General features: G+C 39.9%; 1 protein-coding gene across 1 annotated transcript; it reads right to left on the bottom strand.

The window, feature by feature from the left end:
• Positions 1-46,106: 46,106 nt before the first annotated feature.
• tsnare1 (T-SNARE Domain Containing 1) lies at positions 46,107-285,882 on the bottom strand. The gene is made up of 12 exons (XM_030394837.1): positions 285,778-285,882; positions 218,531-218,652; positions 191,425-191,502; positions 191,064-191,133; positions 169,700-169,790; positions 169,522-169,596; positions 169,243-169,299; positions 164,739-164,894; positions 131,088-131,160; positions 117,658-117,740; positions 96,644-96,756; positions 46,107-46,752 (listed from the first exon to the last, which is right to left on the bottom strand). The coding sequence occupies exons 2-11, from the start codon at positions 218,613-218,615 to the stop codon at positions 96,661-96,663; spliced, it is 864 nt and encodes a 287-aa protein (XP_030250697.1). The 5' UTR covers positions 218,616-218,652; positions 285,778-285,882; the 3' UTR covers positions 46,107-46,752; positions 96,644-96,660.
• Positions 285,883-288,358: the final 2,476 nt, after the last annotated feature.

Raw genomic sequence — 288,358 nt, 5'->3', positions numbered from 1 at the left:
TAGCTATTGCCAAGATCCGTATGGATGGGAAAAACATTGCACTTATTTCCGCTTACGCTCCCAATGTGTTTGATGTCGCTTTCTATGAACTACTAACTAAATCTTTGCTTGACCTCACAGGATTTCATGTGGTTCTAGGGGCAGATTTCAATGCGGTGTGGGACCGCAGCATGGACAGAACAGGCGGCATTGAGAGTAGGGACCAACGTCTTGCGTCTGAGGCGCTCCGCCAGTGGGCAACCGATACAGGCATGGTCGATATTTGGCGTATGCTTAACCCCTCTCTAAAGGACTTTTCATTCTACTCAGGGAGGCACAGGTCCTTCTCGAGGCTGGATTTTATCTTCGTCTCGAGGGATCTGTGTCAAAATACTCATAATGCGTATTATATCCCGGTTGCTTGGTCTGATCATAAGCCAATATATTGTTCGGTTACTGTTCGCCCGTCTTCCACTAAAGCCCCTAGGTGGCGATTTAATTCCTCTCTATTGAGTGACGAAAAATTCAAAGCTCAGTTTGAAAGTAATTTTAGAGAGTTTTTGGAGTTTAATGTTGGCTCTGTTTCGGATCCAAGGATACTTTGGGAGGCAGTGAAGGGCTTTGTAAGGAGTAATACCACCTTATATGCCTCAACACGAAATAAGGAACGTGCAGCCAAATTAGAAGCTTTGGAATTAAAATATGCGACCCTTGATGCGAGCTTGCAACTTAACTTTAACGTTCATATAGCCCTGCAGAAGGAACTGATCAGGAAGGAGATTAACTCTCTTCTGAGGCGCCGCTCAGAGTTTCTTATGCATAAAACAAGGCAAACTTACTATTTCAACTCCTCCAAACCTAGTCATCTACTAGCAATGAAGCTTCGGTCTGACGAGCACTTTGCTGATATTTTTTGCATTAAAGATAAAGATGATACTCTTCAATCTGACCCAAAAAAAGTAAACGCTTCCTTTGCCTCCTTTTATCAGGAGTTATATAATTCCGATAGCAATTTCAATAAACATGTTTGTAATAATTTTTTGGATAGCACCAAACTGTCTCGCCTTAATAATGATGACTCCACTAAACTAGATGGCCCTATCACATTGCAGGAGTGTGAGGCGGCTGTTAAAGACATGCGTAAAGGTAGATCACCAGGGCCAGATGGTATCCCACCTGAATTCTACCTCGTTTTTTGGCCCTTGATTGGCCCTCTGCTAGTGGACATGATTCAATACTCAATCAAGGAGGGTTCATTTTCTAGGGATGTCAATTCGGCATTAATCTCACTACTCCTTAAAAAAGGAAAGGACCCGGTAGAGTGCTCCAGCTACAGGCCACTTTCACTATTAAACGCAGACCTAAAGATCTACGCGAAAGTATTAGCCCGGCGGCTTCAAGGCCATATGACAGAGTTGGTTCACAGTGACCAGACGGGGTTTATAAAATCTAGACTGGCCACAGATAATGTTAGAAGATTATTACACGTTATAGATGGCGTTCAAGGCTTAAGTACCCCTGCTGCTGTCCTTTCACTAGACGCGATGAAGGCTTTTGACCGCCTGGAGTGGCCTTTTTTATGGTCAGTGCTTGAGTTTATGGGGTTTGGCACGCCATTCATTAACATGATTAAAGTACTGTATAAAAATCCAACAGCCGTAGTGCTCACAGGCAAAACTAGCTCTCCTCCCTTCCCTGTTTCGAGAGGTTCGAGACAGGGCTGTCCTCTCAGCCCTCTGTTATTTGCTCTTTCTCTCGAACCGCTAGCACAAGCTATCCGCAACTCGCCTACTATTTCTCCAATTTCTATTAACGGAACTCATCATCACATTTCACTATATGCTGATGACGTTTTATTATATTTAAACAACCCAGTGCAATGTATCCCACATGTTTTGTCAATCTTTGAACATTATGGCAGCCTCTCCGGTTTTAAAATAAATTGGCAAAAATCCGCTTTGCTACCTTTAAATCAGGCCATGTGTGGTGCTCCCATCCCTGCATCTATCCCAGTTACTAAAAACTTTATTTATCTGGGGATAGATATTTATCCCTCAATACACACACTAACTAAAAACAATTTTTGTAATACGCTTAACAAAGTTGTGGCGGACCTCGACAGGTGGTCTGGCCTCTCAAATTCACTTCGTGGTAGGGTGGCTATAATTAAAATGAATATTCTGCCCAGAATCAATTTTGTGAGTTCGATGCTCCCCCTTCCCCCTCCCTCTCAATATTGGAGTAAATTGCAATCAGCAATAACAAAATTTCTTTGGCGTGGTAGACGACCTCGCATTAAGCTCACCACAATGCAGCGGGAGAGGCAGGCCGGTGGCCTGTCTCTCCCGAACTTCAAATTTTATAAGTGGGCCTTTACACTGAGGCCCCTATTAACTTGGTTTCGACCTGATGCACGGGTGTCATGGCGTGCTCTGGAGGAGCAGAAATTGGCCCCATATTCTTTTGCTAATATCCTGCATTCTAACATTTCAGCTCGCCAGTGCCGCTTGAGGTTTGGCCCTATAATTTCATATTTGCTATTTATATGGAGGAGGGTGGAGAAATTAGCTGGTTGCTCTCCTGGATGGGGCCCATACTCTCCAATATTTAATAATGATAAGTTGCTGATTGGCAGTCGTCCTATTTGTTTTCCTGACTGGGAAAGAAAAAACATTTGTACACTTGGTGACATTTTCGGAGAGGGGGGACTACTTACTTTTCAGAACATATGTATTAAGTACTGTGTACCACGTACCTCCTTTTTCTTTTACTTGCAGCTGAGAACGGCCCTAAAAAGCAATGGTGTTCCTTTAAAGGGCCCTCTTAGGCCACACTCACTTCACAAATTGTTCCACGCAGCTAGAGGCACAAGTGGTTTTGTTTCGAGACTCTACTGGTTCTTGTTACAGCATTCTTACAGACCCCTGGCATTAGACGCGGTGTGGAGGAGAGATGTTCCAGATCTGAAACCCACATTTGACTGGGATAAAGTTTGGGCTAATGTGAGCTTAGCATCCAGAAATCCTGATCATCAGCAAATACATTACAATTTTGTACATAGGGTATATTTAACTCCTAGGAAGCTTCATTTGATGAAGGTTATTAATGATCCAACATGTACTTTATGTTCTTCCAAAGTGATTGGCAGTTTTTTTCATATGTACTGGGAGTGTTCCCCAGTGGCTGAATTTTGGAAGATGGTTGCCTCTAACCTTTCAAAGCTGTTTAAGATCAGGTTGCCCTGCTTGCCTGCTACACTAATTTTGAATGATTTGACAGAGCTGGGTTTGACACTGGACAAGAGAAGAGCACTGTTAGCTGGTCTAACAGCTGCGAAAAAACTAGTTGCTACACGTTGGAAACCTCCACACTCACTTTCTTTCCGAGTATGGGTTTTGACATATTTGGACATTGTTTATCTGGAGTTGTCGATTGCCAGAGTTCACGGAGCTAAGGAGTCGGCAATAAAGGCTTGGCATTCACTTCTTACTGCCCTCCGTGGGTTTCGGGTGTAACATGTGACTGAGGTTTGGAGTCCTGGATCCAGGGAATGGGTGGGTCATATTTGGGGTTATGATTTCGGCTCTGATTTCATTGTGCATTTGTTTTTTGTTTTTTTAATTTTTAATTTTTATTTTAGTTGTTTACATATGTATTTAAGCATGTGTGTAGGTATGCAATATATTTTTATGATCTATTCTTGTAATGTGCAAGTACATACTTATGCCTTTCTTTCTTTAAAAATAAAATTAAAAATTTGATCACAAAAAAAAGATGTTATAGAGGATAAGTTCAGCAGTCTCACAACCTGGGGAATGAAGCTGCTCTTCAGTCTGGTGGTATGGCAGCTGATACTTCTGTATCTTAAGCCCGATGGCAGCAGGGTGAACAGACTGTGACTAGAGCATGTGTCGTCTTTTAGTACCCTTTGGGGCTCATGAAGCTGATTGAGGGAATGCCAAGAGTGAGCAAAGCTGTCATCAAAACAAAAGGTGGCTTCTTTGAAAAATCTAAAGTCTAAAACATATTCTTGTTCTTGTTTAACACAATTCATTCATTTAACATGATTCCATATGTGTTCCCTGATGGTTTTGATGTCTTCAGTATAGATTTACAATGTAGAAAATAATGAAAAATAAAGAAAAACCACTGAATGAGAAGGTGTGTCCAAACTTTTGACTGGTATTGTATAGAGCCTCAGTAATGTTGGGGAAGATGCCTATGCAATGGGCGTTAACTGATACTGATATCGGATGATATTGAGTCTTGTGTGCTAAGTTCCAGCGAGCTTATCCTATGAAATAGACTTAAGCCCGATTCCCATATGCAATCCAGACAACTCCCAGATAATCAGATCAGGTTATTGTCCACAATTGCTTGTTCACGCATGCAGCACACAACAGAAGATGTCCATGTCAGACGTGCTCACACGCGAGGTGCCATTTTCAAAACTCTGACAATGAGCAGTTGAAACATAATTTTCACGTGTCCTGGTGTACCTTTGAGTATGTGTTCCAGCTGATTAAACTAGCCCTACACTTCTATTACCTCCTAGTGTCACTGTCAGATGATTCTTTCTTCTTTTTTTTTTTTACATATTTTTTTTGGCTTTATTGACAGAATGGCTGAAGACAGACAGAAAACAGGTTGAGAGAGAGGGGGAGTGACACGCAGCAGGGGCCCCAGAGCGGGACTTCAACCTGTGGCCGCTGCAGCGAGGACACAGCCTCTGTACATGGGACGCCCGTTATACCCACTGAGGTAAACGGCACCCCACTGTCAGATCATTCTTGTGTTTTTCTGAGGTGCTCTCACCTTTTTGGACATTATGTACATCTTAACTCTGACTCGCTGTTGACGTCACAATTCAACATCGAGAGAAGGAACAAAATATCCTGGTTTCCAGCAATCTTTTCTGCCAATTAAGCATGGCATGACTTCTTGTTCCTGGTGTGGCTCTCCAAGACGCCAATTCAAGGGTAATCAAGTGCTATGCCCTCTCATTCTTCACACCTTCCTCCTGCTGTTTCTGAACAACGTTCCATTTCAAGCAGGGCTCTTATTTAGCAACCAGGAAGACACAACCCAGCTGCACTTTGCATCCTGGGAGAAGCCAGCGCATCAATGGACAGGGTGACAGCATGACAGAGTGTCGTGGCTCCAAAATGTGTCTATTGCCAGTTAGATAAAGGGTTATTTTGAGCGTTGAGATGAATCTTCCACATCATTAAGTTGTGTGATGGGGGTGTCTGCAGAATGGCTAGCAGGGGGGAGGCAACGAAGCTGAGATGAGGAATGTAACGAGAGCTCATGCAGTGACATTTCAGTATAGAGCACAAAATGTGACCGCTGACTACACACATAAAATACTATCAACATAGCATACAAGATATAACGTTTTATAGGAATGCTGGTAGCAATAAGGGTTACATATGCAGTGCTATGGTATTGTTATTGAGTTTTTATCTTCTTGTAGAGAGGGGGAGGAGGGATGTTGATGACTCCCTTTGGCTTTAATTAGAGTTTAAGGGGTTTCATTGCACTTCTCTAAGGACTCCCAGTGCTTCTTAATTTGATTGCATAGCATGAAACTGCACAGTGAAAATAGAGGAAAACAAAACAACAACAATAACAACAACAACAACAAAACATAGAGACACAAGCAAACACAGCAGGGTAAGATAAATATAGATTTCTGTAAAACATTTTAAAAAGCTCCTCAATTCAAAAGCTCCATATATGTGGGCCTCAGTTCTTTAACACAGGGTGACCCAGACATTAAGTGACAGGGAGCATCTGGCATACACTACTTTATGTAAAATATTTACAATCAATGAACAACTGTGTGAACTAGAAAAAAAAACTCACTCACAGTTTTTGTTATAGTTCTTTGACTGTCCAGCTAACATCATCCACATCTCAGGACGACTTTAGCACCTATTGTCTAGTTAAGGCCATAATTTAATCATATTTTTTTATTTGTTTGCTTGTTTTGTTTGTTTACTTTCCCTTTTACCTCTATAGTTATAATGTTTCTGAAGGCAAATATATGCCCATGTTCTAACTTGTAGGTGTCTGGTAAATTGTGATACGTACAAAAGTAGGCTGATACATTCACTTTATTAAAGGAAATATTCATCTACAGAACTAATTTCTGGAGTTTACAACCATCCCATATACTGTTTCTTTTCTTCCTACTGTTTAGACATGCTAGCAACACAGCTCTAGGAATGGAATTATTGGGCATTTTCTATTATGCTTAACACAGGTAAACAACAGAGATTGGAACAATGATTAAAATTAAAACTGCTAAATATCAGCAAGTTAATATTGTCATTGTGAGCATGTTTGCGTTCTGATGTGACCATTAAGCCCAAATGACAGCATCACTGAGTTGCTAGTGTGCCTGTAGATTCTTAGTGTTGTTTAACATCTACTGTATATCATATTAGTCTGTCTTTCATTCCTGCTCTCTTGATTCATTTAGATTTTTTTCAGACATTTTTTTTATTTCAAATCTGCATTGCAGTATAGCGAAGGTAGCCTCTCTAGCATCCACTCAAACAAGCACTGGATTCAACGATGGCGGATTAGCCCTGCTTGCATAACCTTGCCACATAGAAAGGACACAAACCCCAGTCTCATGACACTCTCACTGGTTGTACATGTTCATTCGGCTTAACAGCCTCTAGTCAGCTACAGTTGTTGAGTCCATAAATCAGTGTGTGTATTTGGATATGTGACATTTTGATGCTCTTTAGGAGGCGGTGGGTTGGCTGAGAGGAGCAGAGGGAATGTAGCCTGAGAGGAGTAGAGGAGCTATGAGAGGCATTTATCCAGATGTCGACTGCAAGAGGCATCTTGTCAGCAGAGCTCCTGTGCGGGCTCACTCACAAACACACAAACATACACGCGACTCAAACACCTCTGTCGACACTATGGAACAGCTCCACACAAACGATCAATGCCATCAGCGTTCAGGGGACCATCAATAAGAGGTGGCCCCTCTGTGTTCAGATGTGATTTGGCTTGTCAAGTGTTTGATTAGCCTGGCTGTTGTCCTGTGTTAGAGCAAATGCTTCTTGTTAAAGACACCGCTATGCTCTTTGTTACAACAAGATCCCCGCCGTGTGACGACCTTAACTGAGCCCCATGCTTGGATCATGCTTTAAGTGTATATGGAGCCGTTTACCAATTGGTGTCAATAGTTGTTTTTTCAAGGCTCTATACATGAAGTTGTACAAGGTGATAAGAAACTGTCATCCTGCATAATCAGCATTACCTGAGCCCATGTAATTCACTTCCTAAGTTGCAGGGGACAATAAACAGAAACATTTCTCAAGCGCAATCCAGAAGAGGACGACAAAGGTGCCGCTAAAAAGTGCTGTTATATGAAATGTACTTTATAGAAGAAATGCTGATTACAAGGTATACAATCAAACTATACTGTATAGTAAAAGTCAAATAACTTCAGGGTTGTCCCATCATGTTGAAAGACATCTAAGTACAAAAATTATGGCTGCGTTGATACACAAGATTCATCCATGAGGTAAAAGGCAGAAAAAAATGCATCCGTAACTGTAAATGTGTTTTTGTTAATAAGGTAGAAGTTAACAAACATGTCATACACATCTTTTGGGCAAGTTGCCAGGATAACATTTGCACAAGGAAAATCTCAATAAACTGTTCAGCATTTGTAGATGTGACACCACTGTATGAGAACTTGGGACTTGCCGTGTTCATGGCAACATAAAGCAGATATTTTTGAGAGTGTTAGGATCTGCTGAGCTTTGTCAGTTTCCCCTTGTTTCTCCTGTGTTTTTCCCCATCCCTTCTTGTTGTATGTTTGTTTCCCTCTGTCTGTCACTGCTTTGTCTCTGGGCATGGCTGACCTACTTTCTGATCATCAGCCAGACTCCTCTCACCTTCTGCTCCACTCACCTGCTGTCCATCAACACTGATCACCAGTTACCTGTTTTAAGCCAGTCCTTCCCCTCCAGCCTTTGCCAGTTGGTTGTGAAACCCTCCGTGGTAACACATAGGCCTTGCTAGATAAGATTTTGTGTAACTATTGTTTTTTTTGCCTTTGCCTTGTCTGAAACCTGCCTTTTCCCTCCTATGTGCTGCAGACCTGCCACATGCACCAGCGTGTACAGTCTCCCCTGCTGGAAAAAAAAGCATAGACCAGCACCGAAACACAACATTTGCAATTCTTGCTAGTGACTGATCACCAGCAAAACCAGCATATGTTGTGTTCTGGTGCTGGTCTATGCTGGTTTTCCCAGCAGGGCCGCCCAGCCTCGCCTGTTGTCTCGTCAGAAACCTAGCTTTGGATATTCCACTGTGGACTTTCTGGGAGATGCTGACCCTGAGTATAACAGACAGGAAGTAAGGATACCTGCAGCCATGTTTATGGTGACAAAACTGTGTGTTTTAGCGGGGCCTGGGGCCATCAATAATGGAACAGTGATTGGTTGGGGTTTGGCACGAGGTACCTTTCACCATCACCGTTTGGTTAGTCGCCACCCACAAGGGGTGATGGGATAACAATGGCAGCGTCAACAACACAAGCAGAACATGCTGCTGCATGTGACTTGCCTGAAGACCCCCCACTGTGTAAAGCCACTTTTGACGGTTTAAGATACAAACATTACTTTGAATTTGTTGAATTAAGGAAAATAACTTGACTGTAAGGTGCACACTTTGCCCGTGTTGGATATTTCTCTCCACCGCTGCTAACACTACCTCAAACTTAACGAAGCACATACCTCATACATTATGAGAGTAACGTGTAATGTGTAATATATTACTTTTTTGAGTAACGAGCCCCAACACTGGACATGAAACACTGTCACAAACTTGACCCAATGAATCTATCTATCTATCTATCTATCTATCTATCTATCTATCTATCTATCTATCTATCTATCTATCTATCTATCTATCTATCTATCTATCTATCTATCTATCACAATAGACAATGAATAAGTATGTACTAGGGTTGGGCTGATGGCTGACAGCCATACTAATCCCTGACTATCGTAACATTTTGATTTAAAAGGCTCCCCCCCAGAGAGCACAATTAATTGCTGTGTCACTTCAGAGTTGCCGTAGGGCAGAGTTGTCATTGTTTGTGATATGTGGGGAGAGGAAATGTATGTTGATGCTCAGTGCATAAACATTACGTCTCCATGTCCCGTTGATTTTTTTTTTTTTAACCAACTCCGTTAGGTAAACCCAACACACTTGGTTAAATTTGTGGTAGCAGAGTTTCTTTTCCGGTGGGCTGCTGTTTCTCTCAGTCATGACATTTGTATACACAGTTTTTGTTAGATTAGCTTCCTTGGCTACATATGAGGCTGTAAAAGCTAAGTTATGGACATTTAGCGCAGATGTCTGAACACATCTAGTCACTTTGAAGCACAGTAGTACTTCAATTGAAAGTGTGTCTTAATTACAGTAGTTAGCTTCTTCACTCTCCATTGCAAGTCAACTGTTTGACCTGTTAAGTTTGGTCAACTGTTGTGTAAAAAGTTATTAATTTGATTAGTGTGCCATGGATAGTAAAAACACATCCTCTGCCAACATTAGAATGTTCGCTGTTGTTGGAGAGTGTTTGATTGGTGTGCCATGGACATGGCAGTGGTGGAGCATTATTTTAGCTGGAATCATCTGAGTCACTTATAGAACTCCAGTAAAAGCACGAGGCAGATGAAAAGAATTCCAAATGAAGGACATATACACAGGGCAATTTCTTCCCCTTAGAGAAAGCAGGGCCTAGTAAGTATGACATGGAACTGAAACAGTCCACCTTTGATGTTGTGAGTAACTATAATATCTTTGTTTGAAACCAATTCCATTTCCTATAAAGGTCTGACCTGGTGCTCTGTAGCTGGGAGCTCCATCGTAATGATGTAGCCTTGTGGAGGAACCTGATAGAAGAAAAGACAGCCCATTAATGCTAACCACTGAACCACAGAGACCTTTAATGTGCTGTCGCCAACTATCTGCACAGCTTTGTCTTGCCAGCAGTTTCTCTAGAAAGAAACCACATCACGATGATTTGTAAAGCTGATCGATTTGCAATGATATAGCAAAATTAAGTGGCAATCCATCATATGTTTGCACATGTAGACAGCTCTGTCACAGTCATAATTTCTGCTTTGTTCCTGTTTTATTTTGCCTCCATAATCACTTCTGTAATGATCTGTTGGTGTGTCAATAAGGTTTCTGTGGGTGCCACTCTTTTCTTGTCTCTGCTCATATTGTATAATCACTTCTTTTATTTTTCATGCTTATTCCAAACTAACCGGACACAGTCAGTGGATCATTTCCTTTACATTAGAGTTCTACTGGGTGAGAAAAGGTACCTCTCTGTCCTGTTATATGTTTTTTGCGAAAGGAGTGTCATTCTCTAGTAATTATCAAGAGATCAGTGAAAGTTTAAAGTTTTGAATTTTCTTAATGGGGTGGGTGTTGCTCATCAGTGCACTGATGGATGTTTGGAGCACTGTAGTGTGCATTCATTTGCTGCTCTTTCTGGGTTTTTATCATTTCAAACATATGTCGCAAAATGGTTTGCACTGTTGAGAGAAAACATATTGTTCAGCCAAGGAATTGTTACTGCCAACCAAACTACTGCTTGTCAAAGCTGTTTGTTACAAGACGGAGATCAAATTAATAATTAACTGAAGACTTAGTAACCTACTTGGTCAAAAACATCACAATTTAATGGGGGTGCATTATATTTATTTATCGTTGTCATAACAGTAAGCTAAGCCAGGTGTTACTATGGCATCTTGCTGCATTCTTCATGGCAGAGTTGATCCGGACTGTTAAAAAGCTAGTCAGCAGTTAAGAGCCAGCCTGAAGTAAATTACAAAAGCACAAAAAAGAAGTCTCCCAGCTACAGCTGCAGCTCTGGAAAGGTAGCACCACGCTAATGAGTGGATTTGGATGATTAATCACAGAATTTTTTCTTTTTCTTTTGTGATTTTATATTGTTGCAGTGCAAAACATTAGGCTACCAGCTGAAACACTGAAACCTTCCCTGCACCTGCAGGATGATATAGCAATAACTACCCAAAATAGCCCAAACTCTATTGAAGCATGCAGTTTACGGACGAGAGGATGCCATCAAACATTACCAACAGTTTTTGTCCACCCACTGTTAGACCTCGTTCAGCACCACCAAGTAATGAGTACAATTTAAAATAATATCTAAAGTAGGGCTGTCAATCGATTAAAACAGTTAATCGCGATTAATCCCATGATTGTCCATAGTTCACTTGTGATTAATCATAAATGAATCCCACATTTTTTATCTGTACTAAATGTACCTTAAAAGTATATTTTTCAAATTTGTAATCGTCTTATCAAGATGGGAGAGGACAAATATGCCTGCTTCATGCAGATGTATGTTTATTATTGCAACAATCCAAAATAATGACAGATACTGTCGAGAATACTCTCAAGAATAACCTCAGAGGCACTGCATGCTCAAAAGATATGCTGAAACATGTTAAACTCAAGCTCAACAAACAACAGATGAGCATGCTGACATGAATGTAACAGTCCTTAGTAATACTAAAACTATCTAGTGTCTAACTTTACATTTGTGAAGGTTACCTAACCAATGTTAATCGGCCTGCAAGTTGTAGCCACGCATTTAGCTATCACTGTTGAAGTCTTGTCTCATGTAGAGTTGTCCAGCCACTATACAGTGTGGTCTGCCTCTGGCAAGGGGGAAGAGGGCTCTCTACATCAGCTGTGCACTTAGCTACAAGTGCTATTTGAGACTCAACATACTCCAGTGGTAACTCAGTTCACACTGACAGTAAATGCCTTGCAGCAAGAACCATCGGGCAGGGCTTTGAAGCTGAAGTTGCCATTTAAAGCTGTAGTCTATAACTATTTTTTGGTTATATTTGCTAAAATTGACATTATGATCTGACAGTAGAATAAGATACAGGTCAGCCACTGGGTGTGGCTCCACCCAGTGGCCCTAATTTGATTTGCAAGAATCCACTGCTCCCGGTAGAATACAACCAATCGGAGTCAAGGAGAGTGTCTGAGAAGTGTCAATCATTCTTGTGCATTCGCTGCTGCCCTCACACAGGTGCAGTGTCTGCTCTTACCTGGTCAGATACGTTCATGCCCAACTGTAAACAATGGCAGAGAACAGACAACAACAACAGAGCTGAAAAATGCCTCACCATTGCCCACGTCAAAGAGAAGAAATAAGAAGATTGGCTCTGTCCAATTCTTTCTTTTTACACTGCTTTTCTTCATCAGAGAGAAAACAAGGCTAAATTTCAGAGTGTCATTTCAGAGGTGGAGGGAGCTGTGGGATTTGTAAGGACTCAAGAGCGATGAAGAGTTAGCTACTTTTCTGCTGGACAAGTTCTGCTTGATATCTTTTATTCTATGTTTTAACCAGAAGGCTATAGCGGTTACAGTAATACTCACAATAGCACATATCACCGTATGATGTTGCAGTCAAGCTACATAACATGTTGCTAAATCTAGCTTGTTAGCTTGTATGCTAACTCCGGTGTTTAGCTTTGCCTTAGCAAAAGTGGTTAGCAAAAGTGTCATTCAAGTGACCGGGCAGTTATAACGTTAGTTTGTGTTCAGTACGCTCTGAAGCGGTTGAATTGGTTTAGAGAAATAACACTGCTTATGCTTCAGAGAAAACATGTTGCACCGGGAAGTGATTAGCCGGTAACTTCGTCTAGAGCGATGTGAGGAATACTGTTTGTTACTGAGGATATCTACAGTGATCTGCATGAGGCACTCGTCATTGTAATTTAGGTGTATTGATCAGAAATAGACCAATCAGGGCTTATGTTGTTGTTATTTTGAATGCACCATCTTGGTTATCTGGCGTCCTATGCTCCTGTGGTTACAAGCCTGCTCATGCACATCAGGCTCCTCTGTGGGGAGGGGCTTTGAAGGCAGGACTGCAGCAGCAGAGAGGAAGAAGGAGGGACCTGGGAATTGTATCATTCAAATATTCTGACTAAGTCCACTTTTTTCTTATAACTCCAGACTGCAGCTTTAAAAGACCCTTTTCTTTATCAATTTCTACTCAAGGAGGTTTATTCCTGCTGCCCTTCAAAACTTTGCTGCTGCATCTCTTCCTGATTCCCCAAACTACGGGGATTGAGGGTCATAACATACATGTGTACTTTAATTGTGCGTCAAAAGAATAAGCGCTGTTAAGCTCACCACTGAGCAGGACAGAGCAGGAGTTGTGAGTAGTATAGACTGTAGATTCTAGAGAAACAGAAATCCCTTTGATGGAATCCCTACTATTGATAATGCATTAAACATCAACTGTTAAAAAGTAATTGATACTTTGAAGAAAACTCTCTGCTTTTAAGTATTATTTTAATACCAGTAGTTTTACTTGTAATTTGGTAAATTCCAGTACCATAACTGTACTGGTACCTGAGTAAATTACTCTTACCTTTATGTATAACTCAATATGTACTCAATATGTTTTACCATGTATACATTTCTTACATGTATGTTTTTTATTCTATGTTTACCTGCATGAGTTGCATCAAAAACAAATTTCCGTCAATTTGTGGGGGATGATAGTATGTAACTCTCCGGAAATTGGCAAAAGTAAATGGAGCGGATGCCCATCAGCTCAGTTGGTAAAGCTGGCGTCCCATGTACAGAGGCCTGCTCCTTGCTATAGCTGCCCAGGGTTCAACTCCTGACCTGTGGCCCTTTGCTGCACGTCATACCCCCTTTCTCTCACCCCATTTCCTGTCACCTTTGCTGTCCTAACAATAAAGCCATAAAAAAGCCAAAATAGTACTTAAAATAAAAAAGAAAATGCAAAATAATGTGCATTTACTTTCACTATTGTCATGTGATTATTATGAGTTGGAGCATTAAGATAAATGGCTGGCAGAGCCAACTCTGCAGGCGGTGCCACTCAACCATTGCAGGACAACAAGGTTATGTCATTGAAAATAGACTAGTCAGAACACAAAGAAACTAAACCAAAGTGGAAAATGTGAGCGAAATATGACACTCCTCTTTGTTCCGCACAGTTCTGATGTTTATGTCTGCAGCCTTTTTTTTACTCTCTCCAGAGGAGTAGAGGCTTCAGTGGATGTTTAAGTCATTGTTATGCAGTGTCCAAGGGTGAAAATACAACATGGGGGAGCCCCAGCTTCCCAAGTCAGTGTAATCAAGTGAGACTACTGAAGTGTGGTTGCGTATGGAGATGAGCTATAGTGGCTATAGTGAGATACCAACTGAATGGAGCCAAATGCTGGATAGAATGGGGGTTCATGTTCATTTGTTAAGGTTGGTTTGTTTTTAAGTTACATAAGTAAGGCAACTTACCAAAGATGACGTAATGTTAATTACGCAAGTGATGTGACTTGACCAGAACTTACATGAGTAGCATTTTAACCCAAAACATGATCTTTGTCAAAATCCAACTTAGAAATTATTGTGCCTAAACCTAACAAAGTAATTTGTGTGCTTGACCTAAGTAGCTTTTGTGCTAACCAAGTAGCTTTGGTGCCTAACCAAATCCTAACCATTTCACAAATTTCATTACAGTCCAAAAGTCATAAATTGTGATCATATTGTATAACATTTCTGTCAAAAAGTTTTATTTTGAAAGTCTAAGCAGACATTATACCCTACCTATAACTAGGGATGTCCCGATCAGGTTTTTTTGCCCCCGAGTCGAGGTCATTTGATTTTGAGTTTTGATTTTGATCTGCCAATACCGAGTCCCGATCTGATACTTACACTACATTTAAAAAATTTAGAAGAGCAAAGAAACAGATCCAGGATGTCCCTTATTTTTTATTTTATTCACCTTATTTTATCATTTAACACTTATCAACCTCTTAAGCATTAGATAATTTTTTTACCATTATTTTCTTTATTATTATATATTTTTTATGGAAACAGAATCTGTTTCAGAAGTCAGTGGGCCACATGACATGGAAACTATTGAGAAAAAAATCTGAATTTCTGCTTATTAATATTCATATAAAACAGAGGAAGCACTAAAATACAATAGAAAGAGCTGTGTCTCATTCATCCAGTTTACTAATACAATATGCTGCTGGTTTGGAGTCACTGGGTCACATAGCATGGAAGATATCGAAAACATTGCAATTATTTTGTATTAATATATTTATGCTAAGTAATTTAATGTCGGTCCCTAAATCAGTCTCCAGTAATTCAGTGCGAGGCTCTGGGAGGTGAGCTAACCGTCCTCCTGCTGCTAACACTGGGTGAACCTCAGTAAAGTCGCGGCTGGACCCGAGTGAATATCCATCTAATATCCAACCTTAAACTAACTTCACCCCGATTTGATGAGTCGTCTGTTGCAGCCCTTGAATAGGATGACGAGGATTTCAGTCACTCAACTTTAACGGTGACTTGTAGAAATTATACAAATAGCAGTAATGACAATAATAATTGATATCAAGATAACTTAGGGTGTAGTGCTTTCACTGTGTGCAACTTCAATTCGCCATTCGCCCGTGATATTAAACCTACAAAAATCATGTCTTTCTTTTTTTTTTGCGGCGGCGGCGGCAGTGCTGAAAATCCAGCAGCTGAATGCATATTGTGGAAACACTGACTAATCAGATAACCTTCTTTGAATGAAGTTCCATCATGACAAATGAATGGACTACTTGCGGAGTGACATGAAGACATGTACCGAGGCACAAAAAACGTTGACAGCGGTGGCCAGTCATTATGTTTACCAATACCCCACCTGTGCCTTGCACACACACATTTTCCCCATTTGTTTTGAAATATTATAGATCTGATAAAAAATAATGAGAATAAATATACATACATATCCAATCCCTGATCGGGATGTAACGTCCGATCCCAATCGAGTCTGAAACGCGTGATCGGCCCTGATTTCTGATCATGTGATCGGATCGGGACATCCCTATCTATAACTGTGGTCGCGCGTGATTATGTCATTATTGCGTAAACTCCTCGGTCTCGCAACTTCAGCTGTCGACGAATGATGGAGGAAAACCGTACAAAAGACAGAACGCAGCAGACATACATCCAGTAGAATCTTGGAGTCATGCTTTAAAGCAGAGGGCCACTGACCACGCTGCCATGTCTGACGGGTTGGGAGTGAGAACCTATTGTCTTCTGTGTCTGCTTCTATGGATACAAAAACTTTTCAAGCTTTTTTTTTTTTTTGCCTCTTCCTACTTCATCGGGTCATACATTTTCCCACACGCAGTTAAGTGTAGCAATGATCGGCCCAGGAAGGAACTATAATTAACCTCTACGTTGGCCTTTCCAGTTGCCTACATTCATGGTATTACCTATAACAGACAACAATCCCCTGGGAATAAATATCATGCTCCCAAAATAAGTCACCCTTTTCATTTATGACACAGCTTTCATCTGATAAAGTTTTGCAGATTTTGCAACTAGGCATTTGTCTGTGTGGCTCAGTGAAGCAGCACCGTCTTGTTTTGACAACACAACTCCTGCTTCTGTTCGTCCATATAAGGATTTAAGAGGAGACCATTGTATTCTCAGATACCGTAATATGTCTCAGCAGTGTGGCCCATTAGGAAGCCTTTAATTTCTTACTGCAGAGCTCAGTGTGATCCACAGAGCCCCGAGGAGCTATAAAATGTTGATTTATTGCTCTTTCCTACAGCTCTGCACAAAGAGCCTGGAGAGAAGCTAATGATGTACTACTGCAGCTATTTAAGCCACCGTTTGAACACTGGTTTAAATATGGATGGGGAAGTAAGAAATTAGCATCAGTTTTGCCACTGTGATTTCCAGCCTGCCAGCCTTGTCCCAGACACACAGGCCTCCACATTCTTACAAGAAAATAGAAGTAGTACATACAAAGAAATGTTTAAAGTATAAGGAACATTCAAATAAAAATAATGACTTAATTTACAAAACTGAAAACAGGGTTTTGCAAGCACTTCCTAATGCTTGTCAGTTTTAGTGAAGCCAAAACAAAAAGACGTGCAGATGACTGGTGGGAATATCATTTTCCTATTAAGATTGAATTTTATCTTTGGAAGGCAATTATTTTACTCACACTAAAGTTAGCCCTCTAAGGCAAACTTTGGGGGGCTGTATTTTTTTTTGCTTTTTCAACCCTGTTGTAGTAGTAGTGCCACATGTCATTTGATGTAGGAGAACCTTAAGTCTGAGTTTGGCTCATTTAAAGTTTTTTTATATTAAGATGTACTTTTTTTAATTAATTTCATTTTTGCATCTGACCTTTCCGGAGAAATTTACAGCCATTTATTCTAACATAATTGTTGGCGTCCTGTCATGATCCTGTTTTTTTGTTGTTCTCGTGTTTCCTGTTTTATTGTAAAATTTTGCCCTCATGTGTCGCACTTTGTCGCGCTTTTCAGTTCCTCCCTCTGTGTGATTTTCCTCCTTTCAAGTGCTTTTCTGTTCCTTTCCCTCACCTGTCCTTTTCCCACCACACTCCACCTGTATCTGATCCCCTTGTGAGTGAGTCAGTATAAAGTCTTTGTTCTCCCTCATGTCTTTGTTGGTTCATTCTGTCTTTCCCCGTGATGCCACCCTGTTTTTCTCACCCGTGCCATTGCCAGTATCTTCTCCAGTGTTATGTTTCTGGTTTTTGTTTCTTGCTGTTTTCTTTGATTTGTCCTTTGCTTTTGTTTACACTTTGTCTCAGCTCTTTTTGTTGCTACTTGTTTTTTGTCCTCGTGACCCATTTAGGTTTATCTGGATTTCTCGGGTTCTGTATCATTCAGCTTTGCTTTTTCAAAGCTCACCTTTTGTTCCCCCTATCCTGCCTGCCATCTGTTGTTTGCATTTGGGTCCTCAATTTTTTCAAACTGTTATTTTAACACATTCTTCAGTAAAAAAAACAACAACTGTAATCCTATTTTTGATTTACTGAGCATGTAGAGTAAACCATAACAGAGGACACTAAAGCAAAAATTATGTTTTTCAGACACAAACAGCGTCCACTGAACATGAACAACAAAAGTAGCTTGGATACAACCTCTGCCTGTTAGTCCAGAGGAAGAAACTCTGTGGGTTTCCTTGATAAACATAATAGCATAATCATCACCTTCACTACGAAGCCTTTACAAGACATGTGCAAAACCCCTGAAAAGCTGAGAAACTCCACTTTCTGTGAGTTGTAAAGCATATGGATTTTATTTTTAACACACTTCACAGAGGTTTTCCTTGTGTACTGAAACACTATTCTGTCATGTGTTCATTAGTGTATGGTCGCTAACACCTCAGTACATGGAGGAGAAAATGTCCCTGTAGTTAATAGCCTCAAGTCCCACAGTGTCAAATGTTAGATTAGAGTCAGCCTGTCTCACACCTCTCACAAACAAATGATTTCGCCCAGTCCAGGCAGAAAACAGAGTATTGCACCCTCTTTGATGGCTCAGTAGATGGTCTGGTATGTAATAAATGAAAGTCTTACTGAAGTGAGCTGCTGCCCTACACAAAATTAGTACACTCTGTGATGAGGTGTACTCCTATGCTTAAGAGGTACTTGTGTTGTTAAATGAGTCCACTTTAAAAAAAAATAAAAATAAAACAGTATTCAAAGCCACACAACCAGTCCCTGAATAGTGCAATTTCACTACCCCCCTCAATTTAAAATAAATTAATACATAAAATAATTATAGAATAAATAAAGACATAATAAAGACATTTGGTTGGAAAAAAGTTAAACTATGATGAAGGCTCACGGAGTGCATTAGTGTGCATGCTCCAGATCAGCAGTTCAGCGATCTAACAGCTTGTGGAGGGAAGCTGTTGATTAGTCTGTTAGTTCAGCCTTTTTGACTCCAGAACCGTTTTCCTGATGGGAACAGTTCAAAGTGTGGAGAGGGTGGGAGGGTCCCTGCCGATGTTCAGTACCATGCTCCTGCAGCGGCTTTGGAAGAGTTCTTGGACAGAGGGGAGGGAAACTCCGATGACCCTCTCAGCTGCCCTAACAATTCTCTGCAGGGCTTTTTTGTCTTACATACTGCAGCCGGAGTACCATGTCGAGGTACAATATGTCAGAACGCTTTCCAGCACACAGCTATAGAAAGTCCTGAGGATGCTGATGGGGAGAGAGGCTTGTTTGAGCTTCCTCAGGAAATACAATCTCTGCTGGGCCCATTTCGTGATCCCTGAGGTGTTCTTATTCCAGCTTAGGTCCTGTGACTGCACTCATTCCATGCAGTTCCCCCTCACTCGATGTTTCCTTGATGTTCTCCACTCTCTCCACTGTGCGGCCACTGATGCTGAGAGAAGTGTGCTCAGGCTTTGACCTCTGGAAGTCAATCATCTCCTTTGTTTTGTCCTCTATGAGCACCAAATTGTTTTCTCTGCACCAACCTTCTAGGTGTTTAACGTCTTCTCTGTACACTGATTCTTCATTTATGAATGAGTCCCACCACTGTGGTGTCATCTGTGAACTTGATGATCTGGTTCCCCTCGTGTCTGGATGCACAGTTGTGTGTTAGCAGGGTAAACAACAATGGACTGAGTACACAGCCTTGAGGAGATCCAGTGTTCAGCGTGGTGGAGTTGGAGATGCTATTTCGGACATGGACAGACTGAGGTCTCTCAGTCAGAAAGTCCCGGATCCAGAGACTTATGGCAGTGTTCAGGCCTAGTAGGAGGAGTTTCTCCATTAGTCTCTGGGTGGTGATGGTATTAAATGCTGAGCTGAAATCAATGTACAGGATTCTGGCGTAGATGTCTTTCTGGTCCAAATGAGTGACGACTGAGTGCAAAGTGGTGGATATTGCATCCTCTGTGGAGCAGTTAGGACAATAAGCAAACTGGCATGGGTCATGTGATGCAAGGAGGCTGGTTGTGATGTGTGGTTTGGCAAGCCGCCAAAAAACAATTCATCACAGTTGGTGTCAGTGTGACGGGGCGGTAGTCGTTCAGACAGGACACAACTGATTTCTTTGCTACAGGTATTATAGTGGATGTTTTGAAGCATCTGGGGACGATGGCCTGACTGAGGGAGATGTGGAAGATCTAAGTCAGGACATCTGCTAGCTCACCAGCGCAGGTTCTTAGCACACGTCCTGGAATGGTATCCAGGCCTCCCGCTTTCCGTGGGTTGACCCTGGTTAGATGGTGGAGAAGGACCAGGCCCTCCCTCTGGTTGTCAGGTGTTTCCCTGCATAGGTGCCTTTCGCAGCCTTGATTCCCTTTGAGAGCGCAGACCTGGCTGAGCGGAGAGCAGTCATATCTCCCACCCTGAAGGCTGCATCTCGGGCTGTCAGCAGCGAGCGCACCTCTGTAGTCATCCAGGTTTTTCGGGTTGCCACATGCAGGATCTTAATTACAGTGGCATCCTCTGTGCACTCTGAAATATAGCTGGTTACCACCTCAGCATACTCAATGTCTATCTGATTTCCCTAGGAGGCTTTGCAATCTTCAAACAGGTAGCTGTTTATTTTGTATCCCTTGTCTATTTATAAAGATGGTCTCTGGTGTCATATGTGAATGTCCTCCTTGATCTTTGGTTGTCCACTGATTCCTCGAAAGTGTGCATGGCTTTGCAAATATGGCACGATACAGAGCTTTAGAGGACTCTTTTCTTCCATCCACACCTCCATGCCATCCACACCTCCGTGGCCCACATGACTGAGAGAAGGAGAACAAGAAGGAAATGGATAAATTACATTGCAACCCTGCTCTTACTGGAAATGTAAACATGGTTTCTGTTAAATGTCATTCAAACACACCTCCTATGATAATGTAGGAATAATTTTCTGCGAACTACGAACCACAAGCTACAGTCAATTATATGGTGGGTTTGCCAGTCACTCCAAATTATATGATTAAATACATGCACAGCATTTGTCTGCTCCAAAGTCAATAATGAGTCATCATAAATATTTCAGAGACCCCAGTACTCTAAATGTTTTTTGATTATTGTGATGTTTATCACTGGGCAGAATGATGCTTGTGCAGAGTTTGACTCTAGAAGGTTGTTTACTCGGGCTCTATCTTGTGCTTGGCACAAGGGGGCCTGCAGCACAAGTGTTATTGCTACCATCAGATCAAAGGAATTGCCATTTTCATGATGTGATATGCGATACATGACCCAAGATACAGATTATATCACGATTCAGCCATTCTGTGATACTTTATATATTGCAAGACAATCATATAACCATACATCGCGATATCTGTTGAACTGAAGAATACAAAATGCCCATAAAAAGATAAAGTGCAGGATCTCTCTATTTATTCACTGCAATTTGTTGATAATTTCAGTTTGCAACTCACTGAAATACTGAACAAAAATTGCTTAAATTCTTAGCATAGTGCCTCTTTTACAAAAACACTGACTAACATGTGCCATCACATAAACTGCTTCCTGAACATATGGCAGTCAACATTGTCCGTCACATATTGATTTTCTATTTTTGGAGCTGCACATCCCGATCTCACTCACTCAAGACAGCACACCAGTCAGTGAATAGCATGATGTCATATACTTTGATACAGTGGATAGCGGTGTGGTTTTGAGTACGCTGGTAAAACCAATGAAGAAGAGGAGCACTATTTAACACAGTTGGCTAGACCGTAACTTCCTCTGCAAAGAAGACGGCTGCCCTTATTGTAGAGATAAAGCCCCCACAAAGCACACCTAATAAAAGCCTTGCAGTCCCCGTGAAATGACTCTTGTTATGTCAGAATTTGGGCAGTTTGGTCCAATAAAATTTGGAGAGTCTTACCTGATTATTATTTTATCCCCATCTGAATTAACTTGGCGCTGAAGTGAAGTACTGTGAGTGTTCTATAGCACCTCAGCTGGACAGCCACAGCCACATTAAAGACTAATTCTGTGGGAAACACTGAACTGGCAAAAGTCCAAACTGCTAGAAAACAGCACAATTCTGCAGCAGAACAAGTTTTTCAGTCTGCTGATTACATTTACAGAACTAAAGAACAACTGTGAAAACAAATGAGTGTAAAAAAATACACCTTTCTTTATTAACAAAACACATTTTTTGTGCTTTGCAAACATAACCTGAACAAATTGTATGCTTTTACTTGTTAGAAGCTGAACAAACTTCTCTTTATGTAAATCTTGATGCATTTTTGGGCTTATTTTTTTGATTCTAACAGGTTCACAACTCACGTACGCTTACATTGACATTCACAGTTAATTTGTCACAAGAAAGAAACCACAACATATCAATGTCGATAAAGTAGGAAAGAAAAAATTAAAACAATTTTCAAGCCCTCATCGGAGCATAGTAGCTGCTACTAAACAAAGAAACCTGAAGTACATAAGTGCAAGGACGTGCACATGATAGTAGAGGGGCAGGGGCTCAAAGTCAGTAAAGGGCAGTACGTGCAAAAAAATTTCAGGCCTTAATAACACAATATGTAGATTAATTGATGTAAAATTAATAAACAAAGTACTTAAAGAAAGCTAACTTCTCATCTGTGTATCCTGTGTAGCTGTGAGTGGTATGCAATTGCCATTTCTTTTGTGTCAACAAATTATTGTCAACATGAGTTTATTCACATTATCATAATACTGAGGTTTGGAAGACATGCAATTCAGCTGGAATTCTTAAAAAGCAATAAAACACTGGTTTGTTATTAGGCTATTTATTGGAGGGCAAGTGCAAACTAGAAATACAGGCTACACATCTAAAAATGTGACAAAACCAAGAAATGACTACTGTGACTGTTAGTAGGAGCAGCAATGTTCACAACAGTAAAGTCACAATAAACTCAATAACTGGAAGTAGTTTAAGATTTGTGGCAAGATAAACAGCCGACACAGATTATTCTAAACTCTCATTAACAAGCAGTTAGTTTAACAAGAACAAATGGGCACTTTTCTGAAATATTACTCATGTTCAAGCATGTCGAATGAGTGGAGGGCGACTTGTTAGCCCCCACAAGGAAGTTATGTTCATGGATTTATAACTCACAAAGGTTCAAGTCGCTCCACTGTCACGTCTCATGTGCGGGGTGGAGTTCTAGATGAGGCAGCTCTCAATCTCTCTCTCTCTCTCTCTCTCTCTCTCTCTCTCTCTTTGTCTTCAAAATAAGAGCTTTACATTGCACCCCATTGGAGTTTAGAACTGAGTTCTTAGGGGCTTTTAATTTGAAAGTAGCGACCGTTCGTAGAGAGAGAGAGAGAGGGAGAGCAGAGCCGCAGAGAAGCGGCTTAATAGGCTCAACACATATACAACACCATATTACGAGGAAATGCGTACGTTAGATAACTGTGCCGTTTTTATACCGCTGTTTTTCTGACATCCCTTTGCACAACAGGAATTTATTTATTCATTAAAAAACACACAAAAAGGGCACTTTATAATATGAGGCAAAAAGGGCAGGGGCTCAAGCACCCCTTGGGCCTTATGTGTGCACTTGCCTGCATAAGTGCTATGATGTATATGCATTCTGGATATGCTGCAACAGTTTAGTCAGGAGGCTGGGAGTCCATCCAAGAGTGAGTTGCAGTAGTCCAGATGGGAGATGACCAGCACCTGTGCCAGGAGTTGTGTTGTGGCCTTTGTGAGGAAAGACCAGATCCTGCGTATGTTGTAGAGGGCAAATCTGTAGGATCAGGCCACAGCAGTGATGTTATGGGTGCAGGACAGTCATTCGTCAAGGATTACACCCAGGTTCCTCGCAGTTGATGAAGGCGATATAAACTAGACAGTACAGAGAATACTCGCCAAGGGAAACAGCAGTGATGGAGCTCAGGAGTTGGGAGATTTCAATAATCAACAAATTTAAACCATACTCGCTCTTTTGCGTAAAAGTGCACATCGTCTCTCTTAAGCCTGAAACACATGGGGCTAACCGTTGGCCTTCTGAAGCGTTTGGGGAAACTCGGACGAGTTCGGGAACAAATCTGTTTGGTGGGTTCAGCTGCGCTGGAAGCTTTTGGAACCTCACGGGCAGCATCTACTCAAATTCAACATGTGAAGTCTGAGTAGGTTGGCTGTTGCCTGTCTGAGCCATTGGATTCTCTGATCGGTTGTGTGCTAGCTGTATGACCGTTCTGATTGGCGGTGTGCTAGCGAATCAGCACGGTGTGTGGGAGGGGTGGAATTCTGTGTGAACTTTGTTTTTCTATGCACTCCGTTCCGTCATTTCCTCTTTTCATGTTTTGGCGTACTGGCACGAGACCAGCGCCACTGACTGTTAAGGAGGCTTATTGCATCTCGCGCAAGCGCAGAAGGTACATGCTACTGTGGAGTTGGCAGCACGTCGAAGTGGTATGTTCATTGCATCTTTTCTGGCGAACGGGTCAGACAAGAGGCAACAGAGTGGGAGGATAAAGGCAGTTGGCTGTTGGTTTGAGTCTGGGCGGTGTGTGGGGGCCTTTAAAGCGAAACTCTCGGCAAAATGCAACTTAGGCTTTTTTTGTGAATGTAGTCAAACCTTTGTGTAAAAGCATAATTACGACGAAAGAGGCACTTTTATGTTTGACCGTATTTTCGTTTTTGGGTCAAACTCATTTTCAATGGGAGTGCTACAGGCACTTTTGTGATAGCTTTTTTAAAACACTAAGAAGGCTCGACACAACATGAAACTTTGCTCGTAGTATCACCAGGGTCTCTACACATGAACACGAGCATTGAGAACATTGTTTGTGTACACAGCGTTTACTGAAAAGAACGTTTTTGATCTACTCACACTAGCAGTTGCTAGTTCTGCTAGCCGCTGTCCTGCCAAAACAACATTAAAACAGAACTTGGTTCTGGAGGAAACTTAATGAAAGTTGAGTACACAAAAGAAATCGATCGCTACAGTGAAAAAGTTTTTAAAAATTAACGCGCAAGCAACTCTCCTAAAGTGATGTCTTGAAGCGAGTAAAATGTGAAGTAGAAAAGAGAAAGAGAGGGAGATGCCTTTCGAATTTATTAACTCTGATATCAGACGTAACCAAAAGGGGCCTGATATGCCAGTGTCCACACTTTAGAGAAGATTACGACATTTTAATGTTTCAGATCGTGTTTTACATTTCCCAGAATGTCACCATGGCTTAATGTGGACTGTCGTAAACACAAATCACATCATTAAATAATTTACATAAAAACAAAATAATACTTAAACACACTTATACATATATTATACAGTAGAACTAATAACTTCTACACATTTCTTTTAGTTCTAGCCTAATACTAATTATAACAGGGAACACTTTAAGCATGGACTGGTAACATGCTTGAATTAGTTAGAAAAAGTATTTTCAAACTTCCAAATCTTACCAGGGCTCACCACTGGAGAGTGCTGTGGCTACATAGAATACAATACATTTTCACACTTTTAACTTATCTTAGTCATCTGGAAGAGAAAATTAAGACTCTTCATGAAGAATGTAAGGGGAGTTGGTCCATAAATTACCATGGTGTAGGTGTTATCTGATCCAGGCGATTACGAGATAAGAAAATGGGGAGGTTTGGAGTCTGTGTATGTGTGCGTATGTGTGTGTATGTGTATGTGTGTGTGGGTGTGTCTGTGTGTGTGTATGTGTGTATGTGTGTGTGTTTCTTAACCCTTAGATGCATGAGTGATTGGACCCTACACTCTTCCATAAGTAGGTCTAAAATGACCCATATTAGAATCAATGCGTTTTTGTGCCATTTCTCTCATTTTGTTAAGAATAATCATTAATGTTATGGTTTGTATTGTACACACAAGAATGATTTCATGTTTGACCTATTTTTACTTTTCACTTTTTAACATTTGGAACATATTCAAACATTTTGTTTTAATAACATAACATTTTTAACTTCCTCTAATAAGAACCTTACGACGATTCTGTTGTAAGTAATTTGAACATCACTTTCTTCCTCAGAGGACTCACATGACAGATCTTCTGTGTCTGTTTGATCCTTGTTCACTTGGTAGAGTTGGATTTATAGGTGGCTAACACCTCCTGGAAAATAGTCTGGGTCCTCATCATCTGAGATTTCAGATTCTGAGTCCAACTCCGTCACTGGCCCTCCATGGTCCAGCATCTGTAACACCATTTCCCTTGTGTATCTAGCTGCCATGACACCTTGGATGAAATAACATGAAATGGACTGGTGTGAATGACAAGCAAACTTATCAATCAATATGTAGCTATATGAATATATATACACACACAGAGACACTGGTAGAACACATACAGTAGCTAATGTTAGCTAGATTAGTTAGCTAATTTGAGTTAGAATAAAACAATGAATAAACTAACTTAAGTTGATACATAATAGTCATGAATGACACACAGACACATACAGTACATACAGTAATGTTAGCTAGCTTGGTTGGCTAGCTAATGTTAGCTAACTATAAAGTAGGCTAACACATGATAATAACACATACTCTTCCACACACGCACATACACTCATGAATGTGCAAGTATGTTGAAAATTGAATGATTGTTGGAAGATGATTTTTGACCCACTTATGGAAGGTTGGGGTAGTAATACAAAAACTCAATTTTAAAAAAATGTATAAAAGTTAAATTAAAATTTTCAGTGGCATCTTATCAAAAACATGTCTTTTGAGGAATACATGGAATATGAAATGGTAAAAAATAGAGTCTCAAATAGAGATGCAGAGGATGTTCCTATTACAACATATAATTTCAAAAGTTATTCAGTCTCTGTGTTTTGCATCTCTGGATTTAATTGTGATCAATTGAACCTAGCTTGACCCTTAAAGGAAAGATATGACTGTCTCCGGGGGAACAGTGGTAAATCCCGTTATACAACTTAAAGGGCCCCTCCAGATGGGTGTGATAGAGGAAATAGCAAGTCTGTGAAGTGACGTCTTTATTACAAAGAAAAATAAAGTTCCCCTGGCCAGATAAAGATAGCCGGAGACTATCTGGTGCCTCCTGGTACAAAGCCACAGGGGTCAGCTATATTAAAAAGAGAATACCTTGTAGAGGAACAAGGCCTCAGTTCATAGTTCATAGTAGAGGCATGGACACATAAGATGTGTTCCTACAAGGGACATGGCCAAATAAAATTACATGTTTTATTTCTTCGCATTCTATGTGTATGTAGCAGACAGCAGCAGAAGGGCTGGGCCAGCAGGGCTACTGTAACATTATACCTAATTTGCATTCCTCCTTTTTGTTCACTTAATGGGCCATCGTCCAACAGGTCTTCCAGCCCTCACAAGGTGCACTGTCGTCATACTGAGAGCAAGATAGTTGTATACTGTGCTTAATACAAGGGATCTTATGTGTATTTACAATGTAGTCATGACTACACAGCATACAATATTCACATAATGTGATGTTTACCAGTGCTAGAACAACAAGTGGCAACTGCTGTTAGCACTTATTACCTAGTTTAGCCCTATTGTGTGAAGAACAATAACCCTTAAAATTAACTATTATGTAGTCATAGATTAGACTGTCAAAATGAGAACGCTAACAGCTTAAATCCCTGAGGAGCAAAATTAGCATTAGTGAAGATTGCTTCCACAAGTATGCAGTGACCTATAGTTCCCGCAAACAATGTAATGAGCATCAGAGGGGATATACCCAGAGGAAATGAAAAATGAGAGATCTCAGTAGTGTCTCATTCATTTATCCTAGACAACTATGAGATCTATGTGAGACCAAAGTGAGGCTGTGGCTGATTTCTCCTGTTTCTCAATTGTTTCTCCTGAGAAACGGGTGCAGAAAATCTCAACTTGGGCTCCCTGTAAGTTTCAAAGGAGATCTCATCAAGCTCTCAATGAAGTTTCAGAATGTCTCCCCAGTTCTGGAAAGGAGCAAGGTTTAAGCAGTAAAGTCTCAAGTCTCAACTGTTGCTCCTAAGGAATGTTAGGAGAAATAAATGAGAAATGTTTGAGACCAAAAAAGACTACAACAAGACTGAAATGAGAACTCTCATGAGAACGCTCCTTTATGGCTCCATAGCCATAAAGGAGCAAGCTTTGAGCAGTAAAATTTTCCTCTGGGTAGAAATGGGTATACGCAATGCCGGCTGAAAAATAAGTAGGTACATGCCATATATCTGCGCCTATGGTTAAAGTTAGATCACAAGTTAATCTGGGTGTATCGTACTCTGCCACAGCTAATTAACAGTGATCTCCACACTGCCTTCAAGCTGGGTGTAAAGATGTATGTCAGACTTTATGTTTCACTTATAGGCTTATGTAACTGCAAACAGTAACTTAACTTTACACACCTTTATTTAATTTAATGTAGTTCACAGGAGAGCTGTTATACTAGCAGTCATATTAACATAGCGTCACCTTTGGAATCAACCAGCGCCGCTGAGCACATTGTGGTCAAATGGGGTATAAAGTAAAATCCTGTCATCAGGATGTCATTGTCATCTTCAGGATTTAAGCACTCTGCTTCCACCTATTTTCTACAGTTATCAAGTCCATTCCTCACTGAAGTTATGGTACTTTCTTTTTAATTAAAGTTGTAGTCTGTAATGCTTTAATGATCTGACAGTAGAATAAAATACAGAACAGAAAAATACTGTGAAAAACTCCACTGTCTGTGGGTCCACCCAGTGGCTATAATTTGATTTGCAAGAATCCACCCCTCCCGAATCAACACAAGCAACCAGAAAAGCGCATATCACCTTACGATGTTGCAGTTGAGCTACATAGCTTGTTGTCATATCTAGATTGGTAGCCTGTATGTTAGCTTTGTCTTTATGGCTACAGGTTAGCAGAAGTGTCTTTCAAGTGACCGGGCAGTTATGATAATATTAGTTTGTGTTCAGAACTCTCTGAAGTGGTTGAATTGGTTTAGAGAAATAAAGTTACCCATGTTTCAGAAAGGCAACATGGCAATAATGTTGCACCGGCTAATGATTACCTGGTAACTCCGTCTACAGCGATGCGAGGAATAGTGTTTGTTACTCAGGATTTCTACAGTGACGACTGCCTCATGCCGAGTCACTGTAGATATCCTGAGAAACAAACACTATTCTACTAATGTAGTTGTATTGATCAGAAATAGATCAGGGCTTATGTTGTTGTTGTTATTTTGAATGCACCATCTTGGTTATCTGGCATCCTCTGTTACTGTGGTTACAAGCCTGCTCATGCACAGCAGGCTCCTCTGTGGGGAGGGGCTTTGAAGGCAGGACTGCAGCAGCAGAGAGGAAGAAGGAAGGACCTGGGAGTTGTATCATTCAAATATTCTGGTCGACTTTTTTTCTCAAAAGTCCAGACTGCAACTTTAATAGGGGTTGTGGGTAGATGAAATAATTTGTCTTTGCTGAGGAACACATAAATAACATAACCTGCAATGGACTCCAGTAGCAGAAACATTAAGTGCGTCTCCCCCTTAAGAGAGACGTTGTGCACTTTTAAGCACAACACAGAGTATCATTTAACTTCATTGATTATTTCAATCTCCCGACTCCTGAGCTCCATCACTGTAGCCCCCAGGCGTCACTGCAATAACGCAGCGGCAAACAGGTCATATGAAAGGAGAAACATCTGTAGGAGTGCATTTCCCACCCCCAAGCGATAACTTGAGCAGTGATTGTCACGTAGGATTCCATGGCCCATGAAGTCCATCCGTCACAGGTGAGCACAATTTTTCTGCGGACAGGAATACATCCTTCACCTTTCCTCTCGTCTCATCGTAAAGAGCTGGAATAACTTCTTCGGGGAAATATTTTTTTCCTGGGATTTCATACCTTCCAGTGTTTGTAGCATCTGGCAAAAACTTTTTTTTTCTTTTCCATTCACTCTTGTGTCTAGGAAAGCACTGCTTGTAAATTCAATTTACATTTTATATTTGGTTTGTAACATCACGTAATGTATTTGTTGTATAGCAATTAACAATGTAGTTTATTTGCATGTGAATGCTGCTGAAGTGAAGTGAGCTATGAGTAGCTACAACATTTTCTGTTGTGACAGCTTTTTGGTAGCTTTCTTGGTGCATGTATAAGCAGTTTTAATTTCTGCTGGGAAATTTTATGTACATTATTTACAAGATATTTACAACTTATGTTCTGCATAGAGTGCACCATTTGACAGTGGTATTTTTGTGTCATAATTACGTAGCTGTGGTTTGCATTACTTTATGTCTTTGCGTATATTTTGTCATTTAAACAGCATGCACTAATTGGTCATATTTTTCTGCATTATTTCAGTTTTCTGACGAAGGCTTACATGAGAATGTGAACAACAAAGGAGCATTCAACTTTAGTCCAGCCTCCGACTTTCTTTTGAGGCTTGTTAGCTATCTGTCAATTTGTGTACAGGCACACTCATTGAGGACAGAATACTCGGGAACAAGAAAGGAAACTTTAAACTTTAAACATTGTATTCACCACTGCAGGTTGACTTACAACGTTAGCATTGGCAGCTTTCTCAATGAGGAGATCAGGGTGGGGACGTTTGCAAGTAGTTTTCCATGTTTGCGGTGTTGCTCATGGACTTTACTTTTACCAGACGATTCTGGTAGTCTGTGTTGTCCAACTATAAACGTCCTCTTCTTTGGTCAATCCACTCATGCTGAATTGCTATCATTAGGCAGCAGTAAGCATCTGTGCCATAGACCAACAGAAAGCTAAAGTTAGACAGTAAAATGTGTCTGCACAAGCAGGTTCAAAAGGTTCACAATTAGAGAGGCTGCTTTCAGTTATTTTAACACGTTGCCATGAACACATTTATGTCACTGCCAGTGGCGTGCACAGACTTTTTGAAGGGCAGGGGCGAAAAGAAGGGCACTTTAGCCCGCATTTTGGCTCCCAAGAGGGCACTTTAGCACAAGTTTTGGCTCCCAAGAGGGCAGATTATCATGTTTTAACCAGCCAAGGGGGCAGTTTAGTGTGTTTTGCCAACCAGGAAGGCACTTTAGCACGCGTTTTTCAACAATTGGGCCACGGGGGGGGGAATGGGAATATTGTGGAATGGCAGTACAGAGGACCCAGCTGATAACCACTTCCCTGTCCCTCACTGAAGATGAGTGTGTGACATGTGCCCTGGCAGAGGCAATGGGAGACGAAATACAACTAAATCTAAATACAATCTCTACAACCGCCGTGTGCCTCACTTTGTGGCCAGATTATCCGCCGTTTAGCTAGAAAAGTGGACACGCCCTAAACACACTTGTGCCATGTGCTTTAGGTCAAGTTCCACAGACTGCAGAAATAGTGCAAATAGAAATCTTAGTACTCACATGCACCTATGATACACTTAAAAAACCAACCAACTAGTTTGGAGTAATCTAGTGCAAACTATTCCCCTTAAGGGCCCCTCAACTGACAGCAAACCAAAAAAAAAAAAAAAAATCAGCCATAAACTATTATTCAAACCAGAGTATTTGATATGCCTTGAAACATGTCAGTAGGGGATGTGAACTTTAATGTTAAAGGGGAAGGAGAGAGATTTTGATGTAAAAACATAGCAGTGTGTATGAATGTGTGTGTGTGTGTGTGTGAATCGTTGAATGTGACAAGTGCTTAAAAGCGAGTGACCAGTTGACTGGGGGGTCTGACACTTCTTGTAAAGAGCATCAGATCAGTGGTTTTAGTCCTGTTAAATTTATTCTCTACGTGGATGTCCAGATATGTATAATTATGCACATGTCCACCTACAACCGTATGTTAATCAAATTGAGTGTCTGGACATTAACTCTGGTCTGTATGGTCAGCCAGCTGTGAGACGAGGGCGCAGGGACCGTCTACAAAGTGCAACACTGAAAAGAGAAACTACAAAAAATTCAGTAACTTCACTATTATTCAGAGTGTAGTGTCACCAAAATCACTCCACACATCAGTGGTCTCCTGCTGGTTATTCTACAATTTTTTGTTTGGAAAAAATGTGCTTTGCCATAATTTGGGGGAATTTCTATTGGGAGAAATATTCAATAACACTAATATTCAGTGTGGTGTCACAAAAATCACCTCACTCTAACCCTACTTAACAAAAACTACTTTCTAATGTAACTTTAACTTGCTTTTGGTATTCAAAAATGTTTTATTACACAATCCATGTCTTATTATAAATTAGGATGTTATGGTATTAGTCTGAAAGGTAAATCAACACATTTTACTCAGTGGCCTTTGTGCCCTGTCATGTGGCCTTGGTGCTCCTGAAAAAAAAGTGAAGGCCAAATGGACTTGCCCCTAAAATGACAAAATTCCCACCCTGACTGCATGCATTCCCACTAGTAAGCTACAGTTACTCTATGTAAGCTGAGTCCAAGTTGTCTCTAAGAGAGTCTCTAGAGTGTGAAATATTGCACATTGCCTCAGCCTGCAATAAAACGGTGGTCAATTCATGATACTTTCTCATCTCCTAATTTTTATACTTAATAATACAATGTCAATGTTGTGTAAAAAGAATCATTAATTTAATATATATGAGAGTTACACAAGACAACAATATAGAAAAATTTATGGATTTGACGCTGTGATCGGTGATCGGCAATATCGGGATCGGCAGATACTGCTTTTGGTGATCGGTGATTGGCCCCAAAAATCCTGATCGGTGCATCTCTAGTTAAAATGGGTCCTTTGCTTCCAAAAGTCCACCACCCAAATTCTTAGACTTTGTAATGTTGAGTTGCAAGTGGTTTCATCCACACCGTTCTACAAAACTGTCTATCACACTCCTCTACTCAGCCTTCTGTCTTCTGATACATCCCACAATGGCGAGTTATCTTCTACAGCTGACAGGACTGTGAGCAATATCTGAAGTGTGAGGTGTGGAGTGTGAACACGAAGGGAGACAGGAACCTCCCCTGAAGTGCCCCCATGCTGCTCATGGTGTCTGACACACTGTTTTACAGCCTCACATACTGTGGCTGGCCTGTGAGGTAGTTGGTAATACAGGTCACTACATCCACCTGCATGTCCAGTAGCTTATTGCTGAGCAGTGCAGGTTGTATGATAGTAAATGCATTGGAAAAGTAAAGTAAAATGACTGCTACTCTCAGTGTTGCTGGCCTCTTCCTGTTGAGTATAAGCTCTGTGCAGCAGGAAGATGATGGCGTCATCCGCTCTAATATGGTGCTGGTAGTTGGTTTCAGTGATGGTTGACTAATAATGCTCAGTTTGTAATGACAGTTGCACAGAAATAAGGATTTTCTTATTTTGACCTAAGGCAGGAACACACCAGCCCAACTGTTGGACGTCTGAAGCATTTAGGGAGACTCGGACGAGGTCGGGAAGAAATCTGTTCAGTGTGTTCAGCTGCGTTGGAAGCTTTCGGAGCCGCGCAGACGTTGTCTGCTCCAATTCAACATGCAAATTCTGAAAAGGTCGGCCATCTGAGCCATTGGATTCTCTGATTGGTTGTGTGCCAGCTGTATGACCAATCTGATTGGCGGTGTGCTAGTGAATCAGCGCGGTGTGTAGGAGGGGCGGAATACTGTGTGCGCTTTGTTTTTGTGTGCACTCTGTTCCATCATTCCCCGTTTTCATGTTTTGGAGTAACGTTATTGGCACGAGACTAGTTGCTACGTCCGTTCAGGACAAATTAATCTGTGTTTGTTTGGTAATGCCTCGCTGCATGTTTAGTATGCAGTTGTTTCGTTTTGATTGAAAGTAAAGAGAGTTGCGTGCATAAAGCTCTCGTCCAGCGTCTTTTTTTATACACAACACTAGCGCCACCCGCTTATTGCATCTCGCGCAAGCGCAGAACATACACGCTACTGTGGAGCTGGCAGCACGTCGAAGCGGTGTGTTCAATGCAACTTTTCTGCCAAACGGGTCAGACGAGAGGCAACGGATTTGTCAGATGAAGGCAGTTGTCTGTTGGTTTGAGTCTGGGCGGTGTGTGGGGGCCTTTAGCCTCCTGTGACGAAGAGCACATCGTCACCAGTTTTGCACACATGGCACCACGCACTTTAGACTGAGTGTGACTACAGATGCTCTTTAATAATTGCACAGACACTTTAAGAAGAGCAACAGCACTTTATTGGAGATTTGCACAATACATTTTAACATATTGCTTTTTGTACATTTGTATTAAAATGTTTATCATATGTATTGAATGTTTGTCGCCATGTATGTTGTCCTTTGTTGGGTCTGGGTTTTTGCTGTGTGGGCCGCGCAGCTCGACCTGGAGCAGAGGGACATGGGGTTAAATGTGCATATGAAATGTGTTGGTTGCTTAATCAAGAAGCTAAGCTAGGAATGGGTATTGTGTTGCTCCATGAGTGTGTGCAGTGAATAAATCAAGAGTGTTGTGTACTCACCAGTCTTTTGTGTTCAGGGTGTGCAGGCAAAAGGCTTCCCCAGGAAACGGACGCCGCTTATATAGTTCCGGGGGCAGCCAAGTGTAAATTGGTGTGGTGATGGTAAATGTGTGCATTGTATTTTAGTGGAGGTAATATGAAGTGTATTTGTGTATTTTCTCTGTTAGTGGATGTAGAGTAATATGTATATAGGTCACAGATGATGTGGGGTAGATACAGAAATAAAAACAATGGTGGGTTAAACATGTTTTAGGCAGGGGATCCCGGGGAATGGATTCTTCCAGGGTAATTGGTTGACACCCTATAAATAGGCGCCATTTTGGCAACCTGGGGTTCCTTTGTTGATGATACTGATGTGCCTATGCTGTTTGCCAAGAGGGATGAATAAAAGAACCTCCTTGGTGACCCACCTCAAACCTTGCCTGTGGATAATTTTTTTGCGGTATCATCCAGCTGTGATTGTGGTCATTCTCACAAGTGGTGTCAGAAGTGGGGGCCCACGTTACAGCAAATGATGCCAAGGAAGGGGAAGAACGATGGCCAAGAAGAACCAGATGAGGGGCCAAGCGGGCCAGACACCATGACAGATCCTAAGACAGAAGACAAGCTGGATGAATTAGCAGGTCTGGTGAAATCACTCATGCGAGTACAAACAGAGAGAGACAAGCAAAGAGAGAAAGAGTCCTCTCTTCAAGAACAGCGATGGAGATGCATGCAGTATCAAGTCTCCCAAATGCAGCAACAAGTAAACATGAGGAGAGAAGAACAAAGAACAGAGCCAGATAATATGGATGGGAGTCAGCACCCAAAAATGGATGACGAAAATGATGGTGATTTTGATGACCCAGATGAAATGATGAGCCAGGCAAGTTGGGTTGTCAGACAGAGGGAACACAAACTACTTCCATTATCTCCAGATGATGACATTGAGCATTTCTTAACAACATTTGAGAGGATGGCCCAGGTTTGTCACTGGCCTAAAGATGAATGGGCTGTGCGTCTGGTCCCCCTGCTCACTGGCAAAGCACGCAGTGCTTATGTTCTGATGGACATGAAATAATCTGAAAGATACGAAAAAGTTAAAGCAGCAATTCTGGCAAAATATGAAATTACACCTGATACTTACCGCAGAAGATTCCCCGCCCTCAAGATTGAGCCTGGTGAAACTCCTAGAGAGCTGTATGTGCGTCTAAAAGACCTTTTTTGCAAATGGGTTAAGCCAGAGAAATCACCAGTTAAAGAACTAGTAGAGACTATGATACTTGAACAGTTCCTCAGGATGGTCCATCCAGAGCTGGAGATCTGGATCAGAGAGCATGACCCCAAGACAGCAGAGGAAGCTGCACAACTGGCTGACGTCTTCACATCAGCCAGAAAAGGAAGCCGAGCTGCCACCTTTGGCTGGGAGAACCACCAGGACCATTCGAGTAAGTCCTCTGGGGGTGTACAGGGGTTTGGTCAGCCACGAGGTAGAGGGTTTTCAAGTGATAGGCAGTTTACTCCCCAGGCCACAAGCTACGCTAAAAAGTCTCCCCCCCCCGAGCCTCTAAAAATGATGTCAGGTGTTACCACTGTAATGGTTTAGGGCACACAAAACCATTTTGCCCAGCCTTGAGCCACACTAAACCATTTTTTCCTTTGTTCTGCTCTGAGACCAGCCACAGTGGGTACAGTGAGGGACGCAAGCCGTACAGCCCCAGTTCTGGTCAATGGAAAGCAAGAAATAGCATTACTTGACTCTGCATGTTTTCAGACTGTAGTTTTGTCAGGTTTGGTCCCCAGAGATAAATGGAGTGAAGACAGATCACGTATAAGCTGTATTCATGGAGATGAGCATGTTTATCCTACAGCTGAAGTTTATCTGACGGTGGGGGGGCAGACTTTTTTTGTTGTCTGTGGCATTAGCGCCAACATTGCCATACACTGTAATTTTAGGTAATGATGTACTCACACTCTATGACCTTATGACCCAGCCAATATGCAAACCTGACAGGAGCAGTGATGAGGGTCAGAGTTCAGTAGCCGATTTCAGTGAGCCACTGAGTGATTCAGTCACATTGCCTGTAAAACCATGTAATGTCACCACCAGAGCACAGAGTGCAGAGGGAGTCCTCAGAGAGCTGCCTTTCTTTGGGGTAGACTGGGAAGCAGGGCCAGTTAAACCTCACAAGTCAAGAGCACAGAGAAGGCAGGAGAAGCTAAAAGGTTCACTTAGACAAGGAGCACGAAGCCCTCCTAAACCCCCAGAACTGCTTGATTTTGAGTTTCCCCCAGATCTGAGCTCACTGCAAAAACAAGATGTGTCACTGAAAGAGGTGGTTTGAAAAGGTGACAGATGCAGAGGGTGTTCAGCAAAATAACCCAAGCTGTTTAGATGATGCCACCTTCATGGTGAAGGAGGGTCTTCTCTATCAGAAAAAGGGAAAAACTGAGACTTTAGCACTGCCACAACAGTTTAGACAGAGAGTTATGGAGATGGGTCATTCAATTCCATGGGCAGGTCACATGGCTTTCCAGAAAACTCTGAACAGGATTGCAAGCTGTTTTGTTTGGCCAGGGATGTACACTCAAGTCTCTCATTTCTGTGCTTCATGTGAAACCTGCCAACTAACCTCTGCTAAAGGAGTTATACGTGCCCAATTACAGTCTTTGCCCATCATTTATACACCTTTTGAGAGGATAGGCATGGACATTGTAGGCCCGCTTGAGAAAAGTTCCTCAGGCCACCGTTACATTTTGGTTATCTGCGACTATGCCACACGGTACCCTGAAGCCTTCCCCCTCAGATCTTTCAAAGCTAGACAAGTAGCAGATTGCCTTTTGCAACTTTTTTCTAGAGTAGGCATACCCAAGGAGATTTTAACAGACTGTGGGACTAATTTTTTGTCCAAACTGTTGCAGCAGGTTTATCAAGTGTTAGGAGTAAAGGGCATTAAGACCACCCCTTACCACCCCCAGACGGATGGGCTGGTGGAGCGCTATAACCAGACACTGAAAAACATGCTGCGCAAGTTTGTATCCCACACAGGTTCTGATTGGGACTGCTGGCTGCCATACCTTCTGTTTGCCTACAGAGAGGTCCCACAAGCATCTACAGGCTTCTCTCCGTTTGAACTGTTGTATGGGCGCCAGGTGAGAGGACCGCTGGACCTGCTGAAAGACTACTGGGAGCGTTCGAAGCCAGAAGGAGAAAATGTGGTGGCATATGTGGTAAAAATGAGGGAGAGACTGGAGGAGATGACGGCGCTTGCACATGAACACATGGAGTCAGCTCAACGAAACCAGAAAGTGTGGTATGATCAAAAGGCCAGAGAGCAGGTCTTTCACCCAGGTCAAAAAGTGCTGTTGTTGCTGCCAACCAGTGAAAGCAAGTTGCTGACTAAATGGCATGGGCCATATGAAATCAGCAAACGCGTGGGTAAGGTCACATATTAACTTTTTATGCCAAACAGGTTTAAAAAAGACCAGACTTTTCATGTTAACCTGCTTAAGGAGTTCCAGGTGCGTTCAGAGCCTGTGCACCAGCAGCTTTTGGTCCGTGCGGTGCAGCAGGAGGATACTGTTGACAAGTTCTTCCCAGCTACTGCCACAACAGCGGAGGGCCCAGAAGTGGACCTGTCACATCTGTCTCTCACCCAGCAGGCAGAGGTGAAGCCCCTGCTTGACCCAGAGCTCTTCAGAGAGACACCAGGTTTCACCTCACTGGTGCAGCACAGGATTCGGCTGAAGGGAGATGCCTCAGTGCGTCAGAAAAGCGATAGGATTCCTGAGTGGTTGATTCCTCTGCTGCAGAAGGAAATTAAGCTGATGTTGGAGCTGGGAATAATAGAGATTTCCTGCAGTGAGTGGTGTAGTCCCATTGTGTTGGTCCCAAAGAAGGATGGTACACTCAGATTTTGTATTGATTTCAGATACCTGAATACAGTGTCTAACTTTGACCCATACCCAATGCCTCGGATTGATGATCTGGTGGAGCGAGTTGGAAGAGCTCGGTACATTACCACACTGGACCTCAGCAAGGGCTACTGGCAGGTCGCCTTGGCACCAGATGCCAAGGAGATGACAGCTTTCAGAACACCATTCGGTATGTATCAGTTTAAGGTCATGCCATTTGGTCTCCAGGGGGCGCCAGCCACATTTCAAAGACTAATGGACCATGTTTTGAGGGATTTGTCTGACTGTGTGGCTGCATATTTGGATGATGTAGTTATTTTCAGCCATTCATGGGAGGAGCATATGGTTCACCTGCAGCAGTTGCTGCAGAAAATAGGGGCAGCCGGCCTCACCATTAACCCTCACAAGTGTGCTGTTGCCCAAAGAGAAGTGGAGTACTTGGGTTACGTCATTGGTTTTGGACAGATTAGACCACAGCTGGGGAAAATGGAGGCCATCCAATCCTTTCCTGTTCCCACCACCAAAAAGAGATTGAGGGGATTCCTTGGTCTGGTGGGCTGGTATCGTAAGTTTGTGCCTCATTTTGCAGATAAAGCTGTTGTGTTGAATGATCTAACCAAAGCCTCTGCTCCAAACAAGATTCAATGGACTGATGAATGTGACAGAGCCTTCAGGGACCTCAAGGAAGCCATCTGCACTCACCCAGTCCTCCACAGTCCTGATTTTGAGAAGCCTTTCATCCTGCAGACGGACGCTTCCGGAGTGGGCCTGGGAGCAGTGTTGCTGCAGGAGGCGGAAGGAGAGAGGAGACCCTCATCGTACCGGCTTCAGTGGCCTCTGTGCCCCTGGCCTGGTCAGTGTAGTGGGCTTGCCTTTAATTACAGCCACCTGAGTGCACAGTAGTCACTCACAGTAACTTCAGTTAGTCCGCGGTTCCTGCAGGTGGAGTCTCATCATCACGATGATCTCACGTGCAAGCCTCTCAAACAGCAGCAGCGTCTCAAAACAGAAGAACGAAACTTACAGCACAGCGAGCTCGACATGATTCGAACTTCCCGGATCAATAACTCATACGTGAAACCTTGTTAAAACACAAACGATGGCTCTTTCCTACCGTAGTAAGGAAGACAACGAGCTACAACCGTATGTTAATCAAAACGAGCGTCTGGACATTAACTCTGGTCTGTAGGGTCAGCCGGCTATGAGACGAGGGCGCAGGGACCGTCTACAAAGTGCAACACTGAAAAAATAAACTACAAAAAATTCAATAACTTCACTATTATTCAGAGTGTAGTCTCACCAAAATCACTCCACACATCAGTGGTCTCCTGCTGGTTATTCTACAATTTTTTGTTTGAAAAAATGTGCTTTGCCATAATTTTGGGGAATTTCTATTGGGAGAAATATTCAATAACACTAATATTCAGTATGGTGTCACAAAAATCACCTCACCCTAACCCTACTTAACAAAAACGACTTTCTAATGTAACTTTAACTTGATTTTGGTATTAAAATTTTTTTTAATACATAATCCATGTCTTATAAATTAGGATGTTATGGTATCAGTCTGAAAGGTAAATCAACAAATTTTACTCAGTGGCCTTTGTGCCCTGTCATGTGGCCTTGGTGCCCCTGAAAAAAAAACTGAAGGCCAAATGGACTTGCCCCTAAAATGACAAAATTCCCACCCTGACTGCATGCATTCCCACTAGTAATCTACAGTTACTCTGTGTAAGCTGAGTCCAAGTTGTCTCTAAGAGAGTCTCTAGAGTGTGAAATATTGCACATTGCCTCAGCCTGCAATAAAACGGTGGTCAATTCATGATACTTTCTCATCTCCTAATTTTTATACTTAATAATACAATGTCAATGTTGTGTAAGAAGAATCATTAATTAAATACACAAGACAACAATATAGAAGAATTCATGGATTTGACGCTGTGATCGGTGATCGGCAATATCGGGATCGGCAGATACTGCTTTCGGTGATCGGTGATCGGCCCCAAAAATCCTGATCGGTGCATCTCTAGTAGACAACTCGTCCTCAATTGTAATGACACATCTTTCTCCTGAAATATACCTTTGTTAACATTCCAGACATTGACCAGAGGTGATAACTGCTCCACCTGGAATTTAAATTCCCCTCAGCACACATTTCCTGGGAGATTTTTCCCCATGTTCATGCTGTATTTACAGAGGCAGCAAGCCATCAGACAGCAAACTGCTGTGAGCAATCAAGACCATGGTTAAGTTTGCCTAACAACCTGCACAGAATGAACAGTAGATACACAGCCACCAGGAAGGGAAAAAATGACTATAATTTCGTTTTCAAATGCTTGAAAAGGGTTATCTAAGCTATGTTCCTGTTGTTATTATTACTACATATTAAATGAATAAAAAAAATCCAGGGAAATATAACCTTAGAAAGAACCTTTTCTTTGGCTTTTCTCAACAGTAACAAACAAAGAATGTATTTGCCATTTTATGTTACATTGATGCCTGAGACAAAAGGACAGCTACAAGCTTTCCACTTTTGTTTCATGTCTTTGTTTCTCTTTGTCTATTTAACATTCTAATAAATAAAGCTTGAGCGCCAGTGAGTCACTTTGCTTTTAGGAAAATATTATAGATTGAAGTTCATTGGCACTCTCTGAACCCAGTAATTCCAAAATGTCAGGAAGGAGATCAGAGATGATGGACAAATCTAGGAAAAAAAGGTAACATTTTCAGCACCACTGCTGGAAAGTGAAGGACTTGAACCTGTGGTTACACAGCATGACATCATATTTATCTCTGTACAGCAATGAAAAACAACACACAACATGATTACCCCTGTTAGATCAAATTAAGCCTAATGCTAAAGAAGACCTCCTGCTAGAACTCTGAGGCAATGAGGAAAAAAAGGAAAACTGCCTGCTGTTGATTACCTCTTGCTGTTAATGTATGTATGTCCTGTCACTCACTTTGTGTTAAAACATATTTTGTCCCTGTGTCTTTGGTACAAACCTGCTGCACGTCTCCACCAGCATCAGGAGTGCTACAAGGAGAAAACACAAGCAACTTAAACTGACCAGTCACAGTTCTAATGGTCTCCACAAAGTATCTTTGTAGCCACCTTTATGGTGGCCCTAAGAGCTCACAGCACTGCAACTTCAGAAAACACATGCAAAAAGACAAAACGCAAGCAAATTAAGAAAGCATCTTCATCAATTTGACAACACATGCGCAGCATTTAGAAAACGCACTGCAAAGACCGCAACACAACACATTAGGAAAAAGCGATGCAAATAGATGTCTCCGACTTGACAACCGCCATTGTTACTTGTCAATTGAGGTGAGTTAGCAAGAGTCAGTAGCCCTTTTTAGATAGAAAAGGCGGCACATTTGCTCCAAGGTAAGGGCGGCAATCTGCCGACCTGTCTTTCTAAAATGGAGGTGTAATATTCCTCCTTTTCCAAAAGCCACCACTGAGGTAGGCGTAAACATGTGACGTGACGTGAAGCTCGAAGTTGTGCTGGTTCTTAGCGGGGGGCTTTAAATTTGAAAGTAGCGACCGTTCCTAGCTTACTGCTACAACAAGCTAACACAACCAAACAGCTACAGAGGAGACGCTAGCATCTCCTGGATCTCAGCGGCTGTCCAGTTGCTCATCTTAATGTCCGCGGATGAAGTGATGGACTGACTGCTGTGATCAGCTGTTTCCTGGTTTTAAAACTCCCCGGCTGTGCGTCGCACTACAGAAGTGTACAGAAAAGAACAACAAATCACAGTTTACGTATATAATTTGTATCAGACATTCTGCCAATATAACTTGTGTGGATCCAGGAGACGACTGAGCAGGACAAGGCATTGCCGAGTTGTGGCAGAGTCACACAACCTCCTGTCCACCCTGGTGACCTGGAAGAGGGCAGACCACACAAGATAATTAGTAAGAGACAGAGTTCAGAGTTAAGAGGCATCAAAATTTACAGAAATATAGCTATAAGGAGAGAGTGAAACAGAGGAGAGCAATATATAATCTATGACATATATAAACAGATTTTCTCTCATCGGCAGGACATTTTAAATTCTAATACCATAACTCATTGAGACTGAGACCAACCCACTCAAGAAGCTAGCATTGGACATCAAGGAGTAATTAAAGGCTAAGTCAAATAAGTGAGTTTTGACTTTAGATTTAAAGGCGTCAAGTAAGCCAGATTGTGTGATGTCAGCTAGGAGGTTATTCCAGAGGAAGAGAGCCCGATAAGAAAAAGCCCTGAAGCCAGCCGTCTTGTTCTTAACCCTGGGAACCATCAGGAGCCCTAAATATTGAGAGTGTTATGCAAACATTGGAATAACAATGCTCCCTCTCTCTTTTTTTTGTAGATTGTATTATTTATTTAAGAACATAGTGGGCCAGGTTAAGATGGTCTGCAGGCAGGAACCAGCCCCTGGACTGTATGTTGCACATGTGTGGTGTAGAAGCTACTTGTCTATTGTGAGTTATATTGTAACTCCTTAATGCACAGTTATAACCCTGCTTTAAGTCCCTGCTGGATGACTAGTTCGTGTTTCCATAGTGACATTCTCATCAACTACTGACTTCTGAGTAGATGATATTGCCTGCCTTGCATATGGCTTCATACAGATGGATAAACTTGATTTATATCGGTTGTAATGCATGAAAGGAACACTTAACATTTTAAGAAATGAAATTCTTTGTGCAGAGAGACATGACTCCTGAGATAAAAACATCCAAGAGCTCTCTCTGCAGTGGGCACATAAAAATGAAATTATTATCGATCTTCCCAACTGATTCTAGTTTTGATGGCAACTGGGCATATTTCTCAATGTCGTGACTTTCCCTCCAAAGTTTCTAATAGGCTATTGACTGCTGGCCCAAATTCAAGCAGCGAGGTCTTGGTAAAACTTGACCACTGATACAAAATCACAATAGAGGCCTCTACAGTAATCTTTAGGTTTTCCACTTTGGAAGAAATAAGCAGATCTAAAGGTTTGGCCCCTTGGATTTCAGTTCTTTGAGACATAGTAACAGGTGTTTATATGTATATTCTCAGGTTTCTGCCTGTGAAAAGGCACGTTATTCTATTCACTGAGGATTGTGGTCATGAATTGGTGCTATACAAATGAAAATAGATAGCCACAGGAGAAGTTGCTTTTTTAGTTACCTTGTTAACTCATCAGCTATGCTTGCAAAGGCAATCTGCAATCAGGCAGACCAAATTTGACCACACCATCAGAAGATGAATACATCACACTTATTTCCCTAAAACATAGAAAAGCAACTTAATCATAGTTTTTTTTAATAGACTCCAATCAGCAAAAGTACTGTCAAAAGAAGGCTGTCTTGTAGTGTCTGTGTTATATGGTGCAGAATCACACGGTCTATAAGCCCATTGCTGTGTCCTTAGAACCTGGAGTTTCAATAGTGATTTAGGCTAAATCCAGCTGTGTACTGTAGGTATCACCTAAACTTACCAGGTGTATCTCAGCAACACAGATTGACTCTCAACTTGTCGAATACAGAGGCTTGGTTAGTTAATTAAAATATATATATACAACTAGTTAGGCTTCCAAAATTAAGCTTGCAAACAACAAACAAAATACTATTTTGACTTTTAGACTGTTACCAAATACACTGTGGATCCAGATAAGACGCTGTGCAACCAGTCTTGTTTACCACCTGCAGAAGGAGGATCTTTCCCTCAGAAAACGCTTGCTTTGCCCGTTTTCTTCATGCCCATGTTGACCACACTGTTTTAACAGCTAACACAGGACGCTAAAACCGCATTTAATCCATGCCGAGGAAGCGAGCTGGATTATACAAGACACTACAAGTGAGGCTTAATTAGTGTCTGGGAAGATACTAAAAGTTAGCATGTATTGTATAATTCTGAGCTGCATGATGATACATTGAGTTTATGGACCGCTGAGTCCTTTTTATGTGCTGTTAGTTTTACATTGTAAAACATCGTTGTTGCTTTCTTTTCAGCTCATCACCTCTCCCCCTCTCTTAACTAACCCACATGTACACGTACACATACCTTTGTGGTTACGTACACATGTATACATGTATAACTTTTATGAGTGACTTGTTGGAGACTTATAGTTAATGACCTTGCTCTAACATTTGATACGTGTTCCTTGTGGGAACACCTTTCCATATTTTACATATGCCTCGTGGTAGCACCAGTACCTTTTCGGAACAATATCTTTTGTGTGTATCCAAAAGTGCACATGAAGCCAACAGTGTTGTAACCATCGCGGTTAATTTCCCACGTGTTCATTCCATTGACTTCCTTTGGGTGATGTACTCATGCCCTCCATTTTTTTAATTCCAGATACATGATTCAGCAAAACCAGAATCCTAATTTCTGAATTTGTGTTCACGCGTGACTTGAAGTCACGTCCTGCCGTAGTTGAAGTCTTTAGAGCGTGACTTCCCCAAGTCATATTCGGCAATTTTTGTAGTCCTTTCACAGAACACTCTGTGACGTCACCTTCCAAGAGATCGAGTCCGCCATTTCTGCCCTCTTTCTTTGTCCATCCAACACACACACACACACACACACACACACACACACACACACGCACACACACACACACACACACACACACACGCACACACACACACTTCATGCTTGTTTGTTATTTGCACTTGAGTTTGTTGTTTTAGTTTCATAGTTTAGCTGCTTTAGTCGAGTGATGGATTTTGTTTATTGAAAGTATTATTGAATATATTGTACAGAGCAGATTTATGTGATTATTTTGTGTATATGTTTTGTGATAATTCCTGGCTGTGATGGTCAGTGCTCAGATTCATTTTCACTGTTCCTTTAATATTAATATTTTTCAAATTTATATTTAAAGTGAACCCTTCTTTTGAGACTATTTTGGTCTGGTTATTGGTCCCTGATTTCAGGGTGGTGCCCCATTTTAATGATTCAACCGTAATTAGTATATTTTTTTACTGATTTAATTGTAATCATTATTATAAATCATTATTAATTTCTAATAACCACACCAGCCATACCATCAATTCCCAACAGTGTTTATGGAAGATCCTACTGCGTTTGGTTTCTTATGATGTCAAATCACTTTTTACATGCATTCCCACTCAAAAAGCGGTAAATACGGTGAACAAACACCGGCCACAGTACAGCACTCTGTCTAGCTGAACCAACTTCACCCCAAACCGCATTTGTGCTTTACTTGACCTCTGTCTGATGACCTACTCCTTCCAGTAGAGTGAAGGTTGCTACAGACAGTAGCACAGCTGTGCCATGGGCTCACTTGCAGGGACGTGCACAGACATTGGGAGGAGCTATTGCTCTAACCCCCCCAGACAGGCTGCCTGTCTGATGTGTTGTGTGATGTGCGATGCTCCGCATGCTCTCCCTCACTCTCACGTCTTGAGCCTTGTGGTTCAGCCTCATCTTAAATAGACAACTGAAACCTCTATTGCAGTCAGTTGAATTTCCATATAATGTGGCTTCATTCAATGATTCTGGTGAAACCCAGGAATTACACTGGAGAATATCTACTTATTTATTAAAAAATATAAAAAAAGTATGTTGCCTACTTGAAACTGATGAAATATCTAGCAGATTTTGATTTGAGTTTTGGCTTTGCTTATACCTTCAACAATTAAAAGGTGGAATAAATATGGCTAGTGCATATAACACCGCTTGTTCGTTTATCATAATGTGGTTCCGGGATAAACGTTGGATTTTACGTGGAATTCAATGTGTGAGAGGCTTCATTATGGCTTTCAACTCATCTCACCATCTGCGTCGCTGATTCCCCTTGCCTCCAAAATGTTCGTACGTATGGCTCAGAATTTACTCATGGGTCAATTCTCCTGTCAAGTTTGTTTTAATAGAGACCCCAGATAATTTAAATGAATGATCAAAGTTGAAATGATGAACTGAACCTGTTCTAAACAGGCTAAGCTACTGTAGTCAGATGCCAAGGGACGCAGTAACATCTACTTTATGTTTTGTATTTCCTTTTGTACTGACAAAACAATGACACAGCCAAAATGTTCTGTTGTTCTAGACTTTTATTTGGGAAGATATATTCGGTCAAACAATATTTACCAATATCGACAAACAGTACAGTATAATACTGATTAAATTACACTACAAGCTGATAAATATTAAGTTATTTTCCGTAAAAATACATTAAAGAAACAGAACGTACAGTACAGCAGTGAATACAGGAGAGCTAAGGCTGTCTTGTCTCACCATGAAACTCCTGCTCCATCTTCGTCGGGTGTTCAGATCAAACACCGCATTTAGGAGCCGTGTGATATACAATACAACAGTAATCCTTCACGTCCAAGACTGGAAACACCCCAGCTTGTGCCTCTGATCTAATCACTGAATTCATATTTGTGACTTGGGCTTTTGATGATAACATTTGATTCGCAGAAAACATCCAGCAAAACAAGAAAAACAAATCAGCACAATGATGATTACATGAGAGGCACAGACTGGGGCTAACTCTTGACAAATTGGTATGCTTGGAAAGGCCTCCATCCCCACACTGATACACATGTAAACAGAGGCAGGGATGATGGAGTAGAAATGTTGTTGCAGGGCAGCTCCCTCCTACTGGAAACCAGCTGCTCAGGTTAGGGATCATACTGGGCATGAGCGCCGTGATGTCACTGTAATGAGACCAGCTACCTGTAAAACACAAGCACAGCAGACAACAGGCATCAATCACCTAGCAGACACCACCTCCTCATGCTGGCGCTGTCAGCCTTTACAAGGCACACGGAGGATGCAGAAGTCTTTCAGGAGCTCTGCCTCAGGCTTGTTATTCCCTTTCATTTGTGAATTACTGATTGGTAAAAAAAACAATTTGTTCTTTTTTTTTCTAAAAGTTTCACAGGTCGTGGGAAGCAATTTATGATTGGTGGTCAACAGCTGAGTTTTAATTAAGTCCAGGCCAGAGTTCATAGTGCTAGAGATGTAAGTGGTTTATTAATCACAAACGTGCAGACAAGCTCTGTACATGAATGGCCGAAGCACATCCCTTTGACCTGAATTTCAGTCAATAGTTGGCTAACATGAAACACGTAAGTGAATTAAGGCATGCAAGGAAAGAGGGTTCTGAGAAACATGTTCGCATTTGATGACACAGAAAAAAAAAAATATGGATTGCATGTGGCAGTTTCCCAATATGTGTTTTAACTAATATGTACTCAAAATATTGATTCGAGCATTCTAACATTGAAAGGAAATCACTTATCAAATTATATAAGTTAGTTTTTTTTGACAACCTGTCAGTTATTGGAAAAAAAAAACACTGTAAAGCGTTAGAAGGAGACTAAAATGGACAGAATAAACAACAGTAAGTCTCGTTTTGTGTTGAAAGTGTGTGAGCAACATTTGGCACCTGAAAATGTTCATATTGATAACTGTAAAATCAGTGGAGTTTACCTTGCGCTGAGTCAACATCATTATGTCAAAAGTCATAAAAAAGAGACATCTCTGGGAGTATTACAGCATTTGTAAAAAAATAAAAAAAAAGTTGTGTGAAGCATTTTGTGGCTCCAGAGAGAGCTGCAGGTAATCTGATAAACTGCCCTTTGGTGATGTGATGAGTTGACATCACTCAGGTGGGCAACAGTTCCAGGTTAAACAGCCTTTACAGACATTACAACACAGAAGTCAAAAAGAGGAAAAAGAAACAGTGACCAAGCAAGAGGCAAGATACAAGAAACACATCTCAGACTGGCTTTTTTTTGTCTTTGGTGACAGCAACATGAGATAAAAGGCTGCAGACAGACACTGAGCTGGACTTGTTGCTTTTAAAAAGTAATAAGTAATCAAATTCTGTAGGGTTATCGCTAAAAGCTAGAGCTTTACTGTTTTCATACAATCAACCTAAAACTTTGTATGATACCTTTTTTTTCTCATTGCTTTCCCTCTACAGCCCATAGAATTGAAAGAGCTACCTGTAAGTGTCTCATCTTTTGTCACTGCTGCTAAAGGGGATGCAACTGAATGAGACTGACCACATACACACACACACACACACACACACACTGTCCATTTCAGAGAATGAAGGCAGAGAGAGGGAGAGTTGGGGAGAGGTGCAGACACCCGGGCATACTCAGAAGCAGATTTTATTTAAAAATTATTTATCTTAACATATTTTTTATGTAGCAGTATTTTTCATTTTTATTACATTTTATTCAGATACTCCGCCAGAACTAGTGAGCTATGTTCAATTGAAAAATAAGTAAGCGAGGAAAGCAAATACATTTGTGTTTCCCAAAGTTTTCTGATGGACTCCGCGGCTTCCAAAGCCTTGAGTGATAAGGAGAAGATTAAAATCTGTTAGGTGAGCAGGACCAGAGAGTTCAAATGGAGGCTCTTCGTAATATTTCTGGCAAAGATACAAACAAAAAGCAACAAAAGTAAGAATATTAAAAATCACAGATAGGGCTGAAAACCACAGCTGCACAAACAGGCATATGCTAATAGTTCAACAGCACAAACCAACAGACAGGTAGTTCATATCCAAAATCCTCTCAGATGTCATTCACTTCGTCAGCTGCTATCATTGTCAGAGACGTTAGGGGAAATTTAGAAAATGAAAACCCACCATCACTGAGAGCGATGCAGGAAAGGGGAGCATAAAGAGGGTAGAATGGATCGAGAGAGGGAGAGTACAGAGAGCTGTAGGGAGAGGAAGAGTGATGAGAGTCTTATGAAGTTTGACAGGAGAATGAACATGACTACACTGCAGAGCTTGTCCATGAAAAGTCCTAAGGCGTCCGTCAGATTGGTGATTTTGTGCCCATTGCACAATGTTTCAATCCTGACCAACTGGAAATATGCCAGTTTGAGAGGAAAGGACGTGGATAGAGAAAACTTATATCAAGGTAGATCTATGTGTGTGTGTGTGTGTGTGTGTTAGGGGGTGTGTGTAGAGAAAGAGAGAGAGAGAGAGAGATGGGTAAAGATAGCTCTTTGAGGAGATCAGAGGCCATTGGGTGACTGTGTCTGCTTGGCACACACAGTCAGAGAGTGCTGCCAGTGACAGCCACATCAAAGCTGTGCCTGTCTGTCTGCAAAACCCACCCTCCTTCCCTCCTTCCGCAACACACACACACACATTAAATAAATAGACAGGGCTCGATCTTACGGTTGGAGCAAGTGCAAGTGTCATTGTCAGTGTCAGACCGACACAGTTGTCATTTTCACGCCAAGCGCCCACGTTGTGTAAATAGTAACGTGGTGGATTCAAATGCGCAGTCTGTTTCCTGCTATTCAAAAGATGCTTAGAGGTGCCTACACAGGGCTGGATGATTGTGAAATGGTGGGGCAGAGGGTCCAGCAGCTGAGGATCACATCCTCAATGAAGACGAGTGCCACGGGTTAATATGTGCCAGGCCCTGGTGCACCTGCGTCTTAAAGTAATTAATAAGTACTAATTCAAAGTCTAAATACCACCTCTTTGCGTCGCACTTTGCACCCAGATTAACTGCAGTCTAAGACGTAAAATGGACTTGGACACACCCTAAACACACTAGCGCACTGCGCTTTAGAACCACGTGTTGCTGTAGACCATCTAAATAGGGCCTACAGACACACAGAATCACTTTACTATGGCTACCTTCTTTCCTCAGTTCATAATCCCCTGGCGAACTTCACCACTACTTGCACTTTGTCTCAACCTTTACCCTATACAGAATATTAATTCTGGTTCATTACATCTTCTTCAGTGGGATGATCGACCAGGCTGTAACCAAGCTGACAGTTTATCCAGATTTTTTAACCAACTTCATGTAAAAGCCACACTCTTATTGCAGTGAAGTGATCAACAAGGCCAGTTAGCTAACTGGCTAATCTCCAAGCATACTGGATACTATCTGTTCAGCACCAGACATCAGACAGACACAGTTAGCAGCTAGGTAGTGAAGATAGCATTTCCCTCGGGAGTTGTTAGAGACTGAAAACACGGTGATTTTACATTCTTAGGGCCCAATCAGTGTTTTTGTGTTTGTTTTTGTTAAAGCCTATCCAGTCTAAAGACAGTCTAAAGAAAGAGCAGTGTGTGGTGCACACTCGCTGATCTGTCGTGTTTGGCTAGCTAACTTCCATTGTCTCTGTATATCCCATAAATCCTCCTCATTGCAGAAGCCCATCAATAGTCTGTCCTTTTGAAGGTAAAACTAAACTGAGCACTCAGCTATGGGGTACAGTATTCAAAGCTGAACCAGGAGGTGTGTCTGTAAACTGTGATGGATGTCTACACCTGAAGTATGGCCAATGATAATAATACAGGAATGGTGGCCATTGTCGGTGATAAAGACTTAAGAGTCAATTTATGATTTGACTTTTATTCAATTTAGACTTGACTCTGACTCACAACATGATTCATGAGCAAAATAAATGCCCTTTAAAGAATGGCAAGTTGATTTATATAACTCCCCCAAATCCTTTGACAATCATAATTAACACCTGTCAGCCAGAGGGAAGGAACCAATCTGCATCAAATGTAGTCTACAAAACTAAACATAAAAGCCAGTATTTGAAAAACAAGATGCTTTTCAAAAGTGAGCACTATATCAGACAAAATATATTTTTATACTTGGTTGCTTTCTCAAAAGAATATAGTAGCTGGCTGGATATTGTTCAGTGGCTTTGTTTTTCCTGCCATCTTGTTTTTTAGGTTTTGGCTACTAATACACTTGGTTAAGGTCAGTGAACAGTGGTGCTTTTGGTTAAATATTTTAAAAGTTAACACAACTAATGATTCAAGTCAGTGTTTATTTGCTTCAATTGTCAAAACCACGATCTTTACCTGATCTTAACCGAGGGCTTTCAATTGCCTTCATTAGGATTTAGTTACCAAGAGTAAATATTGTAGCAAAATAGATTGTTACATACATTTCCTCCTTTGGTTAAAAAAAGGCCTCATGTAAAAACATTTATGTAATCAATTCTAGGGCTGCACGATATATCGTTTGAGCATCGCCATCGTGATGTACGTGTTTGCAATAGTCACATCGCAGAGCCTGCGATGTAGGACGCAAATGAACTCATATAGTTTCAAGGGTACCTGACACACACTGTGCATGCAGACTCTGCATGCACAGCCTCTGCATGCACAGTGATCCACCAGTCACATTAGTTCTTAATCAATGTGCCGAAGCAGACCATGCCCCTGCACATGGAGTAAGTCGCTGGTAACAACATTGAAAAATGAGCAACGAACAAGAGAAAATCACGAAAACGAAGACTTGGTGCCAAAAAGAAAAGCAACGTCAGTTATCTGGAATTATTTCGGTTACAAGAAGGATGATATTGACCAAACACGTCTTCTGTGTCAACAGTGCCTTGCATCTGTTGCCACAACGAGAGGTAACACAACTAATTAGTTTGACCATTTACGTTGGTACCACACAACAGAGTCCCGCACAGGTCTTATTTTGAAAACCCGCCTGTACACACCATACTTAAAACTGCATCCGACCCATTTTCGTACAGTAGCACAAATTACATTTCGCACAGAGCCGACCCGCTATAAATTGTTACCGATGCCCGACCCACCTGAAAGAAAATTAGACGGACGTAATTTTTAAAAATGAAAGTAAGCCAGCATGGGGAATGGAAGTCCTGGGAGGGCGCAAGCACGCATGAATGAGCTCATATGAAATATAAATGCTTATCATTTTGAAATGCAGCATAACATAAAGTGCTATTCAGGTCATCTGATGAAAATTCCTGTATTTTTTATCATATCGCAATATATATCGCAGGGTTAAAATAAATCGCAATGTCAGTTTTTTCCAATATCGTGCAGCCCTAATCAATTCTTAAAATTCTCTTTTTTATGTGAGGTTTTGCTTGTTTAAGCCTGATGAATGTCAGGTTCTAACTGAGATTATATCATTACGAATGGCACCTCTTAATTGCCTTATCAAGCAACGGTTCTGCTCCTTTTTTTTAATAATAAATGCATCATTATCAGTAGCAGTATGAGGGTACCCAAAACATAAAGAAAATACTAATACAACTGTCAACAATATGTCATCAAAGCAGAGCACTGTGACTGCAACCCTGTCTCCTAGAAATGATGTCTAATTCATTTTGAGGTGCATGTAATGCTGACTTCATTACATTTTCTGTTTGTATTATGAAAGGAAATAAATGCCCCAAATATTGATACTAATCATACAAATCTTCACTGACAACGTATTTAATATATATATATATATATATATATATATATATATATATATATATATATATATATATATATATATATATATCTATATATATATATCTATCTCTCTCTATCTCTCTATCTCTATGTCTCTATGTCTCTCTGTCTCTCTATGTTCTATCTCTCTCTTCTCTCTCTCTCTCTCTCTTCTCTCTCTCTCTCCTCTCGTCTCTCTCTGTCTCTCTCTGTCTCTCTCTGTCTCTCTCTCTCTCTCTCTCTCTCTCTCTCTCTCTCTCTCCCTCTCCCTCTCTCTCTCTCTCCCTTCATATACATATATATATATATACAGATAGATATATATACATATATATATATAATATATATATATATATATATATATATATATCTATATATATATATATATATATATATATATATATAGATATATATATATATAATATATATATATATATATATATATATATATATATATATATATTATATTGATACATTAATATATATGATAATTATCTTTTTCACAGTTACAAAACCTATACTTAAGGTGGTCTGTACATTTTAATACTGCTCCTATTTCACTAACTTCAAATAAGGTCTAAGGACCTACAATAGGCTACATCAAACACACATCAAAACGTCCAATATGAAACAACTGTGTAATCTATATCTGAGAGAGGCATTTATACTGGTTAATCCAGAGTGTTGGGAGATTTAGAGGTTTCAATCTAGTCTAGATCAATACAGACTCATTGGTTTGGCCAGCGCAGTTCTGCCCCATTTCCAGAACATAGTGTCCAGATGCAGGAAGCTAATAGCTCATATCAATCACAGCCAAAAATGGTTTCATGGCATTGCCATTGATTGTCAGTCAGCAGCAGAATGAATGGCACCTCTGTAATGTTGTGGAGACCAAGCCAACGGGGTGAGTGTTGTACAGGAGTGACATTTTCAGAGGTCCTCACAAGACTGAAAGCTTTTGTGGTGAATGTGTACCCTCAATCAATCACATCAAGTATGTGGAAGAATTAAGTAAGTACAGTAAGTTGTATAATAAAAATAAAAAATCCTCACAAACAACATTATACTTGTGACTAAGTAGCCACACATCAACAACTAATTAATGGTTACACAGCCCATGCTATAGTGTCTTTGAATGTTTTAGACTACATTGCAATGAAGTGCTGATTAACTTAATTCTAAACCGTTCTAATAACAAACCACTAATGTTGCTAATGTCCTTTTTGAGCTACCTCCTTGGTCTTCTTCTGAATAACTAATAATTATCAAGTATATGATTTGTTACGAAAAATGTTCATCAGCTACAAAACAATCTCTTTCCTCCATCACGTTTCAGTCTATAACGAGACAGAACTCAAAAGCACCATATTACAATGACCTCCCATTCAAGCAATGTTGCACCAGCGTTAAAAAACAAACATGGTCAAAGATTATTTTACTTCTTGTAATGAGATCTATGATAATTTCAAAGCCAGTACCTATACACTATTTGTCACTTCAAACACACAGTTACAGAAATTATTACATGTCATCACTAACTGTCCTCATTTTCACCGCACCCATGCCTAATCCCATTTTGCATTCTTTTATCTTTCCTATCAGTTTAGGTGTATTTTGTGTTTAGTGCTAATTGGCAAATGTTAGGATGCTAACATGCTAAACTAATGTAGTAACTGTGGTATAACAATACCTGCGAAGCAACATGTTGACATTGTCATTATGAGAATGTATGCATGTTAAAATTAGCTCAAGCACCCCTGTGCCTACAATTTAGGGCTGTTAGTATAGCTGTGGACTTGTACTCTTGTGCAAAATCTCAGTCGTTAATTCTGTGAGTTTTGCCAGTTTGGTCAGCGAGTCAAAACAACTTTATTCATCTTAATCCTTAATTTCTTGATAATTCTTAATTTTACTACACCTATAGTAACATACAATTATCATACGTTTATTAGGTTTTTCTAAAATGATGCATGCTGCTGGCCGTTATTGTTGACTTCTATGACAAGTGTAATTTTTTCCCCAGTCAATCAATGTATGACAGTATAAAGCTTTCAGATTGCATTAAACACCTCCAGTCAAGCACTCTATGCTGTCCCAGTCCCATCACAGTCCTCATATGATGTGATCCAGCATTAAGTCTTCCACTGGAGTCAGATGCCACTCATTTCACCTGAAATCAGTCAGTTTTAAGTACTCTCAGATCTTCTTGAAAGCTGTTTGCAGTGCACGCTGGGAGTTGAGCAGACAAACAGGCAACGAAGTGTTTGCTTGTGTTCTACACTGGAGGAAAGGGTGGCATTTTGATTTGATTGGGGATTAAAGGTCATGAGGAAGTATTTAAACACTCCTTCTCAACTTCGGGCTAATCATTCCTCCACAGCTTTGAGTTGGAGGAGTTGGAAGCACTTTCAGATCACCGTTGTCACACTGTGTTGTCTCCCACTTTGCGGTGACAGAGCCTTACCCACCCAGCCAGTAATCCCCTGCAGCTAAGTTTGAAGTAAGCTGACGGCATGGAAAAAGATAAATAAGGATTTTCATTTTTTCCCCTGTAATGAAAAATTGCATAGCACTTCCTCTCCTCACTGCATTTATCTCTAATACACGTTCAGATATTCCCCTGCTATAATTTACCACAATGCACAAAAACTTTCCACCTTGGGTTTTTCACTGTCCAAACAATAAAACTTGAAATTAATGAATGAAAAATGATTTCTTTAGACTGAGCATAAAGACATTTAACACATACTAAACCTCAGTATTTCACCAGTGAGTAAGTAACACATCTAAGTGCACAAAAAAAACTTTGCCGACTTAGAGAAGAGAGATTGAGGACGTCAGTGACAAATGTCTTGCATTAACTTTGTTGTTTATTTTTCCCCCGGAAGATGTGAAATAACCCTATTAAATCAAGTAGTCACTCCACCATTAATCTCAATGCAGCTGACTAGTCCCTCAAAGCTAATGGGGTTTAGAATTTGCATGAGGCGAGTTTACCCACAAAGCTTCGCCTAAGAGGATTGCTGTTCAGACAGAGAGCTTATTGTCACACTTGTTGATAGACATGGATTAACGATACTAGACCAATAAAACTCCACTAACTGTGGCAGCAACTCACAAGTTCCCCTTCACTGGCTCAGATCTCTGTTTCAGAGGGACAGATTCAGAAAGTCTGCAGCACGCATGGCCAAGTCATAAACCTCTTATTCATTTTGTTTAAAGAAACACTTGTGCCAGTTTGTCAAGCATCCATCCAAATAATGTTCCGTAAGCATAGTAAGACTGTCAAGGTAAAGAGAAAGCCAAATACAATTCCTCAAAACTTACCTCCTGTTTCCTAAATATCAATTGCTGATTTAATATTTATTTTGTGTCATATCACCACAACGTTACAGCACTCTTGATTTTCCGCTCTGTGTTGTCAACTTAGCTTTTTACATCATTTGAATAAGCCTCTTTCAGTGCAAGCGTGTGTGGTGTGTTTCATAGTGACTAAAGCAGCTTTGGAGTCTAAATATAACATGTATCCACTGCATTAATTCTTTAATATTTATCAGTGGAAAAAAGGTGCTTGAAATGTGGCGTATATCCGTGTTTAAAATTCAGTAGGAAAACAGCGAAAAAAATACACAAGTTCTGCTAGGGTTCCTACACAGTTTAATTTGCGTGCACACACACACACACACACACACACACACACACACACACACACACACACACACACACACTCAGGTTACAGCTCTAGGACAGCATAAATCCTTAAATATCCTTTGGAAGAAACTCTCTATCTTGTCTACCACTGCCCACATTGAACTACTGATCCACAGTGTGAATTACAATAGTAATCTGAGTGCTGACTCTCACTTGTATGATAGAGGCTCAAGTGTGACAACAGGCTGTTATGATACAACATCAGAATTTCATTTTTTTCCCTTGAGTGAAGTGGCATGTCAGGGAGGTTAAGCACATCATTTTGACAGTGTAATCCAACTCTCTTGTGTAAAAAAAAAATAATAATTTCCTGCATTTTAAACTCTTAAACAAGGTTTTCATATATGCATAATATTGGCCAATAATTTTGGCCATCATAACACCAACAGCAATAGTTACAAGTGTGCTTCAGCAGGGGGAGCATAAAACTTTTGAGCTGCAATGTAAGAAACTTGGCTTTGGAAAAAAGTAGAACATAAAAGGGAATTAGACACAAATTATTACACATGCCTTGCCAAAAGAATGACATGACAGTAATGTTACATAACACACTAACACAATAGACGTATCTTGTGCTTAGTGTACATGAAGGAATTAAAACTCCCCTGGAAGAAAACATGAATGTTTTTATTTAGAACATGGGGTAGTGGCTTACTTCAGCCTCTTGTGTTCAAAATGAGTATTATTATTATTTTACATAAAGAAATTGCATATATATGATTGGCTGTTTATAATTTGCCTTGTGAATTTAGCTGTGTTCCCTGATTACTAACTCTTGGGTCAATGTTGACCTCTCGTGGTCAAAGCATTCATTGCTGAATTCAGGTCATCTATGTCCTAATGAACAAATTAAATATCAAAAGTTGCGGGCAATGGACACTAACTGCACTTTACCTAAGGTATGTAGTTCTGTGTATATAATTCCTGTCCTCCAGCCATAGCTTTTCAAGCCATTTAGGTCACTGCTGTCCTTTTCTGGCAAAATTAAGGTCTCCATTCAATACTGAATTCATGGGTTATTAATGACTGAAAGTGCTAGATAATGAAGACTTTATTTCCTAAGGTGGACGTTCTCTATGTATGGAATTCCTGTTCTCAGATATCACTGCCTAAGCTATTTGTGCCACTGATAAGCTCTTCTGGCCAAAACCAAACTGCATTTCCGGTCTCGATGTGAATCTATAAATGAATGAATGAATGAATAAATGAATCCTTTATTTATTCAGGGAATTAATGAATGTTATGCAAAGTGGTAGCTAATTGTGATTTGTATCTCTTCTTTGTTTATAATTCCTCTCCTGATGTCAAACTGGAATGACCGTCTTTGAACAGGGAAGATGGCCTAAGACATTACTTATCACCCACTTACAATGGAGTACTGAGTTCTCTCCCCAGACTGCTAAACAACCATTCACACCTTGGCTCACCTAGTCGTAGAAACCCACATGAAGGCCGGTTTGACCAACGACCCACAAGAGGCCCTAACGACTCTGATACTTAGAGCTGACACATATTCCGTAACGACTCTGTGAGGTCACTCCCATGCAGAGTTTAAAAGCCAGCCAACTGAGGAAAGGTGAAACGCCTTCAAGACACTAGCCATTTTTAGACAGGGCACCAAGCCGCCAATTTGCCCGTCCTTTTGGCAGCTCAGTCCGCGGTTTTAGACAGAGGCCGGCAAATTGGGGGTCTGTTTTGTTCCGCCGATTTTCCGCCTCAGAGGATACACTTACTTCCGCATCGCCTGCTATCTAAAAACGAGGCTGCAATGTGTCGGCCTCTGCGTGAGGTGGGCGGAGGCATCAATGACCTGCACTGTAGTGCAACCCACAGCCGGGGAGTTTTAAAACCAAGAAACAGCTGATCAGAGCAGTCAGTCCATCATTTCATCCGCGGACATTAAGATGAGCAACTCGACAGTTGCTGAGATCCAGGAAATGCTAGCGTCTCCTCGGTCTCTGTAGCTGTTTGGTTGTGTTAGCTTGTTGTCGTGTCGGCAAGCTAAGAACGGTCGCTACTTTCAAATTAAAAGCCCCCCGCTAAGAACCCAGTTCTAAACTCCAATGGGGTGCAATGTAAGCTCTTATTTTGAAGTCAAATTCGTTGTCATTGTCCACAGCCCAACTTCGAGCTTCACGTCACGTCACATGTTTATGCCTACCTCAGAGGCGGCTTTTGGAAAAGGAGGAATATTACGCCTCCGTTTTAGAAAGACGGGCTGGCACACTGCCGTCCTTACCTTGGAGCAAATGTGCCGCCTTTTCTATCTAAAAAGGGCTACTAAAACAAGTCCAGCTGCCTGCTATACGTATCGCAGGCAACCAGACTTGTTTTAGTATCACAAAGTGTATCCAGATTGGAGCCCAGTTGCACAACGAGACAGACCTGGAACAGATAAGGATCAGGGACCCAGACTGCCGAATGAAGCAGCTTATCAGGCCTATGATACGCATTATGATGCGAGTTAGGAAAAACTTGCATTTCTTTTTTTTTTTTTTAAGTTTGTGGGGTTCATTGCCCATGGGCAACATTGTACCATAATGGTATAGAGCGACGCTTACCTGACACGGTTCCATTTTGGATCTGTTGATTAAGTGGCTTATTTTATATAGTCTGGTATTCTTTTATAAGACTCATTGGCTGTCCTGACTGTGTACATTTTGCACATGCATAATTGCATGGCTCAGATTAGCAGTTTTGTTATTATTGTTGTTGTTACTTTTCTTTCTTTATTTTTCACATGTGCTTTGTAAAATTGCTTTATTTTGTATATATTTATTTTACATTGTTGTCATTCTGTGGACAGCAAAGGAATAATTTAATCGTACAGAGAAACATGTTTCCTTTCTGTGCATATGACTATAAACAAACTGGTTTCCCTTGTGTCTGGATGCACAGTCGTGTATTAGCAGTGTAAACAACAATGGACTGAGTACACAGTCTTGAGGAGATCCAGTGTTCAGCATGATGGAGTTGAGGTGCTATTTCCGACACGGACAGACTGAGGTCTCTCAGTCAGAAAGTCCCAGATCAAGAGACATGTGGCTTTGTTCAGGCCTAGTAGGAGGAGTTTCTCCATTAGTCTCTGGGTGATGATGGTATTAAATGCTGAGCTGAAATCAATGTACAGGATTCTGGCGTAGATGTCTTTCTGGTCCAGATGAGTGACGACTGAGTGCAAAGTGGTAGATATTGCATCCTCTGTGGAGCAGTTAGGACGATAAGCAAACTGGTGTGGGTCATGTGATGCAGGTAGGCTGGTTGTGATGTGTGGTTTGACAAGCCGCTCAAAACACTTCATCACAGTTGGTATCAGTGTGACGGGGCGGTAGTCGTTTAGACAGGATACAACTGATTTCTTTGCTACAGGTATTATAGTGGATGTTTTGAAGCATCTGGGGACGATGGCCTGACTGAGGGAGATGTTGAAGATGTCAGTCAGAACATCTCCAAGCTCACCAGCGCAGGTTCTTAGCACACATCCTGGGATGGTATCCAGGCCTCCCATCTTCCATGGGTTGACCCTGGTTAGGGTCCTGCGTGTGTCTGTTGTGTTAATGGTGAGGGCTGGCCCAGTAGATGGTGGAGAAGGACCAGCCCTCCCTCTGGTTGTCAGGTTTAGTGTTTCAAAGCGTACAAAGAAGTTGTTGAGCCTGTCTGGAACAAAAAGCATCAACGCCGTTGACCCCCTGCCTGGACTTGTAATCTGTCAGTGCTTAGACTTCCTGCCACATCCACTTGGTATTTCCTGTGTCTATAATGTGTATCACTGTGTTTATTATAAATATTCAATTCAATCACCACTTGCAAAAATAGGAGTTTATCCTTTAAGCCACCCTGTCAGTTAAATGCTTTTAATGTGAAGCTCTTTAAATTGGGTTTTTATTCTAAAGTTGTAAGAGAGCCCTCAGTTTTCAGTGAGGCCCATGTCAGATAGAACTACACAACAATCAGCTGGGGAACTTTCCCCTATTCAAGCGAGGTCAGCAAAAATGCAAATACATTGAACGATTTTCATATACATTTTAATTCCCCTTTGCGAACACCAGTTTTTGTTTAAAGTAAGCTTCATGTCACTAAACAATTAAATTATTTTTTAAAATAGCTTTAGCCTCTCATGCTTAAGGCATGCGCATCCAACGAGGCATTAAATCAACATCATACCGTATTTAAAATTCAACTGTTGCTGCTGTGTGCTGCCGAGACCGAAATCAGTGTTTCTCAAGCTTTTTCAGATCAAGGACCAATTCAAGGACCACTTAACTTTCCAACATCCCCCAAAACTTCAACAGTATATTATAAACTACAGCCTAATTAGATGATGGTCTTCCAAAACAGCATAACGTAATACTTGTTATGGTCTCTGTGAACTAAAGAATTGTGCTCCCTTTACTGAGACATCAGTGAAGCAATGTCTGGCTCCAAACAGGAGAATTTTAGTCTCACAAAACCCACTGCACTGATCATGTTTGAAACAAATCATAAGGCCGATGTACATATGTTGCTTAAACAGTCACAAACAGTCAGCAAGCGTACATTGCAAACAACACAGCAAATCAGCCAATTCAAATAATAATGGTAGAATTTACATGTAGATTCCTTTTTATACTAAAAACAACACATCTATTCTACACACTATGAGGCTTTGGAGTCACTCAAAGTCACAGACAGTTTGCGAAACGCTTAATTTTAAATGTGATATCTTACCAAGTCTACCTGCGGACCACTAGGGGGCATTCAGGGACCACCAAAGGTCCGCAAACCACTCTTTTGAAAATGCTTATATATAAAATGCAGTCTCTGTGGACACAAAACACACATGTGTGAGCAACAGCAGTTCAGCCATGCACCCCTCACACACTGCTTACACGGGTTGTGGGGCTAAGGCTGCTATGTGATTTCAAATTGTTTTTATTAGAATCCTTACTGGGAGCTGTCTTCTATGCCATCAAACTGAAAAAATGTTTTCCCATTTATCCCCTTCCAATTTATCCTCTTCTCAGACATCACCATTAAACACGCGGGCAAGGATGTTCCATGTCAGGTTTTAAGTTGTGAAAAAAATGGTGGCCAGTGAAAATATGGTGGCCAGGGAGCAAATCTAAAATGAAAAAAAATAAAAAAAATTAAACGAAAATCAATGTCAATATCTTATAATTTATAAAATGTTAATTTCAAAAGAGTTTTAAGATTTCAACAACCCATCACAATACAAATACAAAGAGAGAATGAGACAGGACGTATCATGATGCCCACTATATGTAATTAATCTTAATGTTCGTTTGTTCGGAATCCGTTATATAAAACCAAGACTACAAGAATGTTTTCCTCCAAGCCAAAAGTTGTAGACGTCTCGGAAAGATTTATGCATTAGGACCTATTGTATAGGTTATCTGAGACTTCCGCTAACAACTGAGTAGGTCATGAAAAGCATAATTTAATGCATTGGAATAGTCTGTGCGTGTTATACCACTTTAAACTTTGATCTGTGAGCCTGGTGAGTTGTGCTGGATGTACCTGTCAGAACAATCAGAGCAGCAGAACTTTGACTGGTTTCTAGGCCAGAAAGAGCGTTGAAGGCCTAAATAAATAAAAAGGAGAAGCAGTTGGTGTTCCACAAAAAAATATTTCCATGAGGTAAAAATTAGACATTTCTTAATTGCTTGCAAGTACAGATAATAGTTTTTACATGGCATTTGCAGCTAGGGATGTAACAGTTACCGGTGTCACGGTAAACCACGGTAAAATTCCCGACGGTGAAGGTTACCATTTAAGTTTTAATTACCATGGTAACTGCCGCGGTCGGTAACCATGGTGTGGAAAACTCGCGGCGCATGCGCAACGTGCAATGTGCGCTTGTTATGTAGTGAAGAAGACATGGCGGATGGAGGACGTGATAGTAGCGGTCCTCACAGCATTTTTCCGCCTTCAAAGAGAACCAAATCTGCAGTCTGGGCGTATTTTGGTTATAATAAGAATACTCAGGGACAGCTGGTCGAGGATTGCAGAGCCCTATCTGCAGGAGCTGCGAGAACAAAGTTGTTGCGAGGGGCGGCAACACCTCCAATTTACTTACTTTCACTTTAAGACCATCACCCGCAACTGTTCAGCGAATGCAAGGTAAATTAACCTCAAGCTTGTGTGCATGATGTATGTGCATGTCGAGTTTTCTCTAATTTTCTCTAATTTGCTGTTGTCACTAATGTAAACTGACCAGATAGTGGTATAACTGAACGAAGTTGATCCGTGATTTGGCACGTTATCTGAACCGCTTATTAACTGTAGATTTCACTTTTTAAAGTTGACCTAATAATTCCCAAAACATTGATGCAGAGCTGCAGTGAGTAGGATTTGAAACAAACACATACTGGGTGGACTGAGTTAGTGAACACAAACTGACTGAGATGACTGACTTTCATCTCAGCTCCGTTCACCTGAGCAGCGTCTACCTGTGGCTCAGCAGCCATCTGACCAATCAGATTGACCGAGTCCACTGACAACAGACGAGCAGGCAGACAGAGAGACAGACAGCCAATATATAAGTAATTGCAGAAATATATAACACTTGTGGATTATTTGTAGAATAGACTATATATAAAGAATAATATAAAAAGGTGAATATAACATGTGTCTAGATAGAGATAAGAGCCAAAATAGAGTATTCATAATTCATTTAACAACAATAATCCTTTTTGTTTTGATCTAAAAAATTATCCAACCTCACAAAAGTGATGTGATTTAAATTGTGAGTTCTGTGATCTGTTGGTTGCACCCTTAGTATTAAGTAACAATGACAGTAATAATTAATAATGACATTTTCTATTCATTTTTTTTCACAGAGAGGGTCTGCTGGTCAATCGAGTGCTAATGCCACTACATTTCATTCTACCACTGTAACGCAGACATTAAAGGACACGTTTCAAAAACAGGCTGCTTATGTGCCCTCATCACAAAAAGCCAATGGCCTATTTTGCACAGTTTTTATACATTCTTTTATAATTATTTAATGTTGATTTTGCAGTGTTTTGTTAAGGTTTTGGATTTGGACTATTTTAAAATATAATAAATATATTTAAATATAAATCTCGATGAAATTATTTCAATTTATCTGTGTTTTTTCAACATTTTGAAGACATTTTTTAAAATACTGCGGTATACCGATAACCATGATAATTTTGGTCACTATTACCGCGGTGTGAAATTTTCATACCGTTACATCCCTATTTGCAGCAGTGATATAAACCAATAAAACACGCCATGAAATAGGGCTGTTTATTGGCACTGACCTCAAGAGTTGATTTGATTATGATTCACAAAAACCTTAACAGGTTTATTTAAACTAATTTTGATTCAGTTTAATTCTTGATTCAGTGACATCAATTCATTGTGGGAACTTAGACTTTTTCAGTCTTCGACAGGTAATAAACGCTGTTGTTCCCTTGAAAATAAAACTGTAAAGTGCAACTTGTAAGATGAATTTTATTGAGATTTACCCACTTTTAAAACTAATGATCAAGAAGTTTCCCCCCTTGTGCAATGCAAAAAGACTAAAACGTGACATGTTATGGTAAGTCTGTAGTGTGCAAAATAAAGAATTTTGTCCACCAGCCAAATGGCCAGTTACTGTTAAACTTATACCACTTGGGCCCACAGGAGCAAAACAGTTGAGCAAGAATAATAGAAGACCTGCACAACTTGCAAGGGTATCAATATGCATTTTTCCATGTTTTTTTGTTTTTTTTGTTAAACTCACTCACTATTTCATATCACTGTGTGTCATTAAATTTTTGTTAACAAGACATAATTTCACTACTGCATTTCATATCAACTACTCCTGCTGTCTTTGTAAATATCACTATACATTCAGGCCAAATGCAATTTGGTTATACATAGCTGAAGTCAAACGTTGAATTCTTGTAGCTAATCTCTCAGTCATAATTCACCCTTCATACAGTACATGAAATGCAGTGCATCTTTCAGTGAGATTTCACTCTGAGAGATGGATGACATCCCCGAGGTAAATCACATATTTGTGTCCATAAGTCCACTTTAACATCAGAGAAAAAGTACATAATATTATGCGCTTAGGGCTAGGGTTATGTGAAAGCCATTCTCAGAGAAATAAATACAGGACAAATCTGGACTTGTTATATTTTAGAGATAACATTAGTGGTAATGTTAAGCTAACTTGCTGCAAAGGTTAGCTAGCCATAATCACACACTTCTTAATTAGAAACGACAAAACCAAACAGAGAACTACATCTGATCAATAACGTTATAATTTTACTGGTACAGTAAATCGTAGTACAAATAAAGCATATTTTGCATAGGTTACTTACTGTGTTCCTGTCCTCAGCTCTTTTCTAGCTCTCCTTGAAATCCATCAGCCAGAACAATTAACTATTTGAAATCACAAACTAAAAATCAAAAAAAGGCACGTACGATGTGTGGGTCTGCCTGATGCCTGCCCTTGTTCCATTGTTTGACGGTGCGCTGCCTGTAGGCAGGGAAGATCTGCTTTGCATGGCCATTTGACTGAGACAGTACGGATGTGCTGATCTGATGGCTGAAACAGGGCATAACTGTTATCAAGCTAAAGCAATCCAGGTCAATCATTGCATTTCTTTGACCAATCAGTGCATGGTTGATTGGTTAGAAAATGACATCTAAGATAACATTTTCTGAGGTAACGGATGGAAACAGAACGATTAGCAGAAGTCCATTGATACTAATAAAATAAATCAGTTCAGTGTCAGGGATTAGGACAATAAATGATTACTACACAATTGATCTGAGGCCGTTGATGAATAGAGCCTCAGTGCTATGGTGACAGGTCTGGCAAGGCAAGATTAATTCATTTCAAGCACATAAGGATACATTTTTCAAGCCATTGCTGGCGAATACCTATTTATTACGAACACAGCATCACTGTTTTTGAGCATTTGCTGAATAAAGCTAGTTAATGCATCAGCATTACCATTTTCTAGCCATTGTTTGGTAAGCTATTCAGCTGACCTATGAATGAATGTTTAAAATGCAGTATCTGAGTGTGTCATTGCATAACCTTGATGTTGTTAATGTATGTCTATCTAAGCTTTAACTTGTAAATTCTGACAACCATAATTTCTTGTAAATTCTGTAATCCATTGCATGTCCAACCACAGACATCAATCACAGTATTTTCAATTTGGTCATCCATCTTTAAATTACTTTGCCACTGCTGACCAAAGTCTTTTATCAAAAGCAGACCATTGTAGTCCTCTAGCCATTGCTGGCTAAAGCAGATTCATTGCAAAAAATCAGCATGATTTATAGTCATTGCTATCTTAAGCTATTCACTGCAAGCCCAGCCATTGCTGGGTAACTTATTCAATCTGGCCAAAAAAGTTGCTGTCCAGGTCGGTGCTATTCATTCATAGTTAACTGTCATTCTCATCTCTTAGTTAGTAGAGAAATAAGAATAATAATTTAAAAAAAAGGATCGACATCGTAAAATAATAAACACGGATGGATAATGTTATTATAACTGGTGTTACGTCCCCGTAAGGCCAAGGGATGAGGGGAGTAACGTAGTAAAAATAAAATCGAGCGTAAATAGGGGAAAAGAAACAGGAGGTAGGAGTTACTCTAGAAAATAGTTCATTTACAAAAGAAAATAACTCTAATCAACAAAGATAGATTTTTTTTGTATATTTATATATATATATATATATATATATATATATATATATATATATACACACTATTTTAATCCCAAATTGGGAAATTCTTTTTTCCACTCACATTACATACAGGTGCGCACACACAAACACACACATGCAGTGTAGAGGAGATGAGCGAAGGGGCAGCCACACATGCCACCGCGCTCAATGAGCAGTGTTAGGGAGTGGTGCCTTGCACAAGGGCACCTCGGCAATGCCCAGGATGTGAACCAGCACTCTCCAACTGCCAGTCCACATCATTCTGCCAGTCCACATCATTCTACAAAAGAAACTGCAGTCTGCTCAGTCACTCTAGCTCCTGCACACCACAGCCGCCCAGCCCAATGGCACCAGCAGCCCTTTGGACGGGAGACCAAAAACAGACAGACACAGACAAAGGCGAGGATGCGCAAAGCATAACATGTCCATTGATAGCGACAGCATTTTGGCCTGTCAGCAGAGAAAAGCAGGCTATAATAGTTCACGTTGTGAATCAAAAAAGCAAGATTGAGTTATTAAGACAGGTGAGGAAACTGTGTGGGACAGAAATGTACAATGAACACCTAACCAAAAAGTGGCTCAGATGTGGACATCGCCTGAACCATGTGAACCATCGCAAGGCAGTCACACATTCTAAAGAAGCAAAACAAAATACAAGCTACCTTGATGAGAAATTGTAAAGTAATGAATTGGCTGAATGGACTTCTGGACACCGCAAAAGTTGTCATGGTGAGAGAGATTAAAGACCTGGATCCATACAGACAATAACACATACACATGCAAATACAATTTGCCCAGTCTTATGAATCAGGAGTCATCAGAGAATAATGAACTGCATGTGAAATTATCTGCATGAAGTCAAGACTATTCCAGTGTGAAAATGCATGCAGAACATAATTGGACTGCTGCATGACTGCATCGGTGAGACGAGATAAGAGTTAATCCTTTCCTTTTAAAGACACGTTACTGTAGGGGATGACTTTGGAGAATTTGGATCATCAGACTATATGAGTAGTAGTTCACATGTATATTTGAACTATGGAAACTTTTCACTACACAGAACACAAACTATATAAAATGGTGAATTATACTGAACCTGAGAGTCATTTTTATAATAATAACACATAACGCGTGTTATACAGATGAAAAAGCTATTTAATAATGGATGGTACATTGTCAGTCATATAATTATGTATATACACTATATTGCCAAAAGTATTCGCTCACCTGCCTTGACTCACATATGAATTCAAGTGACATCTGTCATGACTGTAGATTCTTGGTTGTTGTGTCTGGTTTTGTCTTGTAGTTTCTTGTATTTGATTTCTGTCTATGTATCTTGTCTTGTGTCTTGTTTTTCCCATGCCCTCATGTGTCCTTTAAGCCCTCCTGTGTTTTTTCCTATGCTCCCTCTGTCCATTGCCCCTGTCCCTTCATGTTCTCATGTGCTCCTCCCCTTCGTTATCTCACCTGTTGGTCCACCTCACCTGTTCCTCGTCTTGTCATCAGTGTTTGTGTATTTAGTCTCTGTGTTCCCTTCACTCCTTGTCTGGTCATTGTAATTGTCAGCCTCTGTCTCGTCCATGTCCATGTCCATGTCCATGTCCATGTTCCTGTTCATGTGCCTGCTCCTGTCTGTTCCTTGTTCCCCACGGTATGTGTTTTGGATTTGAGTTTTGCATTTTGCATTTTTGATTTGAGCTATTTGGTTTGTACTTTGTCTTGCTGTTTTTGGTTGCTACTTTGCCTTGCTTTCATTTGCTACTTTGCCTCTTGCCCCCGTTTTGCCTGCTTCTGTTTTTGTGTTCAGCTTTTAAATAAAGCTCGCCCTTTGTTTCCCCATATCCTTGCCTCTCGTCCGTAACTGCATTTGGGTCCACCTTCCCCTTTTCCATAGTCTTCCCTTTAACCCCCCGCCTGACAACATCCTATTCTTAATCCATAGGGTTTAATATGTCATCGGTCCACCCTTTGCAGCTATAACAGCTTCAACTCTTCTGGGAAGGCTTTCCACAAGGTTTAGGAGTGTTTCTGGGAACTCTCAGTCTCCGCTCTAATTCATCCCAAATGTGTTCTATCGGGTTGAGGTCAGGACTCTGTGCAGGCCAGTCAAGTTCATCCACACCAAACTCTCTCATCCATGTCTTTATGGACCTTGCTTTGTGCACTGGTGCATAGTCATGTTGGAACAGGAAGGGGCCATCCCCAAACTGCTGGGAGCATGGAATTGTCCAACATCTCTTGGTATGCTGAAGCATTCAGAGTTCCTTTCACTGGAAGTAAGGGGCCAAGTCCAGCTCCTGACAGACAACCCCACACCATAATCCCCCTCCACCAAACTTTATACTTGGCACAATGCAGTCAGACAAGTACCATTCTTTTACAAATGTTTGTAGAAACAGTCTGCATCCCTAGGTGCTTGCTTTTTTACACCTGTGGCCATGGAAGTGATTGGAACACCTGATTTCAATCATTTGGATGGGTGGGTGAGTACTTTTTTGGCAATATAGTGCATTTCAGTGGCAGAAGTCTAAATAGCAACTTCACTCAAATTATGGACTACTTGAATAAAGAACTTAAATATAAAATTGTAGCAAAAGTGTCAACAAGAATAAACAATATCATGGAATGTGTTACTATAGAAATAGATATGGAGAAAAAAAGAATGAGATGGTTGATATGTATGATAAGAGAAACAACAAAAAGATGATCTTTGTTTGGGGGGACTTCAACATAGATTTCTTCAAATCAAAGGAGCACAACATGAATAAAGATTGTATTGATATACTGTTTAGTATAAGTCTACTACCTACAGTCTAAAAAACAACTAGAATAACAAGTGGCAGTGTACTATGGATACATGTTTACTTATAAAACTTTAACGTTATAAGTGTTCGAATACCATTCTTTTAAAGAGAATAGATGAAATGGAGTTAGCTATAGTTAGTGAGTTTTCAAAAATGAGCTAGCAACTCATTTTCCAAAAAGCAACTAGCGACAAATGTATCAACTTTTTCTGGTGTAATTGGAGACTTTTAGAGACTCTGACCTGAAAGCACATATTGTTCTTGCTCTTCTCAGCGAGCAGCAGGTGCTGCCGTGGCCCCTCCCCTATCCCAAAGCATTCACAGGCGGCCCAGTCCTCACGCAGCAGTCCCTCCCAGCTGTATTCAGAGCTGGAGGTGATGTTCACCTCTCTGCGTCCAGACTGTGCAGTCACGCATGCTCCGCTGGCTGATCCAATGTAAATGTAAAAATGTTTCTGTCTAATATAAATCACCGTACTAATACATTTATTTGTAGTTCTAAACATAATAAGGGTGTTTTTTACTCCCCTTCTGTCTCTCCCACAACGTTATTCCTCTCTCCTACAGCACATTACAATTAAATGCACATGGCCAGTTGGCCAAATCGTGTGAAGGCCTAGTCACTGAAGGTGCAAAAATATTTGCTTTCTCTGAGCTTTTGCCCAAAATATTATGACCTCTGTTTTGTCTTCATTCAGTTGGAGGAGGCTCTGTGACATGCATGTATTTATGTCAAGTAAGCAGTTTATTAAGCTGTCCAGTGGCCTAAGTTCATCTGGGGGTACAGAAACATATAACTGGGTGTCATCTGCATAGATGTGTAATTCAACATTGTGCTTTCTGATGACATCACCAAGTGGCAACATGTATAAATTGAAATGGACTGAGCCTACAATGGAGCCTTGTGGGACACCACAGGTTATAGCCCTTGGAAGTCACCCATGGAAACAAAGGGCTCCCGGCCAGTCAGATATGATTCAAACCAATCCAAGACCATTCCGGACAGACCACCCCAGTGTTTAAGTCTATGTTAGAGAACTGAAAGGTTATATGGGTCATCAGTGTTTGTTCTTAGGTCATTTACTACTTTGACCAATGCAGTCTCTGTGCTATGTTGGGCTCTAAAACCGAACTGAAGAGTATCAAAGATGTCATTGTTTTTAATAAAAGTATGTACCATATTAAAAACAACTTTTCCTAAAATCTTAGCTAAAGGAGCTACGATACGGGTAGGTAATTATTAAAATCTGAGGAATCCAAGTTACTTTTTTTTATGAACATGGGTCTAACCATGGCAGTCTTTAAAACATCAGCAAAAGTGCTGGTGAGTAATGAGTGGTTAACAGTTGTTAACAATTCCTCAAAAAGACGTTTTAAAAAATGGGGTCGGAATGGGATCAAGTGAGCAGGGATCAGGTGAGAGGGTTTTTAGTCAGAAAACGCCTTACTAATTTGTGCTTTATCCACCAGAGTAAAAGAGTGCAAGGTATTTTTAAAGTGCTTTGTGCTTTCTAAGATGTCATAGGACACTGTCTGATTTATATTATTTCTGATTATAGTCGGCTTATCTTTAAAATGCACTGCAAATTTACTGCACTTTGTTATGGAGAAAAAAATCACTGGGGCAGGTACAAGTGAGATTTTTCAGTCCATCTATCGTTGTAAAAAGTAATCTGGGGTTGTTCCGGTTCTTATTTATGAGTTTAGTGAAATTAGCCTGTCTGGAATTTCTTATTGCTATATTGTATTGTGAGAGTTGGTCACACAGATGATCATAGTGTATCTGGAGTTTGCTTTTCCTCCATCTATGTTCAGCTTTTGGCAGTTCCTTTTGAGCTCATTTGCAGACTCATTTACCCATGGTGGTTTACAATTTAAGGCTGTCTTTTTAGGTTTCAAAGGTGCAACAATGTTGATTGTTGCCTGTAACTTTGAGTTAAACTCATCCACTAGGGAGTGGACAGATGTGGAGTGTACTTGTGGGGGCAACAGACCAAAGTGCTCACTGAAATTTTCAGCCACCTCTGCTGTGAGATATCCTCTCTTTCGAGTGAATTGAGCAGCAACCTGAGCATGAGCACAGACACAGTAAATTCAATGCGGGAATGGTCTGACCATGCAATCATTGATTGAGGACATTTTGGCATTTAACCCTTTGCAGACTACCAGGTCCAGGTTATGTTCATGTTTGTGGGTCGGTCCATGGACATGTTGCATAAAACCTAGATAATCTGAAAGATTAATACAGTCTGTGGCATTGTTGTCATTTCTGTTGTTTATTTGCAAATTAAAATAATAACAGATAAAAGCTCTGAGAAGTTGGTTAAAAAATTGGAGTAGGAATTTGGTGCTCTATAGTTAGAATGGGTGAATGACATTTAAATATAGTGACAAGATTTTCAAAAAACCCCCACCCACCAACTGTGAGGTTGCTTGTGAGGATGGTATTCGGCAGTCGTGGGATGGTGCACGTTCATGGTTTGGTGGGAGTGGCTTTGGAGAGAGGTCTAAGTGCAGGGGTGGGGTTTACTGGCTGGATACCTTGAAAATCTAGCCCCGTCTTAAAGGTTTTTCCAATTTATCGACCCCAGCTTTAAGCTGAAAAATTAAGAAATTTTAACTTTTATGCCTTAAATTGCAAGAAAAATGCAAAGCACAGCACAAGAGAGGAGCATAGGCCTGCCTTACAATAGAAAGAACAATGTGTTTTGGTGTGATCATCCACTTTCTGTACTAAACAAGACAACATATCGGAATATTTTAATACAGAGCTCTTTTAATTACTCCGTATAACAGTGAAATGATAGAAGAATGTTCTTCCTTTATGCGCTCAGGCTACATGTTGTCAGTCTGATTTGTCTGATTAGTGGAGATTATCAATACAGGCTGAGAAAAAGGTTGATAGACTTAACTTATGCCAGTAAAAATACTGCAATTCATCTGCACATTTTTTGTGGGAAAAACAGCCTTCTGAATAGATACTTGGAACATCAATCAAATTTAAGGCATTAAGGCAGAGAGCTCTTCATAGTAAAGACACACAATATTTTTGTCATGAAGTGTAAGTTCTCTATGAGTGAAAACCTTTAAGATATATAAGTATGTCCGTAGTTGGTTATTAACAGAGCTACATATTAGCAGCAATAAGACAGTTTTTTAAAGCATCTGCTTATGTTCCAAGTCAAAGTTGAACTTTAACAGATATTAAAATGCCTCCACTGTGAAATTCTATTTTGATTAATGATGGCAATTTTCAGACCTTTAATCCACTGGCCAGTTATTTTAGCCTTAATACCTATTGTAATTCCAATAACAGGCCTTTATAACTCCCATTTGCCCCAGTCATGTCTTTAATAGCTGAGGTTGGGCTGGGAAGCATCGGATGACCTGCAGGAAATTTCTATCTTGTAACTACCAATAGGTGAACAAGGGGCATGATGCAAATGTATTTCCTGTAAAATGTGATAATTGTATGTTATTTTAACATTTACAGCATTTTCTCTGCTGGGGATCTGAGCGCTGTTTAAGCACATGACTAACATGCATATAGAGAAGTCTCACTATCAAATGACTTTGTAAACAAGATGTGAGGGCAGTGCCAGTAACATAACTCAAATAGGAATAAATGTCAGGGTGCAGTTATTGCATAATTTAGAGTGCCATAAAGAGCCGGGCTATTGATTTGAGAGCAGAAGCATCTCCGCAGTTATTTCTGTCAACATCAACCTCATTAAACTTATGTATGGCACTTGCTTTTTCTCCTTTCTGCCTTTCTTCCCTCTGTTCTCCGCCACCTTACCCTCACTTATTCATGCACTCTGTCCGGCTGGATGTCTGTTAAGACAGAAATATATCATTGAGTGCACTTGTTGCCATTAATAGCCATTTAAACTGTGTGTTTTGATCACTGGTGAAAGTGGCCTTCTTAAAACATGCTGGGAAAGGGTTAGCTAAAATGTTTACAGTGACAATGCTTACATGGTGATATTTAGCAGGTGTAATGTATACCATTGTTACCATTTTAGTTTAATGTGTTGGCATGCTATTTAGCTAATCCTAAAGGTTCTAGATGAAGAGTCAGGCATCTCAATTTAAATGCATCCTACTGGAATATTATTGTCTGTTTAGATACTTGAGATATTTCAATAGATATTTTAAAACGTTGACCTGCTAGTGGTGCGTCAATGAGGATCACAAGAGGCCAACAAATATCTGTAACACATATCCTGGCAATTTGTTCAATAATTGGTGAGATATTTCATACTGGACACACTGACCATCTTCCAGACTGACAAATCCGTGGTCCCCTTTTGCACTACGGACCGGTACCGGTCCGCGGCCCGGTGTTTGGGGACCACTGCACTAAATGACCAACCCACACGCCATCCAAAAGCTTCAGCACTATCACAGGCAAGTACTGCAGAGGATTGCTTGATTTTGCTTGAAATTTTATACATGGAAAGCAGAAATCAACAACAACAACAACAAAAACAAAAAAACCTTTCCCATTTCTAATGAATTTTAATCTGATAACACCTGCCCACCAGATCAGTAACCCGAAGGAGATGTTGAGCCTCATTCTGATGTCTGTTTCTATTCAGTTCAGCCTCTTACTCAACTCAGTATTCACTAGAGTAAAGTACATTTCCTCTCCAGTCAGCAGTCAACAAGAAAAACTAGTCATGAGGTTAAACCTGCAGACTGCAGGTTGAGAATCAAGATTGAAGATAGATTCACTTTTTAATCCCAAATGTTTACAGAAAGTAATCTTCCAACTCTGCTCCTGCTGAAGTGACTGACTGGTGTTTATTACTGCAGCTCCAGCTCATAAATGAAATTTGTTAAAAGGGGCACCATCTCCATTGATTAATTAATCAATTGATTAATTAATGATTAATTCAATTGATTCAATCAATCAATTGATTAATTAATGAGGAGGAAAATTAATTACCTCAAATAAATCATTCTTACATCGACCACCATCTCTGTCATAAAGGAAAACACAAATATGTCAACCTAATTCAAGATATTTAATGGACTACTATGGGATATGGATGATGAATGAAGACCACTAAACACATACATATGTACATATTTACAACTAAAGCAGATAATTGATAAGGAATTACTTATGTGCAAATGTTGTAATTAAACAATTGCCAACAGAATAGATGAATCACTGAATTAATCTTATAAAAAAATATATAAAAAAATACAAAAAGGGGAAAACTTGACTTGTTTACTGAAAACAAAAATAATTTAAGAATTAGCTCTGCATCAACTCAAAGACAGAACACATGAAGATGGTTATTTCCTACTTTTCTGGGTGATGGAGAGCTGATGATGAGGCAAACTTCCTGGAGAGTGCAGAGCATGGCGAGCAGACTTGCTGTACAGTAGGTACAGCAAATCAGCTGTTCCCACTTTTTTTCAGAATGATGAGTCCAGAATAACACAAGGACTATCTGGACCACAGAGGAGAAACACAGAATGTGTTTTAAACTAAACTGGCCTCTACTTGAGAGGCCTCTATTTAAAGGAGTCATCACCTGGTTTTTTACATATCCAGTCCCTCTTGGATCGCTTTGGATCAATTCTCAAAACTTATTAGAAAAAAAAAAAAAAAAAAAAAATCAAACATAGAGCTTGTTCTGACACTTTTTCATACCGCGACTTTCTCTCGCGAGATTATGCGCAAGGTTTTGAACAGTCCGGATGGGCATTGTATTAATATGTAATGAGGCGCGCGTTGATTGGCCGCAGGAAGGACAGAGCCGGAATGGGGGGCGAGCCTGAATGCACACAGACTCCAAAACATAAACAGCCCCCTGTCATGGCGCACACACTAAATGACGAACCTTACGGAATTCAGGCATTTATGTACGAGCCGGAGTCGGAAACCGAACGGGAGAGTGAAGAGGCGGAGACGGTGGAAGAGACACGTTTACAGCAGGATGTCTAAAAATAAGCCACTTTCAAACTCCAGCTTTTCAGGCATGTTTCAACAGAGGTCCAACACCAATATGCATGATTTAACGAGAGAACTTGCGATTTCCGGGTGATGACTCCTTTAAGGGGAGTTATTTGATTTCTACATAATATTTGATTTACATGCGCCAATGGAAGCACTAAAAGCCTGTAAGATGAATTAATGAAATAACACAGAGCAACAAGTTACATAACCAATAAAGTTATCTCTAGCTTAGGTTATTAGGCTTAGTTTATACAATAGTGGAACCCGAAATACTGAATTATGATATAACTCAAATCATAAGTAAATCATACTGAATAACTTCAAATGCACTCATGTGGTACTGGCATTTCCTTATATCATTGTGTTAAAAGTTATTACCAAAACTCAGCAGCATATAATCCTGTCATATGAGCAGACTCTAAAGCAGAAAGATTCCTGACCATCCCTTTAACCTACGCTGACTGATTTTTTAGCCACTTGGAGGCAGCAGAAACTAATTGTGAACACAACACTGAAATATAATCACCTTAGTTAGTTAGTTTTAACCTAAATCAAAATATTGAACTTTAAAGACTGGCTTACACATCCAGCGGTTACAGAGCACCAATTGCAGCTAGTCTCTGTGTCTGCTGTCTGGTGCTGAGCAGTTAGTGTGTTCATATCTTTCTTTTTGAAAAAACAAATGCCGAGTGCTGCTGTAAATGACACTATGAGAACAGCGAAAGTCGGCCAAAGCAATAAAGGAGCAGACGGATAACTAAACAATAAGCTGAAACTGAAGGTACATAAAACTGAGGGGAGCTGCAGAGTCAGGTGATGATTGTCTGTCCTTTTCACACTGTCACATTGTTTTTACTTTGTCATTATATACATCGATGTCAAAACCATTATCCACTGGGTCCACTTTCCAGAGCGCTAAGTCTGTGCTTCATTAGCTGTTAAATCCATTTCGCGCTTGCTTATTGAGAGAATGCCAAAGTTAGTGAAACATCATATCACATTTTCACTGCTAACTTGCACCATAGCAAATTGACATGCAGACTGAATCGTTGTTATGGATCCAACTCACCTCCCCGCAAGACCAGCTCTACTCTGCTTCTGATTGGTTGGCTTTGTTGGATGCATTCTCTGTGCTTGACTTAAGCTGTTAACTCACACACAGTAGGTTTGGAATTGGCTGTTTTCGGTGGCAAACAGAACGGTCTCTTCAGTCCGTCTCCCAGTCTTCTGCTCCACTCGTCACTGATTGTCTCGGTAGGGGGGACTACCACCGGGCTGCCCTGCAACATGGCCTGTTGGCTCTTCCATATGGCCCATAGACACTGCACTTGTTTTAAACAACCATGACAAAAACACGATGCACAACCTAGACAGTCACTGAACATGCATTTGGGAATGATGACATGTCAGTTACATTGAGTGACCTGGAAATTTTACTGGTTGCATGTACGCTGCGGAACAGTTCCACTATGGTGTTGCTCTGTGCTCCATTGTCTGTCAACCCCCACCAGCTGCATTTTGAGTGCAGCTGGGCACAACCCTGCTGGACAGCTGGAGTTGCCAGGCCGAGCAGTTCCTACAATAATTACAGATTCACGCAGGACAGCAATTGTACGTAAGTGTTGTAACCGTTATAACAGCAAACAGACCAAAGATTAGTGCTTCTTGGGAGCAAATGATTAAAAGGAAGTGCTTGGATTTGTCTCTTTTATAGGATTTTTGTGGTAGCATCAACACAAAGTGTTTTATTTCTGAAAAATAACTGGATATTATGTTGTTGTTTCGGTATCTGTTTACCTGTCTGCTTTGTGCTGAATTTGGCTCAATTGAGTTGAGCTGCAACAGAGTGGATATGTAACGCAATCAGAGCCAGTGGAAGTACACACATAGACTAGAGTGGAACCCTGCCGGAACAAACAAGGATCTGGTTGAATTTAGGGGTGAGATTTTCATGGCCCTGGTAGTCTACTGGGCTTGCAGAGATTAATGGGACCAGTGCCAACGTGTTTTTTGAGGGTTGGATGTGTTCATAAGAATATATCTGATGGGAACTGAATACAAATTAACATTGAATAGACTGTAAAACACTTAAATATATTGAATTTTAAAACAAAGTTGACACTTTATCTCAGACAGCCATGCATCCAAGTTAAATTAAATGTAATTTATACGATAAAAAAATACGATAATTTCTTTTTAAAATAAAGTGTCATTGCATTATTCAAGTTGATATATTGAAATCATAACTTGCATTGAAGTAGAACTCATAGCCATTTTTTTTAAGAAGCTATTGAATCTATTATAAATTTTCCTGGAATCAATTTACATATTTTAGCTTTTTAACATGATTAATTGTAATGTGGGGCACTTCCTCTGGATGAAATTGTAAAATGTAGACCTACTGATAATTTGAATCATGCTAGTATAGACAGATAAAGTGTCAAACCATCTGTTACAATGCACCAGAATACATTATATGACAAAAACACATCACACATAAACTACACAATAATTCTAGGTGAGAACCCAAATTTTAATTTCTCACATTGTCATTCTGAGAAAAATGAATAAATAATACAATATAGCTGCATTCAAGGTGCAAGTAAAGCTAGTTCTTCTGAGGCACCCTCACAGCCAATTATAAAGTGTGACACTGTACCACTTCCAAGTCTACTGTCAAGACTGCAGTTTGTACACCGTATCAGGCATAACATTATGATCACCTGCCTAATATTGTGTTGGTCCCCCTTTTGCTGCCAAACCAGCCCTGACCCATCGAGGTATGGACTCAGCCACAGCCATTAGTGGTCATAATGTTTCCCTTATTGGTGTATACCCCACCCACTAACAGGTGCCATGATGGTTACAGGTGCCATGATAAAAAGATAACCAGCGTTTTTCACTGATGACATGATTGATCATGTAAATAGAGGCTCGAAAGAGCCACAAAGGACACATGACTGCTGACTTCTTACAACATGTAAGTACGTAACATCCTAGTCTGGCTAGTCGCGGTAGGTACCATAGACAAGGTTTGCTATGTAAAGAAGACCTATTGCAAAATTTGCTCTAGATGCTCTAGCTCTAGATTTCTGAGTGGAGGGCAGAGCATTGGGCATAACTTTGCCATAGATTTGTGAATACCAGGATGTGGCCACTGTAGGATAGTATGTGGGCGTCACATGGGCAGCACCATAAATATATACTGTAAGTAGGAGACACTGCTCACACACTACGTTGATATATATATGATTATTAATCACTGGCAATTAATATTACACTCGTTAATGGGGCAGCACCTCCGTGTTTAGTTATTGGAATAATCCGGTGGACATTATTCCAAACACCCAACTGTACCAGTCGGCTTGGACAGTAAGAGTCCATTCAAAATCAATTTATTCAGTCTCAATATTTTGAAGTAGTGACTTCTTTGCACGTATCCATCGGTTCTCCACATTAAAATTAAGTTCCAGACAAAGACAAATGATTATATGTGTTTATTGACTAAATAATTTGGGGTAAAATAAATGACATGACAATTTTAGACGAACACCAGATAACAGAGAAGGTAAAGACTGTAATAAGGAAAGTAATAACGTCGTGTGACCGTCGGTAGATGGTAAAGTTAAAGGGTCGGGTTATATATATATATTAAATATTACGGGAGTAATTTTTAATACTATGAGACCCTAATCTTAATTCTCTTAAGTTCATAAGATAGAAGTTAGAACTTAGACAGAAGTCAGAACTTTGACAGAAGTCAGAACTTTAGACACCACTCATTCTCACGTGTGTGGATCCAGCTGCATGAAGACGTTCAGCCGGTTTTGTCTGGGAGTCAGGAGGCACTGAAGTTTGGTGTTCTTGAGAGTTCTGGGTTGGACTACGGCACAGTGCGTCAGTCCAGTAGCCAGAGGGAAGGCCGGTACTCTGTTGAGGAACTCTTGGTCCGAAAGCCCAGCGGGGTTTCCGCCTTGGGAGCGCTGGGGGCAGAGTCGGTCTCAGATGGGAGCACACAAAGTCTCTTTTTGTTGGAGACTCCTTGCAAGGCCTGCAACGTTCTTCATCAGATGATCACAGTCTTGAAAAAGACTTTTCTTTGTGGTTTCAAGTAGTGGTACTTCAGTTCTGATTCTGAAACTAATTCAACTTCTTCTGAATCAGGCGGTGATACTTTAACAGTATAAAATCAAAAAGAAAAGAATTTGTTCTATTAAAACTTGGATTAAAGTAAAACACTTAAAGTAGGGATTCAGTTCGCTTGTCTAAGAACTTGTTGCAAGAATAAAAGTAAAGATTACTTTAAAAATAAAAATAAAAATGAAAAACAAAGAAGTGAAGAGAAGAAGGAGAAGAAGCAGGGGGAGAAGAGAACAGGGAGAGAACCCGGAGAAGAAGAGAGCGAGAGAAGGGGAGAGTGTCTGTTTTATGACCTGCAGGCAGACTGGAGAGGGGGGGCCGGCTGACAGTGTCACACCTCCTGTGATCTGAGTTGAGGCTCCCAAAAAGTTAATCAAACTATACTATTGGATTTAATGTTTTGAAATCGTGTTTTAACCTTCCCGAAACTTCACCATCTTAAAAGTCGAATTTTTGCCTTCGTGAAAAGATGCAACATGATAATGATCATTTGTCATTCAAAATAATTATAACCTGATTAAGACATGGAGCACCAAAGTATACAACATATAACAATAAAGTATACAATACACCGCAGAACCAAGGACTTATACATATTCCTTGTAGTTCTATCTTTAACAAAACATATCAGACATTTAACTGGTAAATAACACAAGTATTACACAAGGAATGATGATCTCCAAGTCTCTCCTCCATCGACAAAGGGGAGGGGTGGTTTCTGTTGACCTCAAACTTATTGAGTAATAAACTTCATTTGGGCTTGACAATAACATGGGAAAGATCTATTGTATGACCTTCTTACACTATTTTGGAATCTGCTAAAATTAAGACATTGAGATGTAGTTTATTAGTTATTTAGGACTTATTTGAATTTGGGTGAGGATAGACTGCAAGGGGGATTGGTATGTCAGACCCAGGAACAACAATGGTCGTAAATAACAGTTGGACATGTGAGGAGAAGAACACACAGATTAGGTTTCCCATTAAGCCTTCCCCCACTGGAGAATGTTCCAGAGGGAGGGACACGTAGATTAGTAAGACATCTTAAATCACCACATCTATGTTAGAAACCAGTCCTCCTTTCTTTTGGTGTGACCAAAGAAAACTCTATCAGGCTTGACCTTGTTTGACCTAAGGAAAAGGGGTTCATCTTCTTTGGAGGAAGGGGAACAGACCAGATGTGCTTAGTCATTGTAAATTACTAAAAGAAGGTCTCTGGTGATCTGTTTATTGCAAGAAAAACAACATCTTCCCACTCGTGGAGAGGAGAGGATTTTGCCAGGCCAGGATATGGGGTCTTTCAGTCCCATATGCTGGAAAAAGGAGTCGATTTGGGTTAAAGGTAATCATGGCCGAAATGAGACCACTTTAAGATGCAGAGACAAAGGCTTGTGTTCCTACACCACACTGGTTTGGATGCAGGCTTGAGATCAGTTTCAGTAAAGGTTGCTCTATCATTTCACCCAGCCTTGCCTCCGCAGATTCACCGAACTACACACAGACACCTTTGATGAAGACAGCCCAGAAACAACAAAATGATCATGCATTGGCTTAAAATATCTGCTCCATTTGCCACAAACCTGATGTAAATGTCTGAATAAAAATATCTATTGGTATCACAATGACAAATGTCGAAACACAGTCTCTCAACTTTCCTGTTCATTAGCTTGATAGCTTTCTCACTTAGCTGTAACGCTAATACCATCCTCTCCACCTCCTGATATGAAAGTAAGTATGTACTCATGAAATGTAAACATGACAGGGTAAATATTGTAAAAATGTCAATATGGTTTGTATGCCACACATTTTAACACGTCCATTGTTTGCAGAAATGTTAACTGCAATATGTGACTGTATTCTGGTAACTGATTTTTGCATCATATTAATACTGTATTATTTACATATTCTTTGGTCACTACTGACTGATTAGAACTCACTCTTTCCAGTCAACTAATTAGAATTTGGCAAATTATAAAGTTTACAAGAATAATAAAAAGGTGTCCATTCTCCTACAGCAATATGATATACTGCAAGTCTTTCCTGGTATCTTCTGAACAATGTTTTAAAATCATACCTCCTCTCCAATGAGTAGTTTGTGAGTGATTCTTTCTGGATCATGTACTGCCTCACAGGTTGTATATTCATTCTCTTTGATTTTTCTTTAACACTGTTTATATCCACACCTTTTGAAGCACTCTGGTCAAACTTATTTTGGTTTTAATACTACATCAATAACTGGACACAGAAGGACATTTTAAAGAAAAAGTTAGGGTTCAGGAGAGAGTTTGGATGGAGCTTTGAAGTGATCACTGGCAGATTGTTTGGGTTAAGCAGAGCCGGACCTGACCAATTGCCCTAGGCAAGATATACTGGTGCCCCTTGCATCTTAGACAATTGCGACCACAAAACAAATTCATTCAAAAAAGATGGCCAGTTGGCAGGGTCTATTGGTGCAGCTTTTTTTGTATGGGCCTGATGCTGTATCACTGGCATGTGCTGAAAATCCATCTCATTTAGAATACAGTCAATTTTTTGACAGTCAAGACTTTGTCCCTGCCTCTGACCCAGGCAGCACAGAAATGAATAGAGCACCACCTGCTGCTTTCTTCCTGGCCTGAAAGCGCCAGACTGGACACCGTCATCCATCCGGCGTATCCATTTTGTGTTTTTTGTTTTAATGAAATAAGCCTAAAAAACTTGAATTACTGCATTACTTGGTGTTGTACCAATAAGTGTTAAAATAAGTAGTTTTCCTGTCATGTGTACATGGAAACAGTCAAACACAAGACTGTAGTGAAACAGAATTAAGTAGCGATTTGGGCTGGCTTCAGACTATCCACAGTCCTCTCAAAGACCGAAAGGTAATTTATATCATTGTAACTTGGGGTATATTCGAAACAATAAATTGAATTGCCATGCAAATTCGCAATCTCTAGTGTTTTGATATTGATTTGCATGCATATGGGATTAGTGTGTTTCAGAAACTGCTACAGTCTACTTGATGTCCAAATCAAGTTGACTGTTCCTCTTCACCTTCTCTGTCCAGCTTTGCACCCCTGTCAAGCTCTTCAAGGTAAGATGTGATCCTCCTGATTTGTTGTAAAATCTATGTTATGGACTAGGCTCTATTTCACCATTTGTTATCGGGCTATTCCGTCATGTTGCTTTTCTCCCCACCTATGGAGGGGGAACTTGCTTGTTAATGCAAGTTAATGCAAAAAAGAGCCAAGAAGTTGACTGAAATGTGCACTAAAGTATAGCAGTTATTTAAGTGGCTGCCTCTGTTTTTTTTATCCTATGAGAGAGTATCTTAAAGATTTTCTGTGCCAACTCATGAACAGTGATAATTTCCAGATGTATAACTGATGACACTAGATGTAAATGGAGTAAAACAGGGAAAATATATCATAAAAAAAATTCAACAGGTTTGTTGTAGCCACTGCCATTATCTTAAAAATGCCTAGATAGGGCACTGATACCAATATTTGATACTGTTTCGGGACATCAACTGTTGTCTGCATCAGTAGTGGTGACAAAAACGCACCTACACACCCACATCATTGCCACCTACTATGTGTTCAACTTGCAATACAAAGAGGAACCTGCAAGGACACTCAAGTTTGTTCAAAGGTAAATTCTAGTCTTAGATATTGTTGAAATATTTTGCCCCTTTATTCCAGGTCTGTTCAGGAGCATTGAATTGTCATTTACTATAAGCTGTGCCTCTCTTTTGTTCCTTTATCTACTTTACAATTAGATTAGAGCTGAAGCTGGCATGTTCATTAAAGTGTAATGCTGGGTTCAGACCAAATGTATTATCACACTTAATGTTTTTGAATATAGAGTAATTCCCTCTCTTTACCTCCCACCTCGCCTCTCTCTCTGTTTACTTCTCTCAAAAACCTCCTTACAGAGCACATACTGTTCATACTGGCCATGTCACTGCATGGCACTCAGTGTTAGCCATGCACCCCTGTCCTACTGCTCTCCTTGGGTGACATTACATGTACATTCTAAACAGCGCAGTAATGTAATATTTTTAAACAGTAATAAGCTGTTGATGTAGATTACAGCAGGTACACTGTAGAATAATAGTAAACTACAGGTAATTGGAGCTTGCAGTAGTTTACTGTAATTTAACAGGGACATGTCTTACATTGTATGTGAGGGCACAAGACAGGCGCCCTGCAGGAAACCATCTTGCTGCAGACTACAACTGCAACTGTTGGTCTCATCACAGATGAGGATGACACAGAGTACAGAGAACTGACCAGGGACCCCCCTGAGACAGATGAACATCCATGGAATGGAGACACAACACAAATGCACTTTACAGGAAAGGTTAAAGCAGACTAGTGAGGAGACTCAGGTCCTTTTTTGACTCTGTTGTGGCATCAGGCATTTTCTATGGAGTGGTCTGCTAGGGCAGCAGCATCATGGCTGCTGACAGGCAGAGACTTGATCAACTGATCAAGAAGATCAGCTCTGTCTTGGGATGCCCCCTCGACTCAGTGCAGGTGGTGGGTGAAAGAGGGATGATAGCTTTGCTATCGTCCCTCTCTGTAAAAGAATGACTCCCACCCTATGCAGGGAACCCTGAGAGCACTGGGGAGCTCCATCAGTGACAGGCTGCTTCACCCTAAGTGTGTGAAAAAGCAATATTGCAGGGCCTTCCTTCCTGCTGTTGTCAGACTGTACAACAAGCGCTGCTCCCAGTAGACCCCATACACACACCAACACCGACTGCTAGCTCAATATGCCTCTATATTGTTCTTGTGGAATCTCAACATAAACTTATTTTATCAACATATATATGTGTATATATATATATATATATATATATATATATATATATTTATATGTGTGTATATATATATATATATATATATATATATATATATATATATATATATGTATATGTATGTATATATATATGTATATATATGTATATATGTATGTATATATATATATGTATATATATGTATATATATATGTATGTATATATATATGTATATATATATGTATGTATATATATATGTATATATATGACCCCATACACACACCAACACCGACTGCTAGCTCAATATGCCTCTATATTGTTCTTGTGTAATCTCAACATATACTTATTTTATCAACATATATGTGTGTATATATATATATATATATGTATATATATATATATATATATATATATGTATATATATATATATATGTATATATATATTGTATAGGTAATGATATTATTATGATATATGTATATATTATGTATGTATATATATTATATGTATATATATGTATTATATATATAGAGAGGGAGGGGAGAAAGAGAGAGAGAGAGAGGAGAGAGAGAGAGGAGAGAGAGAGAGAGAGAGATATAGAGAGAGAGAGAGATATAGGGAGAGAGAGAGAGAGAAGAAGAATATATATATGATTATATGTATATATACATTCTTATATATATTATATTATTATCTATATATATCTCTGTATTATATATATATATATATTGTTATATATTATATGTTCTAGTATATATAATTCTTATTCTATATTATTCTCTATTGTATATTATATATATATCTATATTGATATATAAAATATATATCTGTAATGTATATATATATATATATATTCTCTATTATATATATATATATACATATATGTATATATATATATACATATATGTATATATATATATATATTATTTATAATATAATCTACCACAAGGGGGCGCCAGCGGTGACAATGGAGATGATGAAAATAAATTTGTGAAAAAATAAAAATCTAATGCAACTTTGTGAGCCCTGTCCCTGCTTGGGGGTAGATGCAGAAAAAAGAGGGGACTATTGGTTAGGGTTAGGCACAGGGAGGAAAGAGGTTAAGTTTAGGGTTAAGGAAACAGGGCAGGTTATAAATTAGAAATGTCAGGAAAGTAATCTCTTAGCTGTTGTTTAGCAGGCAGGACCAGAGATTCGGCTTACATACATATATATATATATATATATATATATATATATATATATATATATATATATATATATATATATATAATATGTTCTACTTATTAATTATTACTGTTGTCAATTGATGATGTTTTTGCTGTCACTTCTGCTGCTGTAATAATCATTGTGGGACTAATAAAGGATTATCTCATCTTAAATAGAGGGGACAGGGGCACTTGCTCAACCCATGATGCATCTCTGGACTCTTCTGTGCAAAATGTAGTTCAAGTATTGCAGTAAAAGTACTGTTTTGGGCCCTCTGACTGACATATTACTATGTATGACATAATCAGAAGATTAATACCGACACATCAATTTTTAAGCAGCATGTTATTGTTGTCGCTGCTGGAGATGGAGCTAGTTTGAAAAGCATACAGTTTTATATACAGATATATCTGACAGGTTGCGAGATATACATGGGAGGGGGGAATCTAATGAAATTTGGATTATTATTTATCTGCCTTTTTTTTAAAGTAATTTTTTGGCTTTTTTTATAGCTTCATTGACAGTACAGCTGAAGAGAGTGACAGGAAACAGGGAGAGAGAGAGAGGGAGAGACATGCAGCAAAGGGACCCAGGCCGGGAGTCAAACCCGGGCCCGCTGCAGAGCCTCAGCACATGGGACGCCCGCTCTACCAACTGAGCTAAATTACGCCTGATGATCATAAATTGTTATTGATAGCTAAATGTAACCCAGAACTCCCTAATAGTGTTGCATGAAGCACGACAACAGTACTTGAGTAAATGTAGCCTTTACTTTAATAACGCTTTACTTTTTAAAATTGTCCATGTCACATGACCGTCAACTTTCTGGCTGCGAGAACTAAAAACATGGCTGCCATTCTTTTTTATTTACAGTGAAAAATGCAATATTTTGAGATAGAGCTTACAGTAAAATGTGTTTTGATTGCATTTTTATCGAGAAATATGCACTTTATTTTCATAATCCTCGCTCAATGAATGTATGTGATTATTGCAAAGATTATTGCCGGTTTTGCTAGAAAATTGTGGGGCTGTTACATATGATATCATTGTTATGGTGATTGCAATAGACTCTGCTGTGCAACCATGGCTTGCACATTGTTTGTATCATTTTTGGCTTTGTGTAATTATCTGGGCTGTGAAATTATTTGTGTTATTTTTTGTAGCTGTTTGACGGTGCATTTTCAATAAAAAAAAACTGTGATTTTACAGTGCCCCACAGATGACATAATTTTTCCTCTTCTTTGGATTTCCGACGGCTAGTGTAACCCGGATGTTATCTCCATTGTTTTGCCAATTTTAAATGTATGCGCACCATTGGATGATGTATCTCACGGGTGTGCCGACTTTGCCCATTCAACTCCTGTTTTAGGTAAAACATGTTAAATAAACCAAGACCTTCTGCTTTTCTTTTCCATTTATTATACAGGAAAGTTTAAAAGTAACATTGAGTTACAGTTAATCGGGCTTGACTCAGTTTAAAAATTGGTTTCCACCAGGTTCCTGTTCTGTAGAACATGGAACATAACCACAGTCATGTCACATCAAGACATAAACACATTTACAGGACATAAGCATGGGCTAGACATATACAGACAAATAAAAACAAACAATAGAGATGCAAAACAATGCATTGTGCAAACAATACTTAAACAAAACGTGAACAATCAATGAGTGCAAGTATAAGTATTAAGAAGGTGTAGTCTGTACATCTTTTTGAAATATGTTGTAGATGGTAAAGTTCTGATGTGATAAGGAATGTCATTCCAAATTTGCATGTATAAAAGAAGGACCTCCGACCATAGTTGTTTTGTATGGAGGGACTGAAATGACTGCCTGTGAGACTGGCCTATTGAGACGCACTTGTCTCATGTTATGTGACAGGAGAAGTGCAGCAAGTGTTGATGAAGTGCTTTTTTGAATCTGAAAACAATATGTAATAGCGTGGCTCTGTATGCAATTCTGAAAGGTCAGGGCATATAGGTATGTTTCAGAAACAGAGTAGGAGAGATATGATCTAATCTTATTATACACAGAGTTTCTGATTCAACTTATTTGTTAGTTTAGAAATGTGTTCACGGTATGAAAGATGCGAATCAAGTAGCACACCAATATATTTGTCGGTCTTTGTGATGACAAGATCTTGGCTTGCAAAGGTGATAGGATCAGTGAAGGAAATACATTTTCTGGGAGAATAAAAGCACATACATTCAGTTGATGGTCAAGTGGTTCTTTTTCAACCAGCCATGTAAGAACTAAAGATCGGATGATAATTTGCAATGTATGCCATAAGGAATGTGGTCAGAGAGAAAAATCAAGGTATCATCAGCCTACACTAAGCATTTTTAATATGTATCCATTTGAGGGAGATCATTGATGTATATAAGAAAAAGTAATGGTCCAAGAATGCTGCCTTGTGGGACACCCATATCACAGACTAAAGGTTGGGATGTTGCACGATCAGTTTTGACAGCTAGTGACCTGTTTCTCAGATAAGGAGAAAGCATTTCAATCACAGATTAAATGAGTGAAGTTTGTTAAGCAGGATTCGATGGTTCACTGTGTCTTAATACAGATTATCTACATGCACTATAATTACTATTTCGTTGTTTTTGATAACAGTCACAAACCTACGGAGAATTATCACTCAACTCTGTAGTTCCCCTCAGCTGAGAATTTTAGCCTTGATCAGCTAATTAATTGCTAACAAATGTACTGCCATAGCCTGCAATAATCTAATTATTAATGTAAAAACTAACAAACTAAAGACCACATACATTCACTGACCAAGGATTATGAAAATAAAGTGCATATTTCATGCTAAAAATGTAATCAACACACATTTTAATTTAAAAAATATTATTTTAATGTTAAAATATTACAGTTTTCACTGGAAATAAAAGGAATGGCAGCCATGTTTTTTGTTCTAGGAGCCAGGAATTTGAAGGTCATGGGACATGGACGCAGGCAATAGAAAAGAATAGATGAAAAAATCATAGATATCTCTACAAGATTTTACATTTTGCCCTGTGGACCAATTTACACATTTTCATGTGAGAATGGGTTAAAAGAACATAAAGTGAGAGAAATGGCAAGTCTAGCTTTTTCTTAAATTAGCAGAGGTTACTATCTTCCCAAGTTAGCAAGTAACACTCTGCTCCAACAGTAGCTACTATGCACTTCATCACATTACCTCTTTCTCTTTCCTGTTTTCTTCCTCTTCGCTTCCTCTTGTTCTTAACAGGTTTAGCAGAGGGCTTTGGTCTTTTTGACATGATTTTTGATCAGCTGGTATTCATGTCACATTTCAGTCACAGGCAACCCCAGCATGTTGACAGAGCTAAGAGAGGGTCTAATAACAGGGGGCTGATGTGAAGGTCTGATGTTGCAGGAAACTAAAAAATAGGCCCTATTTAGTTATCAAGTTATGATTTCTGGGCTTCTTTGCAAGTTTGAGAAATATAAAAAAAAACTGTAGGAGCTTATCATTCTGATTTTTTTTCTTCCCTCATTTGTGGCACCCCTATGGATGGATGGCACCCTGGGCATCTGCCTATACCCCATGTCACAGGCCAGCCCTGGGGTTATAGATGCCATGATCACCCATCATTTTATTAAAGAATAGGAGAAAGATCAGCAGGTCAGTCATTTTAACTAGCAGCTACGAAAAGGATGTCTGAGTGAGGACCAGCTCAGCAGAGAAAAATAATCAGGCTTGTACACATAGATAAGCATACTCTTGGCTCTAGCAGAATTAATTTGTGCTGACTGCAATCACAAAAGTAAAACATCTACATTTGTGGGACTTGCGTCAGTATAAAGTGAATCACAATATGAATAGACTCAACATCCCTACCAAACTTTCCTTTTTTTTTTTCTTTTTTTTTTACTTCAAACCTAAAACATGCAAATATAAAGTACACAAAGATAACCTGCAAAAGTCTAAGGACATACTAAATAATGTTTTTGTATTAATAGTGAATCTTTTTTTCGAAAACGGTCACAAAGCTGCTGAGAATTATCACTCAACTCTGTAGTTCCCCTTATTGGAGTATTTTAGCCTCAATCAGACAATTAATTGCTGACAAATGTACTTGTTTGTCTCACTCTTGATGCTCTCATTAACACTGTTTCAACTGTTTTTAGTTAAAAAAAGCTCTAATAAACCCACTATACACAACATGATCCATACCAACGAGCACACAGACACAGGTAGAGACTAGCTGGTGAATATTTAGCAGCTAAAAAGACGGACTTTCCACTTGGGAGTTGGTGGTGGTGAAATATAAAATCATTCATTAATTCTACCTTGACGCTGATCAGTCTTTTTTCTCTTAAGTCTATGGTCTAAAGATCTCATCAATAGTTAAAAAAGTTTGGTTTACAAACTAAAAAGTCCATCTTCTTTCAGTTGGAAGACAGCTGACGTTTTAACACAAGTTATAATATTGCATGCAGTAACTTGCCATGTTCAGTCTGCCGCAGAGAAATAGCACTTGTTGTCAAATGTTACAGACGCAAAGATGCAGAAGACAAATACTAGTTAATATGCTCATTAATAAATAGAATATTCAAGTTTGATGGTTTAGACTCATTTACCGAAAATAAATGCGTATATGTCATGCACATGTGGTGTATACCAGACAAGCCAAGAATACTTCACAGAACTCATAGATACACGTATATCTGCCTACAGTATTTGGAGACTATGCTTTCTGCCAAAGGAGGTGTCTCAACATTTGCCCACATTTGCTGGTCTGTGTATGTGTTTTTCAAGCTGTTTAGCAAATAGAAAGTTACTTTGTACTTAAGTTTGCACACCTCTCATCGTCAAGCTTGTTTCTGTCCGTGTGTTGACTTAGAATATCTCCAGGACACACTTACAAAGGACATAGTCACTGTAGGTTACACTTACATTTTTGATCTGTCTGTTAAAATAACGCCTGTCACATACACCTCATAGATTTATAACTTAACTAGATTCTGAATGCAAAGATGGTATCCATTTAGTCTAATGGCCATTATTATTACTTTATTTCCTGGTTGTGCAGCCCACTGAATATGCACAGTGGGGCTTCTCATGCTGGCCCTGCCCTCTAGTTCCAGCTCAGCTCTTCGACTTTACATTGTGAAGATGTCACACATTTTGAACCTTTACCTTGTAATTAGTTCAAGATGCCTTGTCAAACCTAGCCGCTATTGTTGAACTCACATAGAGGGATACATTCTTATTTCTCTTCAGTGGGAATGAAGAAGTTTTTATCTAACACACATTCACACAGAGTATTTTATAATCCTGCCTAATCTGGTGAAACAAAGACTTTCATCTATTTCCATAAACATGAGGAGCTACTTATCTGAGATCTGAGTAAATAATGGAAGAAGATTTCTCCTGGGAATGTATGCATGTGCCAGAAAGCAATCTACAATAAAGATACCAACATTTTAAAGCTTTTTATCTGATATTTTTCACACTTGACTAATGAAATAAAATGCAAAACCTCAAATTGTATCAGGTTAAAACACACAGACAAAATCATAGCTGAGAAGCAGATATGTAGCAAAGTCAAACATACACAAAGTCTGATCATATGGCTTGCCTGCAATGACTTTGCAAAATAACAAAAACAACAGTTGAACAAAATCAACACTGCAATCGGTCAACATACCAAGACCAAGAACATCTGAGCCCAATGTGAACATAAAACATGCTTACTATTACAATGCTAGCGTGACAATGACAATGACTCACGGTGGTGATATAATGCCAGCGAACACAAGATTCAGTTGCATTGTGATGTGCAGAGTATACTCGTGCACGACTCCTTTCTCAACTCCGCTATCTTTGGTCTGTTTTTTGCTAGTAAATGAAGCCGGTATTTATTATCAACTGACTTTACAATATGGATGTTATTTCATAGTTTTCTGTTTCTGTCAGTTACCATGATGACTATGACATGGCACCTCATGAATTCTGTATTGACCAGCAGTCATTGCAATGCTCCTGAACTGTAGATGAAATCATGACTTTCAATCATGACATTATCAGAAATGTCATTGACCTGCAACACTTTGGAGATGTTTGTACAAAATGTTTTGTACGAAACTGAATGGCATTTCATTGAATACATGTCAAGATTGACTCCTTCATTCAACTTGTTGTGTATTCTTACTCGGTTGAAATGTACTCTTGAATGAACATTGTCTCCATAGACATTGTCTAAAAAAGTGCATGGACATAACATTAAGTGAAACTTTATTAAATTTGACAACTTTGGATATCCTGTTCATTTCTAAGCGATGTTTAAGCATAACAGCATCAAATGGTCGACTTTCCAATGGCAATGGTTACTTATTTTAACACCGAGACTGTCTTGCTGTGGTAACTGATCGTGTCTGGCCATTTGAACGTTGACTGCCAACTGCTGAGTCTCAACATGGGCTGGTCACCATGGAAGCATCGATTCAGCCTGCTGTTTTATGAATAGAATGCTTTGTTCCACAGGATTTCCATTTCCCTCCCCCCCGGAGGAAAATAGCTGACGATCAATACTATATGCAAGCAGAGGCATCTTGTATTGAAAAAGAAAAAAAGAGGTTTTTGCAAAGATAGCTTTCAGGCTATGATAAATATGAAGCTAAAATTGTAGGTGGTCCTTTAGTGTCCTATGGCAACTTTGTTAATTTTGCATGATTGCTGAGGGTACCATTTTAATTCAAATTTATGTCACATAAGCTATGTTGATGTTGAACACCAACATCAGCTCAGCTTATCTTCTTTTTACCACCAGCATTATATAATATGTGGGCAATATAAAGCAGCAAATACAATTCCTTAAATTGATTGGAGAAAATCTGTAGTACCACTCGTTCATTACAGCTAGAATCAGTAAGTAAATCAACTATCACAAATTTAGTAAATTTCAAAATTTTCACTGTTGTCATATTTATTAGAAAATGATTTTGACATATTCATTAATATTTTATGCTATTTTTCCTGTTTTGTTCCCTCAAACAATTCACATATAATTTTCAAACTATTCCAGTGGTAACAATTCAAAGATTCTTAATGGCCATTGTCCATGCTGGCAAACTGCCCAATATTTTCTTTTTAATGTTGCAGCTATATTATGTATTTTTATTAAGTTTATATAGGAAACGGAAACCCATGAAATGTACATGGCGCCATTAGATAACTTGAGATCTGTTGTTGTTGAATAACAAAACTTTCAATTATATTGCAACCTTGGTTCTCTGAGTCAAGAGACTATCCCCCAGGGTCCCTGTGCATATGGAATAGTTAAGTGTGCGGAGAGAAAGTCTCGATACAAAATCAAAACCGGAAAAGAAAAACAAATTGAAACCCAACCATATTTTGTTATGTTAACATATAATGGGAAATGATATTGCTGTGCTTAGGCCTGATTACGTTGTTTGTTTGACTGGTTATTCCTGTGTATGTTAACTACAATTTGTATTCAGAGAAACTGCAGCATGGAAGAGTCAAGATGTTAAGTTTGGAGAAGAATTTAACATTACTGAAGCCTGCTAAGATAAGCAGCCCACACATAGTGATGGTTTCCAAAAACATACACAGAATTTCTAGTGATGGCAGCTTCCTGAACAACACTACAAAAAAAAGGGGAAATAGTGGGTTGTTCAATTCACAAACATGTATTTATTAAATACTACACAATTAATTTATATTCTCTCTCAACATGTTTTAATCTTGTAGAACTAGGTTCATCTTGAGGGATGTAAAGTCTACTCATATCAGTCATCAAAATGGAGAGCCCCGCCTCCTCAAAACAGGTACAATAACAGCCATGGATCGTTACAAACTGCAACACTTTCTCTCTTGTGTCAGAGGATTTCGTTGTGGAAAAGTCAGTCTGGTCATGTTATGTCAAGTCATTACCTTACAGACTGTATGCATAGAGGGAATAACAACACACACAACAACTCTTTCAGCCTGTATATGGCCTGCGAGTTTGGTTCATGCTATGTTTATGTTTGAATGTGCGCATTCCTGTCTCTATCTGACCTAATTGTTGAATGCTGACATTTAATCTCATCTTGTTTTATTTTGTGAGTTTGGAATGGAGCCAGAACGGTGACTTTAAAATTTGGCATCCAAAAAATAATTGGCATTGAAAACAAAACCAGTACTGAAAAAAGAAACATTGTCATCGAAACATTTGTATTGAAAACAGTTGTATTGGCATTGAAACAAGTATTGGCACTGAAAAAAGAAAGTAATTCAAATAATGCAAATCCTAAAATGTTATCATTTTATTTTATTGGGATTTTTTTGTATTTTTCAATGACAATCTTCCGATTTTTTTACAATGTCAGTTTTTTTTCAGTGACAGATTTTTTTACAATGTCAGTTTTTTTTTCAGTGTCACTGATTGTCAGTTTCAACTTTCTGTCACTGTTTTGGCATCGAGAGGGAGGGGCCTGAGGGGAGGGGCAAGTAGAGCGTGGTTTGTATATCATTTGAGAAGGTAATGGCAGCAGCCTGCGGGAAGGCGGGGCTGGACGGTCCAGCCATATTACACCATTTTAGGACCCGTGTGCCGGCCGTCTCTGGGCAACAGAGTCCAACTACCTCGCTGACTTTTCTTCAAGCTCTCTCCTGATGTGCCCAAGTCTCTGTGTATCTGGTTCTGTCCCGGAGCTCCCGAGCTCCGGTCTCTATGCGTATGGAGTGTGGTAGTAGTACCGGGGCGCCGAGCACGGAGCATTAGCCACAGTTAGCACAACAGTAGAACAGCCTGTTGCTCTGAGCTGGGGCTGCAGCGCCGACAGCAGCGCTCTGGTCTGCTCTCCGAGGTCTGTGCCACCATACCGCTACCGGAGACCAGAGCTCCCCTATAAACTCACTTCATGTGAATATCACTATTCCTACAATGACTCCTTTGAATCAAAGCGAATAAACTCAACAAGTCAGTATGCAAGGAAAGTCAGCTGTGATTGTCCTACTGTGGTTCATAGTAAAGTACAACAGACGGCTGTAACAGACACATATTTTCATAACTGACTGACTTTTCTCCAAGCACTCTCTATTGTCCGGTCTCTGTATGCGTGTACAGTGGTACGGTTGCGCAGAGCTCGGGGAGCAGACGGAGCGCTGCTGTCGGCGAGGCAGCCCCGGCTCGGAGCGACACAGCTGGGGCTAATGCTCGTTAGCTCCGTACTACTACCACACTCCATACGCATATAGATACCGGTAGCGACGGTGGCACAGACCTCGGAGAGCAGACCAGAGCACTGCTGTCGGCGCTGCAGCCCCAGCTCGGAGCAACAGGCTGTTCTACTGTTGTGCTAACTGTGGCTAATGCTACGTGCTCGGCGCCCCGGTACTACTACCACACTCCATACGCATAGAGACTGGAGCTCGGGAGCTCCGGGACAGAACCAGATACACAGAGACTTGGGCACATCAGGAGAGAGCTTGAAGAAAAGTCCGCGAGGTAGTTGGACTCTGTGTTGCCCAGAGACAGCCGGCACACGGGTCCTAAAATGGTGTATTATGGCTGGACCGTCCAGCCCCGCCTTCCCGCAGGCTGCTGCCATTACCTTCGCAAACCACGCTCTACTTGCCCCTCCCCTCAGGCCCCTCCCTCTTGACGCCAAAACAGTGACAGAAAGTTGAAACTGACAATCAGTGACACTGAAAAAAAACTGACGTAAAAAAATCTGAAGATTGTCATTGAAAAATACAAAAAAATCCCAATAAAATAAAATAAGATTTTCGGATTTGAATTATTTGAATTACTTTCTTTTTTCAGTGCCAATACTTGTTTCAATGCCAATACAACTGTTTTCAATACAAATGTTTCAATGACAATGTTTCTTTTTTCAGTACTGGTTTTGTTTTCAATGCCAATTATTTTTTGGATGCCAAATTTTAAAGTCACCGTTCTGGCTCCATAGTTTGGATTATACAGGTCACAGATCATGAAGCTCTCATTCAGGGATCTACAGCCCATGGCGGGGATACATATTATAAAAGAGAATGATACCAGTGTTTACCTCAATGAGGATCCTGATGATCTGGAGCAAGAGTACATGTTAGATTTAATGACACTGACTGTTGGCATCTGAAAAAGTTTAAAATACAAATTGTATTCCTTATGAGACAGCAGTGGTTGACATGGCTGTAAGATGGAATCATTGGTGATATAGAGAATTTAATTCACCAGGTTGAAATACTCGCATCTGAAATGTAGTACTTTTCCTAACTGAGAATATTCTTTTAATGTTTGCACCTTTAATGTTGTAAATATTTACTTTTTTTCCAGGTTCTGGAATAAAGTTTGTAACTGTTACATCATTTACGAACGGATGCATCATTTTCAATGGGGACATTTTTTTTATTGTTAAGAATGATCAAGTAAAATCAGATTGAAAAGTATAAGACAACAAGAAAATTAATGATGAATTAAACTGTAATTGTATTAAATTCATTTAAATTGAATGTATTTTCTTGTATTTAAATTCAAAGAAATATGTAGAGTTACTACTGTGTATAAATAAACAAATATTAATTGTAATTTAACTATCACATCCATGAAAATGCAACTGACATGAGAATATTTAAATTACAAATATTGTAAAAATAAGTGAACAGAAAGCGATGTAATAAAGGGATTGAATTATGTTGGAATAAAGTGATGAAACTGTGTAGGAGTAAAATGATCAAATAGTTTCATTTACTATATTGTCTGACACAATTCACACAATTTTGTGAGTTTCTGCCAAAGCAAATGATGTGTGTGTTACCAATGTTCACTAATGAATTGAGTAAATCCAATGCATAATGTTTTTCAGTAAACTGCATAAATACATAGACAACACAATGGGCAGTCATTAGAGTTGCATTGCCAGGCAACCACTGAAAGCACAAATTGTCATGTCTTGTGGCACCAAAACAGAGCTATGCAGTCAATAGCTGCTCTGTCAAGGATACAGAGCACATGTTCACCTTTCATTGCTGTTTTTTTTCTTTGTTATTTTTTTGTTCACAAATGGGATGCTGACTGTCCAAGTCCAGTTGTCATCATAATAAAAATTGTACATTTACTCTATCTAAAGAATTAACAGTTACAGTCCTACAACGCAGTACAGCTTAAACAATTCAAAGAAATCAATTGGTCAATTGAGAACTCAACACCTCTTAACTCTTAACTAACCTTAACTAATTATTAATGTTAATTATTAAACAAAAATGTTGAAACACTCCAATTCCAGCAAATGTGAGGATTTCTAGATTTTTTTGTGTGGATTTATATCATAGTAAATTAAAGTGAATATTTTGGGGTTTTGGAAAACAAACAATACATTTGTCAATTTCACATTTTATAGACAAGAAACACTGTATGATTTAAATCTCCTGACTGTGCACACCAAAAGAAACTCATCATTAAGTTCAATCAGGAAGACTGTCTCTATGTTGCTCATCATTCATATTCCTCTTCCTCCCCCTCTCTCATAATCAGCTGACTATGGGAGTCTACTCAGTTTAACCAACCAGATAATGCCATGATCCTTTTAAGCCAATTATATCACTGCTGACAAACTTTGATCTGTTTTCCTCTCTGCTGCTGTCAGTTTTCATTTTAAGTGCACATATTTGCCACCTTCCCGCACCCAGTTGAACTCCAGCACCCAGGTCTGAGCTCAGCAGAGTTCTGCTCACATGCACGGCTTCATTCCCTCCTTAAAATATGATGACGTCATGACGGTGTCTAATCACCACAGACTCTTTGCATGACTCGTTCTGCTACTACTACTACTACTTTTTCAGTTGTATGAAGTCACTCAAGATTAAATTGAACCAAACAGACTTAGTCCTTGGCCAGTTCATAGGGCCAAATTGTATTTTTGATCAGTTCAACATTGATGACATCACTTTTTAATAAAAAAAATATCAGCTATATTATGGGAAACATAGCATTGCTGTATAAAAAATGTAACAGACAGAGTCAGATGTCTAGAACATAGGTTGCAGTGTTGTAGAAGCTGGATCTTACCACACTGGCCAGTGGTCTCATTTTCTTGCCGAAACAGCAATGATGATGATGAGGATGGTGAGGACGATGGTGCCGGCCACAAGGAGGTAGCACTTCCTCTTTCTCAGCTGCCTCTGTCGGGAGAAAGGATTCAGTGGGTGGATGGAGTTCAAGCATTAGACAGAACCACGTTGGACACTGTAAGACACTCTAAGTCAACATGGTGTTTTAAATCTTTGCACAATGGTTTTTCAATAACTACTTAAATCTGTGTTTCCAAGAACAAAACACAGCAGTGGTCTTACCAGTGATTCTTTAGTTGATGAGAGCTAAAATATTCAGCTCTATGTCCCATTTTTTTGCAGTCATAAAAGAAAATGCCATAGTGCATTAGCAGCCTTGTATATGTCAAGTTCCAGTTTTACAGCCACACAGCCACAACATCCCAGCTGCCATATTTTGTGGTTTTTGAACTAATTCAAGTCCACCCCACACTGCTCAGTTACATTCACTCACAACGAGGAACATAAAAAGATGTCTTGAAAGTGAATATAAAAAAGTAAAATGGCAATTCAACCAGAAAAGATTAACTCAATTGTAAAGAAACTGGAGGATTCAAGGTCATGCTGATAAATACAGATACACTGCAGGAATGACTGAATGGGTTGAAAAAAATAATGTAATTTAAATCAGCCAAAACATATTTTTCTTCTCCTGAACTAATTTAGCTTGTTCTGCTTGTGTCAATGCTTAACTCAGAACAACACCAAAGCGACCATCTTTCCAAAAAGCATTTTTAGTTTTCAGATTTTTTTAAATCAAGGGGTTTTATTGTATTGCTTGTAATTCTTTCAACAAATGGGGTTGAAAATGTCAACCTCATCATCCATGAGTGTACAGAAGAATGATGCATACATCAAAAACTGCTTGATCATAGAAAACAAAACTAAGAAACATGTAAAAGCACACAATTTCACAGTCACTTGCACTCAGTCAGTTATTTTTCATTTAAACTGCTCATAGCTCTTGAATAGTTTCCAGCCCTATTTTCTGTTTAATTTCTAATATTGCCTGTGGTATAATTGAGATTGTAAATGTTTCCACCACACAGCACATGAGCTTCATTCATCCATGTCAATTACATGCCATGTCTGTAAAAAAAAAAAAAAAAGCTGTTGACTGTGTTAAATAAAAATATGAAAGTAAACAGAGTGGAGAGTAGAGGTAAGGCAATATTTATATTTTCTAGTCTCCTCAGGCAGTGACGATGTGTTGAAGCACAGGATCTATGTTGTTTTGAAACGCTTTTTTCCCATTTTTTTTCCCCAGCCTGTTTTCTGCTACAAAGGCAGCAAGAGCAGCGGCGTTAGACCAGAGCCGAGGCTGGAGTCTTTAAATCCTGACGCGCTTCAAAGCAGGGTGAGAGCAATTCATCTTCTTATCTGAGACTCAAAACAGGCTTTCTGTGTGGAAGAGAGCGGGAGAGAGGGAGGGGGAGAGGGAAGACGGAGAAAAAAATGCTGTCGAGTAATTTTCCGTTTAAACGTTCCACTCCACAACAATTTGCATAAGCAGCCCTGCGTCTGTGATAAGAAGATTGGTAATTTTCAAAGGCTCTGTGGGGATTGAGAATTAAAAGCCTTTCTCCGCTATCTCCCCTCTTGCAGCTGGCCACCACAGATTCCCCAGCTTCTCTCACGCGTTTCCTCCTAAACTGTGCCTTATAAACTTTCTCTGCCGTCCTCTCCTTCTCTCTGCTTGCTCTGACAGTGCCGAGGCGCTCCCTCTCTCTATATACCATATTCCTTGTCTCTCTCTCTTCCACATATGTCCCTTTTTCCTTCCTTTTTTTTTTTTGTATTGCTCCCGTTCACTCATCCCAGCACTGCTGTTATTTGGGGAGAACAAGAAAATAAATAAGGTAGAGGGGGAACAAAAAAGGGCTTAGTATAACAAAGGAAGTGTTGCAGTATTTCTAAACCCGAATTTTCCAGATTGCAGGGCAGGCTGAGAGGCGGGACAGAGAGACTCTCAGAGGGAGCGACAGATGAGGATAGAGGAGGGATGCTCTTATCACCAGTGACTTAATCTGCCAGAGAATGTGTCCTTGGTGCCAGCACTTCAGGGCCTATGGGTGCCTAAAGTCTTCCCGACACCTTTTTGATTCACTGTTAATGTCTTATAGTTTATATTTAAGCTGGAAAAATTTTGTATTGGTTTTTAAAGTTTGATATCCACGCTGATATTTGACAAATTAGGCTTCTGACAACTACAGTCAGTATCTTACATCATGATGTTGAAGGCTAAAAAAAGATTTACTGGGAAGTGTATGCCTGTCAGTGTGGAAAATGCTCTTTAGCAGTGTTATCCTCGGTCGTACTTATGTTATCGCCAATTGTGACATCATCTCCAGACTGGAACCCAACAGAAAGTGCTTTTCTACCCACCTGTTTTCATGCACATGATTAATGTGATCATAAAAAACCTAGGTGGAAATACCAGAAAAAAAACTTATATCTTTCAAAAAGTTTTATTGTCAATGAAAACGGAGGCTTTAGCAATTAAGTCAACACTTTTTTCTTTTTTTTTTTACAGACATGGAAAGTAATTGACATCAATGAACGAAACTTGTGTGCTGTGTGGAAGAAACGTTTTTGAAGTGTTTGAAATCCTGATTATACCAGGCAATATTAGTTCAGAGATAGTATTTATAGTCTTTGTCAAAAGTTTACAGCAACTTATTGATGTTGGGACCCACAGACGAAGTGGACTTCAAAATGGACTCTGAGCTGAACTCAGTTTCCCAGAATTCCCCAGTCTTCACACCTAGGTGCAAAATTCAACTTTGAGCTACGGTTGGTTTCTTCTGGGCCTAACAGCTGCTGAGAGCTCCAAGCTGCATTTGCAGCAGGCCCGAAGAATTTCTCCCCACGCAGCGACACGAGGTCCTCCAGATCAGTTAGCACCAGCAGCTGTGACGCAAAGCTTGCCATCTAACTTCACAATCTGAGGAACACCAAGCAAGTTAGCACCGAGCTGCTATCCTTGCAAAGGAAAAGAGCAAACCGTTTCCTTCTCTGCCGACTTTCATCAGTCCTTGCACAGCAAGAACAGCATTCAACATTGGGGCTTAGATAGCAAAGCACAGCACGGCTAAAAATAGGACTTTAAACTCTGATTGATGTAATGCACGTGTTCAATTTATGTGTTTGTCCATGTTTTAGTGTTATTGTGATCTCAGGTCAGGTTATTGGTAGTTTGCTTTCCTAGACGGTAGTTGAATGATGCTTCACACAGACTAAGGGTCTCTGCATGCAACTAACCATCTTCTATAACCTGGCATCACGTCACACACACACACGCACGCATTCCTTGAGCCTGGAGCATAGCACACCCACATGTGATAGCCCACCATTGTTTCTTTGTTGTGCCAAACACCCAGCAACACTTGTTGTTGGTGATTACATTTCCTTTGTAAATTATTGAATTCTGTTTTTATTTACATTTCAAGTAGCTTCCTAACTTTTTTGAAATCCAGGCTGTAATATTCTCATACAAGTAGTGTATGATTATGGGCATTCAATTTGTATTCTCTTTTGCCTATTAAAATAAATGAATAAATAAATAAATCATTTCAAATTAGTGCTACATCTCAATTGGAAATATGGCGAATAACAACAACGACTTAATGCTTACTTGATCTAGCTACCTTAAAGTTCTCCCAAAGAAAACAAAAAAAAAATAAAAAAATATATATAAATATAAATATAAAAAAAAATAAAATAAAAAAAACATAATGCATGTATGTGAAGTAGATGACACAAATTCAATAGCCAATATCAATATTTGACACTAATACCAGAAAACTAATGGCAGCTAAACCCTTTTGAGGTCAACACTGACCACTTGCATTAATTTGCTGATATAAACAAACACATCCATGCATCTTTGGTCAGTTTTCCATTTCAAGGTAGAAGTGGGAACAGACTAAATAGATGTCCTTTTCCCCAGTCACATCCTCCAGCTCCTGCTGGCATATCATGGGACCAGCAGATCAAATCTCTCCACCGTGCTCTGGGTCTGCTCTGAAGTGACCTTACACTGGGAGTTTCCAATAAGGTACTACAATCTCCACACATTGGCTCCTTTTCAGCCATTATGAGCTAGGTTTTGGCAAGTTATGGTTACTCATCAAATTCTTACCGAAGGAAAGAGAAGAGCAAAAACATGTTTTTAAAATAGAAAAGCCTTCAGTGCCATTTTTTGAGATTACTTCAACGGAACGGTACTATAAACAGTAACATTATTAAATTCACTGTTTCCAGTAATGCGGTACCATCTGAAATTGGGTTTATAGATGTTTTTCAACCTGCTTAGACCCAGGCCAGTTCAAAGCAGCTCATAATGATATATATATATTCTAACTTTAGTCAATATAGACATGCTTTACATGGTTATAAGAACCAATTAATAATTCATTCAGATTTCCCAGCATGGAAAGCAAAAGAGACTCTCTACCTTTGAAGCTGTCATAAAGTTACACTTTTTCTCCATTCCTAAATATTTCATATTCCTTTTGTCTGGGTCCAATAATCAAATTACTCATAAAACAATCTGATTCCTGTATAGTGTCCTGTGAAGTCCATCGCTCACCGTCAGTCAACTTTGTTCACCAAACAAAAACATAACTTTTTTCGACAGGAGACATATTTCTGTACCTCCTGCAAGGTGTTGTTGGGAATGCTTGTTTTCATTATGTTACTGCCTACAACATGAGAGTATCCCCTTCTTTTTCTGTTTAGTTCTCACCCAGAGCAGCCCCTGGAGAATTGCAAGTGCTCCCAGTTTGGAAGGCCAATCAGCTCTTTCATGCTTCTTTGCTGCCCAAGCAGAAATAGCTGTTTTTGGTGATTAACATTATCACCTACAATTGTAGCCAATAGTTTGACCTTTTGGATAGCAGGCTATCAATCAAGGGTATTCTTTTATTCACCAAGGTAAATACTGACAGATGTCAATTTTTCCAACGACAAAGAGTACAGCCTTTAGTTCCCTTCATAAATGCAACTACTAAACCTATTCAACCTATTACCCAAGTTGGGCACCTTCTATCTGTGTAGCTTTTGACCTAAATCAGTGACCTCTGCCAAGGAGATGGCAAGTGATAGCCATGAGTCTTTTATCACTACCTCACACAACCTGCCACATTCAAAACCATGTTATGTTTACGTCCTCAGTTTGAACTTTAACTACTGCTTTTTTTCCTTTGTCATTCTTAATATATTTTAAGGCTTTACTAAGCAAAAAGTGCTGCCATTGTTTGCATCACTACACAAAACCAACAGTTAAGTGTTTTGATTAGTGATCACAAGGTCATGGCAAAAATTACCAGAGCCACATTCAGTCGGATAAGTCCCAAGAAATAAAAAGCTCTGGAAATGAGTCATGACCTTGTTTTTCAGACACATAAGCGGTACTATGGAGATGAGTACTCAATTAAGACCATACTAAAGTTTTGAAGCAAATAGGATGCACATTATAATAGGCAGCCAAGTTTAGAAAGGACAGGATGGGCCACTCTGGTGCACCATCACTTTTATTATAATTATAATTAATAATTCATTCATAATTTCATTAGCTGTTAACAGATGAAAAACGTGTTATTGCTTTGCCTCTCGTCCAGCCCAACCATGAACTGTCCTTGATCAAAAAAATCCCACTTGTAGATATTTCAGACATACTGAAGGTCAGTAGTGGTGGTCAAGAGCAAGGAGAAAAGAGGAGATAGAGGTGAGGACAGCATAGATGACTTGTACACCTTTCCATTTTTCAGGCCCTGAGATTTTCTACAACCATGAAACCATTTTAAAAACACCTTTTCATCTGAAGGAGAATGCAGAAAAACTGAATTACAACCATTAAAGCTGATAGCACAGCCATACAAACCAACTATCATATCTCATCGCTGCCTCCCTGACATGGTAGACAAACATGCTGTGTCCCTGGGAGAAAAACTACTTACCTTGTGTGACATGAGAAACATCCTCATAATACAACAATAATGCAATGCAGTGATAATGGCCATAATATTATTTTCCCTTTATCGCATCTGGTTGTGAAAATTGGAAGTCCATAAAATAAATAATGTTTACAGCAGAACTGCCTCACTTGTAATCGGCTTATATGCAATTTACATAAAACTCAGAGTTCCATGCAGTCACCCTGATTATGATATTTAAGAGGAGCAGCAAATAAACACAGACTTCACGGCCAAACCTGGCATCCAGGGAGGAAGCCCTGTGACAGCTACTGTCAACAATGGAACAAAAATACTCAACATCATCAGCATATTTGGCCTTTTATTTGAGGCTGATTGGACTTTTTTTCCCTAAAAATAGCACAACAGCCAGTCATGTTGTCGAACTATGTCTGGTGGAAGAACCTCTCTGACATAGCAACATAAGGATGGATAACTGGTGAGCTCCAACTGAACAGTTATGTCAGCACCTGTAGACTTAGATATCACTGCGACATAAGACATGATTCTACACTGGCCATCTTATGTTCACAATCCTGGTAAGATGATGTGATTTTTTGAAAGGTAAGGGAAGCTTGAAGGGACCTTTAATGACCGTATGTGTTAGCATAACGAAAAAGCTAAACCTGGTTGTTATGTCAGCCATAACGGAGAACAGGTAGTGAGCCAGTGGGTAAAATGAGCCGCTTCCTGTATCTAGGTAACCATAAACAAAAGTAAGTAGTGAATTAAGGCAGTATAGTGAAGCACGTGGAAAGAGTTGAAAGCAAATCGGAGCAAAAAAAACCCAAAACAACAATGTATCTATCTATAAATACAAGGAATCTGTGTGTGTGTGTGTGTGTGTGTGTGTGTGTGTGTGTGTGCATGTGTCTGTTAGTCAAATATCTCTGCAGATCAGGATCACACTGACATGAGACTTTCAACATGGCTGCCGCGTGGTTCAGTGGTGTGCATCTAAGCATTTGCTTGGACTGCAATGATACCGTGAATAAATTATTTCATAAATGCTTTACAAATTCCGCCGAGCATTGTCCACCGGAGCCACCACAGTCACGCATGCACCAGATCCAATCACTGCACAACGTGGCCACGTGCGCACCAGAGCCAATCACAGCAGAGCTCAGCGGAGCGAGCTGGACCGAGATTTTGCTGGCGGTTCGGTCCCGTTCTGTTCTGTGCATCTAAACTGACTGTTGTGGATTAATGAGATTAAACGAGTCCGGACCGAATCTGTTCGGGTCTGAGGAGATCTGGAGACGCACGGACAACAAAGTGGAATCGGAATCTGTGGATGTTCGTGTGTAACTAGCCGCTAGCTACACGGCCCACCTCCCGAGGCGAAGGACCGGACGCATCGGCACGTCCAAAACCGGACCTAGGGTAAATAATATCCGCCACGCTTTTTCGCGAACATTGCCGTCACGTTTGCTTTGTGTCTGGTGCAGAAAGAAACGGTAAAAACTGGCTTTTGTCACGAAAGTGTCCAAGCAGCAAGTTTGGTTGTTGAGGAACAGGAAGTTGTGGGAGGGACCTAGGCGGATGATTGACAGGCAACGACGGTCGGACAGCGATATTGAGAGTTGAGAGATTTGTTACATTTAGCGTGTTTGGAGTGTGTAGTTAGTGTGTTATGTAGTGTTTGGTGTAGTGTGTTAAGTGTGTAGTGGAGTCGGTTTTTCGTTTAATGAGTTTATTTAAAAAGGGGGACCGGAGGGTGTGCTCCAACTATCAGGGGATCACACTCCTCAGCCTCCCCGGGAAAGTCTATTCCAGGGTACTGGAGAGGAGAATTCGGCCGATAGTCGAACCTCGGATCCAGGAGGAACAATGCGGTTTTCGTCCTGGCCGTGGAACACTGGACCAGCTCTATACCCTCCGCAGGGTGCTCGAGGGTTCATGGGAGTTTGCCCAACCAGTCCACATGTGTTTTGTGGACTTGGAGAAGGCATTCGACCGTGTCCCTCGTGGCATACTGTGGGGGGTGCTCCGGGAGTACGGGGTCGGGGGCCCTCTGTTAAGGGCCGTGCGGTCCCTGTACTGCCGGAGCAGGAGCCTGGTTCGCATTGCCGGCAGTAAGTCAGACCTGTTCCCAGTGCATGTTGGACTCCGGCAGGGCTGCCCTTTGTCACCGGTTCTGTTCATTACTTTTATGGACAGAATTTCTAGGCGCAGCCACGGGCCGGAGGGGATCTGGTTCGGGAGCCAATGGATCTCGTCTCTGCTTTTCGCGGATGACGTGGTCTTGTTGGCTCCTTCGAGCCGGGACCTCCAGCATGCCCTGGGGCGGTTTGCAGCCGAGTGTGAAGCGGCTGGGATGAGAATCAGCACCTCCAGATCCGAGGCCATGGTTCTCGACCGGAAAAAGGTGGCCTGCTCCCTCCAGGTGGGAGGAGAGTTCCTGCCTCAAGTGGAGGAGTTTAAGTATCTTGGGGTCTTGTTCACGAGTGAGGGAAGGACGGAGCGTGAGATTGACAGACGGATCGGTGCAGCGGCCGCAGTAATGCGGTCTTTGTATCGGTCTGTCGTGGTGAAGAGAGAGCTGAGCCGAAAGGCGAGGCTCTCGATTTACCAGTCAATCTACGTTCCGACCCTCACCTATGGCCATGAACTCTGGGTCATGACCGAAAGAATAAGATCCCGGATACAAGCGGCCGAAATGAGTTTCCTCCGCAGGGTGGCAGGGCGCTCCCTTAGAGATAGGGTGAAGAGCTCTGTCACCCGGGAGGAGCTCAGAGTAGAGCCGCTGCTCCTCCACATCGAGAGGAGCCAGCTGAGGTGGCTCGGGCATCTGTTTCGGATGCCCCCGGGACGCCTCCCTCGGGAGGTGTTCCTGGCATGTCCCTCCGGGAGGAGACCCCGAGGAAGACCCAGGACACGCTGGTGTGACTATGTCACTCAGCTGGCCTGGGAACGCCTTGGGGTCCTCCCGGAAGAGCTGGAGGCAGTATCCGGGGAGAGGGAAGTCTGGGTGTCCCTGCTCAGGCAGCTGCCCCCGCGACCCGGCCCCGGATAAGCGGAAGAAAATGGATGGAAAATGGATGGATGGATGGAGTCAATGAGAACAATGAGAAGATGCTGAATGTGGAGCAGGCAGTGCAGCTCAAGGAGCACAGGCACACCTGAGCATTGCCTGCATTTAAATGTAAATAGTTACATATAACTTTGTACATTTTTTAAATGTATGCACAAATTTAGCAAACGACAATTTATATTTGCATTTTAAGTAAAAAAAAAAATTGTTTGTTGTAAATATGTTTATTTGAGGTTTTCACAGTAAAAAAATCTAACTTTTTCTACTCGGATTTTATGTTTTTTTGTGATTTTAGGTCCATTGTGTTAATACAGTTTGTCAAAATAAAAAGAAATAACTGTACAGTCACACATGTGAGGTTGTGCTAAAAATAATGACACCAAGTAAATAGTTTTTAAGGTGAAATATAATGGCAAGATCAAAAACAGTCAAAAACAGCAGTAAATTATACCCTGGAATATCGGATTTCACAACAAACCTAAATATCCCTGACGTCCCACCTTAAAACACAGCCTCATTTGGCCATCCATGAAAAAGCTCCTTAACCTCCCACTTTTTTATAGGAATACACTTTTGTTACGGGCATTGCACTAGTAATGATAAAAATAATAATAATAATAATAATAATAATAATAATAATTTGACCTTAGAACTGCAAACTCACAATTCTAAGGTAAAGAGTATGGCAGTTTAGGGTCAAAACGGCTTTTTGTGGAATATTTTTGACATTTCTAAAAGAAAGGAAGTGGAGGATATGAGGGTTCTAGAGGGGACAAAAAAGAGAGAGAGACAGTCATGCAGATGATCACCACGTATTAGGAAGCTAGATCATGGAAGGCTTTGTTTTTTTCCTTCTATTTTTTACTTTATTTTTGTAGTTTTATGATAATAGAGAAACAACAAAAAAACAGAAGAGATGAACATATAAGGTCACCAAGGGAAATATACCACATTTTACACAATTATCAGTAGTCAGCTTTCTGTCAAGGGTTATTTTGTTAGTAATTATAAACAGGGCATAGAGGGTCCACAGACATGAGGTAAAGTAAAGCAAAAACAAAGATAAAAGAATTCAATAAATCTGGCATGTATTTCTTTTCGTTCAATAAAATATACATACATAAGTTATTAAGTAACTCAGTAACTCCTTTCACCTTTTGTCATTACCAAACAGATAACTTGCGGTTCTTTGCTGAGCCATTTTTTAGTCTCTGTTTTCTTAAGCACTCCAAGCAATATTTTGAGAGGGTACTTGTCCTGATTGTATATATAGTGCCAAAACTGTCATCTATTTCAAAACCCAGAATTGATTTTATTTCTGTTACAGTCTCTAGCCAGTAGGATTGAATTACAGGTCAGTTCCAAAAAATATATAAGTGGTCAGCTGATAAATTGCCACACTGTCTCCAACAGTGCCCAGATTCCGGTCTACCACTCTGTGAAAACTTTCTTCTAGGAGTGATAAAAAAAACCTAATGATATTCTTCCATGAAAATTCTCTCAACTGGCCAGAGCTGGAGGTGGTAGATTGTGTTTTACATAATTTAACCACTCTTCTTCAGTCATGTTTGCTTCCTTCTTCCATTTGATCTTAATGTATAAAGTAGAGTGATTCTTGGAGGATTGTATACTCGAGTACAGTCTAAATACTAATTTCCTTTGGGCCTTGACCTTATATGAATCAATAATAACATGTATGAGACTTATTTCAGTGAGCTCATTCATTTTAATATTTTTATTGAAGTGACACCTAGTAAATTCTAGAGTAACAGCATTGGACAGATTGCTGTTTATTTTGATCCGACCAGTTGGTGAGTGATATATTGTTTTAAGATATCCTATAACTGCGTCATTGAAGCCAAAACGCTGCAACACTAAGTACAGAGACTCCCACCTCACCGAGTCGAAAGCCTTTTCTGCATCAAGGCTAATTGTCAAAGATTTTGAATTGTTTTTGCTCACAACTCACATTATCGCGGGTCTGCCTGTTTTTAATAAAACCGGTTTGGTCAGTGTCAATCAGTTCAGGGATTATATTTTCTAGTCTTTTCGGCATAATTGAGGTGAATACTCCATAATCTATATTTAAAACTTAAATTGGTCTGTACGACCTGCATTCTGTCCTCTTTTTCCCCTCCTTTGGAATGACAGATATAATCGCCTGTTTCCAGGATGCTGGGGCATCACCTCCCTTAAGGACATTTTAGAAGCATAGGTGTTATGTCTTGTACCATTCTGCTGGGTACCCATCAGCTCCTGGTACTTTACTTGTTTTTAGTCGTGATATTAATCTCTGCTCCTGTAATTTCTTGCGTTACCCATTTATTTTGCTCCACGCCTACTGATGGTAAATCTTGGAAATCCAAGAAACTTTTAATGACTGTGGGTTCCGCTGCCTGAGGTTGAGAGTGTAATTTCCTATAGTATTTTTCAAAAGCTTGTTGTATATCTTTTGGATTATGACACATCTCGTTGGTATCTGGGTCCCTGATTTAAAAAAAACACACCTTTCAGATTGTTGTTTACAGAGTTTCCATTTCCATAGCTTGTGGCCCATTTTCATAATAACACTGTTTTATTATTTAAATTTAAGATCCACTTGGTTGTCACATGCCGTATTCAATTCCTGCTTTGTTTCATTTATCTTTTGTAGTATTTGCAGGTCGTTTAGCTCAACATGCTCTTGTTCCAATGTTTTTAGTTTGTTTGTTAAGTCTTTCTTGAGACCCACATTATAAGTTTGCCCCTCGGCATCACCTTTGCAGCATCCCATAGAACACTTGATGAAACTTCCAAATTGCTACGGAATTCCATGTAATCCTTCATTTCCTTTTCAATAAATGTTTCGCACTGTCGATCATTCAGGAGGCTAGTATTAAGTCTCCAGACAGTGCTTTTGGGTTGAACATCCAATTGGATTCTCAAATACACTCCTGCATGATCAGAAACATCTCTTGTCCCTATATTAATATTATTATTAATATTATTTTTAAAAAATAGTCAAACCTTGAATAAACAGCGTGTGGGTGGGAGAAGAAGGTAAACTGTTTTGCAGAGGCATTGAGTTCCCTCCATACGTCAATCATGCCAATACCTTTAAGAATTTTTCTTACCAACAATGACTCAGGGTTTGTTCCTTTTGTTGGGTTTGTGGAATCTGTCTGAAAGGTTGGATGCAATTGCACATTCCAGTCCCCTCTACAAATTAGAATACCGGTGATTTCTGTGGCAATTATATCAAATAATTTCTTAATCAGGGATTTGTGCTGTCCTGGTGGTCTATAAACATCAACATCAACAACAACAAGTCATGTTACCTCTCTAGACTCGAGAAAACCTTTAACTAGAACGTAACGCCCCTCTTTATCAATGATTTGCGAAGAAAGCTGGAAAGCCATTTTGTTTGATATTAATATTGCGACTCCTCTTGCATTTCCTTTGGAATAAAAGGAGTAGAACGTGTTTTCAAATCCCAGTTTCTTTAGTTTTTCATGTTCAGTTTGTACCAGATGAGTTTCCTGCCAAAAAATGATATGCTTGTTTTCCCTTTTCATCGTGGCTATGAGTTTTTTCCCTTTGTATTGGACTTTGTAACACCTTAACAAGTGCAATTATTTTATATTCCTGTTGCAGCATTTATCATCAAGAAAAAACCTCTCCACACTATAAAACCTAGGTGACCTTATCAGTTTAACATAAGTGTGTACGGTGACACAGAACATGAACATTATACAACTTACAAACAGAAATTACTTCAAGCCTACGAAGGGCCTCACCAGTGCTAACTGCTATATCTCTGTAAGTGTATATAACTCAGTGCACACATAGGGTAATTTAAAACAATTTCCAGACTGAAGGTCTCTTATTTTGAAGTGTTTGGGCTATTGCTTATTAACATTTCCCAACTGACAGTATGATTGCTGTAATTCACACCAAGAAACACTTATAGGTATTAAACAACAGAGAGTCTCTCACTTCTTGGGTGTTATTCATTTCACAATGTCTATTATTAGTCTGTCTAATCATCTGTCTTACCAAGGGGGTATACAGTTCTCACTTGTACCCTGAGGAAGAAGTCAGATAGAATCTTCCACATCGTGGCAAAATCCTTGTAGCCTGTCCTGTGCTCTCTTGCAGTTGTGAGTCTCGGTTCCGCTGCACCTTCACCCAGGATGTCGTCTTCAGCTTCTTTTAAGGATGTTGAAACATTAGCATTGGGGTCCTCACCTTCGTTGCTTTCTGCGATCATCCCCCTCCTCTTCAGGTCCTCTGTAGGAGTTTTGCTCGGGGTGGTGTTTGGAAGCAGAAACCCCTTTTCTTAAGCAGCTTTCTGCACTTCTTTCTGTTTCCATGCTCAACACATCACCAGCTCCTTGATCCTCTATTCCAGAAAATAAATCACTGGGGATTGGTGCCTTGTGGCGGCTTGGTGCCGAGCACCTGGTGGAAACGCTGTATACCAAGTTCAATACCAGGGAGGGACAGCTCCGTCTTTATAAAGTTTTCAGTAATCTTTTGCATGTTGTCCCCTTCGGTCCCCTCTGGATAGCCGGACTCGGATCTGTCCGGTATATTATTGTTCAGATGATTTGGTCAAAAACTATCTTCACTGAAAGTGAAGTGAAAGGCCTGTAGTTCGCAAGGTCCTTAATGTCTAGATCAGGTTTCAGGCTTCATTTTGTTTATGGTGCCAGTAATCTCATCATTGGTTATCCCGTTTCGTGTCCGTTTTCTTCCGCTTTATCCATGCGGGTCAACGGTCAGGGGTGATGTTACCGCTTTTATACCACCTTTTTTCAAGGTGGAGCGGGGGTACTGGGGCCAAATCCAGTGACTCTATGGGCGAAGGCCAGGGTACTCCCTGGATGAGTCGCCAGCTCATCGCAGGGCCCTTACTGATGGCAGTGGCTGCCACGAAGGTGCCAACTCAGGAGCAGTGTTGGGGTTGGGGTTCAGCATCTTGCTCAAGGATGCTTCGGCTTGTAACTCAGTCCCGCCCTGGGGAGCCAGGGATTCGAACCAGTGACCTTCCGGTCACTAGTCCTCAGCTCTACCCACTGAGCTACAGCCTCCCGTGTTTTCACTAAATTTAAACACACGACATTCTGACCCCAAAGATATCTCAATGTAGAAGCATGAACAAACTATTTCTTAACGCTAACATTTATCAGCAGAGGTAACGTGTTTTGATGCATTCTGATTGCAATAGAAATACTGCAGTGCCTACATTGGAATTTCTGATTATTGTGATGTAATTTATTGTGTCTTCAAAAGCTCTCTCAAATACAAAATACACTACAACCAGAACTGCAAAATACACTATGTTCAAAGCTACCTACCCTTACTGTTTCTCTGAATCTCTCTCCAACAACTGTCAACCTGCTTTCTGTGATCCCCTCATACACTGTCACAATGATTTATACCGAATGTAACGTAAAAAGTTGGAATTCCATAAAGTTGCTCATCAGATACATTTAGGACAAGAAATGGAAAAGCCTTGATCACCTGACAACATTCTGACTGCTACTCTACAGCAATCAGTGACAGAGAGCAGACTTTCACCTGAATGAAAATGTCAAAGCATGTAACAACAAATGTAAGACATTTGTTCTCTTACACCAGGATGAAAGAGACATAGAGTATTGGTGGGGAGTTGGGGTTGTTGAGTTCCAACTCAAACGTATGGAATTAGTAAACAGGCTTTTTAGTAATAGTAAAAATTGGCAGTTTCGTGAATTCACTATCAACCTTAAGACCAATAAGATAACAAAAAACTGCAACATAAATTTATATTCAGTAATTCTGTGAAATGCCCAAAAAGTGATGTTGATTGTTTCATCTGATACTCCTGCATTACTGAGTGTATCAAACATTACAGTAGCTAATCAAACTAAAATGCTGTATTAAGAAACATCTAAGAAATGTCTTTTTCAAATGTTTTATTTGAAGTCAGCTTTTCTCTTTCCTCCAACATATGCAGAACAGTTGTGGCTACAAGGGCAGAGCCAGAAGAGTGTCACTGACATCAACCTGGGTAACTTCAAACATTGTTATTTCCCCTCCTTCAAAGTAGCATAAAGAGTCCAGAGGGACTGGGTAAGGAATGATTGAAAAGTAAGCCAGCTTCCCTACAATCTGTCAGCGTTAGCCCATCCCTCCAGTCTGAGTGCAGTGATCAGTCAGAGCTTTAACACTGTGATTAGGTTATTCTTTTTCATTATCTTATTTGTCAAAAGGGCAACACTTTGTATGTGTCTGTCTGGGGATGAGTCCATTCATTCATCTACCCATTCATTTACCAGCCATCTTCCTTTCCTCCTTCCTTCCGCCTCTTCCTTTGTTCCTTCCACAATCACAACAGCCACCACTTTATATTATCCTCAATTAAGCCAGAGGAAAACTGTGTTACATTGATTTTTTTTTTTTTAGACTCAGAGGGATGTAGTCGCTCACCAGGAGATCAATTTCAGTTCTGAGGATGGATGGACTTTTCAGTCTTAACAATTACATCAGATAAAATCAATAATAACTACCGTTATTTCATAGTTCTTTCTTTTTTCTACGTGTGAAATGACTACAGCGTTTGCTCACTGAATTGCGAGAACATCTGTGTTTTATTGGTAATTATAGACCATCTTGTGCGGCAATCAACAATCAGAGTTCAGTGTGGTCCACTGAACACAGATGAGGTGATAAAACATCACTGCAACTAGAGGGACTTGCAGCGGGAAGAGTAATCTGCCTCCGGATAATGGATTATAGATTCAATTTATTTTCAATGTAAAGTGAGTAGACGAGGCGGGGCACGAGAAGAAAATGACATCCGCTCTTAATTGTCCATTGGTGGAGATGTGCAGTGGTGCATGTACAGCAGCATCGAGGAGTGTCCAAGACTACATCAGTGCTGTGAAGTATTGCATTGAACCTTTTTTCTTTGAAGCCCCCCCTTCACCCTCTCTGTTCCGCTGAATTTTATGTGATCACAATAGAGTCATTAACTTCACGCTACACTCCCTTGATATTGGGTAAATACAGGGTAAAATTGTTCATACAGCCCCTAATGGCAATTAAACTGGATTTAGAGGTCTTGTGAAAGCTCCAATTTACCCAAACAACCAATACTTGCCTGAACCTGAACCAGATCTCAGGTTTACACATATTGTCTAGTATCATCAGAGAGAGTCTGTAGCCTCTTTCACACTGCCGTTTGCATGCGGGGATCCTGCGCCAATTCTCCGCACCCGCCTCTGTGTGAAAGTTTTAGATGCGGAGAGAGGGGAAATTTCGCTCCGGCGCTGATCCGCCTCTGGAGGTAGTATCAGGGACGCATTATTGGTGAGCCGTCCCAGTGTGAACAAATAAGCCGGAGGCGCGGAGCGAGGGCGTGTCGGTCTGACAGTCTGATAACTGCACAGGTCCTTCACTCAACTAAATACAGAGAAATGTCCCACAAAGCAACGTTACAGGACCGAACAAAAGTAACGTAGTAACTGTAACTGTCTTTAGCAACTTATATGAGGAAAACAAATACCACAGCTGTATGTGGAGAAGCGTCCATCCTCCTGTCTGTCCTACCGACTCTTCGTCACATTTCTGCCAGAAAAACAGCGTCTGCCACCAGCAAAAAACTTTAACTCACCGAGTGTTTGTGATGAAAATAAATCACCGCGACCGTCAGCCCTCCGGACCGAGACTTCACCGAACTTTCCCCCAGAAAACAGCCTCCATCCCGCGAGTGACAGAGTCAGACAGCGTCCTGTTTACTGATGGTGATTATGTATAATTATGTAATTTAGCGTGAAAAACGTAATCCGTCACTTTCCAGGTGGGTCAGGATCTCAATCACTACACATTATAACAGCATCTATATGATTATAAACTGTCCGCGGATTTTGGATTAACGGGGGAACACCTGGGGAAACACCGACGTCATCAACATTACGTGTACCGTCACGCCTCTTTAGGAGCCGCAGCGCCGGCTTTGTGTGTGAATTACACACCTGAAGGCGGAGATGCTTCGCTCTGTGTGAATCACCATCGGCGGAGAATTGCCGAACCACCGCTCCGGAGATAATGCGGAGACGCTGTGTAAAAACGGCTTGTGTCTCTGATACGACTCACAGCACCTTTTTCATAAACTTTTTTTTTTTCCCATGCAGCACTGCTGCATAAAGAAATCCCTGTTGAAATAAGTTTCTACAGAGACAACACCTGTTATTTGGAAATGAACTCAGCAACGGGAGCTTTGCAGGAAGGGCAGACTACTGTTCAAATACACAAAACTTTGATTTAAATTCTAATGGGAATAATAAATATGTCAAGCTAGATTTTAGTGAAAGACTATAAAACAGAAATCATGTGTTCCGTTGTGCTATACACAGCACAAATTGGATTGTTTTAATTATAGGGTTAAACATTTCCAAGTTGATTTTCACTCCAAAAGTATAATTGTGAACACATTCTGATTCTACTAGTGTTGAGTGTTGGAGTTATTTGTTGTGATGGTGCTGCTATGGCAGCCTGGTTGTGTTTCCATTGTCTATGTCATGCCTTTTCCCCTCCTTTCTCCCTCACCTGCTCCTTCCCTGTGTGTGTCTGTGGGCGTGGCAGCAGCAGAAGAGTGGCACACCTGAGGAAGACCAACTTGTCATCCACTGCCTTTATCTACCTGGTCTCTTCACCACTTTGGGGCTAGATGTTTGTGTCTAAAGCTGTGATGTCATGGTGCTGCTACTTCATGTTTTCTGTGTTTTTGCCTTTGTGCTCATGTCCTTCGCTTTGTTGTCTTCTACAGTTATTTTCTGTGCGTTCTGCTCTGTGTTTCGCTCATGTGTTCACCTGGCTTCCTCTACACCGGCTCCAATCAACCTTCCTTGCCTGCCTGCCTGCATACTTGCAATTCCCATCATCTCGTCCACATCACCCTCCAGCTCGGTTTGTTGAATAAATCTTCACTTCACTACTTCCTGTCTCAGTTGTCTGCATTTGGGTCCTAAAATACAATCTCAACCGTAACAAGTGTTACATCACATCAGTGTTAAATCAACTCTGCAGAGATGTAATTGAGCTCTGCTCTCACTTTTCACTTCGGTCAGGAGACAAGTCAACGGCATCCTTCTCCTTGCATGCAGTTCTATACGGTAAGTGCAATTAAGTTCAACTTAATAAAACAATTATAAATTACCATAACACTAAACTGCAGTGTATATAATAAACATATGTGGTGAATGTATGCTGTACAAAGCCATGTTTGTCACCAGGACTGAACAGCAATTTCGTCCAGGTGATTAGCTAACAGTTACAAAAAACGTCTAAAAGTTTATTAAAGATGACTTAACAGCCATTCATATACAAGCTCAAAGCAATGAAAAACAAAGTTTTTATATTTGTATTTAATAAAACTGTTTTAGATTGGAACTAACAGTTGCAGGGTTTTTTTTTTTTTTTTTTTTTTTGCCTTCACCTTGATGAACATGGGGCTGCAAAATACATGTCAAACACGCGTTTCTTGTACGTTTCATGTATCTGCATAGGCATGTGAACAGGAACTTGGTATTAAAGGCATCTAAACCAAATAGTTTAAGGCCCTTGTATTGACAAGATCTGACATTACTGGCGCTTGTATGGCAAAAGTTACTCTTTAATGCTTTTGTATAATTTGAAAAAGCACTGAATTTAAAGTTCTCAAAATAAGGCCTTAACAGTATTGTGTTTTGATTAAGAGGGTCATTATTTTGTTCTTCAACTAATCTTTTCTAATTAACTTGACGGATATCTACACGTTTAATTCTTTTCAAGTTGGTAGATTTATTGTCAGACGACTTCATACCTTATAAAAATTCTAGGAGTTCTAGGAGTATAGGCATTAAAACACTGAGTCATGTAAACTGGAGCATTTAAGTATAATTGAATTAATATCAAGGTTTTGAGGCACTGTGATAAAAACATTGGAAATTTAGGCTGAACAGATTGAAGGAGTTTAAATGTTGTACATTGTAAATAGTTGAAGTTACCATGTAAGCAGTAACAGAAATATCAGCTGAAGTCTAACAGCTGACAGAAGTTAATTTTTCTGTTGAGTAAAAATCTACTGACACAGCTGATGTACAGAAGCTACAAGGATGTGAAAGTATCATGTTATGTGTAAGCACTGAAAAGCTTTCAAACTGTTAAGACATAGACAATGAAAAGTAAAAGACGCCAGTAGTTAAGTTACATTACTGTCAATCACTTAGAAAGCAAAGGGATGTAACCAGTTAAAGTTTAACTGGAGTACAGCAATGAAAGCAGTGAAAGCCACTCAAACATCTACTAAAAAGCGAAACATGAAACTGGTGGAATTTTTTAATTGATGTGTTACTTTTAGAAGTAGCGGAAGCAATGCAGAAAGTGTGCACTGTAAGCAATTGAAGTATTGGATGGTAAGAAAGCACTGATAGGAGGTAAAATATCTGCCAAACAAACAATATTTTCCCTTTCACACAATGAAGGCTAAAAGTGTTGATACAAGGAGGTGCATAGTATGTGAAAATGTTTAATTTTCAAATGATCACCATTTGATCAGTATATGTAGTGTATGTATAAGTTATAACGTCTGTCACTTTTACAGCGTACCACACATAAAAGAGTGATCAGATTTGATTCTGACTGTATGGAATGTCGACTTGCTCCTCTCCAGGTCCATCATGCTGTCTGTCTGTCTGACTCCATGCCTGCCTGTCTAACTTTTCCTTTGTTGTGTTTCTTCCATTCAGCTGCTCTGCCTCTGTAAAGACAGCGGCTGTCTTGGATTGGCGGAGAGCTAAATTGCTCAGCATGAGCTTGGTCACGGCTCAGCTCTCCTTGAGATAATGAAATGACAATTAATGGGAAAGCTGTTGCCAGTCGCTCATTTGTTCGCTCACCAGTCGAGCAGCAGCAAGGGGTGACAGGCAGAAACTACTGCATTTATGACACACTCTGTAAACTGCCCAGCAATCACTTCATATTGAATAGCTGCTGATATGACGTTGAAAATCCATGCAAATATATAACAATGAAAGTTGCACCCATGGTTCCCTTTAAAGTCAATATAATATTGGTAACAGAATATTCAGAACTGAATAAATAAGAATTTCTACCTTTTACTGACACTTTATTTAATCACTGATTGACTAAAATGTCAAAAATGACTAAAATAATTTCTGGGAATTTCAAGATATGTTACAGGTACAGCTGAATGTTCAGATGCAGCGCTGAAGCTGTGCAACTCATGTAAAAAGGTATATTCTTTATTAACCCAGTTATGTTTAAGTTAATACATTATTGACCATAGCCAGAGGCCTACACAGCACCGAGCCACTCTGAGCTCTGGCCTACTGAGATAGTCCCGAAGAGAATGGCAGAAGACACATATATTTCCTTGAAAAGAAAGAGCAAAAGTCGACCCTTGGGCATCTCATAAAACGTCTCTCCAGTGTGTGCTTTGAAGTGGAAATTCTAGCCAACCCAAAAACCACAGAGAGAGAGAGGGAGAGACATTTTCTATATAATTTTTTGGCTGCAGTTTTTTCCCATTAACGCATTTTCCTCTCTAAGTCAATACACTTGGAGGACAACTGTATAAGGCAAATGTATAACCATTATCTCAGTAGACTTGCCCATGGAATTGGAATTATATTTGTGGTTTAGTGTTTTTATAAGACTTCAGGCAAGCACTTTATGTTTTCTGTCTCTAAAGACAATTAATTGAACTGAAGGAAAAAGCTAGTAAAGTATGACATAAAATTACATCATCTCTGTTATTATGCTTGTGGGGGATGTGATAAAACTATGTAATCTAGTTAGGAAAGTCCCTGTTTGCATGGCTGATCAAGCTAAGCTTCGTGTGAGTGCATTACAAAGCAGAAACTCAGTCACCTACACAAAATTAAAACTGAACAAATTGAATGCAAAGTGTGGAGCACACTGGGCAGACAACTGTACCTGGTATTGGTTGGCCTTTGCAAGCTCCTGATTGGCTGATTCCACGTTGGATGATGCAGTTTGGATGTAATCTTCAATGCTGTCTGAGGACACAAAAAGCAGATTTGTTATTAGACACTTGACAGTTCCCCATTTGTCATCATTTCCATTCTCTACCTGTCCACCAGATACCTAAGACTTTTACATCTGTCCTAGTCGCCTGACTCCTGCATCGACCTGCTCACGTGTTTCCCCTTGTTTCCAGTTACAGTATGCCCCCATCAGCCCTGCAGTATACAATCCTTCCACTCAATCCCTCCCTGACTGTCGATGCTGTTATGTTAGTCCCTGGGAGAGGGGAAGAAGGGATACTTACTGAAGGGTATGGAACAGGCTTAAAAGGGGGCAAATAGAGGGCAAAGGCCAAGGGCTATGAATGATCTGCTGCAGACTTTAGTTGTTCATACTGTGATATGTCTACTGTCATCACATCAAGTCAAGAAGATACTACACTCCACATAACTGTTGTTTGTACAGGGTTAGGGTTCCAAGCACATTACCAGTGAGCAGTGGTGGACAGTAACGGAGTAAATTTACTTGAGTACTGTACTTAAGTACATATCCAGAGGATTTGTACTCTACTTGAGTATTAGAATTCTTTGGTACTTATTACTCTTACTTAAATACATTTCCAAGACAAATATTTTTACTTTTACTCGAGTTAATTTCTAGGAAGGCTGAAAAGTACTCGTTACTTTCAGGTCTGCTCTTTTTTTTTCTTTTTTTTTCTAAAATACTATTGGACACAAGCTGTGTTTGTCAAAGAAGGAAACCTATCACAATGCACGCTCTCCACTGGGATCTACGTAAAAGCAGAAATACGTCATCCCTCCCCATAAGGATACCACCAAAGTAGCAACCCTCTCGACTGCGTTTGTCAACACAAAACCGCGACAATGGCTGCATCAGATGTAGTTTTTTGTAAAGCAGTGATTCTCAACCAGTGGTCTGGGGACAACATTGGTCTTTGAGGGGGTTCCAGTTCCCAACTTAGCTAAATGATAGAGAGTTAGTTGGACGGTGCAGGTTCATTTGGTTACAGTTTTAATGATTGTTAATAAACATCTGCATCAGCAACATCTACTGCAGTGATGTTGCTAGGTACGCGTCCTGCGTCCCTGACGCATTAAAATCTGAAAGGACGCACTAAACTCACTATCCATGAGTCCCGGGGACGCACCTCATTTTTCCCATGAAAAACGATACATTGTGAACATTAAACAACTTGTGTTTAAGCACAGTAACTGGCAAAAGAAACCTTCTTGTTAGCAGACCGGACAAGCACTGTTTCAACCCTCTGTGCATCTACTCGGCACCAGACATGATCCCCTGTACAAAGTATCGTGACATCCTAATTTAGCCGCTACCAAAACAACTAGCCCGTCACTGCTGATTTCATTTCAACCAGGGGCGTCGCACCCGTGGGGGATGTGTGTGTTTTAACACCCACACTTTTCCCGGTGAGAGGGTTCAACACCCACCCTTTTTCTGCAGTTTTTCTGCAGTTTTGCACAAATGCCTTACTGCAGCCGGAGTGCGACCGGCTGATGATTGACTGTTCTGCCTTAAGTCCCGCCTCTCTTGCTATGTTAGATTTATTGTTCAGCTCGTGCTGATGAGGCGGGATCTACCGTAAAATACCAAATAATATCTGGGTGTGTATATGTCTCAACCACTTAACAGACCAGGCATATATTTGGGACAGGCGTTTAATTCCCTCCTCACAAAAATCCGGGTTGAAAATGTCACAAACTTCTCCAGCTTCTCTGTGAATTCTCTGGAAACGGAGAGCAACCAAAAACAATGTCTGTAACGTTCTCTGATGATTATAAACATTGATTACTCCTGATACGTTCAGTATACAGGTCGACACCAAACCACAGGTAGGCTTTCAGTAGGCTTCTATTATAGATATTATAATCAAACGAATCAAGACAGATGTCACATTTACATGTCAGGGTGTGGTTATTATAGACACAGATTTAATATTTAAGTGTCATTTATCATCACCCCCCGACCCAAAATTGTGTTAAACAAAAACACCACCACCACCACCACATCCATCCCCCGCACTTTTGAAAAGCTTACTACACTGGTCACAGGTCAGCAGACTATTTGAATTTTAGTAATTTATTTTGGTGCTATTTATGTTGCTACAACTATGCTGTTTGATTTGAATGTCATATGCCACTGTGACAGTTGCTTTGCAATAAACTTTTCAGATTTGGAATTTTATTTGTTTAATTTCAGATACATTTTGAACATACATGAATATATCCGTTTATTATAACCATATCATACCACCATCAAAGGAGTTTAACACTCAATAAAATTTAAGAAAGAGAATAATATAAGAAAGAAATACATTTTTTTAACTGGGGAGTAGGGACCCATTGAATTTCCCAGGGACCCACTCAACTCACCACCTGTGGGTCCCGGGGACTCACTACATTGAAAACCTATTAACATCACTGTGCTGTCCTCCTGTGATCCCATTCATTGTATTTGTTTTTATAGGTGTTTCTGCAGGCTTTATATAACATTGTGGTTCTAAAAGCAAGCACATCAGTGCAGGTGGTTTCAAAGAGTTAATTCTCAGAAACAAGAGTTAAAAGGTCCTTAAATTCATTTAGAAAAAATTATAGTAATTCATTGATGTGAAAAATAAGAAATGTACTCTTACTCTTACTTTTACTTAAAGTAAATTTAAAAGCATGTACTTTTGGATGCTTAAGTACCTTGTCACACTGAAGTACCTCAGGATAAAAATTGTCACACTGAAAGCATTAGTAACTAAGTTGTTACACTGAAAGGTATCAGGAAAAAAATTATCACATTTAACGGCATCAGGAAAAAAATTATCACACTGAAAGGGATCAGGAAAAAAGTTGTCACTCTGAACGTCATCATACTGAAAGGTATCAAGACAAAAGTTGTCACTCTGAACGTCATCATACTAAAAGGTATCAGGACAAAAGTCGTCACATTGAACGTCATCATACTAAAAGGTATCAGGACAAAAGTTGTCACTCTGAACGTCATCATACTGAAAGATATCAGGAAAAAAGTTGTCACTCTGAACGTCATCATACTGAAAGGTATCAGGACAAAAGTTGTCACTCTGAACGTCATCATACTAAAAGGTATTAGGACAAAAGTTGTCACACTGAATGGTATCAGGAAAATCAGTTCCTACAGAGGTCACATAAGTACGGTGGCCGACAAGGGCAAATGCGCAGTAACGGCCAAACGTTGCAAATACATAAACGAGCAGAACCAAAGACACGCAAAACACATGCAACAACAAAATGCTGCAAACAACGAAACGATGCAGAACCAAAACAACACAAACCCCAAAACACATACAACAGAGAGGTGTAGCAAGCTTTTCAAAAGTGCGGGGGATGGATATATATCAGTGGCGCCGCCAGCCGGAATCCTTTTTTTTGTGCCCCTAAACACAGGCGCGAGCTTGGACTTACGCACAGCCACTCGAGAGAACTGCTATTGCAGGGCTGGACTGGCCATCGGGAGTACCGGGATTTTTCCCGGTGGGCCGATCAGTAATAGGCCGATGGATCAATAGGCTAGCGATGAGCCTGAGATAAACATGCGGGGATGAGTTATCAGCAAACGGGCACGCCATGAGAGAGTGTACCCCAAAATGATCAGGGCGATGGAGAAACAAATGTACGCCACCGTGAGTGACAGCAGAGATGAGGAGTTTGCCGCGAGTGCTGGTTGGCTGAATCATTTCCTCCCCCGCAACAACTTCACCTGCAGAAGACAACTATTGCCCAGAAGGATGCCGGAGAATTCACTGAGAAGCTGGAGAAGTTTGTGACATTTTCATCCCGGATTTTTGAGAGGAAGGAATTAAACGCCTGTCCCAAATTGCCGCCTGGTCCCAAATAAACGCCGTGTCTGTTAAGTGATTGAAACAAATAAATGAGAGAGCCATGCATTGGCTCGGCCCACAGTGCTCAGCTGCAGACACAGCAGAGCGGTGACGAGACGGGACTCATCATGACTGACAGGCATCAAGGCCACTCAGCGTGACCCTACCGACCCGCCCCCAGCTATTTCATTCACAACAACAGGACCTGTGGCAATTCTGGACAGCTGTTTTGTTTTGTTTTTCTTTCTTCCTTCATGGGCCCCTGACGGCGTCTGGGCCCCGGTGCAGCTGCACCGCCGGTACTTACGCCACTGTGTCTTCTACAAATGCCGACCACGTTTGCAAAGTCTGGATGAAAACAAATGCTGCATGTCTGCAGTGCACTGTCCAGGGTGCTGAACCGGGGCCGGATTGGAAGATTTGGTGGGCTAGATATTTAAATTATGCAAATCAGCGGGTGACACCAAACAACGTCTGCCCAAGCAAGTCAGCGCTTTTCTTTCTCTCACACAGTGACCTGGAGGGACGCAGCCGCATTTGAGAGGACAATCGCGCGTGTGTGCGCAATTGCGCATAGCGTGTGTTGCCCCTTCTCCACTACATAATACAGCTCGGCTCTACTCGACACAGTTTAGTATCTTTTCCATCACAACTGAGTTCTTCATAGTTCCTCATCAGCGGGGGCAACGTCGTCATATCATTGCGGCTACAGTCGCGTCATATCTTTTTCTCTCCTCTGGTCAGCTCCAAACTCACTTGTCTGCACTGCGATTACGGACCACAGCGTGGTTTTCCACACATCAGCCATTTAATTCGTGTCAGAATAACCACAGTGTCACAGATCATGTGGGCGCTGCAATCTGTTATTTCACTGATACTGAAAACATTAGATTTTGTATTATAAAAGTATTTTTCCACTTGTTGTATTTGCCTTTTCTGTGCGTACTTTGAAATTGAATCCTGTCGGCGCCATATATATATATATATATATATATATATATATATACATATATATATATATATATATATATATATATACATATATATATATATATATATATATATATATATATATATATTTAGGCTATATAAATTACACAAAAGACAAAGAAAATATATATTTGACCTATTTTGGCCATAAGTGGTCGTATTGACCGCACATCATTTTGCAGGGTCTCATTAACAATGAGTTCCCCCTCCGTGAAACAGCGTGCGGAGCTGTTCGGTGCTAAAGAGATGCGACTCTGACTGTGTGTCCTGCAGCAGCTGGCAGAGGTGCTGCGGGCAGAATACATGGACGGGAAAGCGGCCGCGGCAGTCGGCACAAGGTGGGCAGCAACGGAAGAAACCACCGCAGCAGCAGACACGGAGACGGAGACAGTGCCGGTCTGAGAGAGCTGCAAACGGAACCAAACCTCGGACACTTGAAATGCCACAAGCCCGTGTGTGGTGACTGTGAGGAGAGCGGAGGTAGTCTGCAGACTGTGACCAGTGATCAAAACGGCTCTGTTTTGTTTTAGATCAGCTCCTTTCAAGCTTTTCTAGTATTATTGTTATTATTATTATTTTATGTGTTAAAATAAAATGTTTCATAATCAAATCGTGATCATATATCAAAATATATGCAATAATTACGGTTTACTATGTGCATGATATGAATATTTATAAATGTATAATTAAGCGTGTTAAAATGTACATATTGGTGTTATTTCGTTTGAAAAAAAATCATGACACAATGAATGCATTCGTCACTCAGTTGGGTATTTACATGAGAGATTATAGAGTTTAATATCTAGCGGTCACAATGACCGCTTATGACCGTTCTAGTAGAGTTGGAGTTCAGGCCCTTCTAGTGTTAACAAGAAACATTTTGCTTATGCAAAAAAATAATAATAATAATAATCTTTTTAAACCAGATATATTATATTAAGGTTTGTGTCGTTTTGGTTCTGCATCGTTTCTTTGTTTGCAGCATCTTGTTGTTTGCAGCATTTTGTTGTTGCATGTGTTTTGCGTGTCTTTGGTTCTGCTCGTTTATGTATTTGCAACGTTTGGCCGTTACTGCGCGTTTGCCCTTGTCGGCCACCGTACTTATGCGACCTCTGTTGGAAACTGATTTTCCCGATACCATTCAGAGTGACAACTTTTTTCCTGATACCTTTTAGTATGATGACGTTCAGAGTGACAACTTTTGTCCTGATACCTTTCAGTATGATGACGTTCAGAGTGACAACTTTTGTCCTGATACCTTTCAGTATGATGACGTTCAGAGTGACAACTTTTGTCCTGATACCTTTCAGTATGATGACGTTCAATGTAACAACTTTTGTCCTGATACCTTTCAGTATGTTAATTTTTTTCCTGATGCCATTAAATGTGATCATTTTTTTCCTGATACCTTTTAGTGTGATAATTTTTTTCCTGATGCCGTTAAATGTGATCATTTTTATCCTGATACCTTTCAGTGTGACAACTTAGTTTCTGATACCTTTTAGTATGATGACGTTCAGAGTGACAACTTTTGTCCTGATACCTTTCAGTATGATGACGTTCAATGTAACAACTTTTGTCCTGATACCTTTCAGTATGATGACGTTCAATGTAACAACTTTTGTCCTGATACCTTTCAGTATGATAATTTTTTTCCTGATGCCGTTAAATGTGATCATTTTTTTCCTGATACCTTTTAGTGTGATCATTTTTTTCCTGATGCCGTTAAATGTGATCATTTTTATCCTGATACCTTTCAGTGTGACAACTTAGTTTCTGATACCTTTTAGTATGATGACGTTCAGAGTGACAACTTTTGTCCTGATACCTTTCAGTATGATGACGTTCAATGTAACAACTTTTGTCCTGATACCTTTCAGTATGATAATTTTTTTCCTGATGCCGTTAAATGTGATCATTTTTATCCTGATACCTTTCAGTGTGACAACTTAGTTTCTGATACCTTTCAGTGTAACAACTTAGTTACTAATGCTTTCAGTGCGACAATTTTTATCCTGAGGTACTTCAGTGTGACAAGTTTTTTTTCTTAGGCCTTTTGGTCCAATGACTATTTTTCATGTGGCTGTTTTGTGCGAGTGTGACAGAGCTTTTCCTGAGACCTTATACCTTTTCATCTGAGGTCTGACGCTGAAGCCTGATCCTGAGGATGTCCTAAAATGTACACCGTACGACTAAGCTACTTTTACTTGTAACGGAGTAGATTTTGAACAGTAGTATTTGTACTCTTACTCAAGTACTGGGGTCGAGTACTCTGTCCATCTCTGCCAGTGAGCATTCAAAGTTTTAGTAGGCACATTGTAAAACTATCTTAATGCCAAGCTAGGCTAAACACAACTCGACTCCAGCTTTGTACTCAACACACTAACATGTGTTTCTTCCCATATTATTCTTGTAAAAAAAGTTCAATTAATCATATTTCCAAAAATGTTCAACACTCCCTGTAAGTTCAAACAATGGTGAGTAACACTGTTCATTTGATCACTCTCCAGAGTTGGCTGATTGATGTCACATGTATCAGGTTTGGCTATCAAAGGTAAAATTTATATTGCAAGATGCAGCCCCTTATTGGGCTAGAATTGTGATGATTTGCATATAAACTCTAACGTATACATGTTTACACTTAATGCATGTTTAAATGGTAATAGTTTAGCCTTAATAACTAAGCATTGACTTAATATAGTTTTGCACATTTTTTCTTCTTTTTTTTGGTGCAAACCAAAAAGGCAGAAAATAGAGCAACAATGTGTTCACTCTATTATCTGATAGATAACTCTCATCATCAGTTAAAATCCCCCCAAATTACCAATTTGTGTTGTGAGCAATCAGACAGTAATCAAAGGTCATTGTCTGGTGTTTTTGTAGTGTCATACTTTTATCATCATTAGTCCTCTTGAAGTACATTAACATTCACAGAGTTTGCAGAATGGCACCATCCTAAAAGCTCTTGCTCTCCAAATTCCAGTGGTAGTACTTGATATTTTCACCCACAAATTAACTGAAAAAATACCAGACACCTGAACATAATTTCACCATCTTCACATCAATACGCATACTAACATCCAGCCAAGAAGCAATTTTAAAGATTTTACTAAATCAAGAAATAAAGTCTACAAACAGTATCCTCTGTCCTCCGAAACAGCACAGTCAATGTTCTCTGCTCTAATCATTGTGTGTCCCAACTTGCTGAATCATCCTGACCTCAGTAAAAGGATTAACTTTTGTTTATATTTTTTTTACTCACTGCCCACTGAGCCTTGACAGTACATTGCATGACAGCCCTCAGTGTTACAGCAGACTATTGGTCAAATAGTTAACACAGTTAAAACATTAGGGCCTCCTTTGAAAGCTGCCAATACACAGAAGTTAATGGGATGAGGGAAAACATGTTTAATGAACTGGATGGACCAAAATATTCAGTGTTACCACATAATTACCAACATATACTGGTTGATAACGGTGAGAGTGCTATTGATTTTTTTTGGTGTAGTGAGAGTAAAAGGCTGCAGCCAGTCCAGAGAGGTGGAGAAAGACTTCTAATTCTCTCATGCTGTGACGGCCACTGATAATTACTGCACCACCTGAGCTCTTAGAGAATTAACTTTTGAACTGAAGTGGGAGGTAGGGTGAATGAATTGTGCTGATTGACTAACTGCACTGACTCCTTTGTCGAGTTGGAGAAAGCAGAGGAATACATGTTTGGACTCACTAGCTAAAGATCAGCATTGGTTGACTCTGTACTGACTCATGCTGTCTTCCAGTCTCTCTCGGTTCCTGCCTCTCTGGTCAGGGGCTGTGCTTCCTTATAACTTTGGTGATCTCCAGAATTTCTATGTAGTGCCACCAGTAGATTGGCATTATTGTGGACAACTATTTCATGAATTAACATGAAATTATGTGCACACATGCAGGTTATCCACTATGCTGATTCCTTACTTTTCCTCCATGGCCACCATCAGGTCTAATTTGAATCTGCCCAGTGTTTTAGTTTAGAACCAAATACCTGCTAATCTAATTGCATTCCTATCAGCCTTAGCCAGCTAACATTTTTATTTACTTCAACCACTCAATAGAACACAGTTATAACAAGACTGCACTGAATCAACCCATTACCTTACTATTGAATCTTCCATATTGACCCAGTATTGGTACTTAGCAGCTGCATCTTTTAACATGCTGGTACAACCCTTAAATGTTTTATGTTTATTTTTCTCCAATCAGAGAAATGAACCTACAAGCCAAATTGTCAGAACTAGTGCCTAATATTCCTCATACTCATATTTGTATTCATGAGTCTCTTATTTTTATTTCATTAAAACCACAAAGGGAGAAAACCTTTGAGATTTTCAGTGCCATCTTCTGGTGACTTTCATTCAACCATTACAAATACAAATTAAACACAGATCTGTAGTTATCCAATAAAGGTAAAGCCCCCAGCATGTCCAATCCCAGAATATTTTAATCACCCTGAAAACCAAAAAGGAATGAACTCTTTTGATGTAAAAATGAATACACGTTTATAACACCTCTTTTGTGTGGTGTGCCTGTGTGCCGAACCAACCTTGTTGATTGTGTATCTCGACTCACAGGCTTTAATAAAGTGTGTCCATAGCCAGCATGAATAGGCCATAAAAGCACTAATCCTTCCTTCTTGAGCTTATTCATTTCTTTGTATAACCCGCCGCTTTTGCTACAAACGCCTCCACAGCACAATCACATATTATTCATATCCGCCACTACACCAAAAAAGCCTTGTTCAAAAAAGGCCAAAGGCAATTTCAGTGCATCTCCTTTTAAAGGGGGGAGGTTCATTATTACATATCTGTGTAATGATCAGATTGGACTTCTGCTGCAGTCATGTCATGACTGTCATGAACTCTTCCACAGCTTCATCTTCTATCTCTCCGTTCACTCATTTGGATGGGAGCACACTGTGTTCCCCGACCTTCCATGTCTAAAATAACGTAGAACAGAATTTAAAAATTCAAATGACAAAATTGCTGAAAAACCTGGAGCTCTTCATGCATTTCAGATTGAACTGTACAAGCATGAGGTGTAGCTAAATTCATAAATAGAAGAAAGCTGATTCATTTTTTTCTTTGTCGCACTGAGGAATTGACATGCAGAATGTGGTAAAGTGCACTTTCATTTATAAACTGTGCAGTTTTTAGAAAACCTTACTGCAGGTAGAACAAACCAAATACAGAAACACTGAAGGTTGCACAGCACAGAACAGGAATGCTGCAAAACAGTTGAATATTTTTTTTACTTATTTATCCAGGGTTAGGGTTAGGGTTATATTTTTATTTTCCAACAGTCAGTAACTTTGTGAGTCATGGCAACACAAAGCGTATCGGGTGTGTCTCGGCATAATCAACATGTGTTTTTTTAACCATGATTCTTATTTAAAATTGTTATCAGTGATCTCGCAGCAGGGGCTTGACAGCTGACGAAAAATCACCTGCTGAAGCGTGACACCAATGATGAAGGCAGCACTAGGGGCATGACATAGTTTAAGGTTTGAGAGCAGTGTAGCATAACACATTTTTCATTTTTGATTTGGTTGGTACCTGCTCTTCAAAGGTTCATTGTGCAGGCTTTAGTGGCATCTGGCAGTGATGTTGCAGATTGCAACCAAGTGAACAGCCCTACAGTGGCAGCTAGAAAACGAAAAACGTGCAAAAAAGGCCACTCTAGAGCCAGTGTTTGGTTTGGTCAGTGCAGTGCAACATGGTGGAGTCCGTAGAACAGGGGCTCCTCCCTATGTAGATACTGTATGAAAGGCTCCATTTCTGCCAATATAGCCTCCAAAATCCTACACACCTAGTAAAACAGATTTTAACTTTCAGTTAGTAGGTGTAAGACGCCTGCATACTGGTGATTTACATTCCAGGCTTTCATTCAGCAGACAAAAAAATGACATATTGAAACTCTCCAACGGTGTGGTCAGAGCGTTGGCTTTTAGACTTCCTTACTGGGATGCACAATAAATTCAAAACTATTGTTGTAGGTCGTTTGTTTCAATATGGTACAGGGTCATGAAATTGATGAATGATAAATTACATGTCCAAAGACAAGTGTGTGCATTATCCATTGCTCTAAATATTAGCCATTCTAATTAAGAATAGTGCATTGAGGAGAAAGAAAAACAGAAAAAAAAACAAACAGGTATTCTATTCTAGTAGAATTGGGGTAAGGCAGTCTGAGTCAGCCAGCCCTAAAGGGTATTTAAAGGGCATCTGCATTAGCCTGATTGAAGGCAACAGACAAAAGGACACTCTACAACAAAAAGGCAGCAATTAGCAAAAGTTATTGCTCCCCATTCCTCATTGCACACACACACACACACACACACAGCTGCTCAGTTTACGCCTAACAGTCTTGCCCCATAAAAGAGAAATGTGCACAACGCATTTGTGATTACACTATTAATCTACAGCAGGTCCCGGTCAGCAAAATCTTTAGGAGTCCAAGCAGTCTATTTTACTAGTCAAGATTCTTCTCCTTGTTCTTCTCCTTCTTCTCCTTCATCTCTGACTTCTTTTCAGAAATCACAACAGCCACATGTCCTACGGCAAATAGGTTGGAAAGAGAATGATCTTTTGTCCAGATGGTGGTGCAGTAACAACAAATGTTAGGTCTATGTTTTGGACTAAATTTTTTTTTAACCAAAAGCCTCAGAAATGAAATCATTTGACTCTTGGTTTCTGTTATTGAGACCAATATTGAACCAATTTTGACCATTTTGTTTTGCTATCACTCCTTTGCTACCATTAAGTCTGTAGGTCTAAGTCTGTAAGTTTGCCATTCATAGACTGATATTTTTAACAGTAAACATTGATAAGTCAAACTGTTTTTCCCAACATTATCCTGTCTTAAGATAACCTTAGGCCATACTGCATTAATGTTCTTTTTTGACCTGGGATGTATAATATGAGACAAATTCTTAATACACTGTCCTGAACTTCACAAAGAGATTTAATGGTTCAATGGATAAGGGTATTAAAAAACAGACAGGAGGAGTTGACTCCTAATGCATACTCTTAAAGACTTCTATTGAGCACAAATCAACTGAATGAAAGTGAAAACAACTACAAACTTGTATTTACTGCACATTTCACAAAACAAACACTATATTGTCCAGTATGTGCATCTCTCGTGTTTATTTATGTGGGTGAACTTGAGCTGCTAAATCTTGCCTGATTTTCGTACTTAAACCTAAACTATATATTACGTTTATAGTTAGGTTGGCACCTAAGTTTAGGTCATAGTAAAGTACTTCCACAGTTGACCTATATGGTCAGTTTTTCTGATGAGGACAGGCTGTAGTGTACATACTCACTAGATTACCGAATATGTATTAGTCCACGGCTGAAAATAGTCCACAGCAATTGCACTGTTTTCTTCTGTTTGAATAACATTTACTAAAACCTAGTGTTTCACTGAGCCTTCATTTGGAACCTGTTACAGCCAGTCAAGTTCTGTCGTGTTGTGCTTGCAAAGGTGCCATGAGAGGCTGGGTGGAGTTTTACCTCACCGGAGTTGCGGACACACGTACACCTGCAGAACATTGGCAATCAGCACCTGCTTAAAATCCCTGGTCCTCACACTACCTGCTGCCAGATGGTTTCATCAAACCGACGTGGAATATGGCTCCTGATAGGCGCTTTACTAAGCCTCGCGTGTCCAACTGTCTTTTGTTCTACCTCCAGTATTCACCTGCAACCCCAACTACCAATGGGTCCACACCCCGCAACCCAGCTGTCAGCACCCCTGCAGCCAGCACTCCCGCCACAAGCTCACCTGAGCCTCCACACGCCACCAGGTCCAATGGTGTCAGTTCACAGTACAAAAGACAGAGTAGGGAAGTCAGAAAGTATCGAGGGATGGACTAACACAATATTTTGATTTTTATTAACTAATTAAAAACAATAGAATAACAGTGGTCATATCCATTAAAGGAATAATTGGGAACATTTGATCCACAAACCCATCACAAAAAATATTTTCCAGGTACCTCTCTTAGACTGTGCCATTGTTTGAAGTTAGCCAGCCAATCCTCCAGTGAATGTTCATGATGGAGCCAGACACAGCTAATAGCAGATTTCAGACCCAGCAGCAAAGTGTCCATATCTGCCCTATATCTGTGTCCTAACTTTCATTTTGCTTTGCCAAGTCTAAATCACTGCAGGGTGTGGAGAGCCGTTTACAGATATCAGGGTGTCTAAATGGATTTTCTCTAACAGACCACTGTTTGAATAAACCCAGAGCATATTGCAGCTCATCAACGAATCTCAACAGCGTGGCAGCAAGGCAGAGGTTAAAAACTTTGTTTTTCCCAACAGAATTTTCCAGCTCATGTTATTAATCAAGCACATCAAATTAAAATGTGACCACAAAGGTTAACTCTGCTAATTGGAACAGCAATGTAAACAATATTAAACAAACACAGAGCCACACACTAACCACACACACAGTATCTTACCTATGGCGTCTCCTTGTTCATGGATCATGCTGGCCAGATCCTTCATGATTTGACTGACGTCCAGCATGTCTCTCTGTGTAGAAAATAATACACAATACATACAAATATTACACCACTGTTTAATTGTATGACATTACCATACCTTTGACCTTATTGATCAGTTAATCTCAAAACCATTGATTTAATGTAATGGCCTTGCCATCAGCACAATTGTCATCATGATTTTTTTTTTCTTAATGTAAAGCTATTACCTGGATTCTGAAACATTTGCACAATGGTTTATCACATGTCCAGTAGACATACTGCTTGTCACTGGATGTCGCCTTTGATATGTGACTGACAAACACATTCCCACTCCCAACTCATCAAATACTGCAGCCTGATCAGTGGCTTTTCGAACCAGACTACTTAGCCTTTTGTGCAGTGTGTGTTTGTGATTGTGCCAGCACTTTCTCTTTCCACATTGAGTTAGCCTTTAATAATTATCAATAAAGGTGATGGACTGATTATCCTTTACTCTCATTAAAAGAGAGGATATTATTTTCATGTCTGGGACATTTTCTGCACATATAGACGTTGAAACTGAGGTGAAACACTGGCATTAAGTTGATATGACTGGTTACAGATTGTTTTAAAGTCAGTTTTTTTTTTTTTTTTTCAGAAAAAAACGTGACACAGAAATGAATAGGTGAGACACAGAATCGCTTGATCACGCTGAGCTGAAGCCTTGCCCGTGACATGTGTGACTGACACTGCTCACAGGGCTGCTCTTACCTGTTTATATGGGCACTGAAAGAAAAAGCAAAACATTCAGCCACGCGTCGCTCATGCAGGAAATGTTGCCTGGCCGTTAAGCTTCAAAGAATGGTGCTCTGCCTACCTCTCTAGAATCAGTTTTGCAGGTGAAGGTTAAAGTGAAACTCTCGCCAGAATGCAACCTAGGGTCTTTTTGTGAAAGTACCCGAGTCAAACTTTTGTTCAAAAGCATAATTATGAAGAAATTATTAATATTATGATATTATGATGCTATCATAGTATTTGCCTCTAGCACTCCCAGTGAAAATTATTTTGACCCGAAAACGAAAATACGGTGAATCTTAAAAGTGGCGCTTTCATCGTAATTACGCTTGTTTGACTCGGGTACATTGACAAAAAGACCCTAGGTTGCATTTTGGTGAGCGTTTCACTTTAAGTTAGCAACAATACATATGCTATGTCTGGTTGACTTAACTAAATTAGGCACAAACAATATTTGGTTTGTTTAAGGAAAATATGCTACTTTGAGTTATGAGTTAATAAGTACGTTCAGACTTGTAAGTCACTTAAATTATTCATGTGGCACAAGTAAATCACTTACACATCTTCGCACCTTAACTTACTTTCGCAACATAACTTTGATTCTCGGTCACACTCAAGACATGAAACCTGGTCTCTAGGTGGGTAGTCTAGTGAAAGATCCATCCAACCACTTCAACCACGCTGACCATTTTTATCCCTCTCCATGACAATGGACAGGGAGGACAATGCTAGAGGGGTACCTACGGTACAGCATCAAACTTAGCGTAGGACCTCTGACCAGGGTGCTGTAGTTGACGCGTTGGTAGTGAGAACGTTCTGGAGACATCACTCTTCCTTTGGTGTTGCCTTTGATATGTGAGGTAATAAGGCTAATTAGCTACTTGAAAGAATAATCTACTGATTGATCATTGATCATTCCACCACTATAACATTGTTGGAATCACATTTTTTTTTTATTTATTACACACATTCTTCCTCCTTGTGAAAACCTGGGGTATACTGTACATTATCAGCAATGCAACTTGAAAAATGAGCTCAGTCAGAGACTCAGCAGTGTTATGCTAAAAGTGGCTTATTCAGTCTCAAGTCTCTAACCACGAGCAGAGATGACGATTGGACTGCAGAGGTTTGATAAGCTCCTTCTTTCTGACTCCACACTAACAGATTTGGTTCATTTTCAGACTTGTAGTCTGACTCAACAACATTACTTAACGACATTTATGAGACTTTACAGAGCTCCCACTGTGTGCAAAAACAATGTGCAATAACAGCAATGTGCAATGTTTAGGGATCTGAGATATTAAATGAAATACCAACTATGTGCAAAAAAGTGTGCTGGGTTCCTGAGATAACAAATAACAGCAGAACAAAAAAAAACAAAAAACAACAATCAGTCTTAAAGTGACAGTGAAGTGTATAGTTGAGTCCTTTTGAAGGAAATTGAAGGAACCCTGCCTTGTGATTTGCTCTCATATAGTGTAGAACAAATGAGACAAAAAGGACAAAAAGAAAAGAGCCATCAAATGAGACTTAAAAAATACATTTTCTCACAAATTGGTCCTTTAAGTCACACTCAGATCAAAACTGTTCATAAGACAAAAATGTTAAATCAGACCCCTGGAGTACCTTTAAGTTCCAATATCAGCTAGAGTCTGAGCTGTTATGGAAGCAAGCACACACACACACACACACACACACACACACACACACACACACATATTTATATTTATATCTATATCTATATTTAGCGCATTTAGCAGACATTTTTGCCTAAGGCGACTTACGGTAATTTATACATTCATTCTGATGGCGGTAGCTGTCATTTTCACCAGAACTATTGATGAAACAACTGTCTGGTTTGGTGACCACGTTTGCTGTAGTTTGCCATGTGTAAAATGGTGAATTGCTTCTTGCCTCCAAATTGGGAATGTTACCATTACCAATTATTGTGTTTATTGTTTTCTTTATCAATCAGTTTATTGTTTTGTCTATAAAAAAGGCAGTAGTTAGAACCCATGCTAATCAGTTTGCTTGTTTGTCTGATCAACAGTGCGAAGCCCAATTATATCCTGTTAACTATCATAGAAGTCTAACAGAATCAAACAATATTAAAACCTGAGAAACTGGAAAAAATAAACTTCAGCAGTGTTTTCTTATAAATAAAACAAAAGTTTGGTTTGTGTTCTCAATATTGGTGGCATCTAACAGATTCCCCTGAGAGAAACATCAAATTAAACTGCAGTAATGTCTTGTGCCACTTCAGATGCTCTGCTCAAGTCCTCAGCCACAGTTTGCCACTCTATATGCATGGATTTGTAAAAAAATTTAATTCTGAATCAAGTCCATGTCCCTTTAATTAACAAATTTGGTGGATTTGTTTAATCCTAAATGTTGTGCTTGGCATGATTTAAAAAAAAAAAAAGTTTTTGTTCAATTATTTTTATGTCAGGGCACAGAATAAACTGGAGCAACTGTGGTTGACCGCAGCTAATTCTCCACAGTCTCCAAGCTTTGAATCTGCTTTCAATGTTTCAGCTCAAAGCAATATGAAAGCTTATAAAACCTCTGTCTATCTCCTGCTCACAGGTCCCACTATCCTCCATTATGGCTCCATGCAATCGCAGCTGGGTTTGTGTATCCTAACCCACTGGGCCATCCATCACAGGTGGCGGAGATTGCTGTGGAAACTGGCAGCCATCCTGCCACTTGGCAAAAACCATTTGAATAGAGCCAACATGGCCCCTGGGAAACCTTGTGATGCTAAAGACTTTTTTGCATTTATCTTTGGGCAACCCTGTCTATCACACTGTAATAGAATAACAAATTTATTTTACCTGGCAAAGCACTGGGCAATCAGGGCTCATTTCATCATAATGACAGTGCAGTGTGTAACCAATTTAGCAAATAGTGTGTGGAGGTGAATAGGCAGAGGGAGAGACACACACAGGGAGAAGGCAGAGAAGTGATGGGTTGGGACCCCTGCCTGAGGGCTTGAGTGGGTGGCCAGGCTTCGGGCCAACACTGTGCCCTTTTTCATATTTCATGGGCTTTAAATTCAGCTCATGGCCAATCTAGCTGCCACTGGATACTGGCACTAGGCTGGGAACGAGGACTGGAGACTTTTCTATTATGTCTCCAACAACAGGTTTACCACAGGAGGATTTCTTATCACCTCAGTACCTGTGTGGATTTGATCAGACGCAGGGAAAGTAGATAAAGTCTTGGCATAGTTAGTTCGGTTCAATTGGTCTAGACTAAAGCAATATCAATCATAAATTTGTTTCCCATCAGTTCAGTTTCTTTGGTCTTCACACATCATTCATTGCAAATTCACGCTATATAACAGTGATGAAGTGAAGAACTCAGACCTTGTACTTAGCAGCTATACCACAGTGTTCACATCAGTCCTGCATAAAAAGTTTATCCAGCAAGCTTTAATCACTTGTTATACCGCTGTGTAGATTAATCTACGATAATAAAAGTGTATAAATTGTTTATATTTTGTTTTATTAGTAATCTGGATCTGCAAAGTAACTAAAGCTAACTAAGCGAAGCGTTTCTGAGCAGGAATATAAAGTGGCAACAAAAATATATATTCAAATTAATGTATTGTTTCCAGGTGACATCATGGATGGTGCTGCTACTGAATAGTGAGAGGGAAAAAAAATGAAAGACAATGTTTGATGACATCCTCTCAGGAGAAAAGTGCACTCTGCAGGTGAGTTGGGCTGTTAAGTTACTGTAGCCTAGAGGTGCAGCGAGGGCTCCCGTGTTTAAGCTAGTCAAGTTTTACACCCTAAGCAAAGTTAAATCAAAAAAGAAAAACAAAACATTACGTGATCAATCATCTGGTCCACTAACTGTGATTGCAAATGTTGTTATCCCAGTGCCACAGCTTTAATCAGTAGTTTGTATCTGGTTTTACGCTATTTACTTCAGCCTGGCTCATAGCTGCTCAATTAGCTTTTCACAGTCCAGACCAACTCTGCTGTGAAGAAAATAAGATGATGACCATTGTAACGTTGCAAAATACGGGACGATTTATCTCTTGTGTTGCAGAAAACACAAGACACAGCCCTTTAGTTACAATTTATGTTTGACTTCAGTAATAATAGCATGCACTTTCCTCTGACTGCTGCAATACGCCAGTATCTCTCACACAGCAGGAGAGAACCAGGAACCATCTTTAAAAGGGAGGTTTGGCTGTAGTTGCAAGTAAGTGCATGTTTGTCACCCCTATCCTGGCGCCAGTGCAGCTGTCACAAATACAACTGGATCCCTTTCCCTTTTCCTGAGAGTAGCAGCCACCAACAACACAGAACAAAACACGAGTTTATAAAATAATTTTGTTTATAATAGTGATGTGAAAGCAGACAGAAATGATGCCAGGCTGCCAGCCTGACTGGATTGCCTGTGAGATTCTGTGCCTGATGGAAGACAAAATAACACAGTGAAAGCAAAATGCATATGGAAGCAATGATGTCATTATCCAATAGCCATTACACTGTGCAATCAGCATTTACTTCATAACAATAAGTTAAAGCAAAGAATTTGCTTGGGCTGAGAACCACCATCCCAGGTGTTTTTTTACCGTGGCTGTTCAAATAACAGCTTCACTCTAGCCTAAATAAGCCAAACCTAATGCACCAGAGTTTGTTTGAACTGTACCAAACACGTCTGCTGTGGAAGCACTCTAAGAGGTCTGTTGATGGTCTTCCATAAGACACCAAAGATCTTGCTTTTTTGATGAGAAAGGACCATAACTAAGTGACATTAGCGAAAGTAGTATAACCTTTGTAAGAGCAGACTGAATTCTCTAAATGCCAAAGGCGTGCCATTTTCTAGCCTTCAAGACAGGAAAATATAACAGTCCTTATTCTTCTACCCCATTACATCTCAGCGGCAATGTTACTCTTTTATCCCACTGCATTTATTTTTCAGCTTTAGTTAGTTTAGTTAGAGTGAGCCCTACTGGTTACTTTACTTACTGTATCTATATTTCATATCAATAATCTAAAGTTGTAGCTTGGTTATATTAGTATAAGTTAAGCCACGCAGCAGTATGCAGTTATTAAAAAATAGTTAATCCTTTACCTGCTGCAGCCCTGACTTTATGAACACATTCATGGATCAATAGTTATAATTCGAGAACATACTATACGTATTTTATTCTGAAATGGACCATATGTTTATTCAGTCATGAGAATTAAGACTGTGTGTTTAAGCACATGAAATCAGTCAGTGATGATCTTTCTATTCTGATTAAAATGTTTCTCTCTAATGGACCCCAGAAGCTCGGTTGGTAGAGCCGCTAGAGCGTGCAGCCCATATACAGACATCCTGCAGAAGCCCAGGGTTTGAGCCCGACCCGGGGTCTCTTGCTGTGTCTCATCACTCTGATTCCTGTCATCTCCCAACCTGCTCAGCAGGTAGAGCAGGTCGGCTACTGATTGGGAGGTGGATGGTTCAAATCCCAGCTCCAATCTGCATGTCGAAGTGTCCTTGAGCAAGATACTGAACCCCAAATTGCTCCTGATGTGCGGTTGGCACCTTGCATGGCATAGGTCTCTGCCATCAGTGAGGGCCCTGCAATGAGCTGGCAACTTGTCCAGGGTATACCCTGCCCTCGCCGAGAGACAGCTGGGATTGGCTCCAGCAACAAACCCCCACACAACCCCCCCATAAAAAGGATAAAGCGGTTACAGACAATGGATGGATGGATGGATAAATGCAGTGACTATCATTGCTCAAAATGTGTCACCTGAGTGTAATGTTACTAACCACCCACACCCAGTGAAATATTCAAACAAAGTACTTCTAATAGAAAAATAACCACAGACTCAGCATATTTAAAGATTATCTATCATGTAATGAGGTCATCAATATCATGCTTCAGCTTTTTGTTTTCCAACAGTACCGCATGGAAGTGAAAATAATATGGCTGGGGAATTAACAGGACAAACTGTCAGTATAAGAGCAGTTTGTTGTTTGTTGTTGTTTGTTATTGCAGTTACATGAATATAATATCTCATGCTGTTAGATAACTGTTAGATCACACCATCAGGTGTGTTCAGATATCCACAGGGAGGATATTGTTTTTGTGATTAACACATATTGAAGCAGAATATTAGGTGAAAACATGTTGTGGATTTTGGATATGATTATATTTTCCATACATTTCAGCTTTTTGAATTTTGAACACTATGAAGTTACTTCACATGAAGTCTGCAGATATGTAGAAGCCTACCTAAATCTGTCCATGGAAAATATCATTCTTCAGCAGGTATTTAAGTTATAACGACCTCTGGCATTTCTGTGTTTATATGTGCAGTATTTATTCAGTTTGAGAGATTCACAATCTCTGGCACATTCAAGGCAAGCTCAGCAGGGACTAGATATCATTGCTTCACCAGAATTGCTCCAGTGTGCCTTCTACATTTGTGGAAAAACAGAAAAAATGATCAAATGTGTTGTACAATCCAAACATTTCTAATAATTTCAGAGTACTTGTCCAAAAGTCCAAAAGTCCAAATATATTAAAAAAAGATTGATGTAATAATTTCCAGAATCCACAACATGTTTTAACCTAAGAAAATATTCTGCTTGTTGGTGTTTAGACTTTAAAATTTACATTTTCATGTGGCAAAAAAAAAAATGTCTGATCTCAGACACCTGATGGTGTAGTCTAACAGTTATCTAACAGCATGAGAAATTACATTTATATAACTGCAATAACAAACAAGAAAAAACAGCTCTTCCACTATGATAGGTTGTCCCGGTACCTGTGCAGATAAAGTCAGTGGCTCAGATGAGTGCTGCACACCCAGTTTTTTCCTTCCTGTTTAATCATCAATTCCCCCCCATATTACTTTCACTTTCTGCAGAACACAGAAAAAAAACTAAAAACCTGAAGCATACTATTGATGACCTCATAATATAGTAGTCTTATAATCAATAAATATGCTCTGACACTCTCACACACACATCAAATACTGTATGCCCATGATACAGTAAGAACAGCTGATTTCAGATGAAATAATTCCTCAGCTGGCATCATCACTGCCCCTCTTGATTGATAGATTAACCATTGCAACTGGTTTCCACACATGGTGCTGAGAGGCGTCATCGCGGGGGACCTCATTCCACAAACTCTTCAAGGTCCAAGCATGGACCTATCACGGCCTGATTAGGGTCCACTTACAGAGGAACGGGAAGTTTTAAGAGGCTTCATCTGTAGCTAAACTTCAAGGGTTTAAATAAATTATTTTCAAACCATTTTGGAATCTCTGGCTTCTGGATGCTTGGATTATGCCAGATGAGCCATATAGAGCAACATATGATTTTTTTTGTTTTTTTGTTTTTTACATTCTCAAAACAAGTTTCCAGTTACTTCAGTTGTTTTGGAAAATGCTGCAATGCTGTTTTACTGTGATGCCCTGGACTGTGAAACCTCAACCGAGTTCATTTAAGGGTGACCTTTTCCTTAAAAGAACTTCAAAAATGTCACCTAGAATGACACTCAATCAAGTGCTACCTTCACCAAGGCCAAAAACTCCACCATAATTAAATCAAGCTTTACTCAATATAAAAATATATCTTAAAATCTGCTAGATTGTTTTTTTTTTATAAGAATGCAACTCTGCTCATGCAAACCAGTCTCCAAATTATCCAAATTATACCCTGAGAAATTCATGAAAATATGGATTGTGCTGTATTTCACAAAATTAAAGAAAGTGAGAAATACATCTTGGATCCGTCCCTTTATCCAGATTTGCACCAACTGATAAAGGGGTCTATTATGGGACAAGACTCATCCTCCAAGCAGGTTTCATGGAAATATGTATAGAGGTTTTTTTGTGTAATCCTGCTGACAAACAAACCGACCAACCACAACATTATTGGCAGAGGTAACATAGTGGTTTCAAAATGGCTGTACAGACAACAATGGCAAAACTAAATAAATTCCACTGTGCACACAAATACAATTGATTCAGCTAATCCAAAAGAGCTGTACACAGTTTGTGTCAGGTTGGACTTGTTAACAAATTATTACAAATATGTAACATCTTAAAAAAAACAGCTAATTTGGGATTAATATTCAACCCTAGCAACGAGGGAAAATGTTCCCTGTTCAGCATACCAGATGGTTTTCTCATTGTGTGCAAATTTGGCTGAATATTCTTACAAATTCTCCCTGACACCGTTCCTTCAGCACATCATGTTTGTCGTTAAAGTTAAAGAAAATGACAAGAAAAAAATAAAAATGACATCATTTTTGACTGATTCACTCTGAATCTGCAGCGGCTCTGGGGGACAGACCTGACATCACCCCCCTGTGAGGGAGGCATGCAAAGGCTGACCTCTCTGTGCAGAGATCAATAAGGTGTCACACTTTTGTTGCAATCCACAAATTGCTCTGATGGTAGCCAATGAGTCAGACACACACCTCTACTGGTTGTCTGCTTTCAATCCTGCGGCTGCTGTTATTGTGTGTGACTGATGAAAAGAACATACTCGAAAAAATGGAAAGCTCCAAAGGTCTGTGTATTTTCATGCGAATAAAATATCAGACTACAATTCAGGCATCTGTTCCATCTGACACCGAGGCCACTGCAAAGGTAGCAAAAACACAATTAAAATTGAGGCCAAGAAATTACAAACACAAGCCTGCTGGCAACATCTGATTGACACCACAGTCACCAGTGTTACATGTCTCAGATTCCTCTAATCATACAAATCTGTCTTATACTTGCTGATATGAACACTTGTGGGAGATACTGCAGCTTCATCTAAAGCTTTGCAACCTGCATATGGTCTGATTGAGGGTTTGTGATAAAAAAAAAAAAGTGACTCCTCTTTCCTCTGTCCTTATTGCTTATGTTACCTAAGGAGTGTTCTATTGATCGGCATAGAAATCAGTTGCACAATCAATCAGCATCCCGTGTGTGATTACTTTTCTCTCTGGGTCTTGAAAACCATACCCTTCTCCTCTGTCATTCAGTCATATAGTGTAGAGTTTGATGAGATGAATGGCTGTGTGTGGAGGTCTCCACTTGTGCCTGTAGAGGGAAGTGTGGCACAGCAGAGCTCCCCTATCAGCCTCCTAAAGGTGAGCTGGCCTCAGTAATAAGAGCTGATTAAGTATGCAAGTCAGCCGTGAGGAGAACACGCTGATAGAAAGCATGACCCCAGAAGAGGCATCTGGGAGATTTAAGGCATTCGGCACCTTGTTCGCTCAGAGAAGTTACTTGGGACTGTGAAGTGCTGTCTCCCTCTTAGGTTGCTACTTTTGGTCAAATGAGAGCAAAGCAATCATAGTGAGACCTTGTGGAGAGCAAAGTCTCTCTCTCTACAATCTCAAAGCAAACTGACTCCTCCTTTGGACTCTAAACGTGATCTGGCTATGATCAAACTACAGTGAGCACTCTGCACCATGCACTGTCTGTTTATGTGACCACATTCATTTACATTGAATGGAAGCGACAGGAGTTGTGTGACAAATTTCAAATTCATGACAGGGTTTTTTTTTTTTACTATCTCCGGCCTCTGATCCTGTTTCTAGCCTGAAATTCTAATGAGAACTTTTTTCTCTCTACACTCTATGTGTAAGCTATTAATTAATTGATCAGTTGTTTGGTCTATAGAATGTCAGAAAATGGTGACAAATGTTGATCATGGTTGATGTTTTTCCATAAATCCAGCAATAAACATGTAACAAGGAACGTCATTGAAAAGAAAATAACATAACAGCCATTACCTCATCCATGGTTAAACCAACAACTAATAAAATACCATTGTGAACATTAAGAACCCCACACCACCTGTCCTTGTTGGAGGACGCTGAACAGACAGAATAAAAACAAATAATACTTAAAGGAACTGTTCTTTCTAATGTACAGAATTCCAAGATCTGGCAGAACAAAAGTTGTATTCTATATAATACTGTTATAAACTAAAAGATACAGCCCTGCTATTGTCAACTGTCTGCCAAAAAACAGACACAAAGTTTTTTTTTTTTTATGTTTTTTTTTTTTTTTTTTATGTTTAACTTTTTCTTACTTTTATGTATTATGTAACTTAAATCTTTTTATATTCTTCTTTTTTTTCTCACAAAATTACGAAGCCCCGTACAAAATGTCTTCATCAAAACAACTTAACCATATTTCACTTGGAAGAAGATATCTTCTGCTAACATACTCTCAGTTAAATTTCTCCATGTTATATTTTGTGAACACAAGCTCCTCCACATGTGAGGGGAGCAGTCTGGAGCGATGTGGGGACACAATATCTCCTGCTGTGCTAAAGATCCTCTCAGAGGAGACATTTGTTGGGGGGCAGGTGAGATATCTCATTGCCACATGAGCCAGGGCTGGCTGTGGCTGCATCATTTTTGACCAGAAGGTCACTGCAGGATCTGAGGTCAGTGATTCAGTGCTGTCCTCAGCTAAGTAGCTCTCAACTATCTTGAGGGAGGTCATAGCACCAGATGAGGCAGATTTGGCTTTTGGTTTTGCAAGATCGTGCATTGCCCCCCAAAAGAGGCTTTTTTGCCCACTGGTCTCACTCTCAACTGAGGATGAACTGGCAGCTTCAGGTACCCCAGAAACATCATCTGCTTGGAGTTCTGCATCCACCTCTGCAGCCACATCTGCCTTGAGCCTGTCAAACTCTGATGTACTAAGTAGTGACATGGGCAAGCTCTTAAATCGGGGATCCAGTAGGGTGGCTTTAAAGTAATGACCCGAGGAGTCATCAAAGACAGCCTGGAAGCACTGAGCCAACTGAGACTGCAATGTGGTCACCATTTTAAGTGCCTCTGGAAGAGCCTGTACATCCGCATCCACCTTTAAGTTTGTTAATGCAGTCTTGAGAGCCTGCACACAAGGGATAACAGAAGACAGAGAAGCCACATCCTCACACACAGTGCGTGTTGCCTCCTCAAATGGTTGTAGTATTTTCACAATGGCCTGCACTAGTTCCCATTGATGGTGTGACATTACACCTCCCAGATCCATCTCTGCACTCATGGTATTCAGTGGTCGTCTCTGCTCCAACAGCCGCTGGAGCATGTGGAAGGAGAAATTCCACCTGGTTGACACATCATGCACCAAAGTGTTCTTGGGAAGGCCAAGCTCTTCCTGGATTTTGTGAAGTTTGTTCACAGCTTTGTTTGATCTGTGTACAAACCCAGTGATCTTGCGAGCAATCAATATCACATTGGTCACTCCCTGGCACTCTTTTAGAGCAGCTGTTACCACTAGGTGTAAGGTGTGAGCCATACACTTAATGTGCACATAGTTACCATCAGCCATTGCCTTAACCATGTTAGTGGCATTATCTGTGACAAAATACTCAACAGAAAATTTCGCTCCAACATCATCTTGCCATTGTTTCACAATGGCCTTGAGGTGTTGTAGAATGTTGGCTGCTGTGTGATCTTCGTAAGAAGCTCCATCTTGAGAAGTGCTGTCACACGTTTATGTTCATCTATTCATTGTGGACTCTGTTTGCATTCTATCCAGTGGCCAGTGAGAGAAAGATATGCATTTTTTGGAAAATTTGCTCGTCCATATGTCAGACGTGCAGTGCACAAATTTCCCTTCAATTTTTCAGAGAGCTTCTTTTACTTTTGTTTTCGCATCTTGGTAAAGTTGTGGTATAACCGTGCGAGAGAAATGCCAACGAGATGGTAGTTGGTATCGAGGTGCAACCACATTTAGAAGCTTGCGAAAACCTTTATTCTCCACTACTGAGTAGGGCCTCAGGTCAAGGCAAATCATTTCTCCAACTGTGTTTGTTATTTGCTTTGCAGTGGGGTGGTTGGGTGGATAAGCCTGTTTTGCATTAAATGCAGCTAATATACGTGATTGAAACTGACTTGCAGGGGCAGAACATGGCTTTGATGATGATTTGGTGCTTGTGGAGGGTTTGGCAGAACATGGCTGTGATGATGAATTGGTGCTGGTGGGGGGATTGGTGCTTGTGGGGGGGTTGGCAGACAGTACCAGGAGAAGATGCTTTAAGTGCATGTGATTATGCATAGCAGATGTTGACAGATGTTTGATATCTCTGCCTCTGCTGATTTGACTTTTGCACACATTACATATCACTTTGGTTTTATCTGCAGCACTGACTGTAAAATGCTTCCACACAGAACTTGAGCAAGTTTTTTTGGCTGGTGGAGGACCAAGAGATGGCTCAGCAGCAGCCTCACTCTTTTCTATTTGGTTGCCCAAATCCATGTGGGGAGTTTCAGCTAAGTTAATGAGTGATGGGAAGCTATGCTAAGGCTAACTAGCCTATAGCCTACATCTTGCTGTCTGCAAAAGACAGAGTAACTTAAACCTACCAAATAACTCCCACAAGTGAATACAATTCGACACAACTACACAAGCCTTGTTTTAACCTTTTTAACCGAACGTTAACGTTACTCTGTCAACGGCCTATTGTCTAAATTACCGAGCTAACAGAGCTACGCAAACAGAGCGAACATGAGAGCACCCGACTGCAGACGTCAATACTAATGCAGCGTAATGGAATAATCTCCAGATCAAACTCCGCTTCCCGAAAGTTATAAACTGTCTCCGGAACCCAGTTAAGGTACAAAAATCTATTCAACAAAAATAGTGATGCAGTTAAGTCTTTTTTCGCTCAGCCGAGCCTTCTCTGTTGCTGTGTGGAGCAGCCTGTGTCAGTCACCTCTTTTACCCCCCGCCGACTCCTGAACGTCACTCACTCACTCATCCGGGCATATACTGCAGTCTCATGAGGAAACGCAGCTTTTTGATATAATGTTTTTCTTGTTCCCGAATACAAATATTTTTTAAAGTATTTGTTTGAAATAAGTATTCGTAAAAAACACGTTATTTGTGCCTTTCCGAATACCGTATTTAGGTTCGGCTCCACCCCTAGTAGAGATCTCAACTCTTTTGACACCCCCTTCTTGAGACTGGCCCTTCTGAGACTATGCTAATATTAGCTTCATATGGTTACCACCCCGTAGACAGTGACCAATCTGTCGTAAGTGCTGTGTGCTGTTGGCCATTTTTGGTTCCTGGTCTTACTCTAGCTAGGAATTGGCTTAAGCTGCTCCACTCCCTGGATTCTCTTCTTCTTCAGCAACTGGCCATCTACTCGTCCTCTGCGCCCTGTGGTGCGTTGACCACGTACTTCACAGTCTTTGAGGACACAGTAAATTTGGCCTTCTTGGGACCCAGAGTTGCTGCTTTTCCAATACCTTATGTGTGGCTAGAATGGCCACATGGCCTAACGATGCATGCATGGCCTGCACCACTCCCTGCACATTCCACTTCTCAATCCTGACAAAGCAGATTTTTCTCTGCTACATGTAGTGAGCCACACCTCTTTGAGTGTGTAGTATCCCTTGCCTGGATTACACCTCATGAAGAAGCTTTTTTCTGCTGGATCCCAGATATCTACCCCATTTTCCCTCAGGATAATACTGCATGGGATCCTCTGGGTTGCTCCTGATGCTTCAGGTTCCTCGATCTCTGCAGGTTCCTTGATCTCCTCCTCTGCTGAATCAGAGACAGCTGGTCCCACTATAATGGGTGGTTGATTCTTTTCAGCCATGTCGTCTCGAGTTGTTTTGCCTCTCAAAGCCTCTCGTAGCACATTGAGTCAGGGATGATTGGCAGACTACTTGGCGATTCTGCGTCGTCAGCTGGATTAGGTCCTGTGTTCTTTGACTGGCATTGGGTACCCCGCCCATTTCCTGCAGGTTTCTATGGGTATGTTGACTCAGCTCACTCTGGCTGGTCGCCTGGAGATCCTCCTTGCTTCAGCGGATCTCTCTTCACTGGCGTTGGGGAGATGTCCTCTCTGCTGCATGGGTTATCTCGCACGAACAGTGGCTTGCTCTCGCTTGTGTTATTTTGGGTGCAACGACTCCTGCCGCCACTCCCACGTTGGGCACCAATTGTTAGATCCTGAGTATACCCCTGTCCAGGAGGTACTGGACCAGCTTTCCATTTTAAAGGATTAGGTCCCTAAATCTGCAGCCCTCGGTGGGCTACAGTAACCTTTAAGAACCTTTCAGATATTTTGCACACTTATAACCTACTTTTTACTTCCATCAAAGAAACATAAAAGCAATGTCAACAACTTTTACTTTAACCACAGTTGAAGGATTACTACAAAGGTTTTGCAAGGGCAAAGCATACAGCTCAATAACTATCAATTATTATCAAGAATACCTATTGATAAAAATCACAATTCAGTAAATAAAAGTTTAATCTAAAAGAGCTGAGGCTGGTTAAAATACTTAGATGTAGGTGAGATTTAGAGGGTCAGGCCATTAAGCTCTATAAGCCTTCCCTTCCTGCTGAAAGTGGAAGTCTTTGAGGCTATTCACGACCCCGCCCAGGTCCCCAAATTTCCTATGATAAGCCGCTCACATACTCCATCTTGTAGATTAATCCAAGGTATGAGAGTGGTGGAAAACAACTTGTGTCCTCTGTTGCTGCATTTTTTATACTCTCTCAGCTGGCCATCAATTGCTTACAAGGGTGATTTTGCTTATTTCCTTATGAGGCCATGTAGCCGCTTCAGGTAGCACGATGACATACTGGTCAACTGTTGTTCCTCTTTTTCTTCGCAAACTCATTGTGAAATCTCAACCTTTACCCCACTTCAGCTTGTCACTTTTGTCTGAGTAATCTCTTCATTTGATTCTGTAACTTTTCCTCATTTTTTAAACTTCTTTAAAACCTAATTCACTGCCAAAAGAATAGAGGATTGAGACAGCACCAACATCAGCAGCCTAACCAGTTGGTAAACACCGATCTGTGTTTATATGCCAAAAAACCTCTGGACTTCCTTTCTGTATAGAGTTGTTTATAATAATTGTACTGCATATTGTCTAAACAATAAAAAAAGTAAACTATTTTATTTTTTGTAGTGTTATTTATTTACGTGATCCAAAAAAAATGACAAAAGTCTTAATTAATTCATTTTTCATTCTGGCCTATAAAGCAATAGATGAGCAACATGATCAGATATTTTTATAGAACCGAGCTCGACTGTCCTCAGCATACTGTGAACATATACACTTCCAATGGTCAATACTTTGGTCATACCTGGACAAAAACAGATGCTTTTAGATGCTGACCTGCTCATGTGCAATCCTTTGAGCTTGGAGATCTTCTACTCGATGTATGAACATCTGCTCCTTGACCTGTCGCCCACGCATGTTCACGGCCTCTGCCTCTATTTCCTCTCTGATGTGGTGACGTGCTGAGCTCTGGTGTGTCATCGTCATCAGAGTCAATGATGCTGTCATTGTGGAAGATCTAACATGCGGGGTTTACTGGCTGGATACTTTAAAAATCAGTCCTGGGCTTGACGGTTTTTCAAATTTACAGACTTTATTTACCGCCCAGTGTTTTAGATCTTGGATCATTATATTGGCCAAATCATTTTAGATATATTATTTCCTGGTGATCAATGGTGATGATTTACTGGATGTTTTTCTATACATTTTATCTGCTGAATACCATATTATAGCTCTATCACATCAAAATACGTTGTGTTTCCCCATTTAGCTAATAAACCCTACTACGTGAAAATTTGTATTAAGCGATAATCTGGTTGTGACTTATATTATCAGGCAGTAAAATGCTAGAATAATCAGACTTTTTTTCTACTCTGATAGTGTAACAGGTTATAGCTGTAGAAAAGGTAAAACATTGTCATGCCAGTGCCGAGCAAACAAACGTCACCCGTAGAACATGCGCTGTGCTGTGTTTCAGTGTTTCAAGTCCCTTTGTATCTCAGGTGTAGACTGGTTTAGAGAGCACATCAACCGACTCTGTCACGTCAGTTGTGATTTGACGGTGTTCGGTGACGTATCTGCTCTCCACGGGCACATTAGTCATCATTTGCTGTCAGCGCTTGTCATTTCAAGTCCCTTTTGTTCCTGCCGGCAAATCCATAGCCTGTGAGCGAGGAAACAATTTCTTCACTATGTCGAGCCGCTCAGCACAACTCTGTGCTCCCAATCAACCCTGAATATAGATTAGTCTGCAGCCTTAGATGAACTCAAGTTGAAGAAAAGCAGCATTTTTATGTAAAAAAAAAAAGACATCTTATCAGCTTGACTTAAAGAGTGGGACAATACTCACACTAGATGCTGTATATATACACATGAGCACACTATACTTGGATAGTTACTGAAAGGAAATCTATTCAAAACAGGGAGGTTTCTAGTCAAAAACAACAAGTGAGCAGCAAGGGCTCCACATCCTGAAAAAGATGGATTTCTTCATCATCTCTACCCTTCCACTACATAAGCACCCATTTGGGCCTGCCATGTAGCTTTTATTTCTAGGCATTGCGTGCTATTGGGGCTATGAAATCCCTTCTGGACAACACATTTTAAAGTTACCTCAGCTCACCTGCACCTTAAGCATCTCCTTCTAGTTCCCTATGTGGTGTTTATGTGCTTTACTGAGAGGACAGAAACCTGCTGGCTCTGTTCTTTAATTAAAAGAGAGACATCAAAACATGACTTGTTAACATGTTTCAGTAGAAGTAGACAAACGTAATTAATCTTCTATACTGCAGGTGCTGGATAATCACTCTGCATACTGAGGCATAGAAAGACCTCTACTCTCTATTTGTCTGTTCATGTTTGGAATACATTGTCACATTACAGACATTTTCTTCTATCTCACCTAACTTGAAATATAGAATTCCAACAAGTACAACTCACTAACACCATGCAGGCACCAGCTTTGGCTCCACAACAGCCAGAACACTTCAGATTTAACAGGGACGGTGGAAGTTTATTGCATTTAAAATCATGAAAAAGAGATGAAGAGATCTAATGACTAGATGGTCTTCACATATGGCAGCATTCAGGTAGCATCACAGAGCCAGACATAGATGTGAATTTTATGAGATCAATTTATTATGAAGAAAAACAGGGGGCAACTGCTTTATGATGGCTACGGTTACTTGAGTAAATAAACCTAAATCAGTTGAATTGTCATACTGCATTATACCATATGTCCAGTACACAAGTTCACCCTCAAGACACCTCTGAATGTAAAGGAAACTAGTTACTTGGTCAGAATAAAGAACAGTGGCAAAGGGCCTGATAATGGGCAATAATAGAGCTGTTTACAATTCAACTGTTGGGAATGTAACTAATTACACAATCACTTGCAGAATATTTCCATTTGCTTATTTACGCGTCTACTCTACATCTCAGAGGTACACACCTGAACAAAATCTTAAGACCAGGGGAAAATTACAAGTAGTCACATTTCACAGTGGGGGATCGTAACCAGGTTGTAAGTAGCAAAAAGAAGAAAACAGGAGACACATTTAAACTCAAACAGGCTGTTCATGAGCTTATCAAAAGACCATTAGCCCCAAAAAACTCAAAAACAGAACTAAAAGTGTCAAAAAGGACTCAGCAGTGAGTAGCCCCACCATTCTTGGTGATAACTTCAAAATTAAATTTGTTTAGGTAGCTTGATGCGAGTGTTTCCAGGAGGCTGGTGGGAACGTTGCTCCATGTGGTGAAGATGGATTCATGATGGGCAGCCACAGTCTGGATCTGACGTCCGTTTTTGTAAACTTCCCTTGCCATTCATCCCCAAACGTTCTCATTGGGATTTGGATCAGGCGGACACGCAGGATGGTCCAAAAGAGCAATGTTAATCTCATGGAGGTGTAGAGAAAATTCTCCATCTTCAGCTGAATAAACTCTTTAAAAACCATCTTGGGTTTTTAAAAGATAAAATGCATCATCACAAAGCTGGAAACACGTTGTTTTTTTTTTTTTACTTTTGAAAGGAACGTGAAAATAAGTCCCTTCAGGACGAATCAGACCCGCTTCGTCCTGTCGAGACTTATTTTCACGATAGTGACCGCCGTTCTATACATTATCCCTTACTTAATAATACATTGTAACCTTTGTACAGATTTTGGAAACATGGTGATGGAAAGATATGCATGATCAAAGTAGCCTGGGCAAAGTACAAATACGTTTATCTGCTTTTCTTTCTCATGCTCAGTCACTCCCCCTCCCCCTACTGCCGGCTCACTCTCTTTGATAAGTGTGCTTAATGCTGATATGAAATTCTCCCCACATCTACTCGTGCCCAAAGGCATCGGGCAACAGGACACAGTGTCACTGCCACAGCAGAAAAAAATGTTAAGCAGATTTACTCGCACGCTTACTGGTGAGAAAATGGGGTAGGAAAAAAATAGACAAAAAAAACCCCAAAACGTTGACATTTTTCCCACACCGACTGCATGATAGACATCTCGTTTTTGCCCTTACTGAATAAACAGTTTATGAATGTAAAATCATGTTTCCTCTCTGGCAGCAGCCCAAGGATTGAACAGCCCTGAATACAGAGCAGCAGGGCCTGAAGGGCAGCGAGGAGACAGAGCTGAAAATATTAGAGACAGAGGTTACAGTCTGCTGAGGCTCAACCTGCCTCCTCTTGGGTGATTTCAAAATAACAAGAATGGACGCAACACATGACATTCAATTCAGTCACTATCTCTGAATCGCCTTACACTTGCTCTTTATGTCACACGAGTAGCCCCAACGCCAGGTTCAGACTACAAGATATCAGCTGGATAATCGATTGACCCGGCAGACATTGGGTGTCAGAAACACCTATTACACAGCCGGGTTAAGGCAGGACTGTTAAACCTTTATCTTTCCTCAATGTTCTGTATGTACGCCACAAAGGCCGAATGAGGGGTCATTGTTGTTCTGCCGCTGAGGTGACGAGATGGGACAGAGGTGTAATGTGTCGATGATGGTGCACTCTATAAGCAGAAGATTTAAAAAGCAGCTAGCAGCAGTTAGCAGCTAACTCAAAGAAGAAGTAAAGCAATGGAACATTTCTCTGACTTTGGGAGACAACACGACGTCCAGGAGCTCCTCACCCTCCGAGCAGAGGACGAGATTAACCGCCACATAATGAGATGTTATACTATTATCTAGACAGAACTGCCTTATGCATACATAAAATGTCACGCTAAGCACCGATCCTGCTGTGTTACAGGTCACACCTCTCGTCCTTGCGAAATGCTGGCATGCTGTCCAAATCACACATTGGGGCAGCATTCTGTTGTGTGTACCACTGCTATTTTGTTCAGTATAAATAAACAAAGGCAGCATAAAGAAGGGTCTTCTTAGCAGTGCTACTGCATGATCACATCAAAAAGTGTTTCCAGGTCTTGAGGAGTACTACAGCATATCTGAAAAAGAAGTATAAAACTGTTATGTCCTGAAAAGTAGTCTAGAATTGCACTCCCTAGAACACTGTTGGACTCAATATTGACAGTTAAAAAAAAGTAGATCAATATCAACCAAATATTGACATATTTCTGGTGCCTACATCACCCATAATGTAACTAAGCCACTCAGTGACATTACTGGAAGCAATTTTTTCAGGCATTTTACTACTTTTTTCATATTTTTTCCCCCGTGCACAGCAGTGCTTCTCTTCTGGGTGCAGCCAGTACAGGGCAAATCACAGTAGATTAAAAAAAAAAATAATAATGTAATAATGTATTTATGTGACAGATAATAAAATAATAAAATAGTGCCAATTATATCATAGTTTGTGTTGATATTTTCACCTGGAAAAATGCTTCAATATATGCAATTGGTAGATATACCCCTTAAGTTTTCAGTTGACCAATAGTTCTTAGGTTCGGTTTGTAGTTGTATTTGGGGGTCCTAGTGTATTAGCTTCAATACTTATATAAAAAAAAAAGAAAAAGAAACATTATTTTTCTCATATGGTGCATTGCTGCAGCCTCCCTTTCCACACTGTGTCTTTAATGCTCTCTTTTAGCTACAGAGTGAGATATCTCCCTTCTGTTTAATCTTTGGTGAGAGTTGCACATGCGCACTAGAGGCAGAGTAGGGCGGATCATGCTTAGCAAGGTAATGTGATTTAAAATAATGTTGCTACAGCAGTAGCAACTGTATGTCTGCTGACTGACTTGAGTGTGTGTATATATATATATATATATATACATACATACATACCGTATTGACCCCGATTATAAGACGACCCCACTTTTTCACATAATTTTCATCGAAAAAAAACTCGTCCTATACTCGGGTCAATAAGGTCAATACTGTGTGTGTACACATATATATATATATATATATATATATATATATATATATATATATATGATGCTTGTTACATTGTGAAGCACATACAGAAGTAAAGGCTTGACTCCAAACCAGGCATTTCAGGCAGTGCAGGAGCACTGGTATGCAGCACAAAAATGCTACATAACACAATAAAGGAAAGGCAAAAACCCAAAAGAATCATATGACCTCTTTAAAGAAAGGACAAACAATAGAGAATATGGCTGGAATTTGAATTATAAAAGATGACCTCTTCCCAGTTTTGAATGTGCATGAGCTTTCTTTTAGCAACACTCAGGATTAAACTTTTACACAGAATGTCTCTTTAGTATTGTCCATTCTATTATAAAAGAGTAATTTAGCCAGTGCTTTTGTGCAAACCAGCTTACAACAATTGCTTTGAGCTTCTGCTCAAATAAGAGGTTGATGCCATACAATTTTATATCATTTTATTGTGTGTGTCAGTGCAAGATATGAACATTTTTTTACAATTTGTGCTGTCATGGAAAAGAAGGTTATGACTAAAAAATCTCAAACTGCAACTGTACTGTACAGTACTAATGCCAATTTTTTATGTGGAAACCTAACTAAGGAGTATAATGTTTTCCATTCTTATTTTTCTATACATGCTCCTATACTGGCATGGCAGAAAAGTAAAGCATTAATCACAAAAAAAGTATGTTTTGCCTTAAGTGTTTCACTAGGATTACATCTTAACTGTATGTTTTCATACAATAATGAAATAGAAAAAAAAAACTGAATAGATGGTGGTGAATGGTGAATTCTATAATTGCAGGTGGAAAAAGAGAAGTCATTTTTTGATTTCACTATTGACTCTATTGCATTTTAATCAAAATGTAATTAAACCTCAGTCCACTCATTTTTTAAAATGAAATAAAATTAATGATATACTTGAATTAAAAACTGGAACTGACTTATCCTTTAGGTTTATACAACAGTAGCTTTACCTGTACTTCAATTAAATTTCAGCAAGTGTCAGAACTCATTAGGGGGACATGTTAATACTGTTTGCATGATTGCAACTACAGGAATTTCACTGTATGTTAGAAACACTTTAATTATGTGCTTTGTCTCGGTCTTACCTTTGCAGTAATGACAAACTGTCATTCACTCATTAGGAACCTGAAGCGTCTATTAGTCAGCTTTCGTGGCTAATCGAGTTTGAGTGGAATATCAGCACTTGGATTTCACAGAAGGCTGATATTCTCATTATCTTTAGGGAGCCAGCAAGCAGCATGTGATCTGCCATCATACTGTAAGCTTCAGTATAGAAAGAGGGGAAAATCAGTTTTGCTTTGATTGCCAGGGTTAATAACAAATGTGTTTGCTAATAAACCACTTCAAGATCTTTTCTGCTGAGGGCAAAAAAAGCTTTATAGTTTTTCTACTGGACTAATTCTGGAGGTGGTTCCCAATATATACTTGTCTTCACTCAAGGGTAAACTCTGTGGACAGATTGTCCTGAAGATACATTGGTAGGACAGACACGCATTGCTGTGGGCCTTTTTCCCCCTCTTTCTACTGGGCCAGGTGTTGTATTCAGATTCCCCTTGAAAGTTGTCCTCTGTTATGCCCTGAGCTTTTTTTATGAATTCATTTTTGATGAAATGATCTCTGGTGCCAAGGCATATAAAGTGTAGCTGGGAGGTGACAGTCTAACGGGGGATTGGAATGTGCAGAAAGTGCTGCAGAGGCTGGATACTAATAATCTGACGTATATCTCTTGTCAGAACATGTTGAATAAAATAATAATATCCAAGGACAATATGTCCAAAAATTGAATTACAGGGCCCTTTGGGAGCTAAAAGTTGTCTAGGGCTCTGTTTAAAAAAAAAAAAAAAAAAACTGTTCAAGTAATACAGCTGGACAACTATTATCAAGCTCAGCCTATTCTTGCTAATGGGACCGCTAAAACACATTTGAGGATTGATTTATTAGTTTTAGATGAATTCAGCAATCACATAATTACCTAAGCTCTGATGGTATGGTCATATGGTTGTGATTTTGGTTAGCTGGTATGGCCTTGTGGTCAAGGACAGGTATCTCACTTAACTATTGGGGGGAGAACAAACAGGAAATGTTCTCAAGAGCAGTTCATTAGGGGGACACCAAAGCTTCCAGCAAAAGTGCTAATTAGCAAGAAAAGTGTAAACTTTTAAAAAATAATATATATATATATATATATATATATATATATATAGTGCTGCAGTGTTTGGGGTGCGGGGTTGGTCGTTGGCTTAAACGTATTGTTTTGAGTCTATAATTGGCACAAGTGTTTTCAATGTATATTATTATATGACTATAGATGACTTTAGATGTAATAGCCAGTGAGAGAAGTGACTATAGTGTGAATGTAGCTGCTATAGCATTGGTTATATCAGAGCTAGACAGTATATTCAATTGAAAGAAGAGAAAAGAATGACACTGATGGCTTTTGCCCATAGAAAAGGTGTTGCTGTCTAAGGGCACCTTCCTAGATGCTTTTGTCTTACATACTACCTGGTACATCATTTTACCTCATCATTTTCGTGTCAGTATACATTAATGCACACCATGGATATGTTGAGAGTTTACATTTATCTATGGTACAACTTGACTTGTCTTTTACATTTAATTTTACATTTTATGTTGACTCACTGCTGTGATTAGGGTCTGGTTAGGTGTAGGTAAAAATAGCAGGTTAAATTGGTTAGGGTTAGGAAAAGATGATGTCTTGGCTTAAAATTCCTGGTTTTGTCACACAAACATGGCTGGAAATTGTGCCACGGTCTCCTTAAAACACAGGTAAGAAGGTTGCCAAGCCATTGACTGCACTTAAAAAAAACTAACAGTATGAATGTATCAGTGGTTCTCAACTGGGGGTCCAAGGACCCTCTCACAGTCATAGCTAGTATTGCAGCTGGTTAAAAAAGGAACTACAGTGCTTTGCAAAAGTATTCACCCCCCTTGAACTTGTCCACATTTTGTCACATTTTAACCACAAATGTAAATGTATTTTATTGGGATTTTATGTGATAGAGCAACACAAAGTGGTGCATAATTGTGAAGTGGAAGGAAAGTTAAACATGGTTTTATTTTATTTTATTTTTTTTTTAAATAAAAAACAGAAAAATGTGGTGTGCAAAAGTATTCACCCCCCCTTCACTCTGATACCCTTAAATAAAATCCAGTGCAACCAGTTGCCTTCAGAAGTCACCTAATTAGTAAATGGAGTCCACCTGTGTGTAAACTTATCTCAGTGTAAATACAGCTGCTCTGTGAAAGCCTCAAAGGGTTTGCTAGAGAACATTAGTGAACAAACAGCATCATGAAGCCCGGGGAACACACCAGACAGGCCAGGGGTAAAGTTTAAAGCATGATTCGGATATGAAAAAATATCCCAAGCTTTGAACATCTCACAGAGCACTGTTTAATCCATCACCTAAAAGTGGAAAGAGTATGGCACAACTGCAAACATACCAAGACATGGCCGTCCACCTAAACTGACAGGCCGGGCAAGGAGAGCATTGATCAGAGAAGCAGCCAAGAGGCCATGATAACTCTGGAGGAGCTGCAGAGATCCACAGCTCAGGTGGGAGAATCTGCGCACAGGACAACTACTAGTCATGCACTCCACAAATCAGGCCTTTATGGAAGAGTGGCAAGAAGAGAGCCATTGTTGAAACAAAGCCATGCAGTTTGCCACAAGCCATGTGGGGGCCACAACAAACATGTGGAGGAAGGTGCTCTGGTCAGATGAGACCAAAATTGACATTTTTGGCCTAAATGCAAAACGCTATGTGTGGCAGAAAACTATCACCCTGAACACACCATCCCCACTGTGAATCATGGTGGTGGCAGCATCATGCTGTGGGGATGCTTTTCTTCAGCAGGGACGGGGAAGCTGGTCTGAGTTGATGGGAAGATGGATGGAGCCAAATACAGGACAATCTTGGAAGAAAACCTGTTAGAGTCTGCAAAAGACTTGAGACTGGGGCAGAGGTTGACCTTCCAGCAGGACAACATGCCTAAACATACAGCGAGAGCTACAATGGAATGGTTTAGATCAAAGCATATTCATGTGTTAGAATGGCCCAGTCAAAGTCCAGACCTAAATCCAATTGAGAATCTCTGGCAAGACTTGAAAATTGCTGTTCACAGACACTCTCATCCAATCAGACTAAGCTTGAGCTATTTTGCAAGGAAGAATGGGCAAATATTTCAGTCTCTATATGTGCATCGCTGGTAGAGACTTACCCCAAAAGACTTGCAGCTGTCACTGCAGCAAAAGGTGGTTCTAAAAAGTATTGACTTAGGGGGGGTCGATTAGTTTTGCATACCACACTTTTCTGATTTTTATTTGCAAAAAAAATAAAAAATAAAATCATGTATCAATTTCCTTCCACTTCACAATTATGTACCACTTTGTGTTGGTCTATCACATAAAATCCCAATAAAATACATTTACATTTGTAGTTAAAACATGACAGAATGTGGAAAAGTTCAAGGGGGGTGAATACTTTTGCAAGGCACTGTAGATGTATCATTTTCATTATTCAGCAGGACCAGAAGGGTTATGTGGTTTAAGTGAATGTTGAGTGTGTTATGTTTAATAGTACAGCTGAGCAATGACCCCACAACAACCATGTGGAGAAAATAGCACAACAGCTCGTGCTGCAGTCTTCGGTTAGCATAAGGTCACAGATACAATACACAAGTAAATTATGAGGCAATGTGTGTATAATAAATACAATTGAAGTGTATCTGTTTAATCAGCTGCATATGAAAAATGAATACTTAAAGCTATTCATTATCCACCAGATGTAAAAGTGAAGAATCACAACTGGCTGACTCCAGGTCATATTTCCTTGTATCTAACAGGCTTGTTGACATGAATGTGACTTTTTCTTTATGTGCATCTGTCATGTTCTGGTGGTCTGGAGACGCCAGTAGTAGGACTAGGCAATATATCAATATTATATAGTTATTGCTGTATGGGTTAAAGTAAAGTGATGTCATTTTCTGAACTTATTAAACTGCAATGTGCTCTGCTTTTACCTTAGGTGACATGCCTTACATCATGATTGTTGTTTTAAACTTGTTTCTTGATTTCAGGTTGCCGACTTTACATCCGGCCAGGGACCACAGATGTAAAATAGCCTCTTGATTGATTCTGGCATGATTACAGTATTGTTCATTAAATTGAGAAATAAACTAGATACATGAAAAGTAAAACGAATAAACTTACTGTTTCAATACTTTTCTTTACCAACTTCATTAGATCCACATTACTGATGATTATTTATCAAAAATCTCATTTAGTAAACATTATGTGAAAGTATCAAAACTCATCCCTACAATATTGTCGCAATATTGATATTGAGGTAATTTGTCAAAAATGATATTTAATTTATCACCCAGCCCTGGAGATTATGAAGTGTTTTGAGGAGATTTGAAAATATTAAGATGAGTATTGTATAAAATTTAGTCCATAGTCCATATCATTCAGTCCTAGTCAGTATCCTTACTGGACGATGTCCTTGACAAATATAAGCTGATCACACAGTCTCCAGTACTCAAATAACCATTGCTGTTGCCCATTTTATGATGCAATAAAATATAATGTGATACTATCAGGTCATCATGATGATTTATTATCAAAAATATCATTTATATAAGAATTTTCATATTGGTGCCTCTAAGGAAAACAGCCATTTTTATCTAAGTACGTGTTCATGCTTCAGAGAATAGAGATACATGAGTAAGCTTGTTGAACATTTAAAACAAACTTAGTTACTTGCATATGAAAACAAAAAAAAAAAAACCTAAGACTGGTCTCGGACATGATAGTAGTGTAGACGTGTGTGGAAAGGCTCTCAAAGTTCTAAAGAGACCTATGTTACTTACAGTCAGTGCACCATGACTTGCCCTAGATGCAATCAGTAAGCCTTGGCTGAGTTCACACATGCAACTGGTCTCTAAGGCAATGTTAACCTGAGAATCACATCCAACCTTTTTCAGGGAGAGAGGGGCTGATAACGATGACAGACACTAGGCTCTCTTGGCCCTTTGGGAGCAAAGCAGTGAAGAAAGGGAGGTGTGTTGGGACTCACAACAAACACTGCTGATTTAGTGGTATGAAGGGATGGCGAGGACGGTGGTATGGAGGTGAAAAAGCACATTGTCAGACACTATCACTCTCTCCAAAAGAACAGCGTCAAGCCCCTCAGCACCTGCCTGAGTGCTGACTATGACATTTATCCATGCTGCTATGACTAAAGCGCAGGCCAGACAACCCTGTCTAAACACCAATCCTGTGACTTGCCCATCTCGGTGGCTGTGCTGAAATGAAGCTGTCATTCGTGCCGCGGTTCTTTCACTGTGTGTCACTCTGCGGGGAGAGATTGATGCTCTTCCTTTTTTTCACTCCTATTCAGCACAGCTCCTGCGGTGGGATTAGCTGATTTGAAATGTTGATGAAGTTCAGACAGCTCCAACTGGGCATGGAGATACATCTTCATTATGGTGCAAAGTGCTTCTCAAACATTATCATTAGTCTTCAAACCACTGGATGGCAAACTGCAGTCCAAAGCTGGACTGCCATATATAGGCTTGTCATTTTAAAAGCAGACTGCTGCAGCAGTCAGGCTTCTGTCTGCTTTGATACAGCCAGATGGTTCTGAAATGGCTTATGCAGTTTAACAACATATCTTTGTGATTTTTATTAGTAGACTTACCACAAGCAACATGTTCAATAAACCCTAAACATTAGGCATGCTCTCCTGATCGTTAACACCAAACTTGTGTTCAATAAGAAAGGGAATGGATTACAGCCTCCCAAAACAATCAAGGCAGTAGAGCGTATAATTATGGCTTCATGATAAAGATGAAAAAACCTACACATGTCAGCAACACACAAGTCTTCATTCGTACAGCCAGTGAATAACACAATCTTAAGTCCGTCACTTAAGACAGCCAGACCTGGCTACCACATTACATCTGCATTCACTCAATACATGAACACAAATTTTACATAACCTTGCTCCTAGACATTACATTTATATAACATTGATTTGTTTTTCTAATTACAATTTTACTAAACACAATCGTTGCCTGGATTATGTTCCCCGGCAACCTTCTTTCTTGTACATTTATGCACGCACCCAAGTCAGAGGGAGGTGGCTGGATGAATGGTGGCAAAACAAAGCGCAGGGTTTTGACTTCAGAGACATTGCATTACCTGTACACTACCTGCTCAGCATCACTGACTGTATAAAATAGTGGAGGGACTATTGACTCATGTTACTTGCTTGAGTTTGATGCTGGGTTTATTTGGCCCAAACTGACAGAATACTTAGCATTAACTGTACATTAGCTGCAAGATAGCGGGCAACAACTGGCACAGAGGGTGTCTGTCAGCAGCAATCAGCAAAACACTCACCAGATATTCCAGTTGTCCTGTAGTGTCCTTTCTTTTCACCATCACTTCTCTGAACAGTTATTAAGTTGCTAAAATAGTTACTGGGCTCACCTAGCCCTAGCAACCCACATGAAGGCCCGCAGGATCAACGCCCCACAAGAGGCCCTAACGACTCCAAAACTCAGAGCTCACACGTGTCCTTCACGACTCTGTAAGGTCACACCCACACAGTTTAAAAGCCTGCCAGTTAGTTAGAACTGAAGAAGCCTCTTGGATGAGAGGTGAAATATCTTCAAGACACTGAAACAAGTCCAGTTGCCTTTGATGCAGTACTTTTTATTTATTTAGATTTACCATGACCTGGATGACTGAAAACCTTCATCAACATCTAAAACAGTTACATTTGTCCTCCATTCAGCGGTCAGTTAAGAGAGTTACTGTACATTACAATGGATTTGGGCACTTCCGTGGCTCATCATGGCAGGCGAAGATAAATCTTTTTCTTTAAATCCCCAAAGTTTTTTTTTTTTGTTTTTTTTTACAACCTGTTATCACCTCAACTCCCACTGTTTTCCTGGAAGAACTTCTGGAGTCCTGAAATTTCGGGCTCCAGCTGTCTCTTTTAGAGATCTCCAGCTCCAGCTGCTATTTGCTGGTTATCGCTTACAGAGTCCCTAGCTAATCAAAACACAGGAGTCTGTTCCTCCTCTCTGTCTTTTAGTCCAATAAAGTTCAAAGAAAGCTATTTAATTTGTCCAATATCTGTGGTGAAAATACTCCAAAAGTCACCAACACCATTAATACAGCCAAGAGATCAAATCCAGTTACTGCAATTAGCTGAGGTGAAGCCCAGCAGACAGCTCGCTTGTAGTCACTCAAAGCAGCTGGCCATACCTCTAATTATGCGTAAATCAAAGGCTAAAAATAATTGTAATGCGTGAGTTATTTGAAAAAAATACAGCTCCTGTACAGCTGTCATGAGGGGATAAATTAGCAATAGAGACCACAACTATTCTTGATACCATGCTGTAAACATGTTTAATTCTGCTATAAAGCTGGATATTTTATCATGGGCTCACAGGGGCATTGACTCACTTTTGGAGCAAGCCTCAAGTGGCCATCTGAGGAACTGCAGTTTTTGGTACTTCCAGGTAGGCCTCAATTCTACAAGCCTGAGTTTCCTGCTTGCTTAGCACCAAACTCATGAGGGTCTGTAGAGCAAAGGTTGCTCCTCCCTATTTAGGAGAGACAAAAATTAGAAATTAAAATGTAATTTAAATAGTAATTAAAGTATACATTGTTTGAATGAAGCACAAATTACTCTCTCTCATCTTTGGAATAAAATCCATTATCAAAATTGTGATTAAAATGCTTCAACAACAACACCTGCAGGCAAGGATGGGCGTGGATAGGACAGTCTGTGAAGTGTTGGTGGAGGGCAGAGGAGGATGTGCTCCAACAGTGCTCCTGTGGACAGGACCTCTTATATCAATTTAATGTATGTCCTTTTTTCATGCTGTTATTGGACAAAAAACATTAAACAATTATCCAACAAATCCTCCATGAAAAATGAACCTATACAATATTGAAATTGAGTTTGTCCGTTGATACTTTCATGTTCATGTTTCATTTTCAGTTCTGGGTAAAGTGAAAGATCCATACTGCATCATATCTGAAAATATTTTTTTTTTGTGAAAATGCCAACTTCTTTCACACACCTCATTAAAAAAACAAACGTTTTATTTATACCTTTACAACAGATGGAAAATGTCCCTTTTTCAGATTTACATTTACCTTTTTTTGTGACTTATTTCTGTGAAACAGTGTGTCTGCAGTTTCTCGCTGTTACTCAGTTGCCTGCTTATGAGTTAACTTATGCCTGGCTAAATCTTATTCAGCATAATGGAACAGTACAATTAGAGACACCTCTAATAAAATAAATTTCAACAGCACCACAAACAGCCTCCAAAATGGTCATAAAGTTAAAACAACACCTCTTGAAAAGACTATTCATGTATATCCTTCTTGAAAGCAGACCTTAGAGAATTGCTGATGAATTGGACTTTATTAGCTCATAAACGGCCAAATAAATGTTATTGTTGTAACCTCTGCTCTAGTTAATTATATGGTGCATTGTAGCTTGTATATTTACACCCTTGATCAATTATATATTAGAGTATTTATCAAGGGTGTCGATATACTGGCTATCAATAATCCTTTATCCTCTGTTTACAACTTGTTTCCAGTGCCCCCAAGTGGCCAGAAAAATCTGTTGAGAATTGACTATGAGGTACGTGATATAATATATACAGCATTGATATGTTGGGCGTCTATGCTCTGCCCCCATCACTGCCCACAAGAACACTCAGCAGGGAGGTCAGCAGCTAGAAAAGTTTGGAGCAATGACACTGCAGCAGCGACAGCGGAAAGCAATAGCATTTAGCACTGAGTAAGCAGAGCGCTGATGGCTCAAGTACATGGCTATGATTAAAAGGATGTGTTGAATATGTGATGCAGTGGGAGGAATACTTACTCATGTGAGTCATGTGAGTATTAACTGAGCTGGGCTGCCGGAACTCCTGAAGGTTTTGCTTCATTTATTGTAGGTTTAAGTGATTAGAGACTACCTTTGTGGGCACTTGCGTACTATAATACCAGAGGATAACTATAGTTGACACCAGAAAGGTGAACTTTGCAGTGACAAACCCATATAGAATAATTACCTGACTATGCGGCTCCCATGAGCTCTATACTCTATCTACTTCATAGTTAGTTCAGCTCATTGTTATGCTGTCGGCAACAACTTTACTGTTCTGGTTCATTCTCATCGCTCTTTTCGGGGGACAGTCTTGTGAGCCATGGTGCATCCTCTTCTCTTACAGTTGGATCTGAGTTTTGTGAGCAGTGTGTTTAGATGCCGTGTGCTTTTTTATTTTTCAAATATTTTTTCTCTGTTGAGTAAATGACGCACGCATTTATTTTGGTCTGAAGGCTGGTGCTCTAGTGCGATATCTAGTGGCAGTGACTGCTGTATATTTTGCTTTTAAAAAAATGAAATTACAGTTTTTAAGATAATGATGGTGTCTTTCATGCTGGCTTCAAAAGTTAAGTCTGGGAAGATTATGATTCCATACACACTTTACCCAGGTAAGGAACAAACAAGTCTATAAGCACCATAGTAATTGAGTAGCATTCAATATCCTGCAGCAGCATGGGGGGACTGTGACAAATACTAATAAGGTTTTGGAGGTGGGAGAAGAAGATGGAGTCTGTCTGAGTCTCTAGTTACTAACTTGGCATGTATTGGTCTCCTGGGAGGCACTATTTGATGAAAACAAATAAGTAGTTTGTTTTTCCAGTTTAAATTTTTTTTTTTAGGTTTTTCAATTCAGGTGTTTTCTACCTCAGATACCTGGCTGGTTTAAAGGTGAATCATTTTAATCTGATGTGTATAAGACTGAATATATAGGGCAGATTTATGCCGCGGAATATACAGGTTCTCATTTCTCTTCGAACATAGGGTACAAACTGTTTAATAAATGTGGCCCTGAGAGAATATCTGTAAACAGGCTTATAATCACAAGGTTGCTTGTTTGGATTTTGTTGGCTGGCTGGCAATACATGAGTAAACTGTGAACGGCTCATTTTTGGCCTCTGGGACATGAGCTGCATTTACCATAAAAAAAAGAAATACTATTAACAACCAGTTTGTGGGCACTGGCGCAGACGACCAGAGAGTTTGGGCTGTCCAAACAGCACTGCCCTTATTGGAACTGACTGTTATCAGATGAAGCAGCGGAGTTCAAGGGTTTTGTTATTTTCAATCATTCATTGAACAGACCATAACCAGTTACACTGGCACTCAATAATTTCTGTCTCTGGCACCAAGCATATTGTTTGCTACTGAAGACTTACATTTTAAAAACAACACATACATTTGTTCATGTTATAAGCTCAGTACTTTACCTTATACAGCTTGACAAGTCACAGTTACATTTTTACATTTTGTGTTCGAAAGTTACAGGTATCAGTCAAAAGTGGTGATAACCTGATCACACTACTTTCCAGGCCATAACTGTTTCCTCTACCAGTGTTGTGAAAGCCCTCCTGGCAGGGCCTGCTTTGTATGGTTCCCCTTAGTTTATCTGTGTCTGTTGCCATGCATGTTTCTTGTGGGCAAAGAGTAAATCAGTGCTACTGGGAGCACCACAGCAGTCTGTCAGGGGTATTTAAGGCTATAGAACTGATTGCCAGCCCAAATTCATTTTTGGCATGTCCAGATTGTGTCTAAATTGACTTTAGGAAGTCTGAACAGCAAAAAAAAAAACATGTGAATCAGATTGGAGGTGTTAAAATCAGATTTCTACAGATGCCTTTCAGTCCGGACGCTGACAGATATATCAGATTATCAGATTGTCTGGTCTGCCACGCACAGCAACACACCACAACAACATCAGATCCACAGAGATGGAAGTACATCTTTGCGGCTCAGCTGAATCCAGGCTGCTAGGAGCAGAGGGATTCGAAGACAACACAGCGACCAACAGTCTGTAGAGTCAGCTCAGCAACTTGACGAGTCATTGAGAGCATGATGATCAGTCACGCATCTGTGCTGGAAAGCCAATTCACCAGTGTACAGAGTTACTGACACCTATGTTATGAAGTCTTTACGTTAGTGTATTTTAATTAACCTATACACCTTTCCATCTGAGAGTGGGCACCTCCTGTTCTTTGTCATGGCTCATGAGCTTGTTAATGACAGGGCCATACAGTATATGTCAGTGTGGATCAGCTATGGCAGTGATCTTTGGAAAGGAGCCAGACAACCTCTCTTAATCTCCATCATGACCAAAATATAGAGTTTAGGCACAGGTTTCATTCAACAGCAGCACTTTGTAGTCAACCTGCAAAATGCTGCTGAAATGGTGGATTTCTGGAGGGCTGCTGTTATGTATGGCCAGGGCACACTAACCAGAGGCCAGGAGCCCTTTATCCCACATTAATAATTGGTATAAATGGAATCAAGCGCGACGTGACAGTCACAACTGTCGGGCCTTTAGTTTCATTTTCTTTAAAAATGTGGTGCAATGATAGACAAGATGCCTTTAAGCAAGGCCTCTGAACTCCAGCTGCTCATGTGGAGCCAGTCATTGACTCCCAACAGGACACCAGAGTGGTTCTAGTCAATGATTGTACTGGAGAATTATGGGATTTGTAATATCTTGAATTCAGTTTTTCGAAGAACTAAAGCTGAACTGAATGTCAGTGTTCTTACTTCGATCTGCAGCAGGGCCTCCTCTCTTTGGCGAAGCACCTCGACATCCTCCTCACTGATCTCAGACAGGAAAGCCTGAGCTCCTCCCTCCATGCTGACTGCCTCTCCAAACAGTGGACCCTCCTCAATCTGTTCAGTGGACAGGGTCTGAGAATTCTGTACAGGTGCACACACAAACATTAGATAAGATTAGATTATATCGTGTATTCTTGTTAAAAAGGTAGTGCATACTTGAGTATTTCTGTCTTTTGCTACTTGGGATTGGGATTATTGTTCATTTTACGCCACTAGATTTATTGGATGGACAGCTTACTTTGCAAATTTTACTTACAAATGTAATGTAATGCAGATATAGATGAGCTTTTAGCTAACTCTGGTACAGCTATAAATCTGTGCACTTTCCTTGTCATAAACAAAATAAATCAAAAATAAATAATAAATGTTTATGCACTCTTATAAATAATAATACTCAGCGGTGTATACAGTGATTAGCTTTGCTATTTCCTAACCCTACCCCTTCAATTGTTGCTTACAAAGCCCATACTTGTGAGCCACAAACATGAAAAACAATCAAGACGCTCCATTCATTTCATTTCATTTTCACCTAACATTTGTGATGTATGGTGCCGCAACCCCTATGATTGTGCTATTTTCGAACATCTCCAGGTCCACTGAGAAACACTTACACTTTTGCTATTTCTCATCTATAAAGGTAATAATTTTTTGCAGGTTATTTGCTTCTCCATGTCTTGGGAAAGAAGAAACACAGCTATCGCAACCACAGCAATGACAGAAAATAAAATTCAATGCTAAGATCAAACCAAACCAGGGTAATGCTTGGTATTTAAGAATAGACATTTCAATGAATCTGAATATGCGCTTTGGTCAGGCCATTTAGTGATATTTAAACAGTGCATGTTAGCTTAGTGTAGAGAGATGGAGTTGGCTGTGCCTGAGGCTGTTCATTCATGCAAACCTGAACTCTGTACATTCACACACTTTACTGCATGTTCAAACAGACGCAGAGGAAAGGGAAACATAAGGCTAGAGAAAGGCCTGGTTGACTTTTTTCGCATTGCTAATATATTCCAATTATGTGTGGCCGACTGCACAGCTAATTCATAAAAGAGGGGCCAGTTTGGGTCAGAAAACAAGGACCAACCCGGGCTGAGTCACAGCTTTCTGTCCACTTGCCACTATCTGACTCACCATTCATCAACAAAGTCTCTAATTTCGTGCCTTCTCCTCCACATACATACTCAGTGAAATATATTAGGCCATCACACAGATGGGAAAGACTCCCAGGACAATCATTCTCACACCTTGCACAAGTTCACATGCTGCTAAAAAGTTTGCACAGTATCTCGAGCTTCCTGTTGTCAATTCCAGATGACTCTGATGACGTGAATTTAAAAATGTGGGTGGAAAGCACTCAGTAGCATGGGCGCATTAATGCATATGTATTGAATTCCAAATATCAGGACTCATTAATTGCCATTCACCAACTGAAAAGCTTTCCACTTAATCTGAAGCAGAAAATACAGACTTGGTGTTCTTAGAGCTCACCAATTTCTTCTTACACAGTGCCCTCACTTAATAGTGAACTTCCTGTTGTGCATTGAGGGTAGTTAGAGTTATATAATCTATCATCCCGCTTCCAACCCCAAAGCCCTTTACCTCCAACGCTAGCAGTATAAAAGACCTTGATAATATGCCTTTGGAGGTACATAAACCTTAATAGAGAGGATTCTCCCCTCTGTAAAAAAAAGATTGATTTCAGAGTCTCTTTGTAAGTAAAATGGTTCTTCACAAAAATGTTACTGCCCTGTTGCTAAAAGCTCTAAATGACTTTCTATTCATTTCAGCAGAAAGGTGATGTTCAAGATGTTGCCCATTAAAGCTGGGGTAGGTGATTCTGTTCAATTTTCAATTTCAATTCATTTTTTATTATATTTGTATACAATCTCTTGACATCCAGACAGCAATCTATTGGTCTATTGACACACTGCTGGAGCTGTGGCAGACTGTTTATGACAAGAATGACAGAGGAACAACAGCCACACTTCTAAACACCAATGGAACCTACAGCAGCTTACTCTGCTGAACACAGAAAGAAAAGAAAGACTAAACTCGAGAAGGCTACCCAAAAAAATAAGTTGGACAGTACAAGAAGTAAAAGGAGACATCGGAGTGGCTTTAAAGTGATGGCGACAACTGAAGGAGTCGAAGGGCCTGAACACGGACGCTAGGCTAGCAGGTAATGAGCTGGTTTCCTTTGGTTGGAAATACTGTGCATTTTGTAGTCAGCATAGCTAATATTGACTATGTTACTCTCGTATGTTTTTGCCCAAGACTAACATTAGTAGTTTGTAGCTAACAACACAACATGTGACCGTTTCCATGCAGGCCAACTTTTACATGTACAATGGGTATAATCCATATAGCAGGTTTTACACATGCACTGCTACCCTGGGCTGTTTGGACATTAGCCAGAGGAGCTGTATCCTCAGGTCAAGGGAAGATTGCATATCTGTGAATATAGTTTGCATTGTTGTTGTAAGCAGATTAGATGGTATTTATTTGACCTTCATTCATACAGCATTTGAACTAGATGTTTTACAAATGTGCTGACGCTGCCTATTTGTCTCTCCTATAGTTATGAGAGAGACGTATCAACTTCCAGCCATCGAAGAGTCAGTTCACGACAGAACTTGTTCCCTGCTCTTCCCTGCTATCTCTGCAGTCTCTGACAGGTGAGTGTAACTTGATGCTGATAGCAACGTGGATCAGACCACTGTTATTCATGTAAAATGTATCTTTAATTGGATACATTTCATGTATACATTTGTCCTTCTTTTATAAGTTTGGTGTATGTGCACGAATGCGCTCCTTCTTAGGGATACAATGCGAAAAGGAGTGGCATCATTTCATAAGCTGCACCAGGAAAAAGTACTGGTCCTAGCAGTCACATATTAGCCTACCGCAAAAAAAAAATAGACTTTGATTGTTAATTCATGATATGACTGTGTCAGCTGACCACAGTTGCTGGAAACAGAGAATGCACCTAAGAATCCCGATAAATAATTAGCGCTTTCCTCCCATTACATAAGCTTCCCATCACCAACCAAACTTCTGTTTTTACATTTTTATCCCAAATCACTGAAGGGCAGTTGAGTTGGACACAGAGGTGATGATCTATTTCTGAGCTGAACCCTTAGTGATATGGGTGATAATACTTGGTTCATTTACAGCTATTGAAGGTGGGCTGGGGGTCGGGGGGTATAACCGCAGTAGGAGAGGGTCAGGTGCAGAGCCAGACCCTTGGGAACAAGAAACACCTGGAGTCACATCAGATTCTGCTCTGATACGGAATCACTCACTGATGGAAGGAGAGCTCAGAGATTATGTTTTATCTTTTGGGATTAAAAAGTGGATTTATCCCCACTCCTGTTTACCAACTCAACTACAGGTGCGATCCACTGAGGTGACCTTCATTGTCAGGTGTTTATGTTCTGTAAGAAGAGGGGGGAAAGAAAAGAGACAACCAGAGTCTCTGTGGAGTGCCGAGTCCAGTGATATATTCAAGCCTTGTTTGCTGACTTCCTTTCTCACTCTCCAGCTCTCTATACACAACTCTGTGTAAACAAGTACACAACTATGTCATTTTTGGGCGGGTATTTTAATGTGGAGATCTGAATACACTGTTCAATGTATATATATATATATATATATATACATATATATATATTTATATATATATATATATATATATATATATATATATATATATATATATATATATATGTATATGTATATATATATATATATATATTGAACAGTGTATTCAGAAAAAAATAAAAATAAAATATATATATATATATATATGTATATATATATATATATATAATTTTTATTATTATTATTATTATTATTTAAGATTTGGTTTGCAAAGCACATTTATGATTTGGTAATTGTGTAATTGTGTAAAAATGAAAGTCAAAGAAAATCCATACATGGCAAAAGTCCACACTCTGTTCAGTCTTCTGTACAAAGCTCCAGTATATTCTAACTCCATAAACATCCATAGTTCCTTCACTATTTATTATTTCTGCTGTTACGATCACCCCCTATAAAAAAATGGAGATCAATACGTTTTCCTCTATATCATCTTGTTTTAGTAATCAAAAATAAGGATTCACTCACGTCCAGTCCGTCTGTAATTAGAATTGACTTTCATTTGATAAATTACCAGCCCCTTTTAGAGGACTTCACAGTGAAAATAAACTATTTTATAGATAAAAAAAGAAGACATTTCAGCAGTGCATAAGAGTTGGATGTGATGAATGGAGTCCACTGTAATATAACAGAGTAGAGGAGACTAGGCTGAGCTTCAAAGAAGCCCTTGTGAGGGTGCCATCGAGCAGAGAAATGCCATCTCATCATCCTGTGTTTTATGAATGACAGAGAAACAAAGGCAGGATTTTCATCCTGCATATCAGCTCACCTTCCTCTTCTCTTTCTGTGCTGGAGGGAGTAAGGCCTTAGAGCGCTCAGCAATTTTCTGAAAGAGGAGCACATGAAGGGACAGAGTTTTTTTATTCCTTCTTTTGAAAAACGTCAAACATGTTTTAATTGGAAATGTTTGTGCAACAAGTAGCTTCTCAGATATGTTCAACTTTCTGCCAGTGGAGCAACTCTATCTAATTATCAGTTATTAATAGGAACTGATTGAACATATCAATAAGTTTAAAGAAGCAAATGGAGATATTCTATACGTGGATACCTTTTGCAGATCCCCATAACGCTGCACAGACTCTGAGAGTTCAGTCTTTAGTCTGGTCAGGCGCAGACGGTCTTGCTGTGCAACAAAACAAGATCAGCTGTAATTGGTACAAATGTTTTTCATTCCACATTTTTTTTCAAAAGACAGTCAATGAGGGAGGAGAGGGAGCATAAAATACCCGTGAAGAGCCACTGATTATATCGGAAAGCTGTTTGATGAGTTGGCTTGTGCTGGTGATGACTTTGTTGGTTTGCTGCTGCATAGAGTGTCTGGGGAAAAAAAAAAAAGAAAAAAAAAACATTGGAAGAAAGACAGGGGGGGAGAGAGAGACAATTTAGTGAATTATGGCATCATTATAAATGGGGCTCACCTATATGCCAACATTCGTATACAACATTTGATCTGATATTCTGGAGCAATATGTTGTTAATAATATTTTCAAGTCAAGAATGACATGTTGTGAGTGTTTTCCCCAGAAACTGAATAATACCAGGCTCACTCATGTGGACCAGAGGTTTGCTCTGACCTTAGCATAGAAAGCAGTAACAATAGTTCAACTGACACGGCAAGTATGTTTCTTTCTGCTGTTGTTTTATCACACAATTATTATACTTTTTTTAAGTCATTAACATTATTTTTGGTTTACCAGGACTCTGCTGGAACAAGGTCTAACGTTAGGAAGTGTCAGCTATCTATGAGCTATCATGTGACATTAGCTAACATCAAGTACAATATCTACAAATGAATCTCCTTTCAGTGGAAGCCATCGCCATGGTGTTAAGGCAGAACAGGAGGAGGGACTTGTATATCATGCATACCAATATTTTGTTAGCCTACAAACTAGATCTTGGTGTTGTAAATAAACAGTATGCAACATCTACAATTATCCTCACTAACAAAGATTTGGCAATTATGAGGCAGTCTAATGAAGCTTAACAGTGCCACCAACAGAGCTGCCGGCTACAGCCGGACATCTCCAGGTAGAACAATTATTGTAAAACTCTTAGGGTACTATTTTCATCTTCAAATGAAAACAGCAACAGACCACAATGAATAATTTTTTGACACTTTTCCCTGCTCTGACTCAGGCTCCCTTTTAAAGGTACACGTGCACAGTCTGCATATAGCCTTCAATATGTGATGAGTGTGTTGCTTTTGCGAAAAAACACACAGAGATGTTTTTTTTAATTTTTTTTTTTTATTTTATGCCAAATGAAACGAGAAAAAATATGAAATGGCAGCATGCTGTAGCAACTGCATTGAGAGTTCAGTTTGAAATAAACAGAGGTGTCACATGCAATTGTGTACACAAGATCTTTATCTGTTTTTAATTCCTCCCCTGTGAAGCCTTTTCCTTTTTTCTTACTGTCCTTTATGATTGTATTCTCTTATTATTTATAGTCTATTCATTGTCCCTTATTCATTTTACTGCTCATAATCATTTTTATCCGTTCTTAATTCCTTGATGTAAAGTTGCCTTCTAATTGTCCTTCTAATTGTGCTTTTCATAATTTTTTGTATATATTTGTATTTCCTTTTTTTCTCCACTCTCTTCCTTTTCTGTGATTTTGCCTGTTTTATCACTTTTTTTATTTTTTACTTATAATGACTTATTTTGACTTTTTGCGTTTTTATATTTTGTGGTCTGCCTTCTTGTTTCAATGCACCTCAGACCACGCTTCCTTGTGTTTGGCTTGACTGTTGGTAAACTCTGTTTTAAAGGTGCTACATAAATAATAATAATAGATAATTAAGAATTTGTTTTTATACAAATCGAAGATTTTCATAACTTTACAACTCACGAAAGTACATGATTTTTTTTAAAGGGAGTCTTGGGATATCGCAATTACTAGTTAAACAATGTGTTTACAGATATCTGCGTCTTATATTACAGTACAACAGCTGATTAGCATTACAGTGGACCTTTTGTTCTCTGAATGGACTATCGTCCAACCGGTCTTCTAGTCCCAACATTGTGGTTTGACACACTGACAGCAAGAACCTTTGTACAGTAACACTAGAAACTGTGTCAGCAGCTTAGGAAAATGAATATTCATGTTGCATTGATATTGATGACCTAACTGTGTTTACAAAACATGGAGGGCTTACTTATAGACATTCAGATGACTGCTTAGTAGTTTCTTCAGTTAGTTACGATAATAACGACAAAGTTAAGGGAACAAATCTGTTCGGTGCCTTCAGCTTTGTTGGAAGCTTTTGGAACCACGTAAACAGCATCTGCTCCAATTCAACTTGCAAAGTCTGAAAACGTTGGATGTTGGCCGTCAGAGTCATTAGATACTCTGATTGGTTGTGTGCTAGCTGTATGACCATTCTGATTGGCAGTGTGCTAGCGAATCAGCGCAGTGTGTGGAAGGGGCGGAATTCTGTGTGCGCCGCTGAACTCTATTGTGTGCGCTTTGTTTTTCTATGCACTCCGTTCCATCATTTCCTGTTTTCATGTTTTGGATTACTGGCGCAAGACTAGCGCCACCCGCTGTTAAGGAGATCTATTGCATGTTGCACAAGCGCAGAACGTACACGCTACTGTGTAATTGGCAGCCGTTGAGGCGGTATGTTTCAATACAACTTTTCTGCCAAATGGGTCAGACAAGAGGCAACGGAGTGGTCGGATAAAGGCAGTTGTCTGGGCTGGGCTACCCTGCCGCTGCTTGGCTACTAATTGGCATGTCTGCTGTACTTAACAAGCTCAGAGACCCTGCAGCTGTGACAGCCATAGTGTCCATCTGTTTACTAGAGCAACTGCAGCTCACAGACTCCTACATTAGCTCCACCACTGGCTGTTTGTTTGAAGTAACTTCAACAATTTCAAGCAAGAAGGTACACCCCACTAACACCAGACAGCCACTGAACATACAGTTAGGAAATAACACGTATCAGTTGCACTGACAGAGATTGGTGATACCAGCATACACGGCCATATGCCTTGGCTGTGCTCCTGTGTCCACACCCTCCTGAGTGATCTGGTAATCCAATGTACATCCAGAGAGAAGGAAAGAAGCTCAGTGGGCCACAATTCATTTACTGTATCATCAGACTACAAAAGAGACAGGAAGTGGCTGTATAATGTCCTGTTTCCTTACCGTATGTTTGGTAGATGTCTGGTGTAAATGGGCTGAGCCTGTGTTTTTCCCACAGTTGTTTAAAACAAACAGCCTGTGATGGAACTGATGCAGTACGCTGTGTCGCCACAGTAAACACACCTCGACTGTAGCTGTTGCAGATGCATTGTGTCTGGACTTGTTAGGTGGAGTGGACAGGCCGGGTGGCGGAGCAGCGGCATGGCAGCATGGCAGCAGCCCATCTGCCCACTCTACCTAATGAGCCCAGAGACACTCTTGACAATGAATAGCCACGTCTTTACCCACACAAAACAGCTCACAAAAGGCCCAAAACAGACATTAACAGCTGCTCCTAGAGTTTCAGGTAAACTTGTGGGGGCTGCGTGCCAGGTGTGTCCTCATTTTACATCTGTTTCAGCTCCATAACTGCAAAACTCATTCAGAGGAGTTATCTCATTAATATGCATATATGCAAATTACACTCACCTTGCCCTTCCCCTCAAACCGCCTCCTCAAACAAAAACAGTGACAGAAGTTGATGTGAAAAATGACTGACATTGTAAAAATCTTGTCACTGAAAAAAAATGACCTGGTGCAAAAATGGAAAGATCTCTGTTGAAAACACATCAAAATTCCCAAATATCAAAACAAAAAAGAAATCATTTTCAATGTCACATTGCTGTAGATGGAGTTACCAGCTAATCATTCCCCGGTTCAACATTGTTGCCATGCTGCCTTTCTGTAGCAAGAGTAATGTTATTTCTCCAAACCAATTCAACCACTTCAGAGTGTACTGAACACAAACTAACATTATAACCGCCCAGTCTCTTGAAAGACACTTTTGCTAACCAGTAGCCATAAAGACAAAGCTAAACACGGAGTTAGCATACAAGCTAACAAGCTAGATTTACCAACAAGCTACGTAGTTCGACTGCAACATTGTAAGGCGATATGCGCTATTACGAGTATTACTGTAACTGCCGCCACCATAGGCTTGTGGTTAAGCCATAGAATGAAGCAAGCAGGGGTCCTTACTCAGAAAAGCAGCTAACTCTGCGTCACTCTCGAGTCCTTACAAATCCCACAGCTCCCTCCACCTCTGAAATGATGCTCCAATAATTATCCATGTTTTCTTTCTGGGTCGGTCCAATTCTTTCTTTTTACACTGCTTTTCTTTGTCAGTCTTCTTATTTCTTGTCTTTGACTAGGCAATGGAGGGGCATTTTTTGGCTCTGTTGCAGGGCCGTAGCCAGCTATGAGGTCACCGAGGTCCAGACCTCGGTAAAAATTTCTGAGAGAAAAAAATAGAAGAAGCCCCCAACAGCATCATGTTAAACATATTAACACACCGGACAGCTTTTATTTTGAAACCGCATGCAGGAAGTTATCCGATGTACCGGTGGAAATCGCGGGACATTTTCATTTGACAGGAGGAAGATAACGATACTGCGAGGTGAGGTCTGCAGGTCTATTTTTAGAACGGCAATTGAATGAATCGGAGCAAAGATGCAACGTAGTGGTAAGAGGCTGCACCAATCCAAGTTACCATTTGCATGGATTAAAGTTCTCCGTCGCTATGACGGATTTCCGTCATTCAAACTTCACAGAGGCGACTTATGAGATCAGTGTAGGTCAGAGGAGAACATGTGGCTGATTTTTATTGACAGATTGTCACACTCTACAGCCAATGGTATCGTTACCAGCGTGTGCAGCCTCACTTTAAACAATATTATTAATAACAATAATAATTAATGATAATGATGATGAGAAGAAAAAGTAGAAAAATAGTGTACTGAAAAGTTCTGTAGATGGTTGATTATTTGAAAGAGTAAAACTTGAGAGAAAATGGCATGGTTTGATTTTATAGATTGAAAATTTCACGGAAAAGACAAAAAACATTTTAAGTGAGAATATAACAGCTGTTCAGATCATCCTCCTCCTGTAAAACACTGTTGGTCAAATATTTAAACTTGATGTCTGCATTAGAGAACATGGTGTGGGGTGAGGCTGTAAATCTTTTTTTAGCATGTGTCAAGTAAAATGCCCTGTAACGTGTTTCACAAATTACAAATTGGGAACATGACTTGGCTACGGCTCGAAAAAACATTCAGTCAAAAGATTTTGGGTGAGAACTGTACTAAGCTAAGAGAATGAGAAAAATAGTGAACTAGCCTACAGATGCAACAGATAGCCAATAGAGATGCTAACCTGTAACTTACTGTAAATGTAGCCTAGGCTAAAAAACGAAAGGACATGCAATGAATCAGAATATTTTAAGGCCATGTTCAGTCACAGTTTGAATTATCCATCAATAATATTATTTGGATGTTTGGATGGATAGGTAATAATGTGACTAAACATGGCATTAAAATATTAGGTCATGACTCAGTAGTATGCTTAGACATTTCATTTTAAAAATGGACCTCGGTATTTCAAAAAGCCTGGCTACGGCCCCGCTCTGTTGTTGTTGTCCGTTCTCCGCCATTGTTTACAGTTTGGGCTTGAACTTGAACGTACAATCAAATAATTTGAAAGCTCTGCTGATAACAGCTAGTACTAGTACTCTTCCTTTTGTGGACAACATCCAGGTGTAGCCTAGATTGTGTGATATTGTTTTGATATTTCTATCAAAGCCACAATGCAATCTAATACTGTATTGACTGTGGTGATCAACATCATCAGTGTGTTGACATTTGTTTTTTAAATTTTTGTTTAATGCAACATTTTACCAAAGCCACCACCTTTTGGTAATCTGAACTGTTTTATGTCCCACATGTTTACTCTACTCTGTCAAACTGCTGCAAGGACAATTGATAGAAAGTATCCAGTCTCAAAATTGTCTGTCAAAGTCTGGTGCTTTGTCAGTGTTGGCACAAATGGTGGTTTACCTGCCAAATTTGCATAGTTGTTATTTGATTGGTTGGCCACAATCCATCCATAATCTTACAAGATCTGTAAGAACATATCATTTCGTGAACATTTTCCCCCAAATCACAGACAAAACCATTTATAGTGCTGCGTGAAAATGTGTAAACCCTCATTAAAACCCATTAAACACGCATTCAAATACCAATTTGTAAAGCCCACCTTCAATAATAATAGACACAAACACAAATAGATATATATCTTCATTATTTAAGTCAAAGTGTTTTATTTCATAAAAAATAAATAATATTTAACATGTGCAAAAATATGTGAACCCTTTCAGTTACTAGCTTGTGGCTCCTCCTTTCGCTGCCATTACTTTAACCAAACGTCTTCCGAAACCACTAACTAGTCTCTCACATCTGATTATGGGGATTTTTGCCCATTCCTCCTTGCAGAACTCAGCCAGTTGAGAGAGGTTGGAGGGACAGCAGGTATGAATCAACGTCTTCAGGTCTTCCCACAACATGGATCCATGTTGTGTCCTCCCACAACATGGATTAAAGTCCAGACTTTGGCTGGGGCAATCCAGAGTACGGATCCTCTTTCTCTGAAGCCATTCCTTTGTAGTTTTTCTGGAATGCTTTGGGTCATTGTCTTGTTGCATAATAGATTTTTGTCCCAGCTTCAACTCCCTGACTAATTGCAGGAGATTATTGTCAATAATTTGTTGATAGGCCTGAGAGTTCATGGTTCCTTGGATAATATGGAGTCGTCCAGGTCAAGAAGCAGAAAAGCAGCCCCAGACCTTCACATTTCCACCACCATGCATCACTGTTGGGAGGAGGTTCTTTTCTTGATACGCAATGTTGGCTTTTCTCCAAACATGGTGGTTTTGATTGTGACCAAATAATTATATTTTTGACTCATCTGTCCAGAGAATTGACTTCCAGAAGGTTTGTAGATGCAGGCACATGTGTCCTACATGCTACCAGAGAGGTATGCAACTCTCTAGATGCAGGGCTTGAAGCAGGAAAAAATCCTGTGCCTGAACATTTTTTATGCATTGGGGAGTGTCGTGTTCCGGCAGAGGACTGAGAGGAGGCTTTGAGTCCGGCAGAGACAGAGGACTGAGAGGAGGCTTTGAGTCCGGCAGAGACAGAGGACTAAGAGGAAGCTTGGAGCCCGGCAGAGGACTGAGAGGAGGCTTTGAGTCCAGCAGAGGACTGAGAGTAGGCTTGGAGCCCGGCAGAGGACTGAGAGGAGGCTTGGAGCCCGGCAGAGGACTGAGAGGAGGCTTTGAGTCCGGCAGAGACAGAGGACTAAGAGGAAGCTTGGAGCCTAGCAGAGGACTGAGAGGAGGCTTTGAGTCCAGCAGAGGACTGAGAGTTATGACAGCTTTTGATGTCGCCGCCAGCGCGGTCACGTGGTTCATGTAGCTCCCGATAGTTCCAAACTAGGCTGCCGCTGTCATGTTCTTCTATGGGACGGACAGTAGTGAGCTTGCTTTTGAACGGTAAAATATTAAAAATAAACCGTACAAAGGTATATTTACAACTGTTACTGAATTACTGTATGTACATCAATGTCAGCTCTCCAACAAAAGGACATTTTTTTGCTTCAAGGTTTTATTTGTCACTCCAAATTGAAGATTAGCATGCCCTACAGTAAAAATGGCATACATAAACTAAAAAGAGTAAAGCAATAGGCCTATATTAAGCGGCAATATATATTTAAGCAGCGAAGATGTTCAATTAAACCCACATTATAGTTTGAAACAACGTTCAAAACACACACAGCCAGTATCACTAAGCATAAAGTCCGCTAGCTTAACGCTAACGTATAACGTAAAACCTCATAGACGGGCTAACAGAAATTAGCATCGCTATCGCCAGTTCGCGGCAATCGACAGCGATAGCAGTAAAGCTGCTAAAAGCTGTTTTAATTCTGGCTTTAGCGCTGTTAACACGTCACAGTTTTAATATTTTTTCATGTGAGAAAGTCACAGTTTAATCCAGTGCAGAGTCTGTGGGAGCCGCGACCGGGGACCAGGGCAACGGCTGTCACAGCGGCAGCAGCGCCGGTCTACTGATCTGATCGCCCAGGGCCAAACTCCATCGTTATCCTGGGGGAGAAAACGAGCCAAGTAACTTATCTGCACACTTTTAGAGGTTTACCGCTGGCTGGTTAAATTCTTTTTAGGAGATTAATGTTGGTCTCATTGATGAAATCTAACAACTGTGGCAGTCGCATTAGTTTGTCTGAATGAAAAATGTGCAGGGCTGCCTCTGGGCTAATGTTACATCAATCGCTCTGGCTACGTTGTCCGAGGTGCCTGAAAACTTAAGGCCCGCTCTACTCTGCTCTGATTGGCTAGAACTCCTTGGTTACGTTGAGTACCATTGGTACGACTGGTTACAAAAAAAAAAAAAAACACTTCACCAAAATATTGCTATGCCGGTTTTCCGGCACCGTGCCGGAGGTCTTCAAGCCCTGTAGATGTGATGTGTGGGTTGGCCTTTACCTGATTCATTATGTTTCCGGTGCTTCTGGTTTTGATGAGCATCCACTTCTAGGCAAAGTTGCTGTCACGCTGAAGGCCCTCCATTTGTAAATGATTTGTCTGATGGATGGAGCTAGAATCTTTTGGAGATGGTCTTATAGCCCTCCCCAGACTGATGGGCTGTCATTACCCTCTTCCTTGTGTCCTCAGATATCTCCTTTCCTCTCGGCATTATTGATATGTATAGAAGTGGTTTGGTTGGTTTCCTTTCTTTTAATTAGTTCTGGCCAGACCCTTTCCCAAGGATGTCTTATTTCATTGGTCTGCTTAAATGATTCAATAAGCACCCAAATTTGCTTCACCTGAGTCTGTTACCTGCTTGGCATTACCAGTGCAGCTGGGGGTTTACTTACTTTTGCACATGCACTAATTCCATGTTTCATGTAGTTTTTGGGCTACTTAAACAAGTCCCACTGAACAAGTACAAGCAATTAACATACATCTGACATTTCATATATAGAAACTGGTGATGATAAAATAAGAAAACCATGGTAAAACAACAGAAACATCTAAACTGCTCAAGGGGTTCACATACATTGAAGCAGCACTGTAACTGTGCTTAAACCCTTACATGATGGACCGTGGCTTTATGGACCAGAATGCAATGTAGTTTAGTGTAGTTTCATTTTTAGAAAGCCCAAAAATGTAAAGGTACCACTATACTCAGAACTGCATAACTACTTCTGTGAAAAAAAGTAAATAACTCTTTTCCTAAAGAGTAACCACTTTAACTAACCCTTGCACTGTCTGAGCCAGCCAGGTATATGTGACTGAGATTACATTTGGCCAGCAGTGTGACTGAGTATTAACAGCTTTGTAATAGAGGTGAACAGTGTAACAGCCAAATCCTCTATGTCCTTCCATGTTTTCATCGGGAAGCTTCAGCAGGGTGAAAGGTTGAACGTGAAGCTATATTCATAACTGTCCAACACGTTCACTGGAAGTCCAGGTTAAGACATTTATTAAATATCTGAGCTGTCAGGTCATCCTAGGTTCATACCCCCACCCTTCCCACACCAGCCTCCCTCATCGGCCAATTCCCATCCGCCAGTCTTGACACTATAACGGGCTGCTCCATAGAGATAGGCAGCTGCTACACAAACACACCTCTGTTGCTGCATACCCAACTCAAATATTGATCTACATGTAGCTGGTGGCAGGAGGAGCAGATGGGCCATAGTGCACAGGGGCTAGGAGGAGCATGTCACTTTAACTCTCTGTCTGTTGTGGAAAAAGCTAAAGTGTCACAGTGGAAAAACACCTGGAAAACATCCACCATCATATCCATGCAGAGCAGGGTTACAGACAGTGTCAGTGAAGTAGATGGGGAAGAAGTTAATTTTGCTGTGAGAAATAAAAGTTTTACTGAGAGGAAATAATTGAATTGGACCACAGCCAGTGTCTCTCCCTGGCCAAAGTCATAATAGACAGAAATAGTGTCTTCAATGTGAAGAAGTTCTGCACTTATAATGTAATCAGGATTTAAGGCTTTAAATAGCCAGAGTGCTATCTTACATCTCTGCTCCAAGTTGACAGTAAATCTGTATATGCCTCAGATCAGTGAGTATGATAATATAAAATGAATATTCAAAATGCAGTACTGTATAGCATTATAGTGCATTGTTGATAAAATGAAATAATCCACTTCACTTTCTTAACTTCTCTTGGGCTATGTACTGTACATGCTGTACTATTGATCAACAACTACAGTATGCTTTGTGCCTAGGAATGCATTCTGCTCACAGACACACCAGTCTCAGCCAGAATATGAGTTTGCACCCACACACAAACACACACAACACAAAGATTAACAAGTCCTAAATCTCAGCCTGATGCGTCATCATTTAGCTGCATCACATGTCTTCACAACAGACGTGAAGGATTATGTGGAAATCATAGTCAGCTAATGCTCCATCATGTTACCCACCAAAAACAGCCGAGTACAGACTGTAAGGCGGACAGTCTGCATGGAGGAATGACAAATAACACTCAGTATGTATGTGCAGCAGTGATCCAAAACTTAAAAAATTAAAAGTTTCATTTTAGGGACACCTTTATTGGATCAAAAATCTACAATATTTTAAAAGTTGCACCGACAGTGACCAATGACAGTAACCCACTCACCAATCCGTGATGAGTTACCTTGTTTTAAATGCTGCAATCTTGCTGAACTAGCTGAAGTAGAGATGTCCTGTTTATACTCCCTAGAATGGGTCAAGCTCCAAAACACTAGGTCATTTGTTTCCCATGATGATAAATCAGTAGCATTTTCATTAGAGCGTGACGTGAACATACATATTTTGAATTGTAGATGTTGATTATTGGCGATAATTTTGTAACCATCCAAGATTTTTGAGTTCTGCGAAAAGGACAAAGAAAGAACATTTTGCAATTTGCAATTACAGCATTATAATAGTAGTTAAGTGTACTTTCAGAAAGTATGCTTATGTTCATTTTATTTGTAATACACCACTAGTATGCTTTCTTGAAGTGTACTTTAATTCCACTTCACTACAGGTGTATTTAAGTAGACTTCCAAACATATTCAAGTTATATTTAAGTGTAGCTTTGAACATACGAAAATGCAAATACTTACAATGGAAAGTTAGTTTGACAAACATAATTAATAATGATGTCTCTATTTACTTCAGCGTACTTTTGAAAAATGTACTGAATTGCAAGTAGGTAAATTAGTTTACTTTCGAAAGGTATACTTATAACAGATACCACGTAATTTAGAAACAGGACCCTGCTACTTCCTGTTCACAGGAGAAACATATATGCACAGGCTTTGGACAACTCCTCATGGCTAAATTTTTTAACTTTGACACGTAGAGTAAATGGGATGTGCTTTAAAGCCACTGTTTGTTTGTTTTTTTATTTATTTGTTTTTTTATCTATTTATTCAAGATAAATGAACATGTACTTTTTTTAAAGAAGCTGAGAGAAGTTGTATTTGTTTTGAACTTAGTCGGTCATGTTTTCTGAAGTCAGCAACTCAAAGGCACTCTGTGGAGTTCTTATACACAGAGTTATGATGACATCCAGTTTTTCTGGACACATTCTGTGTTTATGTGTTTGGACAGACATGTTTGGTGTAGTTCCTTCAACAAAAACTATCTACCTAACTGAGATTTGTTGCTCAGCATTTCTTACATCCATGTCTGCTAGCTTTCCGTCTTGTTCTTCCTAGCCATTACTGGTGTATTTGTCAGTTGGTGCTTCTGCAACCAAGTTACACCAAGTAGCAGCAGAAAAACACATTCCTTGTTTGCATTTACAGAATACAAAAAGAGAGTACGTGCCCTGCACGTGTTAGAACGTGTCAAGGCTGAACATGTGTCTGCATTAAAAACAAGAACCATGGTTGGTCGTCCTGGTGCTTTTGGTTCTGGTGAGACATGAAATACAATCCAGCAAGTCCAGTTTGAGCGACTAATCTGTGAGTTTGTAACACTCATGGTGGCTAACAATTCATCCTTTGTTGTAATAATCATTAAGTATGTATTATTATAATAATCTATAAGTATCAGTATTCATGCAGCTGTCATGTTGTACTCAACCAGGATTATGTTCTTGCATGTATTCAGTTGACCACCACCATCTATCTGCAAGATAACTTTGCATGCAATCAAGACGTTGAGACCAGTTCAACCATTTTGCTAGATGACCCACCATTAAATTGCTCCTATAGACCATCAACATTATTGCTCTTCTCTGCCTGAACTGCTTATTGCTGATTCCCCACCCACGTGTGTATGGATGCTACATACATGATTAACAGATACAGATCCTAGTAATTTCTTGATTTGTAATGGACCTAAATGCTTCAACTTAGAGAATCAGTGTTTGGGGTACATTACAAAGTAAGCATTACTGTAATCACATGACATTTGTCTGTAACTCCGTAAAGCAACACATTCCAGTTAATAATCAAAATGATTATTTCGCTACTTGGGTTACATAAGTTGTTCACATTGCCAAAGTTGCCAAGTACAGTGCTAAGAGAAGAGAAGAGGATAGAAGCCCTGCGGACTGCTGACTACCAAGTGTCGGGCTTTCTCCCATGATGAGCACGATGCAACACACCAAAACCCACAGCTCCAGCACTGGTGACTCTTTTGCTTTCCATGAGGATGAGACAGTAGTTTTTGACAAGATTTTGATATCATGCACAGAAAGCTGACCAACGGACAAAGTATCATTGCTTAAGGTGGTAAATTCAGCCAAAAGGAACAGCTGTCAGTCAAGGTTGAGGTCAAATTATGCTCACTGACCAGACTGTAAGGATTTTAAGTTACTCACTCAACAGCAACTTTCTATAAAGCTTGAAAAGTGCAATCATATGAAAGGTTTGTCAGGTTGACAAACAAAGGGAATCCTTTCAAATTTGGAGTCTAAAAATACAATCTGAGCTGTGCTCTGGTGCTGATGAGCTCTGATGGATCATCCATGAGTCAGTGGAAGCCCCGCCCACCCCTGTCACGCTATTACCAAACAATCAGAGCTCGCCCACTACTGAGGACCCCTGAGAAGACCTCTGCTGTATCGCTTCACAGTGATACATCTAGTAGTCACACTCTTCCCCCACAACAAACTCGATTGCCAGGCAGCCAGAAACAACATGCGAAAGATTGGAATTGCTCACACTGTGAATTTCAATCAGTCACCTCAGTTGTGTGTTTCTCCTGCCTGCTTTGTGTTTGTTATTCCTTTGAGGTCTGGCTGGCCCTGGTAAAGGAGAACCGAGGAGTCGGGAGCAGCTAGCTGCAGGGGGAGGTGTGGAGGATGGAAGGGGGTGAGGGGAGAAAAGGTGATGGTGGTGGGATGCCGCTCTCTGACTATAATCACAGTTTCAAGGCTTTACAGGATAGAGCAGCGCTTATACTGGGCTCTGATAAGAATTAAACCACAAAACCGGAGATGTTTCCTACACACTGCTGACCTCTCACTAGCTCAGATGACAACGCAGAACATTTGTAAAACTCAGCACTGACTAATGTCCAAAATTCACTTGACTGACTACACAGTGATGGCTGTGTCTCCAGAATGTGTTCAGCCACTCTACAGATCTGGGTTCAGATGTGTTTTGACATGTGTTTCTCAGAACTAAATACACAATCATTGTAAATGTGTTGAGGGATGTGTTGGCTTTGTGCAGAAAGGTCTAGAGGTGTGAGGCCCAGTTTATGCTAAAACATTGCACACAAAATGTTGTCCTCTGAAGGGAATTCATAGTGTCACACTCAATTGTTCACACAAGAATTGCCAAAATAGCTGAGATAAAGGTTCAAAACATCTTGACCAGATATGTATTAGCTGCAAGGTAGCTGCTGCTATTCATGAGGTTCAGAGTTGGTTAGGGGCACCTTTATATTATAATAGAATAAGAACAGAAAATAAAAACAAGACACAAAATAATAGCAAAATGATTAAAAAAAAGAAAAGAAAACAAGACTCACATTGTGGACTCTGAAACTGAATTAAGTTAAAAGTATGAAACAACGTGAGTGGAATGATGAAACCTTGTGAAATATTAAATATTCATAAATGATTTACTTACTGATTTAATAAACACATTTATTATCATTACTGTTGCAATACCCAACATGTATACTACTTAGGCATACGTGGAGATTATCTAACCAGCTGGAGTTGCTGGACTTGAGAAGGAATAAGGTCATCCACATAAACAAGGATGTCAAACACCATTGGATGATGTGGTGAACAGGAAGCGTGTATATTGAGAACAGCAGTGAGACAGGAATGGACCCCTGAGGAACATTACAGTTAAAAGGTGCAACAATGGAAATGGCATTAACTGTAACAATGCAAATGATTCTATTATGAATGCAGCAGGTGTTAAGCAGGTTTTTCAAGACCAACTAAAGTTCTGAATGGGTCTGAAGAACAGTGTGATCAGGTGTCTTTTTCAGTACCTTACAAAATACACTAATGGAGGGTCCTGAATAAGCTTTGTTCATAAGTGGTTGAATAGTTGCATGTTTATGTTCATTATCAATAAAAGTAAAGGACCAACCAGATAAAAAAACAAACAAACAAACAAAAAATGGTATTTACTATAAAACACAAGTATAGAATTTTATTTGAGGAATTAATTTACCTCCAGCTGAGATATTAAGGATGTTTGGGTGTTAAAAGAGATGTGTAGTAAAGGAAGTAATACAATGATGTTTGTAACTAGAAACTAGGGATCAACTGATATTGATTTTTCAGATTATTAGTCACGGAGGAAACAGATAACTGGTATTTGGAACTGATATGCATTTACAGTAAACCAAAAAAGTCAAATCAATAAAAGACCTAAAAATCTTGGTGTCAAAATGTGGAATTTGATATACCACTAATTCTAACAAAAGTTTAGGTGAAATGCATTTAAGCATATGTTTAATTAAAATAGAGCGTACAGTTTATATTTAGCTTCCGAAACATAAAAGTACACTTCAGAATGAAGACATTCATGTATTATAAATACATGAATGTGTTCATCAGTTTAACTGGTAAAGTGATATGGTGCAATATGTAAGGGATTGGCCTTTTCATGAGAGAGGGGAATGTAAGGGGAATGTCATTTTTGCTAAGAATCCTACATTGGAAACCACTCCCAATGCATTTGGGTTAGAAACAGTGAACATACCTGAGCTTGTTTCTGATTAAACTTCAGAGGTGCATTATATATTTAATAGCAGTCATGTCTTTTGAAAAAGATTCAGCATGCCTGACATGCTGACTACACATGTTGCACTTCATGACCCACAACAAACTGTATATACTTTATAAATTAACATTGGCAGGTATGTATTTCAAGTGGTTATTCATAGAACTCCAATAAAAACAACAGTTCAATTCAGAGATCACCAGCACTGTATGAACACACAAAAACACACACACACACACACAAACACAGCTGCTGAAATCCATCTGACATTTACATGTGCATCTCCAACGCCTAATGTTGGTTCACACATAGCTGCATGAGAGCAGTGCATTAACGTGGGTTTCAGAGGCAGAGTGATGCCTGCTTGTTGTGTAAGAGTGGAGGAGGAAGAGGTGGAGAGGTGCATCCACACAGTCCAGATCTGAGTCTAAAAAGATGGCTGTGACATTCTACCTGTTGACATTCTACCTGTTTCCTGCATATACCCCGCCAACTTCGTGATGACTGTTGATTTATCTGCCATCTAGGAATTGCTAATACCATTGTGATGTGATTACAAGGTACAGTAATTACCAGTTGTACGGCTCTGTTGCCTCTCCTGTCACAGCTGTAAAAATGTGGATATGGCCAATTAGGTTGCTGAGCTGTGTGTTTACCTCAGATTCCAGTTTAAGGTTAGGTATATTGTGCTTTATTTTTTTTTATGGGATCAACAATATCAAAACCCCAGTAATAAGTGATTCCCGCTTCCAGTTTTTGTACAGCATGTACTTTACACACGGATGTGATACTGATAACAGTTGTTTTATGTCACTGTTGAAAATAAAGCAAATAGGTGTAATCCATGCAGCTAAGTATTTTTTAATTATCCTTCCCTTGTCAGTCTTTGCTCACCCAATTGCATTATTCCATCACAGCGCTGTACAGTAGCCTACTACACTTGCATCAAACTAATGACCTTGCAGAGGCACAGGACTTAACATATCCTTTAATTAATTATTACCATATGTCAGTTGTGCATCAGATTAAGTTCAAGTGCTGTTTTAGGGTCATACTGTTAAATCCAAAGCTGCAACTCTAACAACACTGCAGGATCAGCTACTGCCATCAACTCACTGTTTGCAACTAACATTTGTCTAATTAGACTCATGAAAATGTACATTTTTGTGTTTCTGTCTCTACTCTTTTATTTTGAAAAATGATTGCAAAACTACAGATTTAAAAAAAAAATTGAAAGAAATAGATGGAGCAATTACAATAACACTGCAGAGAGAAAGTCAACAGACAAGAGAAATACTTTGTTGTCGCTCCTTTTTTCAAAATAAATCCTGGTTTATTTTGAATGTTGGCTTTATGAATGACACATTTCACACTTCATCAGGTTTTTTCTTCATAGGCATGTGAAATAAGCTGATATTTCTGGCAGCACACCAAGCAGTAATCATGTTATGAATTTGTTTACTGACACTTTCTTCTGTCTGATAAGAACATTTTGTTCCTCAACAAAAGAAACAAACTGAGAAATTAGAAAATAGTTGATGGGCTACAAGGCTGAGATTCATCACAAACACATAATAAAACAGTTTTGAGTATATGGATCAATACAAACTTGAAATGGAAGGGAAGAGGCCAAAACAGCAAACAAAGCAATACATCTGAATTACCGATAAGCTGACATCTATGAAGAATTTCAAGAGGTAAGTGACTGTCCTAATTTCACCATTACTGATGTATTAAACATGAAAGCCCAGCAAACTATTCTTAATAAGTGTGTTTCAATTCTCAAAGCTTAGTTGCTCCCCCTTACAGCTATCAAGCCTTGGAAATCTCAGACAGCAGAGTTTCACTTAATAGGAAAAGACTTTGAACATGGTCAGAAGTTTTAACTTATTTGTTGTTGTGCTCACAGTACAAAAGCCTTGTTACATTTATCTTTACATAATAATATAAAATTTGAGGGTATCGGATATGGTAATGAGTATCAATATTTTTCGAAGTATTGTATCAAAGTGAGGTTAGTCGATCAAAGAAATTATAAGTTAAAATGAGTCATTGTCAACTTGTGGTATCACACAGGACACCAACAGCAGTGAGTTCAACCATATGTCTTTGCAGAGTCTCACTCTTATTACTATATCATCTGACTTCCTCCTTTGCTCCCATCATAATAGCTGCAGTCACTAGAGTTCGCTGTCAAGTAAACAGCGTTCATTTTAACCTCCTTAAACAATCAACCATTGTTGCCATTTTTCTGGTGAGGACAGCTCAATAATGAGTTCTCTCTCTTCGGTCTATTGGCACAAGATTACTACTTATTACAAGTGGCAGCTAATGAAAAGGGTGCACGTGTTTTGTGGCCTACAGCCAGCAAGCTTAGTAAATTAGCAACAAATTCAGGACCCCCTTGACAATGAAATGGTTCATCTCAAGGATTTTACCCTTACAAATAAATATGCACAATGAATACTTAAAATAAGCAAATAGATTCATTTTTACTTTTAAGGGTTTCTATTCCACTGCAAATGAAATTGTACAGTATGGCATTTCAAGCAAAAAATGACATGCTTATCGAATATAAGTTTTCTCCTGATTCCACTTCCATCTAATTTTGTTGAAAAAAAAAAAAAAAACTTACTGCAAGGGAGCTTATAAACTCTAAAAAGCACTTGGTACAAATTGTGAGAAATTAATGACTGAAATCCAGAAATATATGTTTTTTGGGGTTTTTTTTTCATAAAATTCATTTGACTAGTTGACATCAGATTTTAACAACTAGTTAAAGTGACCTTACCACAGAAGAAAAACATTTACGAAGTAACAAAATAAATGTCATGGGCAGGCCTGGACAATAAACAAGGGAAAATAATTCAAATCTTTTTTGATAATGAAAGATTTTTGCAGTGTGTAAAAAGTTAAGTCTACAAAGTTACTCCAGTTAAATGAGTGCAATAGTTCTTTAATGTAATTCAGTGGACATTGAAAGTAGGAGTAATACTCAAGCAAAGTGAGCAAGGTAAGTATAGTACTTCATAACAGTTAAGAATTAAATTCTTTATATTTATTTTTTTGTCACAACATTCATTTTTTACTGACTCTCTTAAACTTTATTTCCTTCTTTCAGTAGAGTCTATCCGGCATTATGATGTACTTTAGAATATTGTGCCTGCTAAGAGGTTGTCAGTCAGTCGGGGGCGCTTTCCTCCAAACACAGCTCCATGTCCTCTGGGTTGTTACAGCCAGAACACCAGTGAATGCCTAATGCGCTAACAAAGACAATGACACTCAGAGGGTGCCAGCCATTAATCCACTTAGACTTTTTGCCGTGTGCATTTCCACGATTACAGGGGCGGGTCAAATTCTAATAACTGTGAGATTTGAATTTTTTGCCTGAAGACAGGCAGGCAGATGGCGGGTTACCATTCCAACCATGGGCATAAAGAGGAATTACTTTTATACCACAAAACACAAGAGTGTTGCTTCTTGCAGAGAAACATGTGTGTGACGATCTACTTTGTATGGGATTAGTGCTGCATATGCATGTGTATGGCCTTCGTCAATGTGACTGGATGGGTATCAGATAACTGCACTCCTTCATTATGTTAATTTAGGGGAAAAGCACCGGGAGGCAGAGGGTGGAGTGGATGTCAGTGGCTATGAGGATGGGTGAAGGGTGGGTTCAGTTTCAACTGGGTGATACTGGGAGGAGCTGGACGCCGAAGCACCAGCTGTGCAGCACACCCGTGCACCAGTTGCCACATCTGTACATGGATCACATCATGAATCCTGAAGAAGGCTGTGTGATACTGTCACAAATGACAAAAGAATATGTATATTTTTGTATATCATTGTATTTAATATTGTGATATTTATTTACTTTTGTAATTTATTGTGCATCATGTTATACTTATAAAAGTAGAGAATGTAAATAAAAAACAGCTAAAGTTATAAAGCATGCATGTAAGATTGACTTCTGTTATGACATAATGCTTTGAGCTATCAAGCTATCACTATGATAAAGATCTATTGGTGTTTTAGTCCCAAACCTCATTATGGAGGTTATGGATGTATGTAAATGACCCATGATGTAAAATGCAGATTGATTGAGTGAACGTCACTCACTCAAAGACATGGTCTGACTCCTGAATAACTGTCCCAACCACATAGACATGAAACCCCCCAGGTTAAGTCTTAAGCAAAAGATTAGTAATGATTGATGGAATAACTGATTAAAGATGGGAGAAACAACAGTTGAAAAAAAAAATCACCATATAGTCCGTTTATTAGCTACTCTGTAGATTTCATCCAGTGTTTTTCATTAGCTAGCCAGCTGCTCAGACTAACATCTACAATCCCATGAACTCTGGGCCAATTCCATATGCTGATGCACATCATATGATATGATTGAAAGCTCTGAAACATATACTAAATGGACCTTGTAATAAAACTGTTTTCTTGATTTATTATTATTATGAAGGAGAACATTGACATCTCCTCAAAAATCTACTTCCATATAAGTTGAAGCTGTAGCGACCTATTTGTGCCAATCTTTCCCCAAACTGACCACATTCATGTCTACCTTACAGTTTCTCACCTAATTCAAAGAGCATTTCAGTCAATAAACCCTCACAGGGCTGATTTTTAGTCTTTTGGGGGTAGAAATGTTGGACTCACCACATCTCATAGTTAAAAAAATCTAACTATTTCCCGAAACCCCATAATGAGATCATTATCATTAACATGTTTGGTTATGTGTCTTAATGTTGTTAAAATTGTGTCATGTGTTAATTTCAAAGTTCCTCACAGGCAACAAGGATAACTGCAAAAATATTGTTCAAAACAAAACAAAGACCTTAGTCCCTAGTCAATCATCTTTAAAAGTCCCCATTAGTGTCTAGAAACAGGAAGCATCCTGAATGTTCCCTGAAACCATATTTGAAAAACACAAGAGCTGCTGAATAACACAAAGAATCACCCTGGATGTAATTTGCATCAGTCGGAGGCACTGGATGTGTTGTTTGCATCCAGCATCAATACTGCTGAAGGAAAATGGGCAGTTAAGAATAAAAGCAGCCAAGCATAGTCAGTAAGTTTCCAAGGCGATCATAAAAAATGTTCAATAGAATTGATAACATGCCAGCCAAAACAGCGGGATGTAATGCATTTTAAACAGATGCAATCATCTTAGATTGGCCACTTTGTCATCAGCTTTGAATCTGGTAATTGCTGGCAGCTCAACTAAAAAAGTATGATCAATATGAAAGAGGCCAATGAAACAAAGGGAAATAGGCACTTTTCTAGAAAGCAGAGATACAAAGTTACCCTCACAATGAGCTGGACCACCTAGGGTGTACATTGAAAATACAGGGGTTACTGGGAGCTGCCAGTGGTTGAGAAAGTTTTCACATCCTTACTTAGTACTTAAGTACTCATGAATCGCTGTAGCAATACAAATTGCAAGTAAAAATGAATCCTAATGTTAGCTAAATACATTTATGTTGTATTATCAGGGCAATGTAGGCCTACCTGATACAGAAAAGAATAGTGTCTAGGATTTTATATAAAAATCAAATGACACTTTTATAATACTATTTAGTATTATTTGGAGTTTATATAAAATATCTAAGGATAAACTATGTATGTGCTATGAAATATTACTCATGCATTAAGGTTGAAACAGGCACAATGTTATGAATGTGTTTTTTAGATCATGGATTTATCTGCAAATTCTTTACTGGATTCATCTATTCATTGCATCGTAGAATGTCAGAAAAAAGTGAGGAATGTTTATCACAAATATTTAGCGCTGAAAATGACACTGTAAGGCCACTTTAATCAAAGACAAGGAAAGGATTCATATAGACACATTTGAGATGATGAAATGGTAACATGATTAATATTTTGGCTTGAAAAATTACACAGAGTATTTCAGTTTACCAACATCCTCCTCCACTCTCTCACCTTGAACAGTGAGTTTAGTTTGAACATTGTTGGAAACATTTCTGATAATGTAAATATAAAATGTCTCCAAAACAGTTTGTGATTTTATTTGTTTTAATCATTAATACACTTATTTATTAACTGGCTAATTGTTTAAGATGACATTTTGTACATCATTTGATTTTGTATTCATTAATTTACATTATGCATCACTATTTCAAAAGTTCTTCATATGCTACTTCAGCTTTGCTTTAGAATAACTACAAAAGTAAATGTAACTGCCAGGAATGTGTAGTGGTAAAGAAAAGTATAATATTTCTCTCAGAAATGTACTGGAGTAGAGAATAAAGTATAAAGTGAGACAGTGAGTAATTGCATTCAGTTACATTCAACAAGTGGTGTGTATGTTACTCACAGACTCTGTCGTAGCTCTGCTGTATCTCTAGATGTTCCCAGTGACTGCAGATTTTTCTCTAGTGTGACAACTGGAGGCACAATTGAAGAATACAACATTGATAGGACATAATGGACTCACAAACAAACAGATTAAAAATCTCAATGAGTCTTTTTTCTTTTTTCCTGGTTAAATAAAGGTTAAATTAAAAAAATAATAATAATAATTTTGAAATGACCTCTCACCAAATTTCATCTACTTTAAACCAAGTGAATACATATGATATGGCAATAAGATACGATACACATATCTGATGCCATCCAAAGGTTTTAGGTATTTGGTAACACACACACGCAGTTTTGTTGATAAGTGGGCTCTTTACCGTTGGCGTTGATCTGGAAGATATTGGAGGAGGTCTCCTGAAACACATCTTGCAGTTCTGAGGGGCTGACCTGTGTGGCTTTGGAGAAAACATGATATCAGCAAACACCTTTGAGCCTTGTGGAGTGGGATACTGCAAGAGCTGACCACACAGTGTAGGGACAACACAAGAACAATGTAAATATCCAGATTTGAAGTATTAAGTTGCGAAAACTAACTCAAACAATACTGTTTAAAACCCATTTGTACCTGCTACCTGCAGAGATGTGTGTTTTCATACTTGTGTTCAGTTAATTTTGCTAAAATGAGAGAAAAATATATGGACATATTGATATTCAGCTCCTGTTCATGTTCACACTGACTTTCTACAAACTGTCCAATATGAAGTCATACAGACTGACAGGTATTGATTAGATATGTTTGGCACCTTGATGGGAAATTGTGGTGACTGATGACTCATTACATTTTCATCTAGGGTATTTAGCAGACGCTTTTGTCCAAAGCGACATACAATAAGTTCATTTCTCACAACATATCACCGTCCATAGATTAAAAAATAAAACATTTGGGAGGGAGTCATGCTATGCGTGGTTGAAGTGAAGTGTGAGCAAATGAGTCTTGACTCTTTTGCGGAATATGGCAAGTGATTCCACTGTCCTGACATTGATCAGTTCGTTCCACCACTGAGGTGTCAAAACAGAGAAGAGTTGCGACATCACTGAGCAGGCTTTCTTTGCTCTCAGTGATGGGGGTACCAGCCGGCCAGCCACTGTAATAGAGCGAAGTGCTCACGCTGGGATGTGTGGTCCGACCAGTGTTTAGAGGTAGATGGGCCCAGTTCCGTTGACGGCCTGGAAGGCCAGCACCATCATCTTGAATCAGATGCGGGCCGCAACAGGAAGCCAGTGGGGGTCACGGAGGAGGGGGGTCACATGGGAGAATTTGGGTAGATTGAAAACCAGGCGCGCTGCACTGTTGGAAACTTTGCATCAGTTTAGTCGCAGAGGCTGGGAGTCCAGCCCAGAGGGAGTTGCAGTAGTCGAGGCGGGAAACACACACTCATGAGGAACTTAAATGCAAACCAACATAGATATGTTTTATAAACAGATAAACAGGAAGATATAGATGGGAAAAAAATGGTGACTTGTACAGCTATATTAAATGCGGGGTGGGGTTTATTGTACGTATCACTGTGTCAAAAACTTTTTTATGGACATAGTGAACTGCCAAAGTACACGCAGTAGGATACAGGCTCAACAGACAAACCCTTACAAGTGGTGAAATACATAAATGGTTACCAAATGTTTTGTACAACGCTCTGCAAATCAATTTCAAGTTGCTTCCTAGACAGTTTACAACCAGCAGCTGGATTACATAGTAGTTTATCTACAATCAAAAAATGTTGTCATTGGTCCATATGCTTTCACACCATGAACAAACCATACAACAGTCCACTTGGAGGTGGACCAAAACCCTCCTTTTCAAGCAGTTTGTTTGCACCCTTACCCCTTGATTCCACTGAGCATGTCTCTGTTTCCTGATGTGTGCAAGGCTTTTTTTGTTCTGTCCTCCATGCAACTTCATGTCCCACTGAGAGCATTTCAGAAGCAGAGCATCATGTCTGCCTGATGTTGTTGAATTGCTCAGACTGTTTACTTCATAATTTCCCCTTGATTATTGTGCTTCTACTGTGGTTGAGTATGCTACGTAGTTAAATTGTTTCATTATTTGTCTGTTTTAAGTGTTTTTTGTTGATATTTCTGACTTTATTGTGCCTTGGATCCTGATTCTACACAGGGTGTTTTATCTTAAGAATTGACCAGATGTATGCATGCCATTCCGCTATCTGACTTCCTGTCTGGCAGAAATGATCGTCATAAAACGATCATTCTGCCGCACACCGTGTCTTGTGTGGTAAATGCAGCGAACCCTTCCATTTCCACCTGTGCACTCCGTCCCGCCTCCACCTGAAAAATTTTGCTTTCAGCCACGCCGGTGCATATTGCCAGTGCGTATTGCCAGTGCGTAGTGCCAGTGTGTGTTTTGAAAAAACGTGTAGAAGATGGCAGAAATGCAGCCTTTGGTCGGGAAGAAAGGTAAAGTGAATTCTGTGGTGTGAAAACATATCGGTTTCAAGAGTCTGACTCGGAACAAATGAAGATATTGTGCAAGATATGTCACACGACCATGTCTGCAACTCATGACCAATTTGTTTAACCATTTGAAGTCCACACACAGAGTAATACATGACCAAGTAGTGAAGGAACAAAAAAACTCAAAAATGAAAAGCTCCTCAACTCCTGCCACCACCACACAGTCCTCATTTAAGAACACACTTTACAATGCCACTACATATCCACCCAGCTCCCACAGGCATAAAGAAATAACGGATGCCGTCATATACATTATTGCCAGAGACATGTGCCCTATCAACACCGTTAGCGACCCGGGGTTCAATAAACTGATGAACACATTGGACAAGCGGTATGTGTTACCATCACGTCACCATATCAGCAGAATTGCGCTGCCGGCCCTTTATGACGAATGTCGCGGAAAAGTTGCAAGAGAAGTGTCAACAGCATTATATTTAGCCACCCCAACGGACATATGGTCGAGCCACACCGGGATAGTGTTTATTTTTTATGTTTACATATTATTTAATTCATTTTATTGATATATATTTCTCTTATTTATTTGCATTTTTCTTGTTTTTCAGGTCAAACTTATCGTGTTAAAAGAAATACTAGAGTTCAAAGTTCAATAAGTGCTTGTTTTCAAATCAATGAATAATCGTCTTTAATAATCGTGATTACAATTTCAATCAAAATAATCGTGATTATGATTTTTGCCATAATCAAGCAGCCCTACCTGTGGTGTCCAAGCACCAAAGATGCTCTGACACTCATCAACACATATCATCTGCGGTAATAAACATTTCCTTTGCTTCATTCATTAGTTCCTCATGAAATGTAATGTGTGGTAGGCTATAACAGCTTCAAAACAAGACTTAATAATTGCATAAAACAATATAAAAAAGGCTGGTCTTCCTAACACTGCTGAATACATTATTAATTGCCTCAAAATAATGTATTAATAACAAACTGGCCTTCCTAACACCATTAAATAATGACAGACTTAATCACTAAAGTAGTGGTTATACCTCAAAAGGAGGAGACTCTCAAATGGTTACTCCTCGGAGTCAGCACAAAACTGCCCAGACGGATGAGCCTACCAGACTAGCCAGCATCTATATCAGGAAAGGTCAGATGATGGCGAGTGTTCATTAGAAGGCTTGCTTTTCGACTCTAGACATCATGCAGGCCATTGAAGAAAGTAATGCAAGTAAGGACATAATTATTTGATTAGTAAATGTAATGTGATTTGAATTTAGGAACAGTGACATGTTGCAGACCATTGTTTATATGTTACCCTCAACACTGTATACAGTGGTTGCATGTTGGTCTGGATGTACAAGATGGGTGATTCGCATAATGATAACCAAGAATATAAAGCACGATACGATACATGCTTTCTGGATGCTAATATTTTGCTTACATTTAAATTCATATCAATTCAATTCTTATCTCATCCATTGTTGCAGGTGATGTTTTAGTATTGGCAGTATGTCATTTAAGCAACACTGCTGCCTTAAAGATTTTAATGCAGGAAAAACCTGTCTGGTACGGTTATATAGCTATAACGTGCGCACGCAATACTAATTCCTGGCCACGAAATACTAATTCCTGGCCACGAAGTAGGTATAATGTGCAGACGAAATACACATTAATAATATTAATATCATTCCTGGACAGCTAGGTAAGCAAATCGAGTGCACCTTCTCTACAAACTGCAATAGCCTACGTGATGTCCTTAAGGTGAATGTCTTATCTTATTCTGTTCTAGTCAATATCTTCTTATCCCACATTTAAGCAATGCCGTTCACTGATCATCTCCTTTGAAAGTAGCATCATGTGTATCAGACTCTCAGCTGAGGGAATACAGAGGCTATATGAGCCGCAGCGTTTAATGATGCCACTGAACGCAGCTGTGCAGTTACTGTAGCGCTCACTGTATGTATCGCGTTGCCAAGGGAACCTATAGCCTATCAGTGATCAGAATCTAGTTTGTATTGGTTTGCAGGTTGTTGTTGCTCTGACTGAACTACTGAAGGTATCTGTAGTGTTCTCTGGACATTTGTCCTTCATTGAAATCACAGACGATTAAAAGTTTACTATATTATACTCACCTTAAGGACATCACGTAGGCTATTGCGGTTTTTAGAGAAGGTGTGCTCGGTTTGCTTACCCAGTTGTCCAGGAATTATATTAATATCATTAATTAGTATTACGTGCGCACATTATACCTACTTCATGGCCACAAATAAGTATTTTGTGCACACGTTATCCCTATTTCGTGGCCACGAAATAGTATTTTGTGGCCACAATTTAGTATTTTGTGGCCACAAAGTAGTATTTCGTGCGTATGCTATAGCTATATTGTGGCCACAATTAAAACATTTTTGACCGTGTCATGTATGGGGCTTCATAGTCTGGATAGCACAATTTCACTTCTCAGTTCCTGTGACTGTTAACGCAGACTGTTAACGCAGTCGCAATGTTCCCAAATCAACTCAAACAACTGTGAAATGTTGAACACATCAAGTCGAGCTGACAAAGGTTTTTCTAAAGAATAAATGTATAGCCTTTAACCCTTGTATGGTGTTCGGGTCTGTGGGACCCGTTTTCATTTTTTAGGAAAAGAAAAATGATACTATTCATTATTTTTTCAACCTCAAACTCATTGGCCTTGGCTCATTTTCTGTGAAGAACATATATCAGAACCCATTTTCAATGACCACACACTGTACATCCCCCCCCCACACATTTATATTACATACAGGGTGTCCGGGTCCACTGGACCCAGGGCTAACAAAAGTGGGGTAATAGTAGGTCCTGTGTACCTTCACACTGTACTGTCTGGGCCTGCTGTTAGAGTGTGTGTGTGTGTGTGTGTGTGTGTGTGTGTGTGTGTTGTTTGTTTGTTTGTGTGAGTTTTGTGTTTCTGCCCCTGTCATTCCCGCACATTGTTTCAAAAGTACCAACAAAGTCTGATCTCACATTCCCGCACATTTTAACCTCTGTCTTGTGGGAACCAATCTTTATATTCTCAAATTCTATCTCAGCTGCAAATTGGGGGTGGAACACAATAAATATAGCTTTGCCAGTGTGGTTCCTTAGCACAACTGATCAAGATGGCCAAAAGATTCTCTGCTCAGAGGGCCTTGCAATTGATTTGGGAAGAGAGAGAAGCTTGATGATGATGTAGAGGAAGAGGTTTCAGAATGTGAGGATCACATTTATAACAGTGACTTTGAAGAAGAGGATGAGATTGAGCATCAGCCAGTTCCAAAACAAAGACGAGCCCCAGGACCAGCCCGTCAAAGAAAGGCAAGAATGTGGTGCGTATGAGTACACTGTATAGGGATGGGAGAATCTGTGGCCAGGAGCATCAAAACCAGAGATCATCATGGACTATGATGTCACCAAAGAAGTCGTGGACAACATGGACAAGCTAGTGACTGCCTACAGCTGCAAAAGGAGGACCCTACACTGGCCACTGGTGTTATTTTTTGACATATTGGAAATTTCTTCATACAACGCATTTTTCATCTGGATGGCACTGAAGCCAGAGTGGAACAGAGGGAAGCTCCAGAGGAGACGCCTCTTCTCGAGGAACTGGGAAAGGTACTGGTAAGACCTCAAATCCAGAGAAGAAAGCATGTTCCAAGAACCCCAGCCTCTGCAGCCATCATGAGGAGGATTCAGGAGGAGAATGCTGGTGCCCCATCCACCCGACCCATAGAACCACCATCACCTTTAGCTTGTGTTGTGTAAACTGACCTGAATGGGTTAAATCACTAGTGAAAGTTCAAACAAATTAAAATCAATAGTTATGTAAAACTTTGCTTCATTTATAGATTTGTTGAATTTCTTCAATTCAAATCTTGATTATAACAGATTTTCTTTTTTTTTATTACATTTTACAAAAAAAACTAAACAAAAAAAACAGCAGTACTTTAATTCATAAAAGTGTTCATAAAAGAGCAAATATTAACCATATATCCTGTTTGTATTGCTTGTAATTCTGGGATGAAGCAAACATCTGTTGAGTATTTTAACATAAAATTGTTTTATTGCGTTGAATTAAAGGCCAAAAAATGCAGCGGGTCCACCAGACCCGCGAACACTTGCTGAGTAACCAAAATACGAACACCATACAAGGGTTGAAGAACTCACACATCCAAGTGACATTAAGCAGTGGCAGGAGATAGGAGGAAAATTGACATGTAAGTAATTATATCGAAATGTTGTGTATTGTTATTATAATGAATAGATGTTGAAACTGAACGGACATCAAAGCCTGTGGGAGCCTCTAATGCAGAATCTAACTAAAGTGAGGATGACAGAGTGGACGGGGCAACTAGAATGGCACTAAGCCACAGGCTGGCAGCATGGTGAGTCTGCTGTATAAGTTATGTTGGCAGCGCCATTTTCCTTATTCACAAGCATACGTCATAGACAGTGAGGGTTAATGGCCTGGAGCCATTACAGCAGGCTGAGATCAACATCATGACCTGTTTAAGTTGCGCGCATACGCCATCTCAACCCACACTTTTGTGGGCATTTTTTTTCTGATGTAGTCAAAATCACAGGGGTATAGATACAAAACAAATGCACGAAGGTCCCTAGATTTTAAGATCAAATACTGGTGTAACATAAGAACAGACAAAGCAGAGCTGGACAATAAAACAGATATTCACTGTGTGGTCAGATGAAGAACTGTGAGACCTTTACTGTATACCTCAAGTCATTAACTCATTGAGCTATACTGACAAATCAACCAGGTAATTACATGATTGCATGCAGTCAGTTGAGCAGCATTACAAGATTGTGTTACATTTTTGAAACAAGCAATTTTTCAACTGACAGACCTTTACTGCATTTTTAATGTTATCTCAGCGCACGCGCGCGCACACACACACACACACACATTGTCCACCTTTCATTGACCATGATGGATGGATATCCAGTGTGCATGCGACAGTGGAGGTGGCCAGGCCTATCAAAGGATGAGCTGGCAGGATAAGTGTATGACTATGTGTTTGTGTTTTATAGGATCCCATATTCCTATGAAGCAATCTGATGGAAATAAAGATATAATAAACACACCACAACAAGATGGCTCAATCACATTTCCAATTTTTACCCATACCTCTTGCTTTCAAGTGACCCCGTGTCCCTCAAATTACAGTTAGTGGTAGAACCCCCCATGAAATCGGACAACCCTTCAAGACCTTCATATGTCATCAGTAGTCATCGATAGCGTTAAGTTAACAGATGTAATTGGACATTTCCAAAATGCTGTCTTAATTTGTGCTGATTTTGTTGCTCCACTTTAGCAATTATGGTACTATCACAACAATCTGCTATATATTTGATTGAAGAAAATCATGGACAATGCATTTCATTCACAACTTCATGCTATTAATGAAGTTATCAAGTAATAAAGAAAACTGCTTCATTACGTTGCCACTAGTTTTGTTGTATCTATAGGTTAACATTAGCAAACCCTTCGAGTCTCCAGTGTTGGATGCATTTTTATTGTTTTGACAAATGGGTGAAAACTATGTGCACAGTTCATGTTGTTGACTCACAATCCATCTATCTTTTCACTGGAGAGTAACATCATTTCACATTAGACCCACAACACATAATCTGCAGTTATGATTTTATGCTCATTTCACAAATTCACTGATGTTGCTTTCCCTGGAAGGTTGAGGGATCCATAGAGGGTTATTTCACAACCACTGTTTGGTAAATGGTTTGGATCATTTCAGCAGCTTTTTATCTTTCCACACTTGAAACTTTTCCCTCACATTAACATGTCGACACTTTAACATGCTCATATCAGCATGCCACTTCAAAGCTGTGCTGATATGCATTGCCTTCACAAAATCACTCACATTTAGTCCCTCTGTGGTTTGAGCAGTGTGTCTGATACGGTCATAACTTTGATTTTGTCCAACATAATATCCCTGCAGAGACATTTTGGAAATGCATAAGAGTGGTGGAAGATATATAAATTGTATGCTAAAATGTTAAGAAGATGAAGACTCTTCAGGAGCTCATGCTACCTGTACTTGTGCATTGTTGGCTATCACTTAACAGTGGGAATGGGATGGTAATGTTTTAATAATCCAGGTTTTGGGTCATACAGAAATATCCAATAGACCTCCTGACATTTCACTCAAAGCCACATCTTGGTTGATACAACAAGCCCTTCAGATCAAACAACCAAATGTGTCATTTGGCCATTTAGAACAAAACCTGAAAGCATTTTCTGACCTGACGCCCCAATCTGCAAAACAACGTTGCCAATTGGTTTGGTTTAGATAGAAAGTCCTGCTTGCATTGGAGAAGATCATACCTTTAAAGTTCACCCCCTTAACTTGTGTAATGTAAGTTACATAAGTCACGTCACATTATGTAAGTGACTATGTTTGTATGAATCAACTTAAGTAATTTACATACGTTACCTCATGTAACAAAATTTCAAAGCAAAGCCATTTTGACTTTATGCCCGACATGGGATTCAAATTGAAGTTCATTGTACAACCCATACAACCACCAAACCCCCTTCACTGTATATTATACCGTTTTTATTTTTACTGTATGTATTAAATTGTTACTATGACTGATCAGATATCCTTATTCTCCATTAAACAAGATATGTCTACTCATCAATCTAAATCATCACTGGCAAGTAACTTTGTAAACTCAGCCGTACATAAGCAGACATACATTCTTTAAGCCACAAACATATGTCAACCTCACAGCTTGCCGACACTGAATTGTAGTCAGGAGCATGCTGTTTATTTATACTAATATATCATGGCTCGTTAATAGCTGGTAATTAGCTTCTAGAGGGAAGCAATCAGATACCATCCAACTCAGCAGCTTTAATGCAGTCTTCAACAGTAACACAAAACATGGGTTATGCTGGAGCTTTAGATGCTTTTATGCTGGCTAACATTATCCGTCGTAACATGCCATCTTCATGGTGGGAGGGTGAGCAGCTTCCTTCAACACACATCAATCACATCATCTCAAAAAAGAGACAAACACAAGCTCTTCTACTAATCCAACACTTCCTGTTGTTGTTTTTATGACAAATACCTATAACTGCGGTCGCGAGTGATCATGTGATTATTGCGGGAACTCCTCAGTCTCGCAACGCCAGCTGTCGACAGCACTGCACTGTGGTGGACTCAAAACGCAACCGGTGGGGGTTACCGTACTGCAGATGGCGGAGCAAAACCGTATCGGAGCCGTATCTGGTGGAATCTTGGGGTGAACCAGTAACATCAGACTTCAGTTTCATGCTGCTCTCTCCTGAGTGCAAAATGAGTGCTACCGCTACCGAGGCAAATATCACGGCAATTGTCTGCAGCTCCTCAGATAAAAGGAGACTTATCTAGCGGGAGTTAATTGTTGCTTCAGTGTTTATTGGTACTTCATCTGCTTCACTTTCCCTGAAAGAGCGGAAGGACTAGATCCCTATTCAACCCTCATTGGAGACCTTAACCTAAGAAACTTTAGGAACATATTTTACCTGTCAATAAAGCCTCTCCAGCAAAGCCGCGTTCCACATTGCAATCAAACATCGACCTAAACTGGACCATTCTGTTGGCTATGATGGCTTGAAGCAGCCCTATAATATCCTACAACACCTGAGGAAATCCAACCTATGACCGCAGGACTCCTTGCCTGTCCACCCTCAGCCTACCTCTGACAAGCAAGGCGCATGTGCATCTTTTTAAGTTTCAACCTGTCATATGCAATAATTTCAACGTAAACCTTTGCTCATACCACAACTGCATTTTCTCCTCATCTGCAAGCCACTGCAAGATGCCAAATCCCATTCAGTCCGCCACAGGTGTATAATCCCACCCCAGAACCCCCAGCAGGAGAGCAGAAAAACATTCTAAAAAATCATCCCTCTAAATCGATAAATGTTAACTGCCTGGCAGCAGAAGTGTCTTCTCACCTGATTCATTATTCGTCAATCTTCTCCTCAACAGCAAGATTTTGGGTCAGGGTCCTCTCTCTCTACAGTCCACAGTGAAAGATCCCAATACAGTTTTCAGTTTTTAGAGAAAGAGGTCACCAAATAGGTACCATTCATTCTTTTCCTTCCCAGAATTTCCTGCAAGCCTAATATTTGTTGCCACAAGGAAATACTTGGGAAAGAAAGATTAATTTTAGATTTGTCGATGCCCAGGTCCAGCCTTCTCAAGCGTTAACAACTGCATTTCTCGTAAGCCTTCTCTCTCTCACTACTAAACATTAATATGGTCAACCAATTAAAAAAATCTATCCGGGAGGAATCTCTTCGGCATTAGGTAGGATTCAAAACACTATTTTTTGGTGAGCAACAGACTTTGAGTCAGTTGAGGCCCGTCCATTTGCAACCAAGTTTCGTCAGATGAAAAAATCACCCAGTACTATCCAGTCCCCCCCTTTCCATCTTCTATCTCTGTACTATGAGAGGGTTTAGCAGCTACTACCAAAAAAAAGATTGCACTTTCTGTCTGTCTCAATTTCTGTGCCACTTAAACCTGTGCCCAGATCCACAGTCGATGCATTCATTTGCTATTGTATGGCTGTTAAGCATATTAAACCACAGTACTTCTGTGGGTCGATTGCTTGGATTCAATTTAACATCAGATATCATGATCAGTAATTTGATCTAATTCTTTATTTTCTGATCTATCTTTCATCCAAGTCATTATAGTCCACATCTTAATCATTTAGTCAGAAGGTGCTTGCTAATCTAATCGCCTGACTACACGTCCTATAATTTTCCCGATATCAACATTGTTCTCTCACATCAAAGATCGCTGAAAGCCCTTATCCTCATACACAAAAAAAATAAATAAATCATCATGGTCTATCTTGGCTTTCAACAAAATTCATTGCAAATATTTAAATTACTCGTATTTTGATTTCCATGGGGTGTCATTCCGATAACATCAGTCCGGGTTTCATGACTTCATTCATTTATCTTGTTTTGTATCATGATTTCCATGACTCTTACATCATCGAGTTAATCCATTATTGTTTCTATGTTTTGTTTGAATAATACTTTATTTGCCTGTTGGCCTTAATTTTCATTGTCATATGACTTTCATTTCTGTCTGGTCCTTACATTGAACATTCATTCATATTCACGGTCTTCGTCACTTCACACATAATTCATGATATTTCGGACTGGTCGTCGAACATAATTTCTGTTCGTCTTTCAGACTTAATTTCTGTTTTGTTGCTCTGACTTGATTTCTGTTTGGTCTTTATGTGACAGTTTATCTACTTACTCGTATCATTGTCCTAATTTTCATTTGGTCATATTGCCTTTTTTTCAGTTGGGTCCTAGCAGACCTTTAATCATGCTGATCATTTTATAAGCATTACATTATATGCAATCTATTCAGGGGGTAAGTAAGTAAGTAAGTTTTTATTTATGCAGCGCTTTTTTAAAACAAAGTTCAAAAAGTTCTGTACAGGGTACAGTAAACATGAAACATAAATAAAAACAACATAAAAAAATTAAATAAAATAAATAAGATAGAATAAAATAAACATACATGTTCAGATATATGCCGGGAAAAATTACAGTTCTATTACAGGGAATGCAAGATGATAGAGATGGGTTTTGAGAAGTTTTTTGAAACCATTTAGTGATTCAGCTGATCTAACGGAAGAGGGTAAACTGTTCCAGAGGGATGGGGCCCGGATAGCAAAAGCGCAGTCACCCTTAGATTTGAGGAGGGAGCTGGGTATAAATAGGAGGCCTAGGTCGGAAGATCTGAGTGGTCTAGAGGTGGAGTAAGGGTGTAAGAGTTCAGAAATGTGGGGAGGGGCAAGAAGGGCCTTGTGTGTGATGAGTAGTGTCTTGAAGTCTATTTTGTACTTTACTGGGAGCCAATGAAGGGATGCAAGAATTGGTGTGATGTGGGATCTGCGATTGGTTTTGGTAAGTAGTCTTGCTGCAGCATTTTGTACGAGTTGCAGGCGAGACAGGGCTGCATGGTTGAGACAGGTGAAGAAAGCATTGCAGTAGTCAAGGCGAGAGAAAATCACAGTGTGGATCAGTAGTCCAAGATGTCTGGTTGATAGCATCGCTTTGATTTTTGAGATGTTCCGGAGTTGAAAAATAAATATCGGGAGTTTGGGTCTTATCATAATATTTACATTCTTCCTTCCTGCTATGCATGACTCTATCTAATACTGTTATGCTTCTTCTGCTAGAAATATGCAAGGTAAGTATTGATATTCATCCTAAATTGTGTCCCGTCATTCTTTTCTGTTCTTCACTTTTCTTTGGGGAGTTTCCCATTCTATGCACAGCTTTATCATCTACCCAAATATTACTTCATCACAATGGAGTCTGCTCACCAAAATCTATTCCCCCGTCATGAGATCACCAGGATCCGTCTTCCTCCACGACCATCACAGTGTCATCACAATGGGACCCAACTGCCAAAGACTTTCTCATTCTCTTTTGTACACATGGCAATAAATCTTCATGCTCACTCAAAAAATTATGAGTCTCTCCTCACTGAAGTGGAATTAGAGAAAAGAAAGCTGTGGGGCAGTGTCTCACTTTGCATATTCCCACTTGCCAATGATAAGCCCCAGTGAACTGATTATAGATGATGACCAGTTTGTCAGTGTGGTTGATTTTCTTTTTCTCCTTTTTAAGCACTGAATAATCAATACAAAGTGCCCTGATTTCTCCTACAGTAATGAGAGAGTCCTGAGCACGCTGGGGATGAATTACCATCATGCCCTTACAGAGTAGCTTGTCGATAGCAAAAATGCTATCTGCAACATGTTCAATTATACTCTCAAATCAGAGAGGAACTTAATCAAGAGCTCCCATCTTATTATGCTCGAGGTCACTGGCTGTCTCTCCTCAGTGAGGAGGGAGAGATTTTACTCTTCCCCCAAAATCTGCAATTTAGCCACTGAGCAGCTGACTGAGAGAACCCAGCCTGATCCCAACAGCTGGCACTCCAGGTGGAGCTGACAAATTTTGATTTCATTCTGGGCAGGATTTGACCAAAATACACCCAGTCTAAAAAAGCAATTTGGAGTAGAGTTAAGCATATCGAGCATATTATTCATATTTTATTGAAAGTACTTATAATTTTCTGTTCACAAGCAATGTCAAAAAGACAAGGAATGATGGCTAGGTGTCGTTATCCTAACCTCTCAATCTTCTACTGCGTAATACACCATAAAAAAAGTCTTTTAGGACTACATCAAACTGATGCTTTATGTCCCATATGTAAAACTAACAGAAGGAAGTTATAATCCTATATCCAAAAACTCGGAATGACAGATGCTATATAACATTCAAAGCTCTTTATTTTGCTAACAATCTGACAGTGAACTGGGCAGAGGCAAACAGTATTAGGGACAGCTGTTTCAATGAAAACAATACAAAATAGGCTCTTATAGCGGCAAATATGATGGGTAAAAATGCAGCTAATGACCCTATAAATTATGAGTTCTTACTTTATATAGAAACAATCAAAGCACAAATATGATGCGAAGTACATGGACTTTTGTTTCAAAACAGATAGCTACATCCAAACTATTAAAGTGCATATAGGCCTTTTAAAAAGAGACTCAAGGCCATATTAAAGAGAAAAATAGAGAGAAAATTAGAGAATTAAAAAATAATGTTACCGACACCAAGTAGTGATAAAAATTATGATAAAAAGTCATAATTTCAAACTGAATTTAGTCTTTATGTTATTTTAGAGGAGAATATTAGAAGAGCAGCCAGCTGTTGTGTGCAAAATGATGAACATTTTTTGTTTTGGTACATCTGATATTTCTCTTCAAAATAACATATTAACTAACATTAGTCTTAAATTACAACTTAGTTCTTGTAGTATCACAACTATATTCTTGAAATGTCTTTTTTTTCCTTTGATGTGTCCATACTACTTTTATGCAGCTGACAAGCACTTTTTGCCTCTATATAACGGGAATATTTCCACAAAGTTAATGCTGTTCTCTCTCTCTCTCTCTCTCTCTCACTCTCTCTCTCTCTCTCTCTCTCTCTCTCTATATATATATATATATATATATATATATATAGACATACATTCAAGTACATGTATACTTGAATGTACATGAAGTTCATTCTCCAGTGAAGCTACAGTAGAAACTGCTTAGCAAATTATTCCTGGACAGAGGTATTTTTAGCACATGACTGAATCACTTGGAGAACCTTGAGAGAGTGAACAGACCACAGGAATTCATGAAAGATTCACCTTGACTCCAGTGGAAGAAGGCTTACAGTACATACCCCTCAAACACACACATGCACTTCTCAGGTACATATTGTACACATCCCAGCATGCAGCCCTCTACAGGCGTTCTGCTCTGTTTGGTGCGCTATCATGTCGTGCACAGCTAAAATGTGCTGAAAATGTAGACTAACATGAAATCATTACCATGAAAAGCATTGTTCTGGTCTGACTGAACACCGTTCTGCTCAGATGCTGCAATTTGGCTTGATAGTTTGGTTTCTTTGACGAAAGCTTCCTCTTAATTTTGCCAGCGTCAGGAAAGATTTGTTAAGATAACAGATATTTAGTTGCCAAATTGATCTAACTTAAACATTTAGAAAAAGGCAAAAATAATGGGATTCCAACTCAAGTTTGTGCTCATGTTGAAAAACTTTTTGTCCCATAATTTCTTAGAAAAGCAAATCAGACTAAATTATTGTGAAAGAAAATTGAAGCAATTAACAGTGAAAGGAGAGATATTTTTCAGTTACAGCACATTTGCTTTCTGTTTCAACCTGATAGATTATCCTCATTGTCAAGATACTGTCAGGCCAATGTAATCACTTTTATGATTCTTCCGTCAGCTTTATTAAAAAATTATTATTTTTACAGTGAAGTAATTGATAAAAACATGACCTTCTCAACAATTATACCTGTATGTAAGACAAAATAAGCTCCAGTATTTTGAGCACTTTAATGACAGTAAAACTGCAACAGATAAAAATACCTTTGATGTAATACATGCTCCAATATCAGCAACACACCAGGCACAGTCAGGAGAGTAAATGTGCCGACATATAAGGTTTATTATATTAGATTTTTAAATTCAATGAAGGAGTAGCTCAGTTTTAACATGTTTTTTTTTTCTTCCAGGTTCCAAAAACATGACACAGCCATTTGCTTTCTTGCTGTAATTGAATATTTTTCATTCTGGTGGTGATGACCAACCAGGGTAAGCTTTTGCTAAGAAAAAGAAGAATGGTGCCAGAATTGAAATTAATTTTTATTTAAAAAATGTTTTTCATTTGAGTATATTGTTAATTGTTAATTTGTTTCATCCAATTACATGTTACATTTGTATAAACATCCAAACCTTAAAAAAATTATAATAATAATAAACCTGTAAATACTTGACTTTTCATATTAGTATTTTAAAGTAGCAGCGTGAAGCAGTGTGTCAACACACTCATGATATGAAAGATTAATGGAGCAGGCTAAATTCTGACAAAGTTCTTTCTCATCAAGTGCTGCAAACATAACCTCGCTGGTGGTTGCAGAACATAGAACACACGGTGGGTAGTTTGATTGGTTCAGTCATTCTTCCAACCTTAAAGGGATAGTTCGGGTTTTTTGAAGTGGGGTCATATAAAGTACATATCTATAGTTGATCTGTTTCCTACCATGATCACCGATTAAGCGCAGCCTCAGTTTGGAGAAGTAGAGAACTGCTCCAGCCCAGACGCCCAGCTTTGTACTTACATCGCCGTCAGGCCACGCTTTCTTTTGGCACTACATTTTCTCAACCGCAGAACCCCCGTATCCCTACGCATAAGCGCTAATGCGGAAGGATACGGAGAGTTAAGTTTCGTTTTTAACGAAAGTAAACCTCTCGTCCAGCAGCTGGGCCTCGCACTGTATTCCGCCGCTCGCAGATCAGCTTTTGGCCAGTTACGCTAGTGCGTAGGGATACGGAGGTCTGCGGTTGAGAAAATGTAGTGCCAAAAGAAAGCGCGGTCTGACGGCGATGTAAAGAGGTGTGCATTTTACCTATACAACGTACACTTGAACTTATATAGATTTTTTTTACTTGAGCCTTGTTTTAGGTGGTTAATTTAGCTTTTTCCCTGGACCCCGTTCACTGCAGTACAAAGCTGAGCGTCTGGGCTGGAGCAGCTCTCTACTTCTCCAAACTGAGGCTGCGCTGATCGGTGATTACGGTAGGGAACAGATCGACTATAGATATGTACTTTATATGACCCCACTTCAAAAAACCCAAACTATCCCTTTAATAAATATACTAAATTTATAAGGAATATTCAGTTGGTGTGATTCTCATGGCTTAATCATATACCACACATTAATGGATTAGACTATTTTATAGAGACTGTGTATTGGACAATACACCAAATACATACATCAGCCTCTATATTTATGTAAAAAAAAAAATATTCACTACAATGACTTTGGTGTGACGAATTTTGCAGAGAGAAATATACATATAAACATAAACTGTCAAGATAAAGTGTGTCTTATTCTTAGCTTTTGTAGTCCAATCAAATTGTTTAAATTTTTCAACAAAAAAAATGAAAAACAAAGAATAAAAGCATCAGGACTTTTAAATAATCATAGTCAAGATTTTGTTTTCCACACTTCCTTGAGATTACTGGTTATAAGGCAACAAGTTAACTTCACAATCTTTCTTCCAAACCCATTCGTGCTATCCAAAGAGAAGGTGCAGAGGGCATTGTGCAACCAAGGTCTACAAAGGTGCTCATATGCTGATGTGGGGTCACAGAAGGCTGGACTTGAAATCAATGGTGTCTCAGTTGGTCCATTAATTCATGCGTGGCTGTCTCACATATAGCCCACTTTGGCCACTTACTGCCCATCAGCAGTGCATGGCACTGGAGGAGCAAGTGCTCATCACAGTCTGGTCACACCTAGTTTAACCTCTAACTTGGTATGAGTTTAATGAGCAGGTCTATGTCTCCAGAGAGGTCATCAAAGGGAACTAACAATGTGAACACATCCATCGGTCAGGTCCAACACCTTCCACTCTGCTATCTGCCAAAGAAAACCAAGAGGGACTCCTGGGATTCTGTCATCAGCCACTGACAATGCGGTGGTTCAGGTGTGCTCAAAAAGAAATAAAATAACCTTTTGATATAAGCAGCAGTGTCCACACAACAACTCTCTCACTCTCTCTCAGTCCATTTACTCAATGGCAAGATTTCTTTCATCTCCTTGTTGTGTCTCTGGGTTTTGGTCGGACAAGACATGACATTTAAAGATGTCAAATTAATAATTATCTGATTAGTTCTGCTATACATGGTCATCCTCAAATGTGTACAGGTCATATGTTTCATCTTAACATTTCTGCAATGTTTGTTATATCAAGTTCGCAGTACATTACGTGAGCCAACTTTCACGTAGTAGAGGGCATAATGGTGGTATGTCAGCTGAGCAGGGTTTCAGGAATTTTAAGCAAGAATCCGCTGGATATTTTCGAGCTGTGTTAGTGGCGAACGAACCAGGTCAACACATAATCTTTTCCTAACCCTAACCAAGTGGCTGTCATTCCAGAACCTAACCAGACCATAAGCAAAACATTGTCACAACAATAACTGAAAACTGAACCTCACGAAACATAAAGTTGCTACATAAAACATGCAAAGTTTTAACATGCAGACAAGTAAAGTGCCAATATTTATTCTGATGATTGGTATGTGCAACCACCAACCTTTTTTCTGTCTCCCAGTGGACATTATTTATCTACATCAACATGAAACATAGATGACTGGCAGTCAGAGAGAATGACGGTGTTTCATTGTACTACATTTGAAAATAATCCAACCAAACCGTTTGTGAAAAAAATTAAATTAAATTCTGAACCCACCCCGACACAACCTCTTGCCTTGACCTGGGTTTGGGTCAGTGAGTGTCGAATGCCATTTGATTATCTGAGAAATATTTAATTGAAATAAAACTGATGCCTTCATGATCCTGGATACATCTCAATGGTTAACATTTATCAGATGAACTGAATAGCACTTTATTTTATGCTGCACTGCTGCTATCTTGTGGACAATTAACCTGCACTGATATTACATCTTTTTTTCGTACTGACCTGCGTGGTACCGACGTTAATGGTCAAACAAATTAGTTGTATTACCTCTTGTTGTGGCAACAAATGCAAGGCACTGTTGACACAGAACATTTGTTTGGTCCATATCATCCTTCTTGTAGCCAAAATAATTACAGAAAGCTGACATTGCTTTTCTTTTTGGTCTTTGTTTGCCGCGATTTTCTCTCGTTTTTCAATGTTCTTACCAGCGACTCACTCCATGTGCAGGGGTGTGGTCTGCTTCGGCACAGTGAATAATAGGAACTAATGTGATTGGTGGATCGCTGCGCATGCAGAGTCTGCATGCACAGTGTGTGTCAGGTACTCTTGAAAGTAGATGACTTAATTTGCCTCCTACATCTGCGATGTGACTATTGCGCACACGTACATTGCGATGACGATGCTCAAACGATATATTGTGCAGCTCTAACATATGTATATATATATGTATATATATATATATATATATATATATATATATATATATATATAACTCAATATAGAAATGCTAATGTTGTCACACTATGACTTCAGTTACTTGTAACTTTTTTTATGTAAAATAATGACCTTTAGCCTCCTTTCAATATTAATAAAAGATCTTATGATGTGTCAATATGTGTTGATATTGAAGCTATGTTGTCCTGACTTACTTAAGTGAGACATTTGACTGTACTGGAAATGACACGCTGCCTTTCAGAGTGCAGGGTTGAGGATTGAGAGCTCTTGCCAGGAGAGGGAGGAGAGAGATTAGCCTAAAAGACAGCTCTATTAGAGACTTAACCTGGGCTTTGATCATTTCCTGAGCTCCCCTTCAGATCAGCCTGAGCAACAGACGGCAAATCTGACAGGCTCCTGCTCTACCACCCCTCCCCAACCACCACCGCTCATATCCCTCATAATGTAACCAGGCTTCACTGTGATCAAAGACCCTCTTTCTGGTTACTGAGGCTCCCATCTGTCTGCCTACAAAAGAGGAGGCTGGGAGAAAGAAGCTGACTGTCAGAATGAGTGAAAGGGAGTATTTCAGGGCACATGTACAAGTACAGTATGTTTGAGTCCAGAGACAAAAAGCATATGGGATGTTTGTTTTTTTCTCTGACACATCCTCCCTACCTCCTTTACTGTGTATCTGAACTGCAGCATAATAAATACTGCCGGCTACTCCCCTCGAGTGGCAAACATGATTTGTATGAACATACATTTCGTATACACAGCTCTAATGCAGAGTACAAAGTAGACAGATTAGGGCATATTCATTTGATGCTGACTGGCCAAATAGGGAACATTTGACAGAGAAATAGCCCAGAGGATTTATTCATGAAGCTCAACACTAGCAGCAGTGGATTGTACAACATTTTCTGCTCAGTGATTTGAGCTCTTTCATAAATTGACTCAGGTAGTGATTGCCTGAAACACACTGCTGCATACACAACACACATAATGCATCTCAAAAACTACTTCAGTAACAAATGCTGAAAATCATCATGTTAATCAAGTCTTACATAGTTAACAGCCGCAGCTATTGTGTGAGTAGCAAGTGAGGGTCATTAAAAAAGGGCATAGGATTGCCTTTTTTGAAAAAAGTTAATCCAGGCAATGGCGTAAGTTTAGTCTCAGCTTTGGTAGGGACACTGCCCAGCAACCTATCCCCCACCTTCAACCAACACAGGGGAAAAAAAAGGATTTTATTTTATTATATCATTTTATTTATTTTAAGACGTCACCTAAAGCCCTGACGGTCCAGCTTTTGCTTCCTCAACCTGCATTACATCTGTACTGGATTTCTGATTTTCTTGAATATTTTTCTAAATAATGCATCAAGGAATAAAATGAAATCTTTATATGCATTACACCTACTTAACTTATTCGAAAGAACTTTTGTATAAAGTAAGTAAAAATGTTAATGGGCCAGTTATATTTCGCATCACTTGGTGGAAACGAAACCAGAGTGAATAGGCTAGTAGATGTATATCTGCTGGTATTTTGTTTGGATTCTAGACAAATACAGCTCCACCAGAATGACATTGTTGGCTGGTTGTAAGAATACAATTGTTTACTATCACATTTGCCATGCTAATGATACATCGATGTTCTTGCGTATGCGTGTTAGTTAGCTGGCAAAAAATCAGTTCATACAGTCTTGAATGATGGCTGAAATCTCTGTATTTCTGTGCCCCAAGAGATACCAAATAAGAAAAACTAATCCTTTTGGTGTCCATTGTATTTTTTATCTATGTACATGCAGTGTTGATTGTTTGAATTATTTATTTTTTATTAATAATAAATGTGCTGTGATCACACCTGACTCTGTTTGAAGTACTCATATAGGAAAGTGACTGCTACTAAAATTAATGCTAAATTTGAAGACACAATTGTGATGTGCAAATGGTATGAATATCACAGCTGTTATATACTTTCGAAAGATTTACATTTTAGGACATATAGCAGATGCTTTTGTCCAAAGTGACTTATTGTATTTCCTACATACATCCATACGCTGATGGTGGTGGCTGCGGGGTAAGGTGCCAACCAGGGGAATTGAACCAATGAACTTCCGGTAACGAGACGCTGGCTTTACTCATAAGCCACAGACACCCTATAAGAGGCTGATGACATAAAGATCCTGCAAAAGTTAAGTACATAAGATTTTTTTTCTAACATTAGCTATTTTGGTTATCCAGCTGAAGAATGTGAATGACTTGCAGTGCAAGTCTTTATATTTACATCATATTTACATCATATTTACATCACCTAATGTTTGTACAGAGTACATCTGCCTATTTTCTCTGTCAAATCATTTTCAAGTCAGTGCTGATTATCTGTTAGGCTCACACTTCGATTAAATCTGTACTTATCAATACGTTTTTTATAGACAATGTGTCACCAAACTCAGTTCCTCTCAGCCAATTCCTTGTTGAAAAATGTTGGCTGTTTTTCAGTTGTGTTTCCTTGAAATTTGGCTGTTCCCCCATTTTGTTACTTTTACTTATATTGTGCCATGTTACATTCACCATTGTTAAATACAGTCAGCATCAATGCAAATAAAAAAAACAGGCATATACAGTAACAATTACCAGTACAGACTAAAAATTACCCTGTAAAAAAAAATGGTAAATGGCTTTGGACAGCTTTTAGGTAGCACTTTTCTCATCCAACCAATGAGAAAGCACTGGACAACACAAGTCAGCATTCACCCTTTCACACAGTAGCAGTAAACCACACACACACACACACACACACACACACACACACAGATGGAACAGCCAATGTGAGCAATAACTTTTGCATGTACACTACAGCGGGCGGGATCAAACCACCAAAATTCCGATCAATTTCCTAAGTGGTTTATAGTTATGTTTATGTTCAAACTGTGTTTTAGGGACATTTAATAACATTTGTTCAGTTGTTTATACAAGTATTTATGGGTTTTAGGCATATCACTGTATTTGGCTACATTACATTCAAACTGTAAATTGTCATAGGTAGGGTTTTGAGCGAACAGATCTTGGCGTCACAGGGCGCATGTGTGTGTGTGTGCGGGTATTGGTTCCATCCCTCTAAGATGTGTGGCCACACATATGCTGTGACAATTAGGAGAGTAGGAACACCTGTCCACTCTGGGAGAAGGGTGGTGATTGGTTGGTGCGGGCAGGTGGTTCCTTTTTCTTGTTTCCCTCCACAGTGTCGGGAGGACAGAGTGAGTGCAGGGCGTGCAGTGTGCGGGTGGGCAGAGCAGACGACGTGCAGAACAGACTGCGTGGTGGAGCCAGGACGGAGTGCGGTGGTGGAGAAGACTGTCGAACTCCGAGATGAAGCCAAGGGGGATGGTAACCAACCGCGGAGATGAGGGAGGGAAGTGCCGTCAGACTCAGGGAGGGCTGAGGTATGCTTCACCTCTTCGTCCAGCTAAATACCTCTCGCAAACATTTGATGCTGTACAGATGCCAGTTCCTTTTTCTTACGGGAATATAGTCAGCTATTTGAAATGCACTTTACGACTGGGTCAAATTCTGTTTGTGTGTTTCTTCAGTTTTTTTTTTTTGCTAGCTGTGCGGTTTATTGCTTTGATATTTTAGTATTTTGGAATTGATCCTTTGCTTCTGGGGGACATATTCAGGCTGTGCCTTGGGACTGGCTTGGCATAAGAAGCAGGAGTCAGCTCCTTAAGTTTGGGCTGTGCTGTTGCCTGCTACATGGACCAGAAGAGAGGTTGTCCCAGTTGATCTTTGACTGTATTCTTAACATATTTTTATTCATTGTTTTATTTACTAATAAATTGTATTTTTACTTTACATTGACTGGCATGCTGATTGACAGTGCTCCTCAGTAGAACTTGAAGTTTTTAGACTTGGGTTTCACCCCCCCATCACAATTGTCGTTGTTGGCAGGATTGTTTTTCTGAGTTTATCAACTGTCTTTTCAGCATGTCAGAAGACGAAGCGCAAGCTGCAGGGCAGCCTATGATGATGCCTTTTTCTATGGGGAGCCCTTGGGTACCAAAGTTCAGTGGCACTTGGGTCTGAAGTTAAGCTTGGGGGATGGAGATCATAAAAAGAGACAATGCTGAGTTTTTAGCCAATTGGAGACTCACAGAAGGCAGACTTTGTGTTGGGCTTACGAGAAGGCAAACCAAAATGGGAAATTCTGACCCTAGAACGACTTGTGTTTTGTCTGAACAATATGGGGATAACAGACGTTTCCATCCTAAGGGCTCAGTTTTTCAACTGCAGACAAGAACCCAATCAATCACTCAGTACTTTTTCACTACGCTTACATGAGCTGTTTTCCAGGTTGAAGCAGAAACATCCAACGGGCTTGGAAGCAGGGGACAGCCTATTGAAGGTTCAGTTCGTCATGGGCTTAAAGGAGGGCCCCATCCGCCAAGAACTCCGGCGGAAAAGACCTTGTATAACTTTCAATGAGTTACAACTAGAGGCATCAGCACTGGAGGAGGAACAGGAGGAGCAATGGACACCCTCTGGTTGCTTGGCGGTGAGTAAGCAAACCCCTGCAGCCACACAACCTGAGAAAAAAAACTGAGTGACTGTTGGCCCAAGCCAGCCCACCCCTCATACCCATTCTGCTTCGAGAGGCCGAGATTGGGTTTATAAGCCCAGAGCCCCGCCTAATTCCAGATACTTCCAGGACTCTTTCACAAACCTGAACAAAGCTGAGTGGCACTCCACATTAGACCTAGCCAGTGGCTATTGGCAGGTTGAAGTGGAGGAGAGTGATAAAAAAAGACTGTGTTCACAACACCATTCCTCTTATTCGAGTTTGAAAGAATGCCGTTCGGCCTGAAATGCACCTGCCACCCTTCAAAGGTTAATGCAAAGATGTCTGGGGGAACTGCTAACAAAGTCTGTCCTGGTTTATCTAAATTAGGTGATTGTGTTTTGCAGATCACCTGGACCATTTTGAGTCAGTGTTCCAGACCCTGGCATGCTACGGTCTAAAGCTCCGCCAGGATTGTTCCAAAATCAAGTGAAGTTCTTGGGACATGTGGTTAGCAGCCAGGGAATTTCACTTGATCCTGACAAAGTGGCTACTGTTGCAGATTGGCAGCCCCCCAGCACTGTAAGGCAAGTTTGTGCATTCCTTGGTTTTGTGGGGTATTATAGGTGTTAAATATGGGACTTTTCCAAGATTGCCAAGCCCCTCAATGAACTCTTAGCTGGTACTGGTCAACCTCTATTCAGTGGACTGCACAATGTGAAGGGGCTTTTCAGCAGCTTAAGCAAGAGATTCTCCAAGCCCCCATTTTAGCATATGCTGATTACACTGCCATTTATTGTCTACACTGATGCAAGCAATTGTGGGCTAGGTGCTGTCCTGGCTCAGGAACAAGATGGCTTTGAACCTAAAAGTAATGATGCTTACTACAGTTCATTTAAATTAGAGTTTCTCGCTATGAAGTGGCCAATAGTAGAGAAGTTCAAAGACTATTTCTGGGGGGTAAAGATTACTGTAGTGACAGATAACAACCCCCTGGTGCACCCATGAACTGCAACGCTAGGGGCTGTGGACGAAAGATGGGTTGCACAATTGGCCAACTTTATTTACATCATCAAATCCCGCCCTGGAAAGGACCGCATTAATGCTGATTTTCTCTCTAGCCCCTCTGCTGTCTCCACAGGCACTTGTCAAGTTGGAGAGAGGCCTGTGAGTGTTGTTGAAACCCAGCCTTGCGTGACAGCTGGGTTGGGGACCCAGAACGATGGAGGAGGACGCAAACCTAGGACCCTACCCTCTCTAAGATGAAAGAATACCTGGAACAAGGTAGGCTGCCTAATGCTACAGAGAGGCAATCACTGGTTTTGCCCGTCAAGAGACTATTGAGCCATTGGAAACGATTAGAATTAAAGAAAGGTGTTGTGTGCAGAAACGTACAGGATTTGCAGATTGTCACCCCTGCTGCCCAAGCCAAAACACTGTGGTAGGCATACCACCAACAGGCAGTACATCCAGGGCTGGAGAGGATATTGTCCCTGCTAAATAGGAATTTCTACTGGGCTCAGATGGAGGAGGCTGTACACACTTGGATTCAAGCTTGCCCACACTGTGAATTGCATAAGGCTAGGCCACAAGGTAAAGCACCTCTAGTTCCCATCATACCCAAAGCACCCATGCACATTGTAGCTGTTGATATGATACAGACAGATACCAAAATATATTAGTCATGACAGATATGTTTTCTAAGTTTGCATGGGCCTTCCCCACTCCAGACCAAACAGCCCCAACAACAGCCCAGGCTCTATGGACTCATGTTATCCAGCCATTTGGCTCTCCTGAAGTGCTCCACTCGGACCAAGGCCCTAATTTCGAGTCGAGGCTGATCAAAGAAATGTGTCAAATCTATGGGTGTCATAAAAGTTGGAGCACTCCCTATCTGTAAGAGGTTCAATCAGACTCTCCTGAAACTCCTTGGCACCATGGAAACTGAGAAACAAAACAGGGGGGATGGAGTACTTATCCTTAGCCAGTTCAAGCATATAATAACACTGTTCATGGCTCCACACGGTATGCACCAGCCTTCCTTATGTTTGACCAACACCTGCGGATCCCTGCTGATATGTGAACTATATATATGAACTATATATATGAACTGGTGGACCCACTATACCTGCAAGTACTGTGGACTGGGTGAATAGACATCAGGAACAGTTACACTATGTCTACAGAAAAGCATCTGACAGCCTACAAAAAGCAGCAGACAAGAGCAAAAGACTTCATGACTGGACTGTGAGAGAGGCCCCCCTTCTACTTGGCAAACAAGCTTTAGTTCTGGACCAGAGAAGGCAACAGGGGGGTTAACTCAGTGACAGGTGGGCCACATCTGGAGCACCCGGTGTAACGCATACGGACTGAGAGCAAGGAGGGCCCTGAGTGTTCCCTTCACCCCAACCTCCTCCAGCCATGCCTCCATTACTTGCCCCAGAGTGCACTGTGGCTGAGAACAGCTAGACAAACAACACCTACAGGCCTGCCTGGGGACTGATTTTGGGTTGTAGACACTGCTGGTTATCACATGTGTACAAGGGACTAGAACACATTGGTTGGGGGGAATGTCACGGGGTGTGTGTGTATGTGTGTGTGTGTGTGTGTGCGGGTATTGGTTCCATCATCCTTCTAAGATGTGTTGCCGCACAAATGCTGTGACAATTAGTAAGAACACCTGGCCACTCTGGGAGGAGGACAATGATTGGCTGGTGCGGGCAGGTGGTTTCTTTTACTTGTCTCCCTCCACAGTGTTGGGAGGACAGAGTGAGTGGTGGCGTGCAGCAAGAAGACAGGTGTGCGGGTGGGCAGAACGGATGGCGTGCAGAAAAATATGTTGGCAGAGCCAGGACAGAGTACGGCAGTGGAGGAGACTGTTGGACGCTGAGACAAAGCTGAGCGGGAGGGTAACCAACCGCGGCAACACGGAGCAGTACCGGGCAGACATCGGAGAAGAGAGCGAGATGAAGCCGAGTGGGGTGGTGACCAATTACTAATCAGTTCTTTGAGACTCACCTTACGTCTGCATCAAATTCGGTTTGTGTGTTTTTTGAGTTTTTTTTTACTAGATGTGCGGTTTATTGCTTTGATTTTGTAGTATTTTGGAATTGAGCCTTTGCGTCTGGGGGACATATTCAGGCTTTGTCTTGGGACTGACTAGGCATTGGAGGCAGGGGTCAGCTTATTAATTTATGGATTCACGTACCTCCTAACATGGGCCTTCTTTTATCTAGGTGTTGTCGAGCCCTGGCTGTGCTGTTGCCTGCTCTATGGACTAGAAGAGAGGCTGCCCGTGCTGATTTTTGGACTGTACTATTTGTTAAGGACCCTTAACATATTTTTTCAAATTGTTTTATTTACTAATACATTGTATTTTTACTTAACCTTGACTGGTGTGCTATTTGACAGTGCTCCTCAGAAGAACTTAAAGTTTTTAGGTCTGGGTTTCGTCCCTCCCGTCACATTGGTATATTTTTGGAAGACCCAAGACAAATTAATTTGAGAACCCAAACTTTTGTGTGGGCACAAAACACAATGGTTTTTCTGTTTTGTATGAAGACACTGTACATTTCCCAGTCATTGTGTCACAGAAAAAGAGCAGATGCAAAAATTAAAATTTGCCAACTGCCATGACCCTCGTTGTCCCTCACAAGTATACATGGTGAGACTGCACAAGTGAGCTCTCTGAAGAAAATTATCTGCAATCGTATTTTTTCATAATGGTAATTATACCAGTGTTGCAGATTCAAAATACTATTTATTGTTGTTTAATGCTACATGTATAACATTTTCATGAAATAATACAGAAATGCATTTAATTAATCGATCATTTTCCCTTACCAACTGGCTGGTAACCCTGCCTTGTAGGACCTCCGAATGGGTTTCGACTGCCAAAAGAGCCTCCGTCAATGGACCCGTACGACATGCTGCCCGATGGTTGGTTGTTTGCCAGATGCAGGCACCTAGGGAAGTAACAATAACCAGAATCCAACAAAAAACACACATTATTTCAGCTTTGATCTTCCAGTCAAACAGAAATCCACTTCATATGAATCACTGCATTTAAAATACCCTTTTTACATAAAATCTTTGACATCACCCGTCAATTTCTAAAGGGACATTATGAAGCCTAAATTTGGGAAAAACTTTAATTTCTATCTGTCATCTTTGTTACTTACAGTAAATCCTATGAGCAAGCCTCTACTACAGTTGAAACCAGAAGTTTACATACACTATGTAAAAAGACACATATGCTTTTTTTTCTCACTGTCTGACATGAAATCAGACAATCACTTTTCCTGTTTTAGGTCCGTTAGGATTACCAAAATTATTTCTATTTGCTAAATGCCAGAATAATGAGAGAAGGATTTTTTTTTAGACAATTTTTTATTACTTTCTTCAAAGTCAGAAGTTTACATTTCATTAGTATTTGGTACTATTGCCTTGAAACTGTATGACTTGGGTCAAACGTTTTGGATATCCTTCCACAAGCTTCTCACAATAGTTTGCTAATTTTGGCCCATTCCTCCTGACAGAACTGGTGTAACTGAGTCAAGTTTGTAGGCCACCTTGCTCGCACATGCCTTTTCAGCTCTGCCCATAAATTTTCAATAGGATTGAGATCAGGGCTTTGTGATGGCCACTGCAAAACATTGACTTTGTTATCCTTAAGCCACTTTGTAACCAGTTTGGCAGTATGCTTCGGGTCATTGTCCATTTGGAAGCCATCTATTTTGTGAAGTGCACCAGTCCCTCCTGCAGCAAAACAACCCCACAACATGATGCTGCCACCCCCGTATTTCACAGTTGATATGATGTTCGCAGGCTTGCAAGCTTCCCCCTTTTTCCTCCAACGTAACAATGGTCATTATGGCCAAACAGTTCCATTTTAGTTTCGTCAGACCACAGGACATGTCTCCAAAAATTAAGGTTTTTGTCCCTGTGTGCATTTGCAAACTGTAATCTGGCTTTTTTATGTTTCTTTTGGAGTAATGGCTTCTTCTTGGCAGAGTGGCCTTTCAGCCCATGTCGGTACAGTACTCGTTTCACTGTGGATAATGACACACTCTTACCAGCTTCAGCTAGCATCTTCACAAGGTCTTTTGCTTTTGTTCTTGGGTTGATATGCACATTTCTGACCTAAGCACGTTCATCTCTGGGACACAGAACCCGTCTCCTTCCTGAGCGGTATGATGGCTGGAAATTCCCATGGTGTTTATACTTGCATATAATTGTTTGAACAGATGAACGTGGCACCTTCAGGCATCTGGAAATTGCACCCAAGGATGAACCAGACTTGTGCAAGTCCACAATTCTCTTCCTGATATCTTGGCTGATTTCTTTTGACTTTCCCATGATGTTACACAAAGAAGCAGTGTGTTTCAGGTGTGTCTTTAAATCCACAGGTGTGTCTCTAATTAACTAAAATGTTGTCAATAAATCAGAAGCTTCCAAAGTCATGACATCATCATCTGGGCTTTCCCAAATTGTTAAAGGCATAGTAATCTTAGTGTATGTAAACTTCCGACTTTGAAGAAAGTAATACAAAATTGTCTAAAAAAATCCTTCTCTCATTATTCTGGCATTTAGCGAATAGAAATAATTTTGGTAATCCTAACGGACCTAAATCAGGAAAAGTGATTGTCTGGTTTCATGTCAGACAGTGAGAAAAAAAAAGCATATGTGTCTTTTTATATAGTGTATGTAAACTTCTGGTTTCAACTGTATATATGAGTACTGCTGCACAGATGTATTATGCATAGTATAGAGTCAATTTACAAGTGTAGACTGGACACAACAAAAAAATTATCCCAAAAGTTGCTCCTAAATGTTGCTCCTAATGTTTCTTAGTGTCTGCTTGGCAAGTAATTGTTTGCTAACACATTAGCATGAAAGGCCCTGCACAGGTATTTTCAGTTATTTAAACTGAATAGACCTCTGTTTAGGTTAAAGTTAAGCTAGACAACATTGAGAATTACTGGATGTCAGTTAACTCATTTTACCAATAAGATTAGTAAGAAGAAAAAAAACATGTGTCCAAACAACTGAAGAAAACCAACACAAGAGAGTGGGGGGGGGGGAACCCACATAGTTCCAAAGAAGATAAATCACACGTGTGGGTATCCCATGGGTGTGAGGGCCTATTATAAGCAGGGGATAAGGTGGTAGTGAATATATAAGCCGTGTTATCGTTTGCCTGTCTGTTCCTGATGGCTGAGCAAGACGTTTTTCGAACACATTACAGTAACACCAAGGTGGCATATTAAGCAATCAAAAACTCCATCATCTTTTGATGATTCTATTACCCACCAGATTGTTACTAAATGGTATATCAAATAAAAAATAATCTGTGCAGTAGTAAGTACTCTGAAAATGTATACAAAACGACAGAGAAATCATCCATTTCGTCACTTGTCAAAGACTGTTCTGGTGTTAACATTACAGCTTCTCTGATTTCTGCTGTAGCTCAGGAGGTAGAGCAGGTTGTCTAGTAATTGAAAGGTTAGTTTTGATCTACTTGTAGTTGTGCTCACAGGTTTCCTATGCAATAAAATATTATTAGCAACATTGTTTATTTTTGGTAGGAAGTAAATGGTAAATGGACTTGTTTTTCTATAGCGCTTTTCCAGTAACTGTTCACAGAACTTTACAACACTTGCCACATTCACCCATTCTCACACACACACACACACACACACACACACATACAGATTCATACACTGATGGTAGAGGCTGCCATGCAAGTTGCCAACCTGCTCATCTGGAGCAATCTGGGGTTTAAAATCTTGCTCAAGGATACTTAGAAATGCAGCCGGGGGAGTCGAACCAGCTACCCTTTGATTACTGGAGGACCCACTCGACTTTGTAGGTAGGGTTGTCTTAACTAATAAGAGGAGACAAGGTTTGCTATAGAGAAAAGTGACCAAATCTATAATTAAGAATGTACTGCATTGTTCATTTGTAGTACACATGGCAAATAAAAAACAGGGGCCACTGCTGGTATTGTCATCTTGTAGGAAGGCCACCTCAGCATTCAGATACTACAAGAAAGCGCAATATTTCTGAAAAATGTAGTTTTGTATTTACATTTTTGAAATACATATACAAAAATGCACAGAGCGCATGTGTATATGTTTTTGATTTAATTTGTTTTTAACAGCTATATCCTTTCTCCTTACCACTGAATAATTAACCTTGCACTGCAACTACAAATACAGACAAATATCAGGGCATGTATAGAAGCAATAAGAAACAATAAAGTACTATATACACAATATGTAAAAAACAACAAGTAGTAATGAAATAAAATAAAATATTGTGGTAAATAAAATTAAATGCTGAGGTAAGTGGAACATAATGTGCAAGAGAATAAGGTGCAGGTTTATGTACAGATAATAACATGAAGCGCAAAATGTATGTGTGATTTTTTGGAGTGAGCGTTGTAAAGTCTGATTTGCACCAGGAAGAAATGATTTCTTGTGCTGTTCCTTCAGGCAGCGGGGTTGAATGAGTTTGTTGCTGAAGCTGCTCTTTAGCTTGTCCACAGTTTTGTGGAGGGGAAGAGAGACATTGTCCATGATTGCCAGCAGTTTTGCCAGCATCCTGTCCTCCACCACCTCCTCCAGGGTGACAAACTTAGAGCCAACAACAGACTTGGCCTTCTTTATGAGTTTATTCCGTCTGTTTGCATCCTTCGCTTTGATGCTCACACCTCAGGACACCACAGTTAAGAATATGGTGCTCTCAACATCTGGAGCATCCGGTTGAAGACATTAAAGGACCTGAGCCTCCTTGGGAAGTAAAGCCAGCTCAGGTCCTTCATGTAGACTATTCTAACCTAGGACTAGGTTAGCCTAGCAGTATGTGTTTCTGGTGTTACACTGTGGTCAAGCTTACACTGATTTCATTACTTGGTCACCACCATCATTTTGGATTTTTAAAAAATTAATGATGATGTCAATGATGACTCAATAATCTGACAATGGATACAACGATGACAGTGCTGGAGGAGTCTATGCCGTGCAGCAGTGGGGCCAGAAGCAGAGTCGCAGCACAATGTAACAGGAGTCACATTTAACTTTAACATGGTGAGAGTTAAGGCAGTGTAGAAGCTTATTTACAATAATGCCGTTTGAATTAAATGTTCTCACTTCAAGTTTGTTGGCTTCCAATTTACACTTCAGAGATTGTGTTTTGTGCTCTGAATGTTGCCAGAATGTAGGTGACTTATACTCAATGCTCAGAATCAGACATGGCACATATATTAGCAATGATTTCAGAGTCATCTTAAATACATTTGTATTACTAAGAGGGAACTGTTATGTACTCTGTGTGTAGGTGTGTGTCAGCCTCTTTAGGATGTTAACCCATAACCGACTTACATGATAAGAGGCGTAGAGAGGACACACAACACTCAACTGAATACTGCTGAAAAGGTCAAATCATAATGTTGACATGTGTTTCACCCGAAGTCAGAGACACAGAGATATAACTAATCAACATATCTCTCTTTGCACTTCAGCATCTCCATCAAAGGTCAGTATATGACAGTGGTAAAGTGGCCCATAGCACTGTGAAAGACAAGCATTCAGACAAGCAGGAGAAAGAGATTACACTCCAGAGTCATTGTGCAGCCCATTGTTGTGCTGAAGCCAGTGGGTCTGGCATTATGGGTAAGAGGCGGGACAGAGGAGCAGCAAGAGATTCAGTGTTCACACATAACAGGGAGACAGATTCACTGGGCCACGAGAAGGTATAATCCGATACATTTTCATAGAGAAGGGAGATTAATTACTTTTGGCAGACCATAAACAATCTTCACTGCTTGATTTCAAGCCAAGTGACTGGGCCTCACGTTCCTCTGAAGGGTGGACACACACAGCCTCTATCTGCATAAAAGATGCACACTAACAGATGCACATTCACGTCTGCACAGATACACACACACACACACACATACACACACACACACACACACACACGTTAGGTTAACCTTACCCTTCACCACTCTGCAGAATTATAAATCCCCCAGGTTGTTCAATTAGCTGCTCATACAAGTGAAATTTGAGGTCATAAGAGCGCTGCTGAAACATAAAAAATAAAAATATAACATTTAAAACGTGTATACTGCTCTGCCATTGCTCATTCACATTATGGCATTGTCCCTGGTGATGTCATCAGAGGTTGCCCTGTCCTCTGAATCCCAACCCTCTGTCGAAACATTTTTGTCATAGTTCTCATGGATGATGTATTCACCAGCTGGTCATTCTGCAGTGCCAAATGTGGAATACTTCTACTACTTCTACTACTACTACTGCTACTACTACTGCTACTACTTCTTTTGATGTTGTTATTATAAAGCTGGTATGCGTGCTGTATGAAAAGAAATACACTGTCCATCCATGCACACAGGCCATATTCAGAAACTGTGCTTTAAAACAAGCCATCAGGAATTCTGTAACAGACTGGACATACAGCCTGGGTTAGCAGAGTGTGTGTGGTGTTACTTCTTGCTTTTAATTTCAGTGTCCATGCTGGAGCAGCCACACTGGCAGCAAGAGTTGGACTTCCCACGCACTTGTCAAGCAAGGCTGCAGCAGTGCGTCATCTAGAGATTTGGAGTCTCACCTATTTTTACCAGGACACCCGCACAGTTCTCTGCAAAAATAGACCTAAAACCACCCTGTAGACAGTCATATCGACATCATGCCAGTGTTTTACTACAGTTCTAATGTCTGTATCAGTAGAATATGTCATAGACATGAGGAGGATACAAACAACAGGTGAAGGGAAGGCCCTCCCTCTTTTCCCCCTCCTGCTTTCTCACTCTTTCAACTGGGGTAAAGGTAAATTGCGTCATCATATTTATTAATAATTGTCAAAGATGAACAGAAAGAGCAAACAGTTGCCATGCTGCGGAAGCAACCCTGCCTGTGTGAAAACAAACATGCAAGTAAGCAGCAGCAGATCAACAATGCAGCTGCCACGCACTACACAAGCAGCCAATGTGGCCGGCCTATGAGGTTGTGATGCCACAACCACACAGTCACTGCCCTCAACCAATCATGGCTGTGGTTTCAAAGAAATCAGCAGAGCTGATGTGGAAACACAGTGGCCGGGGCCTGTTACGGGACATTAAAGGTCCCATATTATGGTCATTTCTACTTCTTGATATGGTTCCTTGAATTCTAAATGGAATGTTAGTAACATGCTTTGGTCGAAATAAGCTGAAGGATAGAGCACAGCAGGGTTCTTGAAACACCAGTTTCACAGCCCTGCTCCAGGTGGCCAGTTTCAGTGCCTTTACCTTTAAATGCTAATGAGCTACTGTGCGCCGGCCACGGTGCCGCCCACCTCTACCTACCTGCGGAAGATGTGAGGACGGCATCATGTGACCATGGCAACGGCGGAGTTTCTGGAAGTAATGGCCGCCGGTGTGACAGTTTAACTGGCGTTAATAACTATGTATGCGGCTGGGAATGGTGGCTTTCATTCATTAACCATTTGAGCGCAGCGCGGAATAAAAGAAACACCCGATGGTAACAGGTGTCACAAGTTAACCTGGACGCTGCGCACTCAACCCCACAGCCAACAGCTAACAGCGTCTCCACGCTGCTCTCGAGCCGCTCGGCGTGAACAAATGCCTCATACTGTTCCACCCATGAGTTGTTTGTGAGTACAGACATTCACGACAAAGATATGAAACCGACAACACGCACTTTTGGACAATTTATAGACAGTTGCGTTTTTTCGGACAGGCATCGTCACAGTCACCTACACTGTCACTGCGTGCTTTGTAGCGCTCACTATGTATGTTTTTCCTGGTTAGCGGACATGGCCGAGGACCCCTCTCGATACGGGATTCTCAAACCACACCTCCAGCACATCTGGGACCCTCGCCAGTTAAAATGAACGCCAGTTAAACTGTCACACCGGACAACAAGACTGCGGTCCGACCCAGAACAACAAGAGGCTCCAGAAGAAAGTAAGCTGCCAAGAATGAACATTGATGTTTCTCAGTGGTTAGTAGTTAAGTTTGTTACCTCGACATTACTTTTATGTTACTGCAGACTAACAAAAGTTTTACGAGCTTACTGGCCGTCTGCCCCGCGTTGTTACTGATAACAGCCCCCTTCTCCTGCCTCCAGTGTTTGCATCATAAAGCTTAGCCAAACCTCGGCTGGTGTTTACTGCTGTTCAGTTGCAGTAACGCGGATGCAATTTAGTAACAGCCGTTACAAGACAAAAGCGTAACCCCATATTATTATTTACCTTTATGTAGCCGGGTAAGTTGATTGAGAACCTGTTCTTATTTGTAGTGACGACCTGTAATTAGCTACTGCCAGCAATTTTCAAGTTTTCAATAAGCCACAGTTGCCCCCCATCACCTCTCTACCAGCAGAATTGTTTGTTTTTTTACCAGTTACAACGGTTTATAAACTTTAGATATATTACCAAAGAAACAATGCGACGTGATTAGCGATTATAGTTTCCAATGAATAATAAAAATTCTGCATAAAAGCAGGTGTTCCTGTGGCAATTGTGTACAAATGCCTTAATAACCGGAGAATATCTGCTGTATGGAAATACCACAAATAAGTGTGAACACTGGGCAAACAAGGTTGTCATTTTGCTGTCTCTCTTCTCTCTAATCTATTGTCACTCATTTACCTTTCATAATTTCTAGGTTACACGAAGACTACAGCAGCTTCCTGAGCCACCATCATGCATGGTGGACCCTCCTGGCCTGTAACCTGTCTGCCTGAATGTATCTGCACTGCAGAATGCACTGAACATTTATTGGACAGACTATGGACTGTCATATACTATTAATTTATCACAAAAGTGTTATGATTAAAAGTACATAACTTATTCCTCTATCTTACATTGCTTATAGTTTATCTTTTACTTATTACCATGAAAATTACATATCAAACAATGAAAACACAGAACAGTCAGGAAAGATGTTTTATTGTAAGAAACATCTGTAAACATGTGTTGACATGAATGAAATAATAACAAGAAAATATCATAAAGTGAAACAGTTTGACTTTATATATCAACTTCAATATCAATATGAAAATAATAACAAAGAAAGTATCTAGTTGCCATGGGTGTAAACATTCAGTGCTGACTTTATATTGAATTGTGTTCAGCCAATATAGCCAACAGAAGCTTTGTAAGCTGGTGCTGGGGCTCTCTGGGGTGGAGAGTGAGAGTTGTGCTGCCTGTCTGTGTGGTCCGAGAGGTCTTCAGGGATTATTAGTTTTAGCACCTCTTTCACATATGGGGCAGGGTCCTTGAAAACCTTCTTGAAGATCAGGTCCAACAGAGCATCACCGCAATCTGCAGTGCAATAAACAAAAATGTATGTTTACAGGAAAATTGCAGTAGAACCAAAAAGCCTTGTGCTGTACTGTTGTGAAGTTTCTCTTATTTCTCCTAATTACTTCTTATTTATACATTCTCCTTATTATTTATTTTAAAAGAATTCAGATTTTAAGTGTTTGTGTTCAACCTTTTGTGTGATGCATGTGTGTCCATGTTTATTTTAATTTGTGAGGTTCAAATAAAAGATTGTAAAACTTACGGAATGTCGCCTCTGTCTTCACTGGTTTGGCTCTGCACTCTCCCTTTCATCCTGGACTTTGGAAAGCTCAGTTTGAAAAGAGGATCTCCTGATGATGTGGTGGCTTGTCCTCTATCAGCCTTCTCACTGTAATGCAGTGCAGCCAGGTAGTCTTGAACCAAAACATGAAAACAATTGCAAGAAATGGGCAAACAATTTGAAATGTTCTCAACATGTAATCACAGTTTAATTATCCTGCACAGAATTCCCAGATATGGATAGGAGTAACACATGACAGCACTGTTACAGTATAATTCAAGCACTAAAGGCTGCAACGCGTTACGTTACTCTAACCTGACCTCTTTATTTCAGTAACGAGTAATCTAACGCGTTAACATTTCCAAACCAGTGATCAGATTAAAGTTATTTATTCAAGTCACTGTGCATTACAATTATTTCGGTCATTTTCCTTAGTAAAAATATATATTCTTGCTTTCTTCTTGCGTCTCGGGGAGTGATGTCACGTACGTCTGAAGTCATGTTTTAGCCCTGAGGATAACTCACGTGTAACACTACACAGCAACACAAAAATGGAGGGAGGAGAGAGATGCGCGTTTTCTAGCTGGAAATATGGTCATTATTTTGAGTTATTAAAAACAAAAAATCACAAATACTTGGTCAGGGGCCCGGCCCCGGCCGAGGATAGCGGGGCAGAGAATCTAAACTGTGTAGCAGGCAACTAGGGTTGCCACCCTTCCCGTTTTTCCCAGAATTGTTCTCTTTTTTCATCAGCTGTCCCAGGAAAACATAAATCTCTCCCAGGACACAATTTGTCCCGTTTTTGATCTATAGTCTAGAAAGGTTCCCATCAAAGACACATGGATTAAAGTTCTCCGTCGCTACAACGGATTTCCGTCATTCAAACTTCACAGAAACGACTTTTGAGATCGATGTAGATCGGAGGAGAACAAGTGTTGGCTGATCTTTATTGACAGATTGTCACACTCTACAGCCAATGGTATCGTTAACAGCGTGTGCTGTCTGACCAATGACAGTGTAGTGACCCACACAGGGCGGGATCTAAACACGGAGCGGCGCTAACGTTTAGCTTAGCTAGCAAGGACTCGTCATGCTGCTACTTTATCAATTATTTTTTGAGTTTAGTCAACACGTGAGAACTCGTCTGACACAGAGAGTCTCCTGTTGTGTGCTACATGTGTGAAATAACAACTATAGTCTGGACTTTGTCTGCAGTGTATCTGTGTAAACGGCCTCAGCGTCTCTCCCTCCCCTCTGGCACTGTGAGTTACCATGGTTACAGGAACGCCCTGAAACTTCATAATGATGATCAATAAGAAGTTTTTGGTTAGTTTGACTGTACAAAATCATGAATGTAGCCTGATTGTAGCTCAATGCTGAAATCTTGTATTATAACATATAAAACAAATGTTAAGCCTCAGAGCTTCTTTGATTACTAACAGTATGTTAGTGATGACAGAAAGGTGATAACTCTCCATCAGACTGACAAGGCTGCAAAAGTTGCTGTTTGTATGATGTATTTTTCTGTTAAACGATAAGAGGCTCACTTTAAACAATATTATTGATAATAATAATAATAATTAATGATAATGATGATGAGAAGAAGAAGTAGAAAAATAGCTTACTGAAAAGTTCTGTAGATGGTTGATTATTTGAAAGAGTACAATTTGAGAGAAGCTTGGCAAAAAAAAGGCACAGTTTGATTTCATAGATTGAAAATTACATTGAAAAGACAAAAAACATTCATAGTAAATCGGATCAGATTGCAAAACATACATTTTTCCAGTTGTGTTAATACAACAAATTGGTTGTTATTGTCTTTATGAATAAATGTATTAACAAATGATTAAATTACTGTGTGTCTGTCTCTCTCCCCCCCCCCCCCGAAAACGTTTTCAAATGCATTATTTCACAAAATCCTGAAAACTTAGACCCGGCGGAGGGTGTGTGTATGTACCGCTTGACCGACCGGGTCTCTGGGTTTGCATGTGGAGACCGTGTTGATGCGAACTAGAAGCTTGCGGTTAGCATTAGCATGGAAGATTGCGTTAGCTGGTACTATGTGACACTGCTTGGTTAGATCGTGTACAATTGCTAAATAAACACAGCTAAATACTTGCACATGCAGACATTTCCCTAGGACACGCATTACATAATGTGCAAGATCAGAAATGTAATACACACAATGATTCTGCTGTAGCACTAACTTGTGTGGTCAGAGAAGCTAACGTTAGCGGTTAGCTGCTAACCTTACCTTGTTCTCAATGGTATAACACACAGTACATCATGCAGGAGTTCAGCCTTATCTATAGAAACACACAGCACATTTGTATACTTACATGTCCTTGGTCTGCAAGTATTCCTTTGAGTATAAGTCTGCTGACTACTCCTGCCTTGTACTGGCCCAAGTTGGTGAAACAGTCAGCTCAAAGGGGTTCGCACACACCAACAGTTTTTTGCCAACTTCAGCTAGGACACTGCAACCGCTTCTTCCCGGTCGTACATTCGCCATTTTCTAACCGAGCAGAAAAAGATGGCGCCGTTTATATAATTCCTTCGGGTGTGGCAAACCTTCACCTGGGGCGGTGACGTCACCGACAGACTATCTTCAACTGGCCTGTATAAGCACACATTTTCTAAAGGCGGAGAAAGCAAAAAAGGGAGAGGATGAACTTCTTTCATACCTGGGGTGATTGTAGACAGGCCGGGGATGCATATTATTGATAGAAAACCGCTCTAAGGTGTATTTTGCATAATATGGGACCTTTAAAGAGACAGCCACTCAAACAAAGTATTTAAAAAGAGGGTGAATAGAGGTGCTGCAGCAAAGTATAGTTTTAGAAAATAAAATTAGTTTTTTTAATATTAAAGCATATCAACATTTTTCTAGTGAAAATTAGCATAATATGAGACATTAAAGTTAGTGTAAGAAATGGAATCTGCATAAGGCATGGCCTTTTGAATACATAGCTACACAGGGTGTGTTTAAAAGTGGTAGGGACGCAACAGCTCAGATGAAAAAACGTTTTTTACTCAGCCTTAAACATTTTCTATTTTGGGCAATGTAAAAGGGTGATCAGTACGAGGTCAGAGTAGATATTCTCAACAGGAAAAGAAAAGCACAATTAGCCTACACAAAGCCCTGGCTACTACCAAGTCCTCAGTATAAACATACTTAGCATAAAATGCACAACAACATATAAAAGAGAGTTCACAGAAGTTCATGAGTCAAGTTCAACCAACCATAACTCATTCTAAGCATAAGGTTCAAATAAATACACACTGCACTTAGCCCTGGGCTAAGGAAGCTGTTAGCCTTTGGGTCAGACTATGCAGTGTGAAAATATATTGCATGTGAGAGCATGAATTACTGACATAATCTCTGAGTCCATCAGAGCAAACTGATCTAATATTAGGTTTTCTTGATGTGTTTGGGGATGTGCCAGTACATAGTTGCACCACCGTCATCTATAGTTAGTGAAGATGAATATATGACAGTTATCTGGTGGCCCCTATGTTGTGTTTACTTCCGCAGTAAATAAATTAATCTCTCTCTAGGTTCCAAAGGGTCTCTCTGCTGGCCTCAACTTATTGTTTTTCTTATTTCACTTTTAGTTTCTTTATTTTTATGTACAGTACATTCATCTCAATTGATTGAAAGTACTGTGAGCTAAACTAACCAGCAATACAAATAAAATTGATCAAAGACAGCTGATGTGCAAGAGAGGCAAATGTAAAGTATGCTATTTGTAGTTTATGAAGACTTGAATCCATGTGCTTGGTTTGTCTGGTTTTAGTGAAGTGAAATAATAGACGTAGGATGTCACTTGCTCAAAATGAAAGAATTCATCAGGCTGTGATGTGCCATATATTTTTTAAATAAACGCGGGGGGAAGGGGAAAAGATAAGTATGACAATTGCTTAAATGTACAGTATTTATTCAAAAACCTGTAGGTAGAACATTTTCTACATCAGGTAGAAAATCAGCTCACACAAATGTGATGCTGTGAATGCGAGTGTTATCCCCACAATAGCTGCGTTTACATGGACAATATTTCTTAAAACGATTAAAATGACACAGAAAAAACTGTTCCTTCGGTCAACCAAATCCTGTCAGTAACGGTGTAGGTCAAGAGGCTCTCATTGCACACCATGATTTTATCTCTTCTGACCTGTTGGTTCACCGCATCAGCATTTATTTGTGCTCTATATTTTTTTTTCCTCTGACAGCCATATTCTGACTGCTGCGCACCTAGAACTCACCAGTTACAAAGCATGTTAACTATGACAGCCAGCAACTGTAGGCTGTGTAAGATCCCAAGTATAACCCTGTCCAGGAAGTACTGGACCAGCTCTCCGTTATAAATGGTTAGGTGCCTAAACCTACACGCTGTTACTTTAAAAAGGGACTGCATAAGCTGGCTGCGAGGAGACTCTCCTAGCTTACCCTGCTTCCACTGTCTTGGCACCTGACTTGAATAGAGACAGGGCCACAAGCCACACCTGTTAATGACAGCTCTGCTAGGTTGAATTTTATGGGCAGTGTTGGGTATAGTGACTTTGGAAAGTAGTTAATTAGGTTACAACGTTACCATCAATTAAAAGTAATCAGTTACGTTACAGCATTACCTATGAATAAAAATAACGCGTTAGAGTGCTCATGCATTACCAAAAATTAAAAGCCGTTTGCAGCGCCTCGCACATGCTGCAACTTAACCGACACACACAGCCTCCTTTAAATGCACCACCGTCGTCGTCCTCCTCCTCAGCAGGCTTTGCTACTAGGATGATAGAGTGGTGCTTGGATACAAGATGTTTTTTTCAAATTTGAAGTCGTTATTTTTTGCGGTCGACAGAAGCTTTTCACCATTTTTCCGTTATGTTGCTCTTGTCCTTTTCGCTGGCGAATTGAAAATAATGTGCGTACGATGCAAAAGCTGTCCTCTCTGCCATCTTGCCGGGGGTTCGAAAACACTTTCTCACACACACACACACACACACAGGTAACGGAGGTCAGCAGCAGGGCACAGACGCATCACAGCGCTGTGCCTCCGCTGACACATCCGCAGGTGGCACAGTACAGTCTGACAAAAAGCAGGCTGCAGTCGGGATTTTCCTTTCGTTATCCGGAGAAATTCTTAAAATAACAGATTTTTTTTTTTTTTTTTTTTAAATAACGAAGTTACTGATTGCTCGACGTGTTACGTTTCACGTTACACGAAAAAAGTAATTAGAGTACCGACAACACTGTTTATGGGTAAACCCTAGGTGACTGTTTCCATTTGTTAGGCTACAGTAACCGTAAACAACTTTTAAGATATTTGGCACACTTATCACTTACTTTTTACTTCCATAAAAGAGCCATAAAATCAGTGTCCAGAACTTGTGCTTTAACTACATTTGAAGGTTTTTTACAAAGTTTTAGCAAGGGCAAAGCATACATCAGTCATTATCAAGAATACCTATTGATAAAGATAACAATAATAAAGATTAATTTAAAAAGAGCTGAGGCTGGTCAAAAATACTAAGCCATTGAGAGGGTCAAGCCTTCCAGTATGCCTTTCCCTTCCAGCTGAAAGTCCAAGTCCTTGCAGTTATTCACAATCGTGCCTGAGGTCCCCAAATTTCCTCAAAGTCCAAACATCATGCCAGCAGAGTGAAGAAAATAACTCAAATTTCCAAATTATAATCCACAGTTGGTTGGTAAAAATGGTTAATCCTCTTTGTGCTTGGATCCTTGGATCCAACCGAAAAACTTTTAAAGTTCTTTCTGCCATGATGGGCTGCTCACATACTCCGTCTTGTAGGTTAATTCAAGGTAGGAGAGCAGAGGAAGAACACTGTGTCTTTCGTTGCTACGTTTATTATACTCTCTCAGCTGGCCATCTATTTCTTAAGAGGGAGATTTTGCTTACTTCCTTATAAGGCTGTGCAGCCGCTTCGACGATGACTGGTCAACTGTTGTTCCTCGTTTTCTTCGCAATCTCATTGTGACATCTTGACCTTTACCCCACTTCAGCTTGTATATTACTTTTGTCCTAACTACTTTGTAACTTCATTGTAATCATGGCTACAATCATTACACATTCAGTTGTTAATACAACATGCTAATAGCAGAGCTCTTATATATTTCTTAATCACTTGTTAGAACTAGTTATAATGTCCTTTTACTTGCTGATAGAATATGGCCAGTGTGGTCTCAACTCTTCTGACAGCTATCACGTCATTACCGGGGGCATCAGTACATAGTGACAGAGGTTTTTAATTCTCTGATTTTGATTTGTTGTTTATGATGTGTTTGAAAACTTGTTTTAGTTAATGTACACTAGTGCAGTGTCCGTAAGAAAAGTGTATTCCTATAAAAAAGTGGGAGGTTAAGAAGCTTTTTCATGGATGGCCAAATGAGGCTGTGTTTGAAGGTGGGACGTCAGGGATATTTAGGTTTGTTGTGAAATCCGATATTCCAGGGTATAATTGGCCGTTTTTGACTATTTTTGATTTTGCCATTATATTTCACCTTAAAAACTATTTACTTGGTGTCATTATTTTCAGCACAACCTCACATGTGTGACTGTACAGTTATTTTTTTATTTTGACATACTGTATTAACACAATGGACCTAAAATCACAAAAAAAACATAAATCCCAGTAGAAAAAGTTAGATTTTTTTACTGTGAAAACCACAAATATGTTTAACAAACCATTTTTTTTTGTTTTTTTTTACTTATAATGCAAATATAAATTGTTGTTTGCTAAATTTGTGCATACATTTTAAACATTTACGAAGTAATATGTAACTATTTACATTTAAATGCAGGCAATGCTCAGGTCTGCCTGAGCTCCTTCCAGCTGAATGAAGAGCTGCACTGCCTGCTCCACATTCAGCTTCTCCTCATTGTTTTTACTCATTAAACAAAAAACCGACTCCACTACACACTAAACACACTACACCAAACACTACATAACACACTAACTACACACTCCAAACACGCTAAATGTCACAAATCTCTCAGCTCTCAATATCGCTGTCTATACACCGACCGTCGTTGCCTGTCAATCATCCGCCTACGTCCCTCCCACAACTTCCTGTTCCTCAACAACCAAACTTGCTGCTTGGACACTTTCGTGACAAAAGCCCGTTGTTACCGTTTCTTCCTGCAACAGACACAAAGCAAACGTGACGCGATGTTCGCGAAAAAGCGTGGCAGACATTATTTACCCTAAATCCGGTTTTGGACGTGCCGATGCGTCCGATCTGCCACCTCGGGAGGTGGGCCGTGTAGCTAGCGGCTAGCATCCACAGATTCCGATTCCACTTTGTTGTCCGCGCATCTCCGGATCTCCTCAGACCCGAACAGACTTGGTCCAGACTCGTTTAATCTCATTAATCCACAACAGCCAGTTTAGATGCACAGAACAGAACAGAACGGGACCGAACCGCCTGCAAAATCCCGGTCCAGCTCGCGCCGCTGCAGGTATAAATCCGCACGTTTCTTCAGGTATGTCCTGGGCTTGAGCTCTGCAGTAATTGGCTCTGGTGCGCACGTGGCCACGGTGTGCAGTGATTGGCTCTGGTGCGCACGTGACTGTGGTGGCTCTGGTGGACTATGCTCGGCGGAATTTGTAAAGCATTTATGAAATAATTTATTCACGGTATCATTGCAGTCCAAGCAAATGCTTAGATGCACACCACTGAACCACGCAACAGCCATGTTGAAAGTCTCAGGTCAGTCTGATCCTGATCTGCAGTGACATTTGACTCACAGAAACACACACACACAGACAGACAGAGATTCCTTGCTTTTATAGAGAGATGTATTTATCTTTCTTGTTAACATCCTTTATCTTTTTAAAATATTTTTCTGTAATGATAATGAATGTTTAGCACCAGCCTTGTACTATTGCCCAATGTTTTTTTTTCACAATAACATACAATATTCAGGCAGTAATACAGGAACTGAATAACTAAATATTACATGTAATATCTGTCTGCAAAATATACATCTATCTGCCGTAACATCAGGCTACAGAGCAGCTTCTTTGCTCAGGCTCTAAAACTCTGCAATCTATCCTCAACACTCCAACGTGAATAGTTTATATTAGTGAGCTATTACTATTTATTCATTGGTCTGTGTAGTTTTTGTGTATGTGTAAGAAATTATAACAAAATTTTCAAAATCTTGCATAATGACAATTTAATGAATCTTGAATCTTTGAATCTCATCTAGAATATCTACAAAAATAAACCAATTTGTCTCATTACAGGCAGTGTACTTTATGACACATATCCATCACATAAGACAAGTAGTCAATAGCCTTTTATCAACATTTTTACATTTTAGCATTCAGTATTTCTCCTGTTGACTCCTACTTGGATAAAACATATTTTCTTAAAGCAAATGTATGTTTTAAAAAGCAATTTTGTAGCAAACATAAATGTTCTGGTGGTAATGGATTTTCCTTGCACATGAAATGGCACTTTTGAATGGAGACTGTTCTGGCTTATTGAGAAAAATAGGCCCTTACACATGTAAACAGAGTAGAAGTGAGTTAGAGCGTTGTGCACCCCTGTGTGACACTGCAGGACACAGACGGATGGTAAATACTGGCCTGGCAGGGAAGAGTGACTAGATCCACAGCGACTCACCACCCCCACTGGTTTTCATTCAGTCCCCCACTCCTTTCACAGCTGTCATTATCAGCAACACAGGGCTTAGCTTTGCCAGAGCAGGCAACTGAGCAGAAATAAGCCTACACCCTGGACACAAATGCTGCATTTATCACAAACAACCAAGGGCCAACCTGAGGCGGGACTGCGTCTGAGCTCGTGTGTGTGGGAGGATTCGACTGATATGGATTTTTTTAAAGGCTTACATCAACATTTCTAGAAAAGAGGTGACCATTCATGTTTTTGTTATACAGTACAATTATATCAACCATTTCTCATAAAAACATATGAGAATGATATGTGGTAAAGCCTTTAAAAAAGTTTTAAAGTCAAACTAATTTAAAATTTTCATTACTTTCTAGGAAAATATAGTGAGCCACTGTGCATATTTTCACGTTTTTTTTTAAACACGCACTTGCGTCTTTGTTACTTGACACATGCCAGTTAAAGGTACAATATGTAAGAAATCTAAAGCAGCTGGCCGTAAAATCATCCTCATATGTCACAGAGACTCAAAAATAATGTTCATATAACATACAGAACTCACCAACAACAACAGTACAGCCAAAATATTCGCATTATAAAAAATCCTTTGCAGACCGCAAATCATGTTGATGTTTTGAAATCATGTTTTGGCATGTGGCGCCACCCACCGCCGTCTACAAATCATTGCACTCTCTAGAGTCTCAGCTGCCGAGCAACCACAGGTTGCACTGCATGAAAAGTGGGATTTTCGGCCCCGTAAACGCCCGGAAATCTCCCTAATTTTCAGCAGTTAATGACAATTTACAGGCTGTGAACGTGGCGTTTGTCGGAAACGAACCATGACGTCAGTGGAGCTCCCGGAGGTGCGAACGCCTCTAATTTGCATATGAATAGCAGCGAAACCACGCCTGGCCAGAGAATGTGTGGGCTGGCTTGAATATCCTCACTCAGTATTGGATGAAACCACTACTCATAAACAAGCAAAATCACTCGTGATTGGTCACCCTGGGTCATTATAAATGTAAACCCCGGTGGGAATATATATATATATATTTATATTTATATATTTATATTTATGTGATTTATTCATTCATTTATATTTATGATATCATCAATGACATGAATGAATTTACTGAGGAAAGGAACATTTGCCAGGAAGGAGTTGTTTATTCAAAGAAAGAGTTTTATTTGCACAAACACAGCATGTACAAAGCATAATCTGCCCACACAACAAACGGGAAGCTCACAAGAGGCCCAAAATCCTACAGCACCGCAAAGTGTCTGTTTTTGCAGACGTCTGTGGTGCGCTGCCCTGCACTTTGGAATCGCCTCTCATGTGAGAGCAGTGTGGCGCAGAGCTCGGTGAGCTCTCAGCTGCGAAAGGACGGAGGTCGCACAATTCATCCAGACACCCGCCATCTTGTGCCGTCGTCCTCCTCAGACATCAGGTCCATGGCGGCACACTTCCAAAGGTCCACCTCATCCTCAGCTAGCACTCTGTCTCGCTTCCAGCAGCTGTAAAAACAATCAATAAAGACGATCAGTACTGCACGATGCACTGCGTATGTATACAACACATCTATTATTTAATAGAATAATAGTCACATTGACCAAAGCAGATCTAATCTAATAAATCTTACCCTGTTTGTCCTCGATCGACTCCGAGCTGAACTCCTCACAGCGTCCGTCTGCGATGCAAGATCTGGTTGTTTGTTGTCCTGCGTACTGTCTCATAATGACTTACAGGCAGCTGGAAAACAATTAAAAAGACTGGTATGAATAAAGAAACGTAAGTCACAGTAAAATTAAACAAGGGAGAAAACAGTAACAGTTACTTACACACAATGGCGTCATTATCGGCATCGTGTAAATCTGGACTTGCAGACGTGGCTCCGAGCTAACAGGAGGTCGCGGCCTTGTTATGAGGCGAGGTTAGTCTGTGAAAACAAAATGCTCGCAGCGATAAACCCCCGTGTCCTTCTGTGGCAGCGAAGCTCCGTCCGTCGGTGACATTCTTCGTGGCGACCCGGCAAAGCTTCTCCCGTCCGCGCAGACGTCCTCTCGACAATGGCCGGGCCGCTAGCCTAGCTCCTGCTAGCTAGCTTAGCTCCTCCGAACTTGCTTCGTGTCCATTAAAAAAAAAAAAACTCTTCGACTGCGATGGAGAGTCCAACTCACACACTCACAGCACGTCGTCCGACAACAGTTCACAGTCTGTTAGTGATAAAACACGACACTGACGACACACACAGTCCACTGTCAGCTGCTCGACGCCATTAACTCTCTGCTCCTTCTTCCTCGTCACTCACGCTCCGGTCTACCCGGAAGTGTAAAAACTCTTACAGGTCATGAACTCTCACACGCAGTAAGAATTACTTTTCAATTGCTTTTAAAACATTCAGAACCCATGAAATTATAGAAATACTTTTTTTTTTTTTTTTTACATTTTAACATCTTGGTTATCTCAAAATATTTCATGCAAATTTTAGCAGCATTAGAACTGTCCTGGTACGGGCATCCGGTCTCAAGTGTGCTGCTGTCCAGTCGATGTCCAGCCACTGTCCATGCGATGTCCACGCAATGTCCAGCCGCTGTCAGCACGTTTGCCAGCAGTGGCTGTACAATACGAAATCTTACATTTGATACTTAGCCAAATTCGAGTCCTCTTTAGGTCTTTGCATGTATATCGCCATAAACTATATAACGTTATAAAGGGGAGGCAAAAATGAAGGACAGTTCTGTCAAATATCAAATATCACCCTTTACCAATATTTACCTCAATAAGTTGCTTTTGATAGCCATCTACAATCTTCTGGTAGTACTCTGGCTGAATTTTTAACCAATCCTCGTGACAGAATTAGTGAAGTTCAACTAAATTTGTCGGCTTCCTGGCACAAACTTGTTTCTTCAGCACATTCTACATGTTCTTGATGTGGATCAAGCGATGACTTTAGGAAGGCAATTCCAAAACCTCCACTGTTGCCTGATTTAGTCATTCCTTGACCACTGTTAAAGGTCCCATATTATACTGTTTTTCATCAATTTCACACAGCTATCAGAGGTCCAACAACACTGTATTCAAAATGCATTGCCCCAAACCCATCCGTGGTCCTGAATTTCAGCTGTCTAAAGGTCGCTCAAGTGAGTTCTACTGAGAGCAGGCTGTTTCTGTGCCTGCACCTTTAAAAGCTAATGAGCTCCATCTGTTAACGCCTGCCTTGCTGCTACACGCCTCTCTCGGGCGACACCTACCTGTGGCTCGGGTGCAGTTGCTGGGTCTGGTATGGTTGGGACTGATCCTTTTACGAGGGGCAGTGTCGAGGCAAAGCCAGCTTTTTACTGATCCTCATTACTGAACAGCATAATACTACCCCTACCATGCTTGACAGTAGGTATGGTGGTTTAAGGCTTCACCCTCTCATCTAAAACATATTGTGGCAAACTACAATTTAGTTTTATCTGACCACAGAGTTTTTCTCCAAAAGGGTCATTCTTGATCAGCAGCAAAATTCCATTGAGCTTTCATGTGCAGCGTCCGGAGCAAGGTCTTCACGGCAGCCTCTCAGCTGATGTCGATGCAAGACAGGCTTGACTGCAGACACTGACACCTGTCTTCCAGCAGCTTCATCTACATCACCATCATTGGTCATTTGATTGGTTATCTGTATATTTTAGACCCAGCAGATTTAAGGACCTATGATAAATTCACGAGTTAACCAAACTTAAATGATATTTGTGACAAAGCACCCAAACCCTAAAAATAAGTGTAATTTAAAACTGCCATGATATGCAGGTGCCTCTCAAGAAATTTTTCCATGGAAAACATTTTTTCCAAATTTAGACACATGGAAGAAGAAATGATGTCAACATAAAAATGAGCCTTATAAAACAAAGTAATAAATAATAATAATTAAAAAAACAAGTGATCCAGAAAACCAAAAACAAGTCACAAGGACAAAAGTCAAAATAACAACTAAAAGTGTGAGACAAAGTGTAAACCAAAAGTACAAATCAATGAAAACCACAAGGAACAAGAACCAGAAACATACCACAGCGAGACACAAGGAGACGCTGGAGAATATACTGGTGGAGAATGCAGGGTTACATCACTGAGAAACATGGAGGAAGACGGACACGGAGGATGATGGAGTGAACTGACGATGACTTGTGAGAGAACAAAGACTATATACAAAGACACCCTAACGAGGGGATCAGGAACAGGTGGAATGAGGAGGGAAAGGACAGGTGAGGGAGGGAATGGAAATTCACTGGGAGGGAAAAACACACAGGAGGAACTGAAAAGCAAGACGTGACACATTAGGGCATGATATCAAACACAAGAGTGACAATGCACAGAATCCTGACACTTTCAGTTCATCTGTATTGTTGGGCCTTATCTTCCTCTTGACAATATCCCATAGATTACCAGTTGGGTTCAGGACAGGTGAGTTGGCTGGACAATCAAGCAAAGTTGTCATATTTTGGACTGGTTATGGGTTTTTGTGGTTGTTTTGTTTTGTACTTTGTGTTTCAGAGGTGCTACAGGAGGCTGGGTGGAGCTTTCTCTATGCTGGAGCAGCTGCTGTTTCCACTCAAACACCTGCAATGCATTTGGTCTAATCAGCACTTGCTCAAGTAACCTGATCTCCACTCTACTCGCTACCAGTTTTTTTCTTGTCTCTAGCTTTCACTTGAGCTGTAATTTGCTTCTCTTCCTCACCACCAGTGACCACCACTCTGATCAGCACTCCACTCCACCTGCCTCCCAGCTGCAGCACCTCCTCACAGTCAAACTCACAAGTGGACCTCTGTGCCTCGCTTCTCCGTCTACGTTATGCCAGTTTGTTGCGTGCCTCCTGCTCCTAACCCACAGCTGAGTTACTCACACTAACTCCTGTTTGCGCTGTCGAATAAATCCCATTGAAACTGCTCCTACTCCCGTCTTCGCTTTGGGGTCCTTAACCTACCACCACACATCACCACAACAGTAATACCATGCTCAGCAAACAGAGGCCTAAATTGAGCAACTTTCTGACTAAAATGTTCAGGATTATAGTATTGAAGGCTGAGCTGAAGTCTATGAATAGCATCCTAACATAGCTCTTATGGTGTTCCAGCACTGTGTGAGTTCCAATGGTGATGGCATCCTCAGTCTATCTGTTGGCTCTGTAGGCAAACTCAAGTGGATCAAAGGGTAGTAAGCTAGCTCTTATGTAATGCAGCACCAGTTACTCAAAGCACTTCATGATCACTAGTGTTAGTGCAACTTGTCTGTAGTTGTTTAAGTCCTCAGAGAACTTTTTCAGTATGTGGATGATGGTGGCTGAGTTTAAAAAGGGCATTACAATGTCTTGTGACAGGGAGATGTTGAAGATCTTTATGAAGACCCCAGCGAGCTGGTCAGCACATACTTGGAGTGCCTAGCTCCATACACCATCAGGTCCGGCAGCCTTTCTCAGATTAACTGCCCGCAGCACACACTGCGCGTCCTGTTCCTGCAGAGTGAGTTTGTGTGTTGGTGGAGGGTAGGGTCAGCATGACTGCAGGAGGCTTGTTAGTCTAAAATCTGGCTGGGAATACACAAATAATACACCAAACAAGAGATCAAGGAGCTGCTGCAAAGTGTGGCCACCATCACAAACTGTCATGAAACCACATTCTGTGTGACATGCAAGCTACTGATCGACAAAGCAGTCATCCTAGGTTTCATATCCAGACATACCAATCTATGCACCGCCTGGATTAACTACGAGAAAGCCTACGACTTAATGCCGCACAAATGGATCCTGGAATGCTTGGCATAACATCATCAGGACACCAAGAGCCTTCATCATGAACTCAATGGGACTGTGGAAGACAAATCAAGAGGCCAACTCAAAGCCAAGTCACCATCAAGTGCGGGATATACCAAGGAGATGCTCTATCCCCGCTGCTGTTTGCATAGGCCTGGACTCTCTCAACCAGATTATCTCAAAGAGTGGCGACGGATACCAGTGACTGACATCAAGTGGGGCCTACCACACCAGCACATAACAGCAGGTTGTAAGCAGGGCATACATGGAGCGACATTACCGAGTGACTAGCATAGTGTACAGGAACATCTGTGTCGAGTATGGGCTGGAAACCATAGGGACAGAATGGGAGACACCTCCCAAGGTGGTGGTGAATGACCAAACCAAGGTCCTGTGGGGCTTCCAGATACAGACCAAAAGACTGGTGGACAAACATTGGAGGAAGGCAGTGGTGATAGATGTAACAATCCCAAGTGACAGTCACATCAGAAAGAAGGAACATGAAAAGCAGGAGAAAAACCAAGGGCAGGAGAAGAAGCCCAGTAATGATTGATTTACATTAATAATTGTATTATTATTTGTAATAAGTACAATTAGTAATTATTAATTGCTAATAACCCAACTTGCCTTACCAGGTTATCCAACACACACATAAAAGCAGCGGTGGAAATATTGGATTTTGGAAAATAAATCTAAATTGTAATTTCATCATCAGTTGGTGTAATGCTAAAAGCAAAATGCAACAACAATAACAACAGACTAAGACAATAAATTACAGTGCATATTAATTAAGTCATCCACTGAGGCTTTGAGAGAAATGCCATAGTTCATGTTTTTTACATGGTTTTCATTAATCTGAGCTTCAACTGGTGCTGTGATTCTTGTGTTACACCTTACTCTTTTGCAGTGATTTAATGGCAACCAACTGGACCACTTGCTCCACCATTTGTTTACCTTATAACTTTTAACCAATACTTGATAGTGGATAAGAACATATTCATTCATTTTATTCAAAAACACTCAAAATACAGTTAAAAATGGACTATCAAGGAAAACAGGATTTGGGCCAGTAAAAACCCAATTCAATACATTTGTTTTGTGTGCTCAAAAGTACCAGAATTGCTGTGGGAATTTATACAATAAACCATTTTTTTAGACTGATTAGACTACCAGCATCAGTCAGTCAGTACCAAAACATTGTGGAGAACATAACTTAAAGAACCACATGGGTGGCACTTTTTTTTTACACCATTTTGTGCCCTATAAATTACCTTTGAATTGTATATGCTTTACATTATTACTGACAATTACAAACTACACTGTAGGATTTTCTCCTTCCAGTCCCTCTGAGCCACGTTATTGTGGATCAAACACTCCTACCTCTATGGTTCTTCACTGTCATAAGTTATCTTGGCTCGCAAAGTAGAGCCTTACAGGCCAGACATTGGCTGCCGGCTGCCACTGGGCTGCCCTGTTACTGCGCTGCCACCTAGCTAGTCTGTGCTACCTAACAAACCCAGAGAGTCACGACAGCCAAAGTCTCAATATGTTTACTGATGGGGCAATTATGACTCACAATATGCTGCATCAGTTCCGCTGCTGGCTTTCTACAGACAAACCACAAGAAAATCACAAGCACAATTGACACCCGACAACCACTGAATATGCATTTGGGAAATGGTACGCTGGATTGACGATGCCTCTCTCGTGTGTGGCATGATTTAATAGTAAATCATGGCCCATGACACCCAACCTCAATTTGGCTGTACAGTGGGACTGCCAGATCTGCCAGGGTGCTGGACATATGAGGGCAGCTTAGTTGCATCCACCACCTGGGCTTGGGTCCCACTGATATCCATTGGCATGAAAATCTCTTTCAGTGTAACTGATACATTATTATTTCCCAATACTTTTTGTGATGTGATTAAACAGTAAATTCATTGTGGCTCACTGAGCTCCCTTCTCTTGTTGCACAGCAGGACAAGTTCACTTAGCAGTGTGGGCACTGGAGGACAACTGAGAATGTATGAGAACCAACATTGCAGGGTCATGAAAATCTCTGTCAGCCTATAAAATGATGCATTATGATTTCCTAACTGTACGTCAGTGTTTATGGATTGGAAGCTATAGCTGCCCCACCAGTAAACGAACTGACACTTTTGCTGTCACAGCTGCAGTGTCTCTTGGCTCAGGTGGAGCAGACAGGCTGGGTGGTGGAGCAGCAGCAGAGCAGCTTGTCAGCGCAGGACAGCCAGTGTCCCTCCTGATGGGAGCAGCAGAAGACTGGGGGTAATTTCTTATTCTAACATCTAATTAATATAACATATGTTATGGATTCACTTGTCTAAAAGTAGTTTTTGCTCACAGTATCTAAATTAAATGTGGTTTGTGAAGACTAAGGACAGGTTACTACCTAACAACATCTTTTTCTGTCATCCAGCTAACGTTCAGCTATTTTTATTTTTTAACCAGCTTTAAAGGCTAAAATCCAGACATTGTCAAATCATCAACTTTCTAATCTTATCAACCTGAAAAGAATGAGGCCCTCAGCCTCAAGCCTAAAGTGCCATGTGACTACCAAGTAAAACAAATTCCAGCAAAGGTTGCAGACAGTGTTACTATTAACATTGATAGATACTTTCATTACAAAGGGTTCCTATCATGCTGATATATTTATGGTTAGGTTACCATACCTGTTGCTTAGCATGGCGGAACTCTGGAATATATGGTGGCCTTTTAATCAAAGTGAACATTGGACAGGTGAATATGTGATATAAAAAAATGTAAATAAAAAAAATAACTATGTAGCACTACTGTGTGGATCATTATATCAACACATTTCTTCACTTACCAAAAGCTTGATTACTTGTCTACTTATTCCAAAAGGCACTAATGACAGTGAAACACAATTTCAAAGAGTGACCCATGACCCATTTTACTGTGGCCACGTTACTGCCAGTGGTGTGGAATCAGTGTAGTAAGACATTAACACTGTGATGTTGTTTCTTAAAGACAGAGCTGACCCTAATCAGGCAGGCTTCTTTTGACCAATCTACTCATTCTGACATCCAAGACTTCCTGATTTCCAGCTCTAATGGGAGCTCCCTGTCTAATTGTGTCACACACACAATTTGATTAAGTGACTATATCAGGTTAATGGATGTATAAATGTGTTAGATATGATTCATTTACCAACCCAGAAATGTCCGTTGGAATTATTCCATATTCCACAGTGTGCTGTAATGTTTCTCATTGAAACCTAATGTTTATCTGTAGCCTTGGGCAGGCTGGACAACTCTGAAACAGTGGAGTGGAAAAGCAGAAATAGCACAGAAGTTAACATCTTATGTTAAGATAATAGAAACCGCCAATCACAAGACAGAAATGGTAACACTAAAACACATCAAACTTTTCAAACAGCAAAAAGAAACCTGCTCAGACAATTGAAAGGGCTGCAATTTAAGACCCCAATTACTTTTTGTTTTATATATTCATAGAGTAGAGAGTTTTGTAAAAGCACAAACGGATACCTCAATATGGGCTGTGATGAAATCACAACTATACAGTTAGAGATTGAGGTGAAATATAGTGCATGGGCTTTGATAGATAGACATACTGTATAAGGGCTAATTAAAGGTCTTATTTGTAAGAAGTGGATCTGGGATGGTGGCTGGCCTGACTAACAATCCAAAAGTGTCAGTATTTGACGAGTTGTGATTGAGACTCAGATATCAGCTTTCTTACAAACTGGACCTTTATTTTAAAAATGATAGATTTATAAATGGTTAATAGACTACTAGTGCTTTTCAGATCAGTTATGAAACACCCACCCCACCAGAATTTAGAGCAGGTTATTTTCGCAGGCTGTGAGATTGTAACTGTCATTTTGTTGTACAGTCCTGTGTTGTAAAATGACCATTAAATGAACATTAACCAGTATTACAAAGTGTTGGATGCTAACTGCTCTGTGAAACTTCCAGCTACAACTATTACACTGTATGCCAATGTTAAGTAGGCATAATGTTAATAATATTAATCACCTTAGTTTAGCATTTTGACTTGCTAGCAGTTGTTGATTATTATACAGCACAAAGGACAGAATGTCATTAGTTTTGCTGGCATTTGGTCATAAACCAAAGTACTAAAAAAAAAAAAAAAAGAATGGCTTTAGTTCAAAAGTCAGAGGAAGAGTGTGTAAGATTCTTTCTCTGGGAGTGTAAATGGACCAGACATTAAGACATCAAATAGTTGGAGTGTCCCATGTACAGAGGCTTTGTCCTCGCTGCAGCAGCCCCAGGTTTGAGTCCCGACCTGGGGCCCTTTACTGCATGTCACTCCTCCACTATCTCACCCTGTTTCCTGTTATCTCTTGAGCTGTTCTATGAATAAAGCCATATAAAGGCCAAAAAAAAGGACATCAAATACTTGCTGAAATATTTCAGTCTAGACAGATGGGCACACTGGCAATGCCATCAAAGACAAGCTTTGCAATTAGCGTCATTAGAATGTCAGTTTTCTTTATACAGACAATGAATCCTCATGATTTTGGTGATCTCCTTTCTTTTCTTGTGGAGCCAGTATCAGGTTCAAAATTGTTGCTCAGACTGAAATGTCTTGATGGATTTCCATGAAATTTGGTTTGGACATTCATGCCAAATGAATTGAAATTATCACTAAAAATATCTTTGGCTGGTGTTTATCCTCCCTAAGCGTGACAACTGCTATTGCTAACTTAGTTGATTCATCAGAGGACCCTTAGGCCACTTACTATATTTACTGACTTACTAACATCTACGATTGCAGACTTAGCTGCTTATTAGAAAGAGGGACCTACGAACATTCATTGAAAGGTTACCAACATTTAAAGCTAAGTATAAAAGATAAACATAAAAATAATTGATTTACATTACCTGTATAACATGTTGTTCGTATGGCTTCCATTTGACCTAGAAAATGTCAGTAAATTAATTGTGTGAACCATTAATAAAATATTTAGTTTCAACTTAAAAACTTTTCACAAAGGATGCTTCAGAATTTGGTGCCAAGCTGTCTCACTTGTGGTTGACCTTTACACTAGTAGCATTCTTACTTAAGTATAAAGTGACTCCCTATTAGGTTGTACAGAGATTAGTCACAAAATCCTTTTCCTTGAAAATTTGGCCAATCAATTTTGCCTCACCGTGGGGCAATTAGTGAATACTTTACCAAACTAGATGCATTAAATACGCTCATACCCATGCCAAAAGCCCAACAGTCACCATTAATTCAATCATTTCAAAACTTGATAGCTCTGTTGCAACTTAAATAACTGCTTAACCATAATTTAAGATAGGATATGCACCTAATTTTACCCACTCGTAGTTACCAGGCACCTAAATATGCCTGATTTTTTTTTCATCAAAATCCATGCATTTATAATGGGTCTATTCTGGGCAGTGAACCATCCTCCATTCAAGTTTCCTGAAATCTTTTTTCCCTTTTTTTCTTTTCTTCTTTGTGGATTTGTGATCCTGCAGACAATCCAACCAACAAACAAACACGCAGAAACATGTGAAAAAATTATCTTCTTGGCCAAGGCAACAATGTTGAGAACATGTTCCTATTTGTTGGTGCCCTCCGGTAAATCAGTCATTAATGTAATTCACCACAAGTTGTTATTTCAAAGCATTAATCTTCAGATTTTGTTCCGAGAGTTTGCTGTGTGGTACTGCTGTTCTTCGATTTCTTGATGCCAATCAATTGCCTTCTTTGTAAGTATGCATTCATGTTTACCGCCTCCTATGATTCATTGTGCTTTTTCATGTCTAAGTCTAAAATTTGGTGATGTTTAATCCAAAAATAGCATCTGCTACATGTAATTAACACTATTAGCCTCCAGCTGTGTCCTGAAATATTCTTAATGTAGCTTTCTGTGACTTTTTCCCAAAGCCCTATAACCAACGATAATTGGCCACATGCCTGCTTGTAATCTTAGATTAAAGTAAAAGGATGTTTTTTCAGATACTCTGGAGAGAACTAAGTTATAGCAGGTTTGATTGCAAGCTTTTTAATGTGAATACTCAGAGATACAGTGTGCAGCCACATGGTAGATTTATATGACAGGATCAAAGGGAAGGATGAAAATCAAAAGGCAGCGAGGCTCAGCCCTCGACAGTAGCCTCTTCTGAAAAGAAAAGAAAGATGATCTCAAAACCACTGTGTCTTTCTCTCCAGTGGGAAAGTGGCTCTGCTTCATCCCCTTTCTTTATTGTCACCCCTTCAGCTGACACAGCCAAACTTGAGGATTGCTCATGTGTGTTTACTAAAGCCTCCTACCCCATCCCCAGTCTGATCTAAGGCCATTCCATCAGCACTGCCTCCCTTTGAAAACAACCTTCAGCCTGGGGAGGAAGAGAGAGAGAGAGAAAAAAAAACACCTCTGGGCAGTGAAATTGGCTTGTCACACAAAAAGGAGTCATTATTGAGATAAATCACCCCATTTTATTCCATAACTTAACTGTGCCTCAGTTTACCTTCCTGTGGCACCTGCCATCCAGGCTGAGCTATAACATGTACTCTCCAGAATGAAGCCCCGACTGCCAGGAGGATTCATAACTGCCTCTGGTTGGTTTAGTTTGACACTGTGATCTACATGAAAAAATTTCATCGAATGGGTAAGGCCCAAAGCTAACACTGACTGTTTCAAACAAGACAGTAAAATATGCTGCAGGAGTTACTGTCTGAATGTTGTGTCAGCAATACCTTCCTAAGATGCCCCCTTTTTTCTATGCACAAAAGTCAGAAATATGCATATGTATGATTTTCAGATGTGTAAAATCCTGTTTCTGCATGCTTCTCTCAGACTGAAATCATTAAATGGATGAAATGAATGGAATAAGTGGATCGGTTTAGGGTTAGGGTTATTAAGCTGTTTCTTCATTTGCTTGTTTTTAATATATGCAGGTGTTTTCTCAAGACACCATGTGTTGAGCTTTAAGCGCCACTGTATGATTCGCTTCAGGAGGCAAAGATGCAAACCATCTTGAGCAATCAAGAAAAGGCCTATACAAACAACATCAATACATTTGGTGGTACAAATATGTAAACCAGAACGAAATGTGTCCATTTACTGACTCAGCCCTATATTCTGGAATGTATTTCCATATTGGAAGAGCATGCCCATTTAGATCCAATGCTAATTTTCAGCACCAGTGCAGGTAGTTGTTTGTCCCTAATGTAGCAAAAGAAGGTAAGAGTGTTGAGGTCAGGGTGGTGGATGGGTGGATAGTGGTATTGTGTCCCATGATAAAATATCACCACAATTCTTCCCTTACCAAACCAACTGGTTTAGCTGCCTGTTTAGCAAATGATTATAGCAAAAAATGGCACAGGACATAATATCAACAATATTAACTTTCCTGACTTGCAGTAGCATTATTTTTCCAGTCACTAACCAAGAGTAAAATAAGCTATCTAGCATCTAGAGAGAAGAATGTTCATATTCTACTCTCATGCTCACCAAGGTCATCCAGCAAGGTCAGAGCAGAGTTCCATGCTAAGTCACCACATGCAACTCTGACCATTTATTATGCACCTTTAAAATACCAACCACAGTTATAATCATGATCATTATCAAATATTGAAATGGTACTTAATTACTATACAGTTTGGTGAGATTTAGGCAAGACAACTACTTGGTTAGGTTTAGGTAAACAATAGGATTTTAGAACTTCTTCTGTTACTTTTGTTAAAAGTACATGTTATCTAAGTAACTTGTTTTGGAATATGTTTGAGACATTACTTACATTAATAAGTTAAGAGAATCATCGTTGACTTCTGGTTTCACACTTGACAAGAAAAGCGGACTCCTGATTGAAAGTTCTGTGCTTGTTTAACCCAACCGTGCATCCCCAACCTACATATATACTACTTCCCCTCAGTTCCCCCTTTCCAGCTATAGTAATTATTGCAGCTGCTACAAGTCACCACCTAATAACAGATGGAATATGGGCCATAGAATAAGCTGCTTTAATTTAGGACTGTCAATTGAATTGTCATAGATATGACCAAGCAGATCAGTTTTATTCCTATTCAGCCTTATGCTAAGAAACTGATTATTTATAGCATCATTTACACAATTAGATTTGGCAGAAAAAGTCTATGTTTTAAGGGAAGACAACGATTCATCTAGAAGAACTAATTTGCTTATTTAATAAACATACTGTTGACTTAGCTCTTAGTTAGGTCAACAATGCCATTTGCTTAAGCCGCCTTGCACATTATCACAGTTTTGTTTATGACTTTCAAATTGTGCTCATTACACCTTCCAATTTATAATTGTGCCTGAAAATGTTTTCATCAAGCTCTGATATATCTTACAGAAGTGCCTGAAAAACAACCAAATGTGGCTACCTCATATGATGTTGTTCATTGTCATTAAAATACAAATTCATTAGATAGGGTGTTATATTGTCAAAGCACTCTATAGTCATACAACTGTTTGATGATGTGAATCCTGGCAAGTCACTCAGGAAATGTTCTGATCACTACCATCCATACCATAAGACATGAATCAAAAAGCTTTGACATGAATAAACTCATTAACTGAAAGTTGAGGAACCTTACTGACATTACTGGATGTTACTTGTCACTTGGTAGCCAATCAGTGCACAGGTGTGTCTTCAAATCTCGTCATGTATTTGCCAGTAAGTCAGTTAGTAAGGATATCCTGAGCTGATCTCAGGACCGAATCATAAAGGCATTCTTATTTACAGGGTTCGTACACATTTTTCAAGGTCAAATTCAAGCACTTTTCAAGCACTTTTAAGGGTCATTTACAAAATTTTCCAGCACCTTATCGCTGGGGTAAAATACATATCTGCAGGAATATATATACTCGTGATTATTTTTTTCACTTTTTATCACAATTATGTACATTGTATTATAGGGCTGGGTATCACCAGGTACCTCGCGATACGATACTATCACGATATTTTGCCCACGATAACGATAATATCACGATACAGCGATGCTGCGATAATCGATATATTGCAAGGAATTTCATCCACGATAAATCACGATATCTGTGTCACTGAAGAAATTCAGAATTTATTGACTGCACTGAATCCATTTCACAGGAATAACAAAACATTGTCAATCAATTTCACATGAATGACAGCCAAGTAAACAAAGAGTATATTGCACAGTGTCTCTTCTTAACACACACACTGACTACAGCTATTATTAAATATCTATATGTGTGGGTTTCAGAGCTACTTAAACCATTTTTTTTATTTTATTTGGATGTATACCTATGTTTGAATAAAGATAGAGCTGTCCTCCGAAGAGGGGTGGTGGTGGTGGGCCAAAAAAAAAAAAAAAGTTTTATTTTTTTTACATTTTTAAATATCGATATTTGGCACCAGTGTATCGATAACGTACCTCAAGACGAAATATCGCAATATATCGTAGTATCGATATTTTGGCACACCCCTAATGTATTATGCTGTAAACATCTAAAATGATGTTTCATGATAGGAAAAACTTTAGAAATTAAAGGAGAACACAAAGTTTTATCCAAAAAAAGGGAAGCCACTTGGTGTTCTTCAGGTACACTTGCACTGGGACAAAGAGAGACCTGAGAGCACCCTGTAATTTTCTTTTTTGACATAAACTTTTATAAGCTTTTCGCTTATTCATCAAAGTTTATTAATATTGAACGTGTCATCAGTCCAAATTGCATCAAATTCACCTTCTCCTCAGCCATCCTTCTCTATTCCTACCAGGCTGCGTGTGTGACGACACACACACACACTGATTTTATTTCTCCTTGTAATAAGAAAACCATCCAGTCTGATCCCAATGTTGCCAAGACACAGAGTTATATTGTCAAGCACTTTCAAGCACTTAAACTAAAATCCAAGCACTTTTCAGACCTTGAAAACACAACTTTGAAATTCAAGCACTTTCAAGGATTTCAAGCACCCGTACGAACCCTGTTATTAATAGTTATTCTGTTTCTTATGTGGGTGATAAACAAAACAAAATAAACAAAATATTAATTTATAAACAGTGGTCACTTTCCAGCAGCTGTTAAAAATCTGCGTAGTGTGCCTTTTTGTGTCTGTTTTAGTGACACTTTACAGACACTGGAAAACTGTTGACCTAAACTGTGAATTGCAATTGTTATAATGGCAAAAAGCATAGTCAGATACAGAATTGAAATACATATTGGATCATAAGATGTGATCAGGATATTATAAGCAGTGTTGGGCTACTTCTCCCAAAAAGTAACTGAGTTAGTAATTGAATTACTCCACTATACAAGTAACAAGTTACCAGGGAGAGAAACTACTGCGTTACTTTTTTTTTTTTTTTTTTCTTAAATATGTCTAAGAATTTGGATTTTTTTTCTAACCGGGTTGCACAAGCCAGTTGCATAGAGTAGAACCAGCACCTGCTCTCCTCTGTGTTTTGGCAATGAGTGCTCTGAAGGAGTCTGAGTCAACTGTTGATAACGGGAGCACCAACAACATACATGCCTATCATTGCATTCAGTTCAGTCTGTGTCACAAGTTTTTGTGAAGCTGGAGCAGAAAAATCCAGGTGTAGCTGCTTGGACGGCTCCGTGTCCTTCTATGTTAGTGGAGCTCACGTTAGCCACACCTGGCCTGCTGTCATAATCAACAGTGTCAACAACGGAGTCTTTGGCCACTAGTTTTGTAGAAGCGTGTGCCGTACCATATCATCATCACTTACACAGTTGTCTCGCCCCTCCCTCCTCCCTCACCAAAGAAAACAAAATGGCTTTGCAGCTCCTGTGGTGGAGAGCCAAGTCGGATGACAACAGCTTCAATGAGCAGCTTCAGTTTAGAACGCGCCACATTTGATTATCGGTAACAGCGTTTTAACGATGGAAATAGTGATTAGTTAGATTAACCGCTACTAAAAAAAAGTAACTCCATTAGTAACGCCTTTATTCCCATCACTGATCATAAGTAAACGTCTGATAGCACTTGCAACTCAGTGCATAAACTCATACATCGGCACGGACCCTCCCACCCTCTCCACACATTATTTGAACTGCTCTGATCAGGAAAACGGATCCAGAGTCAAAAAGGCCGGACTAACAGACCAGTCAACAGCTCCCTTCCACAAGCTGTAAGATTGCTGAACTGCTGATCTGGAGCATGCACACTACCGCACTTAATGAGCCTTAGTCATAGTTTTGCTTCTAAATTATTATATTTATATATTTTGTGTGTTTATTGTGTTTGTGTTATGGGATCCCGGAGAAACGTAATCTCATTTTGTTGCACTACCTTTGTTGGTACAGCTAAATGACAATAAAGCTTTGATAGATTGATTGATGAATGACTGTGAGTAATATCAAAGGGTCAAAGACACAACATATGATTTGTAAAAAAAAAAAAAAAAAAACTTTTTAGAATCACAATGTGAACATGATTAAATCCAGGTTGAGAAATAATAGGAACGAGTAAAGCATGTAAAGATAAATAGGAAAAGTCAAAGGTAAGATAATGATATATTATACAATTATTACAAACGTCCTAAAATATTACAGTGAAAAGATCATTGCACTCAGGAGTGCCAGTGGATGTCTGGCCTGTAGGACACCACAACACCACACCTCTATGACAGGATGCCATGCCTTCTAAACTGAAAAGAGAAACCCAGCACCGCCCACCACTACTTATAGACTCAAAGGCCGTCCAGCAGTGCAACATAGAGAACTTGGGCAATATTCAGCTCTATGTACATGTCCAGAGGTATAAACCTAGAGACCATCAATCAAACTTGTGTTGACTTTGTAAGCCAGCCTAGTGGCACATTAACTGTGAAAATGACCTGGTCATAACAAACAAAAGCAAACTTGAGGCTTGTGAAAGATAAAAGACTGGCTAGTGTCTTCATTTTTTAACATATAAAGGAAATGTGCAGCATGATGGTTCTACATTTTGTCATGTGGGTTCCCTTATGAAAGCTAAGTAAAATTCTGACTTCACATCTCTTCTATAAGCCATTGCTGTCTTTAACAAATATGCAACCAATGTTGTGTCAGTACTTAATGTCTCTGAGATGCCAGAGCCCAACAGTATGTTTCCTGGTGATTACAAATAATGACACCAGTGCTGCTCCAGAGCAAACTACCTAATGGTAATATATAGCAATAATGCGGAGCAGTTAGCAGCCTGGCACCATCTTTATCTTCCTCACCCTGCAGAACACTTCATACAAACAAGATCTTGTGATCTATGGCAGCCCCTTTTCTTCGTCAATAGCATGTGTGGATTGGCGGGGATTAAGCAAACGGTTAGAGGGCAGTTTTGATGGAACACAAAGCATGTGTTATCTGTGTTTGTTCTCTGTCACAGCTTTGGTCTTAGGAATGGAAACACAAGCAGCAGTGTGGCTCAATACATAGCGCTGTGTAAGGAGAGAGGAACATATTGCTCTGCATTCATTAGCTCACACATGTTGATGTTATATTGATTCCATATAAATTTAATTAATGTTTGGGCATTATTGTGCCATCATCACCACAATAATACACCCATAAACAAGTATGACCATTTTGTCATATATTCTGACAGCTTATCAGTGATGTCAACTTGGCAGCAACTTCCAGTATGTGGGCAGAATGAAACACTGAAGTGTCTGCTGTTAAGATGTCTAGACATTTAAGACACAATCATACAGCGCTCTTTCAGTTTAGGGACTGGAAGGGGGTGCTCGCTTACTGGTTGAGGAGGCAAGGGTCTTCATGCTGGTACCTATCGCATCAAACTCTCTCTGCTCACTAATTGGAACAACCTCTTTAATTGGGTTTGGAAAACGTGGTGCCAGCCGTTCTGTCTGGGAGCTGATAAGCTCAAAGAGACACCTTCAGCAGACAAGATGACACTAAGTGAGAGGGCCTTGGCTTTGGACTGACTGAGACATGTCAGCTACTTGAAAGAACCAAAGCAGATTTAACTGACAGGAAAATGTCAGTCTTCCAGCACATTCCTGCTACAGCTGGTCAATAACACAAGTTTAAAAAAAGGACAGCAAGATATATCAATACAGCAGTTTCACTTTTGCTTGAGTTGAAGTTTTTTGCTGAAGTTTAAACAGTTTTTCACACAAAAACTAGAATTGTGGGAAGATTGATTCCTTTGTTTGTGTGACAGTGGATCAATTCTAGGCCCATTTATCTGCAGTTTCAAGTTGGACAGGCCAAGGCTCATTCTCATTTATTTTAAAAGTGTTATTTGTACTAAATGGCCTGAATTTCCAAAACTGTAGGGGGCAGCTGAACACTGACTCCTGCTTCTAGCTCCTTGCTGTAGCTATCTTTTGCTGCTGTTAGGAAGTAGCAGTTGTATTTCTTTATTAAGTTAACAAAATAAACTCCCCAAATCTTAAAAAAGGTTACATTTTCCTTTCTGAACAGACAGATATTAGACTATCTGACTATCACCTCTTGCAGTAAAATGTGGTATTAGGAGACAGCACTGGCCAGAGCTATCTGGTGAGCATACCAACACTTCAGGAAAGACGTCTTTGACAAAACATCAACACTGTTTGATCACACACTATTGATAATGTGAGTTCATTTTTAAATGTTTTAACTAACAATCTCTTACAAATGATAATAATCCTTTTTGAATTTGGATTGCCATAATTATCCCTGATAATCATTAATTATTATTGATAGCCAAATTTAACCTAAAACACCCTTTTAATGTTGCATAAACACTACTTAATTGTGCCTTGTGTAATGCAAGGCCTAACAAACATAACCACAGTCATGTCACATCAAGACAACACATTTACAGGATATTAGCATGGGCTAGACAGATACAGACAAATAAAAACAAAAAATACAGATAGTGCAAACAATACTTAAACAATACATGAAAAATCAATGAGTGCAAGTATAAGTGTTGAGAAGGTCTAGTTTGTACGTCTTTTTGAAATATGTGGTAGATGGTAAAGTTCTGGGCCCGTATTCACAAAGACTTTTATCTTAACGTTAGGAGTACTCCTAAATCGGGCTAAAATTTTTTATGTAGGAGTCTTTTCTTAAAAGTAATTCACAAAGCTGCTGAGACCTACTTTTAGTTATGAAAACAGTAAACTCCTAAACTAGAAGTAACTCTCTGTTGCTATGGATGACGTCATTTTATAAGGAAGCACTTAGAAGCGGTGACAACGGTGATTGGTTGTTGAGTGACAGGGCAGCCCATTGAGGCTATGCAATGCATGAAGTGAAAATAAGGAAGTTGCCTAAAAGCCCGTGACAAAGCCTATGAAAAGATATTGGATAAAGACATGTATTTATGAGGAGAATTAAGTGGGCCCCCCCCCCAAAGAAAAACGCTTCGGACAAAAATGACAAATTAGAAGATTGCGATGAAAAACGTGAATTGCCAATAAAAGCGCCATTTGCTTGACAAGCTGCATCAAACCACTTTCCATTAAAATTCGGGAATCATGTGTTGATCCGGGCCATTTCGCAACAATGTCCAGTATATTGTAACGTGTGTCAAAGAGAATTTGTGTATTGATGGAATGCAACTTTTTCCGATTGACAAAAGCCCTATTCGCACGGGACTAGTATAACGTGGGGACCTCCAGTAATTTGTAATAATTGCGGAGGTCGTCTGTGATCTTAATCCAGTGCGAATCTGCCATGTTCATAATTTGTAAAATAAAAATTCCACCGTGAATTACCTACCATATTTCACCAAACACAGAGGTCATTTGATAATATTAGTCCCGTGCGAATCGGCATCTCTGTGATTTGGGGTCATTTTTTGTTTTTCTTAAGTTTTTTTGTGTTTTCCACACCTTTTTTATGCCTTTTTCCTGGTCGAGAATTATGGAGGCTGCATTGGGAATTATAAATTAAAGTTTTGACAGCATTTTGGGTGCAAATTCAGGAGGCTCATCAGAAGAGCGAAATCTCGAAAGATGATTGATGGATGGATAGATGGATTACATGCATGGCAGCATGTGGTAAGGAACATTTTTCCATCTTTCAACAGGCTCACCAGTTATTATATTAAACATATACTAACTATACTACTTCTAAGGTCTCCCAGACTTAGGTGCTACTTTTAGGCTTAAAATGTTTTGTGAATAACTCTTATTTTAAAAAATTAGGAGTCCTGAAGTTACGACTGACACGCCCATTATTTTTAGGAGTTGCTCCTAAATTCGCCTGTTAGGAGCTACTTTTAGCCTTAAGATTATTTGTGAATACGGGCCCTGATGTGATATGGAATGTCATTCCACATTTCGGTGCATGTATAAAAGAAGGATTTCCGACCACAGTTGTTTTTATATGGAGGGACTGGAATGAGTGCCTGTGAGACTGACCTAGTGAGGCGCACTTGTCTCATGTGATCGTTGGTGAAGGGGTGTTTTGAAACTGAAAATAATATGTAATAGCATGGCTTTGTATGTAATTCTGAAAAGTCAAGGCTTTGGAGCGTGTGAGTGCAGTGCAATGGTGAAACTACTACGGGAGGTTACTGTGGATCTTAAGAGATCAATAGTGGTAAGTGACCAGATTGGAAGACAGTAGGAAATTGTTGAAAATACATTTGCATGTAGGTAAGTTTCAGAATCAGAGAGGGAGAGATATAATCTAATCTTATCATATATATATAGAGAGAGAGTTTCTGACTCAACTTATTTGTTAGTTTAGAAATGTGTTGATGTAAGATGTGAATCAAGAAGCACATCAAGATATTTGTAGATCTTTGTGACAAGATCTTGGCTTGCAAAGGTGATAGGATCAGTGACGGAAATACATTTTTTGGGAGAGTTAAAGTACATACATTCAGTTTTCTTTACACTGATGGTTAAATGGTTCTTTTTCAACCAGTAATGTAAGAACGGATCGGACCATAATTTGGAATATATCACATTAGGATTTTGGTCAGAGAGAAAAATAACAGTATCATCAGCATATAGTAAGCATTTTGAATATTTGCACAATTTAGGGAAATCATTGCGATATAAAAGAAAAAGTAAGGGTCCAAGAATGCTGCCCTGTGGAACACCCATATCAGAGAGTAAAGGTTGGGATGTTGCACGATAAATTTTGACAGCTTGTGACATGTTTCTCAGATACGAAGAAAGCATTTCAATCACACATGAAAACAGTTTAAATGAGGTTTGTTAAGCAGGATTTAATGGTTCACTGTGTCAAAAGCTTTACGAAAATCAATAAAAATAGCTCCAGTGATGTGACCTTTGTCAAGAGAGTCATGTATCTTTTCAGTGAGAAGTAGTTATGCCGATATGGTTGATCGTTTAGCACGAAAACCGTGTTGGCAGTCACCGAGCCGGTTAATAGTTTCAAAGTAAGTACTTAGCTAGTAAGTACTTAGCCATAAGACTTTTTCAAGGAACTTAACTTGCTTGACATAACTGGGAGTATTGCTGTGGGTCTGTAGTTTGAGACGAGTAGGATCATCAGATTTAAAAATTATCGTTATTTGTGCTGTTTTCCAGTTAGACGGGAAGTCAGAAAACCTGACACAGAGATTAATTAAATGCTGAAAGAGGGGTGCTAGGCTTCCAGCATGGGTCTTTAAAAAGAAAGTGTTTAGACCATTAATATCACAGGCATGATTGTATTTTAATGAATGCAGTATTTTTCTCGTTCTGAAAGATCTCAGAAAATGAGAACTGATCAAATGTAAGAGAAAGAACAGGTGAGAAGGGGGATGGATTGGAAAAATTGGTTGCCAGTTCTTTGACAGATGATACAAAGTAGTCATTGAAAGCACTTGCAATCTTGTCTGAGTCTGAGATAAGAGTACCCTGTAGGGAAATCTGCATGTTGAGATTATTTTTCTTTTCATTTTCGCCAGTGATGACCTTAAGAGTTTGCCATAATGCCTTTGGGTTGGTAGCAGAATGGGTAATTTGCTGGAAATAGACAGCCTTAGCCTTACACAGTTCAGCAGTGTATTTATTTCTAATTCGTATTAAATTATTTTTGCTCTTAAGTGTTCAACTTGACCTATACATTTTAAAGAGAGTGGCCTTCTGTTTTAGGAGTTGAAACAATTCAGATTTCATGGTAATCCATGGTAATTTACTCTGCCTAGGTCAAACCTTGCTGGCTTACATATCTTTTCTGTATTGTCTGAAATTTAGTGTGGAACAGTGTTAGGATTTGTTCTGGATTTTCCAGTGACGGCTCATTTTTCCACTCAATAGCACTAAATTCAGTATTTAGTCGAGGTAGTTTTGCAATTGGTATTTTTGATACAGAGTGGGTTTTTGTAGATTTGAGGATTTTCCTAATTGCATAGATAAGCGAATGATCTGAAAAAGCCGCATCTATTAGACCAGACATTGCATATTTTGAGGGCTGATTTGTTAGAATAAGTTCCATAAGTGAGCTGCATGTTTTGCCAGTTCTTGTTGAATCTTTGATTAGTTGATAAAGTGTCATTGCAGTGGCTTTCAAAGATTTTGATGAGCCATCCTTCCAGTCAAGGTTGATATCACCCAAAATTACAACCTCCTTTGATATAACAGATTAATTATCATAATAATTATATTGTGGATATTATTTCAGTATAAAAATGGCACATGAGGCACATTTTAGCCATGCATATCACAAAACAGGCACAACAAGAGATATATTTAATTTCTCAAGAAAGTAATGATGGTTTTTTCGTGTTTCTGTTCATAATGTACATGTCCATGTTACAGCCTGTCATGAGCCATGAGCCTTACAATAGCCTGTTAAGCCTGTTGAGTGCACGCTCGACGGATTGACAAGTTTGGTCTAGCTACCGGAACACACGAATGTCAACAAACTGATATGTAGCTCCTTGCACAAACACACCGTTTTAACTACTTCTTACCTCGGGAGGTGGTCTTGGTACGGTTCGCTAAAAGTCAGCGGTTCGTTTCAAAGGGGTCTGGGTACGGTTGTTGTGTTCACATATGCACAAAAAATGCTGAGTCATCAGTCTGAGTTCGTTTGAAGGGCTGAAAGGGACCAAGTGTGAAAACACCCTAAGGTTAACCACAGCCATTAAACTGTTTTAAATGTCAACAGCAGCTTTGCTTTGCAACTCCACAGGTAAGCATCTTAAAACAATTACAGATGTTTCCAGAGAACAAAGATGAATCTGATGTCAACTTTTACTACCAAGCTCAGATTTTGTGCAAATATGCATCATCTGTATTTCAGCCTTCTGTCTGCCAAATGACAACAAAATACAAGACATTTTCTCAGGCTACCTGCACCCACTGTGACATGGCAAAACAAAGTATTTTCACATTGAAAATCAAATATCTGTAACTGCAGATCATTGTCATTCTATCTGATCAATGGAGTTTTCTTAAAATATAACTTGTCTAGGATGGAAATCAGCAAAATGTAACCTTTTGTAAGTGCAGTTTGAAATTTGGTCATCAATGTTGAATGTTTAATAGTTGGTTATCCAACCAAAAGTTAAAATAGAACAAAAGTGTAATGTTACAAAACTGATTCATTTGAACATGTTTTTTTATGGTCAAAGTTTGGTTATGTATTTGCCCTGAGGGGCAAATGATATTTTTTCTTTTCATGTGTTGAACCAAGGGAATTCATTTTTTCACAAGAATTTTTTTTTTCATGTGACGAGCGAAATTAAAAGAACATTTTCACAGGACTTTTTGATTTATTTTTTGCTGTGTGTGTCTAAAACTGAGTAAAAAACAATATTTTTTTACAATATATTTTTTTGAAAAGTAAGGCTGTGTTTGTTCCTGTGATATTCATTTTGACACCAAGAGGCAGAACTGGATGACTACTCATATCCTTAATATGATGAAAAGGGTCCAGGGGAGTTTTCATTTCTCTCTGCACTCTTAACACAAAACAAATCTATCATGTGTTTGCAGATTAGTTAGTGTCATGGATATAACACTGTGTATTATCAGCCCTCTCATGAATGGGTGTGTACAGTGAACAATAGATCATGCCACAACCAAGAGGAAGATGAAGAAAGGGTATTTTTCTTGCATAGAAAACAAGTTGTATGTCATGGATATAACACTGTGTATTATCAGCCCTCTCATGAATGGGTGTGTATAGTGAACAATAGATCATGCCACAACCAAGAGGAAGATGAAGAAAGGGTATTTTTTGTGCATAGAAAACAAGTTGTATGTGTCAAAGATGCAGGTTGCAAAACACTTGTTGTCCCTTAGCAGCGTGAGGATAGTGAAAGTCTATGCATCTATCTACACGAGTGCCACCACAGTATTTCAATGGTTACAGTGATCAAAATGACTTCTTGATGTGCCAAAATTACGCACAACAATCAGTGGTATCCCTCCACCAGGAATATCATTTGAAAATCGAAGTTTGATATGTGAACACTATTGGAGTTTCATAACAGTGAACTTAACCTGCATAATGATTGGACCTCACAGTGAGGATATGGAGTGTAACGATTCTGTGAGAGCTGTCACTGACTGTATTTACAGGCTTTTGTAAATCATACAATCCATATGTTCGGGAAGTGTTCCAGATGAGCTGACTTGAGAGGGCAGAGTGTGTGCGGACACTGCACTGTCTCTCCTGACAGCACAGTCATGTCCACTGCAGCGATTTCACACACAACTACATGGAAACAAAAAATGTTCTTGGTGAAATATGCACAGTATTCATTCTGCTGTTTGATTTATTGTTGGTTTTCTACCATTGATTATGCTAACTGTATCGGTTAGCTAACAGTCCACATTGTTTTAATGCAGAGCTTTTAAATGAATATTACAGTAAAAGACACTTGAAACACAAACAAATGAGCCTTACTTTCCTTTCAAAGAAAACAAAAATTCACTGTTTCATACATGCAAAATAAAATGTAGACCTTAGATAATAGAGCACCAGAACAAAATAATAAAAACAAAATCTCACTTGCCCCCTCAGGGATACATTCTCCCTCAGGGAATGTGACTTCATGAGGTGAAAAGTCAGGGGTAAACATGACTGCAAGTCATCCTGAACATTCAAAAAGTACCTCAGTGGATTTCATTATCAAAGAAGAGCTGCTGCACTTTCCCAGGCAGCTGTCACACTACACTACCAGGAATTCAACTAATTTGAACTTTTAAAACGGAATATACTGGCTGCCACAATGCAAGTATAATTAATTCCAAAATGTACAGGAGTTTAAAGTTATGATGGCAGTATTTTCACTGTCAAGAATGCAGAGAATGGTAGGAAAGTTGATTTCTGTTTCTCTACATTGTTGCACTACCTACTTCAAATCTATGTACTTTAGTGCATTTTTGTGTATGAAATAAAAAGTTAAACAGGCAAAAACAGATGTTTTTTTCTTGGGGGGGTCTCATCATTATTCAGTATTTTACCTAATTTCCCCTCGGGATCGATCTATCAATCTATCTACTGAAATTATTGTAATTAAGTCATTTTAAGTCTGGATACTGGTACTTTTATGAGTATCTTTAATCTGCTTAGTTACTTTTCAAATCATAATTGAGTACTGAGTTGTACTTTTACTCAAGTATTATTTTAAAATGTATTTTACCAATCATAACACTAATCGTACTTTAGTACAGATTTGCAGTACTCTTTCCACCACTGTAAAAAGCTGAATCTACTCTATAATTGCAAGACAAATTGCTGATATTTGAGAAAGTGCTGAAAAACTGTGAAAAGTTTCAGAAGTTACATTAAACTTTGTGCTTCAGGTCTGATCATTGTAACAATCCATAAACTGAGGTTGTGTCTGAGGGAAGCAGCTCTATCTGTGTTATTGAAGCAGGAGCCCAGACACAACACACAGTTCAGCCAGATGATTATCAATAACACTTAACAGAAGGGGAAGCCAAGATGTCCCACAGCAGGACAAGAATGCTATAAGGTAAGGTGACATTTAGTCTTAGGGCTAAAGCGCATTGCTGCTTTCATTTGTTTGAAAGGACCAAAAAGGATGTCCTCCCTGCACTTCTTTGATTGGATTGTCAATGTCAGGATGAGAGTTTGCTGCCGTGTTGCATGCATAGAAGAGTGAAGCAGGTGATGATCCTAAGGGGAAACGTTTCATTGTTTCACAAACTCCTGTCACTAATCTGTGCATAAGAACTCTGCTGCTCTCTTTTCCTCCAGCCTCACTCCCTCTCAGGCTGTGGCCTTTCTCTAAAGGACAGCAGAGCGTGCAGCAGACTTTATCTGGCCTCCTTTTCATCTGACCTTTGAGAAAGTAGCCATTATGTTACCTCAGGGTTGTGTAACACACAGCCATATACCTACAGTAATATCCAGTCAGGCTATTCAAGAGCTATGTCAGCTGATTATATTTTTAGAATGGTGCCTCTTGAAAAAGAAAAAAAAAAGCAAAGAAGAAAATAACCAGAAGGCACATGCTGGATTAGTTAAGGCTGGAGCATAATATTAAGAACTCATATGTCAGAGGGATATTTTTCTGGTTCAACAGACGCACAAAGACGTCAGACACAGGATGTGAAGCCATGTTATAACAACCGCTGCTGGACAAGTCTGCTCTTCTTGCTCAAAGGCCATGTTTTCAGGTCTGTGCCATGACTATCCCAAAAAAAACGTGTCAACTGAAAATTGATTGTTCCTGAATAAAAGAAAGACCTTCTTTTACAAATAAGGCAAAACATACTGCTCAGTTCAAATACTTACCCTTTAATTATTTGTTATTATTATGTCATCAGCAATGTAACAACAGAGGGCCTTCACTTCGTAGATATCAAGTTAATACAAAGTTATTCCAAAGTGGTATAGCCATATACTACAACTGTTTTTACGGGCTGAGTAGTTTTCCCCATGATGAGTGACAAGATTGACATGCAAATTCTACGTAGTGCCCCTTTAGAAGAAAGGTATCAATTAAGCAAGGGTAGCAGGGTTCTATACAAAAATGTCAGCATGGTAGAGACTAGCCCTTTTCACACAGAGAATTATCGCCGCAGCAGAGGTTCACCAATTCTCCGCCTTTGTATTTTAACACAGAACTAAGCAGCTCTGGTGTAAAGCCACACTGGTGTGTTATTCACACAGCAAGATGGCACTGCAGACCCAAAACAGGCGTGACGGTACATGTCATGATGATGATGTCTGTGTTTTTTTCAACGTGTTTCCCCAGTGCCCTCCTGTTAATCTAAACATGTACCCACTGACCAATCATATGGATGCTGTTATGATGTGTTGTGATTGAGATACTAACCCACCAAACATCCTGGAAAGTGACAAAGTTAAGATTTCGCATTAAATTACATGATTACATCATCGCCATCAGTAAACCTGACCCTGTCTGATGCTCCCACTCATGGGGAGGGATGCTGTTTTTTGGAAGAAGTTGAGTGAAGGATCTGTTTAGTTATCAGACTGTAAGATCGACAAGTCCCTGTGCCGGGCTTAGCCATTTCACCCCTCGCCCCACCTCTTAAACATTCACACAGAGGAGGATGTGGAGAATAGCAGCATGATCCCCTCAAAGGCCAGTGTGAATGGGGCTACTGTGACACAAGCTCTCAGAAGGAGTGCATGGCTTTGACATATTGGCCAAACCCTGTCATTACAATGTTCCATGACTAAAATCCGTAAGCTTACATTGGGGTTAAAAAACAACCGTAAAACTGTTCATGTAATTTTGGAGCGTCACAACTTTTATCACTTTATTATTTTTTAGGATTTCATCTAATAACATTTGGAGATTTTAGAAGAGCCACATGATTAAATCATTTTATCAATGTACAAGTTAGAGGGCAAAACCGGAAGTTAACTGGCTCGGCTGTTGGATGTCTTTTTTGCATGTGATCTATGGGCCCCACAATGCAGATGGTCCATGTGATTTTGGACTATGAAGTAAGACTTTTTTTGCATCAGGTGCCACTGAGCAGTTTTAATAGGAATAAATCTGACACTGTATCCAGTTCTCACGATACATCCATGTTGCAAAAGCCGACTCTGTATGGACTGGGAGCTCCCATGAGAAGGGGGCTTTAAGGCCAAGGAAAAGGGAAATCCAGTAAATGCTGGTGGGCAATGCTGCCATAATGAGCATGAGAATCAGAGCTGGGTGTGTGGGCAATGAAACCAAGCTCAATAGCCTCCCAGTCAACATGGCCAGACCAGGACCAAAGCTTCCAAGTTGACCAATTTGATAATAAGGAACACAGTAGTGCTCAAGGTGATTTAAAGTGGCTCCAACAGACTCAGACGACAAAGCCCAGGCAGGTTTATATGGGGAGAGGAGAGGTGTGAAGCTGAAACAGAGCGAGAGGAAAATGAAAACTTCAATCAGCACTCACAGACAGGATGAAGTTAGCATGCAAACTTAAACTAGACATCTCCGCAACACAAAAGAAAGATGTCTTTGACATGATGTCACACTGTCGATTTATTTTACACTCTGTTGATGATTTTAGTTAATTTTGAACACTTTAAACAAAACAGTTTTACACTGTACCTTTAACATGGGAAGCTAACGCTAAAAAATTCCTCTTTCCCTAGTGTTGTTGTCAAAAAGCGATTTATCAGAGGAACCAAAACAAGTACAGGTAACACAGCAGTGCAGAGTGAAATAAGTAGCACCACAATACTAAGTCTAAAAAATAGAGACAATAATAGAGAGATATTGGAATGGACAAAATAACAATTTGAATAAAAAATATATTAAAAAACTATTAGAATAAAGATAAACATACTATATATCGAAACTATCCTTCTATGTACATAAATTGTGCAATATTTCATAAATGTGCCTGTGCAAATGTGCAATGTGCAGGGTTCCTGAGATAATAAATAACAACAAGAACAGAAAAAAACTTTATGACAGTGAAGGTGACAGTATGGTTGAGTCCTTAATCGGTGGAGAAAGGAGGTGTTGTGAGCTGTCGTGGTGGTGTTGTGTAGTCTGATCGCTGATGCTATGAAACAGCCCCCAAGCGCTTTGAGGGGGATGAGTCTGTAGCCCCATTCACACTGCCGTTTTCCTGGGATCCTGTGACAATTCTCTACCTCGGCCTCTGTCTGAATGTCTCGGAGGCGGTGAGGGGTAAAATTTCGCTCCGGCTCTGTAGTATCAGAGGCGCAGGATTGGCGAACCAAACCAGTGTGAATGGATAAGTGTATCGAGGGCGTGTCGGTCTGACAGTCTAGTCTGATACTACACAGGTCCCTCATTCAACAAAATAAAGAGAAATGTCCCACAAAGCAATGTTACATGACCAAACAGAAGTAACATAGTAACTGTAACTGTCTTCGGCAACTTATATGAGAAAAATACAGCAGTTAAACGCAAAGAAGCGACCGTCCTACCGACTGTCCTACCGACTCTTGTCACATTTCTGCCCAAAAAACAGTGTCTGTGACCGGCAAAGAACTTTAACTCACCAAGTGTTTGTGTTGAAAAAATAATAATTGCGACGGTCAGCCCTCAGGATCGAGACTTCAGTGAACTTTCCTCCAGAAAATAGCATCCCTCCCCATGAGTAACACAGTCAGACAGCATCCAGTTTACTGATGGCGATTATGTAATTATGTGATTTAGAGCGAAAAACTTAACTTTGACACTTTCCAGGATGTTTGGTGGGTCAGGATCTCAATCACTACACGTTATAACAGCATCCCTATAATTATAAACTGTCTGCGGGTTTAGATTAACAGCAGGACACTGGGGAAACACCTCAAAAACACACAGACGTCATCATCATGACGTGTACCATCATGCCTCTTTAGGAGCAGCAGCGCTCGGCTCTGTGTGAATGACCAATGGTGGAGAATTGGCGAACCACCGCTGCAGCAATAATGCGGCGTGTCTGTGTGAAAGGGGCTTGTGGCTGAACATGCTCCTGAGTTGCCTCAGCTTGGCAGAGAGAGGCTGAGAGGGATAGTCCATTATAGCTTGCAGCTTCCCTCTCATCCTTCCCTCTGTCACCGCCTCCACACTGTCCAATTTCATCCCCACAACAGAGCTGGCTTTCCTCACCAGTTTGTTCGGCTTGATGGCACACTGCTGCAAAGATTATGACAATGCCTACCACTGGTAGAACATTCTTAGCAGCCTAGTGCACACATTGAAAGACCTGAGCCTCCTCAGAAAGAACAGCCTGCTCTGTCCCTTCCTGTAGAGGGCCTCAGTGTTGTCTGACAGTCCAGTTTATTAAGTCAGATGCACCCCGAGGAACCTCTGGGTGTCCACCACGTCCACCCCCTCCCTGTTAGGGGAACAGGTGTTGGAGGACTCTTCCTGCGCCGGAAGTCCACCACCACTTCCTTGGTTTTCCCGATGTTGAGCTGAAACTGGTTGTGCCACACCATCCTACAAAGTTCTCGACTAGTTCCCTCCATTCCTCCTCCTAATTGTCTGTGATAAATCCAACAATGGAGGAATCGTCAAAGAACTTCTGCAGGTGGCATTTCCATGAGCTGTAGCAGAAGTCAGAGGTGTAGAGGATCAACAAAAACAATGGAAGAAGAGTTCCCTTGGGTGTGCCAGTGTTGCTTTTCACCACGTCTGACAGGCAGTGTTGCAGCTTGACATACTGCAGCCTGTCCATGAGATAGTCTGTAATACATGCCTCAAGGTTCAGATAAACCTTTATCACTGACAGCTTCTTAGACAGCTGGACTGGCTGGACCATGTCGAAAGCACTAGAGAAGTCAAAGAGCGTCTACATCACCATGCTTTGTGGCCTCTCCAGGTGCTTGTAAGCTCTGTGAACCAGGTAGATGATGGCATCCTCCACGCTGATGTCAGTCTAGTTTGCAAACTGCAGTGGGTCGCACATCAGAGGCCTGAGAAGGTTTTCATGACAGGTGATGTTAGAGCCATAGGTCTGAAGTCTTTTGGAGCACTGGGGTGTTCTTTATTCAGCACCGTGACTATGCAGGAAGTGTTCCACAGTGTTTTCAGTCTCAGGGAGTGGCGTAAAAGGTGTGTAAACACTCTTGCAACCTGCTTCACACAGACCATAAGCACCCTGAGGCTGATGTCATCCGGTCCTCTGGCCTTGTTGGTCCTTGTCCTGGTGAGCTGCCATCTCAGATTGCTGGTCTTCCTGGTTGGGGCTGTCGTTGTTGTTGGGGGGTTGGGATAGTTGGAGATGTGGCGAGAGGATGACTGCCCTCTGGACATTGGTCCAACCCCCCTGATAGTGAGGAAAGGGAGAGAGAGGGAGGGTGGTGCTGGGAGAGGAGGTGCAGAAGCTGTCATGCCAGGTCTTGGTGTGGCAGAGAGATGGATAGTGCAGGAGGGGAAGGGGGTGAAAGCCTGGCCCCAGCTGGTGTGTCAAATCTGTAAAAAAAAACAGGTTTAGCTAGTCAGCACGTTCCTTTGTCCCCTCCACTGCTCCTCCCACACTTTTCATGCCTGTGATGTTTCTAACCCCCGCCCACACTTATTGGGGGTTGTTCAGCTGAAGCTTCCTCTCTATCCTGTTCTTGTAGCAGGGATTAGCCCTTCTCAGTCCCCTCCTCATTTCTTTCTGGATTTCCTTCTGTGTGTCCTCATTGTCCCCTTCCATGAAAGCTCTCCTCTTCTGGTTCAACAGGACTTCGATGTCCCTGTTCATCCATGGTTTGCTGTTGGGGAAGCAGCGAACCTTCCTGGTGGGGACAACACTCTCAAAGAACTTTATGTAATCGGTGACACACTGAGTGAGACCCTAAATGTCTTCACTGTAGTCCTCCGAAGACATCTCCCAGTCAGTTATCCTGAAACACTATCAGGGCCCACTCAACCTCCACAGACCACTGCTTCACAGTCCCGGTGGTGATAGGCTGTCTCCTAACAAGAGGCTTGTATGTAGGAGTGAGCTGTATCAGGCACTGGTCTGATTTGCCTGGCGGGAAGGGCCGTGGCACTGCATGCCTCCTTAACGTTGGCAAATAGTAAGTCTGAGGTCTTATCCCCTCTGGTTTTGCAGATCACATACTGTGTGAAGTCAATAAGTGTCTTTGAAATGTTAACAAGTAGATTATGTAATCATGTTATCATTTTATGTATGATGGTAGATTGTGTCCTGCAGTAAATCCAGCTGTTTAATTCCTTCAAACTGAAATTAAACCTCTGACTGTCTCAGGTCACCACTTGAGCATTACAAGAAATCCATCAGTGCACTGAGCATTTTATTTTATTCATCACAGTCTACTCAAGGTATGTCTTTGGTAGTAACATGGCACCAGCAGTGGAATGCCAATAGGTCTCCTCAGGTCTTCTGGACAGGCCTCCAGTGACACAGTCTGGTAATGGGCTCCCTGTTTGGAGCGGAGTGGAGCAGCCTGAGGACTTGGCCAAAGATGAGGAAGAGTAATGATCTTTGGCCGATGAGTGAGCCATGCTGTGGGCGCTTCCACTCTAGCAGTCTCATTCTGCACACTAACAAATGCACCGCATGGAGTCATCGCTCCAGTTGAGGATGTTTTCTGGAAGTCCCACTGAGAGCATCTGAGGCTCAGTGTCTGGGATGTGCAGAGGAGCTCCTGGGGGAAACGAGCACTGTCCCCGGTCCTGGCATTTGAAAATGCCGTTCTTCCTGTGTGGTTTCTGGGGGGCTTCCTAGCCCTGGCTGCAGGAACATAACAGATGGCCAACTGGACATCCATGATGCAGCCTTCTGGTGCCATCCTCATGCCACATATGCTTCACCCTGCGGCTATGACTTCCTGGAGATTGCTTTCTCACAGTCCCTCACAGCCGTCACCATGGCTACACAATCCCAATTGTTGGGAAAAGACTTCAGTATGCACACACACACAGAGACACAGGCACACGCACCAGAATTAAAGCCCTCTTGGAGCCCTAAATCACCACATGCAAAGCATTCCAAAGCCACTGTCTGGGTATTATATTATCAGACATACCAGTATTACAAGATGCTTAATATTCCTTAATATTCAGATTTCAGATATTATGAAGCTGAATTGTTATTACTAGATGAAGAGTCTGAGTCAAGCCTCCACGCAAGTTGACTGAATCGATTTCACTCTGGTTATGACAAGATAATCAGAGACATTTCCAAACACAGTGATGAGATGTTGTGTGTTCATGCTTTGGGAAATGATCAGCCTGCTTTGACTGACTGATACACTCAAGCTAATCTGTGGAATACCTTGAAAGCAAACGAGATTGATTATGTTACAATCAAATTGGTACATAAAAGATAATGTTTTTTTTTTGTTTTTTTCCTTCTCAAATACAAAGGCAGCACAGGCCAGCTGCATTAGGTTGAATGCAAATTATTAGTATTTGTAAACTATTATAAATCAGATGAATATAATGGTATCGTTTTCATTTTCTTGTTTTCCTAATTGGCATTCACATTCTTGAAATAAAACATATGCTGCTTTGCTCTGCGCAGGATCTGTAGGCACCATCAGTGTGGTGACATAATTTGTATGTGTGGGGACTTTTCACTCTTGAATAATGAATATGTTTAACCCTTTAATGTATAACCCATGCAAACCCGTTCTAATATTAATCATGGATTAAAAAGGACCCATATTTATTTCTTATGTAATTTCATGGATTTTTGATCATATCTTATTTACCTTATGAATCCTTTTCTGTATTACTATATAAACTTTAAACATGGGTCAAACATGACACATAAATGACAGAATGATTAAAAATGTCTCAATGACGAATCTCAATAAAATAAGAATTGTAACAGTAATTTGGACGACATAATATATTTAAAATTTGAAAGATGTTTATTTGTCACTTTGTTACAAAACACATTAGACCATTTATTTTGTTAATCACTAATGTTAGCAAGAAGGAATATAGTATGTCTGTTGCTTGATCACAAATAGTACTGGACCCATTCTACAGCACATAGCCGTATAAGCACTGGCAGTCTTCTCCTGAAATGCAAGCCATTGGCTCAAATGGGCATTTTAGTGTCAGCGGCTATGCTCATAGCAGTTTTGATAGTTGTCTAGAGGTAGTGAATGTATAGTACAGGTACAGGCTACAGTTTGACCATGAATAAAATAAAGCCCTCATGATTCTCATGATACTGCTGATTTTGCTAGAATAACAGTCTAGTCGCGATGGTAAGGAATTGTCTGTTTGAGAAAAAATGTCCAATAAGTCCATTAAACAGGAAGGAACACTGGCTGCAGTCTGGAGTTCTTAGAAAAAAAGTTGACTTAGCCAGAATATTTGAATGAGCACATCTCCCAGGTTTTGCCATGCTGCCTTTCAGAAGCATGAGTAACATTATTTCTCTAAACCAATTCAACCACTTCAGAGAGTACTGAACACACACTTAGATTATAACTGCACTTGAAAGACACTTTTGCTAACCAGTAGCCATAAAGACAAAGCTAGACACCGGAGTTAGCATACAAGCTAACAAGCTAGATTTACCAACAAGCTACGTAGCTCGACTGCAACATTGTACACCAATATGTGCTATTGCGAGTATCACTGTAACCGCCGCCATCGGAGCCTTGCGATCCAAACATAGAATGAAACATATATAAAGAAGGCGTCCTTACATGTCCAGCAAAAAAGCAGCTAACTCTGCGTCGCTCTTGAGTCCTTACAAATCCCACAGCTCCCTCCACCCCTGAAATGACGTTCCAATATTTACCCTAGTTTTCTCTCTGGCTTGGTCCGTTCTTTGTTTTTATACTGCTTTTCTTCCTCAGTCTTCTTATTTCTTCTCTTTGAAGTGGGCAATGGCGGGGATTTTTTTGGTCAGTTGCTTCTTGCCCCTTCTGTGCGGTCGAGGGGCACTGCCCAGTATGCACTGGGAGGGGGGCTGAGAATGACTGACACTTCTAAGACACTCCCCTTGGCTCTGATTGGTTGTGTTGATCCAGGAGCAGTGGATTCTTGCAAATCAGATTACAGCCACTGGATGGACCCACAGACCTGTTGACCTGTATCTTATTCTACTGTCAGATCATGATGACAATGAATGAATGAATGAATGACTTTTATTATTGTGTCATGCATACATGTATGCCCAGCCTGCATGGGCTTATAGGACACCAAAAAAGAAAAGAAAGAACCAAACCAGATCCAGAGCACAACTTGATCAGCACAATACATCAGCACATCAAAAATTAAACAAATGTACCTTGTCTTCTTTTCCAGGCTTGAGAAATTAAGCTAGCAGTTTTAAACACATTGAAATTAAACAACCACTCCAGCTTCTGCTCATCAGAGCACCAAAATATTTCAGGGTTTTGTCCATAGATTTTTATGAAATAATACCTCTCTCAAATCGTCATACTTTGTACAGTATAAAAGGAAATGAGACTCACTCTCTACTTCATCTAGCTCACACATTTCACATATTCTATTCTCCTCAGGAATATTTTTAAATCGACCAACCTCAATGGCCAGAGGAAGAATACCAGATCTCAACTGTGCAACTAAAGATCTTTGACTTCTCTGTAAATGTGATGTAACATATAATTCAGGTCCAAAATTAGATTTAATCTGCATATATGTCCTTAATTTTGGTTTTAATAGGACATTTTCAAACCATTTCTCTTCAAATTTCAATAGAAGCTTATTTTTAATGAAGTTAACATTACAGCACAAGTTATTCCTATAAATATACACCATATCCACCTCCTCAAAAATAGAGTAAATTTCTTTCTTCTTTCTTTCGACCAGGGGGAACTATGTAATTTACTCCATAGAAATTCTTTTTTATTTATTCTATCCTCTGCCATTTTGTTTAGTCGATTCCACAGTCAAATCATTTCACATTTTTGTTTTACACATCCTTGAATCCAGCCCATATCTCCTTCTATTGTTGGAATTGGCGCAAATTTATGGACACCCAAGAAATATCTTATAGCTCTATTCTGTATAGTATCTATAACTTTGGACTCTTTAAATCCCCACACTCCTGCAGCATAATTCAGTATGGGAGAGACATGCATCATACAGTTAAGTATATGTAAAGTAACCCAAATCATTACAAACTTTCATTTTATTAATAACTGATCCCAAAGCTCTCCCAGCTGAATCAGCAAGGCACCCCAAACCAGTTTCAAACGTCATAAAATCATCCAAAAGGAAACCTAAATATTTATATGAGCTAACATATTCCAAGGGAACTGAATCAAAATAGAATTTTTGTTTACTTCTTTCCATGCCTTTGTTGCTAAAATGCATTATCTGTCTTTTGCTCTGATTTTTCAGCAATCTCCATTTATGACACCAGGAGCTTAACCAAATGTAGCATATTTTGTAAATCAGACTCAGATTCTGCCAGTAAAATAATATCATCTGCGTATAATAGAATACATAAGTAAGTGTCATCCAAACATACACCCAGATTATTTTTCTTAATCTGTAGAGCTAAATCATTCACAAACAATGCAAAAAGTGTTGGAGAAAGAATATCACCTTCTTTCAAACCAATCAGTATACATATCATTGATCTCAACACAAGCAACTGAGCTACCATACAGACTCTGAATAGCTTCGTATAATCTACCATCCACCCCTACTTCCATCAGTTTAAAGGCAAGTAAATCTCTATTAATCCAATCGAATGCCTTTTGGAAATCAACAAAACATGAGAAAGTGGGTTTACCTGTGGCGATTCTAGCTCTAATAATAGTTGACACTGAGTGAATATGGTCAATACAGGCATGATACTTTCTAAACCCATTCTGCTCATCAACAAGACACTGCTTCATTTCTAAATATTGAATAAGCCTATAATTCAGTATATTAGAATATACCTTATAAACTGTACTTAGGAGACTGATGCCTCTGTAATTAAGAGGTATTATGGGATCATTCTTTACTGACTTTGGAATAGGTTTTATGATAGATTTATACCATGGTGAAGGGATTATACCATACTCAAAACATGTCGGAAACAGGCAAAAGAGGACTTCAAGGAGATATGGAGATTTCAGGGCTTCATTTGGGATGCCTTCTATGCCAGGTGTTTTCTTCAGTTTTACTTTGTCCAAAGCTTTTTTAACTTCTTCTATAGTAATTCAAAAATGTATTTACACCAAAGTCTGGCATATCCATAGCCAACTCCATCATACATTTTGAATCACAAACAGTACTTAAGAACAGGTCATCAAAACCAGGTGGAATAAGAAGTCCTGAAAATGTATTTGCAAAATCTGTTTTCCATTTCTCAAGCACAAGCTCTTTTTTATTTTCAGTGTCACCATTATCTAATAAGATCTCCACTGGTATTTTCTTTAGTTTCTTTGGACCTAATTTATTAATTTCTTTCCAAAATTGTTGTGGATTGTTACTTTGCAATCGGTCTAGCTGTAATGCGTGTCCTTTTCTAAACTGTCTTTTATAAAATCTGACTCTCTTATCAAAGTTAGACTGAGTCTGTTTGTAGTGATCTTTAAGTTGCTTTCTAATAGCTGGATCTTTACATTTCAAAAATTCCCTCTCAGCCTGTCTCTTGTCATTCAGAAGTTTGTTGAGTTCTGCATTCCAATATGGTTTATTCCTACCCACTTTGAAATGTATTCCTCCCTGGCCAGATAAAGATTTTCCATTATATCACAAAATAATCCACACCAGTTATCAATATTACTTTGCGTTATCACACGACCTTCTAAGTTACCAATAAGTTCCAACAAAGCCATACGACACATATTTATGGAAGAGGATTAGGGCCACATGTGAATTTTTTTTTTAATTCTGACTTTTTTCTCAGAATTCTGAGATTAAAGTCAGAATTCTGACTTTTTTCTCAGAATTCTGAAAAAAAAGTCAGAAGTCTGCACATGTAAATGTTTTCTGAGTTCTGACTTTATTCTCAGAATTCTGACTTTTTTCTCAGAATTCTGACTTTAATCTCAGAATTCTGACTTTTTTCTCAGAATTCTGACTTTAAAGTCAGAACTAAAAAAAAAATTCACATGTGGCCCTAATCCTCTTCCGTACATATTAGATGAAAGAAAGTTGTCTGGAAATATTCTAGGTCATCTTTCAGATAAATTAATCCCAAAATCAGTTTCAGAAGAACAAAACTCAAGAGCAGCATAAATTTTAAACTTAAACATTAACAGAGAATGGTCCGGTAGCCTACTTTTTTCTCCAGTAAGGTCAATACAAACAGGATTGTTGCTCAAAATCTCAGATGGAGTTATCACTTTTAAATCAATACAAGTGTCCAAACAATCGTGAGGGGTTATTATATAGTCCACCACTGCTCTACCTCTTGATGATATAGATGTAAAATTGACAGTATCAGGATTTATTCTGCCATTTAGGACACAGCATTTACAATCCCTGAGAAATTCAAGGAGTGACTCCCAATGACTGTTCATGCTTAGGTCTACGGCCACTCGAGGTGGGACATTATCAATATCCCCAATACAGTCATCTTTATTTGAAATACGACTATAAAAGTCTCCGCATAAATAAATGACATCAGCTTCCAAGGAGTAAACCTGCACATTGCAACACATGTGTTGCAGTGAAAAAAAAATGCATTGAAAAAAATCCTGTATATTTAGGTGGCTAGTATATATCATTGAGTACAAAAGTGGACGGTTGGCTCTTGGCAGAGGTATGCACTCTACTGGGTGCCATTCTGTTCAAGACTTTAATTGTTTAAGTATATATTTTCCACTAATACTGCATATTCCTGGATTTGTGTGAGTGTTTGTGTGTGGCCCAACGACAACTTTTTCCCTAACACCTATGAAACAAGTTTATTTGGCTATGGCTAGGACAGCATACAAGCATATGTTCCCGTAATGTCACATATGCTTGAATAATTCCGCAATTGTACACTTTTTAAATGCATTTTCTATAAAGAACAAATTTCGATCCACAAAGTCACAAAGATCTCAACATCATAACTTACTAAACCTGTTTAATATGTTGAGAGAAAAAACACAAAAAAACGGAACATAAAAAGACCAAAGTCTCAGAAAATTTACACAAAAGCACCCACTCCACTGGTCAGACCTTCTATGCGCAGTGACACTACACAAAACTGTTGCAAGTACAACTTTTCATGTCCTCATCTTTATATTTTTGTCAGACACATGAGTAATTACAAAGAGACAACATAGACACAGCAGCTCATTATCTGCATTCTGTTGTTCCATCACTCCATTCTCTGGGGAGGGTAAACCATGGCATCTCTGTGCCCTTGCCAATACTTTGTGGAACAAACAAAGTTGTGAGGCAGAACCAGGAACTAATTTCATTAGCGGCTGCCATTTGTGACTGATTACAGGCTGTTCTCAGTGGCCGGCAAGCAGGTCCAAAGTTCTGGGAGGTTAATAACCAGTAACAATCAATTACTTAACCAATCTGATATGATCAATGGGGTTTCCAATCCGGCAGACAGCAAGATCAGTAGCAGAATATGCTAAAACCTCAAAACATGCAGCACACTCCAGGAGGAATGAGCTGCAGATGAACTCTGTCCAAATGCAAAACTGTTTTGCATCAGCAAAATGGAGAACACACCAATGAACAACTGAAACCTAAAACACACACACGTATAAATTATATATGTATATATATATATATATATATATAGATATATATATATATATATATATAGATAGATAGATAGATAGATAGATAGATAGATATATCTTAAACAAAGTTTCTTACGCAAAACTATCCAACAGCAGCACTACAACGAAGCACAATCCACACAGGAAAAAATTTTGTCTAAAAAGTAAAGTGAAATCCAATGGGCACATTAGGATGAAACAATGAACAGAAGCATAATAAAACAAAACTCCTAGGCAGAGGTTGGATCACAGTGCATCTGCATTGTCAAAAAAAGAGAACAGTGCACCAGCAGCATCTTAATTAGTGTACTATCAGCCATCAGTAGGCCTTCCCTGTATTGCTGTGCATCTCTGTCCACATCAGGACTGATTATTCTAATGATGTCTAAACCTCTGTCCAGCCATTATTCACACATCACAGAGCCCGGCCTTGTTATCTCTGATGCCAAGGCCTCTTGTCTCCCTGAATTCACAAATTTCCCTTTCCTCTCTGTCCTTACTAAAGGTCTCATTGCCATCCAGCATTCAAGTCACTCACTCAAGCTATTAGGTGGGCTGCAATACTCATTTCAACGTACTTTCCTGACTGGAAGAAAGAAAATATTTGCATTCCCTTAGCATCTTGTGTCTCATAACAAGACTAAAGGTGCCTGCAAGATGCTACGATGTTAATTAAATCCCACAATATTAAAATGCTGCACACAGCAAATATGGGGTGTTTCCTATTTTAGCAGTGGATATTTATAAAAAACGATATCCAAAATTGTTATATGGGAATGGTCATGTAAATGACAGATTTTAACATACCAGCCACCTAAATATACTTGATTATTTTCATCAAGACCCATGCATTATTCCTTGAGAAATTAGCAAACCTATACAAACAAATTAATAAATACATTTTAAAAAATGTAATGGGGTCTATTCTGGGTCGAGACCCATACTACATCAAAGTTTCATGGAAATCAGTTTAGCAGTTTTTTATGTAAAATACAGGACAATTATGGCAGTGGTCCCCAATCACCGGGCCACGGTCCGGTACCGGTCCGTGGGTCGTTTGGTACCGGGCCACAGAGAAAGAAGAAATATGTTATTTCATTTCTGTTATATTGACGATCATACTCGGAAAGTTGTTTTATTTTGAAAAACGGATTCTCTTTTAACAACATCCGTCTCCTCCTCTTGGCGCGCTTGACACGTACCTGTTTCAGTCACGGACCGGTATACCCTAAAAAAAATCGGTATACCCGGTATACCCCTAAAAAATCAAGCGAGCTGAGATTATTGGAAAACAAACTTCTTTGGAGAGCTACTTTGCAAAAAAAAAAGGAAAAGGCCCACAGATGAGACGGAAGGAGAGGGAGATGGACAACTGTATTGAAGTTGGCTGTTAAAGTGGCTGAACTGAAGCTGCGGGAACGGTGAGTGGACAACTGCTATAACTTTATTATCGCGGAATCACACACGCCTGTATTTTTGAAATACCCTATACTATTTTTACATTTACATGAAGGGCATTTAGCAGACGCTTCTGTCCAAAGCGACTTACACAAAGTGCATTTGTCACAAGAGAGAAACCACAACATATAACTGTTAATAGAGTAAAAACAAATATAGGAACAATTGTCAAGCCCTCATCTTAGGATTGTACCTGCTATTTATCAAAGATACTTTAAAGTGCTATGTTCGACGTGAATACATTTTTTTTTTGTTTGAGGGGGGTTGGGAGGGAGTCATGCTATGCGGGGTCGAGTTGAAGTCTGAACAAATGAGTCTTGAGACTTTTGCGGAAGATGGAGAGTGATTCCACTGTCCTGTCATTGGTCGGGAGCAGTGTTGGGCACGTTACTTTGAAAAAGTAATTAGTTATAGTTACTAGGTACTTCTCCCAAAAAGTAACTGAGTTAGTAATGGAATTACTCCACCATAAAAGTAACTAGTTACCAGGAAAAGTAACTATTGCGTTACGTTTACAGTACTTATCCCCCCTTTTGAGCTTGGCATTCATTATAGCGTACTCGGCATCTATGTATTTAGAAAATATCCTTCTCTCGTGGTGGACCGGCACCTGCTCTCCCCGGTATTTCGCCAATGAGTGCTCTGAAGGAGTCTGATTCAACTGTTGATAGCAACATCAACAACATACCTGCTTATTATTGAATTCAGCTCAGTCTGTGTCACAAGTTTGTGTGAAGCTGGAGCAGAAAAATCCAGCTATAGCTGCTTGGACGGCTCTGTGTCCTTCTTTGTTAGCAGAGCTCACGTTAGCCACAGTGGGCCTGCTATCATCATCAACAATGTCAACAACGGTGTTCTTGGCCACTAGTTTTGTAGAAGCGTGTGCCTCTGAGAGATGCTTCATTAGATTAGAGTTGCTTACAATGGATGTAGACAAAAGAGATTAAAGTAGTGTCTGTACTTCCACTTTGAAAACGTTAACTTTGCCTCCAGACTCGCCATTGCTGCAGCTCACCTCTGCTAGTTTGTGTGTGCGAGGCTGCTGTGTGTGTGTGTGTGGTTTGTGTGTAAACTGAACACTGCCTCTGATTGGCTTACGAACTCTCACTCTACCTTAGAGAGCCAATCACCATCACTTATGCGGTTGTCTCACCCCTCCCTCCTCCCTCACCAAAGCTGCAGCTTCTGTGGCTGAGAGCCGAGTCGGATGACAACAGCTTCAATGAGCAGCTTCAGTTTGTAACGCGACACATTTAATTGTCAGTAACGGTAACAGCCTTGTAACGATAGAAATAGTAATTAGTTAGATTACCCGTGACTGAAAAAAAGTAACGCCATTAGTAACGCCATTTATTCTAATGCCGTTATTCCCATCACTGGTCGGGAGTTCGTTCCACCACTGAGGTTCCAAAACAGAGAAGAGTAGTGACTGTGCTGAGCGGGCTTTGTTTGATCTCAGCGATGGGGGTACCAGCTGGCCAGCTGATGTAGAAGAGCGAAGTGCTCTCGCTGGGGCATGTGGTCTGACCAGTGTTTGGAGGTAGACAGGTGCAGTGTCGTTGACGGCCTTGAAGGCCAGCACCATCGCGTTGAATTGGATGCGGGCCGCAACAGGAAGCCAGTGGAGGTCACGGAGGAGGGGGGTTACGTGGGAGAATTTGGGAAGATTGTTAACGAGGTTTAGTCGCAGAGGCTGGGAGTCCAGCCATGAGGGAGTTGCAGTAGTCCAGGCGGGAGATGACAAGGGCTTGGACCAGGAGTTGCATCACGTCTTTTGTGAGGAAAGACCGGATCCTGCGGATGTTGTAGTGGGCCAATCTGCAAGATCGGGCCACAGCAGTGATGCTGGGGGTGCAGGACAATCTGTCATCGAGGATTACGCCCAGGTTCCTCGCCATCGACGAAGGCGATACCGTGACAGCCCTGACAGTGAATGACAGGTCCATGCAAGGCCAGTCTTTCCCAGGGAAAAAGAGGAGTTAAGTTTTGTCAGGGTTGAATTTGAGGTGATGCACAGTTGTCTAAGTGGAGATCTGCCAAACACTCAGAGATGCGCGTCGCAACGTGGGTGTTGGAGGAGGATGGGGGGAAAGTGAGGAACAGTTGGGTGTCCTCAGCATAACAATGGTAAGAGAATCCATGAGATGTGATTTGCTAAGCCTAGTGATCTAGTGATAGTGAAAACAGAAGCGGCCCTAACACTGAGCCTTGAGGGACACCAGTTTCCAGAAAGCAGGGTTTGGACAAGGAGCCATTCCATGTGACCTGAAAGGTGCAATTTGCCAGGTATGATTTGAACCAGATTAGAGCAGAGTCAACAATTCCAAGTTCAGCCAGAATGGAGAGAATATTGATCCCCAATAGAATCGCTACCTTACCATGATGGAGGGGTTTGTGTGTCCCTGTGACCCTGGGAGCTATGTTGTCAGGGGCAAGAGCTTCTGGTAGGGTCTCCCATGTCAAATTGGTATTAAGGGAGGGACCACAGTGATTCAATAAGACCCTTTGATTCAGCATTGTACACAGTACATCCCCTGGTATGGGAAAACCGGGGCCCCTGATCTCCTGACAATTTCTGGTGGCCGAGCCTCAGCCTGAAATTGGAGCCAGATGGGGAGAGAGATGGGGTTGGGTACATTGTGTATCGGATGGAATCTCACCTCTCTGGCAGGGAGGGAACCAAAGCTGGTGCAGGAGGTAGTGCTGCACCAGCTAAATAAAGCTGAGCTCACCTCCATTCACAGTGCCAGTTCTGGAGTCCATCCCTGGTTAAAAGGTGCCAGGCGGGTGTGGGAGATACAGTATCACAAGCTCATGGCTGAGCGCCGCCATGTTGGAGTTCTTCCCAAGGAACGGGAGTGTCACCTCTTTGTAATTCCATAGCCAACCTGAGAAAACTTTGGTGAATGACAATTCATATCAGAGCAATGTGATATGTTACTGGATTGATTTTTGCCCTGTAGAAAAGCCCACATATGCATTGGCAATGGAGTATGTTTACTGTTGACTGTATGATGGTTGTTGGATAATAAAGTTGTTGTCACTTCATACCAAGCAAAAGCAAATTATGGACAGTGTGTGACTGTGACTGTAAACATTATTTACAAATGTGATGGAGGCTATGGATCTCGTATCATGCTGACACAGCTGAGTGTCAGGGTGTGTCCTGTGTGGAGATTTCAATACTGCACACTAGACCAGTCATACAAACCATGCTGTAATACTGTGCTGTCCTCATATAGATATGACAAACAATGCTACATTATTGGTGTTGTCAGAAGAATTTGTGGACCCTGAATTAAGGTCAAAGGTCATAGAAGGCAGACAAATCCCAGTATACTGTCTTCTTTTGAGGTTTCAGATTCATGCCATACAACTATACATACAATGCAATAGGCATATTTAAATTTGCTGTTCAAATGGTGTAAAGTATGACAATGCCCCTTTTCAAAATGCCAAGAGAACATAAAAACCTGGATGACATATAATCTACTCAAGGTAAATAGCAGTAAAACAGAGCTCATGGTTGTGGCTCCCAACTTAGAAAGTTGGATATTCTTCTCAATGTGGATGGTTGCTCCCTCTGCCAATCCCCAGAAGCTGACAAAATGAGTGAGTGCTGACTTTCACCCTCTTATTCTAGTCACACATTAAATTCATGATAATAATAGTAATAATAATATTTATTATGGCTGTCAAAAGAATTAATTACAGACAGGTTTACGTGTTAAACACAGATTACTCACACTCCTTGACGCCCCTTGACCTTACATCAATGAATACGTTCTACAACAGCTGTGTAAACATGATGGAGGCAGATGACTAAACGCTGCTGAGCATACTGAGATAGAACATTCCAAATCCAGCCAGTGTTTCCAACTGTGAAACCATTACCATTCTTTCTCAAACCAAGAATAGGCTGTGGTTTAATTGACATTATACTACAGATGCTGACGTTTTAGCATGATTAACATCATTAGCATGGATAGCAATAGCATGGATATTAACATGGATACAAAAAGCATGGATATTAGCAGGGATAATGATAGCTGTTACTCAAACACAAGGACTTCTTGTGTAGTAAGGAGCTGCAGAGTTTATTCATGGTCAAAATGTAACGTGTTCTGTACATTTACTGCCACTAGACATTGTAACTGCTAAATGTTCCGTCTGATCCGTCGGTTAACAGCTTTCAGCTCTGAGCTCAGACACTGACCATTGCTCTCCACTTAAGCAGTACAAACTCCAAACAGCCACGCCACTCTTAATACACAAGAAGCTAACCTTGGTAGATGACATAAAAGTCACAGAATCTACTATAGTCAATTCCATTTTAGTGACAGCTTGATCTTTTTTAAGTAAAAGCATAAAATTAAGTTATTTGTCAAAATGTATAAAATATTGTCAGGAAAGATCATAAAAATACCAAAATACACTGGAGTGGGGCCTCAAAGAATGCCCAGATGAAACTGTTGACAGAAGTTCCATCTTGTGCAACTGATGCAGCAAGGACTTTTCTTATCACCGGAGTACTGTAAGCTTAATATATCACCCCATTTTAATGTTGCAGTTGCATGAAATCCAGCACATAACAATTAAATACCTATAGACAAATGTTTTTTTGTGTCATAAAAAGTTCATTGACTTTAAATGTGACATAATTACAGTATAACAACTTTTCCACAAGTTAGTTTTTGAAATTTCTGCCATAAAAGATCTGTCCAGGTCAACTCAATCCTATTATTGTCAAGTGGAATTGCCAGCTCAATCGCGATGTGGTAGATTCCACAACCTCACAGAGCCAGGCCACAAAGTGCTGCCTGTGGAAGCAATCTCAGGTCACAAACTATGCATTGGAAGCTACATGAAATGGGTTTCCATGGCAGAGCAGCTGCATGCAAGCCTCATATCAACATGCTCAATGCTAAACTTCAGCTGGAGTTGTGTAAAGCATGCCAGCAGTATCAACATGGAAAACATGGCATTTGCCTGGAGAACGCTACCTATCAGAATGCACAGAGACGTGGTTTGACGAGTTTGATGTGGAGGAACTTGACTGGTCTGCATGGAGTCCTGACCTCAACCTTGTTTTGAAAACCTTTGGGAGGAATTATAATGCTGGTTATCATCCATCATCAATGACCTCCTAAATGCTCGTTTGGCTGAATGGGCATAAATTCCCAGTGACACACTCCAAAATCTTGTTGAAAGCGTTCCCAGAAGAGTAGTGACTGTTAAAGCCACACAAGGCAGTCAAACTCCATATTAATGCGCAGGCATTCAGAATGGGATGTCTAAAAAGCTTAAAGAGGTATGATGGTGAGATTTCACTGACTTTTGGCCATATAGTTTATGTTACTGTTTTTAAATGGCTTCTCTTACATTGCATAAAGCAAACACTGTGAGAAAGAAAAACCTTCAGTGTCCTCATAGAGACCCAGTCCGCATATGTGGTGACCTAACACTTTGTCCTAACTTTCAAAACCACAGTTAATGTGGTATAAAACCGTATTCACTCATACCGTGGAACACTGAATCATCACTGAATAAACATGACAAACAGCAGATAATTAAACAGCAACTAGAATAACAAATAAGAACAAGAAAAAGAAGAGCGAGTAGCTGTCCAGTTCAGCGAGATGAGCAGTGAGTCATGCAGTAAACGCCCACCATCCAGCATCCTGTTACATATACTCTGGCAAACAGTAGGAATTCATTTCAGACATGTCCAAAAATCTGGAGAGAGTTCAGATTATATTAATAAACTTAAGCTAACACGCTTCTTCTTTTCCAACTCTTAGAACTTATGTAATATGTAAATGGTACTGATGAAGCGAAGCTCATTTGTAACACAAAGCTGTACACCTACACATGCTGCATGGCATTCTGTATACATAAGACTTTCACTTCCTTTTAGCATCGGACATAAAGTAAGTAAACCATTATCTATCTAAACACATCATGTATTATATATCATACATGATACTAACTATGGCCAGATAGATCATTGAGGAGTCAGTGTTGAGTGCAGAACATCTCAAGTCTACAGTAACCTTGTTGTGTTACAGTACTCTCAGCAACAGCTATCTAATGAACCCTTTACAATTTTAGCTGGCTATTTTGAGGTACCAGAACATTCTGCTCTCCCACTGCTCTGACGGTGCCGTCGGCATTGTTTCATTCACTACAAGTATCTCCATAAGCATCATGGCTGCTCCTGGCTTAGCACATAAACCAGCCCCCTCTCCAACCAAGCAATCATCAAATGTGTTGATACTATGGCTCCTTCAATCACTATTCTTGACAGAGAGAAAAAAATCAACTTTTCTTACAAATGGCATCTTTTAAATTTGTGTTTTTTGTGTTAGTTCATCTGTGTACCCACACTGCCATAAAAACTCAGAAAATGTTTAGTGATATTGATGTGAGTTGGTAAGACCATGACTTTTTCACTGTACAAATCAAATAGATTCTTGCAGGTTTATGATATTAAAATAGGTAATTAGAAAAAAAACTATGAAAAAACTATAAACAATTACGTTGCGTCTAAAAGTCAGCTTATTCTCTTTAAATTAGCTTGTATTTGTCTGCATAGATTTCAAGGTTGGTTCAGCCAAATTCTCTGCACCCTCCCTAACCAGCAAATTGTGTAATAGACCTGCTGATCCACTAGAGATCATGTCAGTGTGATGTTTTGACTCGGCTAGGCATGTACATCAAACACATGTATGAAGTTGCAGTGTGTGGTTTGTGTTACCCTAGGTTGGGTGAGCCAAAAAAATAATTTTCACAAAGGAGACTGAGGTTCATTTCCATAGTTTACATATTTATTGCTAAATTCACTGAGGAATTAGAAGATGTACTTGTTATGCAGCAAAATACAAATACAAGATTGCAAATACAATCTTAGCAATGCAAACCACAAATGCGTTTAAATTTGTCCCAGCCAACATACTATATTATTGCATGTTCACAGTCCAGGTCAGGAGTTGGTTGTAATGGCTTTACAAGATAGGCAAGAAAGCTGCCAAGCAAGTGAGTCAAGTTCGAGACTGCATTTCAACATTCTGACATTGTCCTGCTGTGTTTTTCCGCAACAATGCTCATTATTTTAAACAGGGCGTTGGGACATCTCCAGTTGTGTTTGGGGTGAAAAAAATGTATATGTTTTTATATTTTACATCAGAACACATGATGTTTTCTAACCCTGGCCTAGAGGTTTTTGTGCCTAAACATAACAACATCATAAGGATAGCATGCATTGCTAACATTTATGCCTGAGATTGGGTTGTTCAAAGCCCATGTAAAGCCAAACATGAGACAGACACCGTGAACCAGGGGGACTTTTACAATGCTTTGGAGTGAAAGCGGACTTGTAATTTACTAGATTAATACCAGATTTTTTTGTTTTTACTTCATATCAGTCACATGCTTAAATGATAGAACATATTATATTATAATAGAAATCTTCTATTCCATTTATTCTATTTTTTGTAAATTTATTAATATTCTATTCTTCTTGCTATTACTGACATGTTTGCATCCATTAAGAGCCCTACCTAAACCTTAGTTAATTACAAAAAGATACTACATTTAAATCAGACAAATACTGCTGAGTATTGAGTGGAAAAGAGTGAAAAGGATGGAAAGAGAAAGCAGGAATCATCCATGATTGGCCTCCTTCCAGAGAAACAACTGATAGCTCTTATATTAGAAGATGAAATGGCTGTAACAAACTCTTCTACTCATCCCTCCTCTTAGAATTCTGTATACCTCCAACAATGTGGCATACATCCACATACACACACTCCTCATGCACAACCTCAAGCACAGAATGTTCACAGCAGATAGATTTACAGACTACAAACATCTGTGCTGCCTTGTTGTGAAGAGAAAGCAACGGACAGGCATCCCTGATGGCCTCCCTTCCCCCTATCCCTGCCTCCCATCCTCTCCTCTACTTAGCCTCCTCCTCCTCCTCCTCCTGCTCCACTGTCTCTATGTGAGGCTGCAGCATCTGTTACTAAAGGCAGAATAACACAGGGAGAAAAGGAGGGATTCCTCCAGCTTTACCTTTCAGCGCAGGGAGTGATGCAGGCTGTGATTTAGCTCAGATGTTGCTGCTCTTCAGCCTCGGCTAACAACATCATATGACCAAGAACCACCTGCTCCTGCCGTCTGGTCATATGACCAGATTAAGCTATGGCAAGGATCTCTGGGATTTGTAGTTGAGGGGATGAGCCAAATGAGATTACATTTTATATACATCCTTTGTGGTAATTAAAATGCAGAACATGATGTAAGTGAGAGATCTGAATTTACTTAACTCTAAAATAATATCAAAGATCTATGACCGAAGACCAATATGTGAAGATATCTTGATACAATTATAAATGTTTATTACAATTATTAAATGTCAAGAAGTGGGCCCATGATGCTACTTAATTTGGGCCTTACAATTACAATTGGCATTTGAGATAAAGAGACTTAAAGATATTATGCCGAGGGAATTATGCCCTCTCCCCAACTGTGCCAAATAGACATACTCAGACATCTATTGCATATGTACAATCCCAATGACTATAATTTACCTTTAACAGTGCAAGAAATAATTACACGGTAATTTTATAAAATTTCTAATACATAAACAATTAGACTTTACAATGTTATGTGTAAGTATGGTAAGCGGCACGGTTTGGTATTTTACTTGGCAAGGATGCAATTGTCTGAAGGAGGGATTATAGAGCCTGGTCTCACAGCAGACCTCGTTGTTCCATTATTTGATTATTTCTGCTGAATAAAAGTACTAACAAGTGAGAGAGCCACACCATTTAGAATGTTAAACCTGAGCAGTTTTTTATTTTTATTTATTTTTTTTTTTTTATTTGAGCACACATCTTGTTAACTTAATGTCATTGTTTTGGGCATTTTTTTCTGCCAGCAAATATTTCAATTAAATGTACATTTTCCAGCTAATTTTATTTCAAAAGTTCAATGCCACATTGAAGTTGAATGAGAATTCACAATATAACTTTAGTCAGTTGTCACACATAAAGTTAAGGAGAACTTCTAAATTCATCATAATCTGTTTTTAAATTCTTATTTATTTATGCCAAGTGACTCAATATGAGAGAAAAAAAAGTGAATTTGGCCCTTTACATTGAACATTTGGAAATGGAATTAGAATAAAAATATATAAAATCACTGCTTCAGACAAATTATGTTGGGGAAAATTATCATTAGTAGTAGTATTAGTATCATTAATAATAACAATAATAATAATATTTTAATCTTATTTGCCTTGATCTATGCTGGAACATGATTAACAGTGCACGTATAGAATATTTGTTAGGTCTACCAATTGATTAATTTGTCTGGTTGTTTGCTGTATGTGGCTAAAGACAAAAATGTAGGGTAAATAAAGAGGATTACCTGACACTTAAATCGAGTCAAACTTAAACAATTTCAAACTAAATTAATGATGTCTGATGTTTGGTCTATATGATCAACGTTCCACATATACATTTGTTAATTTTTCCATTTTATGCGATTTCAATTTTTAGATTTTTCTTAGTCTTGTGGCTTCTCATAAATAATTATTGTTGTTTTCATTGTCATTTGTATTACCTTTTACAGATGAAAAAAGTCCTGTATGAGTGCAAAATGCAAAAACTAGGACACTCATGTCTGTTTGGCTCAAGGACACATCATTGGGCACAGACTCAAGCTGGAGCTTAAGTCTGACAGTGTGTCCAGCTGGGCATCTTGTTTGAGCCAAATATGAACCTTCTCACAGTAGATCTGGGCCACTCCCTATTGGCTTCCTGTTTGCCATGCCTAGTTGATATGTAGACATGTAGAGCAACTGAAACAAGTTTTCCTGGAAGCTGATCTTTGAAAGCCTTGTGAACTGTGAAGTCTTGATGGATAAGGCAGGGTTGGTAAGCCACCTCTTTGGGATCAGACCATATTTTCACAGTACACCTAGAAAGCATTGACAGTGCTGTTGTCTGTTCATTGAACCATGCTGGTAAGTTGGGCACTGAATGCATAGCTCTTACAGTAGTATAGAGCAATGAAGAGTCTCTAAGGTCACTTGACCTTAATATTCATTATTATCCATTTGCCAATGTCTGAATATTTTTACAGTAGGACTTATGGTCAATAAGCCATTGTTTAACATTTTAATTTGGATGAAAAGTACACAAGAAAAAGTGTTTCTCATAAGAAAAGATTTCCATGATGTACCCAAAAGACAACTGCAGATTTGGGATTTCAGGATTATGGTCGCAGCTGCCAGCTGAGGCGATCTAATAGAACATTTCTACGACTTTTGGTAAGAATGAATATCAAAACATGTCAATATAGGGCCTAGATTTAAAGATATGAGAAAGCCCCTTAATCTTAGAGAACAGATATCTCTCCTGATCATACGTTTTAATAAATAGAAATTATTAAGTAAAAATTTCAAATTATGATAATATATACTTTAGGGGGACTGATTGCAAATAATTGTATAAATTGGCCTGTATAAATTGAATAATTTCATAGACAAATTAGACATTTGTCTTTGGACTTTTTTCCATCTTGCGTTATTATTGGTGCCGCTGTCATAAATACAACAGGCTCATCTATGTTTTCTTTATAGTAGCAA

This window comes from Sparus aurata, chromosome 17 (assembly GCF_900880675.1).
Source record: "Sparus aurata chromosome 17, fSpaAur1.1, whole genome shotgun sequence".
NCBI classification, from domain to species: Eukaryota; Metazoa; Chordata; class Actinopteri; order Spariformes; family Sparidae; genus Sparus; species Sparus aurata.
This window is presented reverse-complemented; position numbering and strand designations above follow the sequence as displayed.

Excerpts from the sequence above, each read along its gene's own strand:
- tsnare1 (XM_030394837.1), bottom strand. The coding sequence starts at position 218,615 with ATGTCGTACGGGTCCATTGACGGAGGCTCTTTTGGCAGTCGAAACCCA. Across the intron at positions 169,791-191,063 it reads GCAGAGCTACGACAGAGTCT|ACACTCTATGCAGCAGCAAA; the intron begins GTGAGTAACATA and ends TTTTTTCCCCAG. Across the intron at positions 169,300-169,521 it reads GTTATGGGGATCTGCAAAAG|AAAATTGCTGAGCGCTCTAA; the intron begins GTATCCACGTAT and ends CTCCTCTTTCAG.